This window comes from Prionailurus viverrinus, chromosome D3, assembly GCF_022837055.1.
Source record: "Prionailurus viverrinus isolate Anna chromosome D3, UM_Priviv_1.0, whole genome shotgun sequence".
NCBI classification, from domain to species: Eukaryota; Metazoa; Chordata; class Mammalia; order Carnivora; family Felidae; genus Prionailurus; species Prionailurus viverrinus.
Genome location: NC_062572.1, coordinates 55141749 through 55430106, shown reverse-complemented (window position 1 = coordinate 55430106; position 288358 = coordinate 55141749). Strand labels below are relative to the sequence as shown.

At 40.1% G+C, this 288358-nt stretch overlaps 1 protein-coding gene and 1 pseudogene across 4 annotated transcripts; one reads left to right on the top strand and one right to left on the bottom strand.

The window, feature by feature from the left end:
* The first annotated feature begins 72912 nt into the window (after nucleotides 1-72912).
* GAREM1 (GRB2 associated regulator of MAPK1 subtype 1) lies at nucleotides 72913-277191 on the top strand. 4 transcript variants are annotated; one of them, XM_047828342.1, is made up of 7 exons: nucleotides 73358-73470; nucleotides 75451-75569; nucleotides 150148-150288; nucleotides 233174-233304; nucleotides 254012-255184; nucleotides 270336-270502; nucleotides 271955-277191. In XM_047828342.1, exons 2-7 carry the CDS (start codon nucleotides 75536-75538, stop codon nucleotides 272850-272852), a joined length of 2544 nt encoding a protein of 847 aa, XP_047684298.1. In that variant the 5' UTR covers nucleotides 73358-73470; nucleotides 75451-75535; the 3' UTR covers nucleotides 272853-277191. The 4 variants fall into 4 exon arrangements, with proteins under 4 accessions (XP_047684295.1, XP_047684294.1, XP_047684298.1 ...); XM_047828339.1 differs by lacking the exon at nucleotides 75451-75569 and having other exon boundaries at nucleotides 72913-73470; nucleotides 271958-277191; XM_047828338.1 differs by lacking the exon at nucleotides 75451-75569 and having other exon boundaries at nucleotides 72913-73470.
* Nucleotides 136096-136431, bottom strand: LOC125149419 (60S ribosomal protein L30-like; annotated as a pseudogene).
* Nucleotides 277192-288358: the final 11167 nt, after the last annotated feature.

Below are 288358 nucleotides of genomic sequence, written 5' to 3'. Positions count from 1 at the left end.
GGACTGTGCCCACTTTTCCCAGGAATCCTACAGCTTCGCTCCTCTAAAGAGAAGGTGCCAATTTTGCTAAATCCGTGGCTATTTTCAGTAAAGCCCTTCTCCAAGAGTTAAAATGCTAAGTCACAAGCACCTCCTTGCTTTCAGAAGTGACTCATTCTTTAACTCAAGACCTGAAGGGTACAAAATGTAATGTTTTTCAAAATGTATTTTTTCATAGATGTGTATATATTTCTCTGGTAATGGTATACTACATGACTCAAGTCTGTGATGCTTTTTTTTTCTTCTCCCAGGGGCATCTGCTTATAGCCAACTTCTAATTGTTTTGTTGTCATTTTTTAAAATTTATTTTAATTTATTTTTGAGAGAGAAAGCAGGAGTGAGAGAGAAGGGGAGAGGACAGCAAGAGAGGGAGAGAATCCCAAGCAGGATCTGCACCATCAGCACAGAGCCCAGTGCGGGGCCCAAACCCATGAACCACGAGATCATGACCTGAGCCAAAACCAAGAGTCAGACGCCCAACCGACTGAGCCACCCAGGTACCCCTGTTTTGTTGTCATTTATTTGTAAATGACACAACGGTATTTTGATCCTACTCCAAAAAGATAGGTTAAAGTTAAAACAGGGCTGGTATGATGTTGACATTTCAGCTGCTATAGTTTCATGCTGCTGTTGTTTTTAAGAAAACTACATGTTACGGAACTTGTAAGGGTCCATATTTCATCTGCTATTAATAGTCGACTTTTCCACATTTCAAGTTCTGCTTCACAAATCTGTCTGCTTGACAACAGATTAAGGCTCCACCCATAATTGTTTACTGGCCTTCTTATATGAATCACTTGATGTTGACCAATGAGATTGTGCCTCTACAAATTCCAAATCCTAGAATTCTTTAAGCACATGGCAACTAGAAAGATCATTCTGCTTCCTTTCTCTTTTAAATTCCTCAAAAAACAAATTTTTTATCCTTTGTTATTATCTCAAATGTTTTCTTTTCCTCCCACATGCCCTCTGATCATGCTTTGCTTTGACATATTTATCCCATTGAATTAATTTAGTCAATTGGACCGCTACCTACATTTCCTCTAACATCTAGTGTGACTTCATTCCTCTCCAATTACAATATGTATTTTCATTTATCTATTATTCCCTTCAAGGAGGGAAGGAGAGAGGGAGGGAAAGGGGAAAGAAGAGGATGGAAGGGAGGGTGGGTAGAGATGGCAGGGAAGAGGAGGAGAAAGAGGGAGAGGGAGAAAAGGAGAGGGGCCAACTATAATGAACATTGACAGTTATGAATTCCTCTCCATCCTTGGGCCACTCAAATGCCCATTCAGATGTATGCCCTTCAAATCAATTGCGCTTTACTTAGCCAAAGGCACTTACTGATGACATCCATCCACACACATATTTCTCTCTTTCTTATTGTTACAGAAGTGAGTTATGCCTTCCTGTGCATTAGACTAGAACTAATAGAAAGGGGATATTAAAAATTATTACTTTTACCCTAAGCAAGTCCATCTTTCATGGGGTCGAGAGTAGGCTGTAGTTCTGTATATAAAGAATAAAGCTTTGCATGGCTTTGCCAATACTACAAAATGGTTTCTTGAGTTTCCAGAATTATTTTAGGGATGTGGAAGCAATCAAGCTGCAACATCTGAAACCTCATTACTTATATACACAGCTGACTTAAATATTGTTTTTAAAAACCAATGACTTCAAAAGTAACTTCCATGGAGATTATTGAAAACTATAATCTGAATTTAGCTTTTGACAAAGAAAGAAATTGGGTCATTTTAATTTATATTACATTTCTAACATCTTTAAAATTATTTTAATTATAAAATTTTAAATATTCTCTCCAACATGTCATTCTAATATGTCATTTTAACAGTGACAATTTTTGAGAGGATTAGACTTATTCTCTTTTCTCATACCATTTTTTTACAGTAAGAATCATACCACCTTAAACACTCTTGCTAATTCATTCTATTTGTTTCTCTTTGGGGACTAGGAGAATTGATTTGTCTAGAAGCCAAGGACATTCAATAGAACTGATGGATTTTCAATGATGCACACATAAAGGCCAATCCATATAAAATTATGAAATATTCAAATTTTATTTGTATTGCCTTAGTCTCATAGTTTTGAAGATTTCTTCTAACTTTAAAATGATCCCTCTTTCTCCTGTCAAAGTGCCCACTAACTTCATGCTTGCTCCCTGTTATAATTGCTTATTGGGAGAATATTTGAGACTAATTCACATTAGAGTATAATTGATTATTTTCAAGGTGTGGGCATGGGGAGGTGGGCTCTTCCAGTTGAACTGAAAGTTAATCTTTAAGCTAAAAGATTGGATTTTCTACATAAAAATTTCATGTGTGCATGTGGAAAAAGATGTTTCCCATCGTCAAAGTCAACCTGCATTTTTTTAGGCCATTAGCCAATGGTGCCGGCTACTCTACCCTGCATAGGATCCTGCCACTTCTCTAGAAGAAGATCCCAGTATGCAAACTGCAGGGGCCAAGGCCAGGCTGCCTTGGGTCACGTTGGCATGAAGATTATTTTGAGTTAAAAAGCCATCAAAACCCAGCAGATTCAGGAAAAGCTCTCTACCTCCCCTACAACAGCCTGGAAAGAATTTAGATAGAGGACCTGCTCCAGGAAGAGAGCTATCACCACAGAGAACTACATTTTACTATGCACTAAGTATGGTAGATAGAGAGGAATCTAGCAAATTTTACTTGAAATTTACATGAAATTAAATTTTACTTTCTCTTGCTATTCTATCCTATGTCAATGTGATTCTTAATCCATCTAGAAGGACCTTGAAGGGGATAGGACATTCTTGTTTCCCAACAAACCCTTGTGCCTTCTGATAAAACTGCTGGTATTTGCCATCACTTGAAGATTTGGAATTGCAAAGGAACTACACATGAGGCTTTCTTTCTTTTTTTATATTTATTTCTTTCAAGAGGGAGAGAGAGAATCCCAAGCAGGCTCTGAGCTGTGAGTGCAGAGCCCAACTCGAAGCTTACTCTCAGGAACCACTAGATCATGACCTGAGCCGAAATCAAAAGTCAGATGCCCAAAAAACTGAGCCACTCAGGCGCCCTGAGGCTTTCTTTTTTTCTTGTCATTCATTTGTTCACTCCAGAAGAAATTTACTGACCACCTACTGTGTGCCTGGATGGACACTAAGTGCTGTCAATACAACTGTGAACAAGAAGTAGTCCCTTGAAGAAGATAAATCTAATGTGGAAGGTAAGAAATGAACAGCTAAATTGCAATACAATAAGATAAAGGCTTTGTTGACAGGACAGCAGTATCCTCTCTGGAAGCACAGAAGAGCACCCAACCCAGCTCAAGGAGGTCAAGGAGGGCTTTCTGAAGGAGGTTAGAGTTCAGCTGACCCCCCAAAGACAAATTAGGGTTCACCAGGCAAATAGAAGGAAGAATAGTGTACTAAGAAGAGTTGGTGAGCAAAGGCTATGAGGTTGCAAGTGATCTTATTCACTTTAGAAAACTACTTCCCAAGGGAAACAAAAGCAATAATGAACTACTGGGACCTCATCAAAATAAAAAGCTTCTGCACACAGCAAAGGAAACAATCAGCAAAACTAAAAGGCAACTGACAGAATGGGAGAAGATATTTGCAAACGACATATTGGATAAAGGGTTAGTATCCAAAATCTATACAGAACTTATCAAACTCAATACCCAAAAAACAAATAATCCAGTGAAGAAATGGGCAAAAGACATGAATAGACACTTCTCCAAAGAAAACATCCAGATGGCCAACCAACACATGAAAAGATGCTCCACATCACTCATCATCAGGGAAATACAAATCAAAACCACAATGAGATACCACCTTACACCTGCCAGAATGGCTAACATTAACAACTCAGGTAACAACAGATGCTGGCCAGGATGTGGAGAAAGAGGATCTCTTTTGCATTGTTGGTGGGAATGCAAGCTGGTGCAGCCACTCTGGAAAACAGTATGGAGGCTCCTCAAAAAACTAAAAATAGAACTACCCTATGACCCAGCAATTGCACTACTAGGTATTTATCCAGTGGATACAAATGTGCTGTTTCGAAGGGGCACATGCACCCCCATGTTTATAGCAGGACTATCAACAATAGTCCAAGTATGGAAAGAGCCCAAATGTCCATCGGTAGATGAATGGATAAAGAAGATGTGGTATATACATATACAATGGAGTATTACTTGGCAATCAAAAAGAAGGAAATCTTGCCATTTGCAACTACGTGGATGGAACTGGAGGTTATTAGGCTAAGTGAAATTAGAGAAAGACATCATATGACTTGACTCATATGAGAACTTTAAGAGACAAAACAGATGAACATAAGGGAAAGGAAACAAAAATAATATAAAAACAGGGATGGGGACAAAATCATAAGAGACTCTTAAATATGGAGAACAAGCAGAGGGTTACTGGAGGGGGATGGGCTAAATGGGTAAGGGGCACTAAGGAATCTACTCCTGAAATCATTGTTGCACTATATGCTACCTAATTTGGAGGTAAATTAAAAAATAAAATTAAATTAAAAAAGAAAAGAAAAAAAAATATAAGGAAAACTACTTCCAAAACAGAGCAAACAGGGGAGCAGAAGGAGAAGGGAACTAGCAAAGTCAAGGCTCAGGTCTTGGAGGGCTTTGTAAGCCACTGTAAACAAAGCAAACTTAACCCGGAGGCAATGGAAAACAACTGTAGGGTTTCAACAGAAAACTGACACGGTCAAATCTATATTCTAGAAAGTTCATTCTGGCAACAGTGTGGAGATAAGATTAAAGATGGGCAAAAGTGGATTCAGGCATGGCAGTTATAAGGCTGTAGCAATAATGCAGGTCAGCGGTATACCAAAAGCCCAAGCTAAGGTGAGAAAGCCGGGGTGGATAAACAAATGATTACAAGCATTTTTAGAGAGTAGGATCCACAGTACTTGGTAACTGAGCAGATGGGGTGGTAATCAGGGATAGAAGAGCCAACAATGACAAAGGCAATGTAGGGCATAACCCTCCTTGATATGAGAATCCAAGAGAACAAGTTGTTTTCAGAGGGGCAACAATGAGTTGAGTTTGGGTCATGTTATGTTTGGAATTCCTAAAGAAAGCCTAGGCCATACTGCTGCAGGTACTACCCAACACCACGGGGTGCCAATCGCATAGGCTGCAATAAGAATGACCTCCCATGGAAGGGCAGTGCACAAACTGTCCAAAAAAATCCGGTGACCCTGGCTGGGGCTCAGGAAAGAGATTCTCACTGAAGATGAAGACTTAAGGGTTATCAGCATGTAGACAGTATTTGAAGTTCAAGAGTAGAAGAAACTGTAGAATAAGAGGGCCAATTACCCAATGAAACCTAGATATATACTGAACAGGCAAAAGAAGAGAAACCCACAAAAGAAATCAAGAAAGAGGAAACATAAAAAACAGAAATACCAACACCAAGGGAAGAAGTACTTGCAGTTTAGGTAAATTTCCAGCAGGTGGAGTGTGGTCTCTTCTCAGAATACGAAATTCCTGCCAAGTGTATTAAGCGGGCAAACATAAAGTAGGGTATATATAGGTCATTTGGTTCACAACTCTTTGCAGACCTGTGGACAGTGGGGGACAGGAGCTCCATGGTATAATGTAGACAAGGAAGCATTGATAGAGAATAAAGCAACTTCGGTTCTAGTCCCACCTTTTTTGACTCTAGTAAAACGACCTTTATCTCCCTTTCCTCAGTTTCTACATATTCAATTTAAGGAAGTCAGGCTAGATGTTTTAAATCCCTTCCAACCGTAACATTATAATAAAAGATAATAACAATAAAAAACATGTATACAGCACATATCTGAGCCTGATTTGGTAGGTGCTGATGAGCAAAAAAAAAAAAAAAAAGAAAGAAAAAAGAAAACAAAGTCAGTCCCTGGATTTGCAGGCCTAACACCCTAGGTGTTATATATAGTTGTAAACTAATAGTCATAACAATATGGCAAGTGCTATCATGGGTGTAAACCAGCTATGGAAGCACAGAGAAGAAGCTAACTGCTTTCCAGTCTTCATGAAGGAGGTGATCCATGAATGAACTTTACAGTATAAGTAGGAGTCTTCAAGAGATCATAGTAAAAGGAATCTTATGCAGACTATATAAAATGTGTAAAGGTCTGGAGGTATATGAGAGCACTGAATGTTTGGTTCAAAATGGCTAAGATATAAGTGCAGGGAGGGAAATAAATACAATGGAAAAAGGAACACAGACCGGAAAACTCGCTGCAGGTCTTAACATACTATAGTAATATATGTTTGAAACTTATTTAGTTAACAAACACTTCCTTAGAGCTTGATGTCTGCCAAGAACTGTTTTAAGTGTATTATGAATATTAACTCATTTAACCCTGGCATAAATCCCTATGTAATAAATGCTACTGTCACCACCCCCTCCATTTTACAATGAGGAAATTGACAGAGATTAAATAACTAACCCTTATACAAGCTTAAGCCTGTCAAGGGTGGAGCTGGGGTTCCCATTGAGCCATTCTGGCTCCCAAATTCCTACCCTTAACCATGCCTTATTCTATAAGGGGGTGAGTCAACTAAATGCTTTTCAACTGGAAATAATGAAGTCAAATTTGCACTTCAGAAAGGTCCTGTGTGGTTCAAAAAGGTTGAATTGGAGGGGCAGGTGGTGGGACACTGGAGGAGGAAGTATTGTGGCAGTATTCCAGATAAAAGGTGACATGTGTTCAGATTAAAGACTAGGAATTTTGAACAGGGAGAGATTTAAGATTAATAAGAATTCCTTCTAGACCTAGTGACCAGCTCAATGTAAAAGAGCAAGTGAAATCTAAAATGATGCCCAGATTTCTGGCTTAGAGAATGGGGCAAATGATAGTGACTTTAATTGAAATTGAGAATGGAAGAATTTTGAACATACAGAGTAAGCAATATAAGAGGCCGTTAGAAATATGGGTTGCAGAACTCAGGAAGAAAGTCTGGTATCAGTTTGGGAATTATTAAAGTGGATGGTGGTTAAAGCAATAGGAATAAGGCGAGTTAACAGGGAAAAAAGGTAGAAAAAAGAAAGACAACAGAAAGAAAAAATCAGAAACTGAATGTTGAACAAGAGGAAGAAAAAATGGGGGATGAGGGGTCTCTAAGGTAGGAGGAAGGCCAAGTAAGAGTGGTACCACTTTTTAATAAATGCTGTCTTTTGTTTCCATGATATTATTTAGAGTTACGTGCTAGAATAAAGGTATAAAAGTATGATGTTACCTGTCTATAACTAGTCCTTTCCAGGCAAGAAATCATATCAAATTCATGTGTATTTCATCATGCCTGGAATAATACAGTCAGTCCCTCAACTAATACTTGGTAAATTAATCTTAATTTGTAGACATTGATGTTTTAATAGACTTAACTTTCTCTTATTTCTCTTGTGTACCCACACCACCTTAGCAACAGATCTCATCCAGTTTTCCAAAACAGAAGACCAACAATATCTTGATTTGGTTTGCTAAAATATTAATTCTTAAATGCTCCCCAAATTAACACATTAATATAGGTCTAAGTTCTAGATCACCCTTTTAAAGGAAATCACAAAGCATCTCACTACCCTTTGTTATGCAAAATTCACACAGAAAGTATTGGAAAAGCAGGTTCCTTGCAGTCAGGCAAATCTGATTTCAATCCATGGGTCCAACAGGCCTTTCTCTTTAACCCTGGGCAAGTCACTTAATCTTGCTATGCTTCAGCTTCCTCTCTGCAAAACGGTGACTATGATATTATCCACTGTATACGGCTGCTGGATAAAATGAGATACACGGACCGCCCCCGCCCCCGTATTTGCTGTCATAAAATGGATGCTCAGGAAATATTAAATCTTTGGTAGTATTGTGACTCTGACAATCATTTTCACGGTAAGAACTTGCATCTGCAAGAAGTGATCGCCAGAAGTTCAAGGCTTCCTCTGAGCCTTGTAGACCTGCAACGTCATCAAGGGCCACCAGGTGGTGGTGGTGCCTCTTAGGGGACCCTAGGTCAGGGGTTCTTCACATCAGAAAGGAAAATTTCTCAGTGCCTAAGCATCAAGTTCTGTTTCCTGTTTGTTTCTTTCCATGGCACTATACCCTTACTGAAATAACAATCCCTATGGATTAAACAGAAACGATTCCATGTGTGCATTTAACAATAATAGATATTATATATACAGTATATATATATATATATATATATATATATATATATATATATATATAATTTGAAACAAGACATAGGAGAAAAGAATTACTTAGATACACATCACATAACTTCCTGATTCCTTTAAACTGCTTTTAATCATTTCTTAACTTAATCTAACCTTGATTTTAACTCCCTAACATTAATTTCAACTCTTTCTTATATTGGCAGAAGGCAAATAGCCTCTGGACTGTGCTTAACCTTAGAATTTGGCAAAGCACTGCATGGAAAAAGCCCTCGGTCCTTTTCACCTGCTGGGGGATTAAATCCCCTAATTAAGAGGCTTAGGCAAGCACTTCAGCCAGTACTTACAAGAAAATCTTGGCCTCTAGATGCCATTTCAGAGCTTGGCCCTCTTCCTGCTGCCTGTCTTTGTCCACACTGAAATAGAAAACACTTGCTGGATTCCCCAAGCCCCATGACCCTTGACTTCTAGTCAAAACCTGGTTACCAGAGTTACCCTGGTTTCTGCACATTCTCCCTGGTTCTCTGTGCCTGCTACCAATGCTGCTCTACAAGAGCCCTCTGCTTCCTGGTGAGTGCTCACACAGGGTCAGGCCTGGGGTGCTGTGTGCTCCCTGGTTCCTGGCATCCGGTGCCCATGCAAGCCCTCTGTTTATAGACATCAAGCACGTTCTTTTCCTCCTTTCAAACGTCTAAACAATTTTGAATGCTAAATACGAAAAATGTTTTAAAAACCCCTTTTTTAATGGCCTCATTGTTTTCAGGGCAGTGAAACTACTCTGTATGATATGCTAATGGTACATACACGCCGTCCATTTGTTTAACCCATATAATGTATGCCAAGAGTGAACCCTAAAGTAAACTGTGAACTTTGGGTAATAATGTTGTGCCAATGTAGGTTCATCGATCATAAACATGTACCACTCTGGTGTGGGATGTTGATCATGAGAGAGGTTTGCATGTGTGCAAACAAGGAGATATGGGAGCACTCAGTTTTGTTCTCAATCTAAACCTGCTCCAAAAAGTAAAGTCTTTTTTCAAATGTCATTGTTGTATCAGTTTCTACTTTGTAATGTAGATCCTTAGGCATCCATGAAGAAGGAAACAGGAGGCATGATCTTTTGCATATGGTTATTAGGTCAGTATTAAGGATTTCTTTTGTGCTGGTGGCTGTGCTAGGGGAACATAGGAAACCAGACCAACCAGCCAGCTCCTGCCCTCAGGAACCCTGCAGTTAAAAAGAAAAGAAAAAAAATTAAACTAAGTCACCCAACTGAGTACTTAATTTCACCATGGCAAATGCAAAGAAGGTACCATGAGAGGGTTTCTGAGGTGGCAGCTGGAAAGGGCTATTTCTCAGCCCTTGGCATTCATTCCCATTCCTTCTTCAACACAGCATGACCCTTGAGTAGCTAGTAGTGCCATTGAGTAGTTGAGTTAGGGGAACGGTATCAGTTCCTCACCCCCTCCTCTGCCCACCCCTCAACCATGTGAAAGCCCCAGAGAGCCGAAGTGTTACTACTTGTGAGCGTCTCCAAGCTAACACTTGTGCTGACCTCAGCTGGGCCTCTTAGAGAAAGGGCTGCAGTTCAGAAAGCTTCTTCGATCACCTCATACCTGTTAGGATGACTATGATCAAAAAAAAAAAAAAAAGTTACAAAGTATGTAGAGAAACTGGAATCCTGGGATACTTACTATTGGTGGGAATATAAAGCACAGCCACTGTGGAAAACTATGTGGCAGTTCCCCAATCAATCAATCAATAAAAATGGGTTTACCAAATTCTCCAGCAATTCCATTTCTGAGTATACACCTGAAAGAATGGAAAATGGGCCTCAAAGAGATATTTGTACACCCATGTTCACAGCAGCATTATTCAAGACAGCTAAAATGTGGAAGCAATCCAACTGCCCATCAATAGATGAATGGATAAGCAAAATGTGGCATATACATACAATGAAATTTTAGTCAGTCTTAAAAAGGAGGAAAATCCTGACATACAGATATGGATGAAGCATGGATGAAGCTTGAAGACAACATTTTAAGTGAAATAAGTCAGTCACGCAAACATACATGCACACACACACACACACACACACCCCAAATACTATACGATCCCATTCGTATGAGGTATCTAGAATAGTCAAGTTCATAGAGATAGAAAGAAGAATGATTGTTATCAGGGGCTGGAGAGAGGGGGAAATGGGGATTTATTGTGTAATGTGTATAGAGTTTCGTGTTATCAGAACAAAAGTCTTGGATGGTGATGATGGTTTTACAACAATATTAGTGTACTTAATACCTGTGAACTACATACTTAAAGCTGGTGAAAACAGTAAATTTTACATTACTATGTATTTTACCACAAGAAAAATTTTTTAAATTTATTTCGAGAGAGAGAGCAAACATAAGCGGGGGAGGGGCAAAGAGAAAGAGAGACAGAATGCCAAGCAGGCTCCGCACCATCAGTGCAGAGCCCATTGTGCGGCTCAGACTCACGAACTATGAGATCATGACCAGAGCAGAGATCAGGAGTCCAACGCTTAATCAACTAGACCACCCAGGCGCCCAAACAATAAAAAATTTGTGGGGGAAAAAAAACATCCAGATGGCAAGACATTACAACCTCCGTTAGCTGCCCTCAAGCTTCTAATCTACCTAGCCAGTGATGGAAATTGCAAAAAACTAGGCAGAAGGTGACCAGACGCTTTCTTCATCTTCCTGCTCTATTTGTTCTCTGCCTCTCCCAAAGTAATTTTTTCACTTGGTGTGTAACAGAGAAAGGGTAAACATGTAGAGATATACCAGACAATAGGAAATTGTATCTTGACATGGTTTGCATCAGACTCGGCAATCCCCACCTTTTGACAAGATAGGGGTGTGGGAAGGGGGCAGTCTCGTGCGTTGCCAGCAGCAGGTGCACTGACAGGACCTTTTCAGAGAGTGATCCACCACCTTCCAACAAAACCAAAATCATCTACTTCTGGAATGTCTCTTTCAGAGATGTATGTGGGCAAAAATGTCCATAAGGATGTCAACTGCAGCACTGTAAGATAACAAAAATAAATGGATAACCTAAATGTCCATTGATCAGAGGATGGTTGTATAAATTATGGCTCATCCATACAGTGGAGTACTATGCACTTGTCAAAACAGCATGAGGTAGAACCATATAAATGGAGTGAGAAGAGGTCTTGGATATACAAAGTAAGAACCATAAGTTACAAAGCACAATGTCTAGAATGATCTCATAGTAGTTAAGAATCAAATGTTCACATAGGTGTTTTTAAGTACATTTTTTTAAAGTCTAGAAGGCTGTGCGGATGGCCAAAGCAGGTTGCTCCTAGGGAGTGAATTTTGAAGAAAGAAGCTTTCTTTCTCTATAGGATATATTTTCATTTAGATTGAGTATTGCCTATAACGAGCATGCATTATTAAGGAGAAAAAATTTAATAAGGAATTTTTTTTATTTTAGCTGCTCCAGAACAGGATAGTCATAATAGACTCATCCTTCATATCAATCCTTGCTTTATGACTGACCTGAAACAAGCCCTTCCTTTTCAGAGCCCCTGTTTTTCCTCTATGCTTGGCATGCTGTAAAAGCAAGTGTCTGGAGATCGCAAAGATGCAGATCCAGAGAAGAGTGCATGGGAAGAGATAGGGGATGAAAGAGGAAATTAAGGACTTATCCAAATAAAAAGCAGTCATCAAAAGTATGTTTGGGGGCACCTGGATGGCTCAGTCATTTAAGCGACTGACTCTTGATTTCAGCTCAGGTCATGATCTGATGGTTTGTGAGATCAAGCCCCACGTGGGCCTTTGCACTGACAGCATGGAGCCTGCTTGAGAGTCTCTTTCTCCCCCTCACTCTCTGCCCCTCCTCTGCTCTGCATGTGCTCTCCTAAAAATAAATAAATAAACTTTAAAAAACTTTTAAAAATTATGCTTTGGAGAATTTCTAATATGGTGAAATATATATAACAAAAATAGAGAATTCAAAGATGTATAATTAGTAGGATGAGAACTAGAACAAAAAAAATAAATGGCTTCCCTCAGCCTCCAAAAGGATCCTGGAGGAACATAAACCAAAATGTTAACAAAGATAGACTGGATGGTGAGACTTTAGATGTTTACGTTCTTCACATTCTACATTTTTGAAAATGAGCTGATTACTTTTATCATGTACACAATCACGCTTTTATTTAAGATAGGTTTCCAACATTTTGCACCCCCCCCATAAGTACAGATCATAACACAAAGTATATGTGTGTCCCATCCTAAAATCACGTTCAACACCTGTGTGTCTCGATTCTGAGAAGCCCATTAAATCTGGAGCCTTTCCTTCTCTATGTAATACAGCATCTTGGAGGCTCCTTTATTTTTGTAAGGAACACAGTATAAGGAAATGAGTATCAATGGGCTGTTTGGTCTGTGACTTGGGAAGATTTTATATAATGATTGTTAAGAGTACAATTGACCTTTGAGCAGCACAGGAGTTAGGGGTGCAGTCAAAGATCTGCAAATAGGGGCGCCTGGGTGGCTCAGTCAGTTAAGCGTCTGACTAGGGCTCAGGTCATGATCTCATGGCTCTTGAGTTCGAGTCCCGTGTTGGGCTCTGTGCTGACAGCTCAGAGCCTGGAGCCTGCTTTGGATTCTGTGTCTCCCTCTCTCTCTACCCCACCCCTACTTGCGCTCTCTGTCTCTCAAAAATGAATAAACGTTAAAAAAAATTTTTTTTAATCTGCAAATAACATTTGACTCTCCCAAAATTTAACTACTAATAGCCCACTGGAAGCCTTACCAATAACATAAACAGCTAATTAATACATACTTTGTATGTTGCATGTATTACATAATGTATTCTTACAATAAAATAAGTTCTAAAAAACAAAATGATATTAAAATTATAAGAGGAAATACATTTACAATACTCCGTAAATTCACATTTACTGTATTTATTGGAAAAAAATCTGTGAATAAGTGGACTTATGCAGTTCAAACCTATGTTCAGGGATCAGCTGTACTCTCAACCTCAGGGTGAGAATCCAGGACACAATGTAGAGGGTCTTTGTTGCTTACATTTCATTCATAAAGTTGAAGTGAGGAACCCTAAGAGTTTAACAAAATTAATCTCGGCCCCCAAATCCCTTGCTTTAGATTTATGGAATTTCTTTTGGCCACAGGGTACTCACACCCTTGTTTTCTGGTGAGAATTTATGTTGGCCTGCTTTTCTCGGTTTGGTCTGTTTGCTAACAGTCACCAGCTGTGCAAGCTCCCTCTATAATTTCTTGTAACATTTTTCAAAAAAGAATAGGGCCTCAAATGCAAGGTTTCACTATAAGGTCTCAAGTTCCACATAAAGTGGAAAATTTTCAGTACCAAAGCATGCCAAGAAAGGGTGGGGCTGTTTGACTCCCTTTGACCATTTATAAGCCTGGGAAGATAGATGTCAGTCTGTCCTCGTAAGTCAGGTTTCCGTGAAACTGTCACACACCCAAGAGAAGATGGGCTGGTTGTTTTCTATCTTAAAATCTGCCCGAGTCAAGCCAGCAGCTGTCCCTAGAGGCTTCCTCACGAAAATTGGTCAGAATGGGACTTTCAATTCCTAACTGTGTCCTTCAGTACTCACCCGCTGCGTTCTACAAACAATCCTCTCTACACACCGTAGACCTGAAGACCAGTGAGGCATATGGTTTGGTTGATGTTCTTATCTGAGATAAGTGCTAGTGCTTTTTATTAAACTTTCCCCTCCTACTACCAGAGTTCAAGATGTTGTCACTGCTGTTGGTTTTGCTTTGCTTTACTTTTTAAAATACTTGACGTCTAATAGCCCTAAAGGAAGGAGGAGGGAGACATCATGCTGACTCTGAACCATGAACTTTCTATAAATATAGTATGTTTTATTTTCCTTTTAATTTTCACAGCAATCTGATAATGCTATAGATGAGAAAACTGAAGCTCAAAAAAAGAGGTAATTTGTCCAAGTTGAGGCCATGATGCTATTAAATGGTAGAGTCAAGCTTCAAATCAATTTCCACCCAAAGGTCATGCCTGTCAGTTCTACCATGTTGTTTCTAACAATTTAATACAAAAGAAAACTAATATTCATTAGGCTGCTATAATATGTCAGATGTGTTATAGATACTAACTCATACAGTTCTTAACCAAAAGCTGTTCCTGTACGAATCGTTATCCCTACCTTTGCGAAAAAACTGAGGTCCAGAGAGGTTAAATATTTGCTCAACGTCACATGGCGTGCTCAAGATCCAGGATTAAACCCTAAGTCTGTCTGTCTCTTGCTTTTCTGTGGCATCATATGCAGTGTTTTACATGGAGTCATTCACAAGAACAACTTTGCAAGGTGGGTACCGTGATCATTCCCATTTTAGAGATGAGAAAAATCCAGTTTAGAGAAGTTAAGTAACCTGTTCACAAGACTAGTAAGTGTGCAAAAGAAGAAATTAAGACCAAGGCAGCCTGACTGCACTCTTAACCACTTAATGAACTGTCTCCCCAGAAACACTTTTAAAGAATCTCTGTTCTAACAAAAACAAGGGAGAATTTTTTTTAGGTATGCAAGGTAAAAAAAAAAAAGTACTTTTTTAAAAAGAGAGAGAGAGAGAGAGAAAGGAAAAAGAAATTACCTGCTAAACTAGGATTGGTTACTGGAATTTCCGACTCCTCCACAAATACACCGTGACATTATCAATTGATATTTGCACAAGTGTTTATTAGCATACCATCTCATCCTCTGAGTTGTTCCACTAGTGAACCTTGTGGCTTCAGAGGAAAAGGAGGAGGGTTCTGGAGTTGTAATAAATAAGGAAATTGTGCAATGAACCGTGTGGGTGGTGCTAAGGCTTTTAAGTATCCAGGCCTTCTGAATCTTGGGATGAGCTTACTCATCCTCAGTGTTCTGGGTCAGGGGAGAGCTGTGCCAAATGAAGGAATGAACCATCCTTCATACTGGAGGCTGGGGCCATTGACCCACCATCAGGAGGGCATGACATTGGAATTACCAGTTCAGTAGTGGTGATGGATTGGTACTCATCTCTGTGTGCGCTCATGGGCTCCTCTGGACCATTGTGAACGATGACAGGTACCTCCAAGGGCACCAGGATTCAAGGGGCTGCATTGTTGTGATATATGGGATTAGCAACAACCTTAGCTACCTTGGAGCCTAAGACAAAGAGAAAAGGGCAGGTTCCCATGTAAACTTAAAACCTGTGAATGTATGACCCAATTTCTGTCTGGCTTTGTCTGTGCAGTTAAGGGAAGAGATAAGAAATGATTATAAGAAGCTGTGTTTTTAATGTCAGCAACAGCTCTTGTTTCCAGGAATGGGATAAAACAGAGAGCTCAAGCAGAGTGCCCTGAGTCTAGTCTGAGACAAGTTCTTTTTCTGGATATGTGTTAGATTTATATGCCTCCAACTTCTGTGCTTTATAACAAGGCCATCCAGCCTGAATGCCCTCATAGTGAGACAGAGGCAATATTTCCTTCGGGTGGGAGGCGAGGAGGCAGAAGAAGGGAGAGACAGCCTTATTATGCAAAGGAGCTATAATAAAGGCTGCTTCTCGCCACTGCAGTGGCCCTTTGAGAAGATGAGTAGTGAAGGAGAGCATGCAAAGGGCTAGATGCCTATTTATCTAATAAAAGCTGATTACAAGCAACAGGTGCACTAGCATATAAACTACCTTAGAGTCATCAAGAAATTCTAAAGAAAGCTGCATCAAATTGCAAATGATATGACTTTCATCTAATGATAGATATTAATTATACAGGGAAGATTGCAATAGGCCCATAAAATGGGTGTTTGCATCCTCATTATTCAGTATTTCATGCCATGATGATAAAGCAATAATGACAGAATAATAAACAAGCTTCTTATTTATTTATTTCCCTTATTGAAAACTAGACTTTGAAAGTCAAATCATAAAGTTTGTAAGAAGTGGGTAAAAGACTCTAAGAACATCTATAAAAGGCGAACAGAGATGTTGGGGTGAAAAGAATAAAGAAGAGATCAACCAATAGATAGTTTTCTCTCTATGATAAAAACACTCCTAAACTTGTATAAGAATTAAGATGGCAATTTTCCCTTGCTGGTGACAGCAGCACTTTTTCAATATGTTTAAAAATGCTGAAACTCTGGGGCACCTGGGTGGCTCAGTTGGTTAAGCATCCGAGCTCAGGTCATGATCTCATAGTTTGTGAGTTCAAGCCCCATGTCAGGCTCTGTGCTGACAGTTCAGAGCCTGGAGCCTGCTTTGCATTTTGTGTCTCCCTCTCTCTCTGCCCCTCCGCTGGCCATGCTCTCTCTCTCTCTCTCTCTCTCTCTCTCTCTCTCTCTCTCTCTCAAAAATAAATAAACATTTAAAAACAATTTTTTAATGCCCAAACTTTTTGAAAGAACAGTCCTTTATGTGATGTGGTGGTGGGGAAGACACGTGAGGTCCAATGTCATGTGCACAAGGCACCTGTCATATCAGTGACTGCTGATAAAGGTTCTACTCATTCATGAGGCCACCGTGGAGAGCAGAGACAGGATGTGTGAGATGAAAGTGGGTGGGAAGAGAGCAGGAAAGATGGAGATTTCCAGCAAAGAAAAGTGAGGGCAGGAAGTGGTGGGTGGAGAAGCAAGAGGGAATGGTACAGGAGAGCTGCGGAGAGCAAACAAACCCACAAGCCTGCGTGTGCCAACAGACATCGAAGATCCTTCTGATGACAATTTGTTAAATGGCACCTCATAAAAATTAAGGGCACTTGGGATGGAGGACACGGTGAACTGGAGAGAGAGCAGTAGCAAAGATTGATTTACCTGGAATCCTAAAATAACACTCTCAGAAGAAACTGCCCAAAGTACCCTGTTTGGTTTAACACAACATAAATCTACAGGCTCTTGCCATCCAGCCAGCCTTCTGCCTGCCTGCCTGCCTCTGAGCATTTCTCAATGCTTTGAACCCTACTCAGTTTAATGTTTTGATAGATATATTTTTCAAAACATTGGCAAGTCTCGATTGCTATGACTCAACATTTTTTTTTTTTTGGTCTTAATGGAGAGGATGAAGTACATACTCTTTTCAATCTCAAATAAAATAAATGATCTGATTATTTACCCACTCTCAATTTTTCTTTGAATACTGTCTAGAGACCAAGGCAAAGGAGTCATATGAGGTGTTTATATATTATATTATTTGTGCCCAGATCCAATCTCATCTAGTTCATCTGGTTAGTGATATGAGCACAGAAAACCAAACTTGAAGAGGTAGATGGTAGATGAATGTGGAAAAACCTTTAAATTAGATACCACTAATTCAGAAATTGTGATAAATCTAACCTTGAGAAAGATTTTCCTTTCATTTATTTAACTGGCAGTGAAATTAATAATCTAAAAAAGGGTTGAAGAAACACTGATCTACCAAAACGAACAATACCTCGTTCTGCTGAGATCTCAACAACTATACATGTCTAAGTTTCAAATGGGCAAAATGTAGCCTATTTTTCATGCACACAATCATAAAATAAGCCAAACTATTTTTCTTTTTTAAAATTTGGACCACCTATCTTTTATTTACAAAGCAAAATAAAAGTCAGGTTAGATAGAATTGTTATTTTAAAAGTATACTCTCAATTTATATACAATATGTATGCTGCTATGTTCTGAGATTAAATTTGTATTTAGCATCACTTATCTTGTATCCAAGGAACAAAGTCACTTTATTCAGGAGACTCTCAAATTCCCTGACCTTCAGTTAGATGACTGCAGATCAAAAGACTTAACCACCCTCTGGAACACTAGTTTTTACATTCACATGAAATACTTGCACAAAAACTGGTGTCAAGATGATTCAGGGTGATTATATCTCCTGAGTAGGAAGAGGGACAGTCAACAAAACAGAGGTATGACACCATGACATTCTTGTTCCATCCTCACTCCTTAAATATCCAAACAGCAAATATCCTCCACATCATTGGTAAAACTTGTCAGTCACTCTTCTCTATCTAAATTGTCTAGTTACCCACCGACCTATCTCTATTCTGGAAGATATGTGTGCCAGTTAAAAGTTTCCCCAAGCCATCCCATATATAAGAATTCAGGAAGGGAAGCTGAGGTCCTATCTCTTTCTACAAAGTTATACCTTGACTCATATACCCATGTTCACAATTCATTTGTTCTATGAATACTTACTGGATACTATTACATGCAGAGTAATTAGAGAATAAAAGCTTTAGACTCTCTTCCCCCTACGGCATACATAGTCTGGAGGATCTGGGTTTGGGATGGCAATTGAAACAAGATTTGAACGAAGCAAACATAACAGGACAGTATGTAAGAAAGAAAAACAAATATGCCTGTTTTCTATCTTTTTTTATAGGGAAGTGAAATCAGGTGAAGGAGAAAAATTTTACTTGGGGATAAGTGAGAAAATCATTAGAGGATATGGTAGTTGAGATGGATTTGCAAAATTGTTTTCCACTTGAGATAAAAGTGAGCTAGCTCTCCAAGTGAATGAGGAAAGTGACATGGGAAACTGAATGTGGGGTGATGTTATGGCAGAGCTTTGAGATTTAGGTACATAAAGGAAAATATTAGCAGATAAGTTTGGAAAAATAGACTATTCAGTCAATAGGCATTTGCCAAGAATCTGTTATGTACCAGGCACTCTACTAGGTACAGGGGATAAGATTGTGTATAAAGACTTTCCTACCCAAAGTGGTCCCTCTAAGCTGGTGGCATTGGCATCACCTGAGTCTTATTAGAAATTAATCATTTCAGGGGTGTCTGGGTGGCTCAGTCGGTTAAGCATCCGACTTCGACTCAGGTTATGATCTCACAGTTTGTGAGTTCAAGCCCTGTGTCAGGCTCTGTGCTGATGTCTCAGAGCCTGGAGCCTGGAGCCTGCTTCACATTCTGTGTCTCCCTCTCTCTCTGCCCCTTCCCCACTCACACTCACACTCTCTCTCTCCCTCTCCCTCCCTCTCTCTCTCTCTCTGTCTCTCAAAAAGAAAATAAAACATAAAAAATTTAGAAGTTAATCATTTCAGACCCCACTCTACATCTAATGAGTCAAATATGCATTTAAAGAAAATCTCCATGTGACTTTTATGCACATTAAGCTTGAGAACAACTGGTGATACACATCATCCATATTTAAGGAGCCCACATCTTATTGGAGGAGAAGAAATGTAGTGCAGTATGATACATGCTGTGAGAGAGATAAGGACAGGGGAGCACGTTGAGGTAAGCAAATCAGATCAGGATGGAAATTCCATGTGGGGGATGTAGTTGTGCAGCTGTATCACAAGGGGTGCACAAATATGCCACAGTATAGTCTGACTATTGAAAATATTTACCAATAAATGGAAGGACCATTAATTTGTCTTGATTGTCTTTGTATACCAAGATCTGTTAAATCAATTATTTTACTTAATCCTTCACCACCACTTTTTGGTACGAAATACCATCATCTCTTGCCTGTACTATGTAGTAGCCTCCTGACTGGCTGTTAAGCCCCATCCACTCTTCCCCCACCCCAGGGTATTATGCTGCAGCCAGAACAACCTTTCCAAAACATGAATCAGATTTGGGCATTCACCTGCTTAAAATTCTTCTGTAGCTTCCTACTGCTTCATTCCTTAACATGGTTTCCTGGGTCCTGTCACATTCCCTTCCACGCACCCATTTAGGCACCCCCTGGTGTTCTCCACTCCAACCAACAGGTCTTTTTTTCAGTCACTTACACTCTTCACCTCCTCCTACAATATGTAGTTTATGCTGCCCCCCTTGCATAAACAGTCTTCCATTTTCCCCTTAGGCTGGTTCATTCTTGCACGCCCCTCAGATCCCAACTTAAATGACCTGCCACCAGAGCCGTCTTGCCTGATTTCCCTAACGATGTCACATCTCCTTGATAGCCCTTTTCACAACTGCAAAGTTATGTTACCTATTGATCAATTAACTGTCTCAAACTTCAGTTAAACTTTAACCTCCAACAGGGTAAAGGATCTAGTCTGTTTTTGCCCATGACTTTCTTTCCCTTAAGATGGTGCTGGTCCCCTGTAGCCACTCAAATGTTTGTTTAATCAATTAGCTAATTAATGTAGAGAGTATTTCTAGATAGAAATGCTGACGGTCATATTTTGGCAAAAAGTCCACATGAAACGCCTCAGAGAGGTTTAGTGAAGTGCAGGCTAAGAAATTATAATGTGTTTTTCAAAGTAGGAGATCACTGATGGTGATCAGTGAGAGGTTTCAGCACAGCAATACCACCAAACTGTGTAAGGTAAGTGGTGAGGAAAAGGAGGCAAGAATGTGGATGACCTGATTAACAATGAAGAAGAAACCAAAATTAAGAACAAAGCTCAAAGGAGGTAGCAAGGACAAAGGAAGGGCTAACTGTACAGTAAGGAAGCCTTGGGTATATTTGCTGGAAGCAGAAGGAGCAAGAAAAAAAAAGAAGATTGACAAAGAAGAAAGAAGTATATCATCAGTGGAACAAGAAGACAGGAGAGAGCAAGGTGACACCAGGTGTGGAGAAATCACTCTTGAAAGAGCAGCACATTTTCCTTTGATACAAGAAGAAAGGAGAAGGGAAGTAAAAATAGAGAAATTTTGGTTTTGAGAAGATGGATGGCCTTGAACAGTCTCTCTTATGATCCCTCCATTACCTTCCTTTCACTGTATGTTCTTTGACATTCCTTATAGAAGGAAAGATCATTCCGAATTCATATATATTTCTCTTCCTCTCTTCTTTTAAAACCCCTTCTACTTCTCACCTTTGTCACCACTACCAACAAACACACAGCCCTGGTTCTGTGGACTTTATCATCCGTAATAATGATCCTTTCAACACTGTAGTCTAAACTTATAAAACTAAAACCCTGCTTAAATTGTTTATCATTCATTTTTGTTAAGTAAACAAACACTTATTAAATACCTACTCTGCTCTAGGCTTTGTGCTAGGATTTAGAAATACGAACATAAATAAAATATGGCACTTGTTTTCAATGAGCTTACAATAGAGCATACATAGAATCATGTTTAAAGTGGTAAAAAGAAATGCTGGTAATATAAAGGAAGTGTGTAAACCAAGGGTAGAGTAGTAGTGGCAAATTCTAACTTGGAGATCTTAGGAAACTTCACGAAGAAAGTTGCATAAGCTATGATATTTAGTCCCAGGGATTTGAAGGCAGCAGTTGGGGTCATCACAGATTTCAGTTTAGCAATAAGGAGTCTATGAACTGAGAATATAGTGCGGACTCCCCAGGAAGGGGCAGAAATCATTCATTTGTTAAACATTTATTGAGTACTTAGTGTATGGCAAGCACCATGCAAAGGCAGTGCCTGACATGAACTCCTTCACATGCCAGTGGATGTTCTTTGACCCTCAGCAAAACTGTGGAGGAAAACTATAACTCAAGTGTATCTATCTCTACCTCCATTTCTGAACCTTCTGCCTTCCCTATACATGGAGCTCTTCTCCCTCACCTCTTCAAGGCCCACTGAGATTCAGGAAGTAGTTTGGAGGAAAAAATATAGCTGCCCAAGGTACTGCTAACTAAAAACTTTTGCACATATCCAGCCTCTGAAAGCCATCACCAACAACAAAGGAAAGCAATAGCATTCCCATGTATCTTCCTCAAACAAGATTAGATTTATAAAAAATAATGATAATGAAGACAACACACTAATAAGTGCAGCTGGCACATACTGAACAATTCACTGTGTTCCAAGCTTTGGGATAAATGTTTCAGATGCATCATATCATTTAGTTTACATCATAATTTTATGATGTAAGAATAATTAACCAGATTTTACAGAAAAGAAAACTAAGCCTCATACTGTTAGTAAATAGTGCCTCAGACTTTCCTATTTGTGGCTATACTTCTTCCAGGCAACCAATCAAGTCCATTTTTACTGACTTTCACATATAAATTATGTTGAAGCAAAGAACTGGCTCAGGCCTTAATTAGGAATGGCCCTCTCTACGTGTTTCTCTGCTTTAAAGACAAACATTTCCGGATCAAGAGCTCACTAACATTGTTAGTAGAGGTGTTTTAGATTAGAGGGGTCTTCCTAGCACGCTTCAAATAATCCTGGTTATGGTTGCCCAGAAGCAGAACTGTCCACGCCTTCTACCCATGGAACTGCACTTGACTCTGCAGTTTCAGTCACCATAAATATAATAGGTAGACTATCTATTTCTTTTACTACTGACCACATAAAACGTTTCATTTCTAATGGATTTTTAATAGGTCTTAAAGACTTCTCTTTTGTCTAGCTCTCAGTAATGGCTGCTTTTTGTTATTCCTCAAGCAGTTGCTTTGACATTCTAAAGTCATCATACTTAAGACATGAGCTGCTTGGTATTCTATGCCACCTAATAATGAATGTTACAGTGGGTAAAATAATGGTCCCCCCAAGACACATACATCCTAATCCCTGAAAGCTGTGAATCAGATACCTTGCATAGCAAAAGAGACTCTATAGCTGTGATTACACGAAGAATATTGCGGTAGGGACATATCTTGGATTAGTTGGGTGGACTTAATGTGGTCACAAGAGTCTTTAGAAGCAAGAGAATAAGATTCAGAGAACTGTTGGCTTTGAAAACAAAGGAAAGGGCTACAAGCCAAGGAATGCAGACAACTTCTATAGCCTGGAAAAGTCAAGGCTCCTTTGAGCCTTCTGAAGGAACCCAATGATGCTGACATCTTGATTTTGGCCCAGTAAAGCATATTTTGGAAATTTGACCTGAGAACCATAAGATAATAAATTTGTGGTAATTTGATACGGCAGTAATGGGAAGTTAATTTAAATACCATTTATTCTTTTCCTGTTATTGATACCTTGTTACTGGAAATGCTATCTATAGGCAACACAAAATGAACTGAACAGTGTATCGGTAGCCTCCAATTTCTTTCTCAAAAGTACTCACCTGACAGTTTTAGAATTCAGTCCTCTGCTAGTTATTCTCAAACTTGAGCATATTAGAATCACCCAGAGGTTTTGTTAAAACACAGATTACTGAGTCCCGCCCCCCAGAGTTCCTAATTTTACTGTTCTAGGAAGAGACCTGAAATGTATTTCTAACATTTCTTCATGCTGCTGGTTTGGGGACTCAAGAAGCAATGCTGTAGTCTTGGCTGGGGAATGCTTTGTTACAGGAGAAAACTACAATGATAACAGGCATGTCAATCCCACAGGCGAACAAAATGCAATAGGACCTAGAGTGGGTAGGGGTGACACCAAACTGTTAACTCTGAGAACAGGGGTGAATTCTGTTATTCAATATAGTACCTTAGCACTTAGTACCTTAGCACTAAGCTCAGAACACAGTGCTCGGTGAATAGTTCTTTTTTTATTATTATTACTGGGAGATAATAGGCATATGACATCATTTCCATTTTAGGTGTGCAACATATAATGTGCAATAAATGTGACAGTAATTCTTCATTCATTCAGTTAGTATCTATTGACTGCCTCTTTTGTCCTTTGCATTGTTTTATGTGGTCTTTGGGGAAGGTACAGCAGTGAATCAAGCAAGCAAGAATCTCTCTCCTCATGGTGGACTGAGGGAGATAAAAATAAACCAAATCAGTAAATGACATAGAATGTTAGAAAGTGATTTGCTGTTGGGAAAAATAATAAAACAGGGAGGAGTATCAGGGCTAGGGAGCAGGGTATAAATTTAAAGAGTGTGGGCAGGGCGGGCCTTTCCTGGCTCCCACCATGCCCTACTAAACTCGTTGAAAGAGAATACATTCCCTGAGTTCCTGGCTGCAGCACTGCAGGATGGACACCAAGATCCTGCAAAGAGTGGTAACATGTGGCTTGTGTCTTCCAGTAGTTTACAGCCAGAAAGGATGGAAATGCTTAATGCTGGCCCTGCTGTGCCTACCTTCCAATTACCAAGAACCTAGAGATGGCTGCAGACAAACTCAAACCATTCTTCAAGAGTAAACCCTGGGGGGGTCCTGGCAAAGCCAGTGGAGGAAACGTCAACTCCTTTCCCACTTCCAGGCCAGTACTTTCCCAAGTTTTAAAATAATAGTTGAGAGACAAAGAGGTTCATAATGTTTCTTACATTTTCATTTTACATTTGAATAAGAGTATTTTGTTTCACTCCCAAAGCTCTCCTAAATGTTATTTTACAGGATCGAGCAGGGGGGAAGAATTTAAGGAACTGATTCATTTGAACTCCAGATGAAATATGACTTATTCTTCCAAAACAAGTGGATGGAAAGTATGCAGATCCTCAGGGTGTCTTGAGGGAGGGAATTGAGAAGACTATCTAAAGTGATATACAAATCTTTAAGTATTTCAATAAAATAATGGAGCCAAGTTCTTCTGTTCTTCATCATGAAGATGTTCTTCATCTTCTATTGCGAAGACGTGCCCCTTCCACTTGAGGCAGCCTCAAGAATAAGCTTGTGAGAGGTACCAGGCTGGCTCAGTCAATACACCATGTTACTTGATCTCAGGATCGGGAGTTTGAGCCCCACCTTGGGCTTAGAACTTACTTTAAAAAAAATACTGAAGCATCCTATAAATACTGGTACAGTATAACCACAATACCTAGAAAGACTTTTTCTTTTTTTCTTTTTAATATTTTGAGAGAGAGAGAGAGAGAGAGAGAGAGAAAGCTTGAGCAGGGGAGGGGGCAGAAGGAGAGGGAGAGAGAATCTTAAGCAGGCTCCATGTCCAGACACAGGGCTTGATGTGGGGCTTGATCTCATGACTGTGAGATCATTACCTGAGTCGAAATCAAGAGTCAGACTCATAACGGACTGATCCACCCAGGTGCCCTAGAAAGGTTCTTCTTGAGGTCAAAGCAAATTCATTTATCCATTTCCTTTTAATTTATCTCAATTTTTAATATTTGTTCTTTTCCCTAAACTATTTCTAAACTGTTAGCTCTCAAACTTTAGTGCACAACAGAATCACCTGGAAGGTTGACTGAAACCAGTTGTTGGGCTTCATCTGTATAGTGGGTTGGGGTGGGCCCCAAGATACCCAGGGGTACTGATGCTTTTGGGGTGGGGACCATACACTGAGGCCCTCTGTTCTAAATAAAATTGAGGGGACAAACTGAAATTGGTCCTGTTGACCTTATAATAGCCAATCTACCTGAAGAGAGTATTAAGTTAAACATCTTAGTTTCTCCTCCAGGAAAAACAACCCAGTCAGATTTAATCTTTCCAATTGATACCCTTTTCATCAATTGTAGTCCTTTTTCCTAAATTCTCTGGGGGAAAAAAATCACCCTGAAAATAAAGAAATTAAAATTGGACACCACATATTAATAAGAGCCTAATAGAAAGTGAATTAAGTGGAAACAATCTTCTCCAGCTCTTGCAAATAATTCACTAATTTCAAAATATCCAAGTATCCTATTAGCTTTTTAGCTTAAAGCACAATATTACTTATGGGAGACCTCACTAGGCTACTCACTTTGTCAAGCAAAAAAATTCATTGTTCAGATTTTGTTTCTTTAATAAATACATAGATACATAATAGATACATAAATAGTCCATTTTCCTTTTAATGTTTTATACTAGAAAAATTAACTTTTACAATCCATCTTCTCAACCCACATTTTAGAATAAGGGTTAAAAAATGCACAAAAGGAAAGCAAATTTAGTTTTTATCTGATACACTAAAATGAAACAGGACTCCTACAGCAACTAATAAAGCATGTCTTTTAACATTTGTAAATTCAGTAATGCCACTTTAATACAATGTAGAAGTGTATATTGGTCCTCAGTTCATTAGTTTTAGTATGCCCTGTTAAAATATCTTACTTGCATTTTTGTATCTGCCAAGATGTCAGTTCTGACATGACTCTCTTCAGGCGAAATGTAGTTGGCCTCTCCTCATTTTTCGCTGACACAGAAAATGAACAATTTCTTAACATCATTTAGGATAATGCTATCTGAATCATACCAAGTTCAAGTATAAATGAGGTGCACATGTTAAGTCATCTGCAGAAAGGTACAATTTTACAACTGGCTGAATTAGTTCAGGGCATGAAGATTTAGCAGCCAGGCTAACCAATTCTAGAAGTACATCTGACTGTAGAAAAATGTCCAAATACATAAAGACGACCAGCCTTCAATGTCCTCATTTCCACTTGTGTATAACATTGGACTTTAATCTAATGTATATGTAAGTTGCTTCCTGCAATATTAAGCATTAACTATAATGCACCCCTATCTAGAGTACATTTCATGATTTGGGTTGGCCATTAAAATATTTAAATTGAGCACTTAAGTACAGTTTAGAAAATTATATTCTCTACATTTGAAATAACCGTAAATAAAACTCTCTTTAAATTATTATGGAAGAATAATGCTAAGTGAAAAAAGCAGAATACAAAATTGGATCTACGCTGTAATTGCAACTGTATAAAATTGGTTATGCATGCAAACAAGATTGGAAAAAAACATGGAAAATATAAGTGATTTGTTAAGGAAGTAGATTGGAGGAGTATCTTTTAAAACAATTCCTATGATTTTTTTAAGTAAACTCTACACCCAATGTGGGGCTTGAATTCATGACCCTGAGACCAAGTCACATGCTCTACTGACTGAGCCAGCCAGGCAGCCCTATTCTTACACTTCCTACAAAGTTATCTCTGCAAGTTTTTAAAACATTAAAATTATTTTAGGGAAGAAACTGTGTTTTCTCCTCTTGGATTCAATGTTTTCTTATAATTGATAGTAATTTAAATTATCAAAACATGGGAAAGATGCTTTGAGTATTAGAGAAATAGTTATCTTCTTTCCTTCAAAGGAATTTATTTTTAAAGCCCATCATGGTATTGTAGATATACTAATGCATATTTCTTTACACAGACATATTGCCATTCATCACTAATATTACAATTATCAAAAATACTAGTCTTCCAACCAGAAATAATCATGGAATCATAATAAAGACAAATGAACTAAATTACTGATGAAGTTGAAAGTTGCAGTATTTTGATTAAACAGCCAGCAGGAATTGTCAGTCTAATTAACTCAGGGTCAAGCTACTGCTGAACCAAATGCCAGAACTATCAAAATCCAATACAGGCTATGCCCCGTTACTTCACTAAGACTACATATTTGTACTTAAGAGTAATGATCTGATATGTTAAGAAAGTTCAGCTCAGTAAAATAACTGCTGTTGAAAACTATTTGTGCCACGGCTGTTGTCAGCAAATCAGTCAAGTTCTGATAGTCAAGCTAGATTTTCCAATTCTAAAGCCAGAGATGCCTAGCATCCTTTTTTCTTAGTGAGCTCCTCACCCAATATGGGGCTTGAACTCATGACCCCGGGATCAAGAATCACATGCTCTACTGATGGAGCCGACCAGGCACCCCAATGCTTAGCATCTTTATAGGAATGCACAAGTGGGACTAGGGAGGGTTAATAGTCTAATGTTTATGTCCTGACCATAGTAATACATGGTGGGAAGTGGAATGACTTGAAGCAGCAGGGGTACAAGAGCATCCCTTCAAAAACTCAAGATTAAGCTGACAGAATACTGGCAGTGGTACAAGGGGGGAGGAAAATGGCCTCTGAGGAGCAACTGGCCAAAGCACTGAGCTCTTCTTCTTCATTTCATACACCTCCTACCAGCTCCAAAATCCATCCCTAAAGTTAATATGACAACCATTGAAGCCATTCTTGTCTATTTTGTCTCCTCCCTTTCTTGCTTTCCTTCATTGCTTCCATTCCCTGTACTAAAATGTTAGTCCATCATACAAATAGCAAGGTTCAAGTTACCAGCCCAAGTTGCTAGGTATTAGTATAATTTCTTAAACTCTTAGATTAAGCTGGTAACCTCCCAATCCCCCTCTCCAAAAAATTAATAAGCAACTAAAGTAAATTCACCTGCTGAAACTGAAGTGAAAGGTGAGATTGACTAGGAAACCAGGTCAATACTGCACACATTAAGTTGGATAAGATATGTGGACGGGTCCATGACATTCAAGCATACATTAGTGGTTCTCAACTGCAGCAATATTGTCCAGTTGTCACAAATGGGGATGGGGGAAGTTTCACAAACAGGGTTGAGAGAAGCACCGCTGGCATCTAGCATCTAGTGTGTGGAGGCCAGGGATGCTGCTGAGATATCCTACAAATACACATGACAGCCCTCTACACTTACAAAAAAAAAAAATGTATTCAGCCCAAAGTGTCAATAATGCCAAAGTTGAGAAACACTGAGTACACATACATTCACGACAGCTTATAATCATATCTAAATCTTAATTATCTTGGTTCAACAAAACAGCCATGTATTCAGGCCCAGTGAATATTCTCTTTCAACAGATTCTCAAGTTTTAAAACTCCACAAAGGAAAATTTAGTTACACAGAATGTGAACAGTCTTATAGAAATTGCTCCATGGCCCCTGCTTTAATTGAGCTGCATCTTCCATCAGTAAGTTTCACACTGCAGATTTAACAAGTTTCTTAAAAGATGAAAGTACTGATGAGGAAAAAACATCTATCACGGCACTTATTACAAAGTACCCTGTGATTATTTATGTATCTTTTCCTCCTTATGATTGTGAATTTCTTAGGAATATGAACCATATCTTATTTATCCCAAGCTTACATTGTAGGTGGGCAAAACACATGGGCTGAACACATAGGTGGGTGGGTGGATGGATGGAATACAAATGAATGATGCTAATTCAGCCTGCAAGTCAATTTTTAAATAATTGAATTTATTGGTCGTGTCTCTGGAGGAAAAAGTCATTCGTTTTAACAACTGCCAATGACAGTGTTTTTACTGTCATAGTTAAGTTTTTAAATACATCAAGATTTTCAAATTCAAGATGGTTTTATGGTTGAACTGTGTCACCCCAAAAAGATATATTGAAGTCCTAACCCCGAGAACTTCAGAATGTGACCTTACTCAAAAATAGTCATTACAGATATAGTTAGTTAAGATGAGGTCATTAAGGTGAGCACTAATTCAATATGACCAGTATCCTGGGGAAATTTGGACATACACATACACACACAGAGCATGCCATGTGAAGATCCAAGGAGAGATCAGAATAATGCTTCTAGAAGCCAAGGAACACCAAAGATTGCCAGTAAACTTGGAAGCTAAAGAGGCATGGTACAGACCTTTCTTCACAGCCCTCAGAAGGAACCAACCTACTGACACCTTGATCTTGGACTTCTAACCTCCAGAACTGTGAGACAGTAGTTTCTATGTTTAGGCCACCCAGTTAGTGGTACTTTGTGATGGTAGGACTAGCAAGCCAATACCCACCTAGGACCCAGTATACTATCATTAGATGAAGTAAGTGAGCAAACAAGTGTGAACAATCCACTTTCAAATATTCTTCTTCCACATTTGTGCAATACAAAGAGCTTCTCCTTCTAAAGTTCACACCTTCCATTTACTATTCTCTAACATTTCAGAGCACCCATGCCAGATTATTCTAACAAATATATTCAGGACTCTGATAATTAGAACTTATATTTCATCTCCACCCTGGTTCCTACATCCTGGCATCCTGATGTGATAGAGCTTCTTGACCTTCTCAGCTCCATGACCTTTACTCTCCCTTCACTTCAATCACATAATCACATAGCCACTCCTTAGACCTTGTCACTATGCAAATTGCAAGACCTCCTTTACCCCCTTTCTGGTTCTCCTAATGAACAAACACTTGGATAATCCTCTTATGGGTAAAGAAGGGAAAATTTTGCTTTGTTTCTTTCAAGAGTGTATGGAACATAGGGCAGGGAAATAAGATTCTATTATACATTCATTATTACTAGTGAGATCCCAAACACCCATTGACTCTCTTATGTGGGGATCTTGCCCAAACCATATTGGAGAATCAGTTTGTCCATCTATATTTAGGCCTAGATTAAAAGCAAGTTGTGTTTTTTTTTTTTAAGATTTTTATTTTTAAGTAATTTCTACACCCAACATGAGGTTTGAACTTACAACTCCAAGATCAAGAGTCGCATGCTCCACTGACTGAGCCAGCCAGGCACCCCCAAAAGCAAGTTTAAACAAATTATTCCACCCTTTTCTCCCCTAAACTCCACCCATGTTGCTACATTTGGGGGAAATGCTTTGTCTGAGTGTTCCTTGTTGCAGCAGAAGCATGAGAGAATTACCAGAATGATGGCAGGCAACAGCAGAAAAGCAACCACCAGAAGAAGACAAACCAAAAGGAAAGTGATCCAGAGAGGGCACTCTCCCCATGCAAGAGGAGCATTCCAGTGGGATCTTTGATCTTGATGTAACTATGGCTTCTATGTGGGGTAGGTACATAGATAGATGAGAGGAAAGGCCCATGCCCCAAGGGGTTCAAGTGTGTCACTAACACTTCATTTGAATACTGTTCCTTCTTCCATGACCCCAGTGGATTAACAGTCAGCCCCAAGGTCAACTTCAGGTGTTGAGGTCCTTCTCAAGGGTGAAGAATAGCAAAGAAAGTAAGTCCTGTCTGTCCCTTTCTTGTCATTATCCTTACATTTCCATCCTGGACCAGTGAGATGGACTTTCAGCCCCTCAAGGATCCTTACTGGCCCTCCTATCTCCAGGTGGCCCCTTCCCAGTCCTACTGATGCTCTTCAACTGTTTACCTCTGAGCCTTTAGTCTGGCTTTCTCTATGCCTGCGCTGCCCTTCCTCCCCATTCTCTTCATCAGTTGACATGAATTCCTTTGTTACTCAGCTAGGGATTAATTCATGTTTGAAGCCATCCCTGACTCCCTGAGTTTGGGTTAGGTAGCCCCAAATGTTTGTACTCAGAGTATTTATGCATGCCACTATCATTCTTACCTTCATAGTATATTTAAAAGATGTGCTTAGAAATAGGTCCCCTCTTCTGAACTCTGAGGTATTTGAAGGCAAAAATATCTTACTAACTTTTTATCCTTTACACTGTTCCTGGCACAAGTAATGTAAACAATACATGTATAACTGAATAAACTGATAATAGTATCATAAGAGAACTTCAACACATGTTCCTATTTCAATCACTAGACACACACCAGGTGCTAGGTATATGGAAAGCTACTCAATATATCCTTCATTCTCCATGCAAGTGCCTTTTCCATGTAAAAAATTTTGACCTTTGCAAATATTTAGCACAAGACTATTGTATTGTAGTTAAAATAAAACTTAAAATATTCCCCTACAATCAGCTGTGCATTAGCATGCACTAGCCTAATTAAAAAGCAAGAACTGTAACAGGAGAAAGGAGATGGGCCATACATGGATTGCAGAGAAATAAAAAGAATTAAGTCATACAATAAAGAAGAGACATTCTATATTATAGAGGTCAAGTGAAGATTGTCATACTAGCTTTTCCACTTGGGACTCCTAGTTCCAGAATTGGAAATGTAGCATTTTTAAAACCATACACAAATGTATTTTTCTCTTTGTAAAAAAATCCCTTTAAATAATGGTAAATAGAGTGCTTTGTCAAATTGCAGCTTTCAAATACACCAAGATCGCAAATGTCTTATCACTTCATGTATCTTTGGTTGGTATAAGCATTTTCTCAGTACCTAGGATAGGTTTGTCCAAATGTTCTTATTTAGAGTTGTCCTGCCATTTTGTTATTCACAAATTAGATTGTTTGGGAGTATAAGAGGACTGGAGCCTATTTAGGCATATTAGGAAAAAAGTGAGTGTCCCAGGGCAAACACCTTCCTTTGAGGGTAGAATCAAGGGTTCTATGAAGGGGCTTAACGCTTCATTTTGGGGATTCAAAAATTAAATCAGTATTAAACTGTGTATCTATTTATGATAAGAATCTTGGCTTTCACCTTTACATTAAAAAAACAAAACAAAACAGTATCCAGTGCAAAATAAGAGCTAAATTACAATATGTTTAATTGTGGCTTTCTTTTTTAAAAAAATTCCAGTGTAGTTAACATACAGTGTTACATTAGTTTCAGGTGTACAATATACCAATTCTAATTGTGTCCTTCCATATTAAAAGGGCAGCCTATGGGAATCTTGAGAAAGAAAGGGTTGTTGTTATTCTACCCTTGAAAACCACAGCAAAACCTTTAATCTACTATTTTTATGAAAAATGGCTTCTTTCTGGTGTAAGGGTATGTGGCGGGGCAGGAAACTATTCAAAGTTATACTATTATTATTCCTCCACAGAGGATGATATTTTGGCAAATGATAAACCACTTCAGTTTTCTCCCATCACCCCTATCCAAATAAATCTACTTGTGATCCATCTCAGAGGTGGCCCAAGGCCCTGTTTTAAATAGAACCATGAAGTCTATTTCTGAAAATTAAGGATGCAAGTTGTCTTGTGGCTTAAGCAGGCAGTTCTTTCTTAAATTATATCTCATAAATATGTCCCAGAAAAGCAAGACTATTACCTGATAATCACATCTCCATTTTATCATCCATTTATAATCACTTCTCGTGTTCCCATATCACTGTTGTAGGGCACTATTGACAGTTATAAAGAATTGCAAAAATATACTTTCTGCCATAGAAGAGCTTATGATCTGGTAAGGTATACAGAACAACCAGAAATGTTAATACAAATAATGGAAACTAGTGAATCTCAAACTGGTCTTAGAACTATGTTACACCCTTAACATTATTAAGGATCTGCAAAAGCTTTTGTTTATGTAGGTTATATCTATACCTGTATCATCTATCAATCTAGTATAAGAATTAAAACAGAAAATTTTAATACATAAGCACACATTCCAGTAGTAATAACATCATCACACATCATGTAGCCTCTGGAAAGAAAGGGAATGAAAAGATCAATAGCATCTTCAAATTATTATAAAAATTGTTTGACCTCACAGACTCCCTGAAAGGATTGTTGAGACTCTCAAGGGTCCCCAGACTCCAACCTGAAAATCTCTGATGTAAGCCCACAAGCATATTCATCATCATTAGCCATAGCTTTGAAAGAACGATGGAAGAGAACAATGTGAATTTCACAAAAAGTAAAAATAAAGATATCTTAGAGGGTAGAGCCAGAAATCAGAAGTGTACAGAGTAATTGCCATATGGAGTAATTAGCAAGCTCATGAATATGACGATCACTCTACTGGTTGTACTGTTATGTGGTATCACTTCTCTCCACGTCTTTTTTTTTTTAAGTTTATTTATTTATTTTGAGAGAAAGAAAGAGTGTGAGCAGGGGATGGGCAGAGAGGGAGAGAGAGAATCCCAAATAAGCTCTGCACTGAAAGCACAGAGGCCAACATGGGGCTCAATCCCATGAACCATGAGATCATGACCTGAGTGGAAATCAAGAGTTGGACACTTAACCAACTGAGCCACCCAGGCACTCCTTTCCACGTATTATATTTCAAATAGTATCACATTCCTTGGAAATTATCCCAGAGAAATAAAAATTTATGTCCATACAAAATCCTGTACACTAATGTTCAAAAAGCTTTATTTATAATTTTTCAAGACTGGAAACAACCAAAGTGTCCCTTAATCTTGAATGGTTAAACAAATCGTGGCCCATCCTTACTGTGGAATATTACACAGGAATAAAAAAAAATGAACTATTGATATACCCAATAATTTGGATGATCTCTGAGTAAAAAAAAAAAAAAATCAATCTCAAAAGGTCACAAAATGTATGATTCTATTCATGTAATGTCCCCAAACAACATAATTGTAAAAATGGAAAAGCCATTAGTGGTTGCCACTAACTAGAGATCACATGAGGGAGGGGGGCAGGGTGAGGAGTATGACTATAAAAGGCAGCAGGAGGAAGCCCTTTGTGTTGATGGAATGGTTCTATGTCTTGATTGGGTGGTGTTTACATGAATCAGTATATATGGTAAAATCGTGTCCAGCTACAACCCCCAATTTTACCAATGTTAATTTTTAAATTTTATTATTATACTATAGTTATCTAAAATATAACCATTGGGGGCATGCGCCTGGGTGGCTCAATCAGTTGAGCGCAGACTCTTGATTTCAGCTCAGGTCAGGATCTTATTGTCCTGAGCTGGAGCCCCACATCAGGCTCTGAGCCGGGCATGGAGCCTGCTTAAGATTTTCTCTCTCCCTCTCCTTCTTATCCCTCCCCAACTTGCGCACACACGTTCTCTTTCTCAAATAAATAAATAAATAAATAAATAAATAAAATAAGCATTGGGAGCAACTGGATGAAATCACAAATTAGACCCTCTGTACTATTTCTGCAGTTCCCTGTGAGTTTATAATTATTTTAATATTAGTTTTCTTTAAAAGTTCCTTGAGTTGAAGACCTAAGTATGAACTCATGTTCATTTAACAGTTTAAGATAGATATGGATGGCTACAAAAAAAGATTTATAGATATGTGTATGGTTATGGGCTGATTTGTGTTCCTTTCAAAATTCGTATGTTGACATTCTAATCCTCAATACCTCAAAACGTGGCTATATTTGGGAACAGGACCTTTAAAGAGATAATTAAGGTAAAATGAGGTCATATGGGTGGGACCTAAACCAAGACTGGTGTCCTTCGAAGAAGAGGAGATTAGTACATAGACATCTTAGGAGGGAGGCCATGTGAAGACACAAAATTAAAAGGCATTTCCTGAAAAACCTCACATCCTCTAAAACTGTTAGGTGCCACTAAACATTAGCAGTGGAAGGAACTCCCTGGCACAGAGTCCCAAGTCCCTGAAGGAGAATGACAGGTACATAAGCTGGGTGCAGGGACGATGATAAATACGCTACACATTAAAACCCCGCGGCACAGCGCACGACATTCTGACCTTGTGGCTTCCAAGACTTCAGGGTTGACAGATCAAGAGCCACAGGTACAGAGCAGGTGCTCTCCTCTTCCACCGCTGCCATAGAGTAACATCTAGACTCATTTTAACACGTCAAATCCTACCCCACCCCACCCCCCAGTCATGGAGAAAGGCTGCCATGATGGTTCCCGTACAAGCCCTGTAAGGTCAAAAACTACACCTCCCAGCCTGTGGGAGGAGTTCCCTCAAACGATTGGAAGCAGCCTCCATTGGAGACCACCCCATTGGGTGTCATATCTCCTCCCAGCCCAGAGAGACCCAGTAATAGCCAATCCCAGAACAACCTAGGGACTGTTTCCATTTGTGAAACCTGCATCTGATCTTCCACCTTGCGCTTGTACTTTCGCTTTAATAAACTGCTTTGTGTTTGCTACTTTCCTTATGGCTGTCTTAATTCTTAATTCAAGCACGAATCCCCACTTCAATCTTCTCTTGGGGAATCCAAGGATGGAGCCCTCCATTCACACAACACAGACCCTCCCACCAGAAACAAAACGGCGTACTAAATAAAACAAGGTGTAGGAGGGAGATGGAAATAGAGGCAGAAAACTCAAAACTGGGTAGTCTGGTAACTAATGGGATCGGTAACAATCTTTTAAAAACATCGCGCGATTGAAAAGACATGCCAAGCTTTTGATAAACAAAAGAATGCTACAGAATATATAAGATGCCACCTTAAGAAAAAGTGATTGTAGACTGAGGGACATGGGTATGGGGAAGGGTTAAGGCTGATATAAATTGTAGAGACAAGATAAATTGCACAAAAATTGGAAAGAATCACTCTTAAAAAACACTCCTAAGACAGCGCACAGCCAATGAGCAAGAGAACTTGGTATGAAATTGCAAAACTGGGCACCTCCCATGGCTTGCTGCTTTCAACCCTGTTGCTTCGTGTTTAGCTGCTGTTATTTGGAAGTACAAAGCATTAATGTGCTCAGAAAAGCTATAAACCCTGGAGAACCCAGCATTTTGTTGACACCATTCCCCTATTTACCCATCCCATACGAGTTAATTTTGTTAATTCTCATTCAGAGACACACGTTGTAGTAAAACAAACTGGACCTGAAGAGAATTCTTTGTTCCCTTATTCATCTCTAGACTTGTGAATAAATGATCCAGTATAGTAATCATTCAATTTTTAATAATTTTTTCATATCTGATCAAAGCTTCACACCTTATTATATGCAGTCATAGTTCACTTTATTTCAGCCACAACATAACTTTTTTTTTTCAAGTTTATGTGTCTATTTTGAGAGACACAGAGAGAGAAAGGGTGCAAGCAGGGGAGGGGCAGAGAGAGGGAGAGACAGAATCCCAAGCAGGCTCCATACTGTCAGCACAGCACAGACACAGCCTGACTTGGGGCTTGAACACATGAACCATGAGACAGTGACCTGAGCTGAGATCAAGAGTTGGACATATAATCGACTGAGCCACCCAGGCGCCCCACAACATACTTTTTAAGGTTCAATTTGGAAGAACGAGATGACCATTAGATTGCCTCATTTTCTCCTTGGGATTTCTTGTGCTACTGAGTGGTTTTTTTTTTTTTAATATTTGAAAAATATTTAGACACACAGACGTGTCTCATGTTTACCCATACCTTCAGGTTTATCCAAGTAACTTTCAAGCTTGAGTTCAAAGCAAAAGTCTTTAATATTTCATTAGTCTTGTTATGTGCTATGAAAGATAATTTTTGTTTTACCTAAATTAAAATTTTGCGTGAAAAAAATAAAATTGCTATACAGTTATTACCAACTTTTTAATGCATTTTCACACCTATTATTTTATCAGAAGTAACCATACTCTGGAGGGTCTGAAATACAAACCAAATCTAGTTCTGCTACAATTTCCGTAGTAATTAGTCCTTGGCTTCCCTCTATGACAATTATTTGTTCATTGAAAATGATTTCTTATGGCAACATTTTATTTCAATAAGTCCATTCTCAGCTAAATGTTCTCATCTTCGGCTATAGGAGTCCAAACGTTACCTTTATGAGCTTCCTTTCTAAGTTCCTTGACCTTTTAAGGTTGTTTGTTTTTTAATCCCCAGACAGGTATACTTCTTTTCCAGACTTTAATCTCTCCTTTCTAGAGATCCACTTCTCTGCTTCATTAGGCCTCCCTGTAATATCCAGAATTAAATCGTATACCTCATTTATTGTTGTGCTTGTGGATTGCTTCCCCTTCCCCCCGCCCTGTTTCTAATGCAACACTGGAAATGACATTGAAAGAAATGACCGAAAGTTTTCATCATTCAATTTGTTTTCATTTTTGCTTCCAGATAATTGCAGAACAAGAAGTTTAACCTAAAAAAAGAGGAAGTTGTCAAAAGGTTGGGCTCTAGGAAAGGGATGGGCAATGATGTCTGCCCCTAATAAGTGAAAGGGTTTGTCATGTGAGAGAGGAATGATATTCTTCTATAGAGCTTTCAAGATAGAACCAGGACCTGATAGAATAAGCTACCAGAAACATATTTCTATTCAGGCTGTCTTAGAAGCAGTAAGTTATTCCCTTCTGAAAGTACTTATTTGGGGGATTCCTGAAATGAACGAGATACTCTACCGAATGAGTTTATAAAATCTAAATCCATATCAAAACTTCTGTGAGGCTTTGGCTGAAGGTCAATCCCAGCAAAACAGAATCATATGGTGGGTTGGAACAAAGACCATGAGGATAAAGAACCTGGGTTTAAGTTCCAACTGTGCTAGAGGCAAATATGTGTGATGTTGGCAAGTTTTTTCACCCTCTCCTTACCTCATTTTCCTCATTTTTAAAATGGAAATGAATGTAGTATCACAGGACTTTTACAAAGATTAAATAAGTTAATATGTGTAAAATATGCCTGACAACTCACATGCATTTTGTGTTAGCTATTTTATATGGATTTCTTCTGTGTTCTTTAAATATTTCTGGAAATAAAAAATAAAATTTGGGATAGGTTATAATTCTTTTTTTTTAAGTTCATTTATTTCTTTTAAGGGAGAGAGAAAGCACAAGTCGGAGAGGAGTGAGAGAGAGAATCCCAAGCAGCCTCCACACTATCATCATGGAGCCTAACAATGGGGCTGGATGGGGACTCAAACCCATGAACCACAAGATCATGATCTGGGCTGAAGTCAGATGCTTAACCAGATGAGCCACCCAGGATCTCCTGGGATAGGCTATAATTTTGAAAATTGCTCTCTTCAGTTGTCCATATATACAGAATGCATTTGCATGAAAATACACAAGATCCACAAGGGTAAGGATCTTTTATTTGTTCACTGATGATTCCCAAGCATTAGAAACAGCTAGGCCTAGTAGACACTCAATAAATACGTATTGAATAAATAAATTAAAGTGTCCAATTGTCTCACATTTTGAAGAACAAATAGATGTATTTAGAATGACTCTTGTTTATGATTATATAGTGACTGATTATTAGTTGTGGATCCTGACGGTCAAGGAAGTAGCCTTGCGGTGTTGTCTTGGTAGATCTTGGCATGGGTATAAAATGGATGGTTTTCTACTATGATTCCATGAATGAAATCTGTTCCAACCAGATTATGTCTATTCTCCAATCCCTCCTAGTCCTTGATGGATCGATCCCATTTCACCCTTCCCACTAGGGCAAAAGAATTATGCATTTCCAAGTAAAATTAAATAATAAGTTTGAAAAATCAGGAGTCAAATGTATAAGTTGTATTGAACTTTTTCCACTGATTTTTTCAAAATTCACATATAATACCACAAAATTAACATTCCACAGCTGCCTGAACAATTCTGTTAATGTAGTTAACACATTGCATTTGCCTTTGAGCAAGGGTCAAGATAAAGATTGGGACATCTTGGAAAATATAAGGAAGCCACTCAAAAATATTTCTAGTGCTTTCTAATGGGTTTCTATAGGAACTCACCACTATTCAGGCATTATAGCCTAAAGGTTACAAGAACAAGCTTTGGAATAAAAAAAGACCTAGGCTTACTGTTTCACTTACTGTTACTTGCACTATTTATACTCTCTAGGGTTCAGTCTAGTCATCTGTAAAAGGAAGATGTTAATCCCACTTTGGAGAATTATTATAGTGGCTAAATGAGATGATGTATGTTCAAAAACATGCTTTATTAACAATCACACCAACCACTCATAATATTTATCAATTTATTTAAAAAATGTTTAAGGAGGACCAAATATGTGCAAGGCACTGCATTTTACCCTAGTGATGTTGACAGGGACTCCTCTGACTATAGAAGGAAATAAGGTTTCTAGGAAATGGTACAATCAGGTATGCCAGGTTGTGTAATATAAGTCTGCAATGGGTTCAGTGAAAGCACAAAACTTCAATTCTATCCCAGGAGATGGCATCATAAAGAGGCTAGCTGGGGGCTCCTGGGTGGCTCAGTTGGTTGAGCGTCGGACTCTTGATTTCAACTCAGGTCATGATGCCAGGGTTGTGCTATTAAGCCCTGCATCAGGCTCTGCACCGAGTGTGGAGCCTGCTTAAGATTCTCTCTCTCTCTGGGGCGCCTGGGTGGCGCAGTCGGTTAAGCGTCCGACTTCAGCCAGGTCACGATCTCGCGGTCCGTGAGTTCGAGCCCCGCGTCGGGCTCTGGGCTGATGGCTCAGAGCCTGGAGCCTGTTTCCAATTCTGTGTCTCCCTCTCTCTCTGCCCCTCCCCCGTTCATGCTCTGTCTCTCTCTGTCCCAAAAATAAATAAACGTTGAAAAAAAAAAAAGATTCTCTCTCTCTCTCTCTCTCTCTCTCTCTCTCTCTCTCTCTGCCCCTCTCTCCTGCTTGCATGCTCTCTTTCTCTAAAATAAAATAATTTTTTAATATAAAAAGAGGCTAACTGTATTAATGTCCCAGGGAGAGGTAGCACACTCAAAGGTATAAATGAGAACAGTTCACTCTAAGGACTATTCACAGAGGTAAGGGCAAGGTTCAGAGAACCAACAAGGATGAAGTCCTGAGGGTGAACAAGAGTGTCAGGAAGTATTAAACCCATAGACATGAAGGGATGGGAAGGTTTGTCTCCAATAACAAGTGAGAGTCGGAGCTGTGGTGGTATGGCATTGGTTAGAAGAGCAAAGCCATTGCCAAACCACAGTCCAGCAGGGATGAGAGTGGGCAGAAGTGGAGGGAATAAATATCCAGACCTCCCCCTCCTCCTGCCCTCTAATCTTCCAGTCAGAGCTGCCTCCCACTGGCCAACTTCAATTGCAAGCTGGAGCCCAGAGGAGCACAGTGATGGAAGAAACTTCCCACATCAGCCCCTGGAGCACTCAGATGAGTTAGAAAGGATAAGAAGAAGAATTGGAGGAGCAGATAGAAAATTCTAGCAGGCTAACACTTGAAAATGAGCCTGGAAATGTGAGCAGCTGTAGCTCAGTTGGAAGGTACTTTAGCAGGTAGCACAACAAAAACAAAAACACAGAAGTGCGAGAAAGCCAAACAAAACATGTCACATTACTGGAATTGGAGTGTGGGGTGCAAGGCCAGAGATGAAGCAGAAGTCAGATCATGGAGGGTCTGCTATATCATGCCAAGGCACTTGAACCATAATCTATATAACCAATAACAGCCTGTGCTCCCAAAATGACAAAAGGAATCAATTGCTAATTAAGCTCATGTATGTGTGTGCATGTGTGTATATGGATGGCTGAGAATAGATCATATTGAGAAAATAGATTCTTTGTCTATTTCCCTATTTAAGACTCTTGCAAACCAAGGCTGCTAATACAAACCACATATGTTATGGAGGACAACGTACCATTCCTAATTATTTTAGGGTGATATATTTAGTTACACACTAAATTAACACTAATTGAAGTTGGAAGAGGTTCAGAAAGCAATTAAATATTACTTGGAATAGAATGGTAGGGTAGGATATGTTGTTCTCTCTATAATACAGACATCATGTTGAATGATTGCACTGAGTTAAATTGACATTTTTTCCCCTGAATTCCAGCAAGTAATTCAGCCTCCTTCACTTTTTCAAATCACATGGAAAGAAAAGAAAAGATGTTAATGTAAGTACATTTCTTTATTTAGATTTGCCCTTGCATTAGCTATTTAGACTAAAAGCCAAATTAATCTTATGGTGAAGCCTAAAAACTCCAAATCACAAATAATGAATCATCTGTTTTGCTTTTTCCTTAATCTTGTCCATGGAAATACAAAGGAAGTACTCAGAAGCTTGTTTGAAAAGAAAATTAAAACATAATGTTTCAAAAGAGCTCTCACACACTGTACCTATTGCTTTTTTTTTGATCCTATTATGTCTTTTGAGTAAAAAGAGAGAATACACTAATTTTCTTTGTATCCAAATACATATATTATAATTTGCAGCAGATACTTTTGAATTTTTTTTTTTACAGTTGGGATGCCGTCTTGGGCCAAAAGCAATATTTAACCCTTAACTCTAGCTCTGCTGCCTACTAAAACCTGAATTAAAAATCAAACCGATTTCCATGTTTTTGTAAGCATGTTGTACATTATAACTTAAGAGATTACAAAATCAAACCAAGTACCTGACTTTATTTTGACCTAAGTTGACTATTATTTTCTATCCAATTTTAAGGTTTTAAAGACAGCAGATTAGGGGGCACCTGGTTGGTTCAGTCAGTTGAGCCTCTGACTCCTAATTTCAGGTCAGGTCATGATCCCAGGGTCATGAGATCAAGCCCTGTGTTGGGCTCCATGCTGAGCGTGGAGCCTGCTTAAGATTCTCTCTCTCTCCCCCTCTGCCCCTCTCTCCCACTTGTGCTTTCTCTCTCTCTCAAATAAAAAAAAGTATATATTAAAAAATTTCTTTTCTTTTTAATGTTTATTTTTGAAGGAGAGAGAGACAGAGTGTAAGCAGAGGAGGGGCAGAGAGAGAGAGGGAGACACAGAATCTGAGGCAGACTCCAGGCTCTGAGCTGTCAGCACAGAGCCCGATACAGGGCTTGAACCCACAAGCTGTGAGATCATGACCTCAGCCAAAGTTGGACACTTAACCAACTGAGTCACCCAGGCCCCCCCAAAATTTCTTAATAGAAAAATAAAACTTTAAAGACAGCAGACTGTCTTAATTCATAGGAAATATGTGATGGTATGCAAAATTCTATTTACCTTATATAGATTCTGGAATTGAATAAAATTATGTTTTGTTTACTTTTTGCATATTAAAATAAGTGTGTGGCTTAAACCTCTAACCTAGTAACTTATCTACTCAAAGATTTCTTGAGGGTTTGCCAGGAATCAGAGAATTAAGTTACTACAGGTCTCTAGTGTACAATGACAATTTCAGAGGAAGATCTCTTCCCTCTCATGAGGGAGATTTTCTATAGGGAAAAGAACTAAGAATTACAACAACTCAAAGGAAATGACTGCACCAAAGTGGAGAAGGGAAGATTTTACTTCAGAGGAAAGATGGTTTATAAAAAGACCAGCTTCTCTGAAGCCTAAGGAAGAAGGAGACCATAGATACTGAAGGAGCATGCCAGAGTGCTGGAAGGAAGTTTGCAGGGAGAGATGACTCTTGAGCTGAGACTTGAAAGAGGGGAAATGGCTTGCAAAGCAGCAGAGTCAGCTACTTGTGCTGAGACTCTCCAGTGGGGGAACTATGAGTTCATTCTGACCGGAAGGTAGAGTGGGTAGGGGAAAACTGTGTCAGAATAGGCTGGACAGTGGTCCTGATGCAGCATGCCAAGGAGTATCAGCATCATTTTGTATGTGAAGGTGGGCCATGAGGGATTTCAGGGACAGCAGGGATTTGCTACAATTTGCCTTTCAGAAATATCCCCCGGAGCCATCTGGTCACTTGATTAAAGGGAGTGAGCCAGGAAATATCTTAGTGAATAATGCACAATAGTCATAAATGATATCAACTTGGAATATTCACAGTTAATTTATCACTATTAATTTATCACTATTAAGGAATAACTTCAAAGGTTTTGACTTGAGAACACCAGGCTCAGAATAATTTTTAAAAGGTGAGGTGGGGGTAGATTTTATGAATTAGAGTTGAACACAAAACACAAGGCACACACTAGGTTAATTCAAGGAAGTTTTAACAAAAGGACTGTTTACAAAGTCAAGGGCAAGATACTGGAAAATACCACAAGTCACTCAGTACCCAGGGACTAGTAACAGTATTGTTACTAGCACAGTATAATAACAGTACAGTTGTTACCACTTGTAGGGCTGAAGGGTGAGGGGAGAGAGCAGCCACTGGAAAGCCAAAGGGGAGTATTGTGGGAGAGAGACCACCTTGAAATGAGCTATGCCCTTGACAGGAGTAATGACTTTGGGTCAAGGGTCACCACCAACCTAAGCAAACCTGCAGGAAACAGCTGAAAAAATAAATACCTTCACCTCACTCTCCTCTACCTTGAGCCCATTTCCTGCCTGGTTTCCTCCTTGGCCAAACCCAATCAGAAACCAGAAGGCAGGAGGGATTTTTTTGTGTAGACCATACAGAGCTGTCTCCAGGAGCAAAGAGTAGGATAGAAAGATGTGGAAAGTGGATGTAGAGGAACAAATGGAAGATATCTAGCAAAATGTACCTTTTTTGGCCCCTCAGTATCTTCTCCCTCATCCTTTTGAAAAATTTATGTCCTCAAGCAACAGTACACACAGAGTACTGTCAGTTACTAAATGGTGGCAGGATGCAGTCAACTCTCTCATACTGCCATCTGAACTTAAAATGTTGGCCTTGGGGCGCCTGGGTGGCTCAGTTAGTTGAGCCTCCGACTTCGGCTCAGGTCATGATCTCACAGTCTGTGGGTTCAAGCCCCACGTCAGGCTCTGTGCTGACAGCTCAGAGCCTGGAGCCTGCTTTGTATTCTGTGTCTCCCTCTCTCTCTGACCCTCCCCCGTTCATGCTCTGTCTCTCTGTGTCTCAAAAATAAGTAAACATTAAAAAAAAATGTTGGCCTCTACTAGGTGTTTTTCAAGTAAAGTAGCAGAGAGAAAACCAATTACATTGCAGGAGCATAACTGCTGCTAGTGTGTGTGTGTGTGTGTGTGTGTGTGTGTGTGCGTGTGTGTGTGTGTGTGCATGCGCACACACACACACAGAGGCACACGTGGTTTAACCTGGTAATGGTAACTGCCTTCTTCCACTACTTATTCCATGTCTCTGTTAGCACCTCAGTCCGATGGGCATCTAGACCTGGTAGGGTGACCCAAACCTTCATTTCTGTAGGTCTTGCCTTTATTCATTTGTCTCAGTTTTCCACTGTAAGACTATTGGGAAATGGAATATTATGCAAAAAAGGAGTGAAAACCCCCTAAAAGTAAATGCTCTGGATTCCAGTCCTATTCCATGATGCAGTAGCAACCAATTTTCTCCAGTAATCGATTGCCCAGGCATACAGGACCAAAATCCTAGGTGGGATCTTTCAGGCTGAACCAAAGGCAATTACAAGGATGCTCTCTGCAGGCCTGTGGGTGGAAGAACTACTTACTCTCTGGCACCAGAGGTGGTGCACAGCAGGGCACTGCAGCCTCTCGGGGTAGCTGCAGTCTGGGACTCAGAGCCATGCCCCGCCCCCCTCCCTGAGCCCACCATGCTTTTCCACAGACGTGTACTCCTAGCCTAGGAGCCTCCAGCTGGAAGCCTTTTTACTGCAGCAGGTCTTGGCTGAGAAATTTTTCCAGAGACTCTGCCAAGACCTCCTTATTAGGGGGCCCTGAACACTTTTCTCCCCTTTGCCCAGTATTCAATACTTTTCCACTCTGAGCCCCTCCCCCTCTCCTCCCTGTCTGCCCCCAGCCCGAAGAGCTTTTTGTTCCAGCTCCCTAGAGTGACACAGTGTCACCCCCTCTGCACCGATATGTCTGACCGTTGCCCAGTGCCCCTCCATGGGGAAAATGGAACACTGGACCTTGTCATTCTTTCCTGTTTAGCCTCTTGCTTATACTATCAGAATAAGTGAATAAAGTCTTAATTACTTTCAGTTTGGCTCATTGTCTTAATCAACCACCTTGACATCTGGCAGCCCTCTCTCTCTCTGACAATAACTACCTCTTCCCCTATCAATTCTGTGGCATGAGGAGGCTAAAAAGATCCTGGGAAAGTCTCTGGGTCCAACCTATTCCCTAGCTTCTGCCAACACAACCTAAAAATCATGACACATCCTGGGGAGAATAGAGAGATTAGTTCAACTGTATACCCCCATTTATTTTACCAGTTTGGCTCTTGGAAAAAATCAATAGATCGTGGCAAATAAAAATGGACTTTCACAAACTTAACCAAGGCGGAACTCCAGTGTCAGCTTCTGATATTGAATATGCTAGTGAATTCATCCCTTCTATAAGGGATTCTTCATAAGAGAGGAATCAGAAGTTGAGACTTAACTGAGATGGATAACAGATTATATTCATGGTCTTATCCTACAGCTGTCCTGCCCTGTATCATGATATGATCTAAGGGGACCTGGACCACTTCAACATTCCAGAGACAGTCACGTTGGTCCCCTATATTGTTGAGATCATGTTAATCAGACCTGATGAGCAAGAAGCTATAAGTACTCTGGAAGCCCTTGTGTAATAGGTAATTTTATGTGTCAGCTTGGCTGGACTAAAGGATGCCCAGGTAGTGAGTAAAACATTATTTCTAGGTGTGTCTGTGAGGGATTTCTGTAAGATATTAGCATTTAAATTGGTGAACTGAGTAAAGCAAATGACTGTCCCAAATGTTGGTTGGCGTCATACAATCCATTAAGGGCAAAAAGAACAAAAAGGTGGAGGAAGGGCAAATTTGCTTTCTCTGCTGAGAACTGACACATCCATCTTTTCCTGTCCTATCCTGTTTTATCATTTTGTATCAAGGGACACTTTTTGGCACAGGAGCCATGAGTGAGCACATGACCGTGGATTTCATTGCTCTGGTCACATACATCATTATCCAGCACCTGCCAGCCTGATCAAACATTAGAGCAGTCTCTCAAAGGTGAAGCTAAGGTACCAGCTTAGAGATGACATTCCTTTAGGAAGAGGCAATATTCTTCAGGATACGCTATGTACCTTAAATCAGTGCCATTATATTATTCTATCTCCATTAAAATATATGGATTAGAGAATCAGGGAGTAAAAACAGGAGTGGCCTTGTCCTCCACTACTCCTAACGACTCATTTGGAGAATGCATGCTTCCCATCTCTGCAATGTTAGGCCCTTCTATGGTCTGAATGTTTGTGTCCTAACCACCCATCTCAAATTCATATGTTCAAATCCTAATGCCCAATGTGATGGTGAGGACTTCAAGAGGTGATTAAGTCATGAGAGAACACTAATTTGCTTTTATAAAAGAGACATTAATGCTTTTATAAAAGAGACTTCAGAGAGCCTCCTTGTCTGTCTTCTGCCACATGAGGATACAAGAAGTCTGGAAGCTGGGATGGGCTCTCACCCAAACAGGGCACCATGATCTTATACTTCCAGCTTCTTGAACTGTGAAAAATAAATCCCTGTTATTTATAAGTTAGTCTGTGGCATTTTGTTATAGCAGCATATACAGATTACAACAGGACGTGTGTGTCTACAGGTTTGATTCTCAAAGGGAGTGTACTTTTCACTAGAGCACATGTTAAGAGTCCCATTAAATTTAATGCTACCACTGGCACCTGGTCACTTTGGGATCTTTGTGCCAGTAGATCAGCAGTCACAAAAAGTTAAAATACTGGAAGGGATAATTGACTCTAATCACTATAAGGACATAGGGTTGCTACTATATAGTCTGCATGGAATAATATGTTTGTCACTCAAGTGATCCAGTGTGGCATCTCATGCTATTCCTTGGCCATTTTTAACTATTTAAATTTTTTAAATGTTTATTTATTTTTGAGAGAGAGACAGAGACAGAGCATGAGTGGGAGAGAGGCAGAGATAGAGGGAGACACGGAATTCAAAGCAGGCTCCAGGCTCTGAGCTGTCAGCACAGAGCCCAATGCAGGGCTCAAACTTAGGAACTGTGAGATCATGACCTGAGCTGAAGTCAGACACCCAACCAATTGAGCCACCCAGGCGTCCCCATTTTTAACTATTAATGGACAAACACAATAACCATAATCTGATAGACTCTGCACCACTCTGCAAATAGTGCTAGTCAGATCAATTTTGATAAGGATCAGACAAAGCTGGTGAGCCTGTGCAGCCACTGTCCCTGCCACTACCGCCCGTTAAGCATGCACTGGGCTGTCTGGAGAAAGACGCGAATTGACATGGACAGAAGAGTCATCTTTTTTTTTTTAATGTTTGTTTATTTTTGAGAGAGAGAAAGAGAGACAGACAGAGTACAAGCAGGGGAGGGGCAGAGAGAGAGGGAGGCACAGAATCAGAACCAGGCTCCAGGCTCTGAGCTGACAAGCACAAAGCCTGACACAGGGCTCGAACCCATAGACTGCGAGATCATGACCTGAGCAGAAGTCGGATGCTCAACTGACTGAGCCACCCAGGTGCCCCCAGAATGAGTCATCTTGTCCACCTGATTATTGAGAGCCTCTTCCACTATGAATGGCCTCTGACGAGCATTTGCATGAGACACAAATATTTTCATGCTCTTTCCATTCCAAAAACTCCATCCACATACCTCTCCCCACTTTCACATTGTGATCGATATTACAATAGGGTTCTTTCCAAGTGTCCTGAGTATAAAAATCTTTTATTAACTGCTTTTGAGTGAATGCAGAACTACTTCTCAGGCCATTTCTCCTTCTACACAAAGGGAACGTAGGTACTGCTCAGAGTTGAGCTGACTGGCCATGGGATTGTGATGCAGTAGCCATTCACGTCTTCCTATTGCAGGATACCATGCAGACCCATTCACAGGCCAAGCCCATATCTTCTTTTCTGTTAATGTAATCTAGAAAGGATTGAAGGAGAAAAGGAAAACCTGTAGGCAGGTACCAAGGGAGCCTGGACCACTGATTCTGCTTGGGCCGTTTGTTGTGCCTTCTGGACCTACTTGGGTGTAGTCTCGTATATACCAGGGGTTGGCAAACCACTGCCATGGCCCAAATCCAGCCTACTGTCTGTATTGTAGCTTACATCTTTGTGAGCTAAGAATGGAATGATTGGGAAGAAAATCAAAAGAATAATATATCATGACTCTTAAAAGGATATGAAATTAAAATTCCAGTGTCAATAAATAAAGTTTTATTGGAACACAGCCACAGTCATGCACTTATGAATTGCTTATGGCCACTTGTGAGCTACAGCAGCAGAACTGAATAGTTGCAACAGAAACCATATGGCCTGCGAAGCCTAAAATATTTACTATCTGGCCCTTTATAGATAAAATTTGCTGACCCCTGATATATGCTACTTCTATCTTATAATGGAATGCACTGTGCACATCCAATTTTATGGTTCAGTGAATCAGAAAGCACAAGTGTGGCAATTTGGATATCCTATGGTCAAGCATTCAGTCTGTTCCAAGACCAGCAGCCAGTCAAGGATCTTCTTTTCTAATGAATAGCTGTTGGCGGAATAGACTATAGCCTTATTCCAAAAATCTAGGGTATCTGTTGTGATTCTGTTATTGGGGCTTGCCAGATGCTATATAGCATCTCTATCTGCCACCAGCAGATAGAGCAGCCCATCGGTTTTGCTTGGCCATGGGGTCCACATGGCAAGACTGCCTGAACAGAAGCCTGAACTACTTCAGAGTTCTTTCTTATTTCAGGTCCCACTAAAAACTCAGCTTATGGAGTTACCCAGTAAATGGGCTGGTACAGCATGCCTAATTGTGGTTTATGTTGCCTCAAAAACCCAAAGGGGACCACAAAGCATGAGTGATAAATGGTACAATAGCATCTCTACAAAACAAATTCATCACTTGAGGACTTACTGTAATTTTTGTATTCCTAATATATATTATTGATAAAACAAATCAGCTGTGTAATGTTTATTACAAAAATATTAATGTTGATATGACATATCCTTTATGTTTCTAATTGTATAATTCTACATCCAAAGTGAAATTATTGGTAGGGTGGCAATACCATTGTATTGGGTAGCAGGGGGGAAAACAGTGGACTCTGATCCAGGAAGAGAGGTGTCTCTTTCGAATTTATCCCGAACGTCACTGGTGACTATGACGTCCGAGTGGATGGTCAAGGGCAAAGGCAAGAACACTGCCCAAGCAGTTCCTGTTTGATAGAGTACCCACAGAAGATGGGGTTTCTTTCTACTGAAGGGATCTTTCTTCTACAATGAACAGTGAGGATGCTAATTCAGCATTTACCCTTATTTTTATCCCAAGATTTAGAGGAGTTTTTCTACCATTTTACAAGCTGATATCTGGTATATGTAACTTTCAAATATCTATTTCTGTCATTTACAACTAGCCCATTTCATTTCTTCCAGTACTTTTTCCTACAGGACTAAAGGTTCAAAAGTGATTTATTTATAAAGGAAATTTGCAAAAGAAAACATTCCCAGCCATGTGACTTAAAGGTTACCTTGAAAATATTTTTCTTCATTCTGTCTTCTTGAAAGACCATGTTTCCTTAACTTTATGTCATGCTCTTTCCCCCACTCACTAAATTTGGCCTGAGTCTGTATTAAGGGCTACATTATTGTCTGCTGACTTCCAGAGAAACTGCTAAGCACCAAGAAAGAAAGCACTTAGCTGCTTTTAGTCATGATCAACAGTTTGCTCATAAGAGCCTAAAAGGATCAGAAGGGGGTGGAGGAAGGATACAGAAAACCTCTAATAGATCACCACAGGACTTTTGAGCTTGTTTATAGGGAGAACACCAGTAATAGTGACTGACAAGTAATGCTCATAATTGATGGTGCTGTAATTCTAGATGGGGTGTAATAGTATGTATATTTAATGTACAATATCTTTATAAAATTTATGTCACATCCTACTCTAATGCCCCTATAAACTGCTGCACAGGAATAGAAGGAAATGATACTTGTGTTCTCTTCGGTCTCTGTCTGGGGCATTAACCTCTGTCTGGGGAACTTCTCTACTCATTTGTCTCTGCATTGGTTTGGGAGTAGCCCTGAGACCACTAGGTGGTATTAAATAAATATGTATTAGCTAGACATTTAACCTATATAGACAAATCTAACTTACTCATTGTTTTTGAATAACATATTTTGGGGGAAGGGGGTGATAATAACAACAACGGCTACTACCATTTATAGGATGAACATTATCTTCTTTAATCCCTGAGGCAGGCATCTTTATCCTTGTTTTACAGTTGAGGAAACTGTGGCCTAGATAACTTAAGTAACTTGCCCAAGAGCATTGAGCTAGTAAGGAATCAGAATAAAGATTTAAGCACAGGCATATCTGACCACAAAGCCAAAAAGTGTGAAGAAAATTCTTTTTTTTTAATGTTTATTTATTTTTGAGAGAGTGCAAGAAGGGTAGGGGCAGAGAGAGGGGAGACAGAGGATCCAAAGCAGGCTCTTTGCTGACAGCAGTGAGCCAGATGTGGGGCTTCAACTCACAAACCACAAGATCATGACCTGAGCCGAAGTTGGACGCTCAACTGACTGAGTCACCCAGGTGCGCCATGAAGAAAATTCTTTATCGTAATCATCAAGTACATTAAGGTTCACTACCAGGCTTGAAATTTATTTCAATTCTCCCATAGATTTTAAGCAACTAAAAGACAGATCTGTAGCCCAAGTATCACATCAAAGAATGTTCTGGACAACTGACTGGCTGATCATTTAGTATAACAAGACATAATCCCTGCTTTCCAGGTGTTTGGATCCTAGGAGAAATACTCAATTTTGGAGGTGAACATACCTCAACTAAAAACAATAGTGAAGTGGGTGATGGGCATTGAGGAGGGTACCTGTTGGGATGAGCACTGGGTGTTGTATGGAAACCAATTTGACAATAAATTTCACATAAAAAAAAAAAACAATAGTGTACATTCTGAGGTAAATAGTATGATCCAAAGAAGACTCCAGTGACAAAGTCTCCAGGTGTAAGCTCAGTTTTGTTTTGGGAGTGAGCTGAGGTAGCATGGTTAGGTAAAAGGAGCATGTGAGTTAGTCCCACCTTCTTCACTTACTGAATGGCTAGCCCAGGATTAAGACCTAGGTCTTAACTCAATGACTGTCTTAACTGCTCTGTCCTTACTTTCCTCATACATTTAAAGGGATTAATAATACATACTTCATAGAATTATTATGAGAACCAAAGGAAAAACTTCTTTAAATTTTCTTGCATAGGGTAGATGTTAGTAGATGTTCAACAAGTATTGGCACTTAATTTTTACTCTTTTAAAATCTAATTCAATAAAGATTTGCTGAGGCTTCTATTATAGATCATGCAACAAATATACAGCAGGTGGGGTTTTTTTGAAGATTTTGTTTTATTATTTTTTTTAATGTTTATCCATTTATTTTTGAGTGATAGAGACAGACAGAGAGTGCGAGCAGGAAAGGGCAGAGAGAGAGGGAGACAGAGAATCCCAAGCTGACTCTGTGCTGCCAGTGCAGAGCCCAACATGGGGTTTAAACCCGTAAAATCATGACCTGAGCCAAAACCAAGAGTCAGATGCTTAACCAACTGAGCCACCCAGGCATGCCTTTACAGCAGATTTCTAAAGTGATTAAGAAACAATTCTCCATAAACTAGAATGGGGACAAATGTGTAAATAGCTACCTGCAATGTGATATAAAAAGTGCTATCTGAACATAATGGACAAAATAGGATCCTAAAGAAAAGAACAGTTTATTCTCCCTTTGGGATGCCAGAAATCTTGTGCAGAATGGAAAGCATTTCAACCTGCAGTTGAAGGTAAGGAAAGAAATTATTTGAATTTACAAATTTTCAGTACAGGTAAGGTTATATAATGTTGATTTGCATGACATCTATCCATCCATTCACTCAAACATTTATTGAAAGCCTGCTGAATGCCAGGCACTGTTACGACATACTAGGATCACAAAAATGAGAAGACATGGTACTTCCTTCAAGGAGCTAACAGTGTAGTGATTGATGCAGGGGGATATTTTATATATTTATTTTGAAATTTCCTATCATGTATTCTTTTGCAAAGTATTAATAATATACTTGGCATATTTGTAAAAATAGTCATTGAGGTCATAACTCAGATCGGTAACAAAGTACAACAAAAATTCTAGCAACACCCCCATTCTTTCACAGTAATTTATGGTTTGAAGAAAAAATTGCCTTGTAAATTTCCACTGTTTTTTTTTTTCTCTTTCTCTTCTTCCCTCCATAAAATTAAGAGTTCAGTTTAGGTCAACTCTTGAGCTTCAATTGTATGCAATAGATAGATAAACATGTATAAGATACGTCTGCCTTTGAAGAGTTTACAAATTAGTAAGGGTATGAAATCATCTATCTGTGTAGATTATGGCAAAATTCCTTCCCAAGATTTATCATCTATGAAAACTAAAGGGGAAAATAATAGCAAAGTAGAATTTATTAAATTGTTCTTCTAGTGTACCTGCAGAATCGTTTCTCTCCTAATTTCCGCAGGCACACAAGAAAACCAAATTAAGTGTTGGATTTATTGCCTGCTTTGGGCATCCTGATATACTACTGTATAAACTTAGTTCTCTGTTTCCTTGGAACTGTTGGACAGAGGCATCTTGTATTTCTCACTAAGAAATTTTATACCAAAGAGACAAAGGAGATTAAAGCAATGAACAAATTGGAATGCCTTAAGTAAACCTAGCACTTTTCCACAATAAGACAACTCTCCTGTTTCACAGATGGGATTGTATTTTTTGAAAATCCAGCTATACATTGTTATTAAGAGATACCCCTAAAACATGATAGCACAGAAATATATAAAGAAAGTAATGGAAAAGATATATTAGCCAAATACTGCTGAAAAGAAATCTGGTGAAGGATATAAATATCAGAGAAAATAGAGAGTAAGATAGATAAAGATGGGCAACAGGATAGTAAAAGGAACAAGCCACCAAAGAGATATGACAATCATAAACTTTTATGAGCCTAACAACAAAACAAAAACAAAAACATGCAGTTGCAAGTAGAAAATCATAGTATGCAATTTTAACAAATCTCTATCAGAAAGTCTTATCAAACAGGGGCACCTGGGTGGCTCAGTTGGTTAAGCATCTGACTTTGGCTCAGGTCATGATCTCACAATTTGTTGGAGCCCAGCATCGGGCTCTGTGCTGATAGTTCAGAGCCTGGAGCCTGCTTCAGATTCTGTTGTCTCCCTCTCCCCTGTTCATGCTCTGTCTTTCTCTCTCTCTCTGTCTCAAAAATAAATAAACATTAAAAAAAATTTTAATAAACAAAATAGAATAAAAAGAAAGTCTTATCAAACAAAAAAAAGTGAGTAGGATAGAAAATATTTCAATGTTGAATTAACAAGCTTGCACAAATGAATGGGTGTAATACTCTCTACCGAACAAATAGAATATGTACATTTTGGAGGCACCTGGGTAACTCAGTCAGTTAAGTGTCGGACTCTTGATTTCAGCTCAGGTCATGATCTCAGGGTTTGTGGGATAGAGCACTGTATTAGGCTCTGTGCTGACAGTGTGGAGCCTGCTTGGGATTCTCTCTCTTTCCCTCTCTCTGTGCCCCTCCCCTGCTCTCTCTCTCTCTCTAAATAAACATACATTAAAAAATATATATATACATTTGCAAGTATACATGAAACATTCACATGCATTGATTGCAAGTAGGACACAAAAGAAGTCCAATAAATTTTGAAGAATTATGTACTGAACACATTTCCTCACTACAAAGCAACAAAGTTAGAAATCAAAATTGAAAAAGTTATCAAAAGAAATCAAATAATTGAAAGTTCCTTGGGGCAGCTGACTGGCTCAGTTGGTAGAGCATGTGACTCTTGATCTTGGGGTTGTGAGTTCGAGCCCCATGTTGGGGGTAGAAAATGCTTTAAAAAATTAAAAAAAAAAATCTTAAAAAAAATAAAAACAAGCTACAGATATTTATAATGTTTTAAATATATTCCTTATAAGCCATCAGTTAGAGACTCAAAATAGAATTTACAAAATATTTAGACCTAAATGTAATTAAGTACTATATGTTAAAATGTGTGGGATGAAGCCAAACTTGATCTTAGTGTGAAATTTCAAGCCTATATATATATATTCATTAAAAAAAAAAAAAGCATTGAGGGGCACCTGGGTGGCTCAGTCAGTTTCCATTCAGGTCATGATCTCATGATTTGTGGGTTCAAGCCCCACATCGGGTTCTGCACTGATAGTGTGGAGCCTGCTTGGAATTCTCTCTCTCCTTCTCTCTGCCCCTTCCCCACTCACGCTTTCTCTATCAAAAATACATTTTTAAAAAACCCACAAAAACAAAAAGGATTGAAAACACATGAGTTAAGAAATCAACTCAAGAGGGGGTGCCTGGGTGGCTCAGTTGGTTAAGTGTCTGACTTTGGCTCAAGTCATGATCTTATGGTTCGTGAGTCTGAGCCCTGCGTCAGGATCCGTGCTGACAGCTCAGATCCTGGAGCCTGCTTCAACTTCTTCCTCTCTCTGCCCCTTCCTCTCTCTCTCTCTCTCTCTCTCTCTCTCTCTCAAAAATAAATAAACATTAAAAAAAAAAGAAATCAACTCAAGAGATTAGAAGAAGAACAGAGTAAACCTGAAGGGAGTAAAAGGTAAAGCAAATATCAGAAATTAATAAAAAAGAAAATTTTTAAAAATAATTCAACCAAACCAAAGAAACTAGCTCTCTCAAACAACATCAGCAACTCAGATCCATAACTCTTTAGCAAGATTTATCAAGAACAAAAGAGAAAGATATGACTGACCTATGTTAGCAATCAAAAAGAGGACAAAAGTTTAGATAGAATATATATTTAATATAAGGAGACAAAAAATAATGGTTACCATAAAATGTGAAACAACCTAAAGTGTCTATCAGTGGAGAATTCTGGACTATTCACGCAATGAAATATATAATAATTAGAAGATTAGAGATTAATGATTAGCATGGGTAAATATTAAAAACATGGTTAGCCAGGGCACCTGGGAGGTTCAGTCAGTTCATGATCTCATAATTTGTGAGTCTGAGCCCCGCATCGGGCTCTCTGCTGTCAGCTCGGAGACTGGAGCCTGCTTTGGATTCCGTCTCCCCCGCCCCCACCCTTTCCCTGCTTGTGCTCTGTCTCTCTCAAAAATAAATAAACATTTTTAAAAATTTTTTTTTAACGTTTATTTATTTTTGAGACAGAGAGAGACAGAGCATGAACGGGGAGGGTCAGAGAGAGGGAGACACAGAATCTGAAACAGGCTCCAGGCTCTGAGCTGTCCGCACAGAGCCGGACGCGGGGCTCGAACTCACGGACCGTGAGATCATGACCTGAGCCGAAGTCGGCCACTTAACCGACTGAGCCACCCAGGCGCCCCCTTTTTTTTTTTTTTAATAAATAAACATTTTTTAAAAATGTTTTTTAAACATGGTTAGTCAAAAAAGGAAGTTGCAGAATATGTGCAAATGTGTCACTTATATAAATGTTTAAAACATGCAAAGCAGGATGATATAATTTATGGGCATATACCCATGTAGTAAAAATATGGAAACATTAATGGGGATAACAGAAATCCCAAACAGGGTAAAGATCACCACAAGAAAAAGAGGGAACAAGGGATTGTAAATGGGAACAGGGAGGGAGGCTTTGTCTCTGTAATATTTTTTCTTTAAATACATCTGAAGTAAATAAAGCAAAAGTTAATATTTGTTAACACTGGGTTGTAGATATACAGTTAGTCATTATATTATTCTCCATATGCTTATATTATTTGAAACACTTCATAATAAAAATTTAAAAATAAAAAACCAGTTCAATCATTTAATCTTTTGTTCCTTTGACATTTCCTCTCCTATCTTTCTCCTCTCCCACCGCATAGCGCTAACACAGAGGTCCCAGGCTTATCAGCTTACGTACCCATGAAGTTATACAAATATCAATATATCTCACCCTCACCTGAATATCTGAAAAACATCAAATCTTCTTCAGGTTTCTCAGGAAATTCCTAAGGACATTTTGCCTCCTTTCTTCGAGTCACTGCCACAAACCTTTTGAGGGAGGCTTAGCCAGAATACCCAGCTCTATAAGGTACCAAAAAGAGGTGGACCTGAAAGGCACAAAGCTACCTTAGGTGGGAAGTAATTTCGGATCATGATGAGTAAATGATCACATGTATCTTTCACTTCAACTACCAAGACACCATCCAAGGGATAAACTCTTTCTCTTAACACACCCTACTCAAGGCATAACGCAAGCAAATTCCCCTGGGATCACTGCCATTGATTCTGCTTCCACCCAGTCTACTCTCTGAACCACACCCACCCACAGCCTGCAGCTACCCAGCTCAACCCTCACCCAACTCAGCCTTGTAGGTAAGTGAGAAAGGTAGAAGATACTCTCTCCCCAGAGCCCCTGAGAAACAGGTTTCTCTTCTATGATAAATGGGGATTTGTCTTCTACCCAACTGGAAGCAAGTCATTTAAAATATGACAAAATCTAGTACTAAATAATTCTTTGCAAGCACTTCAACTAAAATTCCCATACTTCTACAATGGTCATAAATTGTTCATGGTGAGAATTAAAGTTACTTTACACTGCATTTATAGAGTAAGGTACTTAATAGCTATATAAATATACTTAAGGGCAATAACTTTACTATGTTAATTGCCAGCTATCTTTTATTCCTTTCTTGAATCTATGCTAAAACATAAAACAAAGCAAAAAATGAGAGTGAGGGCTCTATCCTTAAGCTAGTATAAAAAGGTTGCTTTTTATAACTATTTTAAGGCAATAACATGGTGTCTCTTTAGAGCATAATGGAGATCCAAAGGTAAGTGGTGTGGATGGATGGGTAGGAATATTACTTGCATACAAAAGGACTACTTAGGCTAAAGAGTATCAAAATGGTGGCTGTTCATGTTACTTTATCAAACCTTAAATAAATTGCATTTCTAGAATTTCACTATGTTAAAAAGAAAGAAGAACAACTATTTTTAAAATGACTTTTACATTAATCCAAGAAAATCTCAATAATGTTTCGTAATGAAATACTAACCCAACCTTTCTCAGTATTGTCAGGTGGTGTATAATATAGCCCATGTTCTTGGACCAGTAAACACATCCATTTGATAATCAAGGGGAAAATGTGGAACGTTTGTACTTGAGTAATTAAAATGGAATGTTTGTTGGCTTAAATTAGCTTCTCTATATGTTTGAAGCAATATTCCCACTGGTACATATTACAGGTGATTGAAATAAATTAGGCAGGGGGTCTCACAAACCAATAATGGATTTTTCAGGATGTAGGAAATTTTGCATTACTATACCTTCCATGCCAGGAAAAGAAAACTTACTGGCACAAATTTGATTTTATCTCATGATTTCCCTTCTCCTCTTTCTCCCCCACCCTCCCATAAACCCCCCTTCCTCATCATTTCCCTCAAGGGTTTCTACTTATTCTTTATTGTCCCCACCACCCCCAGTTACACGGTTCTTTTCCAATACCATAGCTCTGTCATCTCCAGGAGGCTTTTTCCTCAGCACCCCACAGTTCTCCATCTCCTTTGTTCCACATTTACCTTCATTTTCCATGTTCCCATTTCCATGTTTTCTCTCAGTTCCTACCCTATCTTTTACCTTCTCTATCACTTTTGTCAGAAAAGTAATGGGACATTCCCCTCTTCACTTCCTAGAGAGCCTGAGATGGATTTAACCCAGAAGATAATAATCCTGTCTTTTCACTTTATAGATTGACCACAGAAATGTAAAGAAAAGCCCATATTGGCCAACTGTACAAACTTTTGTGTTTTTTTTAATCCTGAGAAAGGTGGTGTAAGGGCTCCTGGCTGGCTCAGTTGGTGGAGCATGTGACCCTTGATCTCAGACTTGTGACGTTAAGCCTCATGTTGGGTGTCAAAATTACTTAAAAATAAAAATCTTTTTATAAAAATCCTGAGAAAGGTGGTATAAATTGCTCACTGGGGAGGGGGGGTGTTCCCTGAAAATCAAAGACACCAAATCTCACATGTATATCAATGAGACCCAACAGTGGATACTTTAAATAATAGCAAGTTAAATATACCGATGAATATCTTGGCATCGATGAGACTTACTAATAAAAAGAACTCTATTAATTCCTTTTTTTTGGATGGAATTATGACTAATACGAAAGGTCAAATGCTTTATTAAATTACTTCCATCTTCCCTCCAGATGTGGGATTTGCTTTTTGACATTGCGCAAACCTAGTAGCAACACTTAATTTAACAAACTCCTGAAAGGACTAAATAGACTTCATGAGAATTTTATATTTTTACATGAAATAAGCCCTAGGTAAGTATTCTTGTCCTCTGCCTCCTGTTTCCTGACTTGATCTGAATTGGTGACACTTTTTTTGGGCAGAATAATAGAACATAAGTTGCTAAGATCTCATTTGATTTCCTTAATGTCTTTGAGTAAATACAAATAATAGTGGATGATTCCACATTTTTTGAGTAAATTCTACCCCTGATGTGAGACCTGAGATCAAGAGTGGTATGCCCTACCAGCTGAGCCAGCCAGGCATCCCAGGATGATTCTATATTAAAACAAAGTTTAAAAAGCAACTTTCTAGACTCTGCAACAATTTTGAAGTCAATACTTTCCCCCCCACCATTAGAAAGGTTAAATGTTTAATATTGAATATGCATCCCCAGAGAGTTCAATTCCTTCCTTCTAGCTGAGTATCACTGTAAAGATCAACCCTCAAATATGAGAAGCAATTGAAAACCGCATTATCTTCCATTATAGAGAGAGATAGATTGTATAACCTGGACTAAATGAAATGGAAAAGATCTTGGGAAAGACACATGGCACCAATATTTAAATTGTCTAGGAATGGTGATAATTTATTCTTCTTAAGATCTCCAAGGAGGAAAACTTGGCAGTGTCTTCCCATGCTCTAAACAGAGATTCACTATTTCAGGGTAGAACCCCTTCTTAAGATGAATAAAAATCTTCAAATTTTATGCGATTACAAATACAGCTTTGGATTTGATATATTTGTGCAAAAAAACTTTTCTGTAGTTAATTTTATTAGGGCAGTTTTCCAAAAATTAAATTGCTGGGTAGGCATTTAAACCCTCATTGAGGGGCGCCTGGGTGGCTCAGTCAGTTAAGCTTCTGACTTCGGCTCAGGTCATGATCTCACAGTTTGTGGGTTTGAGCCCTGCATTGGGCTCTGTGCTGACAGCATGGAGACTGGAGACTGCTTTGGAGTCTGTCTCCCTCTCTCTCTGCCCCTCCTCCATTCACACTGTCTCTCTCTCTCTCTCTCTCTCTCTCTCTCTCTCTCTCAAAAATAAATGAGCATTAGGGGCACCCGGGTGGCTCAGTAGGTTGGGCATCCTACGTCGGCTCAGGTCATAATCTCACAGTTCATGGGTTCGAGCCCCACATCGGGTTCTGCACTGACCGTGTGGAGCCTGCTTGGGATTCTTTCTCTCTCTCCCTCTCTCTCTTTGCTCCTCCCTCACTTGTGCTCTGTCTCTCAAAATAATTAAATAAAATTTTTTAAAATTAAAAAAATAAGTAAATAAACATTAAGAATAATAATAATAATAATAATAAAGCCTCATTGAAAATAGCCAAATACATAAATAAAGACCAATTTACATTTCCACCAACGAGATATGAGAAAGTTCATTTCATCATATCCTGAACATCCAGACTGCTCTCAAGGTTAAAAAAAAAAAAAAAAAAGAAAGAAAGAAAAGAAAAAGCAAAAGCTTTGTTTAGAAGTAATCTATTAAGTCACTAACATTTAGCAGGAATTGGTGTTTTCACCTTCCTTTCTTCAGATGGTTTGGAGAGCATAAAAACTGCAAGCACTGTTACCAAGGAGTAGCAGCAAAGCCAAAGAAGGACAAACAACCTACTATGAATTCTGCATCACTTGCATCTGTGGCATCCCCCACATATTTCAGTTTATTTAACAAATCTTTGTTTCTCTATTATTATCGTCTAAGCTCTGTTTTAGATTATAGGAAGCAAAAACAATACGCATTGTCATTCTCAAGAACATTACAGTTATAAATGCACTGCTTATCTAAATAGCATATGGCAGAAGTTAAAAGCAATCTTTGTACTGGCCTATTGTAAATAATTCTGGGGAAACATCTTGTAAACTATTTCTATTGTTGATGTTATTTCTAAATCATTATTTCAACAAATATTTATTAGCACCTGTCATATGCAAGGCACTAACTTGGGAGATGCAAGGGGTATATACAAATATACAAGACATTAAGTGTGCCTATAGGGATACAAATCTCCTTGGGTTCTCCGACGTTTCCACACATCTTGCGAGCAGAGGCATTGACAGATTTTGTTTTGGATCAGCTTTTCAAGGATATTTCTATAGTGAACAGCCTTAGAAGGTAAAAGTAATGTCTCCCTTTAGAGCAGAAGGCAGTTTCTGTAATGTCTAATGTAATAATTTAAAAAATAAATAAATAAAAGGACATCTCTCTCTGGGTAATAGGAAGGTCAGGTTTGCTTGTCAAAGATTTGCTTTCCTAATGTCGGGGTTTCTTTGCTACAACATAAACACACTCTGTGTGCAGCATCTACCTGGGCCACTCTGAGTCACTGCATGGGACTTAGGACAAGGAGAACTGATGTTCATGCTGCCTGATATACTAAGAGTAATTCTTTGTCTCTGAACCAGGAATCTCCTGTCTATTGCAACACCCATGAAACAGTAGCAGGCTAACTTGTTAGCCTGCAAATAGGTAAATTCTTAGAACATCACACTTCTTGACAAAGCCATCAAGAAATTTACTATTTAATAAGCATTTAAGAAAAGCACACAGGGGTGCCTAGGTGGCTCAGTTGGTTAGGCGTCCAACTTCGATCTCGCGTTCCTGAGTTCGAGACCCATGTCTGCCTCTGTGCTGACAGCTCAGAGCCTGGAGCCTGTTTCAGATTCTGTGTCTCCCTCTCTCTCTCTGCCCCTTCCCCCACCCACCTCTCTCTCAAAAATAAACATTAAAAAATTAAAAAAAAAAAAAGAAAAGCACACAGATAACCATACTAGGTTATCATTATGGTAATAGTTACCCAAAATACTATAAAAAAGAACAAAACTAATTCTGTCCAAGAGAGAGTTTCATGTAGGAAGTTAAGAGAAGGAACTCATCTAGGAAAAGGAAAGCATAAATTATCCTTCTATTCCTATTTCTCCGACCATTCTTTCTCAATATCTTCTACTGATTCCTCCTCTGTTTGGAGTCACCCAAACACTCCAGTGGAGTGTCATTGTCCCACTTCTCTTTGCAATGTATGTTCTTTCTTGAGAAATTTTATCCATTCATATGAGTTCAGCTATCAAATATGCATGTCTGTCTCTAATTTCTTTCCAAGCTCCATCTCCCTGTTTCTAATTGCTTACTTCACAACTGGGTATTTTACAGGTGACTCAAATTTAAGGTGTCCAAAACTAAACCCATTCTCTCTTTCCCTAACATACTCAGTTTTCTCTTCCTCCCCATAACTGTTAATGGAAGAATCATTCCCAGAGCCTCAGGCAAGAAATTTGCAAAAAATCTCATTGCTAAGTTATCCACATCATCAGAGCAAAGAAAGTTAGTTTAATAGTATCAGCCTGAAATACACTATGCTGCTGCAGCCCATTAAGTGTAGATATTGTCTATAAACACTATGAACTGGGAGCTGTCCTGTCCCTTCAGAGTGACTTCTTTATCTCTACTCTATTACTGGTTGACTTGATAGTTCAATACTATTATTATTTCAACGTTCTTCTTGGTTCCTCCTAATTGTCCCTGTGCACTAACCATATGCCTACTTAAACTGGATTCCACACAGATCAGCTTGGTCCAATGGAATCATCATGACTTTGGGAGAGTTCCTTCACCCCATGAAGTGAATTAAGAAACTCTTAATAAGTTTATTACCTCCTTAATAAAATTTAATAGAATTTTACCTCCCTAATAAATATCTTCTATCTGTTCCCTTATTTCCATCTCTGGGAATACATTATCCTGGTTCAACCCTTGGTCATCTATGACCAACTTCTACTGCTTCCTACTTTGCTTCTGATTGTTCAGTTTTAACCTCTTCAAATTTAGCTTGTATACTCTTTCTCTTCAAACTTTCTTTTCAAAATTCAAACTTGACTAACAAACTCCCTGCTTATGACCCTCCTGCCTCAGTAGCTCCCACCACTAACACCACAGATCAGTTATAGGTCCTTTAAGATAAAGTTCAAGTTTCCTCATAGGACAGACAAATCTCTCTATGATCTAAATCTTGTCTAACTCTCCAGCCTCATCTTGGCCACTTCCTACTTGAAATCTCAAGATACAGCAAAACCAATCTGATTAAGTTCTTCCCATATAATATGCTTCTTCTCATCTCCAAGCCAAGCTGTTTCTCACACTGTTCCTTTTTCCTAGTGTTCACTTCCTAGTCCTCTTTTCATGTTCTGTCTTGAGTTAGCAAATTTGTTTCATTGCATGTTTCTTTAGTTAGTCATCTCTTCAAAGAAGTCCATGGTATTTTCATCCAATTCCTTCCCAAGTAAGAGGATTCTGCTTACACTCTCAAAATACCACCACTTACCTCTAACCTTAACACACTAGATTGTAATTACATGTATTTACTGTGCTTCTGGCTCACCTACTAGATTAAGACACTTGAGAGCAAGAACTCATCCTTCCATTCCTATTGGCTTGAGTAGTATCTGGCACATAAGTATTCAATAAATATTTATTGAATGAATGGATAGATAGATGAGTGGATGGACGAATGAAGAGTTGGAGATAAGCTATGAATATTGATATAGAAATTTAATCAAAGTACATTTAAAATTTTAATGAATGGAGAAATGGACAGACTACAGTATGGTGCTCTACTGAAAGGACATTAGTTACTATGATAAACATATCAACAATGGGATAGATATAGCTTCTCTTCCAACAGTTATTATAAATATTTTCTTTTTCTCCTGCTAATCTCTCTCTCTCTCTCCTTTTTTTTTTTTTTAAGTAAACTCTACCCACAACGTGGGGCTTGAACTCAGGACTGGGAGATCAAGAGTCATATGCTCTACTGACTGAGTCAGCCAGGTGTCCCTAAACTCCTGATAAATTAGACACATAATGGATAAAGTGGAACATAGTCATTATTTTCAAAATGGTATCTTTACTCTCTTTTTAAATGGTAAATTTAAAGCATTTATAACAATAAAGTATGTAATAAGCCAAGTTTATATTAATATTGCCTACTTTGCTGTCCTCCTTTTCCTTCTCTTTCTCCATAGTGATTCATTCCCATTTTTATGAATTCAAAAACAAATGTAATAAATGACTTGTGTCCTTGGAAAAGACTGATGGTACTAGTTCCAGTGTGACTATAAAGTATGTAACAGGGAAGGAAAAAGAAAGTACAGAGCATAGATGATATAAAGGGATAAAATATTTGGAAAATAGTACATAGGAATTCAAGTTGTTGCTGCAGAAGAAGTAGTGAAAACAATAAAGATATTTTAATCATCTGAGATAAACAATAGTACAAGATAAATGTATCTCAAAATAGGGGTGCTTGGGTGACTTGGCCGGTTAGGCCTCCGACTTCAGCTCAGGTCACGATCTCATGGTTCGTGAGTTTGAGCCCCACGTTGGGCTCTGTGCTGAAAGCTTAGAGCCTACACCCTGCTTCAAATTCTGTATCTCCCTCTCTTTGTCCCTCCCTTGCTTGTGCTCTGTCTCTCTCTCTCTCTAAAATAATTTAAAAATGTTTTTAAAAATTAAAAAAAAATGTATCTCAAAATAGAATGTGGATGGGAGTTAGAGAAGGAAAGCAGAGATACTTTTTACAAGTACACAGTCAGAACCTCTGATGACACCTAGAGTTTTCATAATCATTCTAATGGTACCTTCTTTCACTACTTTAGCTTGATAGTGTAGAGCAACATGGAACTTGGTCTTTCCCTTCTCTAGGACTCCCTAGCATTTATTTAAATGTCATAGGATTCTGAGGGTAAATCAACTGAAGCTATATGTGTTTTATCTTTCTATATTGTTAATCTATAAATGTAGATCTAAATGTTAATCTATAAATGATTATGCTGGAACAGAAGCATAATCTTTATATAGCATTTTAATCAAAGTGCATATAAATTTTTAATAGATAACGATACACATAAATATTCTCTTACAATTTCTTTTTTTTTAAATGTTTATTTAATTTGAGAGACAGGGAGAGAGAGAGAGAGAGAGAGAGAGAGAGAGAGCAAGCAGGGGAGGGGTAGACAGAGAGGGAGAAGAGAACGCCAAGCAGGTTCCGCACTGTCAGCACAGAACCCAATGTGGATGGAGCTGGAACTCACAAACCAGGGGATCATGACCTGAGCCAAAATCAACAGCTGGACACTCAACTGACTGAGCCACCCAGGTGCTCCCTCTTACATTTCATGTCTTGACATTCAATGGCCTCCTACTGGACTCCAGTCCTTTGTCTGAGAATTTTCTTATTAAATTTGGCCTCCCCAAATATCTCCAAAATTTGTTCTTATTCTTCTTTTAATAGGTGTTCTTACTAAATTTAGGAAGAATATGTTATCCAGGTTCATGCATCTTCTTCATGCATAGGCTCATATGGACTAATTACTAACAACACTCAATTTTTGTCACTTATTACTTGTTCAAGTATTTTTAAAGCTTTTGCCTAATTATGTAAAATGAAAAGATAACATAGTATCTTTAGTTTTGAAGCGACAGAAGAGAAAATTTATACATTTCTGGAAAGTAAATTGGCAGTATGTAAAAAATAACTTTTAAAAAGATTCATACTTTATTTTAGGTTTATTTATTTTGAGAGAGAGAGGGACAGAGCATGAACAGGGAATCTGCAGAGAGGAGGGAGAGAGAAAAAGAATCCCAAGCAGGCTCCGCACTGTCAGTGCAGAGCCTGACTCGAGGCTTGAACTCACAAACTGGGAGATCATGACCTGATCCAAAATCAAGAGTTGAATGCTTAACTGACTGAGCCACCCAGGCGCCCTGATCTTAAGCAATTCTAAGAAAGTTAAAGTGACATGTTCTAGTCTTCATAGACCAGGAACCTGAATAATAACGATCAAAGTGGAAAAGTGTGTGCAGTTTGGATCAGGTTGCAGGAGAGGTGTGTAGTATAACCACAATCTTCCTGTCTTTTTTTCACTGCTTACTACAAAAGAGGGGTAGAAACCTATATGATGGCTTTTCTTTAGAGGATTTGTCAGTAGAAATCTAAAATCTCATTATCTTTCTTGAAAAAGCCTTAAAAATGGAAGCTATCTATAACTGCCTCTGACATTAAAACTAAGGGCGCCTGGATGGCTCAGTCAGGTAAGCATCTGGCTTCAGCTCAGGTCATGATCTCACAGTTCATGGGTTCTGTACTCAGAGCCTGGAGCCTCCTTCAGATTCTGTGTCTCCCTTTCTCTACTCCTCCCATGCTCACATTCTGTCTCCCTCTCAAAAATAAACATTACAAAAATTTTCTAAAAAACCTCATTTGAAGCTTCAAATCACCAGAATGTCATCAATAAACTTTTACATACCCTGCTAAGATTTTGGCACTAAGAAATATTTAATAATATTAATTATTATTTTGGCACAAATAAAATGAAAGTTTTCCTACCTGTGCTTTGTCACATCATATAAGTTTATTGAGAAAAATCTAAATTATGTCATGAACTATAGACTCTACTAGGTAAAAGAACCTTAGCTTGTCTACTTCGTAAGTGATAATAGCCAATTAAGCTACCTATTTCTTTAAACAATTCTTTAAATGTATCATTAAAAATAATTTATTAATGTATTTGAAATGAATAATTAGTGATTAGTTAGTAACCATGCTTTACTTTAGTAAAGGGTTTCTTGAAACTGCAGAATTGTATAGCTAACCTATGAATCACTTGACCACTCCTTTGGAAAGCCTCGCTCATAATTTACAAAACTACACCAGACCCAGGACCACTACTCATTACCAGCAGCGTCTCAAACTGAGGTCTTGTGCTTGGTTGAGAGGAAAAACACCATTTACAAAGACTTAGATGCTTCATAAACCCAAACTTCTAACCGATAAAGCTACATACATATGCACACATATCCATGATAACTTTGGTAACTTCAATAATTTGCCTTTTTCATTTCAGATTATTCTTGAATTTCATAAGTTCCTACTATTTCAGTCATAATATTCCCTGTTTTGATGAACTATAAATACTTAATGTACAAAACAGTGGTTTTGGGGGCACGTGGGTGGCTCCCTTGGTTGAGCATCCAACTTCAGCTCAGGTCATGATCTCACGGTTCATGTGTTTGAGTCCCGCATCGGCTTCGCTGCTATCAGCGCAGAGCCTGCCTTGGATCCTCAGACCCTTTCTTTCTCTGACCCTCCCCCGCTTGTGCTCTCTCTCTCAAAAATAAATAGAACATTTTAAAAATTAAAACAATATTACTTAAAATAGTGTTTTTAACACTATAGGTCATGTTATAGACCTACGAAATTAGTGGGTCATGACTAATATTAAAAAACTAAATGTAAAATAATAGATTACAAGATCGGGATGCAGTACACATTAGAATTACACAAAAAAAGTATTATTTTATAAAATTTTTGTTTCAGTTATATATGTATGTGTGTACTGGGTCACAATGTGATATATACGTTTAAATGTGGATCCAACAGGGGCACCTGGGTGGCTCAGTCGGTTAAGCGTCTGATTTCAGCTCAAGTCAGCCCATGTCGGGCTCTGTGCTGACAGCTTGGAGCCTGGAGCCTGCTTCGGATTCTGTGTCTCCCTCTCTCTTAGCCCCTCCCGTGCTCATGCTCTGTCTCTCTCTGTCTCTCAATAATAAATAAATGTTAAAAAAAAAATTTTTAACGGGGATACAACATGTTGTGTATTGTTTTGAAAAACAAACGTGCCCCACAATACCCAATTTGTAACTAGGGATATTTTTCCTTAATATAGAATACTTCTCCTTAATGTTCCTATTTTGGCACTGTAATGTCTGTATTATTTATCTATTAAAGAAGGTCAGACCCTATATCAAAAGCAAGAAAGGAAAAGATGATAAAGTAAATTTCCTAATATGTTTTTGAATCCTTCCTAAAAATACCCATATAGGATACGCTTTTTTAAAATGTTTTATTTATACTTTGAGAGAGAGAGAGAGAGTAGTGGGTGAGGGGCAGAGAGCGGTGGACAGAGGATCTGAAGCGGGCTCTGCACTGACAGGCTGACAGCAGCAAGCCCAATGTGGGGTTCAAACTCATGAACTACAAGATCATGACCTGAGCCAAAGTTGGACGCTCAACCAACTGAGCCACCCAGGGGCCCCAGATATGTTTATGGGATTTCATTTATCCATTTTCTCAATAAGGTAGATAGATAAAAGAAAGACCAATTTATCTGTTTATATCTATCATCTCTCTCTCTCTATCTATATATCCAACATCTATTGAGAGATCGTGCCTTCTATATGCCAGGTGCTAGGGATGCAAAGATAATAAAGCAAGCACCTCTGAGGGTAAAATCCTAGTAAGGGAGACCACAAATTAACAAACAATAAGCTCACAATACACTAACAGTTTTAGTAAATGATAGTCTAGAGGTACATTCCCAGTTCAGTGGCAAAAGTGCAGATCTTGATTTCAAAGAAATTTCAAAGAAATTTAAATTTCAAAGAAATTTAAATTTTCAGGTGAATGAAAAAAATTCGGATCCAAACTGATAGGAAATGTTGTTGTTTTCTGGACTTGATAAATAATAATTGTTTATAATTCAGAGATGGAGTGACCTATGAAATAATCTAGAGCCAGAGGACGACTCATGACTCAGCTTGTTACTCAACCTGACAAACATTAATTGAGCACTTTCCATGGGCCAGGCATGGTGACAGGAGCTGGAGAAACAGAGGTGACTAAAATACACTTTCAGTGGCCACAGTTAATTGCTGTCTAGCAGGGAAAGCGCACATAACAACAGATAATAAATCACAGTGTAATTAACACAGTTAAAAAGGGGGTATTGCCAGGTACAATGGGAATACAGGAGAAGAAGTGGTCAGCATTTTGCAGGAGGAGACACAGCATTTCACGAAATACAAGTATGATATTCTCTTCTTATCCACAGAGGATATTTCCATGATCCCCAGGGGATGTCTGAAACTGTGGACAGCGCTGAACCCTAGCTCTACTATTTTTTTTTTCCTGTATGTACACACCTATGATAAAGTTTATTTTATAAATTAGGCACAGTAAGAGATTAGCAATAATAACAATAAAATAGAACAAGTATAACAATGTACTGTAATAAGTTATGTAAATGTGGTCTCTCTGTTTCAGAATATCTTATTGTACTGTACTCACGCTTCTTCTTGTGATGACAGGAGACGATAAAATGGCCGTATGAGATGAAGCGAGGTGAGAGAGGCAGGAACTGAGACAGGCTACTTGTGACCTCTGACCTTTGGTCAGAAGAAGGATCATCTGCTTCTGGACTGCAGTTAACCAGGTTACTGAAACCATAGAAAGCAAAACCGCAGATGAAGGGAGAACTACTGTAGTTGGAGATGGAATAGGAGTTTCATGGAAGAGAAAGAGAGAAAGGGGTACCACACTGACAGAATGACTTCTTCGTGGCTGTATATTAGCATGGTACCTTTGGGTAATTACAGAAAGATACTGCTACTAGATTCCAGGCTGTCGGAAGGTAGTTAACCAAAATGAGGCTGGGGAGGCAGACTCAGTCACATAAGGGAGGGACTTTTTTAAAATTAAAGTTTATGTATTTATTTTGAGAAAGACAAGACAGCATGAAGAGGGGAGGGGCAGAGAGTGGAGAGAAAATCCCAAGCAGGCTCCACGTGGTCAGTGCAGACCCCAATGTGGGGCTCGAACCCACAAACCATGAGGTCATGACCTGAGCCAAAATCAAGAATCGGACTCTTAACCGAATGAGCCACCCAGGCACCCCGGGAAGAACATTTTATACCATGCAGAAGGCTTTACATTATATTCCACAGACAGTGAGAATACAGATACCATACAAGGTTTTAGTCAGGGAGTAACTTTTAAGTCAACTCTGGCAATGGCGTGGAAATTAATTGAAAGGGAAAAGAGTTTAGAGACCTAGAAACCACTGGGGCTGTGAACTTTGATATCACAATTGACTGCTAGCATATTATGTGCCCCAGGACACGCTGATATGAGGAAAACCAACATGCAATATTTTTATTTTTCAAAGCTGATAATGCAGGGAATTAACAAGTTATGTGTGTATAAATAGTAGTTTCACAGTTCGGAAGCTGTGAAGCATCCCTCATATGAGTTCTACAGTATCATGTGCCTGATTCACCCTTGGCTTTATCAACATCATTAGATCAGAATATGAAGAGTCATCAAGGTCACTGCGTGGATCTGCTGTGCAGCAGGGCTGGCTCATGGTGGAGACTCTAGATTTGGGGGGTGAGGTCTCACAGCTGGGAGCAACCACCTGGGTTTCCCATTTGAGGAATGTTCCTCTTCTTGCTAATATAAACTGTTCTTCCCAAATCTAATCATTACCTCACAGCTCCATTTATCACCTCATCTTTTCTCTAAAATTTGCCCCATTCAAAGCCAATACTTCTTTTAATAATATCAGTGGATGCTTCCATAGCACTTCCATGTGTCAGGCACTATTCTAAATGCTCAACAGATATTAAATGGTTAAATTCTCATATCCGCCCTATGAAACAATGACTATTATTATCGTCTTACCTTACTCAAGTTCTATAACAGAATACCACAGATTGGGTGGCTTGTGAGCAACAGAAATTTATTGCTCGGAGTTCTGAGGCTGGGAAGTCCAAGATTAATGTGCTCTAAGATTCCATGTCTAAAGAGAGCCACTTATTGGGGCGCCTGGGTGGTTCAGTAGGTTAAGCGGCCGGCTTCAGCTCAGGTCATGATCTCATGGCTCCAAGGCTCGTGAATTCGAGCCCCAGGTCGGGCTCTGTGCTGACAGCTTAGAGCCTGGAGCCTGCTTCAGATTCGGTGTCTCTCTCTCTCTCTCTCTCTCTCTCTCTCTCTCTTTCTCTCTGCCCCTCCCCTGCTTACACTCTTTCTCTCTTTCTAAAAAATAAATAAACATTAAAAAAAATTTTTTTAAGAGGGCCACGTACTGGTTCATAGCCCTAATCTCCTCCCAAAGGCCTGCCTCCAAACACCATCACTTGGGGGATTAGGTTTTAACATAAGACTTTTGGAGGGACACTAACATTCAGCCTATAGCAATTATCCTCATTTTTCAGTGGAGGAAAGAGTAAGTTGCCCAAGATCCTACATAGAAACAGAGGCACTAATCATATCCATGCCATCAGGCTCTGGAGTTGGTATTTTTAGTCATGATAATGTGTTGCCTCCCATAAATCTCAGTTTTATAAAGTACCCAGTAGGACACAAGGGACATGGACTTTTGCTTTACAGAAAACTTCCTGGGTACTCCCTTTTTTAAAAACCCTGTAAGTTTTGCTCCTGCATCCAGTTGTTATGCCTTTATATACACGGTTTGCGTTGGTCCAACAATCTTAAGAAACATACTTCCTCACAAAGTACAGTTCAGCCAGACTGAAATGAAAGACTACCTTTCTTAGCTGACCTTCCTCACAGCTTAACCAGAACTCTCTCCATATCACAAATAAGATCTTTCTGTAAGTATTCTTTAGGACATGAGACTTACATAAGAATCTGTGGCTCGTTAAAGTGTCTTCCCTTTAATACTTAAGATTAAAATGCAACCTTTTCTGCTAGGTCAGCAATAAGAGCAAATCTAATGTAAGTCCTTTATTGATTTAAAAAAAAAAGTTGACTGCATTAATCTTTTGACTTTTTATCTTGTCTCTAGTTCTTAAGTCACCAACCCTTGCATGAGAGGGAACTACAGTAATGCTATTCCCTGAAGCTTTTAAAGAGGATATCATAACAGCAGAAAATGATTTTTAAAAACTCATTCTATCATATGAGGTTTAAGGATCTACTTACTGGGTGAAGGACCCCAACCCTGCCCATTATTAAGTGTTTCCTACGTCATTTTCGGAGTTTGAACTTCATTTCCAAAAATAATTATTTAGATCATGATGAGCACTGGGTGATGTTTGAAACTGTTGAATCACTGTATTGTACACCTGAAACTAACATAACGCTGTATGTTAACCAACTGGAATTAAAACTAAACCCCCCCAAAATATACTGTATTTTAAAAAATAATTTAGATAGAAAAAAAATAGCTGGCACTTAGCTCCTTCTTTTTTTCTTCTTCTTTTTAAAAAATCATTACTAAGTAAACTCTATGCCCAAGGTGGGGCTGGAACTAATGACACAGAGATCAAGAGTCACATGCTCTACCAACTGAGCCAGCCAGGCGCCCCTAGCTCCTTAGGGTTTTAAAAAATTCTTCTTTATATGAGCAAAATCGTGTAACTTAATGGACCTGTGATTCTGGGTAATATATTAAAATATTTCCCACTTTTCTCCAAGACTTAAAAAAAAAATGATGTGCATGACACAAAGGTCAAAACTTGCAGCAAAAAATTTTTGTGAAAAGTATTGCCAATGTTTCAAAGTGAGAGGACAAAGGAGGTGTGGTTTTCTGAAAACCTGGGGGTTTTCTTCAGTTGCTAACAGAGTGGTTTATTCATTGACACAGACCTAAGTCTGCCCACTGAGAGGCGGCAGGATGTTTTCAAGACCTCTTGGGTGGGCGAGGCAGAAGCAGCTCGGTCTGTTTTATCATGCACCGAACATGGAATATGTGTTGGAAAACAGAGTTGATATGCAAGCCTTCCACCTGACAACCACTCACCTCTCCTGGTGTAAAACTATGCTAAAAAAAGGATTAGCACATAAAAGTCAGGATAGGCTTAAGTAAACAGGAATTGAACAGCCACCTCTACTTTCTGAGCTATGTCCCGCACCGCGCAGGCCATGCTCAATACTGGGGGAAACAGGACGATTTATCCTGGGAAGTAAACTGTGTGTCTGAATCCTAGCACTGCCATCTGCAAGCTGTGTAATCTTGCCAAACTACCTAATGTCTAGGTACGAGTGTCTAGAAAACTGGAATTATCCCAACCTTAAAGATCGAAGGGAATTGACTGAGAAAAGCATGTGAAAACAGCTGGCCGCAGAAGGCCCCGTAACCTCGTTTGCTCTTTCCCTTGGCGTGTTTATGGGGGTCAGTGGCCTCATACCCCCACGGTCTCCATACAACGAAGGTACTGAACCCAATGGGCACCTTCCCTTCTGTGGGCACTGATCATTCATAATCACCTTTCTCCATCTGGGTGCTTCGGCCTTTTCCAGGCTGCCTAGCAAAGTCTAGACTGGTAGGATTAACTTCCAGCTCCGTTTACAGAGTTGTGAGGTTGGGGGAGAATGGCTCGGCCTCTTGCTCCACGCCTGCCTTTCCCCGCCTGGTCTGTCTGTGGCATTCTCAAGAGGTGAGCACCAAAGAGGTCTCTTCTGTGGCCTTAGCAACTCCGGTGGCAGAGTGAGGAGCAGCAGGGGACCGTGCCCGACGCCACGACTGAGAGAAAGATTCCCGAGCTTGCTCCGCTCCTGCTGGGCTCCGGGAAGGGCCCTGGGCTGCGAAGGAGTCCGGGCGCGCCGTGGCGCCCGGCGAGGCTGCAGGGCGCCGGAGCGGTCGGACGGGGGAGCGAGAGCTAAAGCTTGCAGAGCGCGCCGAGCCGCAGGCGTCGGCAGCCGCGGCCGAGAGGCTGACGCCCAGCCGAGCCCGCCGGGCCGCGGGAGGCGGAGGCCGAGCGGGAGGCGGAGCGGGCTGCGCCGGGGAGGCGGAGGCGGAGGCGGTGTCTCCCCGAGCTGCGCAGGCGTTGCTCGCACCTTGTTGGTCAGTGCTGGGAGCGCTGCTATGGCGTTTCTCAGACCCGCGGCTCCTCCTCACACGCTCGAGGCGGAGGGAAGGAGGGGTAAGAGGAGGAGGAGGCGAGCGGGCGGCCGTCGCAGCTGCAGACCCGGGGCCAGAGAAGGAGGCGGAGCGGGAGCCGCCGCAGCCACCCCGGCCGCCGCCGCCCGCAGCCGCGGGGCTGCTGCGAGTCCTCTCCCGGCTTGAGGGCACGCGGGGCGTCCCGGCCATGCCGCGTAGCGACAGCTGAGCCGGGCGCGGGCCCCCTCCCTCCCGGCCGCCTCAGCCGCCGTGCCCCCGAGCTGCCCGCGGCCGGAGTGCCCGGCGCCTCCTGCGCGCCCTAGACCGCGAGCGCGAGCAGCGGCCGCCGCCGAGGCGCGGGTGGTGCCGGCGGCGGCGGCGGCGGCGGCGGGAGCGCGGGGCAGGAGGAGGCGGGGAAGATGGACCCGGCGCCCTCGCTGGGCTGCAGCCTCAAGGATGTGAAGTGGAGCTCGGTGGCCGTTCCGCTCGACCTGCTGGTCAGCACTTACCGGCTGCCTCAGATCGCGCGGCTGGACAGCGGTGAGTCTCGGCCCGGCCGCCGGCACAGGGCAGACCGGCGCGGACCGCAGTCTCGGCACGGGTGTGCGCGCGTGTGCTGGGGAGGGTGGGACCGGGTGGGGAGGGGGCTGCTCGCCCACCCCCACCCCCACCCCCGGCGCTGGAGTTGGCCCGAGCGGCTGCCGCAGCCCTGGCGCGTTGCTCTCAGCTACCCCCAGCAACAGCTAGAGATGGGAAAATCAGAGCCCTTGCAGTGTAATTAAAAAGGACGCCTTAAAAAAAAAAAAATCAACATTGGGGAAACCTCTGCAGATTGTAATTTTGGAGGCGAGCTGTCCCTCCCCACCCTCCTGCAGGAATTACTCAACCTGGGAAACCCTGAAGAGTTATCTTAGGCAACTTTCTTACAAAATCATTGTGCTTTGGGTGGCATCTTTATTTTGGATGCTCTCCTTCCTTCCTCCACCCCCCCACCCCCCTCCCACCCCCACAAGAAGCAGCAGATTTAAGAGGAAAAGCTCCTGGGTGACCAACGAAAGGGATCACATTTCTCAGAGACCTTTTATTACAGCTTGTCTGTTTTGTTTAACCGAACTGAAAGTAATTTGGGGCTGAGTGTAGAAAATGTTTTTAGCAGAAGTGATGGTATGCTTAAGGTTAATTATTAGCTTAGCACATTTCCAGCCTGGCAAAAAAAATTAAGTGACCAAAACCTATATTGATTTGGAACATGAGCACAGAATTAAGAAATGCTTGTATTTTCTGAAACTGACTACCAGAAACCAGCCAAACATCCCCCAGCTGTTTGTTCTGCAGTGTGACCTCTGCAAACAAGTGCAGAGTGTCAAGCAAGTAGACCCCTGTCAGTTTGAATTGTACCATGTAAGGTGTCCATTCAGGTGTGTTTTGTTTTGTATTTTCACTATAACTTCAGTTGATTTGGGCTTCATGTGATTTCGGACTGTTCACAGAAACATGCTTGCTCTGCTGTAGGGCTGCGGGAAGCCCTTGGGCCCAGGCTGGCAGGCAAGCAGATAGAGCTGTGGTCACACAGGCCAAGTCAGAAGAGCATTGAGCAGAAAGATGTCATTTCAAATCACAAGGGTTCGGATTACTCCAGAAAGGGAGTAACAAGAGTGGGTAACGTGAGATGTGTAAATGTCCAAAGGCATTTTTATTCTGTTTCTTAATCTGTGGGGTTAGATTAGACATTTGAAGTACTGATGGGAGAAATCAATGCAGGAAAGTTCATGAATCCTGGAAAACAAGCATGGCATGCTTTCTATCCTTGTTTGGTTGGTCTTGGTAGTGGTGAGAATAAACTAGGAGTTTTCAAACTAGTAATGAAGTGCAGATGAACTCAGGAAGAAGGACAGGTGGTATGTTGAGGCATTCCTGTTTACAGTGGGGGTGGGAAAGTGGTGCTTTAACTATATAACTATATATCTGCAGGTCTGAATTTGTATGTGTGGGTATGTGTGTATTCACAGTTTCATTTCCTCTTCCACTGTGCAAAAATGTGTATATTGGAAGGTTAGGAGTCCTCACCTTTTCCGACCTTCTCTCATCACTGCACACTCTGCCAAAACCCTTAGCTAGGCAGAGAGCATTGATGCATGTGGTATAAAAGTCACCCAAAAGCTTCATTAAACCGAAAGTTTAAAGAGTCTGAATGTCAGTTGCAGACCTAACTTTTAGCTTTATTATCTGTTGTCCTATCCCTGTCATTCATAAGAAGGATCTGAATCAGCACTGTACTCATCCCACACTTCTTTTTAAAATTAGGACGTGGGTAGCAAGTCTTAACACTGTGCCCTTTCAAGCTGTGGAATGGATTTTGATCACTGTAATTCCAATTCTTTATTGTGAATTTTCGCTTATTACCACTTGAGAATCACAATGACTCACACAAATTTGGAATCCCAGCCAAATACTGCTTTATACCTTGGTTTTTTCACTTAACAATCCCATCTTATTAAAATTTTTTTTTGTTTTTAATAGCTGCATAATATTCCGAGCGGATGGCTATACCCAACAGTCTAGTCCCCAATGGTGGACATGAGCTGCTGTTACAAATTGTGATATCATGAATACCCTTACCCATAAATCTGTTTGTTCAGGTTAGTATATATTCCTGCCTTTCTGAATAAGTATATGTGAATCCTTTTTTGAGTTTGATACACATGAGAATTGGGGGAGCGCCACTCTCCCCACAGCCTTACAGTGTTAAATATCCTTAAAAAAATGAATATGATGAGGGGAAAGTGTTAGCTTACCAATTAAATTTGGATAGTCTTTCAAAGAGTCGATCATTGACTCCATGCTTATTTTTAACCATGTTCCACAGCAGCACCCAGAACATATTAAGGATATGCCGCCATATTTATAAAAGCTGTATGTGAAATCTCCAGTTTTGTGCAGTCCTCATTCTGTGTCTGTCCTTTTGCCAGTTTTAGTACTGCAGGTATGTTTTACACACACACACACACACACACACACACACACACACACCCTATACTTAGCCATGAAAAGTAGTCATTTTCCAAATCACTGATTTTAAAAGAGACCAGAAAGAAACTGAAAAACATGCCACTAGTTGACCTTATGCCAAGAGAGAACTATTGGCTAATTTGAAGCAGTCATTAAAGAACATTAAATGTCTAATTTTATAACTGTTGGTTATTGAATGCCTACTACGTGCTGTACATTTCTCATTGCTTGATGCATTGTCTCAAATACTCAGCACCCCATTTTAAGGACTTTGGGAACCTGAGATTCAGAGAAATTGAGTAACATACCTGGTAAATGTGTGGAGTGGGATTTTCAGCCAACTTTCTGACTCTAAAGAAAGACCTTTTATCTCAAACTTTACCTCCTCATACTAAATGGGAGTAGGTTTAGAGTAGGTCTAATGTCTACTCTAAATAGCCCCACTGTCTCTCTGAGAGTTTGAGGACCGGAAAGTCAATATTTTTCAAACAGTGTAGACACCGAATTAAGTGCTGGCCTCATCCATCATATTTAGACTACTTTCTGCTTCCCAGAGGAGTGGCTGAAAAGACGAAAGGAGCAGTGGGGAAGAAGAGAGTATGAAATCAGAAAAAGAAGGAAAAACGTGGTGTTTGAGGTTAGGGCTTATGTATTTAGATGTGCCTGTTGAAATCACTCCTCAGTACATTTGCTATACTTAAAATATTAACTCCACAGTAAAGAACTCTCCAGTTCTTTGCATTATGCATGTTACTTATGAAATGCCAGTCAGATACACACAGTCAACATTGCATCCCCAGGGGTGAAATTTGTCATCATATGATGAGAGAAATACAGAATAATGAGCCTTCATGGTATTGCCTCATGAATTTTTCTGAAAACACAAAGAAAAGTACTCAAAAGTAGTGATTCTTCTTAAGGGGGTGAGATACATGCTCAACAGGCAAAGGCTAGCTAACCCCAGTCAGCAGCAATACAACTGAGATCAGATATTTAACCTGGTCATCAATCTTGGAAACTGTTGGCTGTAGAACCAGGTTCAACACATGTGTTTTTGACCTAGAAGAGGGTGGAGCAAATGCTAATCTCCAACCCATCCTAACTCAAAACTTGGTAGGGAAATTGAACATTCTCTGTCTCTTCAATTATTTCACCTTGGAAAGGCTCCAGTGGTTAGTCTAGAACAGTGTTCTTCCAACTTTTTTGTTCCTGTAGCTCCTGAACGATTCTGTAGAAGTTTGTACCCTCAGCATATTTTTAGGCTGATTGCTGAAACTTTTCATCTTAAGTGTAAACAGTTGCAAAGGATGTCATCTTTCAGTATATTATAAATCTTGACCTTTTAAATTGTTACGTCATTAAAAAAAACCCAAAAAACTCTAGTAGGTCTATAAGTGATTCCCAGTATCCTTCATTTTTTAAAATGCATGAATAAGTTCTTAAACAGTTAAAATTTTTATACCTTTTTCTCCTTAAATTTATATTCCCATTTTCTTCTGCTACAGAATTCTATCCTAATGTAATGTATTTTTATGTTTGAAAGTGTCTTATGGATCACTCTGTCATTATTTCTGTTATAAAATATATATATATAAATTGAAACCCAGTGTTTTAGATTTCTTTTGACCTTAAGCCTTTTCATATTTGAATATTTCTGGTTGCTTGAAACAAAGAATTGGAAATTCCCTGAGTTAGAAAAGGCATTGCTACCCAAATGCTAAAGACTCAATCCTTTACATGCAGTAGGGTTTTTATTTATTGCTTTGTTAGTTGCCTTGAGGTCTTTACACCCTGGGGTAATGCAGTTAAGAAAGATCTAAAGATGCATTGTTTCTGTAAAGTGGGTGAAGGGTCTTTGGGAAGGGGAGGTGGTGGAGGACAGCTTCTATTCATCCTGGGTTGGACGTCTCTCTGTGATGCCAGGCAAGTCAATTTTTAGACCAGAGAATATTGGGAAGTTGTGGCTCTGGAAATTGATTCCCTGACAGCTGTGATGGGAAGTATTGGCTTTGCATCAAACGTGTACCCCTGTTCGAAAAATGATTGCCTAGATCACTGAAAGATGAGTTTATGGTCCTGTTGACTGAAAGGAAGAGGAAGACTGAGCCTGCATGGAATGACAGGGAGAGAGAAAAAGATAGTAGGAGTTGGAGGCAGCTGCAGTTGATAGATCAACAGCAACTTCTCCTTTCCAGATGTGCAGAGGAATCAGAGCTGATGCTAATCCCCAGGTGTGTTGGCACTGTGGGAACTTGGTCCTGGCTTTGTGCTGAAGTGCTTCTCTAACTACCATTTAAGTGCCTGTAAGGCTGAAGGAGCAGAAACATGGACACTGAACTCAGGGAGGCTCCATGTGGCTCTGCAGATATCAAAGGTGTTTCTAGATCTGTGTTTATTTTTGAAATTAAGTTCTCAAAACCTCCATGATTGATGTTTTATATATATATATATTTTCTAAATTAGCTTTGTGTGACTCTTGTTCCCAGAAGATATGCTTATCTGTGGTTTCATTTTCTCTGACATTCTGTATCGTAAGAGGCATACATATGCATACATGCATACATATGCATGCCCCAGGTAGGAGAGACAGTAGTTTAAAGGATGCTAGATTTGGGTCTTAGAAACCTCTGTTCAGTTATAGGAGCTGCCATTTCATAGTTATGTGATCTTGGTCAAGTCTAACCCCTTTGATTTGTAGTTTTCTCGTGCAGAAAAAATATATATTATACTGGTCCATGTATCTCATAGTTTTTGGTTAGTTTGTTCAATCAATATTTATTAAGTCCCTGCTGTGTGTGAAGCCCTGTTACAAATATGGGGACAATAACATTGAATAAAACAGACACCTCTGTGCTCATGCAACCTGCATTCTTGTGTATCTGCTTACTGTGATAATTAAACGCATAATATATGTGAAATACATGTGTATTGCAAAAGAGTGCACATAGATAAGATTGGAGTAATGGAGGTACAGACCAGTTGAGAGAGAAGCTTCAGAGTGTATCATTTAGGCAACTGAAGTCCACCAAATAGTATTTTATTATTTTTGTAAAGCTAAAGATACTGAGGGAAGGGTGACTTTAGCCTATTTCCCTCAGAGTATTTGAGATCTAGTAATCCACAGGTTATAAAAAGGTGATGTAAGGTTTTTATCAGAGAGAAAGTGTTGTGAACTAACCCAAGATTGGATTTGGGAAAGAACAGGAAGTTAGGAAAGAAGCTTTTAACTTAATCCAGAATCACATGCAAGTCTGACCAAATGCTACCAACCCACTTGAATCTCTTTCTAGTAGATATTCATCACTGCTTTTACTGGGTTGATGATGATTTTCTGAGCACTTATAGTTATATAACTGTTAGGAAAAACATGCCTTGTGTAATGTTCTGCACCAAATGGGTGATGAAGGAAGTCCCTTGAGTATTCTTTTATATACCATATTATTTTACTTTCCTCTAGTTATCACCTCTAATTGGCCATGCCTACAAATTATGGAATAGTAGGAAAGGACCTTTTAGAAGACCATGGACAGTGATAAGCACTTAGACCCACAAGACAAGATTTGGATATCGCTCTTTTGGTGTTCTTGTTTTTCAAGTAAGATGGCCGTTTTGGAAGCCTTAAGACATTTGGTCATCTGTAAAAGGAAAACTGGTTTGACCATTTGATCAACCATATCATAGTTTAAAGAGCATTCGACTCTCTTTTGCTCATTTGGCTGCCTTATTGAAGTGGCAAGTCCTTGTAGGCCAGCTTGTAAACTCGTTTATTTTTGTTTGAGATTCCTGAGGTATCTGTCTTTTTACTCACTGAGCTGCAGTTCTAAGAAGACTCATAAACTTCCTCTGGTCTTCAGCAGGATTATCAATCTTAAGAACACCAGCTATGCTATGCAACTTGAAAAATAACTTTTATTGCTGGTTTATGTATCATTTTGTTTTATTTAACAAAATAGAAAATACTAAAATATTTTAAATCTTATGAGATTTAAGCCTTTCAACGTTTATTTATTTTTGGGACAGAGAGAGACAGAGCATGAACGGGGAAGGGGCAGAGAGAGAGAGGGAGACACAGAATCGGAAACCGGCTCCAGGCTCCAGGCTCCGAGCCATCAGCCCAGAGCCTGACGCGGGGCTCGAACTCACGGACCGCGAGATCGTGACCTGGCTGAAGTCAGACGCTTAACCGACTGCGCCACCCAGGCGCCCCGAGATTTAAGCCTTTTAGAAGACATTTCCACATGATGATGCTCCCCCACATCTCAGCCCCTACCCCTACTCCTAGTGGCACAAAAATGTTTACTTGAATTTCAGGTTAAAGGTATCTAACAATTATTTTTGCTATTTGCCAGCTCCTAGCACAATGTCTGACATAGAAGAGATATCCCATAAGCAGTTAATAAATGAATGAGCAAATCTCAGTATTAAACATTTTCAGGTCCAACACATCTGTATTATTAAAGCATCTGTGACCTCTATAAGTTTGAAGTAGAATTTCACTTTTGTTTCAGTTGAGCTAGACATGTGCGTAAATACATAACTTGAAACTAAGATGGTAGGTCCTAAAATTAGCAGTAGGGAAAATAAAGACTTAGTTGACCATCATGATGAAATAATGATTCTTAGGATCATTAGTTGTTAATATTTTATTTTATTTTTTAATTTTTTAAATGTTTTTCATTTATTTTTTGAGAGAGAGAGAAAGAGAGCATGAGCAGGGGAAGGGCAGAGAGAGAGGGGAACTGCGGATCCAAAGTGAGCTCTGTGCTAACAGCAGCAAGGCCAATATGGGGCTTGAACTCAAACCAGAAGATCATGACCTTAGCTGAAGTTTAATGCCACCCAGGTGCCCCAGTTATTAATGTTTTAACTAAATTATTTCTAGAAATTTCAACTCAATTTTAGATTCTTTGGCTTCTTGCTAGTTCTTTTGTTCTGGAATTCAGATGCCTCCTCTACGTATTAACATGTAGCTGTCATTGAATTTCTAATCTTATATGGACTAGAATACCATAAATCTTTGGAATCGGTCAACTCTTATGCTATAAGAAAGAATAGGACTGATTGGATAGTCAGCTAACCATTTAACTATTCAATGTTTCATGTTCCCAGGGTACCAGGGATTTTACTTCTAAGCAAAGTAAGCCACTTGGTTTAAATAGTGTTATGAAACTACAACTGCTAATTTGGTACAGTTGTCATCTTCCTAGAATAGCCCCAAGATTGACTTGAAACCTTAGTGTCTTAATCCCAGACAGTGAGTTTCCTTTTATGCCCTTGTAGGGATACTGCATGGTGGTAGAAGAAGGAAAAAACAATGTTCCCAAGGCTTTTTCCAGTGTGGCGGATGAATTACTTTATAATTAAAGGGCAAGTCATTTTAATTGATTCTGCTAATTCTTAAGCCTAGTTTGAAGTATTTAAATACCAGTTGGGCTTTGATGACTTAATGGTTGTTTAATAAATACCAAGTTATTGAATTTAAAGTACAATGTGAAGTCTTATGAAGATATTTGTTATTTAGGTTAATATTTAACATCTTCAGTAAGTTATTACGATTAGGCTAGTTACAGTGTAGAAGGGAATATGAACAGCGCTGAAGGATGTTTCCCTGTAAAGATTTAAAATAAGTTATGTTCTGTTTTTCTCCACTCAGTAGAGGAAAACTTCCTTGCTCAGACATTTTTTAAATATGAGTTTTCTATATACCAGACTTTAAGGTGTTAGAAGTGAGAATGGGCTCTTGATAATTAGTTCACATTGACAGTGTTTTCCTCTTGGCAAGGAACTAGATTCAGATATCTAAAAGTAAGTGAAAAAAGGTAAGTGTTTACTTTTCTATTTTTAAATATTCTGTTAACCTTGTAGGTAGTTAGGAAGCACTCACTGGTTATAACATTCTGTCATCCATTCAGAAAAAGGTTAATGAAATGCCTGAGGAAGCCCACGTGGGTAACTTAAGGATATCCATCTGTGAAGGTGTTCTATTCATGACTGACACCCTGAATTGCCTCACTCTTCCTTTAGCAGCAATGTATGAGCAAAGGATGGTTGAAATTGAAGAACTAACATCCATTCCATTGTCATTCCTGGTCCTCGGGAAGCTTAGGCTTCAAGGTCTTCACTTTTAGTCTGTTTCAGGTTAATGTTTGAAATAATGCAAGATCCATTTTACCTTGAACCACTGACCCACAAAATCAATCAAGCACCAGACCCAAGTTAAAAACAGTTTAATTAATCTCTAAATAGAGCTCTAGAAGATTCAGAATACCTACTTAAAAATAAGTAAATAACATGAGGCTTTATACAGATATTCTTCTGTTTGGGTTTTGTTTTTTTTCTTGTTTTCATGTTTATTTTGGTCCCATTTTTTGGGAGACAGGAGAGCCACTGAGAATAGATAGGATCAGAAGAAATTTTCACAAGCTCCTCATGGCCAGGTATATCAGTTAAGGTTAACTTTAGTTGTGTATAATAGGACCAAAAAAAAAAAAATAGTGATTTATACAATATGGAGATTTCATTCATTTCGTTTAAAAGGAGTCTAAAGGTATATACTCCAGGATAGATCTGGCAGATCCAGAGTCAAGGACCCAGGCTCCTCATGTCTTTGTGCTCTGTCATCCTTAGGAGGTGGTTTTCACTTCATGGCACTTAATGGCTGCTGGAGCTCTAGCTATCATGCCTGCATCTTATACAGCAGGAAAGGTAAAAGGGCTTGAATTCAAACCAGAAGATCATGACCTTAGCTGAAGTCTAATTGCCTTACCACCACTCCTAACACAGCACTTCACTTTCCATCTCATTGGTGAGGACTTACACACTCTTCTGTAGACGGGAAAGTAAGGAACTGGGCACAGTACCCGTGGGTTCTTACTACCGGAGAGCGGAGCATTGGATGGTAGAAGCTGTTTAGCAGTCTCTGCCACTCAGATTTGTGCTTTAATGCTTTTTCTTCACTTTTTTTTTTCCTTCACAAAACTTAACCGTGCGTTCAGCCCTAATTTCTTGACACCTTCTTGTTCAGGTTTTTCTTTAGCTTAAATAGTATGAACCTCTTGCTCCAACTTTTCTCTTTTCATCCTTGAGCATGAGCTAAAACCTTAAAGCAGTTCTATTTAAAGGCCCTCTATTATATGTGAAAGTACTTTATAAGTAAGCCATGAAAAGTTATGTATTTGTGGGAAATTATTATTATAAGACACTTCTCACTTTCTTTTTTGGCATGCATATTTTTCAGATTTTCTTTCTGATCTGATACACACGATGGGAATAATTGTCCAGTTGTTTAAAGGTGCTTTTTCCCCCCTGCTTTATTTTTTTTGACAGAGAGGCTTGGTAGTTGTGTTTTAAAAATATATTTACTGTTTTTCTGCAGATATCATTATTATTGAGAATTTGGAAAACATAGACCAAAAAAATGACAAAAATGAGTATCAGCTTTAATTCCAGAAGTTATATAACTTGTTATATAACCATTATTAACCTTTTCCTATTATGCAGGCATGGCATGTAAATGGAGACTGTATCTAAAAGTGGGACCAAGCCATATAAAAAACTTTCTTTTTAAATTTTTTAATGTTTATTTATATTTGAGAGAGAGAGAGACAGTGTGAGCGGGGGAGGGGCAGAGAGAGAGGGAGACACAATCTGAAACAGGCTTCAGGCTCTGAGCTGTCAGCACAGAGTCCGACATGGGACTCGAACCCACAAACCGAGAGATCATGACTTTAGCCGAAGTCAGACACCTAACTGACTGAGCCACCCAGGCGCCACCCCCCCCCTTTTTAAATTTTTTTGATGTTTATTTATATTTGAGAGAGAGAGAGAGAAAACTATGTTTTTGATTTTACATGAGATCATGAGCATTTTCCTTCATTATTAATATTTGCAAATAAAATTGTTCTAAGTGGGAATCTATTGTTACCAATAAACCACTATTTACTTGACCATTTTTTAGTTGTTAAACATTTGGTTGTTTTGAGTCTCATATTTTTGAGGATATCTTTGTAACTGAATTGGTCAGTTTTTAACATTTAGTTATTTGGGGTTCCTGGAAGTGGGATTATTATTCAGAATTTATTATTTTTAGATTGTTGATATGTGTTGCTAAATTGTATCTAGGAAAGTTTGTACATTAGTAGTGACTGAGTAAGCCAATTATTTTGTGCATCACTGAAATCGTAGTTATTTCTTAGTCTTTGCCAATTTAGATCATTTAAGAATTGGCACTTTTTCTAATTTGTATTTCTTTGATTACTATTAGAATAGCATCAATAATTTTATCATATTTCTTTTGTGAGTTTTATGAGTTCTTTGTTCCATTTTTTGGTAGAGTTTTTCAAAGCTGTAATAAAAAATAAAATGCTAGTATTTTTTCCCTTGGTTTTCTGCAGTGTTTATAGGTAATTTCCAGGTTTCATGTGGGGTTTAATCACTTTTTAAAACTTTCCTTCTATTTTTCCTCAGTTGATGTTCATAAAGAGGTATTCCCTCTATTCCTGAAATTGGGTAATTATGATTGCTTTTATTTATCAACCTGGATATTGGTTTTAAGTGTTATGTTCATTGTTGCCTTGTGGCCAGTCCTCTGAAAGAAGGAATCCTCTTCCATTGCATAAAATAAAATAATCTCGTGAAAGTCTTGGTAAATCCATGCTGTGTATTCACAACTGTGTTTGAATTCAAGTCATGGAGAGGTTCCCACAGCTACTTCATTGTTGAAAATTCCTGTGCTTTGCATGAAATTGAGCTGACAAATAAGGTTCGTCACTATTTGGTTTTCAGGGTTAAGAATAAGTTGACAAGTTTATAAAAATATTTCATTCTTTTTACAGGTAATCCATAATGAGCCCTGAAGTGCTACATTTGGGCAGTTTGAGAGCCTTTTGAAGCTTAGAACCCAAGTGCTGATGTGAGAGAATAAATACTAGAAATTCACAGACAACTTCCAGATAGGGAGAGAAGCAAACATGATGGCTTGGATGTCATTTCATTTCTTCTGTTGAACATCTGTGTAAATGTCAACTTCATTATAATGTCTAAGAGAAAGGGAACCACACACACACACACACACACACACACACACACACACACACACTCTCTCACACTGAAGTATTACTGAGCAATAAAAAAGAATGAAATCTTGCCATTTGCAAAATGTGGATGGAACTAGAGTGTACTATGCTAAGCGAAATAAGTCAGAGAAAGGCATGTACCATATGATTTCATGCGTATGTGGAATTTGAGAAACACAACCAATGAACATAGGGGAAGGGAAACAAAAATAAGATAAAAACAGGGAGGGAGACAAACCATAAGAGACTCTTGAATACAGAGAACAAATTGAGGGCTCTGGAGGGGTATTGGGTGGGGGGATGGGCTAAATGGGTGGTGGGCATTAAGGAGGGCAGTTGTTGGAATGAGCACTGGGTGTTATATGTAAGTGATGAATCACTAAATTGTATTCATGAAATCATTATTACACTCTATGTTAACTAATTTGGATTTAATTTAAAATATTGTTTTAAAAAAAGAAGGGAACCACAGATAAGAGGGAAAGTCCAGTTTAATTCTCTGTGTATACGCAGTGATTGATGGGGAATGATATACATATATCCCTTTACTAACTAGGCACAGAGAACTCTCTGAATAGTTCTATCAGTGGGTTGAGGTGACGGTTGCTAAAAATGAAGTACGAGATGACTTTGAGATTCTTTTCTACTGTCAAAGAAGAAGCCTCAAATTAACTTTACAGTAGATCAGGTAGTTTTTGAATTGTTCTCACCCCTCCCCACAGTCTTCTCTCTCTCTCTCTCTCTCTCTCTCTCTCTCTCTCTCTCTCTCTCTCTCTCTTTTTCTTGACTCAGTTGGGAAGAGATCAATGAGTAGACTGTATGCAGTTGAATACTGTGCAGTAGATACTATAAGAGTTTTATGCTAATGAGTAGAGACCAGGGAGAAGAGGAGGGAAATATATGAACTAAGTCTAACCTATCTAGTTTTTAAATTGTCACAGTGAAACAAAACTTTATTGCCCTTGATTTTGAACTTAATACATTCATTACAAAGAATTTGAATACATAACAATATTTAAAAACTAAAGATAATTTGAGGTCCCTCCACCCTGAGATACCCACCGTCAGCATTTGGTGACTGTCCTTTTCATGTATCCTCTGTTCACACATAGACACACATTACAATTTTACGTAAGCACGCATTTTAGGTTTGTTTGGTTTTTTTTGCCTTCTCCCTTCACATCAACCCCTATTCCTCCGATCCACCCCTGCCTACTCACATAATACAGTACATATCCTTTCTATTTTCTCCATACTCACATAATCCCACATCAACATTATATACACATACAAAGGCACATACTGAAACAGAAATCTATCATTGCTGTATAAAAATGGGATTACATTATACATGTCTTTTGGCCTTTTGCTTATATCACTCATGAGAATTTTTCTGAATCATGAGATGTAAAACAAATTCATTCCTTTTTCACAGCTGCACAATATTCTACAGTGTGGAAATACTCCTATTGATTGGTGTTCAATTTGTTTCTAATTATTGGCCTCTGAATTTCACTAGACCCCCATATATATAAGTCATTAATTTGCTCATTGTTTCTATAGAAGTCCATGATTTCTATCTTTTACTTCTTCCCCAAAATAACTTTGATACCACTATCTTACTGATTCTCTTAACCTCACATGAAAAGATCAAAATTAACTCTTTATAGAAAACATATGGGGGGGGGGCACCTGGGTGGCTCAGTTGGTTCAGTGCCCAACTCTTGATTTCATCACAGGTCATGATCTCACAGTTGTGAGATCCAGCGCCTCACTGGGCTCTATGCTGACAGCACGGAGCCTGCTTGGGATTCTCTTCTTCTCTCTCTGCCCCTCTCTCTCTCTTTCTCTTTCAGAATAAATAAACATTAAAAATATATATATGAGGGAAAGGGGGTCTTTCATCCCAGTATCACAATTCACAGAACTAGAAATGATATAACAGATGTTGCCAAATTGCTATCCAAAAAGTCCGTAACAATTCTCGTTTCCATCATTGATGTGTAAGAATACCATTTCTCCAAATCCATGTCAACATTAGCTATTAATAGAGTTTTTAAAAAATATTTGCAAACCTAACAGATACAAAATGAGATCTTGTTGCTATGTTATTTTACATTTCCCTGTTAGTGATTTTGTGCCCTTTTTATATGATTACCGCTTAGAATGCTCTTCTGCAAATTGAAATCATACTTTTTTGCTGGTTTTTCTTTTGTTGACTCATTCTTGCCAATTTCTAGATGCTGTTTGTATATTATGTAAGTTTTCCTTATATATATATATGTTACATATATTATGTAAGTTTTCCTTACTTATATTTGTCTATTGACTTTGTTTATATTCTATTTATCCATTCAGAGTTTTTAATTTTTATATGCACAGACATGTCTCTTTCTTGTGTTTTCATTCTTGGCTAAGAAAGATCTTCCTGACCTCGAGATTGTACATGTAGTTTCTTAGATATTCTAGGAAGATTTAAAAATTTTTTGGTTAAGTCTTTAATCTGTCGAATTAATTTTTGCATATGATGTAAGATTTTTATTTTCTTCTAGCCTGTTGTTGTGCCAGCCCATTTACTCAAAAGTATGCTTAACTACTGAATTGAACTATCTTTGTCAAATTCATTTTGCTCTTTAAAAGTAGAAAAATCCATTTCAACCGCACCTGTCTTTCAGGGAATGCATTGGGCTGTGATCTAAGAATACTTACAGTTGATGAAATCTGAAAACAATCCTTTATTTTTTAAAGAAGAGAAGTTGTGGCTAGGGCCACCCCAATCTTGACTTACTCTTCTTTTCCAAAGGCTGTGGGAGGCCTGAAATTTGTTTTTCTAAAGAAAATTTTAATTCATTTTAAAGCCAGCACTACTCTGGTGAGTCTGGGAAATGATAGTAACTTGTTAAATGCCTTCTGGAATATAGTCCAGATGCTTTGGCAATAAGTTTTCTCCAGGGAAGAATTTGTTTTAAAATGATACTTTACTAAGCTGCTGTTCGTGTGTGTGTGTGTGTGTGTGTGTGTGTGTGTGTGTGTGTGTGTGAGAGAGAGAGAGAGAGAGAGAGAGGCAGAGAATGTGCCTTACAGAATTCAAGAAGCATTTGCAAATTGTGCTCAACTTTAGACTACTTAGTTAATTGAAAGTATATTTCTTCCATTATTTTTTGGATGAAGGGCACACTTTTCACCATTCTTTTTTTTTTAATTTTTAAGATTTAATTTTTAATTATATCTACATCCAGCATGGGGCTTGAACCCACAACTCCAAGATCAAGATTTGCACACTCCACCAACTCAGCCAGCCAGGTGCCCCTTTCACACACCATTCTTAATGTAGGTGTGTGTGTTGCTTAAGAATTTCATAATGACCTGTGTCTGTTTATTTTTAAAGACAAAGTGGGGTGCCTGGGTGGCTCAGTCGGTTAAGCATCTGATTTTGGCTCAGGTCATCATCTCACAGTTCGTGAGTTCGAGCCTCACGTTGGGCTCTGTGCTGACAGCTCAGAGCCTGGAGCCTGCTTTGGATTCTGTGACTCCCTCTCTCTGCCCCTCCCCTGCTTGCATTCTGTCTCTCTCTCTCAAAAATAAATAAAACATTAAAAAAAAATTTAAAGACTTAAATTTCTCTTACAACGTCCTTACCTCCCACAAAATCTTTGATGGCATTACCTTCCCAATTCCTCTTAATTTCACATGCAAGGATTAACATTTAATCTTTTTGGGGAAAACAGGGCAACGTGGAACCTGTGTATCTCAGTGTCAAAACCCAGACTGCATAATAAAGGAAAAGTAAGTCGTGTGAGAAAAGAACTCTTAACAGATTATTCTGTGAAGCCTTTTCTCCTGCATGATCTCTGAGTAAAACTATAACAAAATCGCAGTCGTGAACTCCTTGAGGAACTCTATTAGGTTGCAGCTGGGTATGTGTAGAAGTTTTATCACTTATCTTTTTTAGATATGTCGTTCTAAGCCATCAGATAGCAGGCTGTCCTGGCTTCTCTTCCCATTGCACATTTCACAGGGTCTAGCAGCATCTGGCACGGGGCGTTTGGGATACTCCAGTTTATTTCTAAAGTATTTGCAAGCCCTGCCCCACTACACACACAGGTGCATGCCCTATGTCCTTCACCTTCCAACCTTTTAGCAAGTTCTGGGCAAGGGAAGAATAATTCCAGCAGCCATTCCATCCTGCTTCAGCTCAAGGATTTTAGAGTTCTTCCCCAGTCTCTGACTTCTCAAGTTATCTCCAGCTTAGAAGAGACTATGTCTTATTTTAGAACTTCTTGAATTATATTTACATACATTAACCTCGTGGAAAGAAGGTGAAAAATATTCTGAGTCTGGGTGAAGCCAACTCAGCATTAAAATTTGGCTGGAAGAACACTGAGATTTGGTGATAACTACTTAATCAAAAGCTGTTTAATTTGTCCTGATGTGTTGGGTGGGTGTATTTGAAAATGGAAATGGACATATTTCACTAATTCTGAAGTGTGCATTTTAATAGCCCTGAAATTGGGATGCGTCTTGTAATTAATGGCATGTCGTAGTTTAATCAGCCATGTTTATTCTTTCTTGATTCTTGTGAAGTAATGACTGTATTACGAGTCATGGCATCCTAAATTACGTGAACTGTGGTAGTTCCATGCAGTATATTTGAGTCAGAGGATTTAAAGGGCAAAGCACACATGTGAAACAAGGACTTTTTAGTGGATGTTCCAATACAATGTGGGACATAATCTAAACTGAAAATCAAAGAACGTTCTCTGAGCTGTCATCCATCTCTAATGAGAAAATATCAGGGTTACATTTAATAACAGATAAGGCAAAGTTCTCTGTTCTATACAACTATATAATTTTCCTTCATAGTACATTTTTCAGCTTTAAAGAATAACTTGATTTATATATCTCCCACCATCCTCCATGAGGGCAAGCACTGTGTTTCATGTTTATCATTGTGTTCCCAGCACCCAGCAGTTTCCAAATGGTCACCTTGGCAACATGTAAGTGTTCAGTAGAGCCTGATTTAAGGACCGTTCTTTGGCACAATCTTGAATACACAGATATACACACACAGATATCCACAGTGTAGTGGGTTGAATGGTGGCTTTCCAAAAAGATGGGTCTGTGTCTAAATAGCTGTAACTTACTCATTGCCTTAGTTGGAAAAGGAGTCTTTGCAGATGTAATTAAGATTAGAGTGTTAAAATGAGATCATCCTGGATTGCCTGAGTGAGCTCTAAATCCAATGACAAGTGTCTTTCCAAGAGGAGAAAGGCAGAGACTGGAGTGATAACAGCCACAAACTAAGGTTTGCCTGAGCTCACAAGAAGCTGGAAGAGGCAGGGAACAGAATCTCCCCGAGGGCCCTTCAAGGAAGTGCAGCCCTGCCTACAGCTTGATTTTGGATTTCAGGCTTCCAGAACTGTGAGAGTATAAATTTCTGTTGTTTTAAGCCACTCGGTTTGTGGGAATTTGTTATGGCAGCCATAGGAAACTACTACATGTATATAAATACACACGTACGTGGAAGGACACACATATGAACACACGCACAAGTTTTGCTAGCCTGTAATTTTTAAAAATGAAAAATCTTTTAAAATTAGAAGTTATAAATATATAATCTTCTTTTCTAGATTTTCAAAATAATAGAGTTTACCCTAGGACCCATCAATAGGCTGATGCATAAGGTGGGATTATGGAATGTGGTTTTCATAATGGTGTTCGTTTAATAGCTATGGACCCCATGCTTGTTGTCTTACGAGCATAGTACTAAGTGGTGGGAACACAAAGGTGAATAAATGTAGTTCTGATACTTCAGAGGCCTGCTGAGAGCATATTTATTGACAGTTCTTCGACTTAGCAGATTGTCTATTCTTAGACAACTATTAACACGTAATAAGCATAGAAATGCTTCATTCTAAAGGTCAGCTTAATAGTGCCAAGAGCTCTTGAGGGAAGTTTCACAGAAAATGTTAATTGACCAGCGAATTAGTCCCTGAAGAACGAGTAGAGTTTTGGTAGGTTCGGAAGAGGGGGAGTGTTCTTTCTTACAGAGGTTAGGAACGTCCTGAGCAGGGGCCGCTGATGGAGGGTGATAGGAGTTGAGGCCCCAAAGGCAAGTTGGAAGCAGATTTTGAAGAGCTGTAACATGTTGAAGTTTGACCTTTATCTTGTGGCTAAACCGGTGGCTCTTAGCCTTTTGCCCCGCTTCCAGGACACAGATAGCAGAGGGTGTTAGGACAGAATACAGGCATAGCTTGGAGATACTGCAGGTTTGGTTCCAGACCACTGCAATAAAGAGAATATCGCCATAAATGAAGTCAGATGAATATTCTGGTTTACCAGTGTGTATAAAAGTTCTATTTATACTGTGCTATAGTCTGTTCAGTGTACAATAGCATCATGTCTAAACAAACAATGTACATACCTTGACCAAAAAGTGCTTTATTGGGGCACCTGGGTGGCTCAGTCGGTTAAGCGTCCGATGTCGGCTCAGGTCATCGTCTCCTGGTTGAGTTCGAGCCTCGCCTCGGGCTCTGTGCTGACTGCTCACGGCCTAGAGCCTGCTTCAGTTTCTGTGTCTCCTGTCTCTGCCCCTTCCCTGCTCGTGCTCTGCCTCTCTTTCTCTCTCAAAAATAAATATTTTTTAAGTGCTTTATTGCTAAAAAACGCTGACCATCACCTGAGCTTTCAGTGAGTCATAATCACTGATCACCATAATAAATATAGTAATGAAAACGTTTGAAATATTGTGAAAATTACAAAAATGTGACACAGAGACACGAAGTGAGCATACGCTGTTGGAAAAATGGTGCCAGTAGATGTGCTCCATGCAGAGTTGCCCCAATTTTACTAAATGGTAGTATTGAGCAACACATTCTACAACCAGCTCTGTCACCATATCTCGATTGGAAGATCAGTGTTAGGCAAGTGACTCATCTTTGTTCCCAGAGTACCAAGCGCAGTGCCTGTTTACAAAAGTGTTCCTCAAGTGCTTGTTAATAGTAACAGTGGGAAAGTGTCGAAGGGCTTTAAATATGGGAAGTGCCCCATCATATTTCATTTCTAGAAGGATCGTTGTGGTGTCATTTTGGAAGACCATTTAGAACAGGAGAAGTTTTGGGGCGCCTGGGTGGCGCAGTCGGTTAAGCGTCCGACTTCAGCCAGGTCACGATCTCGCGGTCCGTGAGTTCGAGCCCCGCGTCGGGCTCTGGGTTGATGGCTCAGAGCCTGGAGCCTGTTTCCGATTCTGTGTCTCCCTCTCTCTCTGCCCCTCCCCCGTTCATGCTCTGTCTCTCTCTGTCCCAAAAATAAATAAACGTTGAAAAAAAAAAATTTAAAAAAAAAAAAAAAAAAAGAACAGGAGAAGTTTAGAATCGTAGAATGACAATATTTGGAAGCTATAGGGTTATAATCAAGCAGAAAGATGGCCTCTAGCCAAAACTAGTTAAGTGGGAATAAAGAGGAAGGGGTGAGTTGGAAATATTTCAAAAGTAAGATTTCCAGGAGTTATGTTTGCATATGGGATATGAGGAAGAGGGAAACGTTCAGTAGTCCTGAGTTTACTGGCTTGGCTGCTGATGCTCTCATCAGAGATCAGAACAGCAGGTTGCAGGTGGGTGCACTAGTCCTGGTGGGACAGGTTAGGCTGAGGTAACAATGCTGCGAGGGCAGTAGTTTAAAATGCAAAGGCTTATTTCTTCCATGTGTTACACATTTATGACAAGTTGGGGGTGGGGCTCTGCTCTGTGTCCTCATCCTCACTGGAGGACCCAGCCTAGAAACTCTTGTTTGTGTTTCTATACCTGTTGGGACAGGAGAGAGAAGAGAACATGGCAGCTCGTGTGTTGACCTCTTAAAGCTTCTGCCCAGAAGTGACGTACCTCATGTCCCTCTCACATTCCATTGTTAGTGGCAAGTCTCATGGCCACACCTAACTTTCGAGAGGGTAGAGATGTGTGGTCTGTCCCTATACCGGAAATGTGACTCCAGTAATCATTGTGGTAGGAGGTGTGGAAAGTCAGCATGCTAATTTGTGGGAATGTTAAACTTGAGGTATGTATTTCAGGGAGATTCAGTTCAGAAGGAATTGGAAATCTGGGCTTGCATCTTGACGGAGTTCAGGGCTAGAGAAGTAGTAGTGGAATATTTCAACGTAAAGGTCATAGAACAAGCCACAGGAGTGAATGACATTGATCAAGAAGGAATGGAAGCTGAGCCGATGATGGTAAAGATCAAGGTTAATAAGCTTGTGGTTATGAATATTGCAACCCTAAGCGGTATTTTTTTTAGCAGTTTGTTACAACTTAAATAATTTTAAGTAACTGTTGGCATAGGAGTTGAATTAATCACTTAAACAGAATTTAGCGTTTTCAGACTTCAAAATCGCTGACTTGCACTTAGTAATTTAAAAGGTGCCTTTAGATTTTGCAGTAGGATTTCAGCCAATTTCTTGACCCAGCAGGGAGGAAAAGTATTGCAAAGGATAGCTATTGTAGTTTGATCTGAAGACCAGTTACAAGTTGATTGATACTAAGATCGCTGAGTACTCAGAAAATTAGAATCCTTATAAAATTTCTAACTGGTTGCGGTGCCTCAGACTGAAAGATACGGGCTTAACTTTGCTGTAATGATACTCTTTTTATAGTTCCAGTTACTGGCCAAGGAGGTAGTTAAATAGCACTTTTCCCCATTGCCCAGTGTGTCTAGAGACATGCTTTTTCTGTTCTCCATTCTCTTAAAAGGTTCCTGTGCTTTTCCCTGCCCGGCCTCCACAGGGGTCTACACCTGAATCGCTCCCTCTTTAAACTTTTCATGTAGACGTATGTGATTACCCAAAATAAACTTCCCTCCTTTCAAAATTATGTACCTCTCAGGAAAATGAAAAATCAAACTTGGTTTAATGCATATCACCATTATCTCTTTGAAGGAAATTTTGCAGAATTACAATAGTAGCGATGGTAAAGTGGTAATTCTGGTTTTTACACTTGAGGTGAACAAGTATTCATAGAGCTTCCTACTTTTTTTTTTTAATTTTTTTTTTCAACGTTTATTTATTTTTGGGACAGAGAGAGACAGAGCATGAACGGGGGAGGGGCAGAGAGAGAGGGAGACACAGAATCGGAAACAGGCTCCAGGCTCTGAGCCATCAGCCCAGAGCCCGCCGCGGGGCTCGAACTCACGGACCGCGAGATCATGACCTGGCTGAAGTCGGACGCTTAACCGACTGCGCCACCCAGGCGCCCGAGCTTCCTACTTTTTGATAGCATTAAACTATGAAGGATTAAAAGAAAAGGAAGCTGTAGCTTTCACCTTCTTGACCCAGACCCATAAAACTATTAAAAGTAACTGTTCTGAGGGCCCTTGGGTGGCTCAGTCGGTTAAGCGTCTGACTTTGGCTCGGGTCATGATCTCACAGTTTGTGAGTTCGAGCCCCGCAATCAGGCTCTGTGCTGACAGCTTGGAGCCTGCTTCGGATTCTGTGTCTCCCTTTCTCTCTGCCCCTCCCCTGCTCTTGCTCTGCCTCTCTCTGCCTCTCAAAAATAAATAAATGTTTTAAAAAATTTTTTTTAAAAAGGTAACTGTTCTGTATTCCCCAAATAAGCAAAGCCATTGATTGGTGTTTACTCCTGGATGATGATTATAATTAGCATTTATTGAGGACTAATTATGGTGCTAGTTATTGTACAACACATTATATACATTATCTCATTTAATTTTTGCAAATACTCTGGCATAAGTTCCCTACAGGGAACAGAGGCTGAGAGAATGGGAATAATTAGCTCAAGCTGGAAAGTGAAGCCAGCAGCCAGTTCTAACTTTTAACGGTTCCTCTAGCCTGCCTGTCCCTATTCTCAGACCAACAGGAGTCTTTTCCCACTCATATTGCACATTACAGAATGAGAAACCCTTTTGTCAGCCATCTTTATTAAAATTGAACCACTGGGGCACCTGGGTGGCTCAGTCAGTTAAGCGTCCGACCTTGGCTCGGGTTGTAATCTCGCGGTTCGTGAGTTCAAGCCCCATTTTGGACTCTTTGCTGTCAGCATAGAACCCACTTAGAATTCTCTGTCCCCGCCTCTTGTCTGCCCATGCCTGCTCGCACATGTGCATGCTCTTTCTTTCTCAAAAATAAATAAAAACATTACAAAAATAAATAAATAAAGAATCACTAATAGGCAAGGTACCAAGGATAGGCCTGATCGCATTAATTGAAGTAAAGAGAGCCACAGGGGCCCCACAGAACTGTTAATAGAAGAGGAGAACTAAACCAGACACTAGGAATTCCAGAGGTAGGTTTTCTACTTTAAATGTTTGTCATCTTCCTCTCCCATCCTCCCCAATGAGAAATACTTGGGAGTGGCAGGCGCCTGGGTGGCTCAGACAGTTGTGTCCGACTTCGGCTCAGGTCATGATCTCTCAGTTCGTGGGTTTGAGCCCAGTGTTGGGCTCTATGCTGGCTGCTCAGAGCCTGGAGCCTGCTTCAGATTCTGTGTCTCCCTCTCTCTGCCCCTCCTTCCCCCACTCTCAAAAATAAACAAACATTAAAAAAAAAAAAAAAAGACAGACTTGGGGTGGAATGGGACATGTAAAATGTGTGTTCCTTAATTGCCTTCAGTCATATGTACATATATGTGGGATTTCTGTAAACAAACTCATGTATAATAATATGCTTCACTTACCTTGGTGTGAGACTTGGCAAAACTCCAGCCTTCCTCCCAGAGAGGCTCTGCTTCTGATGTACATCAGTCGCAAAGCCCACACTTGTAGTCCAGTCTATATCCTCAAACTGAAGAGTAGTATATTGTACAATTACGAAGCGAAACAGCAGATGCTGTGGAATCGAAGCAAATGCTGTGGAAACCAAGATAGGCTGGTGCCCTCAGAAATGACAAGAACACAAGAGACATGATCAGGGCGTGTGGTCATACTCAGGCTCCAACACCAGCAGGCAACCTCCTTCTCCCCCAGTGCCATCTCGACGGGACAGCATTTTCACATTGTGTATTGATTGGAACAACTTTAGTGGTGATTCTTGCTTAACTTTTTGGATATCTGAAGAAAACTGCAAGTACACATGTGTATAAACACGAAGTTTTTCGTATGATTGTAGAGGATTTATTGCCCGCCCCTCCTCTCCCAAAGCCGGGGACTCAGAACCCTGAGCCAGTGTGTTCAGTCACTGCATAGTATGCGGTTGCCCCCTTCCGGTGGGGCAAATAGGCAAGCACAGTACAGCCACTGATGCCATTAGGAAGGGACAGGCACAACCCAACAAAGTATTATTTTATCTTAAAATGTTCAGTTTAGGGGAGCCTGGGTGGCTCCGTCGGTTAAGCGTCCGACTTCGGCTCAGGTCATGATCTCACGGTTTGTGAGTTCGAGCCCTGCGTCGGGCTCTGTGCTGACAGCTCGGAGCCTGGAGCCTGCTTCACATTCTGTGTCTCCTTCTCTCTCTGTCCCTTCCCTGCTCATGCTCTGTCTCACTCTGTCTCAAAAGTAAATAAACATTAAAAATTTTTTTTTTTAAATGTTCAGTTTACTAGACAGCTTTCAGGATGGGATTTTATCCGGCTCGGGGGCGGGGAAGTGCCCTGGAGTGAGAAGTAGTAGAGATGGCTTCTCAAAAATGGAAACCTATCTGCATTATGCACACAAGTCTGATTTTGCTCTGCCTGAGCCCCCCATACACCCTTCCCTTCACCGACCAAACAGCAATGAGTTTACCTAAGCCTTGGGCCACATCTGGCCTGCTGCCTGTTTAAGTACATGAAGTGTTATTAGAAGACAGCCATGCCCTTGTTATCATATATTGTCTCTGGTTGTTTCTGCACTTACACAGTAGAGTTGAGTAGTTAGGACACAGGTTGTATGGCTCACAGAGCCTAAAATTTTTACTCCCTGGCACTTGACAGAAGAAAGTTGGCAACCCTTGTCCTAAGCCATCTACTCTTCCTCTGTTTTCTTTGAGATTAGTATTGTTTATTTACGTAAATAAAAGAGATGTCTATAGATTTGGGGAAGCTAATGTGGGCATAGATCAGTGTCCTGTACACTCATTTAACAGTGGGTTTAATGTATGATATCTCTTTGAAAATGGGACAAGAGAAATCCCCAAATAAACCCCTCTTAGCAGTCCAGTATACAATTCTATATTGGTTGTATCCTTAGCTGTTTGTGAAGTGTCATAATTTCCATCTTAGGCCAGGTTCTCTAGTGCTCTCTCAGAGTATACTTATCAGTACAAATGAAATTATTTAGTATAACACTACACAGCATAGAATCAGGAAAGCAAAACCACCTTAGTAATTACACATGATGAATTTCAGCAACATAAATACTAAACCATATGGTTTCCTGGATTATCCACGGTACCTCTTTTCATTAATGTCACTAAGAACCGCGTATAGAAATAAAAATAACAGCCTTGGGAATGTGCCTGTGATGTGTAAAGCAAATGGGAGGCACAAACAAGTGTAAGTCCCCTGCCCTTAAAAATTTTTTAATTTAGTACTTTATCTTTTAGTGCTAGCAGTATATCATTTTTTTTTTTTTTTACAACTAGTCCAGTAGATTTGGAAGATTTAAGAAGAGAACTGCATTTTTTACCAATCCTGAGAAGTGGTTATTAAAGTGTTCATTGATTCCTGAAAAACAAATAGTTACCTAGACTTCATCACTACATTGATATATGATAAAGAAGAAAAAGTTGCTTTAATGTATATTTCCTCTTAAAAAGGTTACTTTTCTATGAAGACAAGGAAAAGTTTTTGTAATATAGAAAGAAGTATATATCATAATATCAGTAGGACTTAATGACTTAGAAACTTACATGATGAACGTTTTTAAAAATTTTTTTTGATGTTTATTTATTTATTTATTTGTTTATTTATTTATTTATTTAATTTAATATTCATTTACTTTTGAGAGACAGAGAGACAGAGCATGAGCTAGGGATGGGCAGAGAGAGAGGGAGACAGAATCCAAAGCAGGCTCCAGGCTCTGAGCTGTCACCACAGAGCCCAGTGTGGGGCTTGAACTCACAAACTGAGATCATGACCTGAGCCGAAGTCAGCGCTTAACCAGCTGAGCCACCCAAGTGCCCCTAATGTTTATTTTTGAGAGATAGAGCATGAGCAGGGGAGGGGCAGAGAGAGAGGAGGCACAGAATCTGAAGCAGGCTCTAGGCTCTGAGCTGTCAGCACAGAGCCCGACGCGGGGCTTGAACTCACGAACTGTGAGATCATGACCTGAGCTGAAGTCAGACGCTAAACTGACTGAGCCACCCAGGTGCCCCGATGAACAGTTTTGTTTAACAAGCTTTTAAATATGCAAAACTAAAATTTGAAAATAGAGAATTTAGTTGAGTGTTTTGATACAGCTAAATTAACTGATTTCTTATTAGAGTTATACATACTAAATTCCAACCAGAAAAAAAAAATCTCTTAAATTTGGTAATGCATATTCAAGGATTCTGTGGCTTAAAATGTGGAGGGATAATTTGTATTGCAAATGTAAATGAATGATCAGAAACCCACTCACAGCCTCCTACTGAATGTGAACTCGATGGTGACAGATGCTGTTAATCTGTGTGAAGCCGTTGTGAGTGTTGTTGGTTTATGCTTGTGGTTGGAACAGCCTATATACTTGTAAAAGCAGCAAAGTTGCCTGGACTCCGTGCTCTCTGTGTACACAGTACAATTAGAGCCATTGATACCTTGTGGCAGTTGAGCCTCCTGAGATGATGTATACAGTAAACATTCCCTTAGATATCCTTAGATATCCCTTAGATTATCCCTTAGATAAGATATTGCTACCCTGTTAACTGTTGGAAGATTGTGCTCGGTAACACTCACCAGGGCTAGGTTTTTCTGTTTTCATTCTGCACTTTGTAATGTTTCATCCCCCTGGTGTCTTGAAAATTTAACTCCCACATGAACTTACTTAGCATAATTATAGGAATTGCAAGGGGATCTGAGCAAGTGTTAGTGGAAGCAATAATAATCAACTCAAGAAGCCTGCATAAGTCATGTTGAAGAGCTCACGATTATAGCAATATGTGAAACAGAAGCACTGGTACTATGTTAGTTGACTTCCTGCTGATTTTTGCTTTGTTTTGGAAATCGTTATTCTTTTGGACCCCACTCAGACATGGGTTTCAACCCCTGTTGACCTTGTGTGTAAATTTGGGAAATTAAAGAACATTTCTGATTCTGTTTCCTTATGTGAACGATCCTGGTTTGCCTAGGATAGTCCCAATTTGTACCTCCTGCCGCACCATAACTCTTAATAGTGCCCTCTTCACTCTTAGAAGTGTCTTGTTTGGACAGTATGTTATATGGAAAACCAGTTTCTAGGTGAAGAGAGATAATACCCCCTTCCTGGCCTTGTTGTGATGTATGATAATAATATGAAATTAAGTGAAAATGAAGAGCATGGTTCTTTTGGTTTATAAAAATAAAACCTCTGGTTTATAGTAGGTAAGAGTGAACTCTAAAATAAAGGTGATTGATTTTATTTTACATATGTTATATGTAATATGTTACACATACATGTTACATATACATATGTTACATATACATATGTTATATGTTACATATGTTATATGTTATATGTATATGTTATACATACATTCCATGGGGAATTTGCTGAGAAAGTGAGAGAAATGGAAAGTCTGAGAAAAGGAGAGAATATTTGGGTGACAATTTTGAGTGATCATTATGTAGTCATTCTGTATTTTGAAAGGAATTATTGTATTAATGTCATTAGAAATTTTTCGTGCACAGCCCTGTGTATCATTGTTTCAGTATTCCCATCTATTACTGAATTAATTTGAAGGCTGTGGTACCCTTGTGACAAAGCACCATTTAAAACTTAGAGCCGTTCTTTTTTTTTTTTTTTTTAATGTTTATTTACTTTTGAGAGAGAGACAGAGACAGAGCACGAGCCGGGGAGGGGCAGAGAGAAGGAGTCACAGAATCCGAAGCAGGCTTCAGGCTCTGAGCTGTCAGCACAGACCCTGACGTGGGGCCTGAACCCACGAACTGTGAGATCATGACCTGAGCTGAAGTCAGATGCTTAACCAACTGAGCCACCCAGGCTCCCCTTAGAGCAGTTCTTTCGATGAGCCCCATACATTTTACCTCAACAGTACATTTCCCAGGCTACATGGTTTTGCTACTGAAATAATTTGTGAGAGTAATTTCTGTCATCTGCTATGGTCTTAATATATTTTTTGTTAGACAAATGAGAATATGATTTGATTCTGGAATTATTACATATGCTAATTAAATGTTTGGGATTTACCACAGAGGAGGGCATTTTTAGGAGATGGATGTCATTTGTTCTGCTGTAGTAAGATGATTGTGCATTAGAATCCTACAAAACAGATTAAATTGTATTTGTGCACAGAACTTGGACAGTTTTAACTAGGAGTCTGTATCTTTAGCCATTCAGCTTGACTTAGTCATCTGTTGTCGTGAAATTTCTGGTTTATATTCAAAGGCAATAAATTATTGATTCATGAGTTCTAAGTATTACCACATGCAATAATTTTGACAAAACTTTTTATTGATACCATTCTTTTTCCTTTTCTTCCTTGTTTTTCAAATAGCAATGTGAGTGATGTACTAGGGGAATATATACAATTAACTCTTAAACAACACAGGCTTGAACTGCTCGGGTCCACTTATGTGGATTTTTATTTTATTCATTTTATTTTTTACAAATATAATATAGTACTGCAAATACATTTTCTCTTCCTTAAGATTTTCTAGTAACTCATTGTAAGAATACAACAAGATATAACATACAAATATGTGTTAATAGATTGTTTATGTTATCAGTAAGCCTTTTGGTCAGTAGTAGGCTATTGGTAGTTAAGTTTTGGGTGAGTCAAAAGTTGTACGCAGATTTTCGACTGTGCGGGAGTCAGTGGCCCAAGCCCTGTGTTATTCCAGGACTAACTGTAACTCCATTTGAGGAGCAGACTGCTATTAAGCATTTCTGATGTATTATTTTACACATAAATAATAGGTATGCTGCTTCTGAATGCATCCTCTTTGGTTCCTGAAAGATGCTCAGGGAAATCTATAATATGGTTTTTGGCCTTGTGTGTGTGATCCTGAGTGAAAGCTATATATCTTTTCAGAAAATTCTTTACTGCATCCTTTTTACTAACGTGTATAGATTTTTCCACCTGCATCCATTAGTCTGTATAGATGGTGATGCCATTCTCCAAAATGAAAAGTAAGAAAACAGCCTTGGGGTGGGTAGTGGAGAAGACCAGATGATAAGGTCAGGGATTGGACATGCTGATCCTGAGTTGATGGGGAGACCTCCAGGTGGAGATGTCCTCCAGACTGTTGCTTGCGTCCGTGCATGGGCACAGATGTTCCAGGATGGCATAAAGGGAGGAATTGGGAATGGAGGTTGGGGATGTGCTTCCAGGAGGAATTGTTGTCCCTGCTGAGTCTTGAAAGCCATAGGAATTAGCCCCCTGAAGAGGGCTGGTCTGTGTTTCTCTGTCTCTTGAACACCTCTTACCTGGATGTGGCCTTCTGTTAGTCTTCAGAAGTTATACCCTTTTAGATGTTTGTTCCATATGAACACATACATTCAGTATAGATTTTTTTGAACAAGTCCATCTAGGTAAAAGGATATAGGGAATTTTTCCCTTGCCAGTGCTAGGTTAATTTGCCAGGGCAGGTTGGAAAGACCTGGGGTGGCAGCTGGCAGCTATTGGGTGGTTGGGCTTTCCAGGGGTGGCTTGGTTCAGCTGATTTTACTGTTTCCTTTTTGATCTTTTTTTTGGTTTTGGAAGTATTAATTCTCTTGACAATTATGCCTCGTGTGATGACTGTACCTTAATTAGGATAGAATGAGAAATCTCTAGTGACTCCCAACGAGGCAGTGGGATTGTTGCTGTGTTTTGAGACCTGGCATGATCAGAGATCACCTGGTTGAGACTGGGGAGGGCCTTCTATCCTAGAGCGCAGGTCAAGCAGTTGACACATATAGAAACTAAGGCTGAAAGAGCCACTAGCATTTAGCAAGCCTGGGGACATACACGGAGCAGGATTTGAGGCCCTTACCTCGGAGGCCTATGCTATTTGCACAGCGTAGATGACTTGTAAAAAAATTTACTAACAGCTTTATCGAGGAATAATTCACAAACCATAAAACTCACTCCTTTAAAGTGTACAATTCAGTGGTTTTTAGTATGTTCATGGAATTATATAACCATCGCCACTATCTAATTCCAGAACACTTTTATTGCTACCCGGAAGAAACCTTGTATCCATTAGCAGTCACTTCTCACCTTCCTTTCCCTAGCCTCCGGGAACTACCCCTCTACTTTCTGTCTGTATGGATTTGCCTGTCCTAGACTTTTTGTATAAATGGAATCATATAATATGTGGCCTTTTGTGACTGGCTTCTTTCACACAGCATCATGTCTTCAAGGTTCATTCATGTTTTAGTGTGCATCAGTACTATTCATGTTCATGCCTGAATAATTGTCCATTGTTTGGGTCCATCTCATTATATGTGTCCATTCATCCGTTGACAGACATTTGTGTTGTTTCCACCTTTGGCTTTTATGGATACTGCTGATAATGAACATTCATGTACAATTTTTTGTGTTTATGTGTTCTTTTCTCTTGGATATATGCCTGGGAGTGGAATTGTTGGGCCATGTGCTAACTCTGCGTTTAATCATTTAAGCAACTGCCAGACTCTTTCCCAAAATGTGTGTATTATTTTGCATCCCCACCAACAATGTATGAAGGTTCTAATTTCTGCACATTCTTATTGTCTGTCTTTTTGATTTTAGCCATTCTAGAGTGTGAAGTGATATCTTATTGTGGTTTTGCTTTGCATTTCCCTCACGACTAATGATGTTGAGTATCTCTTTGGTCATTTGTGTATATTCTTTGGAGAAATTGTTTATTGAAATTACTTGCCCCTTTTTATTTGGGTTATATTTGTCTTTTTGTGGTTTAATTGTGAAAGTTCCTTGTGTATTGGGGATACATGCCCTCTTCAGATATGTTTTGAAAATATTTTCTAGCATTATGTGAGTCATCTTTTCACTTTCTTGATGCTGTCCTTTGGAGCACAGAAGTTTTAAGTTTTGATGATTTCTAGTTTATCGGTTTATTTTGTCATTTACACTTTTGGTGTCACATATAAAAAACTATTGCCTAATCCAGGGTTACAGAGATTTACTCCTTTGTGTTTTTCTAAGAGTTTTATAGTTTTACATTAGGGTCTTTCCACATTGAGTTGATTTTTGTATAGATTACTTTTAAATGGTGGCCTATCCATGTTTTCCAGCTCTTTTATTTTTAAAATATTTCTGGCGTTTCAGTCCACCTGAAATTACATAAAAAGTTTTCAGAAAAACTCCATTTTCCACTCTTTTGTGTCTTACGTTGATCCTTTGGGGGAGTCAGCTTACTGACATACAGTGATTAATTTCAGTTTTTTTAAGCCTAATGCTATTGTGAGCTGAAGAATACCCATGTTCTCTTTTACAGTAGCAAATACAAGACAGTATAGTACTGAAGACTCTTGCTCTGTTAACCTGAACAGTTGGTCTCTGTTCTAGAACAATATCTTCATTTTCTGAGAACATTTGTTTGGGATCTTTTAATGAAAGCATCTCTCTTCCCATCAGCCTCTTATCTGCACAATGAACAAAGCTACTGAGTGGAGGGCAAAAGCTTAAGACATGCAGGTGACTTGGAAACTGCCACATCCCATATGCTGTAAGTGCAGGAAATTTACATCCATACCCAAGTTGAGCTTGGGAAACTTCACCGTCTATTCTGCTCCTCAAATAATATGCCTCAAAAGTTTCTTACAGAGTCAGCTGTTATTTTTATTTTTCATTAAACCAAGATGCCTTTTAGTTCTGTGATACTGCTTATTAGTTCAGCCATTCAGTGATACTGCTCTTTTTATAAAGGACATGTTTTAAATTTCAGGGTGTCGGTATCTCTTAAAATGGACTTTATGTTTCAAAGAGCTTCAGCTTCCTTGAAATATCACACATTGAATGAAAAGCTGAAATGGAATTTTTGCACTGAATTCATGTTAATTGGTTTGTATTCTTTACTTATTATTTTGGTGTACTTAGCTTTTCAAGTTGTTAAAAAATTATGTTGTAATAAATAGCTTTCTTTCGCACATTACGGCAATGAATATAAAAATGGAAAGCTCTCGCGTTGTCTGATACCGTTATACTTGTGATATAAAGGGTAATGGGTACCATACAAATCGTAGAATAGTTTACTTAGTATGAAATAGAACAACAGATTTTCAATACTGATTTTTGCTTTTGAATGATAGATCAACAACAATAATAATAATGATAATAATTTTTCAGGTAGCCGTTCAGTAACTTAGTATTTGGCAAAGCTGCTTGAGCCACTTCAGAGGGACCTCTTCTGCCGAAAGAAATTACCGTTTGCGCCTGCCTGGAGAACTGGTCGAAGCAGTGTTCAGCCACATGGGGTTGTGCTCTGGGGCTGGTTGTGAATTGCTTCCAGTGCTATTACAGTGACCTTTCCGAGGAACTTGGTAGGCTGCACCAGGGACAGGAAGTTTGCTGTATTTTGGAATGCAAGCAAAAATATTGGCACATTGTCTCTCCAGATGACTTTAAGAGCACTTTTCTTTCTGTATGGGGTTGGGAGGGTGGGGCTGTGCATGGAGAGGTTTGCCATGTGGGTTGGCTTGTGTTCGAAGAAGGAACCCTTTCAGATCTGGATGTGATTATAGAAACAGAAAGAAGACTGCAGCGGGGGCTGCTTTTGTTTCTGGATATAAGGGAAGGCTCTGTCTGTTTAAGAATTGCTTGTGTTTGGGTGAGCAGTCATTACATAGAGAACGTGATCACGGAAGAAGCCTGAGTCATGTGCTTGAGTACAACAGGTAGCAGCATTTTTTCATCTGCACCTTCTAGTTTTTGGAAAAGCTGTCTTTTCTTGACTGATGGCCAGGGGGAGTAGCTAACATTTATTGAGTGCTTAATCTGTACCGAGTGGTATGCTTTATTTAGGTGGTTTATTTAATCCTCACAGCACCAGCACCAGGTGAAGGACTGTTGTCAGCCCCGTCTTCCAGAGGAGAATGGGAAAGGAAGGTTGTCCATGGACTTGGGCTGCCGGGCCCAGATACTTTGGTGAACTTTGGGAAAAAGTTTTAGGTACTCTTAGTTACAAAAGATACTGCTTTCCGTATATTGACTTATATGATTTGAGAACTTGTATCTGCACTTCTGGGCTTCCTCAGAGGATCTTTTCCCCTCTCAAAATATAGGAGCTGGCATCCTGAAGTCCCTTAAGTCTCTGAGACACCTTCCGCTAGTTATGGTTTATCGTTCTGTATTTTATTATATCTTAGAAAAGCATCAGTTGTCAGAGGCACTATTATTTTATATATAGCTAAGAAAGAAAGAAAGAAAGAAAGAAAGAAAGAAAGAAAGAAAGAAAGAAAGAAAGAAAGAAAGCAGATGTCCAGTAAACTCCAGCAGTGCTCTTTACCACCTAAAATTCTATTTTATACTTGTTAATATGCTCCTTGAGACTTCCTTAGATGTAGATTTTCACTCTTGGGCCATATAAACAAGAAAATATACAGGAATTAAATTCAGGTGTTTCTAAGTCTTCTTTGTCTTCCACGTTGAACTCTCCCCCTTTATTTTTTCCATCCATAAATGCCCATGTTTTTTCCATATCGTATGGCCCTCTGTGCCAGCAAGAGCACTGTTGAGGTTTGATAGCGTTTCTTAGGAATGCTCTACTGTTGTCTCCAGGACTGTCTTTCAGACTACAAGTTCTAATAGGTATGCACAAGAAATGAGAATGTATCACAGCCACCAACTCGCCAGCAGTGACTGTGAGATTTAGCCCAACTTTGGAGATTGATTGTAAAATTAAAATATAGTATTGCAGTATTAGAAGAAGATGCAAAATCAAAAGCTTAGCTATCTTAACTTCATCATGTTTAATGGGGTTCGTTTTGTCTCTTGAATGTGCGTGTTTTAATTATTAGTCATGATAAGAATAAGGGCAATGTGCTAAGTATTAATATTAAGTAAGTAGTGTTAAGTATTAAGGCAAGTATTAAGCATGTTGGCTGGGAATTCAAACTGGGATCTGGGACTAAAATATCATGATGTAGAGAGATGCCAGAAGCCCATTATAGCCAAGCAGAAGCTGTGTGATCTTAAGGAAGTTGCTTAACTTCTCCATGCCTCATTTTTTTTAATCTGTAAAAGACCCATAAGGATGATAGTTTCTACCTCAGAGTGTTTCTTTTTTCTTTTTTCTTTTTTTTTACTTTAGAGAGAGTACATGAGCAGGAGAGAGGGGCAGAGAGAGAGAGAATCTCAAGCAGGCTCCACACTCAGTGGAACCAAAATCAAGAGTCAGATGCTTAATGGACTGAGCCACCCAGGCACCCCAGCCTCCTCAGAGTTTTTTTGGTTTAATAAGTTGATTTCTGTAGTACCTTTAAAATGTTGCTCTATATATTGATAAGTGCTATTTTGTGTTAAATAAATTGGTGAACAAACAAATAAATGACTGATATAATCAGGAAGTTGGGAACCAGGTATAAGCAGAGGCCAGCCAACAGAGAGAATGGAGCAGATGTGCAGAAACTGCAGGCGAGGGCCCATGCTGGCCATGAGGGCCTCCTTCCCTACTAGAGGAGCCTAACAATGGGAATCTCATGGTAGGGTTGGGGACGAGGGTGTGGGAGGCAGTACTTACACCTTAATTTACACAGCACATTCCCTGAGTGTAAAGGTCACCTGTGTGTCAGAAATGTAGGTGGGTGGCTGACGGAGACTGTGGGGGAGCAATGGAAACCCCGGGTGTTGCTCTCATTCAATCATCTCAACCACTGACTGGAAACATTCTTATCAAAAATAACCCCTCCGGGGCGCCTGGGTGGCTCGGTTGATTGAGTGACCGACTTCAGCTCAGGTCATGATCTCACCATTCCTGGGTGGGTTCAAGCCCCGTGTTGGGCTCTGTGCTGATAGCTCAGAGCCTGGAGACTGCTTCAGATTCTGTGTCTCCCTCTTTCTCTGCCCCTCCCCTGCTCGCTCTCTGTCTCTGTCTGTCTCTCTCAAAAAGAATAAATAAACTTTAAAAATTAAAAAAAAAAAAAACCCTCCAATTAAAGTCTTGTTTTTTAATTGAAGATAGCTTGGTCATTCTGTGACTTTGCAACCAAAGGATTTTTACTGCTTTTCCAATATCTTCTGGTTCAGAAATCTGGCCCAGGATCAGGGCCAACCACAGGTTTGTAAACCTACTGAGCCCTCGCAGCTGAAGAGGTTTTATAGGACTGGGGAAACCTGATGCATCGCCTTATCAGAAGTAAATTTACCTGAACAGTCATGGAATTTCTCCTTTCGCGGTTTTCCTTCTTTGGGTTCTTGATCTGTGAGCCAATTCCGTGCTTATCTGCTATCAGCCTAGGGCAGAACCAAGGCTCTTATTTCATATAATTCTACATTCTTCTTCCGTGTCCTTTTGGAGGAAGAACTCTACTCCTCTACAGCTCCTCATGTTCAATAACAGAAGTTGTCACCATGGGGCAAAGAAGGTGGGCTTTAGGATTCTGTGGACTTGCTTTCCAGTGCCTGGCAATCTTCCAGAGCCTGTTTTGTTGTCTCTCAAATAGGAGTACTGGCATTTCCTCCAGAGAGCCGTAGAAGGATTCTCGGCAGTCCTGTAGCTTAAACTCGTGGTCTTGCAAATAATAGTGTCTGTTCCATAAAGTTGCCAAAAGTTAGTCACATTTAGATACCCCACCTTTGTGTAAAGCAGGGTTGAGTGTGGGATTAGGGATCAGCTGGGGGCATTTCCCACACAATATATCCTTGCCACCCCCACCCCACCAAGAGTCCTTATGTAATGGGAGTGTGTTGGGTGGGGGACAAAAGTCAGAGCCATGCTTTTTCTCTTTCTGTCCTCCATCCTGAAGCTCAAGCTTGGGGGACATCGTGCCTCCAGATTAGTCACTTTGTGAAGCTTAACACTTATTTTATTGATAATTTCTTAAATTTATTTTTTATTTTTTTATTTTTTTCCAATATATGAAATATATTGTCAATTGGTTTCCATACAACACCCAGTGCTCATCCCAAAAGGTGCCCTCCTCAATACCCATCACCCACCCTCCCCTCCCTCCCACCCCCCATCAACCCTCAGTTTGTTCTCAGTTTTTAAGAGTCTCTTATGCTTTGGCTCTCTCCCACTCTAACCTCTTTTTTTTTTTTCCTTCCCCTCCCCCATGGGTTTCTGTTAAGTTTCTCAGGATCCACATAAGAGTGAAACCATATGGTATCTGTCTTTCTCTGTATGGCTTATTTCACTTAGCATCACACTCTCCAGTTCCATCCACGTTGCTACAAAGGGCCATATTTCGTTCTTTCTCATTGCCATGTAGTACTCCATTGTGTATATAAACCACAATTTCTTTATCCATTCATCAGTTGATGGACATTGAGGCTCTTTCCATAATTTGGCTATTGTTGAGAGTGCTGCTATAAACATTGGGGTACAAGTGCCCCTATGCATCAGGACTCCTGTATCCCTTGGGTAAATTCCTAGCAGTGCTATTGCTGGGTCATAGGGTAGGTCTATTTTCAATTTTCTGAGGAACCTCCACACTGTTTTCCAGAGTGGCTGCACCAATTTGCATTCCCACCAACAGTGCAAGAGGGTTCCTGTTAATCCACATCCTCTCTAGCATCTATAGTCTCCTGATTTGTTCATTTTGGCCACTCTGACTGGCGTGAGGTGATATCTGAGTGTGGTTTTGATTTGTATTTCCCTGGTAAGGAGTGACGTTGAGCATCTTTTCATGTACCTGTTGGCCATCCAGATGTCTTCTTTAGAGAAGTGTCTGTTCATGTCTTAAATTTTTTTTTAATGTTTATTTACTTTTGAGAGAAAGAGCAGGGGGAGGGGCAGAGAGAGAGAGAGAGAGAAAGAGACTCTGAAGCAGGCTCTAGGCTCTGCGCTGTCAGCACAGAGCCCAACACGGGACCTGAACTCACGAACCATGAGATCATGACCTGAGCCGAAGTTGGCCGCTTAACTCACTGAGCCACCCAGGTGCCCCAGTGATAATTACTTCTAGATTCTTACTGGTAGCCATATAGATCTCGAAAGCCATCTTGTAAGATGGCACTGTCCTGGTTTTCCCTTCACAGATAAGAAAACTAAGATTCAGTAGTTAGATAATTGCCCAAAGATAAAAGATAACTTCCATTTTAAACGTACAAATCCTTCACAGTCAGTTCCTTGTCATGTTTCAGTGTCACTTATCAGGATGAGGATTTGATGGGCTTTTGTTCCTGATACTCTTTTTTTCCAGGTCCAGTAAAGAATGGAGGGCTGTCACTGTTTCAGACCCTCTTTCTCAGCTGGAGGTCAGGCTCCCTAAGGGGAAGAGTGAGTTTGTTAAGGGATTCAGCTGCCTCTAGGGCACAAGGGGCCTCTTGGAGGAGCACTAGCCAGCAGTCATCAGGAAGCCAGGCAGGGGGCCAAAGTGAGGAGAGTGTGAGGGCATAGCTAGACCGAGGAAGGAAGTTCACGGATGGAGCCCTTAAACGCACAGGGCAGGTGGCCATCCCAAGACTGCTGGCTTGCACGTGAGCCTAGACCAGAGCAAACAGACTTTCTGTGCCAGATAAAGCATGTTTATTTTGGTCTCTTATTTCATTGTATGGTATAGGCCTTCTTCCTTATTTTTTTCTGTGTGTAGAAATGGCAGCTGAAGTTCATTCCTTTCCAAGCAAGAAAGAAAGCATATAGAAATAGGGGACGGAAGGGGTCGGTACATGTTCCTCTCATTTTTGGTAGAAGCAGCAGTTTGTTCAATAAACCGTTTTATTCTAGGCTTTAAGACTGCTGAATTTTGGTTGTTTCAATCTATTGGACCTTTACTATTTTAAAGAGACCAATCCAGTCAATTTTAGATGAAGCATGAAGGTAATAAACACTGCGTAAAAGTAAGTTCAGTTTGCCTAGTTTAAGAATGTGAAGAGCACAGGAACTGAATAGAAGTGCATTCCCAAATTTAAAACTGAAACGTTCTTTAAAACATCTGTTTGATTATTTGTATTTCATTTTTAAGATGGAAGCAAATATAGCAACTGAAGTATCATTCTTTTTCCTACTTTCCTGTGTAACCCCCACCCCCACCCCCATTTGCTGTCTGACTATTGGTAAATCTGTCCTCACCACAGAGGTGGGATGGCCTCGACTTTTCTGGAACATTCCACCTGGCAACCTGTTTGAAGGTGTGATCATCATGGACCTTCGTGATCTCTGATGCTCGCTGTCTTCTTGGCCTATAACTACTGGAAAGTCTATTTTCACCAGCATCTTTGATTGTGGAGTTTTAGACCCAAAGAGCTTGGGGTAACCTGTGGAATGCTTGCAGACAGGCAAATTGCTTCCTCCTTCTTCCTTTCCCTATAGAACTCACATCGGTCAGTTTTTATCCCTTTCTCTCACTCAACTCTTTTCCAAGCCTGCCAGTAGAGTATAGCATGGACTTTGATGCCAGGAGGAAGTGCCAGGACCGTCCCAACCTGTCCCCTTCATATGATGGAGGAGACAGCAAGAAGAGGCTGGTGCAAGAGGTTGCATACTCACCTCGAGGTCACTGGCTGAGCAGTAGTTGAAATATAACTAAAGCCCATGTCTCCTGCCTCTGTCTGGTGCTATTTTAACCAGAACGGATTGCTTTGGTTGGTTCAACGTGTTTGTTGCCCAGCTGTCACTTTTGTCATTTGAATGATTGTATATCATTATAATGGTTTAAAGCCCACGTGTGAAATGAAGAAGCACGTGATACGGTTACTTTTCTTTCAAAGGCTTGCTACATGCAGATGCAGGGTTGAGATATACACGGTATTTCTGGTTAATTCCATGAGGACCTTCAAAGTAGGCTTCACATCTGTTGGCTCAAAAGACATCTTGCTTAAAGGCCCACAGCTAGGATTTGAAACTGTTTCTCTGTCTTCCAAATTTCTGCCCTTTCAGTACCCCACAGTTACATATTCAGCCTAATAAAAGTCCTCACATGTGAGATTTCATCAATTATAAATCTGAAAGTGTCTCATCAGAATAATGGGTTTTTCTTAAACTGTTATCTTCCTGCTCTGCTTTAATTTAAAAATAAATTTCAAGGGAAGCTGTTGAAATGTGTTAAGGTGATGCATTTAAACGGTCCTAATAATGAAAGCAGTTTGAAGTTCCAGAAATCACACTGGACTTTAGCTGCTTCATCAGGTTAACTGGTTGGATAAGAAATGACATGGGGGCGCCTGGGTGGCGCAGTCGGTTAAGCGTCCGACTTCAGCCAGGTCACGATCTCGCGGTCCGTGAGTTCGAGCCCCGCGTCGGGCTCTGGGCTGATGGCTCAGAGCCTGGAGCCTGCTTCCGATTCTGTGTCTCCCTCTCTCTCTGCCCCTCCCCCGTTCATGCTCTGTCTCTCTCTGTCTCAAAAATAAATAAAACGTTAAAAAAAAAATTTTAAATAAAAAATAAAAAAAAAAAAGAAATGACATGGATATTTGGCTAAAAAAAAAAAAGAGACCTTGCTTTAATTTTATAAACCTTTACTCAGAATTTATGTTCCAGCTGTTAATTTGAAGTATTATGTTAGAAAGATGTAAGTAAATATATGGCATATTCTTACTGTGGTATAAAACAATCAAAGTTACACACACACACACACACACACACGCTGAATGAATAGGAAAGCAGAGCGACAGGAACTGCGAGAGTGCAAAGCTGTACTGGCTCCATGTTCCATGTTGCTCTACTTCCTTGACCGTCAGAGGTTCTCTGGAGAACAGCTCTTCTGCAGGCTTGTTCTGCACGGCATCTATGACATTCCTTATCATCCCCCAAACCTGTGGCTTTCATGTGGGTGGCGCGAATCTAAAACCTCTTCCACTCCTAGCATCCTTCTTTTATCAGTTAACACTTGACTCGTTCTGTCTTGATTCTTTTATGATCCTCAGCTCCTTTGGTGCCTTTCCTTCTCAGCCGCTGAAGACGTGCCCTTTATCGGAAGAGCCTTACTACGTTTTCATCAGATGCAGTACATTCAGAGAAAGGGCCATTGAAATTTATCAGACCTGAGACCAAAACTTGGTTCTGCCACTTCCCTAGCCACGAGACCTCAGTGACATTTTTTTTTAATGTGTGAAACAGGGCCAGCAATACCTTCCTCACAAGGTAGTAAGAAAGATTGTCTAAACTCATGCATGAAAAGCACGTAAAACTGGGCTTGGTACACCCTAGGAATTCGGACTTGACACTCCTCACTCATCCCTGTCTTTCTCTCCCTTCCAGGTTCCTTTGTGAAGTTGGGCACATTATCTCTTTCTTTTTTTTAATTTTTTTTAATGTTTATTTATTTTTGAGAGAGAGAGAGAGACAGAGCATGAGCAGGGGAGGGAAAGAGAGAGACAGAGACACAGAATCTGAAGCAGGCTCCAGGCTCTGAGCAGTCAGCACAGAGCCCAACACTGGGCTCGAACCCACGAACTGTGACATCATGACTTAGGCTGAAGTAGGATGCTTAACCAACTGAGCCATTCAGGCGCCCCAAGGGCACATTAACTCTAAATGCTTTCATGAAGTTGTACATCTATAACAACATCTGTCTCTTTAAATGTACTGCTTCTCATTATGTAGCAACATGTTAAACAGTTTTTTAGTCTGTGTCACCATTATCTTTAAAAAAAATTTTTTAATGTTTATTTATTTTTGAGAGATACAGAGACAGAACGTGAGCGGTGGGGAGGGGCAGAGAGAGAGGGAGACACAGAATCTGAAGCAGGCTCCAGGCTCTGAGCTATCAGCACGGAGCCCGACGTGGGGCTTGAACTCATGAACTGTGAGATCACGATCTGAGCTGAAGTCGGACGCCCAACTGACTGAGCCACCCAAGTGCTCCTGTGTTACCATTATCTTTAATTACTCCCATTATAACTACACTGATTTCTCCTCATATGTTAAAAAAAAATCCATTATTGGTTAAATAGACTTTGTGGGATATCCTGTAAGCCTGTGAAATGTTTCTACAAATGTTAGAAACAAAACTGCTGCCTTGTTTTTTAACTTTGTGTTTTCAAGTAAGTTTAGATTCATAGGAATTACAAAAATAGTATTATGGGTTCCCATATACCCTTAGCTCATCTTCCCCTAATTATTATAGTGCAATTACCAAAACTACAGAATTAACATTAGTTCAATACTATTAATTAAACTACAGCCTTCATTTGGATTTCACCTGTTTTTTTTTCACTGTTGTCCTTTTTCCATTCCAAGATTTAATCTAGGATCCAACATTACGTTCAGTTGGGTGGCTGGGTGCCTCAGTTGGTCAAGTATATGACTTTGGCTCAAGTCGTGATCTCATGGTTTGTGAGTTCAAGCCTGGAGTCTGCTTCAGATTCTGTGTCTCCCTCTCTCTGCTCCTCCCCCACTCGCACTCTGTCTCTCTCTCTCTCTCTCTCTCTCTCTCTCTCTCTGTGTCAAAAATAAATAAACTTAAAAAATTTTTTTTTTTAAAACATTACATTCAGTTGTTCTGTTCCCTTGGCTTCTCTGATTTGTAACAGTTTCTTGGTCTTTCCTTGTCTTTCATGACCTTAACACTTTTGAAGACTACTGGTCATTTATTGTGTAGCATGCTTCTCAGTTTGGGTTTGTCTGATATTTTCTTTTGATTAGATTGATTAGTTGTGTGTATTGCGGAGATGGTGTTCTCAATATGTTATGTCAGAGGTACATGATGTGGATATAGCTAATTACAGGTGATGCTAGCCTTCATCACTTGGGGAAAGTGGTGTTTCCCAGGGTTCTGCATTATAAAGTTACTATCATTCCCTGTGTAATGAATAAATATTTGGGTGGAAATGCTTTGAGACTGTGCATATATCTTCTTTCTCTTTTTCCCACCCTTTTTTTTTTAATTGAAGTATAGTTCACATACTGTGTTGTGTTAGTTTCAGGTGGACAGCATAGTGATTGGACAATTCTGTGCATCACTCAGTAATCTGTCACCAAACAATGCTATTATAATGTTATTGAGTATATGCCCTGTGTTGTACTTTTTATCTCTGTGACTTACTTATTTTGTAACTGGAAGTGTATACCTCTTAATCCCCTTTATCCATTTTGCCCTTGCCCCCATCACCTTCTTTTAGCAACCATAGTTTGGGTTTCTGTATTTGACTCTGTTTGTTGTTTTTTTTTTTTAATGTTTATTTATTTTTGAGAGAGAGAGAAAGAGTGCACGCATAAATGGGGAAAGGGCAGAAAGAAAAGGGGGATAGAGGATCCGAAGAAGGCTCTGTGCTGACTGACAGCAGTGAGCCTGATGTGGGGCTTGAACTCACAAACCGTGAGATGATGACCTGAGCTGAAGTCAGACGCTCAACCAACTGAGCCACCCAGGTGCCCCTTGATTCTGTTTTTTTGTTTGTGCTTCTGTTTTGTTTTTTAGATTCCACATGTTAGTGAAATCATATGGTGTTTTTCTCTGTCTGACATTTCACTTAGCATAATACTATTTAGGTCCACCCATGTTGTTGCAAATGGCAAGATTTCATTCTGTTTTATGGCTGAGTAATATTCCACTGTAAATACACACACACACACACACACACACACACACACATACACACACACTACACCTTCTTTAACCATTCATCTATTAATGGACACTTGGTTTGCTTCCATATCATGGTTACTGTAAATAATGCTGCTGTAAACATAGAGGTGCATGTATCTTTCTGAATTAGTGTTTCCATTTTGTTTGGGTAAATATCCATTGGTGGAATTACTGGGTTGTAGAACAATTTTATTTTTAATTTTTTGAGGACTCTCCATATTGTTTTTTTTTTCCAAAGTGGTTGCACCAGTTTATATTCCCACCAATAGTGCAAGAAGGTTCCCTTTTCTCCACATGACGCACTCATTTTAGATCTGTGGATCTTGCGAGCAGCAATGTTACAGTGGTGTTTTAATGGTGGTTTCCTATTTCCCTCATCACTTCTACATTTATGAATTAGAATTCTTCTGTAAGGATTCTTCTTCTCTCATTTATTTATATACGGTCATTAATTTATATCAGCGTGGACTCAGATATTTGTTTTATCCTTTGTGTTATGATCCCGTATTGTTGCTATTTACTTTGTTGCCCAAATTTTTCTAACTTTGGCCATAAGGAGTTCTCATGTTGGCGTCTGTGTCCTTCAGTGTGCCTCCATGTTTTTTTTTAAGGCATTTCTTACTTTCTGACACTACAGGATGTTCCAGACTCATTTTCTATTTTCTCTGCCTCAGCCTTGGAATCCAGTTCTCCAAGGAGCCCTAGTTCATTTTAATGAAGGTATGTGTGTTGCTGCTGGAAGTGTCGCTGCTTCCACGTCTCTCAGCAGATAGAGTTTAGAAATATTTGTATGTAAACAAATGTGTGCACACATACATCTCTACATACTTCCATATCTATCTGCATATGACCTGGGGAGTCCATTTGTATAACCTCTGCTTGATCTCCAGCACAAGGTTCATTTTAACCTCCCTCTTTTGCTTATTTGTGACTTGTTTTTCCAATATAGAAACTACCTCTCATTATCAAGAACCAGTTGACCATATCTGTCTATTTTTGGGTTCTCTGTTCTGTTCTACTCATCTTTGTATCTGTCCATTCACCAATACCACAGTCATGATTGATAGTAAGTCTTACATCAGGTAGTGAGACTCCCAATATATTTTTTTACTTCAAATTGTTTTGTCTGTTCTAATTCCTTTGTCTTCCCCTATAAATATTAGAATCAGCTTGTCTGTATTTACCCAACAAAAACCAAACTTTTGCCAGGATTTTGATTGTAAGTCTATAAATCATTTTGGGGGGAATTGATATTCTTAACTATAATGAGTCTTGCAATCCAAGAACCTGCTGTGTCTCCATTTATTTACGTCTTCTTTTTATTTCCTTCAAAGGTTTTGTAGCTTTCAACATAGAGATCCTGTACATGTTTTATTAGATTTATATTTAAGTGGGTTTTTTTTTGGGGGGGGGGAGCTATTGAAAGTGATATTATACTTCAAAATTTCTGTTTCCAATGTGTCCATTGCTACAATACAGAAATGTGATTGACTTTTGAGTTAACTTAGTATTCTTCAACCTTTCTTATTCTAAGAACCTTTGTGGATTCTTTATCTGTGTAGATATTTGTTCTCTGCAATTAGGAGCAATTTTATTTCTTCCTTTCCAATCTGTATGCTTTTTATTTCTTTTTCATACCTTAATTGCAGTGGTTAGGACTTCCAGTATTACGTTGAATAAAAGTAGGTAGAATTGATTCCTCACCTTGTAGTCACTCAATGGATTTTAGAGGGAAACCATGTATTCTTTCACTATGATGTATGATACTAGCTCTGGATTTTCTTTATAGATGTCCTTTATCAGGTTAGAAAGATTGTCTTCTTTTCCTAGTTTGCTGAAAGTTTTTATCATGAATGAATGCTGGATCTTGTGAAATGCTTTTTTTATATCAGTTAAAATAATTGTGTGGGTTGTATATTTTTACAGTCTATTGATATGCTGAATTACATTAGTTGACTTCAAATATTTTTTTAACCTTTTTAAGGTTTATTTATTTATTTTGAAAGAGAGAGAAACAGAGCAAGCTGGGGAGGGGCAGAGAGAAAGGGAGAGAGAGAATCCCAAGCAGGCTCCACACCGGCAGCATGGAGCCTGATGCGGAGCTCAAACTCAAAAACCGTGAGATCATGACCTGAGCCAAAACCAAGAGTTGGATGCTTAACCCACTGAACCACCCAGGTGCCCTATTGTTGATTTCAAATATTAACCTAGGCATGAATTCCCAGCATAAACTCCAGTTGGAAGTGGTGTGTTTCTGTTAATGTTAATGTTTTATTGAGGATTTTAAATTCTAGGTCGATGAAGGATATTGGTGTAATTCTCTTTTCCTGTACTCTCTTTGTCTTGTTCTGGTATCATGGTAATTCTGGCCCCATAGAATGAGTTAGGAAGTATCTTTCTCCTCTGTTTTCTCAAAGGAATTCTAGAATTGGAGTTATTTCTTCTTTAAATGTTTGGTAGAATTTACCAATGAAACTATCCAGGCTTTGGGATTTATTTTCGGGAAAGATTTTTCTCACTACAAGTTTAATTTATTTAACAGAAGACTAATCAGGTCATCTGTTTTCCTTCAGTAGTTTGTGATTTTTGAGAAATTAGTCCATTGCATCTAAGTTGTTGAATTTACACATGTAGAATTGTTTTTAAGTGTTACTTTTTCCGTTTCATGCCTGCTGGGTCTTATTGATACGTCCTTGTCTGATACTGATAATTTTTGTCTTTTTTCTAGTCAGTCTGGCTAGAATTTATCAATTTTATTGATCTTTCTCAAAGAACTAGGTTTAGGTTTCATTGGTTTCTCCCCCCTCTGTTTCTCTGTTTTTAATTTCACTGATTTCTGCTCTAATTTCCTTCCTCTTTTTAACATTTTAAAATTTTCTGTTCTTATTTCCTTCCTTCTGATTGTTTTGGGTTTATCTCACTCTGCTTTTTAATTACCATTACTAATCACTGCTGTAGTAGCAGCTCAACATACAATGAGATTTTCAAAACACATTGTTATAATTTTTTGCTCACTTAGCCATCAGACATATTTTACAAAAATTAAGAGGAGAACAATAGTTATTATAATTACCTAATTTTTACCATTTTTGTTGCTCTCCTTCATTCCTGATGTTCCAGGTTTCCTTCTGGTACCATTTCCCTTCTGGTTAGAACTTTATTTACCTTTTCTTTTTTCTTAAGAGTAGATCTGCTGGCAACAAATTTTCTCTTAGTTTTTCTGAGAATGTCTTTATTTCATCTTCATTTGTCAAGAGTATTTTCGCTGGATGTAGAATTCATTGGGTGGCAGTTCTTTTAGGACTTGAAAAATATTGCTCTCTTTCTGGTCTCCATGATTTCTAATGAAAAGTAAGTAACCATTTTAGCCATTGTGTTTTTAGGTAGTGTGTCATTATAATTGATCTGCTGTCAGGATTTCTGTCTCTCTTAAGTGTTTGGCAGTTTGTATGTGTCAGGGCATGGATTTTTTTGAGCTTATCCTGTGTGGTATTTGCTGAGGTTTTGGAATCTGTAAATTTATATCTACAAGATTTTGAAACTTTTCAGCCATTTTTCAAACATTTCTTTTTCGGCATCATTCTCTTTCTCCTCTCCTTCTGAGACTGATGACATAAGTTATTAGACATTTTGGTATTGACAATGTGTTCTTTTTTTTCAGTCTTTTTTTTTCCCTTTTCTGTTGGATAGTTTTTATTAATTTATCTACAGATTTACATGATTTTTTTTTCTGTCATCTACATTCTGCTATTGAATCTACCAGTTAATATTTGATTTTAGTTACTGTGTTTTCAGTTCCAAGGTTTCTGTTTGTTCCATCTTTCTATTTTTTTTTAGGGGGAGAGCAGAGACTTTTTACCTATTTGTTTAATGAGTGTTCACTGTTACTTCTTAAACGATAGTTTTAACAGCTGCTTTAAAAGTCTTTGTCTCATAATTCCAATATCTTAATTGGTGTCTGTCTTCTCCCTTGGAAGTTGAAATTTTCCTGGTTGTCTGTATGCCAAGTAATTTTGGTTTTAATCTGAACTTGTTAGGTGTTCTGAAACTCAGGGTCTTGTTTAAATTTTAAGCAGAAAATGGATTTTTGTTTTGCTCTGTGTTAGCAGGCATTCAACACATTGGGTTCAGGTAACAGGTTTCAACCTGCCTTTGTGGGCTGTGGTTCCAATGTCAGTTCAGTTTTCACAGCCTTTGCTGTGATAATTGGATCTGACCTCTTATGCCCCACCCCTTAGCCGGTTCATTTCTCAAGGCGTTGGTAGTTTGTTGAAATTCAGATCACGTGCAGCTGGGAGGTGAGCCCGTGAGTTCTTTACAACTTTATGGAATGGCTCTCTTGAGCCCCCTTCCCTCTGTGATTCCACTGCCATGTTCTGGCTCCTGGGGGCACTCTTCCCAGTCTACTAGCCCAAAAATTCCAAACTCTAGTTTTTCCTGTCTGCCCTGCACTTCTCAGGATTGCACCTGTACCCAGTTGCCCATGTTGCAAAAGGATAGGGAAACAAAAAAGCAGCAAGGATTTGCCCATCCTCTTGGGACCACCACTTCTCTGGTGGGAGAAGATTCCGCTCCTCAGAATTTCAGGGACCTGCCCAGCTCCTACTACCACCGCCACTGCCGTTAGTCTGCTTGAAGCCTCGGTGTTCTGCTGTGTCAAAATCGTGTCCCCTTCTCCAGTCCGCCTGTTGATCACTTATTTTTCAAAGCCCTTAGAATCCTGTTCTGTGTATTCTGTCCAAGATTTGTAATTGGATTCAGCGGAGATACAGAGTGGCATTTCTTACTCTATCTTACCTGGAATCCAGGAAGGCTGTGGCTCTTCTGAGAGTCCCAGTGAGGCTAAGGCCCCTTGCTTGTTCAACCTGTGTGTGTGTGTGTGTGTGTGTGTGTGTGTGTGTGTTTGTGGAGAAGCGAGAAAGAGGAGTTTCTAAGCCCACATTCCTGTGAGAAACAGATTTTGCCGTTAGAGTACAATATTTGTGTATAGGCCTTTTTTTATTTAACATTATAATACCAAGTCAGAAACACTGCCTCCAAAGCTACCTGGGTCAGCTCCTTACATGCCTTCACTGTATTTATATATACCATTCATTTGTAATATAGTCAGATTCATTTGTTAAGACAACATTTTAAAGGTTGGATTTCACATTTTTAAGAGACCCTGAAATACCAGCACACTCCAACATGGCTGTCTTGGGTCTGTTTCCTGGGTGTGAAGGCATGCAAAGTTATACCTCAGTGTTCCTTGTTTCTTCCAGTTAACTACCCTCCTCTCGAGTTTGACCTCACTCAGCAGCAACTGTTATCCATTCTGATGGGAGTACTGTAGTACTGGTATGTAAACAGTATTCTAGGACTCGATTGGTGATGACGCTGTGACATCTGGCCTATGATGTTTTTGCCAACAGAAGAGCACCAGGCGTTTTAAAATTTCATATGACATCCACTGTACTTCAGAGTTCAGATGAAGATATACTGTCACATGGTTTTTGAAATGAAATTCTTGCTTTACCATGTTCCTCAGTTGGATGTTACTGGAGCATCCATGGCAAACCATGATTTTGGGTCTTTTATGAATATTTTAACCAATCCTGGTATGCAGAAAGTGGCCAAGTATGTATCTTTTTTTTTTCTTGCTTTCTTCCATGCATACTCTAGGCCAACAGCAGTAAAAATTAAAGAATATCATTCTTCCCTCACACCAAAAAAGGGTGAACTGGAAAGGATGTTCGTTTAGAACTAAAGTTGACCTCTGGTTGGATCAGTGCTTTTCATTAAAGATGTAACTTGTCCTTTATCAGCATAGATTAAAATGTTATCAAGAACCCAGGCTGGAAACACAGCTGGTGAGCTGAAGCACTCTCTGGCTTCTCTCAACTCCTATCTTTACAGCTTGAATTCACTTTTAGAATTTGACAGTACTGTGTTGCAAGGTTCAAACATATCATGGCAGCACCAGAATTCAGAATGGCATGCGACCTCTCCTTTTGAGGTGACTGTCTACCTTTGATGAAAGGATTTGTTTTGTTAGGAAGAAAGGTTTAGGCTTGGTCATTGAGTGCTGGTAACAGTGATTCTGGGCAGGTGAACATTATTATCCAGAATGCTGAAGTTGTTATTTATATGATGGTTCTCATGATAGAAATAATCCTAAGTGGTTGATCATTGCTGTCAAAATCACTAAATGATTTGGAATATCACTGGGGAGGTCCAAGAGGAATAAATTTCTCATAGCTAGTATAGAATGATATATTGTTTTAATTAACTTCATTGTTATTGTGTACGTAAAGCTTAATGGTGAATACAAATTTGAACTGGGGCATTTCCCTTTATTCTTTCATGGAGATCGTTAATGGCAATATGGTCACTAGATTCGAGATCCCCAAACTTGACCTTGTTCTGTTTTTCCCCTCTAATGAAAGGAAGTGATCATTGCAGTCTTCGTTTTTTGAGAGTTATTTTTTTCAGGGGATGGGGCAGTGCACAAAGAGACAAAATTTGTTGTATAAATGGTTTTGAAACAGTAAAATTTTGCCAGGCTTTGCAAATGATAAAAACAAATTCAACGTGTTTTATCAGAGAAGAATACAAGAGTCTCATGGAATCCAAAGGTAGGAATGCAGGAAAGGGCTGAATTGAAAAGATGGGAAATGTTCTGATTGGTTCATCTTGAGTGATGTATCCACCCATGAGCCAGTCAGCTGTATCTGGGAAGTTGGGCATGGAGTCCAAATGTCATGTCTAGGGTTCTTCCTCTGTGGAGGAAGAGTGACATGTAAAGGTGAGGGGTTAAACTAGACAACTCCCCCAAAGTGATCTATTATAAAACGATGTTTAAATTTGCCTCCTTATTATAATTAAAACCTCTAATGGTGTGTGGCCTTTAGGAATGTTACAAAATTCATCAAATTGCAAGTATGATAAGTTTTTCAACCGTTTTCATTCTCAAGCTATCATACTGTTCTAACAATTTTCCTCCCGGTGACTGCTCTGTATCTCAGAGATCACTGCATTTCTAATGATATTATATTTTTTAAAGGGATGATTTCCTTTTCCTCTTACATAATCCATCACCATTTTTAGAACTCTTTAATATACTTTCCCTCCATGTATAGTCATAATCTTTCATGTAACTTTTTAAATTGTACTGGACTCCTTTCCTTCCCTTTCCTCATGCTGTTGTGTGTTGAAATGTTTTTAAGACCTAAGAAATTTAATTTTCAAATTTAGAAAATATAACTTTAATGTATCAGTAAATGATGTGGCATTTTTGAAAGGTCACATTTTTTATGGTTGGAAAGAAAATCGGAAATATTTGTGAGTCATTTTAGTTGTCTAAGTGAGTTTAATGCCAGTTTTTCTGTAAGGTTAGATGCCTCATTTAAATGCAGAGTATCACTTACTAACATATGCCTGACTTTAATTTTTGTGACATGACAGAATATAATACTACAGCCCTTTGGAGTAGAAATTTCCATGTGTGGTTATGAGTGGAAAGCATGCTGCTTCTATCAGTTTTTCTGTTTATTCTTCTGGTGGTATTGGTGTTAACACCCAGACCACAGCTACCTTCCATATCACCAACTGAGGACTGAGCTTTTGATTTCCATGTCCAACTCTGGAAGGCAGGCACTATTGATTCTCTCTCCAGCTCTGTCATTTACGAACAAGGTGACCCTGGGCTAATTATTTCACTAATTTGAGTTGTAGTCTTTCTCATCTGTATATTCAGAGAAAAGAGCTTATAGAGCTACTGGTCTTTAAAAACGATACTTATCATAGTTCCTGGAAAATAATCATTGCTCACAACATGGTAATTAGTACTAATTTTTAATAAAGGAATTTTTAATAAAGAAATTTTTAATTTCTTCACCAATGAAAAGCCCCTATCCTACTTTATTTGATACCTACTTTGTTGCTTTGCAGAGGCAATTGTATATGGCTCTCCAAAACTTGTTGTTCCCAGGAACTCTCCTGGGAAGTTGGGTCAGTGAGGGTAACAGACTTAGAAGTGAACTGATTGAATAAGTGGCAAGATCAATAGCTATTCAGGTATTATTGAATTGAGTTGATTAAATTGTGAAAGCTCTAAGTAGAATTAAAAGATAAATTCCTTATAAAAAAAAAGAAAATAGTGATGCATTTATCCATGACATAGGAGGAAGTCAGGAGAACAAACTTGCATACAATAAAGTGAAGTAGAGGTTGAAGTGAGAATTGCAGTCGTGTGTGTTCTACCTTAGGTCCTGGGACTCACATTTCAATATCAATAAAAGTATACAGTGTGGTAAGAATAGTAAAATAATCCTGCTTTGCCCCTTGTGGGCCAAGCCATTAGTAGAACATTTTATTTTCTCTTTTGAACTCCACCATTAAAGAACAGAAACTGGAAAGGATCCAGAGAAGAGCAATGGAAGGAACCAAAGGACTATTAAAAATTGAGGCCCATGAGGAAGGGGTAAAGGAGTTGTGAATCTTTCGTTTGAAGAGAAGTTCAAGAGGCCACTTAGTAACTGTCTTCGAATACGTGAAGGGTTGTACTGACGAGGATGCTGAGCAGTTGTGTCCTTTCTCACTGCAAACTGAAGGGAAATGGTTCACAGAGACTTAGAAGTACTTCTTGCAAAGGAGAGCAAGGCGAGAAATCTGTGGTCAGACCTGCTGTTCTATACATCTTTGACTGGACTCGACAGCCCGGGGTTCTTGGCTCGCTGTGTCCTTATGAAGTCGGCTACATGCCTTCCCTGAACATCTCTGACTTAAAATCTCAGCCCTAAAGTAGCACTTTATATGGTACTCTCTATTTCTTGGATACAATGGATGGATGGATGGATGGATGGATGGATGGATGGATGGATGGGTGTTAGTCTCTTTCTTTTGCTTCCCCAACTCTCTTCTTTCTTCTCCAAATTATAAGGTAGTACAGAACACAAAACAAACTCTTGTAGCCACTGAAAGAGACTGTTAGCCCTGAGCAATTAGCAGACTACTCAGGCAGATTTTTTCCCCCCAGTGTTTAATCAGAATCATCATCACTTGGAATCATCATCGCTTCAAACAGAAGAAAATTCCATTTAAAAATAGAAATTCTTTTCCTGGGGAAGTTTTCACAGTTGTTAATGGGAAAAGTCTCCAAAAAAAAATGTTGTGCCATGATATAGTGTAGTAAATTGGTATAGTAACTGTTTCCTATCACTAAATATGGGGAAAGTTCTCTTTTTAAAAAAAGGTAGGGGCTGCCGAGTTGATAGAGTTTAAAAGCGAAATATATAGAAACTCCTAAGCACATTTGTAGTGGAATATATAAGTGAGTAGTAACTAATTAACGTATGCCAATCCAGTAGGGTAAAAATAGGGGAGTGGAGGAGCTGAGTGATCATTTGGTTGACACTTTACTCAATCACAAACACTAAATTGGGACTGGTACAGAATTTTAAGTGCCTTTTTCTTGGGCCTTACTGTTGTGATCTTTCTTTAGAACAGTTCTGATATACCCTTTGGAAGGCTGGCCTGTGTGGACGTTGTCTGTGCCAAATTACGACACAGAACAAGGGACTGTTCTGTTTCATTTACTGAGAATAGTGCTTACTAAGTACTATTTGACAACATGCTGAATTAAGGGAATGTTATAAGGATGTTTCACAAAGGAAAGTGGGTAAAACATCTGATGTTTACAAGTTCTATTTATATGTAACTTGATAGCAGTATAAAGGCATGCTTAAAACTTTATTTTTAAAATTTTAGCCGATATGTATGAATATGTATTCTGAGAGAAAATAATGTTATCTGGTTTCAAATACATATATCATGGGTGCTATTTCAGAATCCAATTTTTTGCCTTGTTGGTTTGAAATGTATCAGGCCCTGGTAATTTGATTTATATTAACCAAATTCATGCAATGCTGATATGTAACATGGGACGCATTCACAATTACTTCCTTTTCTCGGCTCTGATCTTATCCCAGTATCTTATCTTAGTTTATAATCTTAAGTAACTATGTTTCCCCCCCCCTAAAAATGGAATCCAAGTGGAAGTTATACTGTGTGTTTATAGGTTTATGTATCTATACATAGGCAAATATAATAAAGGTCAGTGAGATTTAATGTCCAAAGGGAAAAATAACTGGCGAGAATTTTTATAGTACTATTTCAAAGTCACAAGCTAAGTATTTATCTCAAGTTTAATTTGTCATAGATTTTAGCGTATGAAACCTATGAAGTTAGCATATGAATGTTCCATGGGACATCCAAACATAGTTCTACTTAAAATAGACAAATATAATCTATAGTCAGGTACAGCCTATAAAATAATTAACATGTGTTGAAATGTAAAATAGTGTAATTTATGATTTTTATTCTAGTTAGCCTTCTCACTTAAATATGCTTTAAAGAAAAGATAGGGTTTAGATGATTTCCTAATGCCCCTTGCATTGATACCCTGATGATTCTAGTCTTCACTGACATCGAAATTGTGTGAGACCTTTAGTCTGTCTGAATATAAGTAGCAATCTGTGTTACACAGTTTTGACTATTTATATACTTGTGGCTTTATTTTAAAAAGATACTTGTATTTTGTCACTGCCAGTAGAGCCTAGGGAAAAACCTGAATTTTTGCATATTCAGGTAATACCTACCTTTCCTTTCTTACTTAGGAGCTAGTGCAGTTCTAAGGAGCAGAGCAAGTGCCAGAGTAAAAAAAAGAGAGGATATAAGGCATAAGGATAAACAATAATTAACTCATGATGAGTTTTCAGTGCTAAAAAACAAATGCAGTGTAAACTAATACCTAACCTTTCATTTTATTAATATATAGCAATTGTGTGGCATTTATGATTCATGGAATGCACTCATCGATGTTCTAATTTAATCCTCACAACAATTTATGAAACAGGCACCATTGTTCGCATTTGAGTATGAAAACTACCTTTGAGATTAATGTGAGTTAACTAGGATCACACAACTTGTGCTGTGGCAGGATTCACACTCTGCATTCAGACCTCAAAACCAGCTGTCTGCCTCTTTTTTTGTTAATTTTTATTTAATTTATTCCTTAAATTTACATCCAAGTTAGCATATAGCGCAACAATGATTTCAGGAGTAGATGCCTTAGTGCCCCTTACCCATTTAACCCATCCCCCCTCCCACACCCCCTCCAGTAACCCTCAGTTCGTTCTCCATATTTAAGAGTCTCTTATAATTTTGTCCCATCCCTGTTTTTATATTACTTTTGCTTCCCTTCCCTTATGTTCATGTGTTTTGTATCTTAAAGTCCTCATATGAGTGAAGTCATATGATATTTGTCTTTCTGTGACTGACTAATTTTGCTTAGCATAAAACCCTCTAGTTCCATCCATGTAGTTGCAAATGGCAAGATTTCATACTTTTTGATTGCCGAGTAATACTCTATTGTATATATATACCACATCTTCTTTATCCGTTCATCCACTGATGGACATTTGGGCTCTTTCCATACTTGGACTATTGTTGATAGTGCTGCTATAAACAATGGGGTGCATGTGCCCCTTCAAAACAGCATACCTCTATCGCTTGGGAAAATACCTAGCAGTGCAATTGCTGGGTGTAGAGTGGTTCTATTTTTAATTTTTTGAGGAACTTCCATATTGTTTTCTAGAGTGGCTGTACCAGCTTGCATTCCCTCCATCAGTCCGAACGAGATCCTCTTTCTCCACATCCTCACCAATAATCTGTCATTGCCTGAGTTGTTAATGTTAGCCATACTGACAGGTGTGAGGTGGTATCTCATTGTGGTTTTGATTTGTATTTCCCTGATGATGAGTGACATTGAGCATTTTTTCATGTGTCGGTCGGCCATCTGGATGTCTTCCTTGGAGAAGTGTCTGTTCATGTCTTTTGCCCATTTCTTCACTGGATTATTTGTTTTTTGGATGTTGAGTTTGGTAAGTTCTTCATAGATTTTGGATACTAACCCTTTATCTGATACGTCATTTGCAAATATCTTCTCCCATTCTGTCGGTTGCCTTTTAGTTTTACAGATTGTTTCCTTCACTGTGCAGAAGCTTTTTATTTTGATGAGGTCCCAATACTTCATTTTTGCTTTTGTTTTCCTTGCCTCCAGAGATGTGTTGAGTAAGAAGTTGCTGTCACCAAAGTCAAAGAGGTTTTTGCCTGCTTTGTCCTCGAGGATTTTGATGACTTCCTGTCTTACATTTAGGTCTTTCATCCATTTTGAGTTTATTTTTGTGTATGGTGTAAGAAAGTGGTCCCAGGTTCATTTTTCTGCATGCCGCTGTCCAGTTTTCCCAGTACCACTTGCTGAAGAGACTGTCTTTATTCCATTGAATATTCTTTCCTGCTTTGTCAAAGATTAGTTGGCCATACATTTGTGGGTCCATTTCTGGATTCTCTATTCTGTTCCATTGATCTGAGTGAACCAGCTGTCTGTCTTTCTGTTGTTTCACAGAATTCGGCTAAGCTGGGTTTGCTTTAAAACTATGCTGAGACACACGATTTAGGTGAACTGCATATGTGCTTGTGTGAAATCCGAGCATCACATTTGTAGAATAGGCAACACAGTTTTCCTTTGCATCTGGCAAGAGGGGTAGAGTGGCTTAAGACTAAAACAGGAAGTCTGCTTCTACTCTTATGTTGATACCTGATTGGGGACCCTGTGTACATTTCCTCAATTAGAAAGTGAAGGCAATTGGCTATTAGGTTCTCCAGACTCCTTTTAGTTCTAAAATTCTTTGATTTCAATTTTAATTATTACTCTTCCACTCAAAATTGTTGTTTTAAAAAAGTGGTTTGCCTCACATGATTAGTCTGTATTTTTGCACTAAGTTTCTCCTAACAGTCTGTGCCAGGAATTGATAAGCTTTGAGATTTGGATAGTGTAGCAGCAGAATCCCTTTGTTGTGACTCTGAGAAGACTTTTTATATGCCAAAATCTGTTCTGTAAGAAATAGTGTCACATGGTAAGACACTCATCCTGAATTTGAAGAGTGGAAAATGACAACAGAATGCCAGTTACACAGGAGTTCATTCAGCAAATGTAAACTGAGCATCAGTATTAAGTACTTGGGCTGCCAAGACCTTGAGCTCCCAGCTTAGCATGGAAGGCAGACACACAAATATTGAAATGTCACTGTAATTAGAAGGACCCTGGGAAAGATGTGTGCAGAGTGCCAAGAGAGTAACAGAAGCAGTTGCCTCTGTGGAATGGAAAATAGGAGAGATGCACCAGGAAAGACTTCAAGACTTTTTGTACCCGTGGCACTCTTCGTTACATGATCAATCATAGAGTTTTCAATATGATACATACACGCAGATCCATACATTAACCGATTTTTTAAAGACCTCCTTATATTCCTAATTACTATAATAATCTTAGTTACCGCTAACAACCTACTCCAACTGCTCATTGGCTGGGAAGGAGTAGGATTTATGTCCTTCCTACTTATCGGATGATGGTACGGCCATTTTATGTACAAGGAAGCATATACCGAGGAACAGACAGAAACCTTGAGGAGATTGCTGCAGAGAATCTCTGGTAGTTCTGTTTATGTCACCTATTAGAGGCAGATGACACGCTGAAATAATGTGTATCTAGCTTGGGAAAGTCTGTATGGACCTGAGACCATCCTAAGCATTAAGGAGACATTTTAAGAAAGTAAGGAAGAGCAGCTCCCTTGCAAAGAGGCAGAAGAGGCAGTGTTAGACTCTCAAATTTCTAGTTTGAACACCATGGAGAAAGGGCGTTGTAGGCAACAAGACAAGAGTGAGGACAAAACCACAAAGAGCCAAGATAGAGAGTAAAAGGGATTGTGCTGTTCTTCATCTGTCGGCCCTTCTTTGGCCCTCAGACTTTCCTAGTGTAATTGCTGTGGAAGCCCAGGGAGGGTTTCATACTGTATCCCATGGAGTTTGGTCTTTTTCTCTGAGCAGTGAAGAGCAATTAAGGTTTCCAAACAGAATAATAATGATAGCAGATTTGCTTCTGTAAGACTCTAATGGCAACAGAATGGAAGCTAGATTACAGGGCCCAGGATCTTGGCAGAGACCCTCAGAATACTACTACTGAGGACTGTGGGAACCTATATTAAGCCCAGAGCAGAAGGGATGTAGAGAAGGGGATGGAGCTGAGAGTCACTGAGTTCCGATAATGACAACAATGATATTAGCTGAGATTTATTGAGGATACCAGATGTCTGGTTTAAGTTCCTTATATTTACTAACTCATTGAATCCTCACAACAGCCCCATGAAGTGGGCACTATTATTATTATCTGTATTTATAGATGAGAGAACTGAAGCACAGAGACATTAAATAACCTGGTGCCAGTGAGGGCAGTTTGGGAATGTGAACCAAGGCAATCTATTTCTAGAGTCCACACTTTGTAATCGCCATATTGTCTTGCCTCTGAATCAGTAAGCATCTGTAAGATGTGGTGAAGAGTTGGATGTAGGTGATGAAGGGAGAAGAGCCATCGATGATGACTGCTAGGTTGACCAGGAGGTTGGAGATACCACTCACTGAGATAGGAGGACCAGAGGCATCTGGTGGAATGATAATTTTGGGAAAATACCAAGTTTCCAGGTTCTTGTGGGGCATTCAGCTGGTAGCATCCAGAAGGCATTTGGATATACCACTGATCCTTGAACAACCTGAGGGTTAGGGGCACTGATCCCTCACCGTGCAGTCAAAACACCTTGTATAACTTTTGAGTCCTCAAAAACTTAACTACTAATAGCCCACTGTTGACTGGAAGCCTTACCAATAACATAGTTGACTAGCACATACTCTGTGTGTTATATGTATTATTTACTGTATTTTTATAATAAAGTAACCTAAAGAAAAAATGTTATTCAAATCACAAAGCTAAGTCAGTGAAGCATCTGACTTCGGCCCAGGTCATGATCTCATGGTTTGTGAGTTTGAGCCCCCCATTGGGGTCTCTGCTGTCAGCGCAGAGCCCACTTCAGATCTTCTGCCTCTCTCTCTCTCTCTCTTTGCCCTCCCCTGCTCGTGTTTTCTCTCTCTCTCTCTCTCAAAAATAAATAAAAACATTTAAAAAAAAGAAAATCATAACGAAAATACATTTATAGTACCATACTGTTAAAAAATCCACCTATATATAGGCCCACACAGCTCAAACCTGTTCTTCAAGAGTCATCTCTGACCCTATCAGTTAACCCTTCAAGGGTCGACTATGGACTTGGAGCTCAGGATGGGTCTGTGCTCGGCAGTGATGTATAACGCTAACTACAACTAGTCTATTAGGACAAACTAGTGAATTGGCGAAGCTGAATTTGTTTTTAGTGACCCTTTCATCATCATCCTCTATCTGAAGGGCTGGGTAGAACTTTATGCCCATTCTGCATCTCTGTATAGTTACATGCAACACATATATTGGGGAAGGAACTCCTTTATCAGCGTGAGTGGGAATAAGCCAAGGAACCCCAAAGTTGTTGGATTTTTTGTAATGAAGACAGCTCCACAGCATATAACATCCACGTTTACAAAACGGGAGTGATTAAATACTAGCATCTCTCTTGCATCCAACTTTGCATTCCATTTTATTTACAATTAAAATAGAAATGTTCTCTGCCTATCTTTTCCAAGAGTGTGGTTGCCTGATGGTCCTTTGAATTGGATGAACAAGATGGTGGTTTCAACCCTAGCCAGGGTGACATGATCAGGAACATGGGATCCAAAGAACAGAGGAGTCACTGGGAGCCCATGCCCACTGGTAGCAGGAGGCATCATCCTAAGAGGTAGGGAGGTCCAGGAGTTTAAATGGAAGTACATGTTTCCCCTCTTGTCAGTAATAAGCACTTCCTTTTCAGAAAAAAGAACTCCCTCTCTTCTTTCCCCCCTCTAATCTAGGGTTTAAAAATACAGCCAAAGAAGCATAGCAAAGTATGGAGACCTAAACATCATACACAGAGTATTAATTTTGAAACTATTTAAACCTCTGACAGTTATGTTCAGTTAACTTTAAAAAGCCAAGTAGGGGCACCTGGGTGGCTCAGTCGGTTGGGCATCCGGCTTTGGCTCAGGTCATGATCTCACGGTCTGTGAGTTCGAGCCCTGGGTCAGGCTCTGTGCCGACAGCTCAGAGCCTGGAGCCTACTTCAGATTCTGTGTCTTCCTCTCTCTCTGCCCCTTCCCCACTCACACTCTGTCTCTCTCTCAAAATAAAAAAATAAAAAAATAAAACATAAAAAACAATAATAAAATAAATTTAAAAAGATTAAAAGCCAAGTAAAATTGTTGGAAATTACTTAAAACTCTGTTCTTACGTATAGACTGATAAGTTTTTGCTATATTCTTTTTTTCAATGAAACTTATCTGATTGTAAGATTCTGTTTATCCCAAGTCTAAGTGAACTGTGTGCTTGTGGCCTACTTGAGATGTTAAAAATAAAGCTGAATTGCACTCTTATTTGGCTCTTCCACTCACTTGGGGCAAGGTAACAACTGTTTTCATACCTGTTATCTCAAAGTGTAAGTTTTGATTGCTTTTAGCTATAAAATCTGTTTGGAATTTAATGTTTAAACACAAAGTCTGCCCATAACACTCAACTTAAATTCTGTATCTGTTCTCTCCTGGAATAACTGGCTTCCTTTCTCTATTCCCTTCTGTGGTAGACACGATTCTAAGATGGCCCCTCGATTGCCACCCCCTGGTGTTATACTAGTTTATGTCATGTTATGTGGCAAAGGACATTTGCAGATGTAATTAAGGTCCCTAATCAGTTGACTTGATTATCCCTGGTGAACCCAAACTAATCAGACAAGCCCTTGAAAACTGAGAGTTTTTTTCTGGCTGGTTACAGAAGTGAGGTCAGAGATAATTCAAAGCATGAAAGGGATTCAAATGTGAGACAGGTTCTCCATTGCTCAGAAAAGGAGGGGACCACAGGCAAGGACCTGTGAGCGCCCTTAGAAATTGAGGTCAGTCTCCAGTCAAAAACCAGCAAGAACACAACTTCAGTTTTACAACTGCAACTGAATTCTGCCAACAACATGAATGAGCTTAGATGAGGACCCTGGGCTCCAGATGAGAACCTGGACAGCCAACAGTTGATTTCAGCTTAAGCAGAGAACCCAGCCATGCAATGCAAGATTTCTGTGCAATTTTTAAGCTGCTAAATTTGTGGTAATTTGTTACGTAGCAATAGAAAACTAATACTTCTCCCTTGCTCCATTTCTCTCTACTGATGCTAATTATTAGTCTTCAGAGTTGCAGCGTTACCATCTCTCAAGCTTGCATTGGTATGTTTTCCATTTGTTCTCCTAATAGCCAATATTGCATTGAATTAATGAGACTCCAATTTCTTTTCTCCTTTTCTCTTTTAAAACCTGAGCCCAGTCTTACTGGTTCTGTCTTACTGGGATTCTTGGTATAGATTTCATCCTCTGGGAAGGAAGTAGGGAAGGCTTTAATCTCTCCATGTTTATACTGTTCAAGTATATCATGCTTAAAGTTTCTGCTCCTTTTCATTTTAGTGACGTAATTCTTGGTGATGTTATACCGTAGATGTTTCTCGTGTTATCCATTGGACTGGGTCTGTTCCCATTTCACATATAGAAAGTAAGCAAAAGAGCTGTTTGTGGCTCTGCCATAGCAGAGGTGGAATTGGGACCTAGAATAGAAGGAGATGTGTGGAATGTGCCGGTGGGTGTTTGTAGTACACAGCAACAAGGGACAGTTGACTGGTCATGGATATTGGAATCTCACCAGTGAAGTCTGTAAGCATGCCAAGAAGAAAGCATCTCAATGTGACAGTCTCACATTGGGGAAAAGAACAGATTATATGTGTGTGATAGTTCTATTTTAGTCTCTTTGGTTACATTTGGATCCTCTACCTAGTATTTCTCTTGCATCCAGAAAAAAACATTGAAATGGAAGGAAATAGTCTCTTGTTTTAATAAGTCATGAAATAACATTCTGGATGCTGGTCTACTGGATAATTTGTAAAAAAACAACAACAAAAACAAAAACAAAAAAAGTTTTGTTTTGTTTTTTTTAATTTCTTAGACCTGAAGGGAGAAGGGGATGGAGTAGCAGGCTTTTTTTATTCATTTTTAATGTATCCACATTATTGAGGTAAATTTCTTTAATTAGGTTTGCCCTTATCTGAGAAAAATCTAATATATTTACATACGCTGCAATGGATTCCAATTATCTGTCTATCTGGGCAAGCTTATAACACTTTGACTCATTTTGGTCACTTTCACATAGTGGCTCGCTATCAGACCTTGGTCAGGGACACCCTGTCCCTGCCCCCTGCCCATGTGTTGAGGCTGTTCTATCCCTTGTCAATGTCTGGGAAAACCTTTTTAAGATGTTATTAAATTTGCATAATTTAAACTTTGCAAACAGACTTTTTTTTATCTATAACTGCCAACATAATTCTGGTCCACTAAAATTTTTTATTTTTAAAAAGTATAGGTGATACACTTGAACTCTTGCAACTGTATCTTGCCTCTGTTCAAGTCAGCTAAATATTCCATGTCTCACATTATGTATTTAGATGGCCCTGTATACAGAGGATTCGATGTCAAGGTAGTTTTCTTTGTTACATTTTCCCATGGAAAATTATATTAATAATTTATCTGTAAGCAATATAGTTGGTTAGGGGATGTAGGTAACCACAGTACCAATTTAATTGATGACGTCTTCAGGTCAGTGTCTAAACGACTGGTGTTTGGGGTTTTGAGGTTTTCTTGACATTTTTTGAAAGAACAGATTTTTAAAATTTTGTTTTCCAGTTCTATTTTGAGAAGTTGCACCTTGCTTATCGGACATGCTTTGCATTTGTTTTAAGCCTACTATATCTTTATAGACCTGTCTATAAAATTTGGTGATCTGATTTTTCTTAAGTCTTTGTTTACGTCTAGTATTTTAATGGGAGTGTTCTTTCATATTGAAGTTTTTTCTGTTTGTATATTGAAGTGATAGAGGCAAAGTATGGTGTGGCTCTTGCCTTCAGGGCAACTTACCTGGGAAAACTAAAACCTCCGGTGTTATCTGTATTTTTCTTATTAACTCTCTTTGATTTGTACAGAGAATATTAAAATTCACTGTTTTTGTGTACTGATACTAGAAACATGATGAGAATATCAGCAGTGGCATATGTGTAAATCTTTGTTTCTCTTTTTCCAAAATCCTGTTTGGTTTTTTGTTTTAAGGCTGTGCGGGATTTTTGGAAATCCCTTAATATGAGAAAGTTCTAAAAATTGCCAAATACGTCATTCAGATTTTTTTCTTAAGAATATATCTTCTGTAGTGCCTGAGTGACTCAGTCAGTTAGGAAGTCTGACTATGGTTTCTGCTCAGGTCATGATCTCATGGTTCATGGGTTTGAGCCCCGCGTCAGGTTCCGTGCTGTGCACAAGGTTTCTCTCTCTCTCAAAATAAACTTTTAAAAAAAGAATATATCTTCTGGTGTAATTTCTATGGCAGTGAATCATTTTTAAATTTGATTCTTTAATATTGTATGTTTTATTTGTTACATAATAAAATTCAAGGGGATCTAAATCAAATTTGAAACTAAAAAATGACAATGAAAATCCCATTAAGTTGACCCATGGCTCAGTTTATCCTCTGAAATAAAATTGTTAGCTTTAACATTATATTTACATGGTGAATACCATCCCTTTATTTTGTTGAAGTAGAAGTGAAGCATAAAGTACAAATGATTGTACATCATGGAGTATTTTCTCATTGGACAAAGAAACTGTATTGTGTACCTGAGTGAGGCTAATAAGGGAAAGGACACTTACTGAAGAAGAAAATAAAACCAAAGTCATATTTTTCCTGAGCCTTTTATCTACAGGGTACTATCCCGAGTTCTTTATATTTATTCCCCTTCAGTCATTTCAACTTACTTAGTATTATTGCTATCATCGTAAATGTGAGAACACCGTTGCTCAAAGAAATTAGGTAATTTGTTCATGGTCATACGGTTCGTGAGTATTAGAACCACAATTACCTAAATCTGGTTCCAAACTTGAGGCTATCTTTGAGATTTCACACTGCCTCCCACTTAACATATTATAAATTCATTTAAATAAGTGGAAGCAGAAGGCTGGGGACAATGAATGGGAAAAACGTGCCTGGTGATTTGGCCTTTGCCCTCTCAGGTAGCTTGATGTCTGGGGAGATCCTGAAACAATGCTTGCCTTGCTTGTCTGGTTCTCTCAGTGCCTTTTTTTGGTGTGAACATCTCCTCACACACACAGCGAGATAAGTACATACATCACACCAACCAAATGCATCATCCTACATTCACTGTCCAACACTGGAGGACACACTGGATGTGTGAGACTTATTGAGAGAGGAATGTCAGTTATCGTCTTTTATGGATTGCCCAACAGTAGTTCTCCCGTGTCGGCTTTCTGATGTAAATCTGAGTCCCCTTCCTTGCCTGCCAGAAATGTGATTCCATGGTATGTGCCCAGGCACCATGCTAGATTTCATGTATTTTAAACGTTTGAGGAAATACTACAATTGCTCACCTGTTTTTCCAAAAATCACTTGGCATAGAATTCTTATCTTTCAAATGTTAGGTTCGTTTCGCCATTTCAGAGCATAACATTTCAGATTTGACCTAAGTAGGCATACTTCTGTTTCATACAGCAGGGGTCTATTATTCCTGGTCAATCTGTTGAAAAAGGAATCCTTTGTCCAAGGGTTCATTGGAAAAAAAGGTAATAATATATCCCTAATCTCTCTTTCTCGTTTTAAACATCTTTCTCTTTTGTTTCATGCATTCCTTTTTGCTTAGATTTCCTCATGAAGTTCTTTGACATCATTAGCACTTAGTACTTTGTCTAAATTAATCTCTAGTTCCTTTTCTTCTTGTTGGGATTTCATAGTAAACCATAAAGCATAAAATACAACAACTCCTTCACTTGCTTAGACCCAAGACTACAGTCTTTGGGCCTTCGAATAGAATATTCATCTAAAGATGGGATCTTAGGCAATGTAGATTTCTGGATGTTTGTGTAGGGTAGGAAGAGATCAATAGGAGATACTAAAAAAAATAGTCTTTTCTAAATACTCTGCTTTCCTCAAAGTGTTTAAATGTTAAATAAAATCTGAGTGCTTAATTTATACTTACACGTATTTGATGTGAATGCTCACCGTTTTCTACCCAAGACTGTTCATTCATAAAGCACTTATTATAGACCTGGTCTATGCCCATCAGTCCTTTGGAATGTAAACATGATCTAGTTGGGGAGACGAGAAGGTGACCTAGTTGTTCCATGCATAGCACTCAGGTGAAGACAGGTGTTATGGGGATTTATTTATTTTTTAAAAAATCAGCTCTGGCCAGTTTTATTAAAGAAAACTTTTGCATGATTCACTTTTCACCAGTCTGTGTTGGCATGCTTCTAATGATATCTGAATCACCTGGATCAATGATAGCATACTCTATATGTGTGCATACTCTTCAGTATTTCCCACATGCTGTGCCCTGTTCAGTGTTACACTGTAGTAATCGACACCAGTTTTGGCCGACATGGTGTAGTATTCTATTTAAGATTTCCTCAAGGCTGGATGGTTGTTGGTGAGGACACCAGGTTTGCTTTGCCGTGTTTGCTCATTTTCAAAGTCTGTGCTATCCACTTTTCATAATGAGTTGGAGGCTAGAGTTGATCGACTCTAGAAACTTTTTCGCCTTCTTTGTGGTCACCATACCATGTTCCTTCCTGCCTTAGGTTCCAAACAGCGTCAACCGAAAGCAGCTGCCAGAATGGCTGAGAGCGAGAAAGGAAAGAGTTGCTAAGGGGATTTAAATACTTAGCATTTGTTTTATCTTTCTGAACTTTTGATACTTTTAGTCAGTAAAGGAACTGGAAACCACTTTTGCACTAGTCAACATGGTATGACAGCACATATTTGTTTTAACTTAATCAGAATATTTTCCCAAAATAAAAATATCCTGGAGGCTTCAAAGGAAAGAAAACCTCTCTGATTGAGTTGGCATATTATTGTAGATTATGATTCAAAGAATTAAGTTGCTTTCTTTTACATTCGTACACATTTTCAGAAGACAAGCAGCTACTTAGCAGAAATAACTAGAGTTTCTGTGCTGCAGGTTCATAGCCAAAGTGAGATGCAAGGGGAGGAGTTGAGAGGTAGTTACTGGATCTTTATTCGTAGTAATGGTCAACTGGATACAAAACTGGCAGGCTGTGGAGTGATTTCCTTTCTGTGGTACTCTCCTTGTGATATCACTGAAGTACTTAATGCTGATACTAATTCTCCTATTGATGGTAAATTCCAGGGAAGTTGTTTCATCTGTATTCCTCATAACCTTTTTTTTTTTTTGCCATTAATCTAAAAACACATTATTTTTCTCTCTGCATTGGGATGCTCACCTTAGAGCCATGTCCCTGATTTGGTTTCATAAATAATTTAAAGCCAAAGCTCATAATCTATGTTAATGTAACCATCCAAATGTGAGTTAATACATCATTCCTATCTGTAATTAGATACAAATAAAGAGGTCTATTAAATGGGTGATAATGTTTTTAGTGTTTTTTTAAAATTTTTTTTAACATTTATTTATTATTGAGAGACAGAGAGACACAGAGCATGAGCAGGGGAGGGGTAGAGAGAGGGGAAGACACAGAATCTGAAGTAGGCTGCAGGCTCTGAGCCGTCAGCACAAAGCCCGATGCGGGGCTTGAACTCACGAACTGTGAGATCATGACCTGAGCCGAAGTCAGTTGCCTAACCAACTGAGCCACCCAGGTGCCCCTTTTTAGTGATTTTTGAGTAATAATTATGAAGTAAACTTGAGTGGTTGGTAATATAGCCCCTACAATCACAGAGTTAGGAAGCTTGAAAGAAATTGTCAGAAGCATAATATTGAGGAATGCTATTCCTCTAAACTCTGTGGCATTATTTTGAAGTTAAAACAACAACAAGAAAAGATACCAGACATTGTTCAGATTTTACAACCAGGAGCCAGGCTTAGACAGTACTTCCTTATATAGCCACCTTTAATACTATTGGTTTTTTCTAAAAAATCAAAAATTCTTTTCTTTTTTGAAACTAGTCCATATATTTTGATTGAATAATGCAGGCACCACAATTCTTACTTTATTCTAATACCCCTGTATCAATTTGGGCTTGGGTTTGGCTGTAAATCACAGAGACCCAAAAACAAAAACCATAGGTTGGCATGTTGCCCAGGGTGGCAGGGACCCAGGTTTCTTTTCAATTGTTGCTATGTCATGGATTCAGTTCTGGTCCTAAGTTCCCTTCAAAGTCCCACATGGTCGTACCATTCCAGCTCCAGTAATCACATCCACAGTCCATCTATCAGGAAGAATAAAGGGAAGAGAAGGGCACATCCTCTCCAAACATACATCATGGTTGCCACTTCAGCGTTGTGCTGGAGATTCTAGCCAAAGTCATTACATAAGCAAAAGAAAAAAACATAGCATCCAGATTGGAAAGGAAGAAGTAAACTTTCTTTGCAGATGACATGAACTTGTATAGAGAAAACCCTAAGGAATCTACAATAAATAAATAAACAAACAAAAGCTATTAGAACTAATGAACAAGTTCAGTAAGATTTCAGGTTATAAAGGATTAATATACAGAAATTAATTGTGCAACCCTAAGGAATCTACAATAAATAAATAAACAAACAAAAGCTATTAGAACTAATGAACAAGTTCAGTAAGATTTCAGGTTATAAAGGATTAATATACAGAAATTAATTGTGCTTCTTGACACTAGCAATGAATACTCCAAAAATGAAATTTAAAAAGTTCTATTTGTAATACCATCGAAAAGAATGAAATACTTAGGAATAAATTTAACAAAAGAAATGCATGCCTTGCACACTGAAAACTACAAAACCTCATTGAAATAAAGATCTAAATAAATGCAAAGACATTCCATGTTCATGGATCAAAAGAGTTAATATTGTTAAGATGATAATCCTCCCCAAATTGATAGGTTGAACACAGTTACTATCAAAATATCCCAGCGTGGTTTTTTAGGGCCAAAAATTTGACAGGCTGATCCATAAAGTTCATATGGAAATACAAAGGACCCAGAAAAGCCACAACAGTCTTGAAGAACAAAGTTGGAAGACTCACATTCCCAATTTTAAAACTTATTACAAAGCTACAGTAATTAAGACATTCTGGTACTGGCATGAGAATAGAAATACCCTTACATTTAAGATGAAATAAACCCTTACATTTAGAAATAAACCCTTACACTTACGGTCAATTGATTTTTCGACAAGGAGACAAGACAGTTCAATGAAGAAAGTTTTCAATTGGTGCTCAGACAACCGGATATCCATATTCGAAGGAATGAAGATGGATGCCTACTCACAACATGCACAAAAATTAACTCAAAATGGGTCACAAGCATAAATATGTAAGAACTAAAGCCCATAAAATGTAAGCATAAATCTTCATGACCTTAGGTTAAGGCAACACTTTTTCACATCAGACACCAAAAACACAAATGACCAAAAAAAAAAAAAAAAAAAAAAAGACTTCAAAAATTTTTTAATGTTGTGGTCCAAAGGACACTAGCAAGAAAGTGAAAGGACAGTCCCTATAATGAGAGAAAATGTTGGCAAATCATGTATCTGATAAGGAACTTGTAGGCAAATTATACAGAAAACTATTAAGAATTCAACAGTAAAGATAAAAACAAATTTAAACTTGGGCAAAGGATTTGAATAAACATTTTTTCCAAAAAAGATAGAGGAGTGGCCAATAAGCACGTGAAAAGAGGCTCAGCATCGCTCATCATTTGGTAAACACAAATCAAAAGGACAGTGAGACATACGTCACAACCACTAAGATGGCTATAATAAAAAGATGGGTAATACCATTAAGTGTGGGAGAGTATGTGGAGAGATTGGAACCCTCATTCTTTGCTGGTGAGAATGTAAAATGGTGCAGCCAATTTGGAAAACAGTCTGGGAGTTCTCAAAAAAGTTAAATATAGAGTTACCACGTGACCTAGCAGTTCTACCACTAGGTATATTTCCAAGAGAAATGAAAACACGTCCACACAAAAACTTGTACACCCATGTCCGTATCAGCAGCATGCTCTAACTACCAAAACTGTAAACTGTCCAAATGTCCATCATCTGATGAACGGATAAATAAAACATGATACATCCATACAATCAAATACTATTTGGCCAAAAAGGAATGAAGTGCTGATATATGCTACAACATAGATGTACCTTGGAAACATTATGCTAAGAAGCTGGGCACAAAAGGTCACGTTTTATAATTCCATTTATATGAAATGTCCAGAATGGGTAAATTTATAGACAAAGAATAGATTAGTGGCTGCCTCAGGCTGGGCTGGGGGAGTAGGAAATGACATAATGGATATGAGGTTTCTTTTGGGGTGATAGACATAGTCTATAATTAGATTGTAGTGTTCGCACAACTCTGTGAATATACTGAAGCCATTGAATTATAAATTTTAGTGAATTTTCTGGTATATGAAAACTATTTTTAAGAAATACATCTTGGAAGTTGCACATTTCCACTATATCCTATTGACTATTACTTAGTTAACAGTGTTATACCTACTTGCTATGCAGGTGGGAACATTATTCTGTATTCTGGGCAGCCATGTGCCCAGCTAATATAAGGGGATTATTACCAAGGACAAGGAGTGAGTGAAATATTGGTGGATATCTAGTAATTTCTGCCACTTTCTAATTAGAGTTGAATCGTGACAGAAAAACTGCTACAAGTTCTTCTCATTAAGTCAACATTCTTGATGAAAAGCTTCCTAGTAGCCTGAAATAATAACCTGGGTTTTTAAAAAAATTTTTTAATGTTTACTTATTTTTGAGAGAGAGATAGCACGCAAGCAGGGGAGGGACAGAGAGAGAGGGAGACACAGAATCTGAAGCAGGCTCCAAACTCTGAGCTGTCAAGCGCAGAGCCCGACATGGGATTTGAACCAGAGCCGAAGTCAGATCCTCAATTGACAGAGCCACCCAGGCGCCCCAATAATAACCTGGTTTTTTAAAAAAGCTTAAATACAAAATGAAGTCTGAGAAAATAGAATTGCCCTTAATTCTTTATGGTGAAATGAAGACAAAGAGGAAAATACCTTTAATTTCATCTGATAGCTCAATGTGTCAATTTGTGGGAACTTAATAGTTAAATGACCATGTCAAATAATCATCAGTGATGCTTTTACTGATACCAGCTGGGTGTATGACCCTGGGCTGGTAAGAAAACAAGAAAAGTCCTTGCTACCCAAAAATGTCACAGTCTAATTGGAGAAATACAATGTATATCCATAAAATGCTAAATAACACAGGCTACTTTTTAATTACTGCAAAATGCAAAAAACTATATAAAAAAGCAGACAATACATGCTATGCAAGTGTCATAGCCAGAGAAAATCCTGTAACATTAGGTATCTGAGGATAATAATAGTAATCACACTTTTGGAGAGCTTACTATGTGGCTAATGCTTTGTAGCACCTGATAAGTTTTATCTTGCCCCCTTCTCACAATAGGTGCAAGAAAGGAGTCCCCGGTGGGTGATGTCTCCCCAGGGCCTGTGCACTTAACTGCCTTGGTTGTGCTCTGAACCTGGGCTGCACAATAGGATACCCAAGGAAATTTCAGGACATGCAGGTCTCTGGACTTCACTGAGAGATTTTGGTTTCAGTGGTCGATGTGTTGCCCTTCCCCTCCCGGCCACTAGAGTTTTTACAGGTCCCCAGAAGATTACAAGGGCTGTGTGGCCCAGGGTCAGAGCCAATGTCTTCCTCAGGGCTGCAGGTTCCTCCCCTGAAACACAGAGGCAGGACTAGAGAAGCAGACATGCTCTCAATTGAGAAGTGTTTAGAACTGGACAGCAGCTAAGCTCAAGTAATGCTGTTGTCTACTGTTCCCACCCCACATCCATCCACAAGGCTTTTCTCTGTTCCACAAGATGCATCTTAGCGGTCATAAGATGCCATCGCCTAGAAAAGGACTGTCCTGTTGAAGCGGATGAATGTGGAGATGCAGGTGTGTGCCCGTCATCGGAGGATCGTTCTGTTGTTCAGTATTTGGAGTAGGGAACGGTTACAGGTGGCTAAAATTATTCATTGTGCCTGCCCAGGGGTATGACACCCATTGTCCTTTGTGTTCTTGGTGTCTGTGCCAGCTTTATTTTTGTTTACTCTTTTCTATGAGTTTTGAGAAGCTCTTATCAAGTGACTTCAGATACCTGTATTTGATTAATACCTATGCCTGATCCTTCCTGTGCTGTCCTTCTCTTTCTTATAAATACTTCAGCCATTAGGCTAAAAACAGTTTCTTTTCTTCCTAGAGCTTTCTTTTCCACAGATTTCAAAATTATTACCTGTGCTTTAGTAATAAAGCACATAAAATAACCACACCCTCCCTGACCCCTTTATATTTTCTGTCTCTTGATTAGTTACTAATTAGTTAATTCTTTTAGGATTTTCCTTCCCTTCTATTACTTTCTCTTGGGAACACCTTACTGCTTTTTCATTGCAGACAACATTTTAATTTCATGGTTTCATGATCTTTAACTGTCTTAGAGCAATTTGCTATGACATCATCTCTTCTTCCTCCTTTACCTCCCCACCCCCACCCCCCATATTGTTTTTTTACTTACCATGTCATGTCATTTGGATTGTAGTTCTTTGGGACAAAGAATTCTTTTTTTAATTTTTTTTTAATGTTTATTTTCGAGAGAGAGAGAGAGACAGAGTGTGAGCAAGGGAGGCGCAGAGAGAGGGAGTCACAGAATCCGAAGCAGGCTCTAGGCTCTGAGCTGTCAGCACAGAGCCTGACGTGGGGCTCGAACTCATGAACCGTGAGATCATGACCTGAGCTGAAGTCGGACGCTTAACCGACTGAGCCACCCAGGTGCCCCTGGGACAAAGAAACATTATCATAGTGCCATGTTCTCTTCTCACAGTAAATATTGCTTGTTTGGAAAAAACACCTAAGACTTTTACATACTGACAGTGTTTGAGGATGCTAAGTAAGCAGCATTAAATTATATCCCTCAGCTTATGGGATAAGATGTAACTAAAAGAATGAGGAAAGGAATTTTTAGTCTACGTCCAAGCCGCCTTGGCAAATTCAAGTTTGTATTTCTGAAGAGGACTTAGAAGGAATAGCCTCTGTAACAAAACCTTTGTGATCACTATAATCGGGAGTCTTTGCTGGTGTCGAAGGTCATGCATGTAGATGTTTTAGTTAACGTAGTCTAACCACTGAAACGAAAAAGGAGAACTACAACACATCACTGCCACGACGTCCCAGTCGAAGTTTATTTCCCACATGCCGGCTCAGGGTGCGGTGAGGGCACGGGCAGGTGGTTGGCTCCACTGTGTGTCGATTCAGGAGCCCATACTGCCGGCAGCTCTGCTATCTTCAGCTCGCTCCGAGGTCTTCCTTGTAATCAATAGTCAGCCCTTGCCTGAGAAAAGAGCATAGAGGATGGTTTGTAGGCATTTTTCACGGGTAGGGACAGAAAGTGGAAAATGTCATTTCTGCTCACACAGGGACATGGCACCCCTTAACTACAGGAGGAGTCAGAAGAAGAGGAAACCTGGCTGGTACTCAGCCCCTGCTGTTGAAGGTATTTTTTGTTTTTTAATGGAATGGGGAGGGGGAATTGGAGGAAGGTGGTCAGAAGGTACACACTTCCAGTTATAAGAAAAATCAGTGCTAGGGATGTCATTAACAACAGGGAAGTTGTTAACACAGGAAGAAATGTTTTTTCTTTTTATTGTATCTACATGAGATGATGGATGTTAATGGTCATTTCACAATTTATGTACATCAGACATCAGTCTGTACACTTTTTTTTTTAATTTTTTTTTCAACGTTTATTTATTTTTGGGACAGAGAGAGACAGAGCATGAACGGGGGAGGGGCAGAGAGAGAGGGAGACACAGAATCGGAAACAGGCTCCAGGCTCTGAGCCATCAGCCCAGAGCCTGACGCGGGGCTCGAACTCACTGACCGCGAGATCGTGACCTGGCTGAAGTCGGACGCTTAACCGACTGCGCCACCCAGGCGCCCCATGTACACTTTAAACTTACATAGTGATGTGTGTCAATTATTTTTCAATAAAACTTTAAAAAAAGAGTTTAAGTTGCAAGAGAAATGCAGTGGTTTGAGTGTATGACTGACCCAGTAGGGTTCCTGTCTACATGAAAAGGATTATAAGATCAAGTAAACACATAATTAAAATTAAACAACACTGTACGGGGCGCGCCTGGGTGGCTCAGTCGGTTAAGCGTCTGACTTAGGCTCAGGTCATGATCTCGCGGTCCGTGAGTTTGAGCCCCAGGTTGGACTCTGTGCTGACATCTCGGAGCCCAGAGCCTCTTCAGATTCTGTCTCTCTCCCTCTTTCTCTCTGCCCCTCCCCCAATTGCACTCTGTCTCCATCTCTCTCAAAAATAAACACACAAAAAATTAAACAACACTATTTGTTAACAATGAGGAGGTAAAGTGCTGTGTTGTCACTTGACCAGCTTTTCTTTTAACATTAGTAAAATAAAACAATGCACCACTGCTAAATTAGATTTGTAGTAAATAGTAACAGATACCATAAAACCTATTAATTTACCCATTGTTGATAGATTTAGCTACAACATAAGGAGCAGTTTATGTCCAAACAGATAAAAACGATCCCAAGTTCAGTAAATCTGATTCTCATTACACGTGTATTAGCAAATCAGATTATTTCAATGGGGCCTCATTAATCAGTCAACAAATACATGAATATCCACCACAGACACGATTCTCCTCACATGCTGAGAAGAGACCATGCTAAATGAGGATAAAACCATAGTTCAAAAAGAAAGATAATCAGCAATATAAGATTATATATTTGCCATGCAAATTGGAAAGTCGGGTATTCTGAGAGTTGAATGGATGAAAAGTGTATGCCTTCTGTGGAGATACAGCCCCAAATTGCTGACCAAACGTGTTACTCTGGTGTGAGATGCCAACACTAAGAAAAAGAGAGACAAATGTGGAAAATTAAAAAAAAAAAAACACTTTAATATAAGAGCTGCCAAAATCACAACACAACTTAGAGAATTGTGTAAAATCACACATTTGTTCTTTGTGCCATGAGGATAGCAAAACACCAAACCAACGTGGGTATGTGTCTGTGTTGTTCTCAGCCCAACTTTAACAGAAAACCCATCAGCAGTAAATTGACAGATTTAATATTAAAACATTATACATTGTCATCCAAGTACACTGTGCTTCATATTTAAAAATAAAAAAGCATTTAATAGAAATTTGGATTCTACTGTTATAGACATTATACAACTGTTTGAATTGATTGAGATATATTCTATGTAATTCATATATAAAGGCACTATAGTCATATACTGATTCAGTATATTCAAATATAATCAATTTAATTACAATTTAAACAATGCTAGAATAGGTACAAGCTTCATAAAAACATAAGATTCAGTGTCTATGGGAAAATATTCTAAAATTTTTTTTTAATGTTCTTTATTTTTGAGAGCAAGAGAGACAGAGTGTGAGTGAGCGAGAGACAGAGAGAGAGGGAGATACAGAATCTGAAGCAGGCTCCAGGCTCTGAGCTGTCAGCGCAGAGCCTGATGCAGGGCTCGGACCTGTGAACCGTGAGATCGTGACCTGAGCAAAAGTTGGACACTTAACTGACTGAGCCACCCAGACGCCCTGTGGGGGAAAATACTCTAAATAAATGTAAACATTATATCTGAATATTTAAAAAGCAAAATAGAACCGTGGGGCAGTGAATCTGGGCCACTCCATTGCATTGCCTTGGATGCTAGTAAGACCAGGAAGTTTAGAGAGGATCTTGTCTATCAGTCTTTATAGTCTTGAATTATCCTTGTTCTTAGTCCTTATAACCGTGGTTCTCAAAATTGACGAAATGTGTATAGACCAATTTCAAAAGGAAAAAAATGCCTATAATTCCTGTATAGTTAAATTATTTTTATTATGCCATTTAAACATACATAAACATTAAAATGTCAGAAGTTTATAAATTCGGCATAGAATATTAGCAAAATTACAAAATCGCTGCATTTTAAATGGAAAATATTAGGATTCGTATCAGGAATGCCTTCATGAAGGTGGCATTTGAGCTGGTCTTTCAAAAATGAGTATGATGACTAGTGAGTAAATGAGGATTGGAGATAAGGCTCGGACCAAGGAAAGAAAGCGAGGGGGCCCAGGTGAGTGAGACTGCACTGTGTGTGTGGCACAGAGAACAGGTCCTTTGGGCTCTAGCGTATGGTGTGGGGATATAGGTCTTCTATTCTGATGATCTCCCAATATTTTGATGATCTACAATCATGAGGACCTTGAGTATTGAGCCAAGGAATTCAGGCCTCATTCTGTATGAATGAGAACCACTAAAGGCAGATGTAAGTAGAAGAATCAGTCTGATGTGCCGTGCTGTATTCTTGGAAGTTTAATCCACAGCAATATTTAAATGAATTGAAAGAGTGAAAAACGGTGATTGAAAGCCCAGCCAAGAGGTCAACTCCATGAGAGCAGGTACTTAGTTCAATACTGTATCTCCTGGTTCTAGAACATAGCTGGTGCTCAGTATGTGTTTGTTGGATGAATGTAGGATGGCTGAATGAATTAGCATGGGGACATCCAGGTAGAAAAGTGTAGAAGATAAAGCCTGGACAAAGAGCGCTGCGTACAAGGTGGTAACTGAGAGCATGCATTTGCGAGTTGTCCGTAACTAATTGAGTCCGTGCGGGGTGTGTAAGATTGTGAAGGAAAGAGAAATGGTGAACTTGATTAACTCCTACAGTTATAGCTAATGTGGAAAAGTGGTGGGGGGGGGGGGGAACCATGAAGGTAACAAGGAGAAATCAGAAAGGTGCATCAGGAGATTATAAAGGCCACCAGCCACAGGAGGAGAATTTGTGCATTTCCAGCTTATAAATACTTATTTATAATTTTTAATTTGGTTTTTTTAAAGCATACTTAGAAGGATTCATGGATTCTAGTTTTCCTAGCATTAAAAATAATTTAAATAGGTGTGTAAGACTTAATGTTGAGGGGATCAAGGTCAAACCAGGCAAATAAAGCATATCCCAGAAGCATGCTAGATGTGGGGAAGTTTCAGGATGGCAGTAACATATTTTGGAATTTAACACACATTGCTTTTAGACTTCTTGTCACTACATCTTTGAGCTAAATATATAAGTTTTAGCATGTTATATATAGTAGTTAAGCAACAGGCTAATTATGTCACAAAAATGTTTACTTTATGAATTCATTTAATGTAGTGCCTCTATTAGTGGCCTCCCCTAGGACATTTTAAGTGATTATATTAAGTTTTACTTCTAGACAATTTTTGTGAAACTTATTTTGCCTGAAGCAGGCAGTTGTTAAAAAAAACAAAAAAGACATAAGCTCAAAAACAGGCCCTGGTTTCTTACTACTTTATAGCTTCGAAAATCATTCTGAATCCTCTTGACAGACTGTTTACTAGCAGCTAGCAGTAGGATTTAACATTAAATTTTCATTTTGATTAACTTGACTGCAATTGTTTCTTGGCTGCCTCTTTAGAGCCCACTGCGGAATAAAATTAAAACAGTTGTATGATATAACCGTTTAGTTGCGGAAAACGACATTTTTCTTTTTTCCCTGAATGGTGGTGTGTTTTCCCTCTGACTTTCCTGCATACACCCCGTGGCTCTGTTTTCTCCCTTCTCCGATCCAGCTTTTATAGTGTTGCCAGGTTACTTTTCCTAAAGCGGAGCTTTGGCCGTTCTCTTATCCCAGCCCCTTCTCTGACTCCCCACTGCCCACCTCCTTTCTGAGCCCAGCTCATCCATGAAGGAAGGACAAGCCCCAAAAGTATATATTCCTCTTGACATTTTCTTGGTCTTCTCTGCTAAAGTCCCCGTCTCCACTCCAGATTTCTTGTTTCTCTTGCGTAGCACCCAGCCTGTCCTACCTTACATAAAATTACGTGTGAATACATCTCACCAAGAGAATGTCAGCTTCTCGAATGCACAGACCGCCCTGTCTTTACATTTTGGCCCACTCTTCCAGTGTTTTGTGCATGAAAGAGCCTCCATAAATAAATGTTTGACAGTCATCTGATCGTACACATTAAATATGTACAGTTCTTTGTATATTAGTTATTCCTCAAGCTGTGTTTAGAAAAAGCTAAACAAATAAGCAGAGACATGTTTGTTGGGTAAATGAATGAAAAATATCTCAAAATGATAACCGTGCAAAACTCTTCTTTCTTATATACTGTAGTCCTGATTCTCTTACCCTTCACTTTTTCCATTTCCCATAGCACCTTTCACTTTCTAATGAATTCATAATTTAATTATTCATTTTTCTTGCTGATACCGTCTCCCTTCTTCCTTGGATGGTAAGCATCCTGGATGGCAGGGATCTCTGTTTGTTCACAAATGTTTCCCAGGTGCTGGGAACAGTGCCTGTCATACTGATTGAGTGAATGAGTGAGACTTGGAGCTGAGGGTCAGTTTCTCCCTGTTTTTTGGATTATCGTTGGCAGTTTTCAAGGCAAAAGTCCATGTGGTGTGGAAAGAACAGGGAGAGAGGTAGAGGAACCGCAAAGTCCGTTTCTGCTACAAAGTGATAGGCAAGTTTCCTGACTTGCTCTGAAGGTCATTTCCTCACCTGTAAGGGGATAACACGACCTGAATTAGAGTGTTAATTCTAGGGAGAAAAAGCCTACAGTAAATGAGATTAATAGCCGATGTTTCCTAACCACTCCTAACATAATGTGATAGATTTGGTGCTACACATTTTCCATGTCTGTCACTGTGTATCTTCACAACCACTCTGAAGTAGGAGGGTTTCTACCCAAGACCACAGAGTGGTGAGGAGCAGAGCTTTGACTAGACCAGATCTGTTGGGCTTCAAGGCCTGTGCTTACAATGCCTGCCTGATGTCTGTGTGCCCTTCCCACCTGCCTGCCTCCTGGTGGGGAGCCTTAAGGGTGGCCGTACGGTTGCTCCTATGGAGCAGCAATTCCAGATCTTTCTTTCCTGCCCTAACATGCTTGAGGGGGACACAACGGGCTCATAAGTACCAGCAGTCTCCTCGAGAGCTGTCTTTATGAACCTGGTCCCCCAAAGTGAGAGGGGCAGGGGAATCTGGTTTGGAAAGTTCCCCCTGGTGAATTGGACCTTCTCATTCGAATCTACTAGGATACCTCTGTTTCCAGATCTGTTTCTTCTTCTCCCATCCCATTTGTATCTCCTGCAACAACAATAGAGTATTCTTGTATGAAGACTTTTTTAAAAGACTGTGGCCTTACTGGATTGGAAACAAATTTGATGGCTTATGATTGTGGTACCAAATTGATCATTACAGCCTCCTCTACTTTTTTTTTATTATAGAAGCCGTGAAACTTTTAAGAATTTTTAAGTGAGCTATAAATTCCATTTCAAAACATACAATTATATCACTGACTCTTGATTATTACAATATAATAAGCATCAAAAATAAAAAAGGCTAATTATTTTCTGTATAAAGAAATTAGCCTTTTCAGGCATTATCTGAGCACTTAGAATTACTAAACCAGGATTCATGAGATGGATCATTTCAGCGTCTTAAAAAATGTCTTTTAAGTTTCAGGGGATGGATTTTTCTTTTGAAATAACTTGTCATTGTTTCAAATGCTAAAAATGTACCTCAGAAGATATCAAAGTGAAAAATAATTTCATTTGCATTCTATAAAGCTTCATTATTTTTAATTGAGTGGGAAGTTTGATAGGGGGCCAGAGAGAACTGGCAAAACACACAAAATTTACAAGGAGATTCTGGCATCTAATTTCAACCAGTATTTCAACAGAGAGATAGGTTTATTATGTATTTTGGTGGTTGTATTTTAACGATTAAGAGCATAAGCTTTAGAATCAGTCTGACCTAGCCCCGAATCCTCACTTTTCTGCTTATTAAATCTGTGAGCTTAGGCATATCACTTAACATTCTGAATCTTGATTTTTTTCCCACCTGTAGAGAGGGGACAATATCTACCTCATAATATTATTGTATCACATGAAATAATATGTGCAAAGCATCTAAATAGTGCCTAACACTTTGTTGGCACCTAATAACTTTTAGTATCCTTGCGAACAGTCATTGAGATAAAATGAGGTTTTGAAAATCTCTTTGCAGATAAGTGGGAAACATTTTTATGGAATCCTGTGTACAATTGTCAGCTTGTTGTGGAATGCCTTCTTACTGCTAATTCAGAAGCAAACTTATGTCATATTAGGATGAACTGCCAAGTTCCGCAATAGTGCAGTTTTAACCCATGAAATTTCACTGCAGAGTGTGGAGTAAGCAGATGCTAATTCTAAGTTTCTCCTATAAAATTATCTTTTCTAGGAGAATGCATAGAAGGGCTGCGGGAAAATGACTACCTTCTGATTCATTCGTGCCGTCAGTGGACCACTATCACTGCCCACAGCCTGGAGGAGGGGCACTACGTCATTGGGCCAAAGATAGAGATTCCGGTACATTATGCAGGTAAAACTTCTCTCGAGGGGCAAGAAAAGGCAGAAGAAGGGGACTTGCATATGTTAACTTTTTCCTCCACAGTGAGAAAATAGGACTTGTCTATAAACTGGAATATAATGACATAGAAAAAGAAGAATCAAACACTTTTTGTGGTGACTTTATCAGTGAAACCTCAGTTTCATTTTGTCCTAAGTACTTGTAATCAACGCATGTAGTTACATGTGGATTCTTATCAGCTATTTATAAAATGAAAATTTTACAAATACAAAGAACGTCTCCGTGGTCTTGGGATGGCAGTCAATATGTGTAGACAGCCTCTGAGCTCCAGTGTCTCTGAGTAACCCTGGGTACAACTTAAATGTTGCTTTTGTGACTGGCTTTACAAAAGCCTTTCAAAGGCTTTACAAGACTGCCTTTTTGTTTTTGAGTGAAACCTCTACAATGCCCAGAGAGTTGCCTATCAGGAAAAGGGACCTTGCTGTAGTTCCATTGTCTAGAATGGCAGCAAATGGTAAGTGTTCAATATTTATTGAGTAAATGAATAGTTTGGCCCCTTCTTTTGTTCCTAGGAGTCTTCCAATTGCCCGTATGACCTCGGGATCACTCAGCTTCTCAGATACTCCTATTAAAAAAAAATTATAAGAAAGAATTTCTCTAGCCTGAAACTTTGTCACCTAGAACTTTATTTCCTGGCCATAAGAGTAGCCTTCATGAAAAAAGGAGGAATAGGTAGCAGCAGAAAGTACTACAACTGTGAAATTTGGAGCCAGGCCAAAGGGACAGAGACAAGACCAACCCTGCATCCTGTCCACTCTCTCCTGCCAAGGGGTCCCACCACAGGTGGGATCCGTGCAGTTTCTAGGAAGCCCAAACTCCTGGTCTTTTGTGGAAAACTGAAAAGGAAGGTATAAGATTGTGCTTCGTCACATATACAGTTTGATCTAATGTGCGTGTTCTTCTCATAGTAGATTGAGTTTTAGTCTTTCCCCTGACCGCACTGTGAGTAGCCCATCAAAGCAGTCTTCCCCAAGGAATGCTTGCATTTGGTCCTTGACTCAAATCTCCTTAGAGACCCCAAACTGCCACCAGACTCCTTGGCTTGTTTCTCAAAGCCCTCAGGGGCTGGGTCTAATCTGCTTCTCCAAACTTACCTTTTCTACTCGGAAGAGGGAACCTTCCATCCAGCTAGATTGGTCCCCTCACTATTTCCTGGACATACCGGGTACTTTTCCATTTACACCATTCCCCAGCCAGAGTTAGGCTTCCTCAGCTTTGCTCTTATCAGAGCCTGTCTGTGCATCAGGAGGGTACAGGCATCCCTACTGTGCCTATATCGCCTCCACATTTCTTGTGTATCACATTCATTGAGCACATGCCCCCAGTCTTCATTCATAGATACACACATATCTTCATTTGCCAGTTGAGACTGTATATTCCTCAACAAGTGAGACCAATTCTTTTTTAGCTTTAAAAAAAAATTTTAATTCCAGCATAGTTAATATATAGCCTTATATTAGTTTCAGGTGTACAATATAATGATTCAACAATTCATGCATTGCTCAGTGCTCATCAAGATAAGTGTAGTCTTAATTCCCTTCACCCATTTTACCCATTCCCCCCACCCCTTCCCCTCTGGTAACCATCTGTTTATTCTCTATAGTTAAGGCAGTGAAACCAATTCTTTTTTTTTTCTTAAGTCTATTTATTTATTTTGAGAGAAAGAGAGTGTGAGCAGGGGAGGGACAGAGAGGGAGAGAGAGGATCCCAAGCAGGCTCTGCACTGTCAGCACAGAGCCCAAAGTAGGGCTTAAACTCACAAACCGCCAGATCATGACCTGAGCGGAAATCAAGAGTCGGACGCTTTAAGTGACTAAGCCACCCAGGCACCCCAAGGCAGTGAAACCAGTTCTGAAACTCCTTTGTGAATCCTTTGGATCCATACATAAAAGATACAATTCTTTACGGCTGTAGATGCTTGATCTAGGGATCTCATACTTACCTATGCAATGGAATGACCTAGAGAGCTTTAAAAATGACCAGTGCCCAGGTCCCATCTCCAGAGGTTCTGCTTCAGTTGGTTGTGAGTGTGGGTTGGGCATCAGAATTTTGAATTCTATGGTTAAATTATGCAGCCAAGGTTGGGACCCATTGCTCTGGGATGGGCATTCACAGTGTCAGAAGAAAAGATTTCCCCAAGTATTTGTAAATGTTTTATTGTTTTTAAATTAACAGCCGGGGCGCCTGGGTGGTTCAGTCGGTTGGGTGTCCGTCTTCGGCTAGGGTCATCATCTCGCGGTCCGTGGGTTCGTGCCCCGCATCAGGCTCTGTGCTGACAGCTCAGAGCCTGGAGCCTGTTTCAGATTCTGTGTCTCCCTCTCTCTCTGACCTTCCCCCATTCATGCTCTGTCTCTCTCTGTCTCAAAAATGAATAAACGTTTAAAAAATTAATTAATTAATTAATTAACAGCCATTCAGCTTCCACTGGGAAGAAAGATATGGTATGTTCAACAGCCCACTCTTTATCTATAAGGAAGATGACAGTACACTTAACTGGGAATCCAGGCACCGGAGGGAAGGTAGGTGGGTGATGGATGAGATAGGTGATGGGGATTAATTAAGGAGTGCACTTGTCGAGATGAGCACAGGGTATGTTGAATCACTCTGTTGTACACCTGAAACTAATATAATACTGTATGTTAACTGTACTGGAATCAAGATAAAAACCTTATCTTAAAAAAGAAAATGATACTTTTTTTAAATGAAAATTTGAGGTGCCATGGACTCTAAGATCATACCACTTTACACAAAAGGAAAAAAAATACATTAAAGGAAAAAAAAACCTTGAAATAGGACTGTCTTAGTTCAGGCTGCTATAACAGATAGTTGGGGTAGATTATGAACAGTTCAGTTCTCCCAATTCTGGAGGCAGGAAAGATCCAGTGTCTGGTGAGGGTCGTTTTGTCCTTTGTAGGTGGTAGTCTTCTCGCTGTGTCCTCTCTTGGTGGAGTGAGAATTCCACCATCTCTCTCCTGCCTCTTCTGATAAGGGCACTATTCCCATTCATGAGGATTACTGTGTGATTACTAGGACATTTGAAAGGAGGAGTGGTCTTTCTCTAAATCACCCCACCCCCACTTGCACAGCTATTGATTTCTGTCTGATCTGGTTGTTACCATGAAGGTGAGAAAATGGTACATTTCTAATTTAACTCCGCTGTTCCTCCTCCTCTTTCTTCTTCTTCTTCTTCTTCTTCTTCTTTTGAGAGAGAGAGGGAGAGCACGAGCAGGGAACAGGGGCAGATGGAGAGAGGCAGAGAGAGAGAATCTTAAGCAGACTCCATGCTCAGTGCAGAGCCCAACATAGGGCTTGATTCCACAACTCTGGGATCATGATCTGAGCCAAAATCGAGTTGGAACCCCACTGTTACTTGCTCTACTTGTTAGTTGTCTTTCTGCCATTTGTTTACTTACTCACCTATTATGGAATTATGGATTCTAACTTCATTCAGTGGGTTATAATACATTTCTTATTTATTTTGATGTTCATATTGTCCTAAAGTTAGCCATTTGGGGACAGCTAACCCATGTATCTCTGTGACATGTGCCCCCTTCGTCTTTTCAAGCATGTACTTATTTTCTGGCCTATATAGCAACCATTCATTTCAGTCAGTGTGCTCTTCATTTGAGGCCACTGCACTGTCATGTTCTAGGCATCGCTCCTCACTGTGTGTAAATAGCGTCCTTTGGAGTTGTGTAGTGCACAGCCTGGGCAGCTGTATGCAGCCCTATTCACATATATTCTAGAATATAGTAAAACTCAGCATTTTAAGGAAATCACGATTCAGACTGCCTTTCCCATACCCTTCATCAGAAATTTTCATGAAATTCCTCATGTGAAAAGAAATAATTTAATAAAATTGAGAAAAGATAAATAGGACTTGAACTCCTCAGAACAGCACTATGGATGGTAAGGAGAGTTGCCTTATTCTGAATTCTAAAATTATTAGATGTGCTTTGGGGGAGAAAAAATAAAGACCTCCCTCATTCTGGCAAAATAAGTTTTTCATTTTGGATAAGAAAGAGTTTTCTTGGTATAACAAATAATTGATTCCAACAGAGAGAATGTGTTCAGTCAGCATCACATATTTTGCTAACAGCGGAGAAACCACTCAAGAAAAATTGGCATAGTGTTTAGAAAAGCGATTGCTGCTTTCACACAAGTTTTATTCAGAAGGCATCACAAATAAATTGTATCTAAACTTTCTAAGTTCTCACTGCTCCCAAGAGGGCAAAGATTTCCTAAGGAACATGCAATGCAGAACTCAGAATTTTTCTGCATTCTCAGACCATGTAAGCTACTGCTTGGCACTTTATCAAAGCCCGCTCATTCACCCTGCATGTGCCCCCCCCCACCCCTTTTGCTGCCCTGTCTCTCCTGACATACTGAACTGAAAAACAAATCTATTCAAAAAAAAATTTTTTTAAACCTAGTGAACTGCATTATAGCCAAGATTTTCTAAAGGTGAATGATTTTCATTTTACAATTCGCATTTCTGTTCATCAGATTCCTTTGTCTCTACAGCTTGGAGTGGTCAGTCAAGCAGACACAAGTTGGTTACTGCTGAAGCTCATACATCAGGATTCCTTATTTATGCTGACCCCTTTAGGGCATTAAACCAAATTTAGTACTCACAATTTGACTTTTTTTTTCCTTTAAAACTAATATAAACTTCAGGCTCCACAAAAACCTGGATATGCCATTGCCTCTGGAATTTAATTTATCTTCCTAAGGCTCTGAGTTTCCAATCTGTAGAAAGGAGATTTACTTAGAAAATGTCACGACGATTCTTTATGATCTAATGTGTGTAAATGACTCAACGCTGTGCCTGGCACAGTAATGAGTACTAAATAAATGTTACCTCCTCATTATCACCTGTCTCATGAAAACCGACCCAGAATAGCTGTCTGTAAAGACAAAGCTTTGAGAAACCAAATGGGTCAGAATGTGACGTCTCTGTGTGTCTCTGGTCTACCAATTTGAGAAGTAGTAGGATTCTGAGAGGGTTTGTGAAAATTTAAATCATTTAATGGAATGCTTGCCGTCATCATGGGTGAACAGATTGCTACTTGAACATAAGCATCAGAGATAAACGGCAGCCACGTTTGGCTTCTATTTTTAAATTCTCATCCTCCTGCAAATCCGGTGAATCTATAACAAGCAAAAATGATCTCATTACTTCCTTACTAGCTACAATATGCACAGAAATAAGTGACACTGGAGCATAAGGTTAGTGTAAGATTTGCTTAGGAAGTCTGCAGGGCTCTTACTCAGCAAGCACCTGGGTTGCTATCAGCAATGCCTGTTTTTAAAAATGTGGGTGTGCAGTCTGTCTCTCAGGCAAAATTATAGTAATGTGGTATCTACATAACCTTGGAGTGTAATTACTGAACAAAAGGAAATGTCGAAACAAGCTAATTTTATTCTCCCGGGTTGCAAGTTTAATTAGCATGAATCATCCATTTACAAAAGTAAATGCTAGCGTTGAACAACACTTTGTGTACTTTCTGTATTACATGAGATATAGCTCATGTGTTAAAATGGGAATAACCAAACTTTCTTTCAAAACGACCTATGGACTAATATGAGTATAACAAGAAACATTACCCCCCCCCCCAGTTTTTCCAGTAATAAATACTAGATTTATTTATACTTAAAGAGTAACCACTTTTCATATTTGAATCTTTAGGTCACAGTTTGAAATCACTAAAATTCATTCAGTGCTATTTTCTAGACACTTTGTTAACTCAACATTTTACTTTGATTTCTTCATGGAACTTTCACAACAAAGCCAGGAAGTGGGTTCTATTATTATCTGCATTTTTCACAAGTACAAATTGAAGTTCAAAGACGTTGAGTATCTTATCACACCTCCTAAGTGTGATTTGAACCCAGGATATGTGACTCCAGAGCATGCTTCCTCACTATTATTGCCTGGAAAGTGCTAGAAGGCACTGTCCACACATAAGGCATTCTAACCATTGTACAGAAGAGAGATCTATTAGAATCAGCCAGTAAGGGGGTGCCTGGGTGGCTCAGTTAAGTGTCCGACTCTTGATCTCAGCTCAGGTCATGATCTCACGCTTCGTGAGACTGAGCCCCATGTCGGGCTCTGCACTGACAGCACAAGCCTGCTTGGGATTCTGTCTTTCTCTCTGTCTCTGTCCTTCCCCCTGCAACCCCTTTGCATGTGTGTGCACTCTCTCTCAAAATAAATAAATCAACTTAAAAAAGTGGAGAGAGAGAAAGAATCAGCCAGTAAGGTGAAGAATGCTTTCACTTTCCTTGCCTTTCACACACAGTTCACTAACTGTATTCTGACTCTAGGGGGAAATTAAGTAAATATATATTTATCTTGACCTTTTCCAGATTTATAAGTCATCCGCAAACAAGTGACATTCTCATAAATTACCAGGAAGAAGCAAAGACAGAAGAGCTTCCCAGGGAGCCCCTTGGACTTGGAGAGGGTGGAGAGGGCAATGTGTGGGGAGCCTGCTGGGAACAGGCAAGTTGAGGCCTGGGGAAAGCATGTTTTAAATGTGGATAAGGAAATTGTCAGTCTCTAAAAGGTGGGTCTTAGTGAGTAAGAGCAAGGCAATTAGATAACAAAGGGGGAGTAAAAATGAGTGGAAGGAAGAGCAAGCTTGGAGCAATTACTCTTGTCAAGATGGGTTACAAAGAAGCCAAGAGAGAGGACATAAAAACAGAACGTTTCTAATACTCATTTTTAAGAATAATGGAGTCTGAAGAATCTTTCTAGGCTAGGGGGAATGAATCAGAAGAGAAAAGAGGGGGAGACAATTTAGGTAATATCATAGCCTAGTGTCTGGGAAATTGTCATTGCCATTTTTGTCTCTTGAAAGTTGTCTGTTCCCTCTTTCCCTCCCCTCCTTTACTTCAGGAACTCATCGCTGTAGCTGTTATAACCTAGATTCATAGTCGGAAGTTTAGGAGGATGTATCTTCTACACTTCAGCATTTACCCTGACACTTTAATCCAAAGCAAGGATAAAGAAATCATGTAAACATCTACCTTTGGTAGAACTATGACTCAAGCATTTTCGCCATCCTTTGGTATAGCTTTCTAGTGTCTCTTCTGAACGCTTAAGAACAATAACCCCAAGGAAATTTGAATATGAGTGACCTTTGTGATGAGATGATATTAGGGAAATATTTTGATTTTGTTAGGGGTGATACTAGTTTTATAGTTATGAAGAAAATATCTTTGTTTCTTAGAGGTGCGTACTGAATTACTTAGGGGGGGAGTGTGATTATAGTTTATAAAATGCTTCAGCAAAAACAAACATAAAAATAGATGAATGTAAGACAAGCTCTTAAAGTTGTTAGATTTTGGTGAAGGATAGATGGGGTGTTCATTATCCTAATTTTCTGTTTGGAAATTTTTGTAATTAAGAAAAAAAAAGGGGGGGGGACCTTGACTTACCAACCAGCAGCAAAGTTAATCGTAATATAAAACTCTTAAGTGGTGGTCTCACCAAACCACTCTGCCTCAATCGTTGAGTCTTATTTATAGTCTTAAGTAATTTCTGTTAGGAGTGAGAGTTCACCGTCCACTGGGTGGTTTTGTTCCAGTGCTGAGTGTTTGTGGAAACAACCCAGTGAAAGATGAACTCGGGAAGAAATGATTCCATCTTTATAGCATGGTAGCACCATCCAGTGACTGCCTTCCTAAGGGGAAAGGATTGCTCTCAGCATGGGCTAGCTTCCAGGGGGTACCCCAGTTCGTGGTGGTGATTTAAGGGAAGGGGCAAAAGGGATGTGGGTAAGATTTGGGAAGAAAGGAAAAATATTTTATTAGTTTCTTCTTAAGAGCCTTATGGGAGATAAGGAAAGGGGAAATGTATGAGCAACTTCATGGAGAGGTATTTGGTGTGGCTTCTCTTGATCTATAAATGCTAGTAAAATGACTTTAATAAAACCTTGAGAATCCCTCGATTGCTATTTTCACGTTTCAGCCCATTGACTCTCCTTATAAATCATACACTGACTCTACCAGCAGAAAATCTAGGATCAAAAAAATTAAAAACTCAGGCACAAAACCGGGATGGGCTTTGGGGTTTACAACTCTAGACTGCTGTTTTCTACATTTTTTCTACTTGTATGTTGGTGCTGAGTGGAAAGTTGGTACTTGAACGGGATACCTCCAGTTCAAGTATAACTTAACCTATGAGATAATGCGATTAACATCAGGTGGAAAGTTTGAACAAGTTGCCTCAAATCACTGTTAATGGAGTGTTTATAGCACTAGGGATGGACTAGTCTCACTTCATAATTTGATTTCCATGTTGGATTTGTACCTCTAAATGAGTACAGATCTTTTTTTAAAAGGTGACCATTTGAAAGGTTCCTTTTCAGCTTTTAGGAATTGTTTTGAGTTTTTTTTTTTCTTTACAGAAAACAGACTTAATAATATTAACGTTCCAAAACTGATTGCAGTGCTGGTAAAACTTCCAGAAGTCACTCCACTCTGTTGCTTAGAACTGGAATCACTTACCTTTTGGACTCCCTCTCCATGAGGCTGAGTGCTGGCCTTCTGGTAAACTGCTTCCCCGTCTGTTGTCAGGCATCCTCGACACAGAAAAACAACGAACCGCGGGGTCCAGGCCGGCTTTTTTGACGTTTAGGGCAAGAGGAGAGATGATTCAGACGCATTCATGTGTGTTTTTAGTGAAGTCTGCATTAGCAGGGCCTCCAACTTGTTGGGACTGGTTTATAGAACATCATGGGGTTTGTCCCCAAGAGTGAGTCAAGCCAGTGAGTGAGCGTGAGACAAGCAAAATAAACACAGAGCTTTTATTTTCTAGGTGTTAGAAATCATTGTAGGTAGGGGTGCCTGGGGGGCTCAGTCGGTTAAGCGTCCGACTTCGGCTCAGGTCATGATCTCACAGCTCGTGAGTTGGAGCCCCGCCATCAGGCTCTGTGCTGATAGCTCAGAGCCTGGAGCCTGCTTCGGATTCTGTGTCTCCCTCTCTCTGCCCTTCCTCCCCCCTCTCAAAAATAAACGAAAAATTTTAAAAAAAGAAATCATTGTAGGTAAATGAAATGCTGTGGGTACATAAACACTTGAAATATTCCATGAGTTTAATGCCCAGTGGCAATTATTTTTTTCCTTACAGCTCTTCACACCCTTTCATCATCTTGGCTTTCTTACTTCAATAAGCTAGTCATCTTGGGTGGGAATCTTAGTTCTCATCCACCTCTTATCTCTGAAGTTAGTGTGTGTCACGTCTTGTGGATGCTATCTCTTCAGTCCTGTCAAAGCTGCTCTCACTTTCCAGCTATCCTCACTGGGTCTCACCTGCTCTGAAGACCCGAGAGTCCCCTCTCCTCTTCCAGTCAATCTTCAGTGCTATTGCCAGCTTCTTGTGCCTCCATCGTGGCTCTGTTGCTTGCTGGCTAGGACTTGGCAGAGGTGTCCCCACGTGGGTGCAAACTCTTGTGTAACACAGAGTCTTTCTGAGGCCTGGTGTCCATTGGACTAAGGACCCTACTACCCACTAGACACCACACTGGGTACCAACTCCCCTGTGCTATTCGTTGTTCCCCTGGCCCCACCTGCCTGGCCTTGCCCCCCTTTCTGTATCTAGTACGTGGGGGGCTCGCCCATCAGAGTCACCACCCAACTGTGAAAACCTGCCTCAAACACCACCTTCGTCAAGAAGCTTTCCCTAATTTTCCACACCAGGTATCTGGATAAGGGACTTCCTCTTCCTTCCACTTTGGAATCCCTGTAACAGTTCATGCCAAATAATGTTTCCATCTTTAACAGTTTGTGCCCAAGAGTGTTTTTGTCTTGCCCTTACTCTCCTCTCTGCTGACAGCTTCTTGAGGACAGTCCTGGCTGTCATATCACAAGCTTGAAACTTCAAGGGCTGAACTAAATATTTTTGACCTAACTGAAATGGATTCGTCTTTAAAGGACAAACTTTTTTCATCAGGTTGACAGAAGATGCTGAAGAACTGGTTTAGTCTCATATTCCCTTGGAGCAGGCAGATAGAACGCTATGCCCCTACATGGTTAGAGGAAGACAGTAAGCATTTGCCCTACTAGAGGCACAAACAAATGGTGATGGGCTCTTGAATAAGGGGAGATCCATGCTGTCTGGGAGTGTCAGGTGAGGGCCTTCACGTGAACCTGGGAGAAAAGTGCATTCTGGACATACCAGCTTGAACAAAGGTTTGGATTGTGGGCAAGAGTGAAAATGATTTCAGGACTTTGTGGGAAGAGAGAGAAGGAGTACTTGGGAAATAAGTTTAGAACAGGTGGCGAAGGGGTTTGAGTTCTGGAATATTGGGAGCCGTCACCTCTGTGCCTGGGGAGCACTCACAGAATCGGTTTCTAAAAGATTCCGAGAGGCTGCCTTCCCCCACACTCCACCACCTACCCCACTGATCCAGAAAGAAGGATGAGAAGGTGAGAGAAAACCAGATAAGGAAGTTATTGAAATAGACCTGATGAAAGATAATGAAGCCCTGAAGTAGGCTGGGGGAAATGCTGATGAGCTAGAAGTTGATACCTTGTTGCAGGGAACAAGATAACAGGAGACACATAATTCTGAGATTTTGTTTGGGGGGGGGGTTCCCATTTCTAAGGAAACAGACCTTTTAAATTTTTTGACCTCCCAGGCATCGGCATTTGGTTGTGCACACTTTTTCTTAATGGATTTAATTTATTTCTATTGTTCTCTTTTTTGCTAAAACCCTTTTCCCTTAAAATAGGTGTTGGCAACAACAAAAAAATCTTTCATGTTCTTTCTAAAAATAAAGAGAGTAGGAAAGTAAAGATTTGGAACTTTCTAGCAGAAGATTCTCCTCATCTCAGGTGCTGAGCTTCCTCCTAATGGGGAAGAATCTCTTGTCCTTTTAGTTCTGATGCCAGGTACAGCAGAGATAATCCCACAGCAAAGTATGTTTGGAGTCTTACTCCAAATTGTAGGTTGACTTGTTAAGGTCAAAACTTCTATTATGGAATTGATCACAGTTCTTAATGACTCTGTTACTTCTTTAAGAAGACAAATGATTGTTTTCTTTCTTTACGGTAGACCAGTGGTTCTCAACCAAGTTGCGAGTTTGCACCTCTTCATCTCTGGGACATCTGACAATGTCTAGAGACATGTTTGGTTGTCGCACTGAGGGGAGGGAAGCTACTATCATCTGTAGGTAGACACTAAGGATGCTGCGGAACATTCTGTAATGCACAGGACAGCTGCCATAACAAAGCTTTCAGCCCAAAATGTCAGTGGTGTCAAGATGGAGAAACCCAGAAATTATTAGTCTTACTATTATTTTTCTCCTGGTAATCAGTATCAAAAATTCTCATTATTTGTACAGAGGTCGCCAGACAAACGTTGTCTAGAAAGCCAATGTCAGAGTTAATTTCTAAAACATAACACAGCATTGCCCGGAGTAAAATTTAAAAAACAAACAAACATGTTACACGCTTTGTGAATAGACATTACTTTCTGCATACGGTGCATCAGACCAACAGGAACTGTGTGCGTCATGGCAGAAAAATTCAGGGGGCAGCAAAAGCGCAATCTCATTAGTTGCAAAGCTTTGTTAATCCTCCACACTACTCTGGCTCTTTCTTTCTTTTGTATTAAAAATGGGTATATCTGTAAATGCCTGGAGTAAACAGAAATAAGACAACATTGTAAAACCTGATGTTCCTGCTTTAGATTTCGGTATACATCCTCATAGCATATGGTTCTTAAAATGATGTTGAAACTGGGGTGCCTGCGTGGCTCAGTTGACTAAGTGTCCGACTCTTGATTTAGGCTCAGGTCATGATCTCACAGTTTGTGGGATCCAACCCCGTGTTCGGCTCCTTGCTGACAGCCCAGAGCCTGCTTGGGATTCTCCCCTTCTCTCTCTCTCTCTCTCTCTCTCTCTTTCTCTGCCCTTCCCCCACTTGTGTTCACTCATAGACATGCTCTCTCTCTCTCTCTCTCTCTCTCTCTCTCTCTGTCAAAATAAATACATAAAACTTAAAAAAAAATAGAGTGAATAAATGCTGTTGAAATTAAGAATTTAATACGGTGTATCTGTGTGGGGTCAAGATCTGGGGGCCCCTCTCCCAAACTCTCTAAATGGAAATGTATCACCATTTTTCTTTTATTGCTATATCTTCTCCCTTCTCTACATTTTAACAGCAGCATCTTCTTATTACGTCCCGGCAACACATTTAGAGTTCAGATCTAGGGGGGGAGACATTGAAGCAGTGCTGTTGGAGCAGGTCTGTGGAGATTTTTGGATATTGACTGAATAACTGAATACCTATTACCCACTGGGCAATGGGTGCAGAGAGAAGAGAGACCACTGGGAAGGAGGGAGCGTTGTGGCTCTTAAGACCCACAACAGTGAGCGCACAGGGACCCCCACTGTGTGGTTGCTGGGCCAGGGCATCACACATTTAATCATAGAAGCTGTCCCTTTCTAGATGAGGAAACCAAGGCTTTGGGATCTCAGCCAAGGTCTTACATTCAGTAGGTGAAGTTGAGATTCAAACCCAAAGCCATCAGCCTGTGAAGCCTGAGTACTCAACCTGCCTCCTGCCACAGTGGGTAGATCACAAAGTTCTTCTGAACCTTCTGGGTTTGGATTGTGTCTTGTCAGCAGTGAGCTCACTCCTGTGATATTATATTTGTGTTTTAGAGATAACTCTTTGGCAGCAAGTGGGGGGTGGCCCATTGTGACTCGCAAATTGCATAAGGAAGGTGGAAATAGCAAATAATACGTTCCATTGTTCTTTGGGACTGCTCCTAAGTCTCTCGGGCAGGCTGGGTGAATCATGAAGAGGATATAATCTCAGGTATGAGAAAGCATTTTGATTGAGGCTGTAATTGTTCTTTTTGTGTTTTTCTCTTTCCTTTACCTTTAACAAAGCTTCTTGTCAGCCAGCAGACCTACACGCTGTTCTTCCCCTCATTTAGTCTCTTCCTTCTGCTTGTCTAGCGGGAAAAGCTCACGGATTCGAGGACTTTTTGTTCCTCTCTCCCATTGGAGCACCACGCAGAACCGTCTTCTGTGTGTTCCCAGGGTGTAAACTCCTGGGGAAAGAGCAGTCCTTTCGTGTGAGCAAAACTCCACGTCTGGATTAGCAGGGCAGACAACTACAGAAACTGAAAGAATAAAGACATTTAAACTGAACTACAGACTTCCTGACACATAATAACTTCACTTCACCTCTGTCCTGCTCTCTTCCTGAGTTCACATATATTCATATGTTGTTATGTAGTGACTGAGTAGTCTTTTTTTGTCAAGTGATAGAGGGAAAGCCAGATGATGCATTTTACCTGTTGCTGGAACTATTAAGAAATTATGTTCTCTTTGGGGCGCCTGGGTGGCTCAGTCAGTTGAGCGTCCGACTTCAGCTCAGGTCATGATCTCACAATTCATGAGTTCGAGCCCCATGTTGGGCTCTGTGCTTGACAGTTCAGAGCCTGGAGCCTGCTTCAGATTCTGTGTCTGCCTCTCTCTCAGCTCCTCACCCACTCACACTGTCTCTCTCTCTCTCTCTCTCTCTCTCTCTCTCTCTCTCTCTCAAAGATCAATGAATATTAAAGAAATTTTTTTTTTGAAAGAACAGAAATGATCTTCTCTTTGATACTGTGTTCCTGGTGAGTTTTGTCATTCCCAATGAGCGTGTTGCTGTTTGGAGAAACAGTACCCACTTGCTGCTGGTCTCCAGTCACCCCCAGACCACTGTCTTCACGCTTGACCAGCCAGACAGTGCCACACTGTGATTCAGTAGTCACACTAGACCTTGAATGATGCGGGCTGGGCTGCAAGGTGTTGAGGTGGATCACCTGTGGATCAGCAGCTCTGTGATTCCTGGCAGACTCAAGTTTATCGCTTCTTTCCTTGCAGCAAAAACAGCAGTACAGCAGTATGGAAGCAGGAATGAGATGAGGGTTCCCACTTTCACATCTACTTTTGTGGCTGTCTTGGTCTTTTGGGGCCGCTATAACAAAATACGACACATTGTATGGCTTATAGACAATAGAAATTTATTTCTCACAGTTCTGGAGTCTGAGAAGGCTAAGATCTTTGTGCCAGGTTGTGGCAAAGGCCCTCTTCTGAGCTGCAGCTGGCTGGGCACACCGTGTCTGCACATGGTGGAAGGGGCTAGGGAGCTCCTTGGGGTCTCTTCTAAGAGCACTTCATGGCCTAAGCACCACCCAAAGGCCCTACTTTCTAGTACCAACACATTGGGCTTTAGGATTTCAAGGTATGAAAGGTAGTTCATAGCCATGGCCTGGCCAACTTGTAACTTTCCCCCCAACTAGAGTAGTTCTGTACATACCAAAATAACAATGTAGAAAGGTGGTTCATTGACCTGGTTCAACTGCTTAGAGACTATGCGATCTTTTATATAGGTTACCTAAACTTTCTGTGCCTCAATTACATCATTTATAAAATAGGGATACTAATACCTATTTCATTTACTTCCTGTGAGGCCCAATTGAGCATATATATATGTAGCTAACAAGTTTAGAAGAGCACCTGGCATATCCCGAGTGTCTCTCTCTGATTAGTTTCTGCTGCTGTTGCCGTTACTTTGTAGTTTATATTGTTAGACACAAAGGAAACAAGATTCCAAACGTTGGAAAGGAAGAGGAAGATATCTTACAATTGTCTTCCTAGGAAATCCCAGTAAATCAACTGAACCAAAGATTATCATTAATAGCAGAATTTAGTGGTCAAGTATAAGATTAAGTTATAAAAATCCATAACATTTCTAATATTCGAGAAATAACCAAGTGGAAAATGTATTTTTTTGCAAAGTAGTACAGAACAGCATCCAGAACACCTTATTGTTTCCATTGTAAGAGATCTTTGCCTGATCTAAATGAAGATTTAAGGTTAAGCCTTGAAATGTCGACACATCCATTATTCAGTAAGACAAGTGATTCTTTGTTGGCATGTGAAAACATGTTAAATGTTATGTATAGATTTGTTTTAATATTTAAAATATCCTTCCTACCTTTACCTGAAGGATCTTATTTTCAGATTTCTTCCAAATAACCTATTTTCAGATACCCTGATTAGTTTGTGCCATACTTCTAATTCAGCCATTTGTCTGAACATGGTGAGGTATGATGAGACCACTTCTTTAGATTATTGGCCAGATTTTTTTTTTTAATGTTTATTTATTTTTGAGACAATGCAAGAGACAGAGTGCAAGCAGCGGAGGGGCAGACAGAGGGAGACACAGAATCCGAAGCGGGCTCCAGGCTCCGAGCTGTCAGCACAGAGCCTAACACGGGGCTCGAACTCACGAACTGTGAGATCATGACCTGAGCTGAAGTCGGACGCTTAACCGACTGAGCCACCCAGGCGCCCCATTGGCCAGATTTTTTTTTTAATTCCATTAAGTATAGGTAGAAATTAAGGTTCCTGACAATCCACATGTGGCTACACAGTAGTGATTATGGCCTTACTCTGGGATGGCCGTATGAAGTCAGTACTGAATCTTAACAAAATCTATTTGATCATTTTCCCTAAAAGTACATGTAAATTGGATTGAAGAGCCAGACATGTGCCACAAATCTATTCACTGTTAGAATCAATTCTAAATCACTGGATCTAACTATTGCCTTTAATGAAATGATTTCCAGTTTGACCACCTATAAGGATAGGCAGGATATTTAGCATGATTATGCTGTGCCTACAGGAAATCTAACTGAAGGAAAATATTACTCCATTTGGCAGCTTTAAATGGATTGAGTTTCCCAAGTGATTCTTGACTCAGTTTAACTGGTCTGAATGAGTAAGATAGGGAGGTTCCCCAAAGTCAGACAGATCTGTGAAAAAACGCATATAGTTTAGGATTTGCATTTCCACCATTGTTTAGAATCGCTCTTTCCAGGCACCTGGGTGGCTGAGTCAGTTGAGGGTCCAACTCTTGGTTTTGGCTCAGGTCAAGATCTCATGGTTCATGAGTTCAAGCCCTGCATCTGGCTTTGTACTGACAGTGTGGAGCCTGCTTAGGATTCTCTCTCTCTCTCCTTCTCTCTGTCACTCGCTATAAATAAATAAATAAAGAAATAAATAAATGAACCAAAAATAAATAAAAATGTTGAAAAAAAAAATTAAAAAAAAAAAAAATGGGGCGCCTGGGTGGCGCAGTCGGTTAAGCGTCCGACTTCAGCCAGGTCACGATCTCGAGGTCCGTGAGTTCGAGCCCCGCGTCAGGCTCTGGGCTGATGGCTCGGAGCCTGGAGCCTGTTTCTGATTCTGTGTCTCCCTCTCTCTCTGCCCCTCCCCCGTTCATGCTCTGTCTCTCTCTGTCCCAAAAATAAATAAAAATGTTGAAAAAAAAAAATTTAAAAAAAAAAAAAAAGAAAGAAAGAAATGAAAATAGAATTGCTCTTTCAAGTGTGCAGACACTTGGGTGACTGTGTGAGGTGCAGTGGGTTTTAAAGTTGGAATCAGAAGCCATACCTTCTAGTGCTTACCTCTGTAATTTATATTAATGATCTGTAACATCAAAAAAGTATCTTCATCCTTTCTCAGGTCCCAAATTTTAAAGAATGATAATAATATTTATGATATTAAACGTATTACATATAAAAGTTCTGCAAACTATAATGAACCATACTTTTGTAAAGCATTACTTTTTGTAGAACTAGATTTTCCTGGTTTTCCATATACTTGGCACCTTCTTTAGGAAAAGTGCGTGTCTTTTGTGCTTAGAATAAATGGTACCTGATTTTGAAGCCCTTTTAAATGCCCTCACCTCAAATGCTGTTTTTGAGAGGAAAGCTGTTTCTTCTTATAAGTCTCATAGCACTTTATTGAAACCGTGTCTGGTGCTCCAGGATATACAATGCCTTTTACCTGTACTGGCTACTTTATTATAAGCTCTTGAATATGGTAGTTCGTTTTTCTTTGCATTCTTCATAGTCCCATGCAGTTTGCTAGGTACATAGTAGATGTTTAAATGGTTGAACAAATGAATATGTGAACAAGTATTAGATTGCTACATGTCTTATTTACCATTTAGAGTTGTTCTCAAAGGCAAATGTTTTACAAAAATTTTTATTTTTAGAATCATCCAAGTATTTTCTTTTCATCTTTCATCCTTTACTTTTCTGTCTTCCCTTACGATATATGATTTATTTGTATATATAAATATAAATATATATATACATATATATATATATTTCTCCAGAGGTACTGCTTAAAACTAGTGCTCAGTTTACTTTTGTTGGAGCTATATTGTTTTGCTTGAATATTAAGAAAGAGTCTAGCATAAGGGGAGTATTATTAGTTCTTTGTATTTGGAGGTAGAACGTTATCGTATGGGCATGTGCACACAAGGGAAATATCACTTGCGGGGTAGGTGGAGAGTTAAGTCATTGATCCAAGAACACATAAACTTGTATTTAGAAAACCAACCTGCAAATTAAAGGAAGCACTCTAATTATCATACAGAGCAAGAAGTAGAGTGGTGTGTAAAAAGTGAATACACTGTATGAAATTGGCCAACTGTTTAGAAAAGATGACCGTGTGACCTCCCTTTACCTTCAGCAGAGTGTCATCTTTCTAAAATTGACTTGAATGTTTCCTATGCCTTTTTTTAAGTTTTTTATTTATTTTGAGAGCAAGAGAGAGTGAGCATGAGTGGAGGAGGGACAGAGAGAGAGAATCCCAATGCTGGCCTCAGGCCTTAGTGTCACAAACCGTGAGATCATGACCTGAGCCAAGATCAAGAGTCGCAGGCACCCCCTTATGTCTTTTAAGATCACGTTTGAAACATTTGATAGGAAATAAGTAGTGTGAACACTGGGTTCATATTCTTCAGCGGGAGCTGAAGCATTTCACGTGTAAGAACTCAAACCAATCTCGTCTCTGTTATTAATGAGAGCAGCTGAAATCACACACTTGGTTTAAGCAAATCAGTTTATTGGCAAAATGAAATCCATGAGCACATTCTCCATCAATCATGAACACTGTGTTTTCATAGTTTATTTAGGGTGAATCCCAGTGGTATCATTTTAGGGTTTATTTTTCTTGAAATTCTTGTCTGCAGTTTTATAAGGCCTTGAAGACTAATTTACAAAAGTAATTATAAGAGACTTCCCATAAATGGACACCATGGACAGTAAATCTGATCCACTTTAAAGCAGATGATGGAAAATTACCAGGTTCTTCTATCTCTGAAGGTTGAAAAACAGAACAACACACAGTGACCGACCTTAGCAATCTTATGGAGATATTTGTGGGCAGCAAGAACGTATTATGTGGCACCTGTTCCATTTTGGTGTCATCTTCTGGATGCCTTAGTTTCAGGTGGCTTTACTTGTAAAGGATATACCCTGAAGACTTGAAAATTCATGTCGTCACTGTTTCTTGTCAGAGTCGTCTTTTCCTGCAGAAAATGTGCAGGAAGAGAAAAATATAGGTGTTTTTTTCCTTTTCTTCCTTTCTTTTTTTTAATAATCTGACCAAACCAGAAGATGATATCAAGTACTTGTTTCCTGAATAGAGAAAGCTCAGTTTATGTTTTACACCATTTTCCACTTGTGTCTGTGAGTGAAGGTAGGTGAGGGACATGGGCACCTGCGAGTTCTGCTGTTCCTGAATTCTGTGATCTGCCAGCGAGAATAGGAAGTGATGTGCCCAGCAGGAAGTGCCTGTGATTCACTGTCCCCTTCGCTTCATGCCCCCTCCCACAAGAACATGTTTTGGGCTTTGAGTTCCGCCCAGTCTCGTCTACTGTATCCCAGGGTTCGATTGACTTTATACCTGTCTCTGTTCCAAGGTGGTAGAAAGAAATGCCCTCTCCGCACAAATGGAACCTAGTTTTTACCTAAGTAGATAAAATGCCCTTTTATTAAAACATGTCCAGAAAGAGTTGAGTTTTGACATTATAGGTAAGAAACAGTATTATCTTCCAAGTTGATAGAGCAATTTTGCGTGTCTCCTCCAGCTAAGCTATTTGATGGTTTGGTTTTTCATTCTCTAATTAAAAGTAAAAATTCAGATATTTATCTACTGTTCAGGGAGATGTACCATTCATTAATGCTTTTAAATCTTTGTGCTGTATACAGACTAGAGAGAGTAAGTAATACAGAAAGCTTTATCAGACCTGTTCCTTCTGATAACCGCTAGGAAAACTTCTACAGGAGGGAAATTGGCATGCGAGCAGTAAGTGTAGGAGTGAACGGGAGAGGGGACAGAACTCTAACCAAAATGAAACTGCTTGGAGGCCGTGTCCTGTCCTAAAAACTGGCACAGCGCTCAGCTTTCTGCAGTAACAACCCATGTCCTGCTTTCTTCTCTGGATGTCCTTGGGGGCTACCTTTTTTTATGTTCTAATTCTGACCTCTAGTTCCATTTCCTGGTAGAGTGAACCCAAGCCAAATCCAGTGGCTCTTCAGCCAACTGGGCCAGTTTAACCAGTATTCCCAGCTTTGTTGACATTGCAACACCACAGCAGAGAGCTCTGTGTGTTATTCCTTTTTGTCATGGTGAGACAGAGGCAGGTGTGGAAGCTTCACAGGGTGGAACTTGCCCCTCTCTGATGACTCACTGGGTGTCACTCTTTGGGTGTATATTATCAGTACCCCCTTGCTAGGAGGTTGTTTGCCCACAGAGGTAGAGCTCCTAGGGCTCTACTTCTAAGATTGTATCTTTAATCTCCTGGAAACATTCCAAGTGGGTAATGGCTCCCTATCTTCTAAAAATCAATAGGATTGGGTGTGTCCATTTCCTATGTTTCTCAGAAGTAAGGAACATTTGTTTTGTCAAAGGGTAGAGTGCGTCACATAGAGGACTTGTGTTTTGATTTAGCAAGGAGACTGTACTTCCTTTTGTGTATGTATTGGTGATTCTCATAACTTAAAAGGTGGTTTAAATATAAAGATATGATTTGTTTTATCAGTATCTAATAATCTTGTCAACAATAAATATTCTTTATGTCTGCATTCTGTGCATATATGCGTATGTCTATATGTATTTTTATATGTATTTTACATACACATATGCACACACCTATAGACACACACAGAGGAATGTTTGAAAGGATGGTCACCAAGATGTCCATCTCTCGTGGTAAGATACCACCCGATTTTAAAAACCAACCAACCCAAACCCCTTCTTTAACTCTGTTTCTCTGTTTCATACTCCTCCACCAAGCATCTTTACCCTTCATCTCTCATTTACCTCATAACTCGTGCTCTGGCTTTTGTTCTTATAACTTTATTGAAGTGGCCTTTACAAAGATCCTTAGTGGATCCTACTTTCTACTTACCAGACATTTTCCAGTTCTTTGGTGGCTGGACATTTCTACCACATTGAAGACTATTGTTTGTTTTGCTCCTTGGAATTCCGGACCTCCAGGCTGCCGGGACGTCACCACCCACTCCTGGCTCCTCTCCGAGCTCTCACTCTCAGCCCCCACTCCTGGTATTTGGTGTCGCCCAGAGTGCCATCCTGGCCCACTCCTCTCCCTCCCTGACATTTGTCTTTAGGAGCATCTCCATCAACTCTCCCTTCAACCTGCTCTTCTTCCTGTATCCTGTTTGGTAGCACCACCACCCAAGCCAGAAATTTGGTAGTCTGCCCACAACTTCATCCCCCACATCCTGTGATTAAAAGTCCACTGATTCTATCTACTCTGCATATCAAATGTATCCTTAAAAAAAAAAAATTCCTGCTGCCCTCATTCAAACCCTCTTCCTTTTTCATTTACAGTGGCCTTTGAACTGCCTCCAGTTTTATTCCCCCAAATTTGCTACCCACACAGTAGCCAGAAAGGTCCTTGGTATTTAAAACACACGAGGTGCCCCGTGATGTGGTGTAGTTAATCAGGAAGAAATTAAATAAGAAGTCCTTATTTGAAATGATACCTGACCCAACACCCAACCCCACAAAAAAATTTTGTTTCAACTGAAAGTTTTATCAACAGCCATACACTTAACCATTCTGTCATTTTAAAAGAGATATATATATGTCATATGTATATATATATCATATATATATCATACATATATATCATATATATGTATCATATATATACATATATATCATATATATGTATCATATATATGATATATATCATACATATATATCATATATATGTATCATATATATGATATATATCATACATATATATCATATATATGTATATATATATTTAACCTGCAACAAATAACATTGTCAACAAAGTACCTCTCTTTATTAGTTCTGAAAGTGGAAAGAGTGAGTTCCAGATCTGTAAACTGGTAGGCTTTAAAAAAATTCTCTACAAGGCCAATTTCTAACTATCTTTTCTTTAAAGTATAAAAATACTTAAAAAGTATATATGTAAAGTATACATTCGTATGCTTAACAAATGCATAGTTTAACTAATTTGGTTCATTGTCCAAATTGATGATGTGAAAGCCATTCTGCATCTTGTAAAGAAGCATATGGCCCTGAAATGTGAATGTACTCTCGGAATTTGTTTTGACTTCCACTCATTCATTCTCAGGATGTCTGATAACTAGAGCTATGCTGGAATATAATCATCCCTAAAGCTTATTTGTTGGAAAGGCAGTGTAATAAAAGTAACATTCAGATGCCTGTGCCGATCTGTCTTCACTGAGAGCAGTGGCATAGGTATACCATTCAGATCACATGCAGACTAATTGTCCACCTTCTGAAAGGACAGTTACTATATTTTATGTTGAATCCCCAAGTGGATTTTTCTTGGTTGGCTATATTTAAATGAAAGTGCTGAGCAATGCCTTTTGTTTGTGTAATTTCACTGTTCTTTATTATTGCTGGGGAACTAGGTTTCTCAGACTCTTGATCAAAATGCACAGCCTGTTTTTGAAAAGCCACATTCATATTGTGTGTGCATATGTGGGAGAGAGAGAAGGAAAGGGAAGGAGGAGGGGAAGAGGAGAGAAGTATGTGAAAGGAGGAGAAAAAAATGACCAGGAATGAGTTAGGAAGGTAATAACTAGGGCTGGGTTGGGAAGGGTCTTTATGGATCCACTTCCATTCATTAAAATGAATAATTTAATCACTTGGTACTTAGCATCAGGGTCTGTAGAGATTCTATGACCTTAATATATAAAAGACAGAGTTCCTGCAATCTAGAGGTTATCAGTAAGGCAGTGGGAACAATGACTCAGAATATAAAAGGAAAATGGTGTTTTTACTAACTGAGGAAATTCATTGAGACCTCTCTTTCAATTCTACTAAGTAGCTTTTTTTTTTTTTTTTTTTTTGCCTGATAGTCCATGAAAATTACTTGACCACCTCTGACACATTGCTAACAGATATGAAGATCCATTGGTTAATAGAAGTTTGGTTAAATTTTGAAATAATAAATAGCTCAGTATTGATCATTGGTCCTCATTGGCTGCATACATTTCTTAAGCAATTTTTTTCCCGTGGAGGGCCAAGCAGTGGTGATATGAGGAGGATGATGGGAGGCAGTGAAAATACCCTGTGTGATACTATAGTGGTTCGTACTTGTCAGCATATGTTTGTCCAGACTCATGGAATGTACGACACTAAGAGTGAACCTTAGTGCAAACTGTGGACTTGGGGTGACTATGATGTGTCATTGTAGGTTAACAAATGTCCCACTCTGGTGGGGGATGGTGGTAATATGGGAGGCTATGTTTGTGTGGGGGCAGAGGGTATATGGGAACTGTCTGTACTTCTCAGTTTTGCTATGAACTTAAAACTGTTCTAAGAAAATAAAATCTTAAAAAACGTAAAAAGTAAGTGGCTGTGATTTGTGTGGAGTGGGAGATTAGTGTAGAAGAAAACACCTCAAACATGTCAAGTCTCTGTGGCTTTGCCAGAAATGCCCTTCTCGCTATGCATCCTTGAGCCCCAATTAATGTCACTTCCCATGCAGAACGCTGTCTGGCTCCCCTAAGCAGTTGGTTATCCCTCCGGTAAGTGAATTCCTTCTGCTTACTGCCACCTAGCCTTTTACTTCATATGGTTATTACATTTCATTTGTGTCCTCCTGGCTTGCTCAGCATTGGGACTGGACCCTGAACATCATCCTTGTATCCCCCACGCCTAGGAAGAGTGCCCAGCTTGGAGATGCTTGATAACAAAACAAAACAAAATTTGGACTTTGGCCATGAGGACCTTATTCATAGATTGGTCTTCCTGTTTTGTCTTGTTAGGTAATTTCGAAACTAGATGAAGTGTAAGAAATTTCTCAAAGGAGTATGTTTTCTGTAAATCCTTGGAATTTGGGTTATTTCTAGATACTATAAAACTATCTTAGGAAAAGAAAAAGGCATAATCTACATCTTAGATTCAAAGTTATAGTCTTAGTTTTAGACAACCAATTGATTGCCTCTGAATTTATAGTAAGAAAACACATGCTTTTACCCATATCAGCTGGTATTATATGCTTATCTACTAAGCAGGTTCCTTTACCAGTCAGAAATCAGTATCTGATGTTGCTGCTGCTAGTTAATGATTAATGGTATTCTTTTTTAAATACTGTTTGAAAACAGTAGTTGATCAGTTTCACTTAAATGGAGACTACTTCCTGGGGCTTTGCAGAAAATGAAGGGATTTACATAGATACATTATAAAAGAAAGTCGGCTTTTTTTTTTGTTATTATTGTTACTGGTTTTATTTGACATGGATCCATTTGAAAATGTGAAATGCAAGTTTATAAATTAAGAACATTAGCATTGCTAGATGGCTGTAGGAGTAGGGAAGGCTTAGGGGAGATTAAGATGGTTAAGTAGATTCCTGCCTTGCCCTTTCCATGTAACCTAACTGACATCAATAACTTCACTCCATTTTTTTTCCTTTTAAAAGTTTAAATAGGGCTATTAGGATTCCGTGCTTTTTTTTTTCCTTCTTTTAAATTCAGGGTATTGAGTGTGAAGCACATGACTCCAGTATGATGATACTTGGTTTCTCAACTTTGCGTTTCACCTGTTGACAGTAAAAGCTGTGTTACTGAGGACCTGAATTCCACCCACTGGTTTTTCCAGAATATTTGTAGGACTTTCTCAACAACTAAAAGCTGCCAACCCAGTTTTGGTATGTAGACCTCCCAGCTAGCCGGAAGCAAAATATAATTTCAATCACTCTTCTTTGTTGCATAACTGCCAGTTGACTCCGGTACTTAGTTTTAGTTAATAGTTTTAACCAAAGTTTATCTCCTACTTATGACATTGTGAGTGGACTTTCTTATAAAAATGGATAGGGAAGATGATGAAAAGCTTCATTGCCACAGCTTTCTAGTCTACCAGCCCTTTAGGTTTTTGAATGGATAGATCTCAGTGAATAAGAATGCTTCTCTGTTAGATGCAAGTCCCTTCCTATAAATACATAAAAATGTTCATTTAAAAATTTTTAATTTTTATTTTTGAGAAAGAGAGAGCAAACAGGGGAGGGATAGAGAGGGAGACACAGAATCTGAAGCAGGCTGTAGGCTCTGAGCTGTCAGCACAGAGCCCTGCGTGGGGCTCAAACTCACAAACCGTGAGATCATGACCTGAGCCGAAGTCAGACACTTGACTGACTGAGCCACCCGGGCGCCCCAAAAACGTAGTATACTTTTAAGACATATCTTTGGCATCTGATTTTAACTCAGGTCACGATCCCGTGGTTTGTGACTTTGAGTCCGCATCGGGCTCTGTGCTGTCAGTGCAGAGCCTGCTTCGGGTCCTCTGTCTCTCTGTCTCTGTCTCTGTCTCTCTCTCAAAAATAGATAAACATTAAAAAATAAAATAAAATAAAGACATATCTCTTTCTTGCCTTCTCTTGGAGTAGCCCTTGCCATAACTTTATTTATAAATTCATCTGTGCAGCAAATATTTGTCGAGGACTGTTTTATGCCAAACACTGTGCTAGTCACTGAAGCACAAGGAAATCCTAAGCTTGCCTGAAATACTACTACAATGTAAGTTAATACGGAGCACTAGAGAGACAAACACAGGTGTTACAGGACCATCTAGAAAAGGCTTCTAACTAAACTAGAGTAGAATTGGTGTAACTACAGGGTGATGTTCCTGCTGGGTCACAGGATAGCAAGGGGAGAGGATTATTACAGACAGGGAGAGATAGCGGTATATTTCAATGAAATAAACTTGTACATTTGAAACTACTGGAGTCAACAATTTAAAGATGGAAAAATGGGGAGGTGGAGCTGAATTGGTAAACAGGAGGCTGATCTGGAGGACCATACATGATTTACTAAGACTTTCAGCAACATCTGAGGAATATTATTTGAAGGGGTTCTGGAAGTCTTCAGCCACCTCCATAAATCCTTCCCTGCCTTACACTGAAATTCCTCTTTTAACTTTTACTTATGAAATTGCATTATATCCATACGTTTAACTCCTACTGAAAAAAAAATTACACTTCTTTTTGCATTATCTTAATGGTGTTGCTTTCCTTCCAAAATGAACCTGAGGGAATTTAGGATTCATGTTGAGAAGAAGACCTTTGGATGAGGGACTTTGGTGGCATGGGTGGTAGATAGCTCAAAGGCAATTGGAGTATGAAGCAATGAGATTTGGGGAGGTTTTGATCAACCTGCCTCCTCATTTACACTTCCCATTTCCCCATCATTATATATAAAGGACATTTATCTTATGTATAATATTTGTGTGTAGTGTCCATATTTTTTGAACTAAAAATTGAAACCATGATCTTCTAACAAAATTTTGTGTCACCTCCTGTAAGAGATTTGGACCCTTAACTACTGGATTTACAGGAAATCTCCATTGATATGTTTGTACAGTGACCAGAATACTTGAAATCAAGATGGTTTCTGTTACTTTAGTGTAGCTGTGGGTGTGGAATGACAGTATTTTGTGATGATGTGAATGGCTCATATTTTTTTTTCCAGTTGAATAAACTAAAATATCTCTCATTGCCAAAATGGTAGAACATCAAAGTTAAAGCCAACTGAAATGATGTTTGTTGTTTCCCAATGAAAATAAAATTAATTTTGTATATATAAAGATTCTGTTTATATTTGAAATTATTGTTTTGAACCAACATTCTTCCTGAAGGCTGGGACGTAAAAGCAATTCCATCTCATTGCCCTTTGCCTATTTTTAAAAACTCCTATAAATGACTTAAGGGCACAGATTTTAAGTAGTCTTGGGTTTGAGTTTTTGCTTTGCCATTCACTACTCTGTGGTTTCATTAAGTTAATGCTCTGGAAATCAGTTTCCTCTTTAATTTTCTTTAAAAAAATAATATATGTAAAGGACTTGATGTTTTTTGTGCTCCTATATGTGTCTGGCACGTGGTATATTTGCAAATTTAAAAATTTCAAATTTAAAAATTTTGATCTGATTTTCTTCATCTCCCGGTGTACTTATGTTTTTCTGCTTCTGTTAATATTTGCTTTGTGTTTATAAAGTAGTTTTCTTTACATCAGTCTTGTGAGCTAAGATATATTTTACTAACATTAATGTATTCGTGAGCTAGAATGTTTGGTAACACTAGCATACCAGACTTTTAAAAATTCAAAAAATATTGGGCACCTTGGTAGCTCAGTCAGTTGAGCATCCAACTTGGGCTCAGACCATGATCTCGCGGTTCATATCGGGCTCGCTGCTATCAGCCTGTCAGCACAGAGCCTGCTTTGGATCCTCTGTCCCCCTCTCTCTGCCCCTACCCCACCTGTACTCTCCCAAAAATAAATAAATATTTTTTAATCAATAAATATAATGTTCTTGCTTTTAGATTTTGTTTTTCTATCACACATACTGTTTCTGTGTTGCATGCTCTATGTTGGGAAGGAGAGGCCTAGGATAAATGCTTATGGAAGTGGAATGTTGAAGTTATACTTTTGTGGTACCAGAATGATAACCTTGATCAGAGTACACCTTAAAGTCAGATCTGGCAAGGGCTTCTCCTTTGGTTATTTCAGAAAGTTTCAGGAAGAATACCTGAGCCTCTTTAAAATGACCCTCCTTTCTACATGTTGTGACTGGAAATCCACCAACTGTGAGGCTTTGTCTCTTTTGAAAGTTCAGGATGTTCCAATGTTCCTAGAGTGGGAATAGGGGCATTGGGTTAGCTCATTAAGCTTTTTCTTACACTTGTGCTTGAAAATATGCAAAATTTTCAAATCTTTTATTTAAGCCTGATTTGTTAGGAATGAAGACTGAGACGCAGGCTTTCAGTGCCTGAATCAAAAGGGATCTCCCACCAAGAATTGAAAATCTTATTAAATCAAGGAAATTCTAAAACAATTTTATTTATGTCACTTTTACCTGCTACAAATAATATATAGATGATCACTGATAATTCTAACCAAGATGATTAACTATGCAGTTTTAGCAGCATGTTCATTTTATAAAGAAACAATGGCAGGGTACCTGGGTGGCTCAGTCGGTTGGGCATCACACTTTTGCTTGAGTCATGATCTCACGGTTCATGGGTTCAAGCCCCACATCGGACTCTGTGCTAACAACTCAGAGCCTGGAGCCTGCTTCGGATTCTGTCTCCCTGTCTCTCTTCTCACCTGCTCATGCTCTCTCTGTCTCTCATTGTCTTTAAAAAATAAATAAACATTAAAAAAATTGGCAAAGTAATGTTCAAAAAGTAACATTTATCTTTGCAAAGGAATGGAGCCATGGATGAAAAGTTAATGGCGAGTGGTTAGGCAAATTGTGTTTTTGTGTTTTTTTTTAATTTTTTTTAACGTTTATTTATTTTTGAGGCAGAGACAGAGCATGAACGGGGGAGGGTCAGAGAGAGGGAGACACAGAATCTGAAACAGGCTCCAGGCTCTGAGCTGTCAGCACAGAGCCCGACGCGGGGCTCGAACTCACAGACCGCGAGATCATGACCTGAGCCGAAGTCGGCCGCCCAACCGACTGAGCCACCCAGGCGCCCCTAGGCAATTGTTTTTAATAACCTTAAAGTAATTGGTGTTTTAAAGATTTGCTATGTCCTCAAGTAAGATTGTTTTGCCTAGAGACAGGAATTTCTTTTTTTTCCTTAAGAAGCATAGGTATACTTTTGTGGGGCATATGGGTGGCTGAGCTGGTTAAGCATCCAACGCTTGATTTTGGCTCAGGTCATGATCTCCTAGTTTGTGAGTTAGAGCCCTGCATTGGGCTCTGCATTAGCAGTATGGAGCCTACTTGAGGTTCTCTCTCACTCTTTCTCCCCCGGCCCCCTCTCTCTCTGTCCCTCTCCTGCTTGCGCGCGCGCACACACACACACACACACACACACACACACAGTAAATAAATAAATAAATAAATAAATAAATAAATAAATAAATAGAAGCAGCTTAGGTATATTGTTGTGATAATCATGAGGAAAATTGTGGTATATCCAACTTTTCAGGAGTATTTATATTTTATTAAGACAGGCCCATCAATTTTGATTCAAAACCAAACCCCTCATATACTTTATTGACAAAGTAATTGTATTCCACGATTCCAGTTTACCTCCACAATTTAAGCAAATTTAATACGTGAATCCAGATATAGAGGTGTTTAAACTAAATGGTTATACACATGACATGTTTGCCAAAGGATTCTCTGGAAGAGCAATCTTGGCTAGTCAGTATAAAAGTGATTCAGTATAGATACAAACTTACAGTGTTACAGAGAGGTACACAAATGGGCAACTGTACAATCAGTGGGATATTACTATTTTAAAAATGCAATCTCTGCTGATAAATACCTCTTCACTCATTAGAATACACTTTTGTTTTGATAGTTGAAAGTATTTTGAATTTGGCCTTTTGAAATTGACACTGGAAGAGCGGATTAGAGTATAAATAGATGGTTAGGCTATCCTTGTGATGTCTTGGGCAGTGTGCTTTATGCCAGTAAGCACTAGCTTGGCCATCATTTGGTCAAACCATGGAAATTGGTCTCTTTCGGTTGATTTATATTTGACTGTTTCATGTTCCCAAGTAATTTTTCTGTTCTGTAATTGGCCTTTATCAGCTGATTATGAAAAACCGAGAAAATCACACATTCAGTTTTTCAATTAGTGATTAGCTACATATGTTTCCCCTAAGTATATTTATATTACATATTTATAAGTGAAAGAATACAATTTCAAATATTATTAATAGTTTACAGTAAATTCCAGTGGATGTTAGATCATTAACCCACTAAAATTCTTTAAAAGGTTTTTTACAAAGGACATGTCTTAACTTAGAAAGTGACAGGTTCCAGAAAGATCTTTTTGAGTACCCAAAGGGTAAATGTACCAGAATGGAAACGAAGTGTGAATAGTGAATACTGATGCCAAGATGAATGAATGAGAGACTGTGTCCTGCAATAGGAATTCTTGGAACCAAGAATTTGGGAGGTTTGGGAGATACTGAAGATCATAGCTACGTAGTCAAATATTGAGGATTTGCATAATTATTGTACCTCTGCCTTCTGCCTTTTACCCCCCACTCTTGCCATTCCTGTTGTAGTCATTTCTATTAGCCGTTGAAGGTGGTAGAAATGGTTAATAAACTTTCATTTTTGTACCATTGCTTGATAGTAGTCATTTTTTAATGTAATAGGTGATTACACCTAAAATGGAGAGATATACACTAATGGAAAGATATGCACTGTACTCAACATCTTAATTACTAACCTGACACATGCCTTCAAAAGACAGATGAATAGACTCAAAAGAGAGATTCCATTCCATTTTCTGCCTTTTGATTCCACTTCTTGATTTTATGTGAGGTAAACATAGTATATTTTATAAATTCTACGGAAGAATAAAAACAATTTATAAATTGTTCTAAATTAATTGACTTAAACAGGATACTGGGAAGTTACAAAATATGGATGTAAAGTCTTTCATAGAATGTCTTAATTCCATTCCCCGTTTGTTGAGGGCAGAGGAGAGTCAAATTTTCAAATACTCTTGCTTAAAAATCATTTTCTATCTAAACTCAGAACCTAAAGAGGTTGCCTGTGTACCCAAATACATTTTCAGGTAATCATTACTATTAAAGTTTGTAAGATCCAATTGTTCAAAGGTAGTGTTTTGTTTTGTTTTATTTACTTTTATTTTATTTTTTAACATTTTATTTTTAAGTCATCTCTATGCCCAGAGTGGGGCTCGAGCTCATAAACCCAAGATCAAGAGTTGTGTTCCCCATTGACTGAGCCTGCCAGGTGCACCCAGAAGGTAGTATTTTTGTTGATTCTCCTTTCTTAATTTCATTGCAGGGAAACAAATATCCGAAAATATTTTAACTGAATTTGAGGATATTTTTATATTTTTGATTGATTTTTACAACAGATTTGCCTTTCTCACCACGGTTGGATGGTTCTAACATGAAAAGTAGCCAGAGTCCTTAGACTTGTGCCAACAAAAAGTAAATGAGGAAGTAGGCCAGTTATATGCAGTCATGGGGGTATCTAGGATCTTGAGATTTTGAGATTATCTGTAGGTGACCTTCAAAGTAGGTCATCTGTGTATGAACACATTACTGTATGAGTTAATGAAGGTGGCAGTGACAGAGAGGAAAGAAAAGCTCCCCTGCCCAAGAAGACCTCACGGGACTGTGCCTTTTTTTCTTACGGTTTCGCAGCAGGATCAAACAATTAGATTTAAAAAATCAGAAGCCTGTCATCTGTGAGCATTTTAGTATTTTAAAAGTAATATTCAGGGGCGCCTGGGTGGCGCAGTCGGTTAAGCATCCGACTTCAGCCAGGTCATGATCTCGCGGTCCATGAGTTCGAGCCCCGCGTCAGGCTCTGGGCTGATGGCCCGGAGCCTGGAGCCTGGAGCCTGCTTCGGATTCTGTGTCTCCCTCTCTCTCTGCCCCTCCCCCGTTCATGCTCTGTCTCTTTCTGTCCCAAAAATAAATAAAAACGTTGAAAAAAAATTTTAAAAAAAAGTAATATTCAGGGCGTCTGGGTGACTCAATTGTTAAGCATCTGACTTCAGCTCAGGTCATGATCTCACAGTTCATGAGTTCAAGTCCCACATCGGGTGAGCCCTGCTTCTCTCTCTCTCCTCCCACCCCTCTTTTCCTCTTCCCTTCCTGGGATTCTCTCTCTCTCTCTCTCTCTCTCTCTCTCTCTCTCTCTGCCCCTTGCTCACTTGCGCCCTCTCTCTCTCAAAGGAAATATATATAGAAGCAAACAGTAAAGTCTGAAATAAAGGGAGAACTCTGTTGAAAGGTGCAGAGTCAGCATGGGTATTTAGTATTTGCTCTCTCCCCAAACACGGGAAAATGAAGTAAAGGAACACATACAGACCCTTAGGAACAAACACAAAAGGAAAGGATGTAACAGAATGAAAGACATTAACAAATCTCTAAAATAAGTTAAGGAAATTCCACCCATAACTTACCAAATTTTCAGTGGAATGGGCCCATAGTGAAGTGTACTAAAAACAGTTCTGTTGAAGTCAAACCACTCGCTATAACTCCCAGGCAGACCCCTCTGCCACTTGGCTTTGCAGTTTACTGGTCAGGTATAATTCTTCCAGGCAGGAGAGTTTTGCTTTGTTTGTTGTTTTGTTTTGTTTTGTTTTGTTTTGTTGAAAAGTGATTTCCCCCAGAAGGATCTATGGATATTAACATTTGGTCCCCTAATGAAATACAGGTCTTGAGCTGATCACCAGTCAGTGGAATTAACCAGTCAGCAAGCCCTTTGCTGCACACAAAACTTCCCATTTGAGTTTTAGTGCCTCCCTCATAAGTACAAATTGGCAAACAGTAGCATTAGGCCTGTGAGGAATGTCTGCAACGTAACCATCTTGAGAAAAAAGAATCTTGGAAGAAATACCTTCCAGGAATCAGAAGAAAAGTTCCTTAACTGCCTCAAAGAGATGAGCATGTAGAGGGGATTTATTAAGAAAAAAACAGGATACATTTTTTTAAGAAGCAGTCAGAATAAGCAAGTTCTTTGGGAAATTAAAAACATACCAAAATAGGGGCACCTGGCTGGCTCAGTCAGTAGAACATGTGAGTCTTCATCTTAGGGTCGTGAGTTCAGGCCCCACACTGGGCATAGAGCTTACTTTAGAAAAATAAAATAGGGGCGCCTGATGGCTCAGTTGGTTAAGTGTCCGACTTCAGCTCAGATCATGATCTCACAGCTCATGAGTTTGAGCCCTGTGTGCTGACAGCTCAGAGCCTGGAGTCTGCTTCAGATTCTGTGTCTCCCTCTCTCTCTCTCTCTCTCGCTCTCTCTCTGCCCCTCCCTCGATCATGCTCTGTCTCTCAAAAATAAACACCAAAAATAATAATAATAATGATAACAAAATAAAAATAATAAAATAAAAATATCCTTCAAATAAAGAAATGTAGTGGAATGATTGGATAACTAAATATGAGGAATTTTCCGAAAAAGTAAAATTACCTAAAGAAGAGGAGTGTAAGATAGTGCAGAAAAGAAATTAGAGAATGTCTCCCTCCACAAGACTCAGTGGTTGAATAACAGGTGTTACAGAAAAGGAATGGGTGGGCATGATCTTAAGCATTTTTTTTTTCAAGAGAGAACTGATTGATTACCTGATGTGTTTAACCATATATGGGAAGAGTTTTCATACTTTGGATTAACAAGAGCTAGTGATAGTTACTTAAAAACCAAAGCGTCTGTAGAAATGAGGCGTTCATCCCCCGGGGGTGGGGGGTGGGGGATATGAAACGTTGCACAGGAAAAGATATGTGATCCATTTGGCTCCACTGTGGACTGAATCATATATGCATTGAATATTGATTACAATCCCCAAACAGACATGGAACCAAATTGGTGAGGGGAGGATGTGATATGAGTAAAGGTGGCGTAATATGCCTCCCACATAACAGGAAATCAGTAAATGATACACACAAGTCATACGTATTTAGAATCCCGGAGACAAATGTCAGAAGAAACTGCTCAGTTAAAAACGTACACCTCTGGTGGGAAGTAGGAATCCAGTTGGGAGACGTGGGGCAGGAAGGACTGCTGTGTTTCTTTTTCCATTAAACGACAGTCCGTACCATCTGACTGTTAAAACGATGAGCATGTTTTTACTTTGGTTAAAAAATTAAAGAAAGAGGCAAAGGGGATGGTTGGTTTGTTTTTGCAACAGCCTACCACATACAGTTTTGACACAATACATAAATGTTTCAGTAGGAAGAATGCGAACCGAATGCACGCGGGAAGTTTGGGGATGTTTATCTGGTTCATCTCAGGTCTGGCTTCAGGGACTTGCATCCTGTGCCGTCACAGAGGCCCCATGTTTGGTTTAAGGTTCTGCCCTCACTGTTTCAAATTCTTAGTAATTTAGGGACAGGGGCCCCACATTTTCGTTTTGCACAAATTGTGTAGCCAGACCTGCTTCAAATAGATACATTGTTTGAATTCTCAACTGACTGAGGTTGCAACTACTTCCTTTGACCCTGACCTTCTAGGGCCTGTTGTTTTCAGAACCCAGTCATGACAGGCCACAGGGAATGGAGTAAATAGACATTTCTCACAAGGTTATTTGGAAGTCGTATATTACGTGACACCCCAGAAAATTCCTCTGTCATCTTTAAGTTCATTTTTTGTTCTTTTATTATTTATTTTGAGAGAACAAGCGGGGAAGGGGCAGAGAGAGGGAGACAAAATCTCAAGGAGGCTCCTATGTGGGGCTCACACGCACGAACCGTGAGATCATGACCTGAGCCAAAACCAAGAGTTGAACACTTAACTAACTGAGCCACTCAGGTGTCCTCATCTTTGTTCTTTTATTTTTTTTTAAATATTTTTTTCCACGTTTATTTATTTTTGGGACAGAGAGAGCATGAACGGGGGAGGGGCAGAGAGAGAGGGAGACACAGAATCAGAAACAGGCTCCAGGCTCCCAGCCATCAGCCCAGAGCCTGACGCGGGGCTCGAACTCACGGACCGCGAGATCGTGACCTGGCTGAAGTCGGACGCCCAACCGACTGCGCCACCCAGGCGCCCCGCATCTTTGTTCTTTTAAATAAGACCTTTGACACAGGGGATTTTGCTAATAGAACTTATTTTTTAGAATGTTTCTAGGTTTATAGCAAAGCTGAGAGGAAGGGATAAAGATTTCCCTTCCCAGGGACCCCCTGGGACCCCCTGTCCCAGCACATGCATAGCCTCCCCAATTATCAACATCCCCCACCAGAGTGATAACAATTGATGAACCTATAGTGATATATCATTATTACCTCTGGAGTCCATAGTTTACAATGGGACACACTTTTGGTCATTGTATTAGTCAGTTCTGGCTGTTAAAACAATACCATAGATTGAATGGCTTATCAACAACAGAAATTTATTTCTCACGGTTCAGGATGGGAAATCCAAGATCAAGGCATTGGTCTGTGTCCCCACATGTCTGAGAGGGTAAGGGAACTCTCTAGGGTCTTTTTTATATGGGCACTAATCCCATTTGTGAGGGATTGTGATGTAAGCACTTCATAAAGCCCCCACCTCCAAATAACATCACATTGGGGATTCTGTCTCAACACAGGAATGTTGGGGGGACACAGACATTCAGTCTATAGCAGATTGTACATGCTGTGGGTTTGGACAACTTTATAATGACATCTACCCATCATTATAAATCATACAGAGTAGTTTCACTGTCCTAAGAATCCTCTTTGCTCTCTGTGTGCCTCCCTCCCTCCCCCCAGCCCCGATCATTTTTAATTCTGAAGTACACACTGAGTACAGTGGGTTTCATAGGAAAGAAAATCAGTGTCCCCCAGCGGAGCAGTGAGAAGCTATGCTTGCTCCATTTGGGGAGAAAGACATGTATGCAAACTCCGAGGTGTGAAAGGACTCCCACCAAGTAAGGAGGACACAGAGAGGACTGAAATCTGGCCCCTTTTGGCCGATGTGGAGACTCACTTGGCTTCCTGTAAGGAGCAACACCCTCTGCAGTCAGTTCCCATTTCCTGGCTGGTCACTAATGGCAGCGTGTGTGCCCCACCTGTGTCCTTGACAATGCCACTCAGTCTGGTGCGGTCTCTGAAAGGGTCTCTTCTGTCCCCTTCCTCCATAGGCCGACCGAACCTGTCAGATCTGCCTCGAGTCTTTATGCTCCTGGCCAAACGCCCATGCGTTGGGGGATGGGAATCATTCAAGCTCAGTGGTGGGGGCTAAGCTGAGGGTGTCACGCCTGCATGGGAGCAGGGGGCAGACAGTGCCAACCAACTAAGGGATAATGACTTGTCACCATGAAGTGAGGAGGCAGAATTTCTTGTTTGGTTAGTAAATTGATCTTAAAGGCAGTTAGCAGAGAGGAGCTTTGGCAATGTCTAGAGCAGTCGTAGTGTTAAGGCAGCCGTGGCACAGCCCCCCAAACGATGTATTCGAAAGGCAGCTGATTTGGATATATGTGTTCTGCTGTATTTCTTCAAAGGATTTATTTGCGGTTGTATCTTATTTATTGTTAAAATTATTTAAAATTGCAGTGTTCTAGAGGTAGCTGTGTTTAGTATAAAGAGATGTTTGTGACTTGTGGCTTAGCTGAAATCATCTCTCTTTACATTTTGTGGAAAACAGTTTTTTTAAAGGGCAACAGCTCCCACGCAGGTAACATTCACTCGGACACGCCTGGGAATAATATTAGGTGAAGATGACAAAATCATCAGAGGCCTTTCTTCTTCCCAGTCTTTAGGGGCTTTTCTGGATATCTGTTTAGGTCACGTGCCCGACACTGTGCTAGACGCAGGAGATGCAGGTTGGATGGGATAAAGTCAGTCTCTGTCTTGGGAGAGTTCACAGTCCAGGGAGGGAGAGATGCTAATCATTACACATGGAGATAAAGCCTATAAATAAAAAGTTCAGGATGTCTTGAGAGCTGAAAAGGAAGAGCTAATTTAGGTTGAGTTCAGGCAATGACTTGTAAGCTAAAGGATGAGTTAGGAGAAAGAGTATTGCCAGCACAGGGAACAGAATGTGCAAAGCGCTTGAAGCAGGAGTAAGCCCTTTGTGTGAAATGAATCCAAAGAAGGTCAGTATCTCCAGAGCTCAGAAAGGAAGGCGTAGAATAGCATAGGGTCAAACTGTGAAGGCAGGGAGGGGCCACACACAGCCATGACCAAAGGCTGCAGCAAGGTGTTCGTTTTAAAATTATAGATACAATGGAAGCCATTAATACATGGGGAACGGTGAAACTAGACGTTTTAGATCATCATACATTCAAGGGGTAAATAAGGGTAGTTTTCACACCTTGGTGGAGATTTTAGGCTTCGTCAGATAAACCTGGGTTCAAATCCTGGGTTTGCTCTTCGCTAGCTCTGTGGCCTCAGTTTCTCACTTGTAAAATTGACATGATAATACCAAATACCATAGTAGAGTTTGAAAGACATGCAAGGCATGTGTACAGTATCCGACCTTTAATAAGCTCTCAATATCTAGTGGTAATGGAATTAATAGTAGTCTTCTTTCTTGTTAGGATGTATTTAAGGAAACCAGTGTAAGTAAGCAGAGAGGCAAAGGAATAAATAATTAAACTCTTTGGCCAGTAAGTAGGATAGGGATAAATAGAAGAGTCTGTTCCAAGAATCAAAGAGAGGAACCCCCCCACATTAACATTTATTTAATTGCCTTTGTGATAGGAAAACTTAGAAAGCCTGGTGGTGGAACCTGAATAATTTCTACTAGTTCTCGTCCTGGCATTTTTACTTTGTGGAATCATAGTTAATTAAACAGCTTGTATGTAAGAGGTTAGAAAGCAAACATGAGAGATTTCGTGTGAATGGTCATTAGACATATTTGAAAATCCCTGATCTGTAATTACCAGTACATTTTGAATTACTCATTTTCTCAAGGAAAAATTTTTGGAGACTATAACTTTTTTTTTTGAAATAGGAAAGAATTGCTAACCTGACCTGCTTCATGGTGATTCATTCTTTTCCCATTCTGCTCCTTAAAACAAACCAAGAAGCCAGATGTTTAGTTGCCGAAGATGAAAACCATTTCCTTAGAAATCCTGAATGAAAGAAAAAGGGCTTCTCTAGAATGGCAGGGTCTCTTTAAAGGTAATCATGACCTGATTCAATAGAATGCGGTTGTAAGAATGTTGCTCATAGCAACAAAGAGCACTTACAGATACATTCATTTTCAAAAATAAGCCTTCTCTAATAGTAAGTCGGTGTGGAATTTTCCTGTTCACTGTTCTGAGTGTTCTTTTTTTTTTTTTTTCAACAATTGTGTGGACTTAAGTCATATTCGGTTTGGTAGGCTTATAACCTTTTAAGTGCTTCTGTTTGCTTAAAAATCCTCCATTCATTTTATGGAATATTTTTTACCTGTTAACACCCTCTTTTTCTTTCTGTGAATTTAGATCAAACTTAAGAGTGACAAGATACTAGGAAAAAAGTCCTTTGTTCCCCCATATTTATAAGTATCAGGATGAAATCAGTGATTTTTAGTTGTTAGTATTTAAAAAGGTAAACATGAAATAAAAAATTTCTAATACGTTTGTATGGTTTTTAAATTTATTTCCTCTATTAGTGACTTGAAATGTTGAGTGTAATGCTTCAAAACAAGAGAGTAGAGCTAGTAATCTTGGCCACTTTTCCCTCTATTCTTGATTTCTTAAAGTAGAATTTATGAATAATTATTATACACAGAAATCCAGATAAAACAGCCATGCCTAAAGTTTATCTATTCCAAAGATGCAAAATAAGGCATTTTTATTTATCCAGAGATACAGTTCTAAGTTGCACTATTTTTTCCTTCATCATAGGCTTCTTGTTTTGAGAGTTGGTTTTTTTTTAAAAGGAATTCGATGTAGATCTGTAAAATTGGATAACTGATCAGTAGTTTTGGAAAAAACATAGAATACCATGGTTAGACGTGAGCCCTTCAATATAAAGATCCTGAGGCTGTCTTCTCTTAAAATTTTTTTCTTCCATCTCTGAGGCCAAATTTTCATTCTTTTAATGGCCTATAAAGACAATTTTGTTTGTGGAGTTTTCTGGAACCGAGTTTTTTTGAACCAGTGATCGCTGTGGTAAATTTATCGTCAGATGAATAGAGTAGTTTCTTCTCTCATTCCCTCATATCTTGCCTGTGACTTCTGGTGTCTCATAAAACATTCATGAGACAAAATACTGGATGGAAGTCATCAGGAGTAGAATTGTAATTACTGCTCTGCTGTGTGACCTCAAGCAAATCATTTAACCTCTCTGGGCCAAGTCTGAGCAATGAATTGAAAGACTTGGACTTTGCTAACTGAGGTATCTTCAGAGCCCATTCTGGGATTGATTAGAATATCAATCCTGATTTTGTGGAGGTTTAGAGAGAACTGTAGCTTGTTTCTCTCTTAGCTACAATGTGTTATTAAAGTCTTAAATTTGCACTGTAGGTAGAAAAGAAACAAGTTTTCATGTGGAGGTAGTGCTGATGGCAATTCGAGTTAATTCTGGACTCTCCCAGATGAAAACTGCAATCTCGCCTTTGTCTCACACTCATTGCCATGTAACAAATATTTATTGACCTAATGTGCCAGCCGGCCATTCTTTTATGCACCAAAATAGAATGTATTATATAATACAGGTGTTTTAAACTTGGCAAATATATGTATTTTAATGATTTTTTTCATACTTTCAGACTATGCTATTCATATTTAGAGGGGTGCACAAAGTCTATGAAACTCACATAATCCTTTGCTAATTTTGTTTTGCTTATATTGTCAAATAATATTTTCATCACTAATAGGAATTTCAGTATAGGGAGCATACAATATAAATGTGGAGCAGAAAAGGCATAACCTCTGGTATGAAATGATTCTTCTTTACTGCAGCCTTATAATGCTGATGAATTTGTCGGTTTTGATTATAAGATGGTTTACACCCTGTTATCTGTGGTTCCTTTGGCTTCGCTGATAATTATCAATTTCTTAACATAGACTCATACAGGACATCTTCTCTTTGTAATCATTTCTAACTAGTCGATGTATTAATAAAAATTGTATAATCTTTCTAAGGTTAGAACTTTGTTTCCTTGGCTTTGGAGAGTTTTAGTTGTCCCTTCTTCCCCACCCCTCCCCAAATTCCATAACTCCCCCTTCTCCCTCTATTAAGCTCTCCCTAGCCTACTAACAGTTCTAAATCCTAAAGGTCCAGTTTTCACTGGCCAGTATTATCACACACTCAAAGAACAGCATAGAACCCATTCACTATCAGAGAGTCGGTTAAGCATCTGACTCTTGATTTCGGCCCGGGTCATGATCTCATGGTTTGTGAGAACGAGCCCTGTTTGGGGCTTTGCAACTGACAGCGTGGAGCCCGCTTGGGATTCTCTCTTTCCCTCCCCCCACTCAGGCTAGCACACGCACGCACTCGTACTCCCTCTCAAGATGTTTTTTTGGGGGATAAACATTAAAATAAAAAACGAAAACACTTCAGAATCCACTTGCCAAAGGTGATACGATTTCAGTGTTAAGTGGTCAAATTGATGAGTCATTTTCTCCTTCCGTGACTCCTCTTTGTCTGCCTATTCCTAATCTGTTGGTAAACTTTCTGTTCCTTCTGATGTACTTTTACCTAATGTAACTCCGAAGTTAAAGAGGAGAGTTGAAGATCCTGATGTAATCAAAGAAAGAAATTCAGTAAACTGTACCAGTGACTTGAGAACTTACCAAAGTATAACAAATTCTTTCAACCTTTATAGTTGGGCCAAGGTCAAAAAAGTTGGCCATACATGAATGAAACGGCGATTATGTAAAGAAATAGTGGTTCTCAAAGACAAGCTGCAAGTTGAGATACCTCCTTTGTGGCAGCATTGTCACTAAGAAATAAAAGTAGCACTTAGAACTTCTCTGACCCAAACAAACTGAGGGCTGCTGGAGGGGAGGAGGTGGGGGTGGGGGATGGGCTAAATGGCTGATGGGCATTAAGGAGGGCGCTTGTTGGGATGAGCACCGGGTGTTAAGGGAGGAATCACTAAATTCTACTCCTGAAACCATAATTGCACTATATGTTAACTAACTTGGATTTAAATAGGAAAAAAAAAAAAAAGAACTTTTCTGACCCAACACTGCTCTATCCCTACACTGAGAAAATACCTGGTATACAGTAGGTCCTCAAAAGATATTTGTTGAAAAACACGAATCTTCTGACTTTATCAGTATCTGATTAGAACTTTTTTTGTCCATTTATTTTTTGTTGTTTTTTGTTTTTTGAGAGAGAAAGAGAGAGACAGAGTGTAAGCAGGGGATGGGCAGGGAGAGGGAGACACAGAATCTGAAAGCAGGCTTCAGGCTCTGAGCTGTTAGCACAGAGCCCAACCCAGCGCTCGAACCCATGAACCGAGAGATTATGACCTGAGCTAAAGTTGGGCACTTAACCAACTGAGCCACCCAGGTGCCCCTGTCCATTTCTTTATGTGGGGACATTTAAAAATATTAATTCAACATAAGCGGAATAAAAGTCAGTGAAGAAAGATGGACATATAGGTTCTCATTCCAAATAGAAACTGAAGTAACTTCTATTTCCGTATTAACATCTGACTCTTCTAAATACTCAGTATTCTGTCAAAAACAACAGATGATCTAGTTGGCTTCTGGAAATGTATTGTTGAAAGATTAGTGTGAGTTGGTCCGTTACTAACAACAACAACAAAATTCATTGAACCGCTTTGGTACTTAAAATATTGTAATTACCTTTGTGCTCTCAGTTTATGCCGTTTTATATTAATAGCAGCTCCAGAAAGAAGGGAGTTGGGAAGTCTTGTATCCCACAGCCACACCTGTGAATTTTTGGCTTCTACAGACCCCAGCTCAGCCTGGATGTCTCTCTCACACCCCTCCTTCCAAACCCTTTTTCCATGGAGATTCTTGCCTTCTCCCATAATCACAGATGTTCACAGGTCTGGTCTGTTTAATCTGATCCTGGAGAAAGAGGATGTAGATCCACAGAAAGAAGGAGGGAGGTGAACTTTGGCTCACGTCAGTCCTCACTGGCCTGTCCTGAGACCCCACCCTACTCTTTCTGTTCCACTTTCCACTTCTCACCGCTTTCCCCCTGTCTACATCCCTCCATGTTCCCATTCAGCTTGTCATCCCAAACCCCCAGCTCTGCCCCTCATCTCCTGAAACTATGGCCCTCTTAAGGCCACTCCCCAGCCCTGCCTTATGGAGCCTCCACCCACAAATCCTCCAACAGTGACCGGCAGTGAGGAGGTCAGGATTCCCACTGACAGGTCAGTGTGGCAACACGGGGAGATGGGTTCCTTCCACCCCGTGTGGGATTGTCCTGGAATGCATTTTCCCAGTGTCCTAGAACTCTTGACCCTGCCTTAGTATTATCATAGCTTTAATCGGGTGTTGTGTGCTGATCTAGCGACTTCATCCCAGGCGACTTGTTTCCCTGGGAAAATGATAGAGTTTTGAAGAACTGACTAATAAATGAACTTTTGGCATACCATAAGTTTGTAAATTGGTGCCTGCCTGTTTTCTGATAAGCATGTACCCTGCAGCTGCTCAAAAGGGCTTTGTTCAGGGTGGGGGTCGAAAGGGAGAAGGGGGTCGTTGGTTTTAACATTGAGAATATTTAGCTCTAAAGGCACTTTTGAATCATCTTAATTTATATTATTTCTCCATTGAAGCTTGGGTATTTTAGACATAATGCAATTTGCAGAGAAAAATATGTTATTTCAGATACATATAATTCCATAACTCTACATATCAACAGCTGTGTACCTACACTGAGGAAAAGATTCTTTCCACAGGCATTTCTTCATGGCATGGAAACTAATATTTTAATCCATCTTTTCAAAGAAAGTACTGGGACTTTTAACATGGAGTAGTAGCTGGGGCGACGTCAACTGTGGTATCTATTGAGTCATGCTGAGCAGAATTTGGGGGTTTTGTGTCACTGATGTTTTCTGTTTAAGTAAGAGGCCTGATAAAAAGGGAAAGTATTGCTTCATAAACACTTACATTTTTAGTTTTCAAGATACTAAAATATTTATTACCCAGCTTTCTAGGCCACTGAATGTTCACGGTCATCCTTGAAGTAATCGCCACACTTTTCTTGCTTAAACTTGCTAAATGAAGGGTGTCTTCATCAACTTGGTTGAATTGTATGAAACTTGTGTCATACAGGCCCTTTAATCCACACTGTAAAGCTTTTTGTGGAAAATATCTGAACCTTTATTATCATATTATTTATATCTGGGGTAAATTAGGCCCCAAAACTGTCACTGTTGTTCTCTTACTTGCATCAAGAGTTTCACATAAGTCTTCTCCACTGAAAAATTTGAGTCAGATTAATGAGTAATGAATCTAAAGATAACCTTTCTAAAACCGTTGGAGAGCCAAGAAAGTGAATATATAATTGTGATTTAAAAGGATATGTGACGAAGGCGCCCATGGTGCTTGGGAGCTTCTTTCCAGTTGAATGCAACTGAATGAAAATTACTTCTTAGTTATGTTTAAAATAGCATCATTGATTACTTTCAGTGTTTTGTTTTAATGATGTATGGAAATACAACAGTGCACCATAAAAGTTAAAAGTTGAGAAGACAGAGTACCACAAGTTTGGCCAGAAGACAAAGAAATTAATTTAAGATACAGACACCTATGTAAATGTTGGTGTTCACTTCCTCACTGACTGTTTTGCTGATGTTTGCTCTCTTTCCAGTTGAAACTAGGCATACCATTCAAAACCATAGTATGTTTATCAGAAAGTAGGAACTTATCTAATAAATTGTAATTTTATTAAAACATCATGCTTTACATTCCTGATGTGCCATAAAACTTAATGTGGAACAGAAATGTAAAACCTTGACTAGTTGGATTTCATGTGGTTTGTGAAACCAGTAGGCCCTTGCTAGATTTGTTTCTACAGTATGAATTTTGATGTTTTTATAACTCATGTTATCCTTTTATTGCATAAATTAGAAATGAAAACTCTTCAAGTTATAGTTTGCTAAATAATGAAGGACAGACGTCCAAGTAAGAACTTTAAAAAGTGATCCCACAACCTACGAGAGGTGATCTGACACATAAAGCTGTTTTTAAAACTGCATTTCAATGCTGTTTTCAAATTTCCTAGAGTGAAGGGGTCTTGTGTTTAGCTGGACCACATCTATAGTCAGAAATATTGACATCCACAAGTTTGAGTAGAAATGTTTGTCCTTCCTTAAACCTAATTTAAATATCTTTGGGTCCATTTTTTAATATCTTTAAAGACCATGGCTCTATTTTTAAAGGACTTGGGGCAAGAATGTTCTAATATTAGCCAAAATCCTAATCAGTATAATGTAATAGTAGTTCTATTGAGTTTGAGCTGTTATGGGTTTATTTTATTTCTTACTTTCCAAACTGTAAAGTGGTTATATTACTTTCATAAATAGACTTTTTTTATGTCTCCATGTGTATATATATTTAGGGAGGAGAGAGACTCTGAATGACTCATTCTGAACGGGGCAGCCGGGGGTTGGGGGGGGGGCTAGTCTTTAACTTTTCAAATAGCTTTCTTTCTTTTCATTTCTTCACTGAATGTTGCCAGATACCATACATAAAAAGTGTTCCCTTTCTTTTAACTATCTCTCCTTGTTGCCAAGGTGTAAATCTGAAAGTCCAAGTTTCTTTCTCCCGCTTCATAAACAAGACTCGTTGGGTTCTGCTTCAGACACTTGGAGCCCTGCCAAAGTTGTCGTGATGATGTCAGCTTACCAAGAATGTTCACATTTCTCATGCTGTGCTCACATTCCCTGGACTGGAGCAAATGTCCTTTTTGAGCTCATTGAAGTTTTAGGGTTAGATTTGAAAAGCATGCATTGTTTGCAATACTTGATTCTACCTTTTTCAGATCAAGGATCCGTTTTGAACCACATGACAGTTAACAGGCCCATACGATACATTTTATATCTGTTGATTAAGAAAACACAGAATGGCCAAAAGTTTATTGGGTGGTAGAACCAGCAAGACTTGTTAATCTAATAAATGGAAATTTTATTAATTTATAGAATTCCCTCATTCAGCAAATATTTTATATCTATGTTTATAATATATTTTTGTATTGTTATTTATTGAATTTTACGTTTTTATCAATAACAATGGCATCTAGCTATTTTTGGAAACAAATACTTAGAAGTTGCTCATGGTACAGAATTTTCAGGTATCTTCTGACACGTCTTTGTTATTGGTTAGCTTACTTGGTTTCTACATTAGGACAGCTGGAATAAATATGATCAATTCTGTGAAATAACGTTTGTCCTCAGACACAATTCTTTGTAAATACCAAAGAGATGATGTTTATATGACTGTCTTAGAGTTAATGACCTAATTATCCTAAAAAATAAAATGCCAGTTAATAGTTATTGATATACACATATTTGATTTCTTTTATAGCCTCTCGTGTGAGTTGGTAAATTACATATTTACATTTGGGGAAGGAAGAAGGCCTTGAATATTAATGTTTAAATTGAGTTTTGGTTGACGTTGTAGGCTGATGTTGGATATTAACCACCACTCATCTCTCTTATGGCAGTGTGAGGTATAGTTTTCTTTCAGTCGCCAAATTTTGATTCATTCAAAATAATAGAACTTCTTGAGATAGATTTACTAGCCAAAACTAAGACAGGTATTGTTAATCATAGTTACCACCCTGGCTCTCTGCTCTCTGTTCTCATTGAGCAATAGAATATATCCTTTTGATAGTTGATTTGTACAGCATTCCCTTGTGGCTTTTTACAAAAGTTTCAAAAGAGGCTTAAACTAGATAAATTAAAATCTAGCATGAATTCAGAGATTTTTAAAATCTCTATTCTAAGAAATAGTTGCAGATTCCAAAAGTAGTTTTCAAATTAGGAAGGAGGCCTCTACCAATGTTTTACTCCTGTCTTAGAATCTTGGAGTTTCAAGAGTGAATTTGCAGAGCGAGAAAGGGACCTGAAGCCCAGCAATGTCAGACTTCCAGATCTTACCTTCCCTGAAATTAACTCATGACAGTGACAGCTCAAAATTAGTGCGTGCTTAAGGTATATTTAAATAGTGGAATACCATAGAGGTCTTTAAACAAATGAGATAGTTACATGGCGTAAAAGGCTGGGTTTGTCTCCACTAAGCCGCACAGGTTGTTGTTTGTTAGATATTACTGTTGTTTGCGGGCAAGAACTGTCTTGTAAACCCTATTATACTCCCTTTTCCCACTTTTACATATTGTACAAAGTACATAAATTTTTTTCATTGACCTTGATTTGGTTTATCTGTGATTTTGAGTTAAAGCTGTGGTTTATTCTGTACCACTCAAGGCACTTCCTAAAGAAGAAAGATTCACTTTCTTCCTCAAGAAGTCTTCCCAAATTGATACAAACTCATTCTCTATTGTCCAGTTAGTGCAGTTCCCTCAGTTCACATTTGAAGAGATTGTTCTGCTAAACTTGGTTCCATTTACTATTTCTCGCTGCCTTATTTCCAATATGAGCTCCTTTTTCCTTCCTGCTGTTTACAAGCAGCCAGTGGAGTCCTGGGAGATCCTTGCTCAAGAAGGACAGGAGGCTTCCTTCTTTGTAGAGCAATGCATTCCGTATACCAAAGCTGCAACCACGTGTTTGTTGTAATGTTCTTGTTACTAACCTTTAATCCTATGTTGTCTCAACTGTCCTATTCTTTTTATCTCTGTCTGAAAATCACTTCATCTTTTATTATTGTATGGACATTGCCAGCAGCTGGGGACAGGGTATGCATATTGCTATAAATTGAAGGCTTCAGACCCTGCTCTGTCAGGGCGGGTTTATATTCAAACTTCACCACATTCTATTTCCAAATAGAAATACAGTGTAAACAAAGCGGAGACTGAGATCAAATTGAATTGAGACGCTGCCGACACCGACCCCCTGTCTCCTCCCTTCTTTTTAACCCTGGTGATGACCTCCTTCCCTGTTGTGGGAAGTTCTTTTCAGATCTGCTGCCTTCTGTGAGGCCTTTTCTCCCCTGCAGTTCCACTCTGCTTTATAAACATTCTTCTGATGTTAAGTTTGTGTTTGGGGAACCTTATTCTTGAATCAGATGCTGTTAAGTTCTCCAAGATCAAATGATGCCATGTCCTTTCACTTTTCACCTGGTTGTCCAAAACAACCAGGAATAATAAGTTGATCATTTTGCTGATTCCCATAACACTAACACAACAACAACAAAATAACCAGAACAATAAACCATTTGTTCTCCTGCCACCAAAGGAGAATCCAGCTCCTTTGATTTTATTGGACTTTTATTTCTGTGTATGGTCTGAAACAAAGAACCATCAACCAGGGCTTGGACGCATTCTTCATATAGCAAGTTAGCTCTAATGATATCCATTTTTATGAGAAGATTTGCTTTATATTGATGCTTTATAGTGATGAAGCATTGCAGGATACATAAATGATTTCTCATTAAAAAATGGTCCAATTGTATTGGGAGTTTGTATGGATAGAGCTAAGCCAGTTAAGTCGGTCATTTTGTTTTGTGGGAATGTTTGTATCTTATTGTTATATTTAAAATTCTAGGGGCACTTGGGTGGGTCAGTTGGTTAAGCGTCTGACTTTGGCTCAGGTCATGATCTCATGGCTCAAGCCCCATGTTGGGCTCTGTGCTGACAGCTCAGAGCCTGGAGCCTGCTTCAGATTCTGTGTCTCCCTGTCTCTCTGCCCCTCCCCTGCTCATGTTCTGTCTCTCTGACTCTCAAAAATAAACATTAAAAAAATTAAAAAATAAAAAATAAAATTCTATACTTGAGGCACCTGGGTGACTCAGTTGGTTAAGCATCTGGCTCTTGATTTTTGGCACAGGTCATGATCTCAGTTTGTGGGTCAAGCCCCATGTCAGGCTTTGTGCTAACATTGTGTGGGAGCTGCTTGAGATTCTCTTTCTCTCCCTCTCTCTCTCTGCCCCTCCCCCACTCATGCGTGCATGCTCTCTCTCTCTCTCTCTCTCTCTCTTTTTCTCTCTCTCTCGGCTCTTCCCTGCTCGCTCTCTCTTTCAAAGAAATAAACATTAAAAATAAAATAAAACAAAGTTCTATACTTGCCTGACTTTGCTTTTTCAGTTATGTTTATGATTAAGCAATATGTTGATGCTGATATTGTCAACGTTCGATAAACATGGCAATTTATGTGGGGACTCCCAGACTTTAACCTAAGTCAGAGTTCAAATAAAACCAGCCTAGAGGGTAGTAAACTTTATATAATCTTAGTGGGAAGCACATCCAATGTTTAGACCCTTGAGAAGATTAACCACTGGACCACACGTGGTCTGCTTTTGGCTGGCTGGACCCTTCCTCTGACTACCTAAGTCAACAGTGCCATCATCACCTGAATCTGAGACCCAGGTCAAGTTGCCCCCAATGTCATTTTCATCAACTTGGCAAGTAAATCCCAGCCAGAAATTCATCAATTACCTTTCATCTTGAGAGTTAAATAAGCCTTTGCTTATTTGAGCAAATTTAACCAGAAACTGCTATTTCCTGTGCTCATTGCCAATTTAACCAAATTAGCATTGCCTTATTAAGGTTGTAGTGAGAGACTTCTTAAAGGTTTCCTTATTTTCCATTCTCTTGAAGAACTCCATATAGATTAAAATGAAATTATTTGTCCTTTATCTTTTCCATATCATGATTTTTTTTTTGTTTTACTGGTTTACCATTGAATGCTATTTCTAATTGTCAGTTTAAAAACGTGTGAGATTTTAGTGTTGGTTCAGATTTTAACAATTTAATTAGATGAAATATTATTGATGGATAAGACTCCCTGTGCTATGGTAGTAATACTGGATTCCCAGCAGTGGTCTTCTAGTACATAGACATTTCACTAATTTGTTTTCATTTTAACCTTTTCACAAATGCCATGACTTTGCATTTGGTTTGTCCCTAGATAATCAAAAGTTAACTGTCCTCCGTGCATATATTTGATTTGCTTATACATTTTTCTGGTCTGGTTTGCTTATAAGACTACAGATTATCATTTTAGTGTAGACCATTTACTAGCTCTCTGACCTGCCATTTCATTACTACAATTTATGCATAAATATGTGCATGTGTTTTATCATTTGATCATGATTTCACAGTTCATGGGCTCTAGCCCCACATCAGGCTCTGTGCTGACTGCTCAGAGCTTGGAGCCTGCTTTGGATTCTGTGTCTCCCTCTGTCTGCCCCTCCCCTGCTCATGCTCTCTCTCTCTCTCTCTTTCAAAAATAAACTTCAAAGAAAAATTTATTTTTAATCTTTGAGCTTAGAGGCGCCTGGGTGGCTCAGTTGGTTGAGCATCCAATTCTTGATTTTGGCTCAGGTCATGATCCCAGGGTTATGGGAGGGAGCCTTGCATGGGGCTTAGCACTAAATGTAGAGCTTGCTTGAAATTATCTCTCTATCTCCCTCTCTCTCTCTGTCTTCCCCTCCCTCCTTCCCTTCCTTTACCCCTCTCCCCTGATCGCTTTCTGTCTCAAATAAAAAATAATTTTTAAAGAAATCTTTAAGCTTAATTTTTACCCATTTAATTTAATTTCCAAAAAATTATTCAAGTAATTAGACATTTCTAGATACAGTAAATTGCTGTTTATTCAGAATTAAAAGTGGTTGCTTTTTTTTCCATTTAGCATGATTAGACATAATTATTGATAATGTCTGTGAAGACGTCAGCAGTACAGGCCCAGGTTTTAACAAGAATGTAGCCTTTCCAGCCTAAGTCTAGTTGGATATCTGGGTCCAAAAAGAGATCAAATCCAAGAGAAACAAAGCCTGACAGATGGGGTCTGGAGGTGGGATGGGGGAGGCAGCCTAGTCGTGTGACTATAATACAGAGGTGATATTAATACCAGTTACCAAAAGGCATTTCCAAGACTTCCTCCAAGGTAGGATGTGAGAAGACCAGAACAGGATGCACACAGGCCCCTGGTGACCTGAACCCTGCCAGAAACAGTGAGAGATGATCCAAAGACTGCCTTTGTGCCCAGGAAGGAATTGGAGAAACCCCCTGGCCCAGTGCTTGGAATGGAAGGGAACCAGGCAACAGCTCTGGATGCAGGCGTTGGGCAGAAGAACTACGAGTGGGAGGTACCCGTGAATATCCTGGACTGCTGCCCCCAGCAGGCTGCTGAGGGGTGGGTGGCTTGCTGACACTGGATGTCATTCTAAGCGGAAACGGATCTAGATAGCGCTGAAGTTGGCAACTACTGTTTCCTATGGAGATGATGTAAATGCGTGTTCGGGAAATGGTAATACGTTACACTAGAATATGTAATAATCTGGAACCTATGACATTGATTATAATGAAGCACAGGTTTGCTTTGATTTTCTTTTAACTAGCTTGGTTTAAAAGTGCTCTTGTGAAAAATTCTGAATTTCGTATGGAACCACAGAGGACAGTCAATAGCCAAATAAGCCTTAAGAAGGAACAACAAAACGGGAGGTGTATCACACTTCCTGATTTCACTAAAAAGCCACAATAATTAAAATAGTTTGGTACCGGCACAAGGATAGACATATAGACCAGTAGAACAGAATAGAGAGCCCAGAAATAAAGTCACACATAGACAATCAGTTGATCTTTGACGAGGGTACCAAGAGTACAATGGAGGAAGGACACTCTCTTCAACAAATAGTGCTGGGAAAACTAGGCATACCAGCAAAATAATGAAAGTGTACCCTTATACCATACCCAAAGCACAACTCAAAATGGACTGAAGACTTAATTTAAACACAAGACCTGAAACTAAAACTCCTAGAAGGAATATAGAGGCAAAGCTCCTGGACAGTGATTTCATGGATACGACACCAAAAGCATAGATAACAGAGGCAAAAATAGACAAGTGGGACTATATCAAATTAAAAACTTCTACATGGCAAAGGAAGCCAACAGAGTGAAATGGCAGCCCACAGAATGGGGGAAAACATTTGCAAACCATGTATCAGGTAATGGATTCATTTCCAAAGTATACAAAGAAGTCTTACAACTCAATAGCAAAAACACCCAATTAAAAATGAGCTAAAGACTTGAATAGACATTTCTCCAAAGGAGACATACAGAAGTCCAACAGGTATATGAAAACATACACGGTGTTACAGATGAGAGAGCTACAGATCAAATCCATGATGAGAAATCACCTCACACCTGTTCAGATGGTCATTATCAAATAAATAAATAAACAACAAGTCTTGGTAAGGATGTGGAGAAATTTTTAGAACCCTTGTACACTGTTGGTGGAAATGCAGATGGTGCAGCCACTATGGAAAATAGTGTGGAGATTCCTCAAAAAGTAAAAAATAACATTACCATATGCTCCAGCAGTACCACTTCTGGGTATTTATCCAAAAAAATTGAAGTGAGGATCTTGAAGAGATACTAGCACTCCAGTGTTCATTGGAGTGCTGTTCGCAATAGACAAGACATGGAAACAGCCTAAATGTCTGTTGATAAGTGGATAAAGGAAATCCTGCAATATGCAACAGTATGCCCAGAGAATTTAAAACACAAATCTAATGGTGTTCCTTCTGTGATGAAAGAAACAAACTCAAGTGGTTTCCTATTGCCCTTAAAGCAAATGATCAAAATTTCCCTTTTTGAAGGAAAAAAAATTTCAAATATATGTTGATTCTCTTGAATCTACTTGCTTTTATGTATTTGTGCACAAAAGAACTTATGCAAGGATATGTAAAACACTTTACATCAGTCCTTTAAGGGAGTAGGATTGGAGATGGGCCAAGTGGTGCCCTTAGCAGAGTGGCTAAGAGCTGGACTCTGGGTCTAGACGACTTGAATCCCTATCCAGCACTCACGTGCTAAGTGTATGACCTTGGTTACTTAAACTTAACCTTTTTGTACCTTGTTATGGATGTTATGTAATGGATAATAAGAGCAGGAAAGCGCTTGGAAAGTGCCCAGCAACTAGTAAGTACTATGTGTTTGCTGCGGTTATTTATTTTTCTCTCCATTGTTGAGATGTTCAAATAAACGTACTTTGCTTTTACAATGAATTTAAAAATTTAAAAGTTTTAAAGAAAAGGGGAATGAAGAGGCTCAAAAATATCTGGGTGAAATTCACATTTCTGCCTGCAAGGCTATGAGTGACAGGCACCTGCGTATTAGTAACTTCCATTTTGTTCTACTTTTCTTCCACTTCCTCTGCACCCTTTTCCTGAGCCCCCGAAACAAGGTCAGATGCCGCTGACCTCCTAGCACTTTTTCTTTACAGCATTTATCCCAGTTGTAATTCTGTATTTCTTTGGGTCATTGTTTAAAAACCGACACCCTGTCCACCTGCATCACTTGGCTAAAACGTCTAAAGGGCCAACACTGTCTATATGACTCACCATTCTGTCCCCAGTACTTAGCACAGCATTTTGCCAAACTGAGAAGGAAAAGGGTGTCCACAGAACCAAGACTGCAGGCAGGTGCGGAGAGACTCTGGGCTCTATGAAAACTTGGCAGAAGTGATGCTGGAGAGGAGGGAGCTGTTACATTTTGGAGGATAGTGTCATTTCTGGCAAGGATTTTGAATTGTATGCAGATATCTTTGAGGAGCTTGTCAAGGATTTTAGCCAGAGCCATGACTATAGCATTAGATTGCATTTTAGAGCTCTTACTCCAGCATCAGTGTGGTAGATGGTTGCGTGGGTGGAGTCTGGAGTCACTAGAGATGAAAATCATCAAGAGGCAGAACTTAGGCAGCAGAGAGAGGCTTCAAGAAATATTCATAAGAACAAGTAATACTACTGTGTGATGGCGTAGATGTGGAGCCATGTGGTGATGGACGAAGGTGACCTCTCGATTCCCGGTTTGTATTCCTTTATGGATTTTGACTTTCATTTGAGAAGAAACGGGGTAAAAATCAGATTTAGAGAGAAATTCTGTACAATGAGATGTGTATATGTTAATTGTATGTGAGGCATCCTCAAGGGATTGTCCAGGGGAGGCCTGAGGGCAGACTGGGCTCGAGAGAGAGATTGAGAAGATACAGGTCTGTGCCAGGTAGACACTGAAGGTGTAGATGGGGTAGTTCAAGCAGCAGCCCTCCGCATGGGCCCAGCCCAAGCCCAAGCCCAAGCCCATCGTCTTCTGTGAAGAAAACTTGCATCTCCAGGGATTCCAGTCCTTCTGCCTGTTTTGCCTAAATTGTGTACTGTAGGAAATACCGACTTGGGCTGTAGATATTTCTTAAGTGTTATGTGCCCCAAATCTAGCTCCTCAAGACTTTTTCATTTCAGAAGCTTTTCTTAGAGGCCTGTGGAGAATGTGTCATATACAACGATGCCGTTTCTGCCCTCAGCGATCTCCCTGCAACACTGGGCCCGTGGCTTCACAGAATAGATGTACATGAATCCTACATAGTAGCCATGCTTCTTCAGCCGTTCATCATGGGCATTTACTTCAACAATTGGAGTGGAAGCAAAGGACAGTCTGAAATAAATTTGTATGGTTTAGTGTTAAAACTAAGAAGGGTGAAACTCAATATATTAGGCTTCTCCAGAGAAACAGCAGTGGGGTGTGTATGTGTGTGTAGAGAGAGAGAGGGAGGCAGATAGATTGATTTCAAGGAATTGGCTCATACATTTGCAGAGGCTGGCAAGTCCTTCAGGGTAGGCCAGCAGACTGAAGATACAGAGAAGAGATGCAGTTTAAGACCAGAGGCAGTCAGGGCCCCTGAGTGGCTCAGTCAGCTAAGCGTCTGACTTCGGCTCAGGTCATGATCTCATAGTTTGTGGGTTCGAACCCCATGTCGGGCTCTGTGCTGACAGCTCAGAGCCTGGAGCCTGCTTCGGATTCTGTGTCTCCCTCTCTGCGCCTTCCCCACTCGTGCTCGGTCTCTAGCTCTCAAAAATAAATAAACGTTAAAAAAAACCCACAAAACTTTAAAAAAAAGACCAGAGACAGTCTGTTGGGAGAATCTCCTCAAGGAACCTCAGTCTTTTCTTAAGGCCTTCAACTGATTGGATGAGGCCTGACCACAGTGTTGGGGATGGGGTGCAGTCTGCTTTACTCCTAGTCGACTGATTTAAATGTTAATAGTATCCCAGAAAATACCTTCACAGAAATACTTAGAATGGTCTTTGACCAAATAACTGGGAATCATGGTTGAGCCAAGTTGACACAAAATTGGCCATCACACCTGTTAAGCTGTCCTTGCTTGTGCCATTAACCTGCTGCAGGAAAGCTGTGGAATACTGCAGATCCTCCCTTTGTGGGAGGTTCAGACTTTAGCATGATCATCCAGAGCTTAAATGTGAAGTGCCCAAAACATTCAACATTTTGAGATCCTTAAAGAACCAGAGGCCTTTTGTTACTTATCCCAGTTCAGGAGCTTTGCTGTTGCTTTAGAGGTATTTAAGCATCAAAGTTTCCTTGTTCTGTTTTGCAGTTTGCATTGCCTCTCGAAAGGAAAGCACATACACTCATGCATAGAAATCAGTAGTTCATGTGGTTTTCCATTTTACAGATAAGAAAACTGAGACTGGCAACATTAGGTTCCCTGCCACATGGGTGGCTATTAAGTGGCTGGGTTGAACCCAGGCCATTTCACTTAAAATTGAATGTTTCCCCCCCACACCTCCCACCCCCAAAACTTATTTCTAAGGGGAAAGAAAAGTGAGCACAGAGAACATGAATGAGTATGAGAATGAATATTGACAGAACTCTTACCTGAATTCACAGTAGGAGGGAAAACAATTTTACCAGATTATATGCCTTACTTGGTCCCTCTGGGGTTGTGGGTATTTCACTTTAGAAGAGTTTAGGTTTGCAGTTCATTTCTTTCTAATTCTGCATTTTTGGTGACTATCTTTGCGGATGAATAAGGTTGAAACTGTAAAGAAACCACCTCCTTCACTCTCTGGGTCATCCTGCCCACTGCCCCGTAGCATCGGAGCGTGTTTTCACAGTCCTCGAGTCCGCCAGGTTTGAGTCTCGTGTTATGCCTCCTTCCAGTTTGTTTGCTTAGTTAGCTAATGTGTTTTGCATTCAACCAAGGAAGTTGAAAATACTGCCTCTAAGAGAGCCAGCTAGGGTAGAAGTGCCGTCCAACTTAAGAGTGGCAGACTGGCTGAGTTCTCTGGGTGATGATTGAGCCACCCACTAATTTTAGGCCGGGAACGCTTGGAACACAGATTGAGTTTTCAATAGAAAATAACATCCTGCTAAGAAATTCTATAACCCTTGGAAATATCTTTTGGCTGTCTAGCTCTTGACCATTTTGAAGGTTCATGTCCCTGCTCATTCTCATAATAAGTGTGGTAAAGACTTTAGTTTTGAAAATGTAACTTTCTACCTTAGATCATCTGGATCTCAAAGGTTATAAAAGCGAAGTTGTCTTTCTTTCCTATGACTAATGTCGATAGGAAGCAGTGAGCCTCGGGCCGCAGTCTCACCCGTAAGTGGATAAGCTGAGTCCTAGCACACAGGCCTACAGAATTGTCCTGAGTTACCCCTCTCAAGCTTGTAAACCAGATACCAAGTTGTAGTACAAAATGTGTATTCATTGGCCATACCTACATTCCTGTCGTAAGTTTTCAAAAATTTTCCTTGTGTACATCATCTACCTTGGTTTGTATGAATGAAGTTTAAGTTTATAGCCAGAGCTCCGTTTGGTCTTACACGACAAATTACACATGGCTGCATTAGTTTCATTTTGGCACCTTTTTGAACTTTTTGGAGCTAAAAACCAGGCCATTAAAAATGTTTTCCAGGGATTAATTTCCCAAAGACAATACCAAAATGTGAAAATGTCTGCCTTGACTATAGAGTCGGTTTTTAATGTGTCATAGGTTTGAACTTCCCCCTAGATTGTCTCATTGGATTTTCATAACAAGTCTGTATAGTAGGTGCAACAGCTGGTGTCATTACCGCTTTATAAAAGAAGTAGAATCAGGGGAACAGCATTCCCATAAAGACCCCCTGGATGGTATATTTTTAGCAGTTCCATTTTTAGTCACCTGCGTTGAGTCAGGGCACTGATTCCAGCTGGCTGCATTGCATACATCTGCTAATGCTATTTAATCCTCATAACTACCTGTGAAGTTGCTGGCAGGGTTCTCACTTTATAGATGAAGAAGGTAAGTTTCTGAGAAGTTAAGTCATCTATTCAGGGTCTTGCTGCCGGCTAGTGAAACTCCTATAGAAAAAGCCCACGCTTTTTCTAGTCTTCAGGCTTCGCCTCATTACAGTGTTCACAGTGATGTCTTTAAGTTCTGTGATCATGTATGACCCATACTTGATTTTTAGTTCATCAGAGTATCTGAGTGGAAAATCGATCAGAGCCAATGCGAATTTGATTTGTCAGATCCTGTGGTTGCTATATGCTAACTTTAATAATGAAGTGCAATAAATCCCTGTGTATGTATTTTTTATGGCGATGAAGATGTTTCAGCTAAGAAGAAAGTATAACATGAGGAGATTAAAATATTTGAATTCAACAGCTATTTTTAGAGCACCAGTATTTGCTAGGTGATGTGATTGGTGCTTTCATACATACTTATTTAATATGATTTTTATAACATTCCAGCAGGCCTCAATTATTGCTTATTTACAGATAAGGAAACTGAGCCTCAAAAAGAATACAGTCCTCAGGGAAGAGTACACAGCTATAAGCAGAGCAGGATATGCACTGAGATCTTTTACCTTCCTGTCCATTACTGTTTGTCCAGTGTTAATGCTCCCTGCTTACAACACGCTCTGTTGCTACTGTGGTCACTCTGCTATCCCTCAACCCACCACCAGCCCAACCCAGTCCTTGACATTTACATACCCTCACTTGTGAATTTCAGATAATTTAGGCAGAAACCCAGAGAGCATTTCCTGAATTGTAACTAGATTTGTCTATGGGAAATCATGCATCTAAAGAAGGTACTATATTATGCCGTCATTAGCATCTTGTTTAGGAACCTCTGTTTTTCAGAATTAATTTCACAGAAAGCAATGGAGTTATCTATCAAGCATTTCTGAGAAATAAAGGCTAGAGATGGATACATGTAGTTCAAATCAGGACAAGTCATTACATCTGCAATGGGTATTTAAGGAGTCCTGAGATAATTGAACATGGTAATTGTGTTGCTGTGTCTGAAGGGTTTCACTGACACTTGTTTTTGTTTGTGTTTTGCCTGAGCCCATAATTGCAGAAATATTCTCCCATGGTGATTAGTTCCCAATTTAAAATAGACTGTTTCATTAAAGGTAACTCCATAATGAGACCAGTGAGGACCCAAGCTGTGTGCTTTAATGATAGTAATTCCCTCTCTGCTTGCAGCTTGACCATGTGCACACAGAAGATGTGAGTCAAAGCCTTCATCTTAAGTCCTGCTTGAATAGCAAGAAAAGAGGAGGTCGAATTACATTGCCTCTAAGGTCCCTTCCAGCTTTAGCATTCTGTGATTCTTTGGAATATTCACCAAATGGAAGTTCAAAAATTGATTCTGCTTTCACACTGAGAGGGAAGAATGCCCACAATTGAATAAAAGATTAGAAACTGTGGAGAGGAAATCGTTGTCTTGAGTGAGTTCTTTTATTGGAAATCAGCCTTGTACTACTGGACAGGAAATTAAGTTCTTGCCTGGGTCATTAATCATTGTGCCAATTTGAAAATTGCCAGTAGGGGGGAGGTGGCTATATTTGAGGAGGGAGGAAGGAGTGGGCGAAAAGGGCGTTCCTAAAAGCTCCCCAGTGTGAGGGGGCATTAGTGGCAAAAGGGTGCTGTCAGCCACCCTCTCCTGTTGCAATTGTCTCCAGTGTCCCTGTCGTTCTCCGGCTAGTTCCCACATATCTCCTACCCAATCCTGTTCCCACCTCCACCGAGAGGAAGGAAATAGAATTACAGGATTGTCACTGAGAAGGAGCAGAGACGTGAGTCTAGTAGACATCATATTCCCCCGGTTAGCTCAAGGGAGATATTCTGAGGGACGAAGACAAGATTGGGATATCGTTAGTTTTTGTCAAAGTTAACATTGATGATAGACCAGAATACCAGCCAAAAATACCAGTAATAGATTATCCCCTGTCAGGACGGCCTGTGCCCTTTGAAACGACTCCATGTTGACCCTTTTCCTACCTCCTTTGTCACCCTCTTCCCAAGTGGAACCTCACTCAGGGGGAACTGCCTCCTGCCTCATGAGGTTGGAGCTTCCTTCTGCATATGTTAATCAGGCTGGAAAAATATCAAGACCATTCTTGCTTTCACTTTTCCATTCTCCCGCCAAAATGGGACTGTTCTGGTGTAATTACAACTTTCCATTTATTTTTCCTTTAAGGTGAGAAGTTTGGTAAATAAAAACTTGGCAGCAGGTTTTTTTTCCCACAGAAATAACAATTGTGACATCTCAGGGTGTCATCTGTCTCAAAGCTGTTCCCAGTGGAGTCTAAATATACCACTGGGCTTTCTCATCACTCATCAGAGCTGCCTCGGAAATTTGCACCCCCTGGGGTCTGACTGACTAAACCCTCTATAAAGCTCTCTCTTCTCTTATAGATTTTTCTGATGGGAAGGTGGCTAAATTAGATTGGGAATTGAAGTATTTGGCTTGGTTACAGTCTGTGTGGGTTTTTGCTCTTTCTCCCTGTCTCCAGACACCTGCTTCTTTCTAACTGTAATTTCACTATGTTCTTAACTGCTCAGTGCACAATATGGTCCTTAGCATCCTTGATGAATCCTGCCCTGAATCATCCTCCTGAGCACCGCAGGGGCTGGCCTGTGTGGTTATGGCTTCATGCTCATGTGGCACAGAAATAGACTTCGCTCTTCTGTCTGCAAATCACACAACAGCCTGCGTAGAGATCGGAGTCTTTTTCCAGTGCACCACTGTTCCCCGTGCACCCCCTCCCCCTACATTATTTACACCAATGATGATCACCTAGAAGTAATTTCTAAAGTTAAAAAAAAAAAAATCAACACCAGGTCAAGTGTTATTGCCAGCCAGGAAGAGTATTCGGAGCAGCTAATGATGCAGAGGATGAGATCTAATGCCGTGAGCCAGCTGCCTCTTCACAGGAAATCACATAGGCTTGCAGTATTGGGGGCTCTTTCGAATGAAAAAGAGTAGGCTCGGTTTCCACTTTATTGGAGTTTGTATACCTAGACTGAGAAATAAGGTAAGTTATTCAAGAACTCTAGAAGTTCTAACGTAGAGAGTGGATCACAGCCTTCTGTAGGCGCATTGGTCTTCTCAGTCGGCACTTCCCCCTTGAACCCTGGCTCCTGAAGTCGCAGTGACTTCCAGTTGTCAGAACCACGGTCTTTCCCATTTCTGCTCTTTGACTCTGCAACAGCAGGCAGTAGTGGGAGCTGTTCTTGAAACTCTTCTAACCACACTTCCTGATGGCCCACTTCCCTCCATCTTCTCAGTCCTTTGTCCTTTTGGCTCACCCCTACTTAGTTGACCGTAAGAGTCAGTGCCTGTCCTGTCTCCTCATCTCTGCAGAAAACCTAACTCTAGCAACTTGCACTGGTACCTCCTGTAGGTTTCCCTTCTTGACTTCTCCCATGGCCAAGTTCAGCTGCCTCCTGAATGCACTTCTGCTGTCGTATTATCATCTCAGCCACAGATTCTTCAAAGAGAAAACAATTTTGTACCCTCTAATCCAGATCCTTCTCCTGCTGTGTCTGTTTTTGTCATTGTCGTTTCAGTCCATGTCCTACACCATATTGATGGCTCATCCTCTTTCATTCCAGTATTCTCAGACAAAGGCCCAAACAGCCTTCCAGGGCTCAGGTACAAGTGGACAGCATTAAGAGCTTAGACTTAGTAGTGGCCGTGCGTGAAGCACTGAGTGCCAAGTATTGCGCTCAGCCACTTATTCCTCACAGCTTCCCGTCAGGCGGCCCATAGAGAGAACTGTGCTCTATTCAGAGATGGGAACAGCCGTCACTCTTTCCCCTCCTCCTTCCCAGACATCACAGGACTGATGCAGACTTCAGAATGGAGGAATGAATGGATTAACCATCTAGGTTGCGTAATGGGGGGCAACTCCCTTGGGGATTTTTTTTTTAAGTTTAATATTACTTATTTTGAGAGAGAAAAAGAGTGTGCGTGTGCAAGCGGGGGAGGGGCAGAGAGAGAATCCCAAGCAGGCTCCATACTGTCAGCACAGAGCCCGATGTGGGACTTGATCTCATGAATCTTGAGATCGTGACCTGAGCCAAGATCAAGAGTTGGACACTTAACTGACTGAGCCACCCAGGCGCCTTGGGGATTTTATGACTGGGGACTCAAGTACCTTCCTTCCCTCCCTTTTTCCTTCCCCCTTTTTGGAGTGGTAAGTCTTGTTTCTGGTGTGCCTTCCCTGTACCCTGCACCTTTGGCTCTGCCCAAGGTGGGGTGAGAATTACAAGGTTTAGCATAGGCTTTAGCACTGAGTTCTAAAGGAGAGCCATAGAGGGAGCCAGGAAGAGTTTGTTGTGCCCTGAATAGCTTGGGTCTGAGGTCTAGCATGCATGCTCATTCATTCAATATGTATTTACTGTGCAAATCTGTGCAGGGTAACATGCCAGAAATACTGCAGCTCCCACATATGATTGAGAGAAATATGCTTTATACAACTCCTTTTATGAATTAATAATTAGAGGGGCGCCTGGATGGCTCGGTCGGTTGGGCATCCAACTTCAGCTCAGGTCTTGACCTCGCAGTTCATGGGTTCAGGCCCCGCATCAGGCTCTGTGCTGACAGCTTGGATCCTGGAGCGTGCTTCAGATTCTGTGTCTCTCTTTTTTCTGCCCCTTCCCTGCTAATGTTCTGTCTTTCACAAAAATAATAAATGAACATGAAAAAGTTTATAATTATTTAATCAGAATTGTGGTAAGTGCTACAAAAGCATTGCAGACGGGCTGCAGCCCTCACTGGTGGGGGCTTTTAAGCTGTCCTGTCCCCCAGCTTCACATCTGAGGGTAGCAGCTGGACACGGTGGGTACCCAGTGGGCAGGAGGGCTGTCCAGGGCGACGGTTCGTTTGTGTCAGTCCTCTGCTCACAATGTTTCAGTAGACTGAGTTCACCCACCTGCCTTCCTGCCTGTCACCAAGCCCATCAGGCTGTCCCTGCTGCTTGTCATTTCCTCCCACGGCTCTACCTGCACTCAGGTACTCTCATCACCTCCCTTGTTGCCTCCTCACTCTCCCACCTCCACATTTTCTAATAGTCCACAGCCCAGCCCACCTTCAGGGTGTCCCTCGTGTCCCAGTTTCTCCTCTGTCCCAACAGTGCCATTGTGATCTGTCTCTTCTCCTAGTTTGTGCCAGTTCTCTTATAAGCCGTTACAGAATTCTCGGGGTGGGCACAGCAGTAGCAGTATCAGCTGGAAAGTCCTTAGAAACTTGAGTCTTAATCCCCACTGCACACCCACTGAATCCAAGACTGGGGTGGGGCCCTGCACTCCGTGTTTTATCAAGCCCTGCAGGTGATTTGGATGCATACCCATTGGAGAACCAATCGTTTATGTGACTCCTTTAGAATGTAATGATGTGTTGCTCTATTTTCTTATTTCATACATTAATATTTTGCTTCCACAGTGAGATTATAAATCCACGATTTTGCCTACATTTGTATTTTTACACAGTGTTGTGTAATATACATTTGGATGCATCCCTGAAAGCTGTTCCAATCGATTTTCACTTACTTCCACAGGACTACTCATCTCTCATTTTGATGAGGAATCCATGGTAAATGCAGAGTGGTGTTAAACTCTTCACAGCTTCTGAAACCAGTTGAGAAGCTCCTGTTGGTATAGAGAACACTAGAATACAAGAAGGGTTAACTCCAAAACCATTCTTCATCTTTTTAAACGTGAGGAAGAAATGTTCTACCCCCAAAATGAATGGAATACAATTGGGGGGGGGGGGGGCGGGAGCTAAAGTTTTCTATATGGCATTAATTTGGTGGAAATGATAAAATAATAGACTTTTTGTGAACTAAAGCACTTGGTTAGGTTGGGAGATATTTCCCATTCTCTTCAAAGGGGAGGCTGTAGTGATATCAGAGTATATCCCTGTGGGGGCTTGTCTGGAATTTTGAAGAGAGCGCTGGAAGGCAGCTGTTGTTTCAAGAAAGAATATTTTAACTTATTGGTCAAACCCAATGCTTGGCCTATAAGAAAACTCAAAATTTTCCCTTCTTCCTACCTTTTACCCTCCTTCACTCATTTTTCTTCCCTTTCTGATACAGTAAATAAATGTTTAAAATACTCATGATAAGAGTTTCCTCTTTAGAAATAAATGTGTGGGAGAGGATTTTATTTTATTCTGTTTCATCCTGGTAGTGCATTACCCTCCCACCTTCCCATATGCAGTTATTTAAATGTCCTTATTGTGCCTTTTAACTTTGGATGTGTTCTTCCAACACTGCAATGTTTTGTGTGCAAATATTTTAAACTTACATACATTGTACTGTCTTAAATCTCCTATTTCTTTTTTTTCATATTGCACTGTGTTTTAGAGATACACTGTGGGTTTTTGGGGTTTGTTTGTTTTTTAATTTTAGAAAGAGAGAGCACAAGCAGGGGTGAGGGGCAGAGGGAGAGAGGGAGAGAGAGAACCCCAGGTAAACCCCACGCTTAGCACAGAGCCTGACGCCGGGCCCTATCCCATGAACCATGAGATCATGACCTGAGCCCAAATCAAGAGTTGGATGTTTAACTGACTGAGTCACCCAGGCTCCCCAAGATACACTGTGTTTTTAAAATCCATTCTTATTGCTGGATATTTGTGTGATTTCCCAAGGGTGGACAGCCAGAATCGTGCGCAGTGAGCATCTTCATGCATTCCCCCTAAGCCTTGGGTGAAAATTTCTTTGGGATACAGACACAGGAATGGAACTGCCGCTGAGACTCAGAAATAGGTAGAGTTAATTTGACTAAATGATGCCAGATCACTCTCCAGAGAGGCTGCCCCAGCCTCACTCCCACCACCCTCTGCGAGGAGACCCCCATTAGGAACTTAGTTTTGCAGTCTAATAGCTGTTAAGTAATAGCTTGATTTGTATTTACTTGACTATATAGCTTCTTTTCACATGCTTGCTAGTCTTTAGGCTACCTCCTTTGTGAATTGCCTGTTCATGTTAGTGGTCCATGCTTGTACTGACAAGGGTGCTTTTTTTTTTTTTTTTGTAAGTTGCAAGATTTCTTTGAATAGTTCAGATATCATCTTTTTTCAGTTTTAGGCTTTGTAAGCATCATGTGTCCTATCACCTGCCTGTCAGCTTTTCCCATAATATCCTTTACTGAATTGAAATCCTTAATTTTAGTGTAATTGTTGCTGTCCTTCCTTACCCAGAGATAGTGCCAGAGAAGGATTCCTTTTTAGTTTTTCTCTACATAGTCATCCAGTTTTACCAATGCCAAAGACTAAATAGTCTTTTCCTGTATTTGTCCTATAATGTAAAGATTTTTTTTCCATTTCTCTAACCCTCTCTAACTTCATTGATTCCACACATATGTTTGTATAAGTTGAAATAACTCAGAAGGTTAGAGGAAAAAGCTGCCAGTCTACGACTAGTAAGAATAACATTCATGAAAACAATATCGACCCACTCTATCCCAGCCTTGGAAGGTTTCAGCTGGACCCTAAGTGGAAATACAGTGTAATTGTTAAATGAAACCTTTAATTTGTTGACATTGTCTATTTTACCTACAGGATGTCAACCATTTCAGCCAGCATAAATTAGGATCCCATTTCACTGTATCTTTCAGTGATTCAGTTTATCAATTATCCCATTATTTTGGATTTATGAATTAGTTGCAGGGCATGCAAGAAAACATGCTCCCCTAAATCATTCACATTCTAGAAATTGGATAGACATTGGAAAATTCAAACTTACATATAAATGAAAGAGGAAAAAACCCACAGATTTGTAAGTATTGTTCTGCCCAGTAATCTCTGAGTACCTGAAATGTCTTTAACACTTGGCACACTGTCCTGAACAGAGTAAAAAGTAAATAAATATGCTTTGAATTGTTGGGTTATTTTGACTAATAGTTAAAATAAGGAGGAAAAATAATTTGGCCCTTATCTACAGTTCTTTTATTGAATCTTGATAATAATAAAACAATATCAGTCATCTCACTATTAACCAAGCGTATACTGCTTTTTGAGAGTATTGTAAATCCATGGTCTCATGCAGTCTTTGCAAAAATCCCATGAAATAGGTATTATCATCCCAGTTTGATAAGTGAAGATACTGAAGCCCAGAGAGATGTCCTTTTCCCAAAGTCACAGATTTCCTTTGGGACAGGGCTGAGATTCAACCCAGGTTTGTTCGCTCCTGGGCTGGGCTCTTGTGCACGACTCACACTGCTTACCATTAATGCAAATTAAGCCTAGGTAATATTTGGCTAAATGAACATGTGGTTTTATTTACACAAAAATATTTCACTAGCACACTGTACATTTCATACCAAGCACACCAGTTCTGACATGGAATGTCCATCACTATATGTTGTACAGTCAATGTGTAAATAAAACCCATTAACTTTCTAGTCATTCTTTCCTTGCCACACCTTAACTGGTGTCCAGTTTCAGGCATTATAGGACCTGTTTGTTTTACTGATACCCGTTTTCTTCATTATGAGCTGTCATCACCTCAGTATAGTGAATTGTCTGCATATACTCCTGTTTGCAAAGCTAAATATGTACTGTCTTTTCATCACTGTTCCTATGGACCAAGTATTAATGAAGACAGGGATAAGACTCTGTATCAACATGGATACAATTTACTGATTTTTCTGATGATTACATATCTTATTAACTGATAAGCTATTAGCCATAATTTCCATGCAGCATCTATGTAGGTTCTTAAATGTTGTCAATTCTTGGAGTACCTGGGTGGCTCAGTCGGTTGAGCCTCCGAGTCTTGATCTCAGCTCAGGTCTTGATCTCAGGGTCATGAGTTCAAGCCCCATGTTGGCCTCTGCATTGGACATGGAGCCTACTTTTAAAAATTGTAAAAAAAAAAAAAAAGTGTTATAAGTTCTTAAACTTGCCTCCTAATGTCCCTGGCACTTTAAATGTTTTGGGTTTTTATTTTTAAAGAAATAAAATTCTATCACCGGAAAATGAAAGTCGATCTCCATAGTACAGCTTCAGAAATCATAGTTGCTGACTCAGTCCTTATTGGTTGTTGTTGTTTTCTTTTTTTAATTTTCCCTGGTGATTTAGGTTTATTCACAGGCTGGTCTTACATTAGAAACAAGAATATTTTTGTTTGAAATATGTCTCTGTGTCCTGACAAAGTCACTGCTCCCAGAGTGCTTTTTCTCTCCAGCCTTGTTTATCCCATCGGACGTTCCTGCCAGAAGCAGCCTGTTTACATAACTGCCCTTGTTGGATGGAATATTTTACTGAGCACAGTCCTACACTTGCACCACAGCCTGTTTAACATGGAATAGGGACAAAACCTGAAAGGCACTAGAGAATGCTCAATAAGCTAGATCTGTGGGGAATAAAAGTGGAGGCCTTTGGATGAAAAGAAAGTATTGGAAGAAGGTTGCTGAGCAAGAGCAGGAGCTTTCTGTCAGCAAAGACTAGAGAACACAAAAGAAGAGAGAATGGCCCTTACACCAAGGGGTGGAGAGGAAACCATTCGCTGGAAGGGTAGGACAAAGGTACGTATTACTGTTGGAAAGTGTGCTCTTTCGTTGAACACGTCAACAAAAAATGGAGCCCCCAGTCTCAGAGCGACAGCATGACCATTGCTTGTTCATTTTTTAATTGAAAAGATTTGGCAAGAATGAGGGCGTCTCTGTCTTGTAGGGCCTTTTCATTTTGCTTGAGTTTCCGTCCTTTACTGTAGTGTTGACTGACTCCTAGTAAGCATAGGACTCCATCCACAGTGGCTGTGGTCACAAATATATTAATTATATTTTAAGCGTGAGGCATTTTCATTAGAGTTGCTCTTCCTGGAGCAGAGGGTTAGGGAGGCAGCTTGTCATAGAAAAGGTAGCATTTGTCATCCCCGGCTGTCTGTCTTTCCCAGAGCAGGAGTCTCTTACCAGGCAGCAGTATGCCACCCCAAATCCCCATCTTCTGCATTTCTCTGTCCTCTCAACTTCTGTCTACCTGATGACCAGTTGTGTCATTCCTTTAACTATATTCAGTATAGAAGACTTTTTTTTTTTGAAGAAACTGGTTTTCCACTTTATTCTTTTTTTTTTTTTTTAATGTTTATTTTTGAGAGCGCACACGGGGCAGAGGATCCCGAGCAGGCTCTGCGCTGTCAGCACAGAACCCAACGCGGGGCTCCATCTCGTGAACCGTGAGATCATGATCTGAGCTGAAGTTGGACGCTTAACCAACCAAGCCACCCAGGTGCCCCAGAATACTTTTTAATGGCTCCTCTCTGGAGTTTTCTCAAGAGCTAATTCCTTCTTCCTAAAAAGAAAGGAATTCAAAAACTAGTGATTCAAACACTCCTTTTCACTCATGACAAGTATATCTTTGTCACATCAGTGTTCATTGAGCCCTTATCATGTGCCACTTACTGTATTAAGTCCTTGAGATATGTTTTATCCCAATTACTGATATTGGTTTTATTGCCTTTGTATTGTAGTACCAGGAGACAGATGGAGGTGTAAAAGGTTATGACTTAACCAAAGTTGCACAGTAGGAAGGAAAGCCAGGATTTCAACTCTAGAAGTTCAGTCACGAACTGCTGTGCGAAGGAAGATGTGGAGGCAAGAGTCACCAATGAGTACATGGCAAATCAGGAGTCGCAACCCACGTGCTGAGCCTCGAGGAAAAAAATGTGCCTGGCTTTGGGGGTGTTATACCTCAACTCTGCTCTTACAGCAAATGCCAAGTCTTTCAGGAGTTACCTTGCTTTTTTTTTTATTTTAAATACTGAATGTTTTCGAGCAAGCGTAGGTCCCCAGCAAAATTGAGAAGAAGGTACAAAGATTTCCCACCTACCTCATGCCCCCACACAGTGTAGCCTGCCCTGGTGATCAACATCGCCCACCAGAGTGGACAGTGGTTACAGCTGATGAGCATGCACTGACTGACACATCATAATCACCCGAAGTCTGTAGTGGGCTTTAGGGTTCACTCTTGGTATTTTACCTTCCATGTGTTTGTACAAGTGTATCCACCATTATAGTATCATGCAGAGTGATATTTTCACTCCCCTAAAAATCCTCTGTGCTCTACCTTTTCATCCTTCCCTCTCCACTGATCCGTGGAAACCACTGATCTTTTTACTGGCTCCATAGCTTTGCCTTTTCCAAGATGTCCTAGAGTTGGAATCATACAACATGTAATCGTTTCAGATTAGCTTCTTTCACTTACGTAATGTGCGTTTCAGGTTCCTCCATATTGTTTTACAGCTTGATTACCTTGCCTTTTGTAGCTAAAGAATTTAGTGAAAACGTATCCCTGACCTTTATGACAACGAAATTTAGGACCCAGACGCTATGTTTTGATTTTGTGTCTTTGCCAGCTTTCCCATATCCAAGTCCATGCATTCGGCCAAGGTGGATGTCCCAATTCTGACTGCCCTCCCCACTCTGCTTTGATAATGCTGAGTATGCTCTACATCATACTTTTAAGAAACCATTCATGTTTCTGTATACGGAGTTTTAATCACTTCAGTTTGGACCGAAAGGTTAAAAACTAAATCCCTTATAATCAAGGCACTTTTTTTCCTAATGAAAACCACAGCTTGAACAGCTGCTTGTATTATTGTCTCTCCTCTGTGGTCCCACTGGTGTGTGGGAGTTTACTGTTAGGCTGTGGAAAAGGGAGCAAATAAGAAGCCAAGAATGGGGTCATGTTTCAATAGAGAAATAATGGTGGAATGTTAAAATCCTTGAGTGTTTCCCCCACACACACACTTTGGACGTGCAGTTTGGCTCTCTTTTTCCTTTTTAAATACTTCCATAAGGCATAGGAAAGAAGCACATATCATAAGAACTGTAGTCTTGAACACTTCGAGACCTCTGCTTTGATTCTATACAGCATGCTTCATCTTGGCCTGTGGGTGTAAACAGCAGCAGGGTTTAACGTCTGGCTGTGTTGTTACATCCACACTTTGCCCGTCTGCGTTGGTGGGCACTTCCTTTCCCTTGTCTGGGTTGAAATTGTGCTTATCTGTGTCTAACGTGTTTCTCTTGTGTCAATTTCTGCGTCCCATTTCTTCTTAAATTCTGTTTCCCTATCTCCCTTTCTCCTCATTTCTCTTCCCTGCCTCCCATTTTCTATTCACCTTTCGTTTTTGATTCTTCACTTTTTGAACTACATGATTTTAAACTAAAGCCGGGTGCCTGGCTGGCTCAGCTGGTAGAGCACACAACTCTTGATCTCGGGGTTGTGAATTCAAGCCCCCCCCACACTGGGCATACAGCACACTAAAAAAAAAAATTAAAACTTTATTTTGCTATTCTTTTTTTTGAATATGAATGTTTCTGTTTTATTTATTTATTTATTTATTTATGAAATTTATTGTCAAGTTGGTTTCCATACAATACCCAGTGCTCATCCCAACAGGTGCCCTCCTCAATGCCTATCACCCACTTTCCCCTCCCCCCCATCAACGCTCAGTTTGATCTCAGTATTTAAGAGTCTCTTATGGTTTGCCTCCTTCCCTCTCTGGAACTTTTTTTTTTTTTTTTTTTGCTATTCTTAATTTCTTACATGGATAGACTATTTTATATCTCTCCAAAAGCATCCTACCTCAAAGTTACTTTTTACTTACTAAAACCTTGATTTTTCTTTTAAATTTTTTTTTAAGTTTATCTATTTTGAGAGAGATAGCTAACAGGGGAGAACAGAGAGAGGGGGAGAGAGAGAGAGAAGTCCAAGCAGGCTCCGCACTGTAAGCATGGATCCCAATGCAGAGCTTGAACTCCCGAATCGTGAGATCGTGGCCTGAGCCTGAACTACTCAGATGCCCGAACTTCGATTTTTATTTTTTTTACCATAGGCGTCTGATCCTTAATAGATGCAACTGTTCATCCTGGTGATGAGTACAATGCCAGAGATTAAAAAGAGTGGCTGGGTTCTGATTCCACAGAACGGGGTAAATGATCAGTGACATTGTTTCCATGCTTTGGTCACCCTAAGTTACACATAGAAGACCTGTTTTATTATTCAACCAATTGCCAAGGTCATTATTCAACCAATTGCCAAGGTCATTATTCAACCAATTGCCAAGGTCTATATGCAGCAAAGCTGCATATAGAATTAGGGGCACCTGGGTGGCGCAGTCGGTTAAGCGTCCGACTTCAGCCAGGTCACAATCTCGCGGTCCGTGAGTTCGAGCCCCGCGTCGGGCTCTGGGCTGATGGCTCAGAGCCTGGAGCCTGTTTCCGATTCTGTGTCTCCCTCTCTCTCTGCCCCTCCCCCGTTCATGCTCTGTCTCTCTCTGTCCCAAAAATAAATAAAAAACGTTGAAAAAAAAATTAAAAAAAAAAAAAGAATTAGTAAATGATCCTGCTAACTTCAGGATATTTTTTCAGTAACACACAAAGCATAGCCAGCTTCTTACCCTTTGACCTCATCCTAAAGAGGGAGGTATTGCTAGTTTGGGGAAGCAGCAAAATAAAGGTGAGCTTAGGGTAAGAACATATGAGTTCCCATCCTTGATTTGCTATTGACTTGCTGTGACCAAGGCACAGTTCTTAATCTCTGCCAGCTTCAGTTTCCTCATAGCTCAAGTCTCCAGTAATCCCCACTCCCGCCCCATGGATTGTTGAGTGAGATTGTGTGTGGGCATGGTTGTAGGTGTGGGCGCGCACACTAGTGAGAAGACAGAGAGACTGGCTGGGAAGAGGTGTCCTGAGATGGCTCAGGTCCAGAGGCTCAGACCCCTCTTTCTTTTCTGTTTTGTCTTTCCATATCCAGCTGAGTCTCTTTCTTAAGAAGCTGGTCATTTGGTATGTGATTGTCTCTTCTCATCCTTACCAGTGCTGGCATTTAACGTGTCCTGGCATTCAGAGGCAGACAGGACCTACCATCCTTTATTACGTTTTCAGATTGAGTGTATTTGTCAGGGCAGGAGTAGGAACTCAGGATATGTCATGACAGAAAGCTGTCAACTTACACGAAAGCTGTCAACCTACACGAGCTTGCTCATAACTCTTACACGGAAAGCTGTAGAGAGAGGCCTCTCAGTAAAGGTCATCATTTCAGCGAGAAATGAAGCATTCCAAGAGCCTAGACTTCCCACCTAAATTTCTTGGACATTTCCTGACCAATATTCACATACTTACATACAGCATCATCTAGACCAGTGATGTTAGAAGCCCTTGTTCAACACAATAGCCATATCCTCCTCTCAAAAATAGAGAGTAGTGTCTGCATTAGAGGAGATTTTTATTTGAGCCAACCATTAAAAACCATTAAAAATTGGACATGTTTACATAGAAATCCAGATTTCCTGCCTCTGGAAATCAGCAGGTGCTAGAGCTATCAGATTACCGTCTCTACCTTTTTATCAATTTTACCAGTTTACAAGACTTTCCTGGTCATGTAAGTACTTGATCTTCAGACAACAAAAAATATAATTTTTTTTTTCATGCTTCTAAACACCTACTCTTCAAAGCAAGCATTTGTTATGTTTGTAGGGTGGACTCAAACTGTGCTGTCAGAGAAGCAGAAGACACGATTTCTGCTCTCGGGGCACCTGTGGTCAACTAAGAAAACAATACAAAAAAAGGTGAAATAGGTGGGGAATAATTAAATGTTAAACTCTGGTAATAAAGACAGATGAAGGTCAGCATGGACTGAGGTTGTCAGGGAAAACTTCACGGATGACTGGGTTTGAACTAATGCTTCAATTCATTCCCTCATTCAGCCATCATTTATTAAGTACCTACTATGTGTCCTGCACAGTATTGGGCACTGGGAATAAAATGGTGACTGACACCTCCCCTGCTTTCTTTAGAGAGTTTAGTGTACAAACATAAACATATAAGTAAATAAGGACAATATAAAATATCATACATGCTTGGATAAAGATCTCTGAGCAGATAATAAGATCACTAAAGAGTGTGGTCAATTATATACCTGGGATAAGATTTTTTTTTTAGAGAGTAGGTGGTGGGTGAGTTGATTCTGGATAAATAGAGAAGCCAAAACCAGGGAATAGAGGAGAGGCATTCCATATGAGGAGTTCAGTATGAGAAAGAGGCATAGTTCCCTATGGGTGGATCTCGTTGGGTTTTAGCATGTTGAGAGGAAAGTGAGGGCCAGATCTTGGTGGGCCTGTGTATTCATTAAGAAGTGAAACTTAGAGTAGATAGAGAGCCACCAAAGTCAGAGGATGGAGGGGCAAACATCCCAATCCATTCTCTGCCACCCCAGAGGATGACCTGTAGGGTTGAATCACCAGACTTTCCTGCTCTTTGATTTCCAGACAAGTTCAGCCAGTGGCTAGATAACCCCAGCAAGAGATGGGCAGGAAGAAAGTGAGGTCCAGGTCTTTCATTCTCTGGCTTTCTCCCTTGAATCACCAGGAGGCAGCTGTGTCTCCCCTTCTCAGGGTGACCTTGTTTACATCACCTTCTCCTTCCAGTATCTAGGCCCTTCCCTTGTCCCTACATGCCTATGGTGGTACTTCTCTGACTCCGTTCCCAGGTTATCACTGTGCTTCCCCTGCAGCCCACCCACGCACCCTTAGCAATAGTCCCATTGCAAATAATATCCTCTGCAAATGATCCTCACTTAAAATATGATTAGATTTTAATTGGAATCAGTAGTGTAAGGAATGGTTTCCTAGAATGGAAGTCAGGGAGCAAAGCAATCAACTAGAAAATTGGCCAAAGTGGGAGATGATGCAGTTGGGAACTTACGGTAGTAGTGGAAATGGAGAGGAACCGATTGACACGGGAAGGGGAATGGAGTTGAACTGACAACAGTTAGATGTGAGAGATTAGGGAAAGGGAAGAGTCAAGGATGACCACCCAGGATTCTCCCTTGGGTGGCTGCCTGGTTCAAGAAGTGAAAAGATGAGGGGCGCCCGGGTGGCTCAGTCAGTCAAGCAACCAACTTCTGCTCAGGTTATGATCTTGCAGCTCATGAGTTCGAGCCCGCGTCGGGCTCTGTGCGGACAGCTCAGAGCCTGGAGCCTGCTTTGGACTCGGTGTCTCCCTCTCTCTCTCTCTGCCTCTCCCCCGCTTGCTCTCTGACTCTCTCTCTCCCCAAAATAAACAAACATTTTTTTTTTAATTTAAGAAGTTAAAAGGATGAGTTCAGTTTTGCATCCTGTCAATTTTGAGGCCTTTGTGGCAGAGCCGTTGAAGGTGCACACCAAGTAGGATGTAGCATGATGTGGAATTCAGGCTAGGTCTGGCTGGAGGGAAGGTTGGTGTGTCGTTAGCCTTCAGGTGGTCCTTGGAGCCAGGATGATAGAGGGGTTCCTCCAGGAGAGCTGAGAGGGCAGGAGAAGAAGTAGAATAAGGGAGGAAGGTGGTCGTCCACAGAACTTAGAATGGCACTAAAAGGATCCATAGTTTTGCCCAGACTGAGAAAAAAGCATGAACAAAGGCAGAGAGGGAGGGAATGATATTGATTGCCCAGGTGGTGGGGGAAACGCTTGCAGAAGCAGAGTGGAGCGAGATTATGGAGGGACTTGAAAAGCTAAGGCAGAGGAGCCTGAGTGGGGCTAGAAATTGAAGGGCTATTACACGTTTATTTATTCTACAAGTGTGCATTGAACACTGAGGTTCTTGAGTGAGATGAAATCCATTCAGGCTGTTTTAAGATGAGCAAAGGGATACTACAAGGGCAGAAATGAAGATAGCCTTAACACCTGAAGCTATAATACTAGTATGAAGTGATGAGGACCAAAGCCAGAAGAGTAGCAGTGAATGCTGAGGGGAGAGGGATTGCAAGGGACGAAAGAGCAAGACCTAGGAGAAAAATGGTAATAGAAAAAAAGCTAAAAATGACTCCAAGATTTCCACATTAACTGGTCAGCAGCCATGTTCAAATCTAAGACCTTTATAGGTTCCATCATGTTTACAGTAGTGGTGCCCCAGAAAATTTCTGAGAATTCTGAAGAAGCAACTGGCGAGGTAGATACAATGAAAAATGCAGTTTTCCTCTTTTCAAAACAATAGGGAAACCATTTGTCTGGTGTGAAATAGAATGATTTCAGTGTTGAATCCAGGTCTAGTTAAGTTCAAGGACAGTTTCAGAATTGAAACTAATGGTCTGACTACTTTGTGTTGTATAGTCTTAGGTAGAGAAGTAAATAGAAACACCTACAGGTAATTTATGGTGAAACTCATTATATTTTGGCTAATGATTTCTTTCTGTTCTTTGGCTTTAATCGCTATTCTCTGTGGTTTTATGTTTTGAGCCTTTGGGTTGATATTCCTTTTCCCCCAATTCTATTTCTACTCCCACCTCCAAAAACATGATAATTTTAGGAACTAACTAGAAGCAATGTAGGAATTGGATTTTAGGACAGGAAATGCTGTGTTGTATTTCAATTTTGTGTTTTTGTTTTATTAATTATGCTCAAGATTAATGGAAATTTCAAAAATTGATAATACGAGAGAGAACAGAAAATTCACAGAATATGAAATATAAACAACTTAATTATCATAAAAATGAGATCCACTTTTATAATAAGAAAAATGGAATTAAAATCCCAAGAAGGTACTACTATTTTTCATCTACCAAATTGGCAATGACGAAAAATTTGGCAATAAAGTCTTAGGAAAGGTATGAGGAACCACATTATTGGTTAGAACTGTAAGTGAGCACAGTCTCTATGAAGGCTAGTTCTCCAGTATCTATCAGAAATAAAAATGCACTTACGTTTTGGCACAGCGATTTGACATTTAGTTATTTTCTCACCAATGTACTTGCATTAAGCATGCAATATGACTTTGGCACAAGGATATTAACTTCAGTATCATTGGCTGCAAAAGATTGAAATAAATCTGAATATCCGTCAATAGGGGACTGGTTCAATTAGTTATGGCATTTGCATGTGGTAGAATATTGTGCAGCTCTTAGAATGAGACAGATTTTTGTGGAATGATGAAGTAACTGTACAGAATGCTACCATATGTTTTGAAAGAAGTGACATTGTGTGTATAGATAGATTGTGTCAAATACTGTCTCTGGATGATGGATGTACAAGAGAGTGATAGCCCAGCTTCTGCAAAGAGATCTGAGAAATAGATTGGGAAGGAGACTTACTTTTCGCCCTATATCTCTACCCTCTGGTGCTATGTGCATTTTTTGACAATTACATATATTAAGTAACCTGTAAAACTCTTCACCTTACTCAAGAAACGGGAAGCTAAATTATTCTTGAACGCTAACGGTTTTGGTGAAGGGTTTAAGTAAATGACTTTTCATACATTGTTAGTGGAAGTAAACATTTACATAAAGTTTTTAAAGGGCATTATATTGGTTGGTGCAGTTCAAAATAACATATTGCATATCATTTACCTGGCAGTCCTACTTTTTACATTTCAGTCCTATGGAAACTCCAGCCTGCATGCATATGTACAGATAAAAATACAGGAGTATTTGTACAGTTAAATCTTGAGTATAAGTGCAGATTCCTGACCAGGTTTATTTGCTTCCTGAAAAATGGCAACTGGTTTATTATTTCTATCACTGGAGGATTGTTCATTCCTTCATTTTTGGAAATGGCCCATTGGTTTTAAAGTTCAGGTATTTGAACCATTTAGATTGTGTTTCATTAGCACAACAGACCTACTGAAAGCAGTTAATGTTGCTGGCCTGTCTCTGAAAGAGGTAAGAGAAGTGAGAAGAATATATTCATTCATTCATTCATTCATTCATTCATTCACTGTTTAATTAGCACCTACTATATACCATGTGGGTTCGGTGCTAGGGATGCCACACTGAATCACATCGATACAGTAATGGCATTTCAACCTTCCAGGCTTCCGTTTTCGTAGCCGTTTCTGCTCATTTTATCTATTCTAAGGTTGCTTTGATGTTCTGATGCCAATTTTGTTGCTTTTGTTTTCTGTTTTATCATTTTGCACCAGTTTGTGCAACTTTTTCTGCTCCCAGAATGAGGGAAATGTTCCCTTGACTTATGGTCCCACAGATGGATACTAGAGAGGCCTCAGCTCTCATTCCATTTCTTTCTATTTACACACATAAAGTTGACCCCTGTGCCGAAGGGGTGGTGAGCGGTAAAACCTTAGCTATAAAAGAAGATTTACCACAGGGCATGCTCGTTGTCAGCAATTATGGAGACCCGAGAAGCACGAATCACAGGGAGCCCCATCTTCACCAATGGCATAGAACTTCTTTCTCTCTGATCATTGACCATAACTTCCCTGCCAGTAACAAACATGACAGACCTGAATTTGACCACCTCTGACTCCCCGTTATCTCTGTGCATCTCAGCATTATTGCTCTCTCTTCTTCGTGTGTTTCCATTTTCATTTGCGACAACTGACCTTTTCCCTACAGGCAAAGGAGAATGTGTCATAGTATAGCTTCTAGCATCCTACAGGTGCCTGAAACTTAGATGCCTCCGGGAGGACCTCTGGCCTCTTAGCTGTGCTTCACATCTCATCCTTTGAGATCAATCACGGTGATCATCTTGAAGGACACACCCCCAGAAATGGATATTTTCTGGATGACAGTTCTTCTCAATATATTAATTATGCAGTATAGTTTTAGAAGTGTATCGTGAAGGCAGTGCAGTTAGTCCCAGTCTTTGCGTTTTAAATATTATCGTAAATTTATTTAAGCTGTAATTGACGTGCATGTCACTGGTGTTGAATTTGTTCCTGCGAGTTTCAGTGCTCTGAGCCAGAATGCTTCTCACAATGGAGACGTTTTGAAATCACCAAAGCTGTTGAAAAACAACGCAGTATTCCTTCCTCTCCAAGACCCAAGTTTGACAGTAACATCTCAGAACAGATGTTTCGACAATCTCCAAATGTTTTTATTTGGTGGCACAAAGACTCTGTTATTCATGAAATGGTCTGTTAAAAAATTAGTTCCTTCGTGTGGGGGTTGTGGGAATATGTGCTATGTAAATCGATTTCACATTTTGGCAGGGAACTGGCTCTTCACTCTTTCGATTGTCTCCAGGCTTTGACTCTGACAAGCCACAGCAGTCACAGGGAATATAGTAATGCCAAGAGCTCAGCATCTTTCCCAGAGTACTTTAAAGTTGACTCATCTGCGAGCGTCATATTCTTTTGTAAAAGAATAGAAGCTAAGTAAAAATCCGTAGCAAATTGGTCTTCTAACATACAGTGAGAGAATGTAGCCACTCATGTTCGCCGGTCCTTTGGATTCTTCTAATAAATCCACCTCTGCGGCATACACTTCTTCGTGTTAGACTCCTACTGAAAGGAAGAACTGCCATTCTGAGATAAACAAGGGTCAGCTTGGGATGTGCCCCTCACAAGGCATCTTACGAGAGACCTCAGTGTAACTGTTGACGCGTGTTGGGATATGAGGACGGGTCGTTGTCATTCTAATATCCCGTCTTCTTGCCACTACCCTATCCATACTTTCTACTCTTTCCAGCCGGACAGAGGTCAGCAAACTGTGTGGCCTGAGGTCCAAATCGGACCTGCTGCCTGTTTTTGTAAATTTAATTTGGTCGGAACGCAGCTGCTCCAGTTTATGTATTGTATATGGCTCCTTTCGGGATACATCGCCAGACGGGACTGGTGGCAACTGAGACCATTTAGCGCATGGGACCTAAAATCTTTACAGAACAAGTTTGGTAACCACTCCCCCCCCCCCCCCTGCGCCCAGTAAGAAGTCGCTTATATACTGTGACCCATTGTTTAAAACTTTACATTAAGACATTTGGTATATTTAGATTTTGAAGGCATTTGTAGGGTGTAAGAAATGTAAACTAAAAAATACGGTTTTAGATCATTAAACATATGACAGGAAAATGTTTAAAATAATAATATATGTATACAAAGAAACATAAGCCTGGGACGCCTGGCTGGCTCAGTTGGAGGAGCCGTGGGTTCAAGTCCTACATTGGGTTCAAGATTAGTTACATAAATAAAACTTAAAAAAGAAAAGAAACGTATAAACTAAAATCTTTCAAGATAACCTGAAGGAACTATATGGAAAGAAGGAAAGGGAAGTTAACTGTTGGATGGCCAACACACGTTAAAGAATGGATGAAAAGAGTCTATTTTTCTGATGTACAGTATGTTCAAATGTTAAAACACTTGGTGATATTTTTAATTTTTAAAAATAAATACAATAATGTGTATTTATTTTTTGGAAGAGAGAATGACAGAGCTTGAGGGGGGGAGGAACAGAGAGAGAGGGAGACACAGAATCTGAAGCAGGCTCCAGGCTCTGAGCTGTCAGCACAAAGCCCAGTGTGGGGCTCGAGCTCACGAGATATGAGATCATGACCTGAGCTGAAGTCGGACACTTAACTGACTGAGCCACCCAGGTGCCCCAACATTTGGTCATAGTTAGCTGCTACTTTATTTTTATTTTTTCTTTCATCTGTGTATGTTAATTGGTCTCAGAATAGTTTCTTGTAAGTGCTCCCACGTATGTGCATGTGATTCTGAGGTCTTTCTGTTCAACAGAGGTGACAAACACAGGTGAGACTACAAATTGAGAATTTACTCAGCTTGATATTGATGCAACGGCCATACCAATTATGATTATTCATTTGGACCATAAGCACAATGTGTCTGAGGCTGCTAAAATAATGTAAGATCACAAACACAATAGAAAAATAACTAAAGAATTGCTTGAAGGACAAGCCCCCAAATTGGGAGAGAAGCAAATGGTGTTAAAGGGATACCGGTAGTTATATCTGGAATCCCAGGCTCTGTTATATGAAACAGAATATCAGCAATCATGACAACAGGGCAAGGAAAACCAAATGTAAGAGTTCTAAGGCTCAGGGTGCCTGGGTGGTTCAGTCAGTTGAGCATCTGACTCTTGATTTTGCCTCAGGTCATGATCTCATGGTTTGTGGGTCCAAGCCCCACATTGGGCCCTGGGCTGACAGTGCAGAACCTGCTTGGGATTCTCTGTCTCCTCCTCCCTCTGCCCCTACCAAATGTGCATGCACTCTCTCTCTCTAAAATATCAGTAAAAAAAAACAATTTTTTTTTAAGTTCTAATACTTTCATTTCATGAGTGGAAACCTCCTATCTTGCCAGGAATTACTTTTTTTTTTTCCTCTGAGAGTATTCTGTCACCTGATAAAGGACTTGAACAGTATCTGCAATCACAGTTTGGTTCTGTTTTTGGGGGGTGGAGGCAGAGGGGAAGGGAGAGAGAGAATCTTAAGCAGGTTCCATGGAAGCTCAGTGTGGAGCCCGTCTCACGCCTTGATCTCACAACCCCTGAGGTCATGACCTGAGCGGAAATTAAGAGTCAGACGTTTAACTGACGGTGCCACCCAGGCGCCACTGAAATCAGAGTTTTAAAGGAATGCAGAGATGTTCTGGACCTGCACCATCGGGTACAGCCACTACTAGCCACATGGGGTGCTTACAGTGTGGCTGCTATGAACTGAGGTGTGCCACAGTGTAAAACATACTCAGCATTTTAAAGATGTAATGAAAATAAAAGTAATAATAATAAAAGTAAAAATAATGGTAAAGGCTTAATGCCAAAAAAGAATGGTAAACATCTCACTGTGCTTTCCTGAGTTTAGACATGTTGAATTTCGTGCTATTAGACTTGCAAATATAAATATCCGATAGACCCTTAGATATATGTCTTTAGAAGTTAAAAGAAATTTAGACTCCATCCAATATGGTTTTTATACATTTATGCAGCCATTGGCACAAGAAAAATTCAAATACTTCAGTGATCTCCAAAGAAATGGCACATTACAGGCAAGAGATGCTTTTTGATGCCTACTGACTTATCTAACTTAAAGAATACTCACTGCGGAGTGCCTGGGTAGCTCTGTCGGTTGAGCATCTGGCAAGGTCATGATCTTGCGGTTTGTGGGTTCGAACCCCGCATCCAGCTCTGTGGTAGCAACACAGAGCCTGCTTGGGATTCTTTCTCTCCCCCTCTCTCTCTCTGCGCCCCTGCCCCCCACATGGCGCTCTCTCTCTTTCTCTGTCTCTCTCAAAAACAAATAAACTTAAATATATATATATATATATATATACACATACATATATATATATACATATATATATATATATATATATATATGTGTGTGTGTGTGTGTGTGTATACACACACACAAAAAAGAATACTCAAGGTTGGCAAGATTGTGGTTCAACTGGGATGTCCATGGAAGAAATCTAAATTGGCTACTCATAGAGATATAAATTGGTTTAGGGATTTTGGAAGGCTAGATAGCCAGGTATTTTAAGCACAAAGAATTGTGTGATACTCTTTGATTTAATAATCCTGCTCTAGAAAATTCATCCCACAAAAATGAGCCAAAAAGAGAAAAGAAAAGCTCTGTGCATCTTGAGAACAGGAAAGGGACCTGAGGGCTGCTAACTGGTTACTTGTGCTGAGTACTTAAAATCATCTCCGTTAATCCTCGCCACAGCCCTTTGCAGTGTCCACACTTTATGGGTGAGGAAACAAAGCGCAGACAGATTAGTAATTTGTTAGTACTCTCTAAAACTTGTAAGTGGCAGAGTTTGCACTTAAGTCAGTCCTAGCCTAACTCAGACTAAGAACAGAAAAATAGTTAAATCCACTATGAAATGCTGTGCAAACATTATAAATGTATCGTGTCGGGAAATGTCAGAAAATATAGGAAGGAACAGAGATTATATTGGAGATACTTCATAATCATTAAGAATTTGTACGAGGAGGGTCGCCTGGGTGGCTCGGTCGATTAAGCGTCTGACTCTATTTGGGCTCAGGTCATGATCTCATAATTGTGAGATCCCACCTTGAGTTGGGCTCCAAGTTGGGCATGGGGCCTGCTTAAGATTCTGTCTTAAAAAAAAAATTTTTTTTTCAAAGACTACGTAGAATTGAGACAAACAAAAAGGTTGCTTTATTGTGGAGGCAGAATTTGTTTAAATAAGTGGTATTGATATTCCTATAATTTTTAAAATTCTGTTGTTTTTATGAATATAATCTAACATATATGTATAATATATAATCAAACATACTTCAGTGTATAATCTAACATATTTTGACTATTTTCAAATATTTATTCATATCCCTACATATTTCTTTTTTTTTCAATTTTTTTAATGTTTATTTATTCTTGAGAGAGAGAGAAGGAGAGAGAGCATGATGGAGGAGGGGTAGAGCGAGAGAGGAAGACAGAATCTAAAGCAGGCTCCAGGCTCCATGCTGTCAGCACAGAGCCCAATGCGGGGCTCGAACTCAAAAACCGCAAGATCATGACTTGAGCCAAAGTCAGACGCTTAACGGACTGAGGCACCCAGGTGCCCCTACCCCTACATATTTCTAAAAGGTATATGAGCTGTTACATTATAACTAAGTGCATTCTCTACATTGCCAACATCACCCACCCCTTAACTCCTGAAAACTCTCCCTTCAAGGTCCATCACCAGCAAAATCCCTATGTCCTTAAAGTTTTCTCTGAAATTACTTGTATCTTGTTAAACCCTAACCTGGGTATGCCCTGAAAACACCACTTCCCTGAAGTCCTCTCAGGTGGCAGCTCTATTTTTTGCCCCATTGGGGCAATGACCTTGACCATTCTAATTGGGGCTCCCTTGACCATTCTAATTCCCCCTCCCTAGAAACTCTCAGCTTTAATCTCTCGTCCTCAGACTCTCTGATCCACTACCCCAACAGTGTTACAGTTATCTACCATGCCTAGAATCCCTCCCTCATTTGTCCGTAATTTTCACTCCTGGCTCACTGCCATTCTCTCCAGCATTACTTCTGTCTTCATTCTTGGGATTTCAGTGCATACATATACGATCCTGCTAATACCCCTGGCCTCTCAGTTTCTCTAGCTTCTCACCACCTCAACCATTAACCTCCCATGGTTGCCCTCTAGACTGTGTCATCACCAACAGCTGCATGCTTCCATTTTCTCAAATTGCATGCCTTCCACTCTGACTACTCCTCTGCCTGGCCCTTGAGCTCACTCCATCCAGGATTTGGAAATCGACTCCCATCAGAACCCACTAGCCATTGATTCCACTACTTTTCACCCTCGTTCCTCCCTCCCAAGATGTTGGGTCCAGCTCAAGTTCCACGGACTGATATTATGTTCACTCCCTTGCATACATCTTGGCTCCTCTGCGCCTCTTTTGTGTTTCATACTCACTTGGCAGTTTTACAGTCCCGGCTGAATCCCAAGTCTCTGCCCACTTTGGACCAGCCCCTGTTTTTACACACTGTCTGGAGAAAAACGTACAACTGTCCTGTTGTTTGGTTTCACTTTTAGTTCATGACCATGAACCTCGACTGGGAACTTATGACTGTCCAACAGTCATGGTGGGTCATTCACTCTCAGTGGACTTTACTACAGTCTTCCCCTCCTTCCTGAGCCCTCCCACACCTCCTCTCTCAATCTCAATCTTCTTCTCAGCTGATGCCTTCCTTCTGACTTTTGCTGGAAATATGGAAGCAATAAAAAGGAGCTACCAGCTCCCACTGAGCTCTCACAGGTGGGCTCCTGCTGAGGCCCAGCCCCTCCACTCCTATACCCAGGGACATGCTCCAGTAATCCCTTCCTCACCTGCTTGTCCCTCCGTTGGTCATTCCCATCAGCATCCATCATACAAAGAAAAAAAAAAAAAAAAAACACTCCCTTGATCCCATTCCACGTGCTCCCTTTAACTTTTTCTCCCGTTCATTGCAAAACTCCCCAAACATCACCTGCCGTCCATCCCTGTTATTCGCACTTCTCCCTTCTCTTAAATCCACCTCAGTCAGGCTTCCGCCCAACTATTCCACTGCTCCTGTCAAAGTCCCCAATTAAATACAAGTTGCGAAATCCGACCGTTGCTAGCCCTCATTTCAGAGTCCTCTCTGAATGGCATGTGACATCGCTCTCGCTCTTGAAGTGCTCAAATCGTGACTTCTAGAATGCACCCCTTCTGGATCTGCCTCTTACTCCCCCAGCCAGTCCTTCTTAGTCTCCTGGGACTCAAACCTTAGATGTCTTCTCTGTCTATACTTAAGCCTGTGCTCTTCATCATCAAAGTGCCATGGCTTTAAAGATCAGTGTGCTGATGGCCTCCTGGGTTTCCAGCCAGACCTCCCTCTGAGCTCCACACTTACATGATCATCTATGAACTTCTGGGATATCTCTGTATGTCTGATAGACATCCCAGACTGAACTCCCCTACCCCTCCAACCCGGCTTCCTTCAGCTGCTTGAGGCCAAATTTGTAACACTTTCCCGCCATTTCCAACCCCCTGCCATCTCACACCTGGATTATGGCAGGAGCCTCCTAACTGCTGTCTCAGCCTCTACATCTTGCACTTCTACAGTGTTCTCAAAACAGCAGCCAGTGTGGTCCTTCTGCAACATTGGATAGATCACCTCTTCGTGCACAACCCCCCCCACCCCCTACCCCACCCCACCCCCTCCCCAGCGGCTCTCCATCCCACTCAGATAAAGAATTACAAGTCTTCAAAGCTGTACACAATCTGGCCACCTGTTCTTTCTCTGACTCTCTCTCTCGTCCCTCTTACCTTTTACTCACTCCGCTCCGGCCACACTGGCAGCATGCCAAGTGGGCAGCCACCCATCTGTCCACAGGTCTTTGAGTAGGCTACGGTTAGAGAACACACCTCCCAGTGACGTCAAAGGTCACCTTCTCAGCCATACCTACGCTGGCCACCCTGCACTCTCTGTCCCCCTCACCCAGCCCTATTTTTAATAACACTTCTCACCTCCTGACCTATTACATACCCTAGTCATTTTTCGTGTTTATCATTGTCTTCTGCCACAGTGTAAGATTTAGGACAGATTTTTGTCTGGTCTCTTCATTGACTTCTGTCTAGCATCTAGAGTGATGCCTCCCCCGTAGATGCTACCAAAAAAAAAAATGTCTTGAGAGTATGAATGAAAGTTTCCCCGTTTCTGCCCGGTGTCCTGTAGACACACGCTGAGAGATCTGCCTCATTATAGCTTTTAATTCCTTTTCAAGTTTCTCAAGTGTTACAGTGTAAACAGCATTCAGAAAATGAGTGCTAAGAACACTATGTCTTTGGCTTGGTTACATACGGTCTTATTCTAAACTGAAAACAACTCCTAGAATGAAGCAGAAGTATCATAAATATTGAAAGTATATGAACAGTAATAGATCCTTGACATTTTGGGGAATATGTTCAAAGTTCTTCACAATCCCCCCAAAGTACAGATACCACAATGGTATATCCTACTGTCATGAACTTTATGCGGAACAATAAAAAAGAGAGAAGGAAGCCACATGTTGCTGTAGATGGAATTGGCTCCTCTCCAGGCCCACTCACCCCCTGGCCCAGCCTTGCCCTGCTCAGGCTTCACACTTGTGCTGCAGAAACACCACAAATTACAGCGGCTCATGCGCCCTCAGCATCGCCCACATATTGCTGAAACCAAGGATATCAATTCTGTGGGAGCCAAAGGTCCGCTATATTATTTTGTCCTACTTGCAAAAATTTGAAATACTACTTTAAACAAATTAGTTGCCCTGGGGCGTTCGGCCTTCCTTTTAGAACATAGCATGTGTGGGTGTTAATTACAACTAAATGACAAGGGGATTATTATCAAAAACAAACTGAGCAATCATTTGTAACAGAGTAAGTTTTCACTTTGAGATCAAATTACAAATAAGCATCCATTCAGTTTGATTTTGGTCATCTGGTAATAAACTCTTGATGTGAACAAAAAGATGCAAAGGAGAAAACATATGTGTTTGTACTCATTTTTAAGCTGACTTTTCAATATAGATTCCAGTTCAAGAAAACCTTCTGCCGTGGTAACTTTTTCCCCTCATGATAGTGATCAGAAGCCTTCGACAAAGAAGAGTGGGAGTAAAGAAAGGGGATGCTGTCGCCACGGTGACAGCTGTCCAGTGTAAACATCTCACATCTCTTCCGTTTATCGTGTATTTTAGGGCAATTCAAGCTGCTGGAACAAGACCGGGATATAAAGGAGCCAGTGCAATATTTCAACAGTGTGGAGGAGGTGGCTAAAGCATTTCCTGAACGCGTGTACGTCATGGAGGAAATAACATTCAACGTGAAGGTAGTTCTAGAAGAACCGACTATTTATCCTCCCTGAAATAAGTTAACTTTCAAGTCACTATGTACACAGTGAGTTCCCCCTGTGCTTCATAGGAGAGTTCCATCTGATGGATTCGTGTCAGTGGCCCAAACTGGTCTTTTTAAGAACTGCATGTGCTGTAGATGACCTAACTCTCCAACAGGTTACTGTGTTAACATTATCTTTTGCTAGAACAACTGTCGAGGCAGATCAAAAGATTTTTTTTTTAATTTGGGCTTTATTCTCTAATATGTAACAGTTGTTTGGCCAGCTCTTCTGTAAGTCTGGATGCTCCACTTGTGGGAGCAAGCAAAAGGCATATGACAACACTAATACTGAGCACTTACTTAAAGAAAAAGGGAGAATCTTCCGGAGTGTGCCCTGACATCAGCTTCTATTCATTCCATTATTTGTAGTCTATCTATATCAGTACACAGAGGGAAAATTGATATATAGAATATTGCCCTGTATGTATTTGTTGATGTTTGGTCATCAGAGAAAAGCTAGATTGTGTTTATTGTGCTGTATTTGTTTTGCATTCTTAATGGGACATTTCTGTCCCCTGGTGCATAATGAGCGAGCTCCTTTGACTAGGCTTGCTGTTGAAGAGGGACTAACCAGAGAATCCCTGTCACCAAGGCCCAACCTTATTGCCTGTAAGTCCATTGTGTTTTCTTCAAAAACACACACGTTTGCTACAGCATTCTAGAAAGTGTTCACATTGAAAGCATTAACCTCCCTTCATTCAGCAGGAAGTCCAACTAAGTCATGTTCGATAAACATTTCAATATTTGGGGGGCAAGATGCCCGTTTGTTAGAAATCTACTCTATGTGAAAAACAGACTGCAGGGTATCTTAGTCCAAGAATGCAACAGTGTCTTTGTGGGTGACTCACTCTACCCACACTCCTCAGGAAAGGGGGGAAATGTCTAAGACAGCCTCCCTGTTGGAACAGTGGCCCTGCCCATTTGGTCAGCTAAGCCAAGTCATTCTTCCAATTCTAAAATAGAGCTGCTACTCCACTTTCTTTGGTTTTATTATTAAAATGGGTAGGTTTTGTGTCCTGTTAAATTCCTAACTAGCTAAATTATGCTTGTATTCAAAAATATTTATAACTTTTAAGGCCTTGAGTAGCTCAGTCTTTGAGTCTTGAACTTACATCGAAGATTTATGAGAACATGCTCAGTTTTAAACATACCAAGATTCATTGGTCAGGAGTTACTCAAATCCGATTTGATTCTTGTCTCAATAAGAGTTAAACCTTGCCTTAAAACTTATATCTAAAATTACCTAAATTGGGAAAAAAAATATTTAGAAAGGAAAGTTAATACTTTTAAACTCTTTTCTTAAAGCAATGCATTTGCTGATAAATCATGAGAAATCAAGCATAAAAATGTGTTAAGACTTTTTAAAGATTTTGTCAAGTATTAAAACTTAACATTAGTCTTTTGCAGCATATTGTTCTTGTAAAAGATTTTTTTAAATGCCTCTAGCAGCTGTTTTTTCTGTGTGAATTTGTATGAAGTCAGCAATGATTGAAAGAATAATATTGAAATCAATACAGTTTGATGGGTTGTTGTTTTTTTTTTACAGAATATCATGATTGACTCTGTTTATTCAAACATATGTAATAGAGATGCCATTTAAAAATTCAGCATAGCGGTATGAATCTATTTAACACTACTAACCTGTACACTTAAAAATGGTTAAGATGATAAATTTTATGTTACATATATTTTATCACAATTTTTCTTAAAAAAACCCAAAAAGGCTCAGAGACACAGACAAATGGGTAAGTGTACGGAATTCAAGCTTACAGCATCCATAGAGCTGCCTGGACTTGGGCTGAGTTCCTGTGCTCTCCATACATGAATATTTAATACCTCTAGTCTATTACTTAGAAAGTTTTTTTTTCTTATTTTTTTTTAATGTTTATTCATTTTTGAAAGACAGAGACAGAGCACAAGCAGGGGTGGGGCAGAGAGAGGGGAGGGGGACACAGATCCGAAGCAGTCTCCAGGCTCCCAGCTGTCAGCACAGAGCCTGACACGGGGCTCGAACCCATGAACCGTGAGATCATGACCTGGGCCGAAGTCGGATGCTCAACCGACTGAGCCACCCAGGTGCCCTATTACTTACAAAGTTTTGAGATGCTATCACATCCATCTGCCATTAATCATTAAGACATCGTTCACTTATATTCAAAGAAGAATTGATCAAGGAACCTCAGGAAATTTGCACAAAGAAATACACAAAAGTCTGTGTGCTTGGTGAATAAACACCCAAGTAAATAAATAAACCAAGGAGATTTATGGAAAAGATGTCTGGATACCACTTGGACCCCTCAAAAATAAAGTGTTGGAAGTCATGGTCTTTAAGAACTGGTCATAATGTGCATATGCATGTACACAGTACTTAATGTGAGAGCCAAGTGGGGGTAAGGAAATTGTGTGCCTGGTTACTACTTTGCTTGGAGAGGGGGAAAAATAACTAAAAACAGTACAACAGGGATGCCTGGCTGGCTCAGTGAGTAGAGCATGCAATTCTTGATCTCAGGGTCGTGAGTTCAAAGCCCATGTCGGGTGTAGAGATTACTTAAAAAAGCAACAGCAGTACAACATACTCATAAATACAGCTGTTATAAATAAATACTATTAAATGTATAATGTTAAATATTATATAACTATAGATGTTATCCAGAAAGCAATGTTTTAAGTGGTAACGGAATTCAGGCCTCCTTTCAAAACCTCACCCTCTACTCTCCGCTTCAGGTACAGCAGAAATTAGACCAAGAGGATAAACAGCTCAAGAAATAACTTACAGTTAAGAATTGGTAGCTAACTGGCATCTGGAGAGTCAAAAGGCACAATTATTATTTGAAATAAAAAAATAGAAACGTTTGTATAAACAGTCATATATACTTATAATAACAAATAGAAATGAAGCATAATAAGAATATGGAGTAGAACAGAGGGGTTGAAAACGAATGGGAACTCTATAGTGTTATTACTTTCAAGACTGTAGCAGAACTTGAACAAAAATTTATTGGCTAGGATTAGTACTATGCACAAATTTATTTAAAAATAAGCCATTCCTGGGGCATCTGGGTGGCTCAGTGGGTTGAGCGTCCAATTTCGGCTCACGTCATGATCTCACTGCTCGTGAGTTCGAGCCCTGCATTGGGCTCTGTGCTGACAGCTCAGAGCCTGGATGGAGCCTGCTTGGGATTCTCTGTCTCCCTCTCTCTCTGCGCATCCCCTGCTCATGCTCTGTCTCTCTCTGTCCCTCAAAAATAAATAAACATTGGGGCACCTGGGTGGCTCAGTCAGTTAAGCATCCGACTTCAGCTCAGGTCATGATCTTGCAGTTCGTGGGTTCGAGCCCCACATTGGGCTCAGTGGTGACAGCTTGGAGCCTGGAGCCTGCTATGGATTCTGTGTGTGTGCATCTCTCTCTCTCTCTCTCTCTCTCTCTCTCTCTCTCTCTGTTCCTCCCCTACTCATGCTCTCTCTCTCTCTCTCTCTGCTCCTCCCCTACTCATGCTCTCTCTCTCTCTCTCTCTCAAAAATAAATAAACATCAAAATTTTTTAAAATAAATAAACAAACATTAAAAAAGAATTAAAAATAAGCCATTCCAGGGTGCCTGCCTTAGTTGGTAGAGTGTGTGACTCTTAATCTCAGGATTGTTAGTTTGAGCTCCACGTTAGGCATAGAGATAACTTTTAAGAAATCAAAAATAAGCCATCCCTTTTATCTTGAAATTGTCCTTTTTCTTTAAGATTTGTTTTTTAAGGTTTATTTATTTCTTTGGGGGGGCGGGGAGGCTGGGGCAGAGAGAGAATTCCAAGCAGGCTCCACACTGTCAGAGTGGAGCCCGAAGTGGGACTCAACTCAGGACCATGAGATCATGATCTGAGCTGAAATCAAGAGTTGGACGCTTAACCGACTGAGCCACCCAGGCACCCTAAAATTAAATGTGTTTTTAAAAGATGCCTTGATGTGCTTGAAATTATCTGCCTGATTGCCCCATCATTAACTGCATGAAATGAATTAATATATATTAAATGTTTAATTCTTTAAACAGCAAATATATTTTGAGCACTTCCTGCACGTCTAGGCACTGTTAATAAACATGCAAACACTTGAGATTATAGTCAGTTGAGATTATATATATTGGCAGACAATATATGTACAAGTAGAAATACTACCTCCAAATAAAGGGATCAAGGAGACAATGAGATGTACAGGGTTTGGAGCTTGGGGCAAGGAATGGGCTTGGGGTATACATTTGTGGCTCAAAAGCTCCTCGATGGCATTTGAAGCCATAGGACAGGTTGAGTTCACCTACATCAGGGCTGATTTTTTTTTTCCTCCCAGGGACATTTGACAATGTCAGGGTACAATTTTGATTGAGGAAGGGTGAGTGCTACTGACTTCTAACAGGTAGAGGACAGGGATGCTGCTAAAAACCCTACAATGCACAGGACAGCCCCACACCAAAGATGATCTGGCCCAAAACGTCAGTAGTGCCGAAGCTAGGAAACTCTGACCTAGAGACTAGGTAAAGAAGAGAAGAAGAGACGAGACCAAAGACTGAGCCCTGGAACACCCCTGCATTGAGGTCCAGGAGAGACTGCAAGGAGTAACAGTAAGATGGTGAAGCATGTGGATGGATGTTCCAGAAGCCACAGGACAAAAAGCGTTTCAAAGAGGAAGGGGCAACAGTGTCAAATGTTACTTAGTGATTGGATTAGAGGACTTGGAACTCACTGCGAAATCCAGCAAAATGGAAGCCTTTGGTAGCCTTGACAGGAAGAAAATAACAGCTCAGAGATCCGAAAGTAAGTTTTTGCCAGGGAAGTACACAGTAGGATGGTCCCAGAGTTTTGTCAAGGTATAAATTTCAAGTGAGATTACTCAGCACCAGCTGTTTTCTTCCAGCCATCGTTGGCTTCCAGGATGCAGATACAGAGTAGACAGAGTGTTGCGTTTAATCAGAGCTGGGGCTGTACTAGGTGAGCGTAACAGAAATTAGAAAAAGTGTGGATGAAGTACGCCCTAGAGTGACAGATAGTGATGAGCCGTGGACTCCTCACTGGATAAAAAAAAAAGCGTGAATACAAGAAGTATCACCCCAGTGAGAACTAGGAGTCCTAATATGGGGTTAAGGAACTTCTGAACTGGTTAAGAAAGTGATGTGCAAAATTGGAGTGGTGGTAGAATATAAAATACTTGAAATTGGGGGCACCTGGGTGGCTCAGGAAGTTGAACACCCAACTCTTGATTTTGGCTCAGGTCATGATTCATGGGTTCGAGCCCCATGCTTTTAGCATGGAGCCTCTTTGGGATTTTCTCTGTCCCTCTCTCCCTGCCGCTCCCCTGCTCAGACACACTCTCTCTCTCACTCTCAAAAATAAATAGACTTTAAAAAATAAATAAAATACTTGAAATCAAACTTTAGGTGGTAATACTGTACAGGAAATGAGAGGAGTAGCTATTTTTTTCAAATCTATGTCTGTTTGAGCATCTAACTAAGGTGGTAGTAAATGGAAGATGAGGGGCACCTGGGTAATTCAGTTAAGCGTCCAGCGTCAGCTCAGGTCATGATCTTGCGGTTCGTGAGTTCGAGCCCCACATTGGGCTCTCTGCTGTCAGCACAGAGCCTGCTTCAGATCCTCTCTTTTCCTCTCTCTCTGCCCCTCTCCCATTTGAATGCACACACACACCCTCTCTCTCAAAAATAAATAAGTATTAAAAAAAAAGAAAATGGGAAGTGAGATGGTGAAGGAGATGAAAGAATATGTGGACAGGTAACCTCTTGCTCATTATCTGTGTCCATTGGCTCCAATCTCTCCAAAGCTAATGGCATTCGATATTTTTAAAACAACAGTCACCTGCCTCTTTCACACTGTTTCCTTTATCCATTTCAGTTTTTGGTTCCTGTGGTGAGAGTTTTGTTTCTTTTTACCTGCTTTACTGCATGTTTGTTTTTAACTGTAACTGGCATTTTCTTTCTTGTTTCTTTTAGTTGTTCATCAACGATCTCTATTGTCATGTTCTTTTCCAGTCAGAAGATGACCTATTTCAGTTGGCCATCCCAACTGAAGGCTCATTCCTCTACCTTTTAATAAGAAAAATCGCCACCCAGCAATTTGCAGGCATACATCTTCTTTTAAACAAGCTGTCGTGGATCTAAAGAGCATGTTGGAGTGCATAGTGTAGCTCAGGCCCTGAATTTGGAGCTGAGTTCACACTCCAAGTCCAGGCATTGACTATGAACACAGAAAGGTCACATGACCCCTTCGGTCCTGGTGTCATCACCTGCAAAATGGGGGTGATTCCACCCTCCTCGTAAACGTTTCATGAGAATTTCATGAAGTAATGGCACTAACGTGCTTTGCAAGTGACTAGTACTGGAGTCCACCAACCACAGCCTTGGAGTAAGGCACCTGTTTCGCAAATAAAGCTTTATTGGGACACAGCCACTGCATCCATATACATATATGTTCGGTGTCTGGCTGCTTCCACAATATAACAGTGGAGTTGAGTAATTGTAGCAGAAACCATATGGCATACAAGTCTAAAATTACTACTGTCTGGCCCTATAAGAAAAAGTTTGCCAACCCCTGATTCAGAACATAAAATCATACTAAAATTAAGTTTCCCATTTAAAAAAAAAAAAAGAATTCCCAGCACAGATTATTTCACTTACTCTTTATTTAGTACTTTGTACCCTGGACTCTATATTAAAACCTCAGTACAGGGGCGCCTGGGTGGCTCAGTCGGTTGAGCATCCGACTTCAGCTCAGGTCACGATCTCGCGGTCCGTGAGTTCGAGCCCCGCGTCGGGCTCTGGGCTGATGGCTCAGAGCCTGGAGCCTGCTTTGGATTCTGTGTCTCCCTCTCTCTCTGCCCCTCGCCCGTTCATGCTCTGTCTCTCTCTGTCTCAAAAGTAAATAAACGTTAAAAAAAATTTTTTTAAATAAGTAAATAAAACCTCAGTACATAGTAACTGTTGTTGTTTCAAAATACCCCTTCACCTCAAGTACTTCTTTGGAAACTTATCGTGCTGGTACCCAGTGAATTATTTCAAATGTTTTCCAGCCTTTTGAACTCAGCCCAGTAATGATGAAAAATTTTCCCACACATACACTTTCTGCCATCAAAATAATGACTAACAAATTCAGTCCTAATTTCAGTTCTGTCTTTACTGAGACATAAGCAGAGGGAAGAAAAGATGGCCTTCAGTTTGGCGTTGGGTAACTTGCCATCTCTAAGTGTGGAAGAGACATTCTGGCTTCACTGCTGTCGCCCAAAAGCTTCTTCATTAAAATTAGTGCTCTCGAGTCAGAGAGAGTCCAAATACCCTAATCTGGATGCTATAATGTTGCTATTTTCATTCCAGCTAGTGAGGTCCAAGGTTTCAGCTGTTCCAAGCATAGATTTCCCCAGAGGCAAAATAACAAGTTTGCATTGTCTCAACTGGGGAAAACGTCCCACTGGGGAATTGTGAGATTTCAGTGAGAGCGGGAGCATAGGCACCACCTCTGCCTGCACAGATCTCCTCAGAGCCATTGCCATGTGGTCTGGGGCGAGAGCGAGCCGACGTTCTTGTCACCTACATCTTGGCTTGTGATTACTGGGTTTGGCACCTGTTTTCTGCAGAGGTGATAATGTCTAGCAGCAAAGCTATCCTAATGGGTGGAGAAGGATTGCAGCGTTGTCTTTTTTAATAGGGGAAAAAAAAAATCCTGTTAAGATTCAGAGACTTAAATGCTAACTGAGCTTCTTAATACTGAGAAACATGACCGAGAGTAAAATGATAAAATATTATAAATAATCTCACGGGACTAGGATGTTTACAGACGGTTTTTAAAATCGTCACGTTTTAGATCTGGAAAGGCCCTTAACACAACATTGAGTCCTACTCTTTTTAGCAAATAGGAAAACTAAGAAACAGATGTTAGCCGACTTCATTGATGCGCACAAAGCCACAAAACCACTTAGCAGCAAAGCTTAGTCTCCTGATTCAATCCGGTCATCTTTGTGCTCCCCCAAATGCTATTTGTGGATTTCAGATACGGCTCACAATTGTGATCAGAATACCCTTTCGCGTTGACTCAGTAGCTTGCATGGTTAATTCATTTTCTTATTTAAAAATCCAAACAAAGGTGTCCAATAATTACTACCTAGCCAAATCTTCCTGTCTTTTGTACTTTGGAACACCTGTGGTCTCACACATGGGACTTGGCAACAGTATGAGTGTTACACATGTAAGTTTTTCGATCTTTCCTGACGCAAGCATTTGAAAGAGAAAATCCTACAAGTTAACTTACTGTCAGCATCCGTGCAGCATGTATCTAAGTGAACCCTTTTGAACAACAACAAAAATACTTCTGTAAAGGGTTAGCCCCAAAATTTTAAAGTATTAACCAGTATTATCAGAGAAACAAGGCTACATACAGTTGGGTTCTTGCATTGTTGCTTGAAGCAGCATTAAAGATACACTGACGTGACTTCAATGCACCATTGAATAAATAAGGAGAGTTCTAAAGTTTAATGTGAGTGATTCGTGCAACTCGATGCTGAACTTTGGATGTTTTCCAAGGCTTCCAAGTTACTGAGAATCCACTAGGGTTTTATCCCCAACTCATAGATTTGAGGCAATTCATGTGCCTTTTATCTTAACATATTAGTTACCCTTTTTTAAGCTGCCATCTGAAAAAGATGAAATAAAGCTCTTCCCCCTGTGCCGACTAGTTGGACTGTATCTTATTTCCATGTATAAAGTAGTTCACAAGTGAAACATATGTCATGCTACTCTCTTTACTCATTTTAACAGAACAACTACAGACGAGGCCTTGAAAATACATTAATTGAGAGGTGTTAGGCTGCTTGTGATTCTACTCTTGTCTGTTTCATTCTATGACCTCTTCCTGATCATTTTGTCTTTCGGGCAAAAACAGCTTGCTAGTTGCCTTTGTTCTGCATTTGTCGGCCATCCTATGGTCGTCCTAAAGTGATACTTCTTTGGGGGAGTTTTGTGGGTGGACATGTTGTTTTAAGAGTGTAGTTCAGGTGTAACCATCATTCCTAGTTTAAAATACCATGCCTAGTGTCTGTCTTGACAATTCAGAAGAAGCATCTCTTCCCCAAGTTGTAGGATTGTAATAATCAGAGAGGTGGGTTTTTCTTGGGAGTTTTCAAAACGAATAGGGATTATTTGCTCTGGCATTTTCTACCTCTCTGGAACCTTTCAAGTGCAAGTAATTCTAGTTAGCCAGGTTTGGGGGGGAGCTGTGAATTTTATCCGAAGTTCTGTTCAAAAAAAGAACTATAATTTCGTTTGTTTCCTAAAATGTAGAATACTTTTCTGTCATCTTCAAGAGAAGTCCTTGAACCAAAGTTAAACTTCTCTCCATCTCCCGAGGTGTTGTATGACTTTAGTCTTTGCATGAAGAGACCTTCCACCCCGAGAATTGGGTGTTTTACGGTCTCGGTAAGATTGTTTGTTGCCTTTTATTGGTTAGAGTACCTGCCTTAATTAACCATCCCTTTGTCCAGTTTTAATTTCCACTTCTATTCTGCTGTGGTCTGGTAACAGTTCGAATGGAATTTTTATTATAGGGGAGTAAGCATGCTGAGATATGGTCTTTCAAGGCTTTTCTATAAGCCCTAACATTAACATCATATTTTTTTTGGCTGATCAGAGGCCTTGAGCTCACTGCCTTGTTCTTGACTATATTCCAGAGAGATCAGAAATTATCAATTATTGGCCAATCTAAATTTTGTCAGATGTAAGAAAAAAAAATTTTTTAATTGCATGTTTCTTTACCATGAGTCAGATGTCCTTTATTTTCAAGAGTCATTCAGAATGATAAATTGGATACAATCATGAGGTTAATTATGTCAGTGTTTGAAGATAGCCCAGTGGCTTTGATTTTTGTTGTTCTTGTTGTTGTTGGTCTTCTGAGGTTTTCAGGCCTTGTCTGGAAAACGACCATTTGGCAAGCCCTCTGCCATACCACTGCAAATTAAATCATTGCCACGCACTTCTCCTCCTTGCCCTATTTCCTGTTTAAAAAGAGAGAGGAACACTCAGGATTGACATTTATCTTAACTCTTCATGCCTGTTGTTCCTCATTTTCTGCCATTTTCCCAAAGAAAAGAGATACAAAAATTGAAGTTTGGGGGGAAATGACCTAATACTAATCAAATATTAGTTATTTGATCCAGCAGTCAGATCAATCCTGATTTTTTTTTTTCAAGAGTTGAAATGTTGACCTCTGTAACATGTTTGATCTTTAGAACAACTGTTCTTAGAAAACAGATTATCTGTTGCCAGAGCTGTCTGTGGGTGTGGGTGTGTGTAAAACTTTATATCAGTGTTTTAAAATGTTGCTTGACCGTGGGGTATTAATTCCGAATGGTATTATGAACAGTAAAACCCTGATAGTTTCCTGGACTAGACCTATTAGAGTTGTTTAGATAACACACTTTGAATTACTTCCTCTCAGGAAACATTGAAACTGGAAATGTTAAGCAGGCACGCATACCGAAGCACTTAGACAGAACGCATTGTTTCTTTTGCTCTTAAAAAAATAAAAAAGGAAAGAAATTATGCAAATAAATCACATCTGTGGAAACCAGAGGAGACTGTCTCAACTGCCAGAGGAAGAGCATTTATTCAGGAGATTCTTCACCCGTCACCAACAGTGACCACAAGATCGGTTGGGACGTTAGTCTCATAATTTTTGCAGAACTAATTGCTGGCATTAATGATGCCATCAGGGTTGGGAGCGTGGAATTACAGATTGTACTCACATATGTTATACATTTTTATGTATGGGAGTAGGAGTAACTTCCTCTAGAAGTATACACATACACAAGAACGTAGACAAAACTGTTGAATGTGCCCAGAGAGTGACATTTAGTAAGGATAATTTTGAGCTGTTTAAACTGTGCACGTCCCGTCTTGATTTGTGTCTCACAAGCTACACGGACGTTCGCTTTCAGTTCTTTTGGTGTGCGGTACTCACTAGACCCCATGATTTCTTCATTCTAGAAGGTGTATGTTTATAAAGGTAAATTAGGAAAAATATATTAATTTGATTTAAAGGTCTAGAAAGAAACATATGCTCTGTTATTCCTTCGCAATTGAGAAGCTCCTTGGATGTTAACTGGAAATAGTTTGTTGTGTGAGTGAGTGTGTGTGTGTTTCTCAAGTCTCATGAGAACCCTTTCTCTCAACATCCCTGTCTCCATCCTGATCCAAATGGATGAACTGCCAAGTTTTTTACAAAGTTTTACTAAAAAGGAAGTACAGCAGTGCATCTGAGCATTTTGGAGGCTAGTCTGCCTTAAAACGGTATATTTTTTTGAATCATTTCAATGTGTTCACTTCCTTTGGGATGTAACTGTAAGGATATTTCAGGCCCTATTCTGACATTAAGTTTTATTTTGGGATAACACATTGAATAAAAACTTGAGCAATTCTTCAGTACAGAAGAAAGGATAATGCTTAAAGTAGTGGTTAGGGCTTGAAAACAGTAGTAGGTAGAAATAGAAGCCAACATGAACCTACACGGAAGTGAAAGTCAATATGAAACAGAATTATTAAGAAGTTAAATGTTTTTGTGGGGTGCCTGGGTGGCCCAATTGGTTAAGACTCTGACTTTGGCTCAGGTCATAGTGTCACGGTTCAGGAGTTCAAGCCCTACATAGGCACCAACCCCATGGTCAGGTGTCCACGCAGAGCCCTTTCAGATCCTCTGTCCCCTTTCTCTCTGCTGTCCCCTGCTCATGCTCACTCTCTCTCAAAATAAATAAAAGAATTTAAATGTTTGGGGGGCAACTGGCTGGCTCAGTTGGTAGAGAATTCAACTCTTGATCTCAGGGTTGTAAGTACGAGCCCCAAATTGGGCACAGAGCTTACTTTTTAAAACTTCTTTAATGTTTTTATTGTTCATAAAAGTAATATTAATGGCCTCTATTTATTGAGAACTTGCCACTGTGGGAAGTTGTTTACATACACTGATTAAGCTAGTAGAGTAGACGGTAACAGTAATGTTCTCATTTTGCCTGAGGTCACCTAATACTAAAGGCAGATACAAACTCAGCTCATAACTTAGTTAATAGTTTTGTTCCAGTTAATTTCCAAAGGCCATAGATCTTTTCATTCATCTATCCCTGGGCTCGGCAAACTTTTTCTGTAGAGGGACAAAGAATAAATACATTTGTGGTGGGGCACCTGGGTGACTCAGTGAGTTAAGAGTCCAACTCTTGGTGCCAGCTCAGGTCTTGATCTCATGGTTGAGAGTTCAAGCCCCGCATTGTGCTCCACACCCAACATGGAGACTACTTTTTAAAAAATTTGTTTTAGTTTGTGGGCTTACAGTTACCATTGCACCCACTCAACGTTGCCATTGTAGAGTGAAAGCAGTCGTAAACTGTGCATAAAGGAATGAACACAGCAATGTCCTAATAAAACTTTATTTACAAAGTCAGGTTGTGGGCCACATTTGGACTATGCACAATACTTTGCTGACCTCTGATCTGTATTATTGTAAACATAGCTAGATGCTAGCTGAAAATAAAAGCCTTAGGGATAAACTAAAAGTAGAATTAATAGCAAATGAATCTTCATAGGGACTTTTCGTGACCAAAGTCAAGAGAATAAAGTAACTGAAGCCTTGAGTCTATAAGTCCTGTGGGAAAAGAAAGTCAGCCTTGGTATGTGCCAAATACTGTAATTTATAAATGATTTATTAGCTTAAAAAAAAACTCTCTTTTCTGGGCACCTGGGTAGCTCAGTCGGTTGAGCATCTGACTCTTGATTTCAGCTCAGGTCATGATCCCGGGTCGTAGAATGGAGCATCAGGAGCTCCTGCATCAGGAGCATGGAGCCTACTTACTCCTTTGCTCCCTCTCTTTTTAGAAAAAAGAACAACCTAATCTATATTCTTTAAAACTCTCAAGGTCATAAAAAACAAGGAAAGACCAAGAAACTCACAGAATAAAGGACTGGATGCCTTGTGATATCCTGGCTCGATCCTGGAACAGAAAAAGGAGATTAGTGGGAAAAAATTAATGAAGTCCAAATAAAGCTTTGTGGTTGACTTAGTAGTCTTGTATTAGTGTTAATTTCTTAGTTTTGATAATAACGTGCCACGGTTCAGTAGCATGTTAACAGGAGAAGTTAGACAAAAGGTATACAACTTTGCACCTTTTCTGCAAATCTGAAATTATTCCAAATAAGTTCATTTATATTTACTTTATTTTATTTTATTTTATTTTATTTTATTTTATTATTTTATTTTTGTTAGAGAGTGTGCAAGCAGGATAGAGGGTCAGCAGGGTGGGGGAAGAGAATCTCAAGCAGGCTCCACGCTCAGCACACAGACTGATTCGGGGCTCCATCCAGTATCCTTGGGATCATGACCTGAGCTGAAATCAAGAGTCAGATGCCACCCAGGCCCCCCAAATTGTGCTTATTTATTATTAATTTATTTATTTAGATTCCTAAACTTATTCCAATATAGACGCCCAGATGAATACGGAGTCTGAAAGTAAATACAATTAAATTGAGGTCTTGTTAAAAATAATAGCAACACTTAATCTTAGTCACCTAAAATGGATTTGGGGAGCCTGAACTACCATTAGAATAATATTGTGCTGGCATTTATGTTCTGATAGTGCCTGCTACAGAGAAACGCACTTCACTAACAAGACAATGGAGCTGTTTGTTTTTTATAGCGCTAATACGGATTGACAGATTGCTGTTCCAAAGTTTAAAATTACATAGAATGACCTAGAATAGTGGGTAAGAAACTATTTACAGAGATTGCCACTGTCAGGTTTTCTAAACACACACTGATGATTACCACTTAGTAAATAACATGAACATTGCTGGTCACTTTACCCAGATGCTTTTTCAGTAACATAAAAGAAAAAAAAAATCTATCTCCAGCTTAGTATAAATAAGCTTGATACGAAAACCTGACAGGGGCGCCTGGGTGGCTCAGTTGGTTAAGCGTCCGACTTCAGCTCAGGTCATGATCTCGCAGTCTGTGGGTTCTAGCCCCGCGTCGGGCTCTGTGCTGACAGCTCAGAGCCTGGAGCCTGTTTCAGATTCTGTGTCTCCCTCTTTCTCTGACCCTCCCCTGTTCACGCTCTCTCTCTCTCTGTCTCAAAAATAAATAAATGTTAAAAAAAATTTTTTTAAATAAAAAAAGAAAACCTGACAAAGATAACATAATAGAGCTATAGACTAATTTCACCTGTGACTAAGATACATAAGTCATAGATGAAATAGTATCAGAAGAATCATATAGTGTAGTTTTAAGTGCACCACGCTCATAATTATTTCAGGCATATAGGGTTGTTTCAATATTTGAGAGTCTACTCATATAAAACATAGCACATCAAAATTAAAAATAAACATGACTATTTTATTGGATACAGAAATGGCATTTGATTAAAAACATTTTTAAAATTTCTTTGTAGAGGGGCACCTGGGTGGCTCAGTTAATTGAGTGTCCGACTCTCTTGATTTCGGCTCTTAGCGTGATCTCACAGTTGTGAGGTCGAGCCCCACTTCAGGCTCTGCAATGACAGTGTGGAGCCTGCTTGGGTTTCTCTCTCTCCCTCTCTCTCTCTCTGCCCCTCCATTGCTCTCTGTCTCTCTCTCTCTCTCTCTCAAAATAAATAAACCTTAAAAAAAAAATTCTTGTAGAAACATTTAGAAAACTAGAATTGGTAAGACACATTACTAATATGATTTAAAAAATCCATGTCAAACCATCAAATTCCTCATTTGATATTAAAATACTGATGATATTCATATTAAAATATGGAACAACACTCTCACCACCATACTGTTGTCAGGGAGAAGGGTTGAAAACTAAAAAAAAAAAAAAAAAAAAAAAAAGATAAAGTTTGCATTGGTTACGTAAGATTTAGTCACTTAAGAATCTCAAGGTGATCAACTGGAAAAAACTCTTGCAGTGAGGTTCCAGGGCATAGGAGATCTCAACAAATCATATGCAGCAAGTACAAATGAACAGCAACGTTCAGGGATCGACAACAAAGGCAAACTTAATTCGGGAAATAAAATCTCAATAAATGATGAGCATTGTCATGTGTTTATTTATAAATATGATGATGATGTCACTCCTTGCCAAAACAGCAGGTAGATTCACTGCCAATAAAATGACCAATGCAAACCATAGACAAAATGATTGTGAAGTTCATCTGGAAAAATAGGCAAAAATATCTAAAATTTTCTTAGTGTCCTGCTTTAACTTTTTTTTTAAGTTTATTTATTTTGAGAGACAGAGCAGAGGAGGGGCAGAAAGAGAGAGAGAGAGAGAACCCCAGGCAGGCTCTGTACTGTCAGCATGGAGCCTGATGCAAGGTTCGAACTCACAAAAGGTGAGATCGTGACCTGAGCCAAAACCAAGAGTCGGACACTTAGCCGACTGAGCCACCCAGGCGCCCCCTGTTTGAACTTTTTATTTTGAAATACTTGCAGTCTTAAAAAATGTTTGCAAGAATAATAAAAGATCTCCCTAAACACTGTACCAGATTCACCAGCTTTTAACATTTTGCCACATTTGTTTCATCATCCTCTACCCCGTATATACACATATACATACACACATATAACTTATATTTTTCTGAATCATTTCAGAGTGAATTACAAACATTATGCCCTTTCCTCCTTAATACATCAGTGTATATTTCTAAGAATAAGGATATTTTTTATGTAAAAATAGCATTTTTTTTTAATTTTTTTTTTTAACGTTTATTTATTTTTGAGACAGAGAGAGACAGAGCATGAACAGGGGAGGGGCAGAGAGAGAGAGAGAGACACAGAATCTGAAACAGGCTCCAGGCTCTGAGCGGTCAGCACAGAGCCCGACGCGGGGCTCGAACTCACGGATCGCGAGATCATGACCTGAGCCGAAGTCGGCCGCTTAACCGACTGAGCCACCCAGGCGCCCCCAAAATAGCATATTTTTACATAAGTGATGTGAGACTCTACAATCCATCCAAGTTGTACTTCATAGCATTTTTTTCCCTTTAGTTCAGAATCCATTCCAGGATTGCATGTTGCATTTACGTTGCATTTTGTCTTTAATTCACTTTAACCTGGAGCAGTTCCTCAACCTTTCTTGTCTTTCATCACATGGATGTTTTTCAGGAACATACACCAGGTATTTTATACAATATTTCTCAATTTGGGTTTGTCTGTTCTTTCTTTGTAATTAGGTAATTAGATTCTGGTAATGCAGTTGTAGGTGGAATGTTCTATAACTGAGGTCCTAAAATCGGGAATCACATCCAGAGGCACACGACATGGGGATCCCTCTCTGGTTGTATTAAATTTGATCACCTGGTCAGAGTGTTGTTTAGTTTCTCCAGTCTGTAGTTGTTTTTTCTCCCCTTGCAATCAGTATGCATTTTGAGGGAAGACACTTTAAGACCACTCACATAACCTACTCAATCAAACTCATCCTATAAATTAAGCATTCTTAATATTTCTTGTGTAGACCAATCTTGAATCCCACCACTCCTGTGCATTTGTCACCTTACTCCCTTCATTTTTTTCATTCATTCCTCATTTTGATAACAGTGTGGATTTAGGCATTCCTGCTTTGTTCAATAGATTATAATTCACTGCAGTCTTTATGTATTATGATGCTCAAATCATCCCAGATTTGGCCAGTGGAGGCCAATTCAGGCTGACTCCTGTGTCCTTTTGACATGTTCCCATCATGTCGGGAGCACTTCTTCACTTTCTGGCACAACAAAATGTCCCAAGCTTATCTTATACCTTTCCTGCCCTAGTCCTGGAATCAAGATTCCTTTTAGTAGGGAATGGTTTGGGACACTAGGTATATTCGGTGATGTCTTTACTTCTAATCCCTTGGAAAGAACAAAGCTAAGACATAGATGTGTGCGAGCATGTACAGTTTCCTAAAATTATGAGTTAATACCAGTACCTCCCAATTTCAGTCAACCCAGCAGAGTTCTTTCTTACCTTTCCTAGTTCCACATTTCTGTCTTCCCTCCACAGTGAAAACTCTGGCTCTCAAGAGAATATGTTTACTCATTTGTTTATTTTTACAATATACATAAATGGTCTCAGAATCCCTATGTCCATTCTCATATGCAAAACAAATCTACCTAAAAGAACACCATAGTGGTTGGTCTTTTTTTTCCCTACTGGCAATTTATGTCAAAGCATTTTAAAGTTACGTGGGTGATTTCTCTGTCTCTGTCCCCTGTGTGGTAAGTTTTTCTTTGAAATAAGATTGGATTCATCCGTTTCCATTTGCATTCAGCTTTCAGTTTCTTTTAAATTTTTGTTGACTTTATTTTATTTTTGGAATATGTTGGAACATTAGCATATCTCCTAAACATTAAAACTCGATAGCAAGGCACACTCACAGAGGTGTCCCTCCCTCCTTACCTCCCTTAAGTACCAATTTCATTGTTTTCTGGTTTGTTTTTCTTGTATTCCTTTTTTTATATATATAAAAATAAGCAGAAAAATATATACTGATTTTTTTCCTTCTTAAATGAAAAGGTAGTATATTATATAAACTTTTATGCACTTTGGGGTTTTTTTTTCACTTAATATATCATGGAAGTCATTTCATGTTAATTCATTGAACTCATTCTTGTTCTTTTTTGCATAATACATTTTGTGTCTGTGCCTTAGTTTATCCTATCAATTTCTTATGTTTGGGCATTTAGATTGGTTCTGGTATTGTACAAATACAAATAATACTCAACTTTGTGCATTTGTATTTTCATACTGATGGAGGAATGTCTTTGGATAATTTCCTAGAAGTAGGATTGCTGAGTGGAGGGATAAATGGGTGCATAGTTTGGTTAGATATTGTCAAATTCCCCGCCATGGGGAAATCATTTTGTATTTCCACCAGCTATGAACAAGAGTACCTGTTTCCTCATAGCCTCCCCAGCCGAGTATGAGTTCAAGCTTTTGTTATCAGTGTTCGAGATAAGACGCGGTATCTCAGTATAATTTTCATTTGCTTTTCTCTAATTATAAAAGAAGTTGAACATCTTTTCCTTGGTTTGAAGTCTGTTGTGCACTTTTTTTTAGTGAATTGGCTTTTTATGACTTTTGCCAGTTTTTCTGGAGGATTTTTGGTCATTTTTTTAAAAGTTGCTTATGTAGGAGCACCTGAGTGGCGCAGGTCCATTAAGCATCCAACTCTTGACCTCAGCTCAGGTCACGATCTCACGGGTCGTGGGTTCAAGCCCTGCATCGGGCTTTGTGCTGAAGGTGCAGAGCCTGCTTGGGATTCTCTCTCCCTCCCTCTCTCTGACCCTCCCCCACTTGTGCGCACACTCTCTCTCTCAAAATTTAAGTTGCGTATGTATTAAGGGTGTTAGTTCTTTACTTGCAGAAATATTGCAGATATTTTCTCTCAGACTGTTACTTGACTTTTGACTTTGCTTCTCGTTTCTTGCCACCCAAAAATGTTTTGAGTCAGAATAACCACAAATGAGGGCTTTTGTTATCAGATCTGAAAATGTAAGATAAAGACGTAGAAATTGAAACAACTTAGTTATGATGAGACAGTAGGCAGAAAGGTCATTAAGATAAATGGCCCCAAAGTAGATACAAATATAAGTTACAATGAATGTATGTGTTTTATAATTTTTTTTATTTTTTTATTTGGACTCCATGCCCAGCATGGGGCTTGAGCTCGCAACCCTGAGATCAAGAGTCGCACGCTCTACCCACTGAGCCAGGCAGGCACCCCATGTGTTATATAAATTTAGTGCATGATCAAAGTAGCAGCACTTCAAATACGTGATAAAAATAGTTATTTAGGAAGTATACTGGGCAGTCATTAACTGTTTAAAAAATGAAAGTGAGATCTCTACCTTTAATAATCCATCAAAGAAATTTTAATTAAATAAGTTAAATAGTTAATAAATGAAACACCATCAAAATACTAAAAGAAAATATTGGTTAAATGTATCAGTTTTTCTCAATCTCAGCACTACTGAAATCTGGACTAGATCATTCTTTGCCATGAAGGATTGTTCTGTGATTGTGGCATGTTTAACAATATACCTGGCCTCTACCTGCTAGGTGTAAGTAGCACCCTCCCAGCCATGACAATCAAAAACGTCTCCAAACTTTGTCAGATGTCCTCAGGGCCTGGAGAATGGGGACAAAATCACGCCTAACTCAGAACCAATGATTTGTATTAACTAGTAGAAGCGTAATGCCCAAGAATGAAATTACAAAGGAAAATTTTGAAAATGTTTGCTACATAGGAAGACAAACCTTTAGCACTTAAAGAAGTTATAAAGTTGAAATTCAAGCAACAAATTGAAAAATACAGAGCATAAAGGACATTCACATTACATGAAAAGTAACAGGTAAGATGACCATCCCATTAGCAAAATGGGTGAAGGACACAAATAGACAGTCACAAAGTAAGAGACCTAAATAGCCACATAAAAAATACCAAAACATATTCACCATCCTAATAGTCAACTAAAGCAAATGGAAATAAAATGTGAAGGAATAAACGCAGGATGCATGCTTTACCTTTAATATTGGCAAATGTTAAACTTCTTTATCCTGAGTATGGAGAGGCAGGTAATTTCATAAAGTGGAAGAAGTGTAAATAGCTATAACATTGATAAAGCACAACAGCAAGTACATATTAGACCTCTCAAGTGCATATATAGCTTTACCCATGCAATTCAACTTCTGGGCCTTTATCCTAAGGAAATAGTTGAACTGTAAAAAAAATAAATAAATAAAATAAAGTTCGTTGCAGTACTATTTACAATGGCCAAACATTGGGAAAACTCATCGAATAATAACGAACTAGTCAAAAATTAAGGCACATCCCCAGATAATCAAATACAGAAGGTCAGTACATGAGAAAATGAATATAGTGAGAAACGAAACAAGAAAACTCTGTGGGTGTGTTCACAAATCTCTGAGATAGACGACACGTCTCATTTCTTTTTTTCTCTTGTTTATGTAAAATTGTTAACATAGATTATCTTTAGTGGTAAAACTATAGAATTTGTTCATTTTTACATCTGTATTTTCTAATATTTCTTCCAATGAACATGAGTAGAATAAAATTCAAGAACAGGGAGAAATAAAACATTTTTCCATCCTCTGTCCCAATTCCAATTTCAGAAAGTTTCATAAAATTTTAATACTAAAAAATAAGGAATTTTCTTACAGTGGTGTTCATGGAAGCGTTTTTTATAACTGGAAAAGACAGAATGATGAGATTAATGTCCCCAAATAATTATTCATACGATAGGCTATTCTACATAGACAAAGAAACTGGAAGGATGTTTATCAAACCATTAACCATGGCTGTCTCTGAATCAGGCCCGTGGGTGTTATTTTCTTTTTGTGTCTTTTCTCTGTGCTTCTCAAATTTTTATTAATGAACAGATTCCTTTTTTCCTCAGAGCCGAGTGTGTTTTTAAAAGGTTAAACGAGTATCTTCGTGTTATTGTTAACCATATAAATTTTATACAAGGAATGCTAAAATAGCGTTTTCCTCTGTATGTGTGCTCGTGTATCCTAATGGCAAGTTGTCTCCTTCTTTGTGGGAATGGACTAAGGGAAACTAACCTAAAATTTGATATATCCTATTGTAGGTTGCCTCGGGTGAGTGCAACGAGGACACCGAAGTTTACAACATCACCCTCTGTACTGGGGATGAACTCACTCTAATGGGGCAGGCAGAAATCTTGTATGCAAAGACTTTCAAAGAAAAGTCACGACTCAACACAATCTTCAAAAAGATTGGGAAACTCAATTCCATCAGTAAGCTGGGCAAAGGCAAAATGCCCTGCCTCATTTGCATGAATCACCGGACCAATGAAAGCATTAGCCTTCCATTCCAGTGCAAGGGCAGATTTAGCACCCGGAGTCCCCTGGAGCTTCAGATGCAGGAGGGCGAACACACCATCCGCAACATTGTGGAGAAAACCAGGCTCCCCGTGAATGTGACTGTGCCCAGCCCTCCCCCCAGGAACCCCTACGACCTCCACTTCATCCGTGAGGGGCATCGCTACAAGTTTGTGAACATCCAGACCAAGACAGTGGTGGTTTGCTGTGTGCTGCGGAACAACAAGATCCTCCCCATGCACTTCCCTTTGCACTTGACCGTCCCCAAGTTTAGCCTCCCAGAACACTTGGTGAAGGGAGAAGTGTGGCCCGAAACCCTGGTCCATCACTGGCTGGGTATCTGCCAGGAACAGTTCGACATCGATGAGTATTCCCGGGCTGTCCGAGACGTGAAAACTGACTGGAATGAGGACTGCAAGAGCCCCAAGAAGGGCCGGTGCTCTGGCCACAACCACGTGCCCAATTCGCTTAGCTACGCTCGCGATGAGCTCACCCAGTCCTTCCACCGGCTCTCCGTCTGTGTGTATGGCAACAATCTCCATGGCAACAGCGAGGTGAACCTTCATGGCTGCAGGGACCTGGGGGGAGAGTGGGCCCCCTTTCCTCATGACATCCTGCCCTACCAGGACCTGGGTGACAGTGGGAGCGACTACCTTTTCCCGGAAGCCAGTGAGGAGTCAGCAGGCATCGCAGGCAAGTCAGAACTCCCGTACGAAGAGCTCTGGCTGGAGGACGGCAAGCCCAGCCAGCAGCTCCTCACTCGTTCCCTGAGCGAGGAGAGCAGATGCGATCAGCCCAGAGGTTCTGTCCGGTCCAAGTGCGCAGCCTCTCCTCTTCCTGCCCCCGGAGCTCTGGGAGCGGCAGTGAAGTCTTCAGAGATCGCCCTACCTCCGCCTCCAGTGCCTCCCAAATCTGAAGCCGTAAGTCCCTTGTTTTTGAGTGATGGCATCCTTCCGTCTCTCTGCTCAGGCATCTACTAATTCATCTTCTTTCCTAAAGAAAAGGAAAACTCCCCGATGGGAAAGTATCCGGAGAAGCAAATCTGCTTAATTTGGAGTGAAATAGAAATACTTGCCAGATTATTTTTACCAGTTAGGAGTCAGAGTTGTACTCTACGTTTGATGAGAAACCTTGAGAGTTTGTAAACGGGAGGGGTTTAAACACGACTTTCGCTGCCGCCTGGAGAGCGGATAATAGGGAGGAGAGGGCAGACCGCGGGAGACCAGAGAAGAGACATTAGAGTAATGGAGGTAGGAAATGATGAGGCCTGAACCACAGCAGTTGGTAGCAGGGAGAAATGAGCTGCTTCAGAACATGTTTTAGAGGTAGACCCGAGTGTACTTACTGATAAATTGGATGTGGGTAGTGACGGAAAGAGAAATCAAGGAAAACGTCTGCAGCTTTAGGCTGAGCAACAGAGTGGGTGTTTAGAGCCAGTTACAGTGGTACAGACTAAAGGAAGAGTAGATGTATTTGGGGGGTGGGAGGAGAGGGATCAAGAGACATCGGCATGATATGTAACCCTTTCCTGTATCCCTGAAGTTACATTGAGATCGAAGCACAGTAGGTGTGCCCGTGTATGTGCACACACACTCACACACCAGAGCAGAACCAGGAGCCGGAGTGGTTCTGTTTTAATGCCTTAAACATAACTCGTTCAGGGCTCCGAGGGCTTCTATCAAATCTTAATGTAAAAAGGTCAATACGGGACAGGAGAAAGGGCCCTCTGTTGTGACTGTATTCTTCGATTGACAGGCACTCTGAACCTCTGCTCCTCCTTTTTAATCATTGGAATTCATTATCTCTGAATCAAGAAAGCATTAGAGACATAGGGTGTAGTTCTATTCACTTATTTGACATTGTCTATTGCAGTGGTTTTCTTTTTTTGTCTCTAACAGAAGCTTAAAAAAAAAAAGGCTGACATGAATCACAATAAATAGAAGAATTAAAATCAGAACTCATCTGACTGAAGCACATTGAGGGGCAGGGGTCTCCATGTGTCCCTGTTCTCTCTCTGTTCCTCCCGGGGGTCTCAAGACACCTCTGTGGAACCCTGCAGCTTTGCAGAACCCGGTTTCAAAACCCTGGAAACACTGGGTGGGATGTGAGAAATAAGACCATCAGTAAGACTGGACTCTGCTATCTTTGGGTTTTATAGGGAAGTTAACAGATGAAATAAGATGACTGTCATACAAGTGAAAATATGATAAACAATAGAAGAGAGACATATACAGACAATGTGTGTGGCAGTCCGGAGGAGAAAGAAACTTCCGGTTGGGTGATGCATGAGATAAGCTTCATGGAGATGATGACATTTTAAATGAGCTGGTAAATAGACATGAATTGGAAGAGCAGAGAAATGAGAAAGAAAGGCATTCCAGGCAGAATAGCACAGGCAAAGGTGTGGAAGCTGGAACAGGTGCGGAAAAACAAGGAGTTCTGTTGAGCCACTGGAATAGGGTGACTAGGATGTCTGAAAGGCAGTGATGGCTGAAAAGGCTGGAGGCAGGTCATGGACAGCCCTGAACATCAGGTGGCACTTTGTACCAGGCGTCATGCTTAGCTCTCCACGCGGAGCCCTCATTGCTGCAGTTTCCTGAGAGAGAACCCCCCCCCCCCCGGCCATTTGCTCTAGGATATAACCCCCCAGAGACCGCCCATCTGGACTTGCGCTTGCTCCTTGCAGGATCTTCCACAGACTTTAAGACACGAGCCCAAAGATCCCTGTACCCAGTAGGGGCCATGGAAAATTGGGGGGAAGTCTTGGTGAAGTTAGAGTCCTTGGCATTTTCATTCATGTCCGAGGATGTTCCTCTCCCCACTTCCCCCAAGAAAACAGGTAAAGGGGACACTCCTCCTGGAAAGTAAGGAGTTTTCAGTATGTCTCAACTCAGCTCTTTATTTGATGTTACTGGAAACTTGGAACCCTGATCTTCATTAGGGCTGTGACCATGCCAGCTGTTCCCATGCAACTTTGGTCCTACTTGGCACATAGGGGGGGACTCATGTTTGTTGACTGATTGATTGACTCATCCGTGGTGGTCACACCCAAAGTCATTATGTAACTAAGTCTAGAAATAGGACCCTAGTGCCACTTGTTTGTTCTGTGGCATAATTGAAAGATGAGTAAGAACATAAATATTAAGAGGCTCTATCTTGACCTTGGTACTAAAAATGTGAGAGTTAAATTTGAAAGTAAAAGCCAACCTCACAGGAGAAGAAAAGATTTTGGTCTCCAGTCTCTGATGTAATTTCTTACAAGAGAATCTTTTCAGAGCATGTCCAGTGTTTATAGAATACTTCTAAAAAAAAAATTTTTAACACCTGAAATCACTTAATTTATTTGAAAAAATTAGGCATTTCAAATGAAGTCATATTTTTCTATTGGCTCTGTGACCATGAAATGAGTTTTCCATTTTTAGGAAGTATGTGGGATCCAGAGAACGTCATAATTGTTAGATGTGGCTTCAGCTTGTAATTTTCAAAAGGGAACTTTAATGGGGCATAAATTCAAGTGCTCCGCAGAATTAAATAAAACTTTTTTGGAAAGTTGTACTGGAGTGAGTCCTGGGAGAAAGACATGCCTTGTATCTTAACAGCTGCCCCGCCTAATAATTAAAGATGGTAATAAGCTTTCAAGTGAGGCCACTTTCAAGTGAGACATCATCTGGGAAGGTGACAAATTCCCCCCAGGTCTTTAGGGATAGAAGGTGCTGGAGCAATGGAATGGAGTCAAAGAAAGTATGTCTTTTTTTTTTTAATTTATTGTTTTTTAATGTTTATTTTTGAGAGAGAGAGAGAGAGAGAGAGTAGTGTGCAAGTGGGGGAAGGGCAGAGAGAGAGGGAGACAGAGGATCTGAAGCAGACTCCAGGCTCCGAACTGTCAGCACAGAGCCCGACGCAGGATTCGAACCCACGAACCACGAGATCATGACCTGAGCCAAAGTCGGACGCTCAACTGACTGAGCCACCCAGGCACCCCGAAAGTACGTCTTTCCTAGTAAGGGAAGCAAAGCTGGTAATCGGTGAACGAACTCCGTTTGCCACAGCCCATGACCCAGGCCTGTTAAGACGCAGTGGTACAACAGCTCCATTGCAGTGTCTATCAGCCTATTCGTGTTCTTCTAACTCTTCTCTTCCTCCTGCACTTCCTACCTCAGGGTCCTGAGTCACAACATGGACCTGCGCTCTCTCCCCAGCAAATTCTGGAGCTGTTTGTTTCTTTCTGTAACCATGAGAATGAATCTTTCCCCTTCAACCATCATGCTTACTGTGTTTCCTGCACTGTGCTGCAGTTCCGGAGTCCTCAGGGTTATGTTTTCAGCACTTTCCTACCTGTATCTTAAGGTGGAAAACTAGGTGGTGGGGCCAGATAGAAAATCCTCAGTGGAGGAGTAATTGATGTATCCCTATTAGACTTTGTATTTGATGTGGCTATTTAGAATTATGCTCTAGTTGCCATGTGTCTATGTAAAGATTGTTTAATACAGTTTTTTTGAAAACAAAACTCTGCCAGTAATTTTTCCAGAATATGAGAAGCTATTCCCTTCCTTATAGGAATAGCCCAGGAGAAAGTAAGCATAGCTCCAAATAGAGAAAGGATGCAGCCAGTTGAACTCCTCAGAGTTGTTGCAGATGAGCTCAGACTGAAAGGGCACGCCCAGATCACTGAATGGTGACATTTCACCTTCTTAAATTGTGCAAAGTGCCCTCAAATCAGAATGACCTGACAGTCCTTCTTAAGTGGATTATCCGTTTGGTTCATACATTTATTCTGAACACATCTTCTACTTCATAACATTGTGGGCCTCTCTCCATCATCTTAATTTTTTGGGTACCAGTTGATAGGTCTAAAATATTTACCTGGATACACTCAACAAGTGTCTTTTTTTTTTTTTTAAAGAACTTAAAGAACTGTCTTTTTTTTTTTTTTCCTCTTTAGAAGAAGCCATTTTGGGGGTGCCTCGCTGGCTCAGTAGGTTGAGCGTCTGACTGAATTTCATTTCAGGTTATGATCTCATGGTTCGTGGGTTTGAGCCCCACATAGGGCTCTGTGCTAACAGTGCGGAACCTGCTTGGGATTCTCTGTCTCCTCTCTCTGCCTTTCTCCCACTCATATTCTCTCTTTCTACCTCCTCTTTTTTTTTTTTTTAAATAAGAAGGTGCTTTTTTTTAAGTTTATTTCTTTACTTTGAGAGAGAGAGAGCGTGAGCAAGCTGGGAAGGAACAGAGAGGGAGAGGGGGGAGAGAGAGAGAGAGAGAGAGAGAGAGAGAGAGAGAATCCCAAGCAGGCACCACACTGCCAGCATAGCGTTCAATGCAGGGCTCAAACTCCACAAACCGTGAGATCATGACCTGAGCCAAAATCTAGAGTCAGATGCTTAATCGCCTGAGCCACTCAGGCACCCCACATTCTCTCCCTCTTTTAAAAATAAATAAACATTTTTTTTTAAAAAGATGCCATTTGGAAAACAATAATGGAAAGACTTTATATTGCATGAAATTCTACAAATAGAATGTATGAGTCCCAAGCTGTTCTGGTCTGCACACTGAATTACAAATCATCATCAAAACTGTAGAATCACAGCTCTTCTAAAATCATTTATGCAACAGTGTCCAACCTGGGGACTCCAGAACCCAGGGATTAATATCCTCCATCATCGTCAGTAACAGAAAAAAAGGTCTATTCACTCTTGGTTATTGACATGGCAGCAATTCCTGAGGTTCATGAAAAGAAAATCATCAAAGGAACTTTAGGTTGTGAGCCACTGGCTTAAACCAAGTATTACTGCCATATTGATGAAGAATGCGATAACCATAGTGAGAGCATGATTCCCCAAAGCCCCTGAGAAACTAAGCACAAGGATTTGTTATAAGATGGATTGGTAGCATATATTCATTGCATAAGGCTTAAAGTCCATCATAAATAAAGTTCCTGTGATAGAGCACGCTGTGTTGTTGGTGTTTGGGGAAAAATAAGACTTACAGGGTGAGTTTAATGCCACATTTGATCGGACCTAGTCCAGTAGGTGCTGGAAAAAAAACAGACTGAGCTGTACAGAAGTGAGTTGGGGTATGTGAATCTGCCTCAGACTGGCTAAACAATTGGTAGGTACATGGGAAGAAATGCCAAGCATCCCCAGAGACTTCATTTCCCTGTCTCGGTGGAATTTAACTAGAAGCAGGGAAGTGACCTGCCACACTATGTGATAGATAATTAGAGGCACGTTAAGAGCCATGGATTGGAATCCTCCTCACTCTACCACATAGTAGCTTCGTACCTTTGGCAAAATACTTAACCTCCCTGAGTCAGTTCCTGTGGGGAGAATAACAGCCTCTTCATTGCATTATCATACCACACAAAGTGCTTGGCACTTTGCCCGAGCACTTGGTAAGCATTTAATAAATAATAGCCATAACTTCATATGGGATAGACTCCAGTTTAGGGTCAGATAGAAAATGATTTTGTGGAGGCTTTTCCCCTCAGTCCTTCCTTAATGAGGGTATGGTAAACCCTCTAAAGGGTCAAGGAGGCTGACGGAAACAGGCGCATCAACCTCCACAGCCAGCTCAGTATCCAAGCGGGCGCCATTGTCCCCACATTCCAAAAGCACATGTGATAGTTTCATTTTGCTGGGTCTCTGAGATATTACAAAAAACGTACTGGGTTTAAAAACAAAGGGGCTCCTGGGTGGCTCAGTCAGTCAGGCGTCCAATTCGACTCAGGTTATGGTCTCACAGTTTGTGAGTTCGAGCCCTGTCTCGCTCTGTAGCTGACAGCTCAGAGCCTGGAGTCTGCTTCGGATTCTGCGTCTCCCTCTTGCTCTGCCCCTCCCCGCTCCCTCTCTCTCTCTCTCTCTCTCAAGAATACCTTACATAACTACCAAAGTTAGGAAAAAGCTATAAAAAGATGTTCATTTATAAACTCAGAAAAGTGGCTATGACAATGGATTTTACTCTGAATTTTTATTTTATTTTGTCTTTGGAATTTTTTCCTGTATCAAATGTTAACCTTAGAAAAGGCATTAAAAGACAGATTTTCTTAAATAAATCTGACACAATATTCAGGCTTAGGTACTAAAAAGATTACTCTGGAAGTGACTATTTATTTTTCAAAGTAATTGCACTACAAAAAGATTCACTCAGGATTCCACTAATTAATGAGGTCTCCTAAGGCATTTGACATTTAATTAATTTTAATTACGACTTTTGAGGAGTACCCTGTAAGCAAGCCATACCTACGTTCCCATTTGTTAATTGAAATAAGGACTAAATTATTACTGTGTTTTGGTAATTTTGAAACTAATTGCCTCTGGTTTCATGTAGGTTATTTGTTTTTAAATGAAAGCTTCTAAGCCAAGAAATGTTTTTCTCCTGTGTCCATTGAAAGTCTCAACGATTAGAATGTTAATAAAGTAATTATAATATTCTGTGGGATAGCTCTTGTTTCAAATCTGCACTCTTGGGTACCATTTGCACAAAATCACATTAATGTGAAGGTTATATACTATTTAAATATGTCTATCATGTATTATACTCCTTGCTCAGAAAAGGGCTTTATTCTCTGCCCCAATGGCGTATTCCTTCTCCTGAGTCCATAGAAACACCCTAGAATTTAAACAAGTATTCTTTTCAGAACCACTTGCCCTTCTTGCCTCCCAGTGAACAGCCTCCGCCTTGCCTCCCTCGCCCGAGGCTTGGAGATTGGAGGTCATTTCAAACCCAGGTCTGTGTTAGGTCCTTATCATCAGTGTATAAAACCGGGGTGGGGGGGGGGGGGGAAATATGCATCTAAGAATCAGGATTTCGACTGTAAATCACATCTGCCCTCGCGTAATTAATCACATAGAGGTTCATTTATTGCTATTTTGTCACTATAAACTTTAATTTCTGTTTAGCTGAAAATATCCTGATGGGTATGTGACAGGGTTATGAACTCTGTATAAAAGCCTCTTTATAAATAAGATTTCTTAAGGCTGTAATGATTTTGTTATCTGGGAGAGGGAGTGTGGGAAGCAATGTAAAATACAGGGCAGAGGGCATGCAGTGAAGGCAAAGTTGCAAAGTTCAAGGAAGCGTGGTTACAAAACTCCTTTCTTTCCATTGCTGACATTATCCTGAAGTCGGCTTCTTAGAGAAGAAAACTCATAGTACAGGTGAGTCCAGTTTTAGATCAAGCTTGCATATAGTATCTATGTATTTTCTGAATCATTGTCAACAAAGAGGTAAAACGATCTTTACCCACCTAAGTGTGCCAGTGTCTCTTTGGTGACTGTCCATGATTCTAAGCAACATGCTCTTTGAGACCAAAGATTTTTACACACAGGCATATGATGGTACATTTTAAACTACAGACAAGGGGAGTGTATGACCTCAACTCCAGATCCACTGCTGTTGTATTTAAAAGCTGAGTATGTGGCTATAAAATTGATTTTTCCCCCCAAAAAGACGGCTATGCGAAAGATGTCATAATAAGTGTTCCATTTACTTTTCTTAAGCGATCTCTTTGGTCCAGTTAGTGAAAGGGTGTAAAAAGTGTCAGTTCTTCCATAGAAGACAAGTAGAGAGTTCCAAGAAATGAAGACTGTCCAAGAAATACCATACCACAATCCCCCACCCCTACACTATGCTGTTTCATAAACACTTGGTGTGTATTTGGTTTCTTGTATTCTTTAATCCCTAGGAAGTGTCAAAGGAAGATAATGTCTCAGGAGAAAGAAATCAGGTCATAGGTAATGTATATAAAGTGCTCCCAATTGTATGTAACATTTGAATTTTGTCCTCTAAACAAACACTTGTAACCTTGTTTTCTAACCGTGTAGTAATGAGCTTTGCACTTTGAACAAATTCTCATGCATGACTTTTAACATGTGACTATTTAGGAAGAAGACTTCCTTGTCCATTTTTCACAAATTATTGGTCATTTACACTGTGCTCAGTTCCCTCCCAGCCAGACAGAGCTAAAGGGAGTAGCGAGGGGAAAGGAAGGTTAAATGCTGTTCCCAGCGTCAGGAAAGCAAGTTAAACTTCACGGACAGCATTCTGAAAATAAAACAGTCCCATTCTGTGATACATTATTTCTTTTTCAACCAATGATTGAGATGGGGTTTTGACTTTGTTGACCAACTTCACTTAGAAACGCAAAGCTTTCCGAAGCATTCATTCTACTGAGTGTGCTCTATCTTTGCTTTAGCTGTTTTACAGTAAGTTACCGTTCATTTCTTTCCTAGCTTTACAGTGGCCAGTGGTGGAATGGCCAAGGCAGAAAGCAATGAAAAAAATGTGTGTTCTCCACATCTTCTTAAATGGGTCCCAGGAGTCCGTGAGCACTCAGCCGCCAGGTTACATTATGTGCGTGTACATAGTGGGCATCTTTTTTAAAGTTTCTTCCAATTCAGGGGGAAGAAAAAGCCATGCCATCTTCAATACACCATCCCTTTCTAATAGCTGCCTCCCTCATTCATTTCTAGTCAGTATTCTTAAAAAGAATGGTCTGCCCTCCCAGGTCCACCCTCATTTCCCCTCACTGGAAATCTGGTTTCCAAGGCTTTTTTTTTTTTTTCAGGCTTCCTTTGCTAAGATCCCCAGTGACCTGCTTTCGCATATCTTCCAGACCTTCCCTGACTTCCCGACACCCTACTATCTTCACACTGACACGCTCTTGCTGTCTCCCCTCCCTTCACTTCTTGGACACTGTTCGGGTAGAGCTCTGTTCTGTGAGTGGTAAGAGGTAGTCACTTGTGTTTCTCCTGCTTTGTCTCATCTTCTGCCCATTCCTTAGGGGTTCAGCCTTCTTCACGTCTCACTGAGATCCCAATGCCACCATCACTCAGATTCTATCTGTTAGAACATCAAACTCAAACTCCGTATTTTCATAACTGGGTCCCTTCTTTCTCCCAAACTCTGTTCTTCCTTCTAAGTTTCTGTCTGATAAATGTCACCAGTACTTGTCTAGTCGGGGAAGCCCCCAGACCAGAGCATCACTGTGGTGGTTTTTTCCTGCCTCTGTACCTTTTGTGCACTTGTAATTCCTTCTTCCTGAAGACTTTCTCAGGATAATTGCCTATGCATTTGTTCTCTTGTCACCTTGAATAAATCAATGGTGCGCTTGCTGACCTTTGCTCTTACTTCTGTTATAAGAGGGCCAATTTATATCTTGATTATGTGTTTGTCTCCCTTCTTCCCAACTAATTCCATGACCTACTCATTTTTGTATACCCACTAGCTCAGTGAGCATGTGATAGGCACTCAACATACATTTGAACAAGTCAATAGCAAAATGGAATTACTGTAGTGTGTAGGAGAAGGGAAAGTGATGGCCACTTTTAGGGACAGTGGCTCTGCTCTCAGCTCTTAGTCCCCAGACACTTTTTACAGCTTACTTCAAACCCTGACTGTTAAATTATGTCAGTGTGTTAGATGGCAGTCACATGAATATTCCTTGTAGACTAAAGAAAAGTGACTAGAGAATGTTCTAGAAAGAGCAGAGCTCACCATTTCCACCTTTTAATAAATTACATAAAATTTCGGTATTTAGCCCTGGGTTAGCCTGGGCATGAATACTAAGGAGAGTTGTCCTAATCCTGAGTAGTGGTATCTGACATTTGATAAGAATTTAATCACTGAACATTTTAGGAAAGGGAAGCCCCTCCTGTGAAGGAGCAAAGATGAGAGAATGGTAGGAGGTATAACTGCTGGAGAGAAAAGCTTTAGATCAGAGAAGTCACGAAGCGAGGCTCAGAGGACAGCGGGGAGTCTGCTCTCCCTGCTGCCACCTGAACCCATGTTGTGTTCGTCAACACTTCCATAACCAGTAGGCGAGCTTCTCTGCACACACCCAAACTACCCATAGCCAAGGTCATACATAATCTGTGACAGACAGAACACCTGCCCCCTCACTTAGGACCAGTGTTGGAGGTTTATTCCTGATAATCCAGGTAACCTCATCCTCCCTGTGCTGGGGCCAGTTGAAGTTCAGTCCTAAATGCTGCGTTGGAGAGGAAGAGGAGGAGTCTGGTCCACCAAGCATGGTGTATTCTGTTATATGCTCACTGAGAGTAGTAACTATTCTGGGGGGCTGGCATGCCCCAACTTAGAAATACCACCATTGTCATTTTCACACTCTTAACTACGTCAAGTGTATTGGTGGAGTCAACGGTGGTCTTATGTGCCAGGTCTGCTGGTGCCTTTTTTTTCTCTAGATCACCACTTCTATGAGGACACCAAAAACTTAACATACAGCCCCGACTTACCAATAACAATCTCCAGGGCTGCCTGGGGGGCTCAGTCAGTTAAGCATCCGACTTTGGCTCGGGTCATGATCTCACAGTTTTTGAGTTCAGGCCCCTCGTCAGGCTCTCTGCTGTCAGCACAGACCGCACTTCGGATCCTCTGTCCCCCTCTCTCTGACACCCGTCTCTAAAATAAACGTTAAAATTTTTTTAAAAAATAACAATCTCCACATAAGACTATAAAAAGCATTCTCATAGTATATATTTTAAAATAAAAGTACCTTTTTTTTGTATTTTTGGTGACCTCTATTAACCTTTACCTCTATTAAATTCTGTGGGACATATTTGCACCAGAGGTGACAATATATATATATATTTTTTAACTGTCATCCACAGGGCACTATTAACAGTGATGATGGTCCTTACCATTTGCACGTTCAGGCTAATTACATATACCTGGAAAGTAAGTAAATATAAACAGCGTGAGCTGAGTTCAGGAGCAGCAACAAGTCCTGGTGGCCACATGCAGGGGTCCCAAACTGAGCCTGCAGTGGTCGGCACTGAGCCTTAGGAAATGGCATTTCGGAAGAGACAGGTAGTAAGAACCAAAGCAGAGGAAGGAGCAGACAAGCATAAGGTGTGTTGAGGAGACACTGAACCTGCCGCTTTGACTGGACCTGTGTGTTTGTGTAGAGCAGTGGTGGGAGAAGTAACTGGAAAGATGGAATGAGGTGGAATCATTTCTTCTGGCTACAAGCAATAGCGAGAAGGAGTGCAGAGAGCTTCAGTGGGAAGCAGGGGAGGCTGGACTTTATCCAGCAATCAGAGGGTGCCTCTGGAGATGGCAAGAAACGTGATGAAAGCCACATGCTGAGACTTTTAGAGGGAATCTGCTAAAAATGTGGCACTTAGAAGTGAAATTGAATATGAGGGGAAACTGCAAATAGGGTGAATGGCCATCGAGTCTTGTAAATTGCCCTTCATTGTCAGATGAAATTCATAAAATTCATTTCAAATATAACTACACTCCTCTTGGATATGTATGTTGAATCCAATCAAGAAGCAAAGAAAAGGAGAACGATTCCTGTTACAAGGGTGTAGGAGGTAGGAAGTAAGAGGGCACAATAAACCCTCATTATTTATACCTTCTGGATCCCAAAATGTATATATTTCACCAAAGCATATAGTTTTTCCCATAAACTGCATGTGACTTCATTTGAGCGTCTACAGCAGCGCATTGAAAGTAACAAGTTGAGGGGCGCCTGGCTCGCTCAGTCAGTAGAACATGCAGCTCATGGTCTCGGAGTTGTGAGTTCGAGCCCCACGTTAGGTGTAGAGATTACTTTAAAAAATAAAATCTTAGGGGTGCCTGGGTGGCTCAGTCAGTTGAGCGTCCAACTTCGGCTCAGGTCATGATCTCACGGTCCGTGAGTTCGAGCCCCGCGTCGGGCTCTGTGCTGACAGCTCAGAGCCTGAAGCCTGTTTCAGATTCTGTGTCTCCCTCTCTCTCTGCCCCTCCCCCGCTCATGCTCTGTCTCTCTCTCTCTCTCTGTCAAAAATAAATAAACATTAAATTTTTTTAATAAAAATAAATAAAATCTTTAAAAAAAAGAAAAGAAAGTAACAAATTGAAAGTAAGAGGTAGAGAGCAGGCAGTCAGCTATGCTCAGCCCCAGGTGGTCCTAATGCTTGGGGGAGCACAACCCATTCCTTTTTGCCTCTACAAAATTATACTTAAGTTCTTGTCATGGACCAGGTCCTTTTAAGATCATTTTTTTTGGTTTTTGTTTTCAACTACCTTTTCTCCAAGATGGGTTTCCTGTCAGCCTAGTTCTTTCCCATTGAACTCATGATTACATCCAAACAGCCCTCCCATGACAATGGAGGAAGACCTTCCTCTGGACTTCTCTTCACTGACTACACCCCATCTCCTAAGAACAAGAACCACACACACACTCACACGTACGCACTTAACTCATGTGGCCACCTCTAACCCTTTCTGTATCTCAGATGCAGTTTGGAGTTTAGCTATAAACACTCCAGTTAACCATAGCTCACCGCCCCCTCTGGGCCCCATGACCTACCAATGCTTTTCTTGACACTTCCTGCCCACTCCTGTCCTGCAGGAAGCCTACTGGAAAGCTGTTCGGTACTGCCCAGCTATAGAAGTAGGGGCCAGAACCAGCTCTAAATGACCTCGAGTTCCTGGGGTTAGTTATAAGAACAGGAAGAGGGGACTTCCAGTAAGTCAAATTCAAGTACAAGTGGCTGTGTTTCTGTGTTCTGAGACCTACGTCAGTCAGTTATGTTAAGTCATTGACATCTCAGCATATCATAATTGACATCTAGGTAAGTGAGCCCTAATGAAACGTCACATTTAATGACTACTTCCAGAACTTAGAAATTTCTAAATCAAACTCAGCATTAACCGTGTTTGCCCTGTGCTCTTCTCTACCCCAGTGTTGAAAGGGGACTGTTTATTTTAAACATTAAAACGTTAGGAGCTCCTCGGTGACTCAGTCGGTTAAGTGTCGGACTTCGGCTCAGATCATGATCTTAGCGTTGCTGAGTTCGAGCCCTGCGTCGGGCTCTGTGCTGACAGCTGAGCCTGAAGCCTGCTTCAGATTCTGTGTCCCTCGCTCTCTGCCCTTCTGCTCACACTCTGTGTGTCTCTCTCTCAAAAATAAACATTAAAATTTTTTTTTAAACTTACAAACTTAACCGACAGGCTCCCCATCTTCTTATATTTTCCATGATTCCTGTTACCATAAGTATAAACAGAATCAGGCACGTGTATAATAAAGTAACTCTCATTCATCCTAAATTCTATAGACATTCCCTAAGAAAGAAAAGAAGCATAGTTGGCTAAGGTACAAATCACTCACAGGAGGGAAGCTGATGCAATATCTTGATTACTTATTTTGTAACCAGTATATACTCCTGAAAGCCAGCCAGTGGGGTGACTCCTCCAGAGCTTTTCAGTGTCCTAGTTGGTTCTCGGCTCAGGAAAACTCAGCCCTCTAAGTGGTGCACGAGTCCTCCTGGGCTGGCTGAGCGATCCTCTCTCTCCCTCATCCAAACCCATGTGCTCCCAGATTTTCCTTCTGTAGTCTTCCACCACCTGCTTTTTAAAAGCTCAAAAGGGGAAAGCCTACAGCTAGTGGAGAAGAAAATCTGCTGCTCTGAATATTTTTGTTTAGCCTAAAGAACATTTCCAAATGAAAGACTATCACCAGGGGGTCCGGGTAACCAAGGCTGTGGGTCCTCTGGGTGGGCCCAATGGTCCTCAGCCCTAGGGAAAAATGCAATGGATAAGACTTCTTAAATTGCTTCCACTGATTTTAGAATTGAGGTTTGCCTGGTCACCTGTGGTCACATGATTTTTCCTAACATCTGTTTTTTTCTGGCAAGTGGATCGGCTCTGGGAAGCCAGTTAGGGGCCCAGCGCACAGTGTAGGCGGTAGGGATGCAGTGTAAGGTGAACCCATTTTATTTGGTCTTAAGCAAACCCAATACCAAAGCTAATGGGAGCTTGCTGTTTCATTGTCTTTATTAGCCCAGAGCTGCTGGGACAGAAAGAAATTGAAGGCAAAGGTGAAAAAAAAAAAATTGGTAGGAACAAGGCCTAAAAGCAAGCAAGGACATTTTTGACGAAGTCGGAATTGGCTCCATTTCTACCTGTGTAGCTTAGGGTTGACTAGCAGAACCGGGTATAAACTGCCCCCTGCTGCCTGACACAGAGAAGTGCGTTAAAAGTCCACGTCCTTAAAAAGAATCCTATTTCTTGAATGCCTCTGTGAATGGAGAAGAAACGGGGGTGATGGCAGGCAGACTTACACAAGCCGTGGGAATCCCAGGTCCCCTAATCCTCTCCACGGTAAACATGAAGGAAGTTAGGGGCGGCTCTTCCAAAGAGTGCTATGTTTTGGATTTGGAAGTCTGCCTCGTTACTCCATCTGCAGCCCTGTCCCGTTAAGTGTGGTGACCGTGTCACTGGAGCTTGTGAGAAGTGCAGCTCTCAGGCCCCACCCCCGGTCTGCTGAATCAGAGTCTGCATGCCGACAGGATCCCCGGGTGATTCACGTGCACACTTCCGAGTGAGAAGCCCTGGGCATAACTTCAGAAGCAGCTTCAACACTGGAGAAGAGCCACCAGTCCCGAAGGTTGGGTCAAATTGAATTCAGTGGGAACAGGGAATAAACACAACTCAGTGGAGGAGTTTGATCCTTTGTTAAGATCAGGGTTGCCTTATATGCTTGTTTCCTTTTTTTTTTTTTTTAAGCTTATTTATTTTGAGAGAGATGAGAGCAAGTGGAGGAGGGACAGAGAGAGAGAGAGAGGGAGAGGATCTGAAGCAGACTCCAGGCTGTGTGCTGACAGCAGAGAGCCGGATGCAGGGCTCAAACTCGTGAACCGCGAGATCATGACCTGAGCTGAGGCTGGACGCTTAACCGACTGAGACACCCAGGCCCCCCATGTCCTTATTTTCTCAATGCTTCTGTTGTATACATCTCACATGTCACTGTCTCTTGCACTCGCTGTAGTTCACATTACTTGCTGAATCTCAGCAGCACCAGGCAGTTGTCAAGCAGTCTCTTTTGAAAATTAGTCTGTCCCAGCGAGTATGCGACAGGCGTGGATTTTATCTCCGGCAGCATCTGTGTTTATCATCCTCCTTGTTTGCTGCAGTCTTCTCTCTCCCTCCCTTACACCCCTGCTGTTTTTGTTTAAGAGTAGCCACGTGACCCTGCAGAATCGCAAACCGACCCCCCCCACCCCGACCCCCAACCAGTGGCATTGTCAGTCTGTTGCTAACCCAGAGTGTTCTTTTCTGCGCCAGGTCAGGGAAGAGTGCCGGCTCCTGAACGCCCCTCCTGTTCCACCCCGAAGCGCAAAGCCTTTGTCCACAAGCCCCTCCGTCCCTCCTCGTGCAGCCAAGCCAGCGCGGCAGCAGACTCGCTCTCCCAGCCCCACCTTGTCCTACTATTCTTCAGGGCTGCACGACATGTAAGTCTCCATGCCAGGGCTCACCTCCGCATGTGTCTTATTGTCAGCCAGCTCACCGGGTCCTGAGAACGGTTTCCGGGTGGCCGTAACCTAGGCAGGAGGTGGGAGAGGAAATGTTCCTTAAAAACCAAAGAATTTCACTGGAAGAGCATGATGGGGCCCCTGTTGGTTTCAAGTTAGGATGGAAGGAGGAGCCAGGGTCCTAGAAAGAAAAGAAACCGCAGCCTATGTGAGAAATGGAGCATAAAGGCCAACTGGATTCTCTTAGACGCAAGCTGTGGAGGACTGCCAGTTCTCACAAAGCGGCATCTCGTTCTTTCTGCTCCGACTTCTGCACAAGGAGACAGACAGCACCTTCTACCGGGACCTAGACTTGAAAGGGTCCTATTGGCCCTCTCTACTCTGCCTTTCCCTTCTTGGCCATCACGGTCTGGTAGCCATTGACTTCTCTCTGGACCCTTCTGGTGCTGGGAGCTCCTTCTTCTGCAGGACAACTCATTCCATTGTTGGCAAATGCCAATAAGTTTTTCCATAATCTTTCATTATATCCAGTTGACATCTGTCTCCACGTAACTTTCAACTGTTTCTTATGTCTAGAAACACAAAAATAGATCCTCCCTGCTTCTCTTTGTCAGCCTGTGAATAATTTGAAGTCAGATGTAAGTCTTCTCTTCTCCAAAAGAGGCTGCCTCAGTTCCGCCAGCTATTTCCCCTGACATCGCTGCCTGGTCCCTCGTCAGCCTGGTCACCCACCTCTGAACACACTCTGGCTTCACTGACACTTAAAATCGGGCCCCAGAGCTGAACGCACGACTCCACATAATGGTCTTCACACTTAAAAATAGCTCTCTTTTGCAGGTATTTTTAATTCTCTGAACATTTAAATCCTTACGCTAGTTTTAGTCAGTTATATAGAAACCAAGGCAAGCATTGTGTTTGAAGCATTTCTTCTTACCTCAGACTTTTGGATGGGAATAGAGACACAGGTGGTAGTGATGTAGTGTTGTCCCATAGCACAAGGATGACAGGCATGAGGCACCCATTTTCTGCCCCCATCCCACCCTTCCCCACTACAGACATTAGTAATGAGTGACACTGCCTGTTGGTGATAAGCCTAAACCTGGCCCAAGAATGTGTCTCCTCATAAAGATCCAGGCACCCCCTAACAATGATTTTCTTGTTAGTTTAAAAAGCATATATATTTTTCCATCTCCACTAGAGCACGTTAAATCATTATAATTCATTTCCGTAATTACCAATGCATCTTAGTAACGTAAAGATTTTTTTTAACCCAGTGGAGTTAGCAGGTACTTCATCGAATTCACCATAAGAAATCCTAGATTTTTCTTCCTACCTCTGTTTTTCTACTCAGAAGTGACATCTGTGGCATAAAGATGGGCTTGGTAGTTGGCTTTTAGGTTACTCACCGCCCTTTCTGTGTTTGCTTTTAAGCAGCGTTCCTAAAAGTGACACCGGTCCTTCTGAGAGTGCTCCCGTGTCCTGCTATCCCTGTAACCGAGCGAAAGCCGATTCCGTGGACCCCAAGTCCCCGACGGGCAGTCCTTCTGCTGAAACCCTCTCCTCCAGGCTCTCGTGGCCCAACCACTATTCGGGAGGGTCGGAGAGCCAGAGCAGGGGGGACTTCCTGCCGGGGCCAAGCAGGAGTTACAGTTACCCCAGACAGAAGACGCCAGGCACACCAAAGAGAAACTGCCCAGCACCCTTTGATTTTGACAGCCATGAGCTCTCGGCCAGCCCCCCCGGCTCGGTCACTTCAGAATTCAGTGGCGGCGTCTCTGCCTGTCCCAAGTCAGCCAGCTACTCTGTGGAGAGCACAGATGCGAAAACGCTGGCCGCGGACACAAGCAAGCAGAGTATCTCGTGCCCTGCCTTACCCCCCAGGGCCCCAAAACCGGTGGAAGAGAAAGCCGCCTCGGACACTTCTCCTTTGCCTCTGAAAATTGATGGTGCTGAGGAAGACCCCAAGTCCGGGTCACCGGACCTCTCCGAGGACCAGTACTTTGTTAAAAAGGGCATGCAGGACATCTTCTCCGTCTCCTACCCTTTCTCGTCTCCGCTTCACCTCCAGCTGGCCCCCAGGTCCTGTGGCGATGGCTCCCCGTGGCAGCCACCCGCTGACCTGTCGGGACTCTCTATAGAGGAAGTGTCCAAGTCGTTACGGTTTATCGGTTTGTCTGAAGATGTCATATCGTTCTTTGTTAGCGAAAAGATCGACGGGAATTTGCTCGTTCAGCTAACGGAAGAAATCCTCTCGGAGGATTTCAAATTGAGCAAACTGCAGGTGAAGAAAATAATGCAATTCATTAATGGCTGGAGGCCCAAAATATAGCCAAACAACCCCAGCTAGCATTGGACGAAACTGATGTACGTGTGTGCCAGAGGGGGTGCGCTGGGACACAATTCCATGTTTTTTGCACTAAAAACCTTCTCTGTAAATAGGGATAAGAGACACTCCTACTATGCAGATTACGTTTTTGAATGGTGAACAGGCTATTTTGTACATCAATAAAAATGCTGTACAGAACACTTAGAGGTGTGCCTTGTACATCACTCAACACTCAACAGCTGCTAAAAGACAAAAGGCATGTTCAGAGAGAGAATTCTTACCCAAGTAGGTTTATGCGAGAAGGTATGGTATTTATTACAAAATAGCCAAAGCTGAAAAAAAAATAAGAATCAAAAAACATAAACAAAAACAAACAACACTTTTGAACAACAGTTCTCTCCTTTGGGAAAATCGACTTTAGACAATTAACTATTCTGTGCTCTGTCGTTTGGATTGCTCAGTGCTAATTGTTTTACTCTTGTGCCTGAAAATGTTAGTGATATGAAATGACACTTTACTGTTTGTTATATGCTCGGTGGGGATCTTTTCATCAAAAGGCATTTTCCAAAAGTCATGTGTTGATAGAAGGTGTATGACGTCCTTAGAAATAATACAAATTATGACCACAATGATTTATCTGTAACTGCTGCTAATTTTCTCGAGCAGTGGAAGAAAAGAGCAGAACGTATACATATATGTGTATAGATGTATACACAATGCAAACACGTTTTAAACATCATTATTAGTCTGATGTTTTAGATAACATCTGTTCACTTTCAAATATCGATTGAGGTTTGGGGCCATTAATTAGGTTGCCGCTTAGGAAGAGTGGGCAGAATGATTCCAAAGATTCTCAGAACCCTTTCCTTGACGCTCAGTCTTACTGGTCTTCATCACTGAAAGCTTAGAGAAAATCAGTAGAGTGTCTGTATGGAAGAATTACATTTGATTGTAAGCCCATGTGGGGTAGTTTGCATATAATACTCACATGCTGGTGTCTGGGAAAACGACAGTGTCTTGTCAAAGGATTATTTGTCTCCTGTTTGAGGGTCTTATATTCCTGGTGTCCAACAGCGAGAGGTCTGAAAAGCATTTCTCAGAGCGTGTTAGGTGTTCTCAACGTGCTTTGTGCTTCACCAGAGCTCAGAAATCAGACATACGATCTTCTGTTATTGTGCGTGCTAGATATGTTGAGTAATTTTTTAAAGTATCAGTAAGTACTTGTTTAGTTCGTAAGCCTCTTCTTTCCTCTCTTCCAAAGAAAATGTATTATTACCATACTTTTATTATTGAGAATTCCAGGACATGATTCCGACAGGTTTTGCCAAATGTGATTAGATATTCCAAACTATAATGTCCTCGTCATCATTCTTGACTTTTTGAAGGAATGTATATCTTAGGAAAGCTAGAGTTCTCCGAGCAAGCCGTCAGCCATAGCCCTGTCTCCCCCCACATCTGATTCTGGATGTGCAGACATCTGTGACTGAGGTCAGCCAACCAGGTGCCAACATGACTTCAGGGTTGGCTTCTTGTTATCTATTCATCCCACTGACCAAAATAAGTAAACAAATGTAAAGACAAGACCCACAATAAGGCAACATGCAAGATGGCTTTATTTCTTGACGTTAAAGATGCTTAATCCATCTCGTGGTATAGAATTGAGGTGAATTGATGCGTCTTCTCATTTGCCATCATAAATCTTCTCTTTTTTTTTTTTTTAAGGGGCATTTTTTCCCCCTTAACATTTCTCCCAAAATGTAAATACTCTGGGTAGAATGACCCCATAAGGAGAGTATCTTGTAAAATTCGTCATACTGGAGCACCCCTCCAGGAGTAACTGAAATATTTATTACAAAGGAGTTTCTGGTACCGCACTCACATGACAAGAGACCCTCAGTGACTTTGCCGGTTAGAAAACATCCTTCTGTATAAGCCACCACTTCCGTAGCAACATTAACCTCTCAGAAACTTCCTTGAAAATAAAAACAGACAGGATGCAGTTGAAAAGCTGCATTTTTTTTCTTTAACAAATCCTCACGGAATCCGCTTTTAAACGCCTGACCCCTGGACACAATTCTCAAATTCAGGCAGGAGGAACCGACTGGCTTTGGGTTTACTATGAAGGTTGCCCCACATACACAAATGACCCCTTTTATGTTTCTCTTTTTGTTTTCTCTTTTGCAAGAACCTGACACAAGTAGTTTCTGCGTTCTGTCTTGGCATATTTATATCGAGTTTATATTGGTGGCAATGTAGAGACTGCTTGGAGACAGGCACTGTGGCCCTTGGGTCATGTATTCAGATTTGTTGAACACCTCTTATTGCCAGGAACCATGCTGTGTGACTCGACAATACTAAAAAAAAAAGACGTGGCTTGTGCCCTCTTGGAGCTCCTAATGTTTATATTTAAAATCACAGTTGCTGAGACTGCATATGTGTGACAAAAAGAGACATGAAATCTTCTGGGCAGTTGGATGTATGGAGAGTTAAGTGTGTTATGTCTTGAAAGAATCCACAGATGGAAGAAATGGCAGTCTCCATTAAAGGGATAAAAAATAAACACCATGAGACCATTAAAACTTGGAATATGTTGGAGGCAGAAAGTATCTTGGACTACCACTGGCTAGTGCTCTCTTTTACTGATTGGGAACATTTTTAACTGTAATATCTTCTGGCCTCTCTAAAGGCACAAATAAAGGTAGCCGCCATTACTGAGCTGAACCCTTGTCTGTAGAGGACCTCGGCACCCTGACTAGATGAGGCATGCACTGCTAGAGAGAATCATGGCCAGAAAGGCAGTGTGGGAATAGGGTGGAACCGGTCTTTCCCTTCTGAGAGCTGCGGTTTTGCAGTGAAAAAACGATGCATAGAGATCCCCAGATGCAGAATCTTTTCTAACCAACCAAGTCAAGATTGAGTACATCTTCTAGCAGGTTCCCTGCCGTCAGGGCAGTAACCATGGGGCTTAGGGGAAAGTGCCTGTCTAAACAGGACCCTGTTTGGGGTTTACATTCATGGCCCCCATCAAAAAAGAAAATCAGCAATAAGCCAAATCAAGCAGCTAAAATGTAAAAATATGGACCTAACTCATGCTGGAAGGGAGAACTCACACCCTCCCAGACCGATTCTTTCTCAGAATCTTGTAAACGCCAGCACATTCTCTCTCTTTTAAGTTGAGCTGCTCAACTTTATGAACTGTGAAATTTACATTTATACTCTTTCAACCCACATATACCATTCAAGTTTATGAAGTTGCAGCAAGCCGCCCATTCGACTGAATTGCAGTGTTTATTCTTGTCTCATGGAGAAATAAAACAATCTTACGGGAAACTGTTATGACAATCCATTCCAACTGTTTTCAGACACACACATAAACACCCTCTGCTCACATTCCAGAACCACCTGCACATCATCCCTACAACTCCTTGAGAAGTTCAGGGGGTGGCTGTGGATGGATAGAGGGTCCATTTTCCAATCACTGTGTAACAAGTCACTACGCGTCATGCTTAAAGAGTATGAAGTTAACATTTTTAATCACAAACTGGAAAACAAAACAGTTCTCCAAAGTACCTCGTGAACCATTCAAAGGAAATTTCTGCGTCATCCACCAGAAAAGCTAAATCTGCTGTTGGATACGTTAATTCCCACTCTTTTTCTAGTAATACAAAGGCAACTGGCTGCTAGGGCAGGAAGTGTAGAACACCCAAAGTGCAAATGACGAGGAGGATTTTTGCCCTAGGGGGCTGTAAAACTGTGTGGAATTCTCACAGCCGCTTCTTGTCCCATTGCCGTTTAGTCTTTGAAACTGGGTGTTTTAAAATTGATCTCATGGTGGAAACCAGAAGCAAGGGGTAAATGTGATTTCAGTTAAAACTATGTACAAATATCTTCTGTAATTTTGCTGCTCTAATTTTTAGGCTATGAATTTTGTAATGAGCTGATCAGATTACAAATTTCCTTTGTTTACAATCTCATATAGTAGGGGCTCAGATCATTTCTTAGCTGTCAATCTCTTCTCCCATTTTCATACGAAGTTCCATTTAAAACATTGCTGAAACTAAGCCTAAAAATTAAACTCAATTAATTAAAAATGGGGGAGTTTTCCTTGATTTAAATGGAAATGGTATATTCTTTTCAAAGAATTTTGTAACCACCTTTATAGCTTCTTTGCTTGGAAAACCGAGGGTGTTAACTACCAGTTAACAGTTGTATTACTTTCCAGAGCATTATCTAACGGGCCCAATGTGTACCTCAAGATAAACATGGTATGTTATGTCTAAAAAAATTCATGGTTGATTTAAATGGTTCTGAAATGTCTATAAATAAAGAAAATTTAAAAGTTGCTCTTCTTGCAGTCCCTCAGTGAGTCGGACCTAGTGCATAGTTTTCTAGAACTCTGTTCCCCATCCTCATGGAGATGAGAACGCGCGTCTGAAGGGATTCTTAATGCTGCAAGCCCATTCCGTACTAAGAGGCGGAAAGCAATGGCTATTGTACAAAGAAAAAGCTGGGAACCAGGTCACCTGATGGCATTCAAAGAAAATCCAGTACCTGTGTGGTCAGAAGTTAGAACAAAAGACAATTCATTTATATAATGAACTGGTGAGGTTTACAAAAACAAAAAAAAACAAAAAAACACTTCGTGTTTGGGGAAAAGAAACAACACAGATTCCTCTCTACACAGTTTAATTTATATAATTACAATCAGCATTAAGAGCAGAAATGGGTGTACAAGAGAAAGTCATGAGCATTCAGCTCACTGTGGCACCCACCAGTGAGTTTTACAGAGAAGTTGGCAAGTGGCAAATGGAGGTTGCTTAAGAGAGTTTCTGTTTTACACAAAATAGCATGCAGTAGCTTCAGACCACTTTATTGTGAGATTCTGGGGGAGAATCAAAGGGCTGGCAGGACAATGGGAACCCACATCCCCCGCCCTGACTAGACCTCCCCAGCTTCACAATCACGGAAACGTCTTCCTGTCTTCCTTCACTAGACAAAGCATTGCCAAACCATCTTCTACTTAAGCCTTCAACCCTTCTATCCTGTTTCACAGGGATAGAACTTGTAACTAAACCCACAGGTGGCCACTTCCCTGGATTTCCAGGATATGCTCTGGAAGAATTTACAGAATTGAACCTGCACGATGGGTTGGCTAAAGCATCCAAGTATCTAGCTCAAGGTCCTAAGAGTGCTTAATCAGATACACGCTAGGACATTGACTTTTCCAAACTGAAAATTGCAAAGTAAATTTGAGTTTAGATATAAGTTGGGTTAAAGTCAAATATCCTGAGGTTAGAAAGAGCCAAATCACTGAAAAGAATGATTAAGCACTGGGTAAATTCTTGTTTCACTGAAATGAGTTTTTCCTTAAGAATCACCCTCCAGCTCCTTAGTTAACTCATACACTTACTTCTGGATTTATCCAGAGATCAGGACCTGCGCTGAAGTTGGACATTTAACCAACTGAGCCACCCAGGTGCCGAATAATAATATTTAATTTTTTCCTAGGGGGCACCTGGCTGGCTCAGTCGGTAGAGCCTACAACTCTTATTTATTTTTTTAAGGTTTTTATTTTTGAGAGAGACAGAGCGTGAGTGGGAGAGGGGCAGAGAGAGAGGGAGACACAGAATCCAAAGCAGGCTCCAGGCTCTGAGCTGTCAGCACAGAGCCTGATGCGGGGCTCGAACCCATGAACCATGAGACCTGACCTGAGCTGAATTCGGACACTCAATAGACTGAGCCACATAGGTGCCCCAAGAGCATACAACTCTTGATCTCAGAGTCATGAGTTGGAGCCCCATGTTGGGCATAGAGATTACTTTTAAAAAGTTAATTTTTTTTTCAGTGCATAGCGTTTCTTTTCCTGGTCCTCCAACTTCTTTGTCTTCTAAGATCTTCAACCGATGCTACCCAGTCAGTGCTAGCTGAAAATCAAGAGAAATCTCTCCTGCTCATAAAATGGAGGCTCTGAGCATATCTCCTGCTCTTTGATCAAAAAGTATGACTCAGCAGAGATAGAGACAAATAGAAGATTTAAAAATGTAAACAACAACTTACACATAGCACACACACCTTCTATGGTACTGTATCCAGCCAGGCCAGTCCCTCTGGGACACCAGAGTGAAGAAGCAACTGTAGTACTAAATATGACCGCAGGGTGTCGGGCTTTTCCAACCAGCTAATGGCTACACAAGGATTACTCCAGTCAACTGGGATGGAGTACAAGGGTGAGGCAAGGATTAGTACAGAGTAAAACATAAGTCCAGTCATATTGGTGGCCTCATCCCCTCATTCAATTTTCCACTTTCCTTATCCAAGCACATTGGAATCCTGAAGTCATGGAAGCAGAAAGAAGTGGCTCAGAAAAGATAAGGAATTTGAAAGTGGAGCACTGTGCTTTTTCCAAGCCATATGTAGGGAAGGAAAAATTCTTCCTCTACCTGTCAAATTCTTCCAGCTGGACTAAGAGTTAATTTAACAGATTAACAGAAGAAAGAACCAAAGTTTTCTTTTGTGTGCCCAGAGGCCCAGTAATGAAATTGAGACCTAAAGAAATGACCAAAGCAGGCAGTTTTTTATTTTATACTTTTTAGACAAAGAGACAACCTGTGAGGAATCAATTGACTTTGGGAGCTTCAGTTAGTAAGAAATTCTGAACAGAATTTGGGCTGGGGCAGTAAATTAGTAAAAAGTTAACAACGGTTTTTCAAACAGCCTTCTTGGGTCTAAATTTCCCATCTCTGATAATAAGGATGTGTCTTTATCTCCTGGGACAGGGAGGTATATTTCACATGGGAGGTTTATTTCCTGCTTTCAGGGGGACAGAAGAGGGTCTGAGTATCCTTTTGCAGGGGCTATCTCTTAAGTAACTTTTATTTAAAATAATCAGAATGCTGGAAACCAATTTGACAATAAATTTCATATATTGAAAAAATAAAATAAAATAATCAGGATGCTAAAGTGGCCTTTAGGGGTGGCTTGTCCTTGGATCCTACACATATATCCACTGGGGAAGAGGTAGAGGAATTTTCAAAATGCAAAACTGGCCTATCAGTTGCCTTGTCTCTTCTTGGTTCTGAGTCTCTGGAATTTTGAAAGTGAATGATGCTCTTGAGTTTAAAAAAAAAAAAAAAGCTGTACTTTTTTTTTTTTTATTCCATTGGTTGGTTGTAAGCAACAAAACCCTCAACCAGAAACAAAATCTCTCAAGTACCATTAATTACACTAAAGCTGACTTCCAAGTTAGGATTGAAAAAGTTCATCTCCTTCAGGCCTCCTTTGCTCTTTTTTTTTTTTTTTAATATTTATGTTTGAAGGAGAGACAGAGACAGAGACAGAGACAGAGACAGAGACAGAGACATGAGCAGGGGAGGAGCAGAGAGAGAGGGAGACTCAGAATCTGAAGCAAGCTTCAGGCTCAGAGCTGTCAGCAGAGAGCCCCACACAGGGCTCAGACTCATCCATCGCGAGATCATGACCTGAGCTGACGTCAGACACTTAACCGAGCCACCCGGGTGCCCCTCCTTCACCTTAATAAAACCATGAACCTACCTATTTGATTCTGCAAGGAAGAAGAAAGAAAAGATAAGCTTTAACAAAGAGAATGTCAAACTTCAGCTCTTGCATAAATAACTTTATGTTTCATTCTCTGTGCTTTTTACTACTTTCAGCAGTGCCATTTTTGACAAGGTAAAGGAAGTCTCTCAATTCAACTTTTAAGGAGATGAATTTACAAATCTGGTAAATTACTAATAATTTAAAATTTCTAATCCAAAGTAAACAAAACACTGATTTGAAAAGATACATGCACCCCTATGTTTATTGCAGCATTATTCACAATAGCCAAGTTATGGAAGCAACCCAAGTGTCCATTGAGAGATGAATGGATAAAAAAAGAAATGGTACACACACACACACACACACACACACACACACTGGAATATTACTCAGGCATAAAAAGGAATGAGATCTTGCCATTTGCAACAACATGGATGGACCTTTAGGATATGCTGAGTGAAATAAGTCAGAAAGAGAAAGACAAGTACCATAGGATTTCACTTATATGTGGAATCTCGAAAAACAAAATGAACAAGCAACGAAAAAGTAGAAAGAGACCCACAAATAGAGAACAAATTGTGGGCTGTCAGAGGGGAGGGAGGTGGAAGGATGGGCAAAATGGGTGAAGGAGAGTGGGAGATACAGGCTTCCAGTTATGGAACAAATAAGTGACAGGGATGAGAACAGCATAGGAAATACAGTCTATAGCATTGCAGTCACGTGGTAGCTACCTTTGTGAGCACAGCATAACTTATCAAATCAGTAGGCTGTACACCTGAAACTGATGTAACATTGTACGTCAACTATACTTCAATAAAAAATAAAATAAAAATGAAAAAAATTGTAAAACAATTAAAATCATTTCAGTTTGAGTTTGAGTTGTCATCTTGAAACAGGATGATTGCCAAAGTTTTCATATAGCCAGACTTACCTGTTTGTACCACATTTCAGTGACTGGAGATTAAGGGTCATGGGAAAATGGCATAGTTCTGGGAATTGGAGCACAGGTCACAGAAACACCGTTCTTCACATCGTAAGATGGTCAGCTCTCCTGGTTTCATGTTTCTTTTTGTGTTACTGCTGTCCTATACACAAAAGCTCTCTCTTTTGGTGTCTCATCTGTGTGAAGACTATAGAATTGTACCAGTTCTTCATATAGGATTATCTGGCCCCTTCTAAAGTTGAAAATGTCTAGCAATATAAATTATCATTTCCCCATTGAAGCAAAGGCAATCTGGAGAGGTGATCTGACAAGATCTGTACTGATCTTGAGTCAGGATTACTCATGAACTCACGCAAAATCTGAGTCCTGGACAGGACTTTAAAGACCCTCAAACACTATCATGATTTATTTGTATGTGTAGAGATCTCCGGGGTAGAAGTTCCTGTTTCTACATTGCACACTTCCTGGTTCTTCCTTTTCTGCCTCCCTTTGCAACTTAAGTTGTCCACCCAATTTTATAGTATGTAAGTTATATCACATTTTTTTCATTATTTTAATGTTTATTAATTTTTGAGAGAGAGCACGTAAAGGGGGGGAAGGGCAGAGAAAGAGGGAGACACAGAATCGGCTCTGCACTGAGAACGGAGATCCCAGTGTGGGTCTTGAACTCAAGAGCTGTAAGATCACGACCTGAGCCATAGTCAGATACTTAACCAACTGAGCCACCCAGGCACCCTTATATCACAATTTTTTTTTAATTTTTAAAAATGTTTTATTTATTCTTGAGAGAGAGAGCGTGAGCGAGAAAGGGGCAGAGTGAGAGAGGGACACAGAATCCGAAGCAGGATTCAGGCTCTAAGCTGTCAACACAGAGCCCCATGTGGGGCTTGAACTCACAGGTCGTGAGATCATGACCTGAGCCAAAGTCAGACGCTCAACCGACTGAGCCACCCAGGCGCCCCCTATATCACAATTTTTTAAAAGCTCACCTATTCCTCCATGGAGATTAGTTGTGAATCGGGCCATTTTCTATTATACTCTTTCTCAGACCTCAGACTGTTCATTTTCTTTCTTAGTTTTCCTGGGATGAGAATAGCACATGACTTGTCACCGAGGCTTCAGCACTGTCCTATGCTAGTTATCTGTACATTTTGAAGAAGTGAGATTTCTCTATATTAATCCTCCTGGATGATAAGAAGACATGGGAATTATTTGTGCTGGCAGAAAGAAAAAGACAACGTGTAGAGATCCCACTATTCTAGTAACGTAAATTACTGGGATCCATGAATTGGTTAATCATTGATAGTTTGTTATTTGGAATGTTGAGATAACTCATTTATCTTTCACAGATAACTAACTATAAAAGAACAGTTTGAAATATGGAATGGGAAAATGAAGTACATGTTCTTCTTATTCAGTTAACTATTAGGTATATCTCACCGGAATTAATGCTCGATGAAAAAAAAAAAAAAACCACTATTATTTAACCCTTGCCTCTCTGAGAGACATGTTGTTTGTTTCTACTTTTTGCCTCACCATGTTGCCAGGATTGGCCATTTTTAGAGCACTCATCTTCCATCCATTGGCTTTTGTCTCCTGACTATCACCCTGGTCAGGGCTTGATTTTGGTGTAGGAAGATTACAAAGGGCAAGTGGGCGGTGGTTGCTGGAGATGAGGATTTGCTCAATTCCAGAAGCCATGTTCAATTCCAGAAGCCATGTTCCAGGCTGTGGATTAGCTCACTATCAGATTTGTTTATCTCTTGACCTAGCCCAGCCCCTCTCCTCACTGACCACTTACTCTTCACTGAAATAAAGGACCCCATCTACTCTATTTTCCCCCATCCTGGGTTTCTTCTCACACCTCTTTCCCTGGACCTTCTTAGATCTTTACCCAGATTTAGCCCAAATTTCACATTTCCCTGAATTCCTTGTATGCGTTCTCATTCTATCTCCAGTTACCTTGTTAGGGTGCTTTGAAACACTCTCTAACCTGATTTCATAAATGTATTCTTACAGCCAAAGAGATCCACTAGGCAAACAACACTGGAGAGACTGGATTGATCTCATAGGCAGACGGAAGAAGGGAGGACACCTGGTGTGGCATTGTATGGGTTCGTTAAGTGAAGCAATTTGGGGGAAGTGCCTACCATCATTCCCAGGCAGTGAAAATTTGCCTTTTCAAACTGGATGTATGAATGCTAAAGTTAGGCTTGAAATTGCTTTTACTATCAACAAAATATTTATTGACCAGCCCTCCACTCTTTGGCATGCTCCTAAAGAGACATTCCCAGTGCGTTTAGGGGAAAGTGTGTCTCATTTGCTCCTAGGTTGACCAACACTCAGTTATTCTCCAGTTATTCACCTGGTCCTGGCTACTACACCCTACCCTGCCCAGACCACAGGGTCACCTCCTGCTATTCATCGCCTCCTGGAGCTCTGGGCACCACCTCTGGTTGGATAGTTGCTTCTGCAAACAGGTGTCACTTGAGATGTGCTCATAGGCATTTCCTGTCCTCCCTCCGTCCCTTCTCTCCCCAGCACCATTATAAGTGTGCTCACAGTACAAGCTGTTTCCTCAGCCTAAGTTACAGATACGCGTTCCTTATAATCCCAGGTGTCCAGCAGGTGTATACACATTCGCACACACCCACACATAGGCTACAGATGCATGTTCTCTCAAAGACTCACAATCTAAACCCCTAAGGAAATAGACCCAATAATGAATGACAGATCTCTTCATAACTGCATGCTTAGCTACCCAAATGCCCTGCAAAAGCTTGGAAATACCACCCCTACCGTCATGATTATATTCTTACACTTGCTCCCATCCTATAACCTGAAGGAGGGTTTGGTTCTCTAGGGACGATAATTGAACACCTTTGGGGTCAGCCAGTTGTGAATTTGCAGCAGATATTTGCGCCTTATGATCAGTGTGATATTGGCCTGATTTTCTTACCTACAAAATGGGAACAGAGACAGCTACCTCTTAGAGTGGTTATGGCAACTGAATGAGTTGATATATGTGATACCACTTAGTTCAAAGACTTAATTCTGTTTCAAAATAGAACTAAACCCTTTTAGAAATGAGAAGGTGGTGATAGGAATAACATTTTTCTTCTGGCCATCCATTTATTTAGTATGGGTTTTTTGAGCATGTATTAAGTTTTCAGTACAGACCTGAGTGCTAGAGTTGCTCTAGTGAACAAGACACATTTTCTGTCTATACGTCGATGGTTTACAGTTAGCACAGTAGTCAAATCTTTGATTCAGTACTTAATGTGTTCCATTCACTGGAACTTAGGAAGTCATCTCATTAAATTTAAACAGAAGCAAGAAGAGGTATTTCCCATTTTTATAGATGAAGAAACTGAGTCTAAAAGGGTAACTTACCCCGGGTGCAGGTAGCTCCTTCGGTTAAGCATCCAACTCTTGATTTTGGCTCAGGTGATGATCTCACAGTTCATGGGATGCAGCCCCACACTAGGCTCTGTGCTCAGAGAATGGAGTTTACTTGGGTTTCTCTCTCCCTCTTTCTCTGCCCCTCCTCCCTCAAAATAAATGAACATTAAAAAAAATAGACACAGGCCAACTGACTCTGTCTCTGTCTCTCTTTTTTTAATGTTTATTTGTTTTTGAGAGAGACAGCAGCTCAGGCAAGCAGGGGAGGTGCAGAGAAGACAGGGGAACAGAGGATCCGAAACAGGATCTGCGCTGACAGTGAAGAGCTGGACATGGGGCTCGAACTCACAAACTACCATATCATGACTCAAGCTGAAGTTGGAAGCTTAACCGACTGAGCCACACAGGTACCCCCAACTCTGTGTCCTTTTAATCAGGAAATGTATTTCCCAGAAGCTCCACTCCATAGATTTCTACTCGGCTCAAACCAGGTCACGTAACCACCCTAAGTGCAAGGTTAACATGGGCGAGTATATCTAACCCTGAACTACTCAGGGCTCTCTGAGTAAGGGAGGAGAGACTAGACCTTGGATAAGCAGCCTGCAGCATCTGCCTAGGCACTTGGGCAATACATACTCATTGTCCCAGAGCCCGCTGGAGGAATGCAGTCCATCCTGCTAGAGATATTTTTGATAAACGAGTCAGAAGCTGAGGACAGAACTCAGCTCTAGAACAAGTTCAACCCTTACCTCTCCAGGATCACATCCTGATTCTTGCTTGTATTTGTTGTGTCAAGCCCATCAAAATTTTGTGAGAAATGCTGCATATCATACTTCATCTCCTGGAAATACCTAATGCATATTAGCATATTAAAGGCTCTGAGAAATTTTCAAGAAAAACTTGTTTGACTCTATTTAACCCCAAGTTTCTCCAACATTCTCCAGACCAGGCTTTGGAAATGCTGATCTGGGCCAGTACCTTGAGGTCATCCAGTTTAGTTCCTCTTGGCCATGTGGTTCGCTAAGAATTAAGCGGTTGGCAGGGAATAAGAAGAACGGGATTTCTACCCCACAGGGTAGTCAGTCTGACCCTAGGTTCCTGAGCACACTCCTGGGCCTCAAGCTTGCAAGTGCCCTGCGCTCGGGCTAATGCTTTGCCGATTGTTGTCTTGAAATTAATTTCTGAACAGGGGTTTCACATTTTCATTTTGTCCTGAGCCTGGGAAATTATATAGGTGACTCAGGCAAACAGGGTACAGATCAGATGTATATGATTTGTATTTTCAACATTTTCCTATTTCAGAAGAAGCAGTCGCCTGCGAGTTTAAGTAGGTTTGCCCTTCTTACTGACATACGTAAGCATATATGAAATCATGCTAAAACATTAGAAGTGTTCTCTCATTCCTGTTCATACCTTCCCCTGACTTTTATCAAGGGGGTTATGTCAAGTTTGTATCAAATGCAGTGAAAAAGAAATTAGACTCATTCTGTTATCATAAATGGATATGAAGAGAAATTTAAAGCAAACTCTTTTTTTAAATGTTTATTTATTTTGAGAGAGAGAAAACGATTGGGGGATGGGGGCAGAGAGAGAGAGAGAGAGAGAGAGAAATAGCCCTACGTGGGGCTCAGGCTTACAGCCGCAAGATCATAACCCGAGCTGAAATCAAGAGTCAGACAGACACTCAACCCACTGAGCCACCCAGGCGCCCCTAAAGCAAACAAAGCCTTCTTAATAGTAAGACAAATGGGGTGCCTGACTGGCAGAGTCAGTAGGGCATGTGACTCTTGATCTCGAGGTCATAAGTTTAAGCCCCACGTTGGGCATAGAACTTGCTTTAAAAACAAATAAATAATAAATAATAAATAATAAATAAACCCAGAAGAAAAAAAAAACCCAGTAAGACAATTAAAGTGCCTTTAATTCCTCTTTGAGTGCCTTGGGGAAGGGAATCATGTTTTATTGATTTATGTATTTCAATATATAACACAGTACATAGACTATACGAGGTGGCCAGTTGGCTGATGGGCTAAAATAGTGGTTGCTGAGTGAAAGAACTTGACAAGGTCCAACTAGAAATTAGAGAAACTCTCTAGATAGCCAGAGACCCAAGCCTCCAGTGCAGACTCTGGTGAAGCCCAAGATCTATTTTTCTCCTGCCAATCAATCCCTTTTGTCAAGTTGGTTTGAGGTTCTAGAACTTAAATTTTATACCAGAGTAGGAACCAGCCATGTGACCCCAAAGGACACCCTCCACCAACACACATGCATATCAGAAGCAACCACCAATCTAACTGGTCCTTCACACTGAAGGAAATACCTAAAAACAGGAACAAAACTCAATCAGAACTAGGATTGGAGACCTTCTGCATTAGAAATTTCTCTTGGTGGGGCGCTTGGCTGGCTCAGTCTGTAGAGCATGTGTCATTGGATCTCAGGGTCGTGAAGTCGTGGAAAAAAAAAAAAAGAAATTTCTTTTGAAATAATGTGATGATATAAACAGACTTACCTGCAAGGCTAAGCAGGAAACAAAAATAATAAAGAAGCTGATTTCTTTAGCCTTAGCTCCTGGCAAATCTGCAGAGCTTTTAATTTATTTTTGCCCTGTTCTTCCATTTCCAGCCTAAAATGTCTTCATACCAACAACCCCTATCACCCCAACCCCCATGGATGAAATGTAATAAGGAGGAAAACCAGTGGTATCTTCCGCAAAGGTTGGTTTATGAGTCAGTCTGCCTCTCTGTATAGGTTAACTCACATCTAACTTTATTTGACTTTGAGAAGCCTAAACAGAGTCTCGGGAATGGTGTTGAAGAAATAAAATTGCCTTTAGGAAGCAAGAGCCAGACTTTCATTTCTTTGAAAGAAGAAAGTTGAGCCCAAAGGAAAAACAAAAAAAGCAACCAAGCTTATATTTTAGTAGAAAGAGGAAAGGAGACTCTTTGTCATTATTTGTCATGTAAATTAGCAAGATAATGACCCAATAGGGATTGACCTTTTCACTGGAAGGAAGAGGATGGCATTTAGATTTCTTCTGAGTCAGAAACTGGGTCTTATATGTCTTTACTCTTCCCTGCCAGCAACCACGACAGCGAATTGTTGGTAGTGGGTGTTCAATAATATGTGTTGGTTATTTCATGGATGAGTGGGTGGGTGAATGCATGAGTTGGCTGGTGGACTTAAATTCAGCAAATTCTTCTCTTTTCTTCTCCACTGTCATAGCAGTTTCTTTCTCCTGGTGTCTGTCCCCCGATGCTTGCCCACAGCCCTGTCCTCAATATTGCTTGAACCAGCATGCACACCCTCGTATCAGGGCCAGTCTCTTCCAGATAGTGAACTGGGGTCTAAACTTCTCATGTTGTCACTGGACTGTGGGCTCCCATGTCCTATTTATCTTAGTCCTGGTCCCCCAAGACTAGCCCACCAGCCTGTCCCTCTCTGGTCATATGCAATAACTATTTATGTTGTTGGAGCAGTGAATGTAAACAAATTAACCATTTCAACTCTCCTTTTGCAAACAAATTATTCTTTAAGTCTTTTTTTTTTAAGTTTATTTATTTATTTTGAGAGAGAGAAAACAGGAGCAGGGCGGGGACGGGGAGGAGCG

Excerpts from the sequence above, each read along its gene's own strand:
- GAREM1 (XM_047828338.1), top strand. The coding sequence starts at position 73,350 with ATGGACCCGGCGCCCTCGCTGGGCTGCAGCCTCAAGGATGTGAAGTGG. Across the intron at positions 233,305-254,011 it reads AAATAACATTCAACGTGAAG|GTTGCCTCGGGTGAGTGCAA; the intron begins GTAGTTCTAGAA and ends ATCCTATTGTAG. Across the intron at positions 255,185-270,335 it reads TGCCTCCCAAATCTGAAGCC|GTCAGGGAAGAGTGCCGGCT; the intron begins GTAAGTCCCTTG and ends TTTCTGCGCCAG.